This window comes from Calypte anna, chromosome 10 (genome assembly GCF_003957555.1).
Source record: "Calypte anna isolate BGI_N300 chromosome 10, bCalAnn1_v1.p, whole genome shotgun sequence".
NCBI classification, from domain to species: Eukaryota; Metazoa; Chordata; class Aves; order Apodiformes; family Trochilidae; genus Calypte; species Calypte anna.
In genome coordinates, this window is record NC_044256.1 from 9,744,601 (window position 1) to 10,032,958 (window position 288,358).

Genomic DNA, 288,358 nt, shown 5'->3' on the forward strand with positions numbered 1-288,358 from the left:
TACTAGCAGCAGTAAACAGCACTTCCTTAAGAACATCCATTTTCCCTTTAACTAAAAGCACTTAAGTCAATCTCTGCTTTAGACATATAAAATAGGTTTTAAAAATACAAGGTACTGCTAATACACACAAGGTATGCAATTCCCAAGCAGGGGAATGAGACCAGAATTGTATCTCTAATTGCCTGATGTGCACAGCAAGAAAGAATCTGCAATGCAGGGGATTCAACCACAGCTCTGTTCTTTCCAGGCTTTAGGATTTGACTTCAAGGTTCAAAGTCTAAAGTGCTTTTCTCTTGAAGGAAAGCACAAAACACTTTTCCAGACATAGCCAAGAATTTAGCTAAAAGCTCTGGCTTGCAAAGAGCTCCCTATTAATTCTCAACACTGTAAATCAGCATCTGTATTTCCCCCTCTACCCCACTCCTCAGATGCCATGGACACTGTGTCCCAGAAGACACTTGCCCAAGGTTCTGGGCTCCTGCTGAACTTGTTTCACTAGGGCCAAATGACTGAACTGACCTGAAGAAAGTTCTGATGACAGACTAAAGAGCTGAGGACTTCTTTGGCTCAGGGAGGAGCAGAGTCACATTCTTTCTTTCTCCAGAACATGACTTTCTCTAGAAAGTTCTAGAGAAAAACCTGCTTTGGTGCAGATGTGTAAACATGACTAACAAATGTTCCCTCTTGTGAGAGGAGGTTTCCTTGTTCTGCACTTAATACCTGAGACACAATGGGCTTTGATGTGAACAGGGTAAAACTATAACCTATATATAGGTATGTATTGTTACCAGGGTGACATAAGAAAGACCAAACATATTTTTCAGAATGACCAGGCTTTTGTTGCTTTGATCTCAACCTATTTACATACCCAAACTGGGAGAAGAATCATGATTTTAGTCAGAACCCAATTCAGACTGACTTGAAAATTTTGTCACATCACAGACTGAAAGTTCACACTCCTGCTAGGAGGCAAAATATAAAACCAGGTAGAAACTGCTGCCATTCCTACTCTAATCCTTCACCTTCTAAATGTCAGCTCTAAATACACATTCTGCTTGATCTACTTGTTTGCCAGATTCAATGTTCAACACCACAAGCCTTCCTGTTTACAGAGCCAGGTCAGGAGGCAGTGATGAAGAAAGAACTACAGGGTGTTACCAAAAGGACCTAGGGCTACAGGCCAAGGGAGGATGAGTAATGGTACCTACTTGTTCAGATGTGGATCAAAACCAACCATCATTAAGAGGTTTGGACTGGTGGGATTTGCAATGCTGTTAGATTTTAAGTTACTCAAGGACAGAAAGAGTTATGATTCATAAAGAGGCTTTTAAGAAGATGAGTCTAAGCCCTGCACTGGAACGTCTCAGGTAGTGTTCTCAGTGAAGGTTTAAATAATCACTTGGGTCAATTAAAAGCTACAAAACTAGCTCTAAAGATTGCAGGTGCATTTGTGACAGCTATTTATATTTCTCAGAGCCCAGCAGCCTCATCTGGATGAGAGTGCTATGCAGAGCTCAAATACCTAGCAAAAAAAATATAGTAACCATTGCTGCAAGATTAGAAACTGAAATTTTTCTTATTTCTATTTTAGAATTCAAAATTACAAACTGAGGTCTGGCTTCATTGCACCTAACCTAAATAAACCTTTTTCCTTCACATAGTCTGCTCTCTCTGATGAGATGTCTCAAGATGCTTCAAGCCCAGGTTCCTCAACACAGGTGCAGCCAAACAGGACCAGGCCAGGCATGACTGACTGCTCTGAGACTTCTCTCAGGCCCTGCTCACTCCTCACCTCCTGCTCCTCCCTCATGCTCTCCACAGAAACCCTTCCTTGTTTGCAGGTGTTTTCCCTACAGAAACCCCACACAGGTGACCAGTAAGCACTGAACTACAACTCATAAGCAGCTGCAGTCCTACGGGGAGAAAGATCTGCCTGAAAGAACTTTGATTCCTTCTTTCCACTTTCAGATTTCATGTGAATAGCAAACCAAAACATCAAGTCCTTTTAGTCAAGAAAAAACGTTGAAAAAGCTTATCAATAAAACCTGAAAACTGCTGGTTTTTTTCAGGCACCATAGGACATCATGTATATTCATGATATGATTTATACAAAGAATTAAAAAAAACAGTAACTGGAAAGGAGCATTTCTTTGATTTTTTGTTGTTGTTGTTATTTAAACTGTTTCCAAAACATCCTCAACTGAAAGCACTCCCTGACTCCTACTTTGAAGCACCTATGAGAGCTGCAAACCCCATGCATTTAAAAGGTCACAGCATAATCCAATCTCAGTGATTAACATTTTCCTTTGTAGTTAGGACCATACTAAAATAATGATCTCGGTTCAAGGACGATTAAGCATATCCTAATTTTACTTCAGAAAAACAGGTGGAAGGTTGTTTGTATAACCAAGCTAGCTGAAGCACAGTTCACACCACCTTTTCCTTTGAGGAAGCTCATTTTGCCAGTTAAAACAAAAAACCCAGCCCTTGTTCAAACCTAGCTTTTCTTATTCAAAGCTGTGAAACAAGATTCCAATTTTAGTATGTGATTCAGAGCCAGCATCTCAAAACTACTGCTTAACATTATCCTTCTGCCTGCTACTTTTAAGGCACTCATTACTGCCTCAGGAGCATCCCATTATTTACTACAAGAGTTTCCATGCTGTTTGAGCCATTCGTGCAGATTCTCACTGAGATGAGTAAGTGCACTTGATAGGAGGTGAAAATCCCTGCAAGTACACAAAAACGATGCTCTCAGAGCCACTTGACAGCCAGTCATAACTTTAGCAGATTTCTCTTATTTTTTTCTTAGATTTCATGTATTTCTCTGCACTGACTTGGACTGGGTACACAAACAGACCTCTTTCTCTACTAGAAATGTATTCAATATGCAGAATTCCACCTTAAAGAAGTCCTTCCTTTCTTGCATATTTTGTACTCAATTTACATTTCATACTTCCAGTCATAAGTGAGCAGAAACATAGTGATAATATGAAATGCTACAGTTAGTGAAGGAAAATGAACCTCTTACCCTGACAGACAATTAAAACACTAACTAATGAAAACAGATGGCAACTAGGTCACAACACTTGAGTAATATATTCAGTACTTCTTGTTTCTCAGTTCATGCATTAAATACTGACAGTCAGCTTGCGAAGTTTTATCTATGTGACTAAATACATGGAAGTGGGGAGAAGAGGAAAAAAGCAAAGTCAGCTCTTTTTGCAGTCAATTAACTCAAACAGGAGGGGACAGAGGCAATAAGAGGGTCTGAATACCCAGCCCACAATGCCACCCTAAGCCTTCAGGATTCTTGCAAGACAAGGACTAAATGATGACAATAACCAATTTCAATTTTTTTCTCTTACACAAAGTCATTGCAAAGGCACAACCACAGCTTTACAGAGACTCTGGCTCCATTTCTGGTATCAGCTTGAAGCCTCTGAGCTTTTGTTCCCAGCTGGGGAGCTGCAGAATTAAGCTGGATGGTTTGTACATGCTAAGTCAAGACACGGCTCCTGACCACTTTGCTCTTTTGATGGATTCCTTTACCCCTCACTGCAGCTCCTTCACCTTCTCTTTCCTTTTTTCTGTGGCATGCTCTTCTAGAAGCAAGATATCAGACAAAATATATAGTGAACAAAGGCATCACTCAGCAGTGCAATGTTCACAATCAAAGTGCATTTTTTGATGGAGAAAAGCATCCTGACAGCCATAACCAGTGTAACCACCAGGTAGACCTCAGGTGTTTTATATCATTTGACAGGAAAACCAACTTTAGTACTAACTGCTAATTAGTTCCAAGAGTATTTCTTAGTGAAACAAACCTGCCAGGGGTGCTCACCAGGAAACACCAGAAGTTTGATTCTGAGAAACTGAAGATACCTTTTCCAGGCTCTTTGTGTCACAGAGTTAGAAAATAATTCAGAGCAGCTTAAAAGAATTGCCTGACGGGAAGGGTGATGTCAGGCAAGCTCCAGCAAACTTGCCATGGCTAAAACTAGTAAAGGTGTTTGGGTTCTTTTGGATAATTCCTCTCACAAGCTCACTTGCTACCTTGAAAACATTTGTTTATCTGTGATAAGTGACAGGACACTTGAAGGATGGTGTAGGGCTCACACTGCTCTGCTCAGGTGAATTAGCTGATGGCAGCAGTTTGTTCTGCAATTCTTCCACTCCATCAAGCTGATGGCCAGCAGTGGAGTTCATCTCAGGAAAATGAAAATCCCTGGTGCCAAAGAATAAAGTGACAGATTGGAACAGTCTATTTTAGAAAAGAGCTGCCACGTCGAGTTAGTATCATACACAGATTTGCTGCACAGTAGTAAATGGATGCTGGACTGAGCTGGGAAACTAAAGCCAAAAGTATATTGAGGATTTCAGCCAGGAAAAGAAAAATGCTTTTCTGCACTGAATTGCATGGAGTAAGTTGTTCCTATTTTTGTTAATGTTCTCCATTTTGTTCCCTTCATTTCAAGTTATCTTTTTAGGACAGAAGAGACTGATGATGTTATGCATGACTAAATTTGAAATTCAAGGGAAGCAAAGATTATTTGATGTGATCAGCAAGCAAACTAATGGGCCCCTATTCCACCATCATCTCAATTTTCTGCCACCATACTGCCTCTAAACTCCGTAGAAAAAGGCAATCACTACAAAAAGCTTTCATACAAAAATCCCCAAATTCACTTCACCCACCAAGGAAAACATTTTCTTTTATCTCATTTGTTTTACAGAATAGGTGATTTAAATATTAATCCTAACAGTGAAACCAATAATCATCTATTTCTTTCCAACTGATCATTTTAATTTAATACTCTACACTGCTGTATATTTTACTGCTTATGTTTGCACCCATTGTTTCAATGCAAAATATATATATCTCATGAGTGTTTGGGCATAAATCCAGCATTGTTATTCTGTAAGCTTATAGAGGCATTCTGTAGATTACCTCCCCACCAACACATATTTGTGAGCAGATATAACTGAAAGCTGTAGGGTAACTTAAAAAGAAACAAGCAGAGATTCTTTCAATTTTCATATAGTGACAACAAATTATTTTCTTTAATTTTTGTTTCATACATTGGCTTTCCATTTTGACAGCAACTTATAATAAATGTGAATGAATTAAAACTGATGTATCAAAATTATTTGCATAAAATTAAATTTAATGGAAAGAACATAGCAAAAACAGTGTAGCTGAAGGAGAGAATCTGCCTCCTCTCCTTGCTGCTCTGGCCAGCAAAGAGCTGCAAGCCCAGTGAAAATCAACTGCCCCAGGAACCACCACTGTCCAAGCCTCAGTACATAGGGAGCCAAATGCCTGGCATCCAGCACCTGATCTACCTCTGGTTTAACATCAGAGATAACCATTGCTTCAAGCATGCCAAATCACTAAGCTTGGCTCTACTATTATGTGTCCCTAACTTCTGTTTGCAAGTCTGGCATTTACATTTGCAAACTTGGAGCATAAACTAGTAGGTACCAGGTTTACCACTGTAATATTCGGGGCATTTCCTCTCTCTATTCTTGCCTGTGGTAATAATGCCCCAGACAGTCTTCCCACATTTTACTCTACTTTGATGAGACTTCAGATAGTGATGGGTAAAAGCTCATGAAGTGCTGATAGGAACAGTTGGAAAATAAAATAAAATTCACATTTTATGGCCAGTAGCAGAGTCCTCATTAGGGAGCTCTCAGAAACTAGAAATAGATGTAAATAATTTCTGTGAGAGCTCTTCAATACAGGCAGTCTTCTGCTGAGACAAATCATCAAGAAGATTATTTTACTGGCTATATTTAACATAGATACTTCACATTCATACACTCATATGTGCCTTAGAGTCATACACACAGGGACAACTATTGCAAAGACATCACCCAAAGGACAGTGAGCAAGAACTGGCTGGTCATTGCAGCAAGTACTTTACAGGATGAGCACTGACAGGGGGAAATAGCTGAGGAAAAAAAAACAGTAATAAAAAAAAGTCAGAGTGGCAGCTGAAGAGATTCAGAAGGCACAGGGAAATAGGAAAGAGTCAGGCACTTAACTAACCAGCCCTGAAGGACTCCCTAGAAGGCACTCTGTAGATGAAATTCTTTGAGGAAAAAGCTCTTCTAATTATAATGACCAGATATACTGACTGTATCTGACCCCACAAACCATACTGATGCTTGAATAAACAACCCTATCCCTAATTAGACTTCTTAATGAAGGAGTATTGTATTTGCACATTGTGCAGATGATAGGCGTTTTGAGAGCAACGCTATCCTCTGTGTTTAGGAGAAGATGTTATCTTGAGAATATTCCTGATGGCACACATTTAGCACTTGTCAGAAGAGCTAATAACATACAGGGAGGATTATATATCCCTTTGGACAGCTGGACTACAATGAAGTATAGAAACAGAGTATTCTTCAAATACTCTGGGTATGCTAAAATCGAAGTCCTCCCAGAAGACATAACTCCCTTCACATAAAAAAAAATAAATCCTTCCTCATTTTTGTTTTTAACTTGCAGGCCAAACAAATCCCACACTGACACACTTCCCACTGGCCCAGAAAAACAAGCATCTCTGAGTTAAATCAGTACACTAAGCTATGACTTACTGACTGAGGAGACAGTGCCCTTATGCTTTTAGTGAAACTGCTGGAAAGACAGTAACCTCTGGCAGAGAGGCACAGTATAAAACTGAAAGCAGTAATGCTTCTGGTTGCTTTCCTTCAACCACCTTTATTCATTTATTAACTCTTCATCCTGTTGTGTGATGTAATAAACTGCCAGGGTGCTCTGGAGCTTGTTCAGAGGGGTTTAACACTGACACAGGACCTTGGCTACCTGACATTTCCTCCCTAAGTGTACCACTGTCAGAGAAAAACTCACGCCTGCTCAGGGTTTAACAGAAATGAAGTTAAAATACTGTGGAAAGGCCCAGAGACCACAGTGGAAGCACTGCTTAGACAAGCCCAGAGATCTTCACTCCACCACAAGATTCTACAAATTCCAGTTTCTCCATTAAAACTATGAACTGTACTGCAGGAAGAGCACAATGGGCAGAGTTACTGGAAGAAGCTTTAATACAAATTAAATTGAGAGGGTTTGCAGTCAGAGTAATATCTTGAATCATTATATTCTTCAGAGAATCAAAGTTCTCCATATTCCTGTAAAAGCTGAAGACACTGTTGTTGCCAGGGAGCACTGCAACACCACTTGGAAATGTCTCCTGAGCTCCTGCCCAGGAGCAGCAGAGCAGCTGGGCAGGGGCTCCAGCTCAGCCCTGTGCTGGGGATCACCTGGGCACCAGAACATTCACCCCCAAAGGGACACACAGGGTCACAGACTGGCAGCAGTAACAGCTTGATCTCCAGTTGGGATCCATCAGCTGATCACCACTCGAGGGCAGCATTTCAGTAAAAAAAGACCCCAAAACAACTCACAACACAGGAACAGTGAGAGGGACACCAAACTGCCAGACTGTTATAGCTTAAAATGAAGATTTCATTTGCAGGTTGAGCTCAGAGCTTTCTGTATCTATATAAACAGGGGGGCAATTAAATAGAGTTCTGAAGTGTAAGCAGTAAAGGAATATGAGGTCAATACTGGATTGTATGCAGGTTGTATGCTCACTTTAGTTTTTCTGAGTCTTAGCTACTAGAAAGAGAGGCAAATGCAGCTCTCCCCTAGACTCCCACTCTCTTTCCCAGTGGAAATAATTTACCTGAGGGGGGGCAAAAAGTTCCTTTTCACTCAAATCAGCCAACTGCCTTCAATAGATCACAGACAGCTTTTGTATGATTGTGATTTTAAAAGCTAAGGAACAGCACCCAGGAACTGCCAGGACAAAAACCAGTGACCCACTTGGTCCATCATCACCTTTGCCCTTTCAATAACACCATTATAATACTTCTAAGGCAGACTCCTCAGTGCCCAAAGCAAGAAGCCTGTAATAAAAAGCACAGACACTGCTGGTTTAATGCCCTACTGACAGCAGCCAGGCCAAAACCACTCCAGTTTTGGACACTGAAAGACAACATGAGCTAATTGGGCCAAATTAAAAATCCCCACAAGAAGAAAATATATGAATACTCATCCTGGAAGGTGAAAAGAGATCTTTGGAACAGACACTTGCTACACAGCTTCAGTGCATCCTTGTCACTGTATTGTCTTCTTATTCAAAGAGCAGCAGAGTTAGGAGAAATAGGGCCAAGATGCAGGCATAAGGAAGAATAAGTATAGTTTAGTAGGTACACATGGACATAAAAAGCTTGATATTCCATGATCTTAATGTTTGCATGTCTGCTGTCTTAATTCCATGGCTTGGGGGAATTTCTGTACAGCTTCTTTGTGTTCCCAGATGAAGCAGTTTGAGGTACATCTTGATAAAGGACAAACACTCTCTGAAATCCCTAGTTGATTTTTAACCCGAAAATTGAGGGAAGGGTTAAAGACTTGTTAACTTTTTTTAAGTTGTCCTGAGCTAAAACAAATCTAAAAAACATGTACAAAATAAACAAGTTATTCCTGAAGTGTTATAACAGGTTATACAGAACTGTTGGTAAGATAAGCCTGAAAAATCAATTGTACCAACATATATAAGTAAAGCAGTCTTTTCCTCTGTGGTTCTTCACTTAATGAAGAAAATTCCTTTGGGGTCTAGACAGAGCTGTGACTGGAACTACTTTTGCAAGGTGAGGTGCATAATGACACCTTAAAGGAAAAACACCCATTGACAAGTGAATATTGAGGTGGGGATTTAATTTTTTTTTTAAATATCTTTTGAATAAACCATTTCTAGTGGTGAATCACCCACTTCAAATTTTTCCAACAAAATATTATCCAGCAGAAAATGAGAGGGGAAAAAACCACTCACAGAAAAGAACTGGGCAGAAGACAAGACACTTCCTTATTCCCATCCCTCTGGCTGTTTTGCACAGCTCTGCCACATAACAGAGCTGTCTTATTTATGCTCACTGTTGGGTTTACACATCAGTGGAAGTGTCATTAACTATCACACTACACCCAGATTTATTGTATTCATTGCTATGTAATTAAAAGAGGCTAAAGCAGGGGTTAATTACACTAAATTTGAATTCACTAGGGAAAAGAAGACATGGCTAACTTGGTAGCAGAAGGCTGAGCAGCAGTGGCAGGGTGGGATAATGGTGAGAATCCTGCATGCTAACTGGGGTGCAGGTGCATGGGAACAGAGGAAGCTCATGAGGAGCAGCAGTCAGCATGGACGAGGGAGACAGTGTGAGCAGAAACATACAAAGGTTAAATTAACAACATGTTTAAACTCAGAAGTAATCTGCAAGTACTGGTATTCCAATGCAATACGCAATAACTGATTTTGACATTGATTTCACTTTGGAAATCAAAATAAAATACGGTATCAAGAGGTCCAATGATAAGTCAGCTACCCAGGAGTCTCTCAAGGAGTTTATTCTTCATTTATTTCTATAATTTGTGGCATTCTTCTCTGCAGTCCTCCCCTTCCCAAATGAGTGTGATGTTCTGCCATTGCCTTGCAGCAGGATTGACGTGGGCAGGAGCAGAGAACTGACCCAAAGCAAAGTGGAGAAGCAGATTGCAAACCTCTGGGCCATTCTGGGGGGTTAAAGGTGTGTTGTCAAAAACTCCTGAAACCAAGACACTGCCTGAGCAGTGTAAAAGGCACTGTGCTATTGACATATTATGAAGCTATCAACATGGATCCATCTGCTAGACATCATTTACAACAGTATCTCATCAGCAGGGCATGTATTTAAGGAAGGCTGGAGCCTGATATTTTAGTCCTAAATTGAATACACTTAACCCAGAAGTCATTAACCACAGAAACTGTCCCAGGGCATCTTCCTAACAAGTGCTTCCTAGTGTAGCATATCCCTAGCATTTTATGGAGTTTATGATGCTGATGGATGCTGCTGCTCCAGATGTTTCTTCTTTCTGTACTGTTGACTTCACTGCCTGATAACTTGTTAACCAGACAGAGCTGTAAATAGTTTTCTTTCAAGGATTTTATTATTTTAAAGTTAATAAGTATTAAAAAGGCTAGAAAAAGACCTAAGCAAAAGGAGACCCTGAAGGGCAGAGGCTTCCCTGTAGAGCCACTGCACAGCTTGCAACACCAGCAGCATCTTCTCCCCTGCCATGTCCCCTGTGCTGGGTGCCCAGGGTCTAATACAGCCAAGCACGGTTCCTCTTTTGATCCATATGTGCAAACCATAGTGATTCCATATTGCATATTTAGCCCATCTATTTTCAGTGGGAACAACTATTAATTGCTCAATAACTGCCTGTCCCTTCAGCATGCAAAGGCAGAAAACAATTATCAGTCAAAAGACTGTGAGGAAGAAAAGTCTGACTGGCATCATTTCTGCAGCAGCTCACACCAAAAGCCAGGCAGTTGGAGGAAACAAATTGCATGTGATAAAACAAGCCAGCCCTCACCACACAACCCAAACTACTTGCATCCTTTCCTGAGTAAAATTGCTCCTGCTAGTATGGGATTTGCAATGCTCACATTACTTTGTAGGAGGTGATGTGTGAGTAAAGCTAGAAGCAATGAAGAATGGATAATCATCCACTACAATCCAGCTTAAAGTTATTCAGCCTCTGCAAATGCTGGGGAAGGGGAATAAATTGGCACTTGATATAAAGCCCCGAAAAGCTCTGAGAATGCAAACCCACAGCATGTGATACTGCAGCACTGTCTTGTAACATTATTATTGAAGCCTATAGTTACCTTGCTAAGAGTGTTAAATATTAATAATGGTTCACAGCTGCTACTGCTACACAATGGGTTTATTTTGATGAGAAATATTTGCACAGCTTAAGTAATGTGCATCAGCTCAGACAAACCAACTTTCCTTTTGAAATTCATGCAGGACCCTCTCTTCTTGCTGCAATTAATTGCAGAACCCAGAGCGATTATTCTTAAAAGGCAGAATTTGTCTTTGATCTTTGTCCTTCATTGCTCTTCTTTTTTATTCAGAGGTAGCAACATGAGCAGAGGTGGGTAGCACAGCCTGATGCACCACTCATTACCAGGGGGCAGCCTTCTTTGTGTCTATTCTGTTCTAATTACTGTGAAACTGCCCACACAGAGCCCACGATGATAGATTTTTTTTTTAATTGTTCCTGAAATTAGCACATCTCTGTCCCACATCAGTATTATTATAAATGTTAAAATCCCTGGATGGCATCAAAACATCAGTTATGAAATGCTCAGTTTCATTTAATCCTTTACTAAGCAAATTTGTGTCTCTTCACTGACAAAGTAGTTGATTACTATCTGATCCGTAATAGAATTATAACATAGCTGGAAGGCATTCTCTTCTCTACTTACTGCAGTTGAGAAATGGAATAAGGTCCCTAGGGAAGTGGTCACAGCACCAAGCTACCCAAGAAGTGCTTGGATGATGCTCTCAGGCACACAGTGTGATCCTGGGGGCTCCTTACACAGGAACAGGAGTTGGACTTGATGATCCTGATGGGGCCCTTCCAACTTAACCATATTCTATGATTCTATACTTTGCCATGAAGTCATACGGGCCACCTTAACTACTCAGGTGATACTCATACCTCTTTTAGAAGACTTCTGACTTTATTCTGTTGGCTTATATAATATTTAAAATAACTCACGACCCCAGTGTGTTTACCAATCTAGATATGGATGATTTTCAATGATAAAATGGCAGCTAAGTACTCAATACTAATTGGAAGTCAATGAGCTGCAAAGACTTAAACACAGATGGTTATTAAAACAATTATATCTCAATAAGCAGCTAACCCAGAGATCAGGAGGGAGAATATCACTATGGGGAAGTGAGACTCCCAAAGCTTTACAGCAGGACTTTTTCTAACATGCCAAACTTGGTATCTCTACACTGAAAGGGACCTTCAGGGGTGTGGAACCAGTTCCTTCCTGCAGCCTGCCAGAGGAGCTTGTCAGCTTGTCTGGAGCCAGACATGGGGCAACCCAGCAACTTTCTTAAAAAAATGAAGTCTCATTAGCAAGACTCTTCTAGATTCTTCTGTCACTCATTTTGAATGCATATTAAAAATGCAGATAAAACCAGGCTGCCAAGTTTAAGCTCTGGCTCAAATCTGTAACTAAATTTTGAAGTAAGAGGATATTCACTTGACGTAGATAAAAGATAGCTGGTGAGATCCAGTATCTTAGCAACATCCCAAAGATTCTTCTGGATATAATATGCCAGAAAAGAAACCAACATCTCTACAAGTTGCTGATGGAAAGAGAATCCAGCAATTCCAAAATAAAACACACACACATATCCTTGAAAAGGTTTATTATAAAAGTAAAGCTTTCAACATTAAAATATCTGTGGTATCTTTTTAGTAATGCAAGGGGTGCTGCTGTGTTCTCAGAGTTGTGACAGCTGATTTAGAGAGCAGTGCACACATTTGCATATATAGCTTAAGATAAGATTAGAAGGAATAATACTATCTGACATCAGTGCAGCTTTCAAACATTTTGAAACTAATTGGTAATGCATATTCAGCTCATCCTGTCACTAACTTCAAGCAACAGCCCAGAGGAGCCTCCAACTACCCAAACATAGTGTAGCACCACAGGAAACTTAAAGTTAACAATTTTAACCTTTTCTTTCCACAGATTTATACAGTGTCTTGTACTGTTCTGATTTAGCTACTCATTTTTCCTCTGTTTGGACACTAGGACTCTCTCATTTGCTTTTCATGGGATGATGAGGTGCTGGGATGTCATTCCTTATCAGCAACTTGTGCATCTTGCAGGGCAGCTTTTACATTTTCCTAACTTATGCCTGGAAACTCATAGACAAATTATCAACCCTAGTCAAATCTGCCTTGACTTTTGTTCTGTGCTCCTTGGAGAGACTCCACAATCCACCCATTGAACATAATTAATTAAAACCACAACTAGATGTCATGTCAGTTGATTCATTTTGGTTTTCCAAGTGGTGATGTGAATATGGGCTGAGGAATGCTGAAGCTACCACATAAACCAACTAAGATTTCATGCATGTCTTTCTTGATAAGTCAGCTGTCTGTCTTTATAGGACTTCTCAGAAAAAAAAAACCAAAAAACCAAAGAGAACAACCAGACTACATGCTCGTTGCACTTAATGCTTCCCAGAATCACAGCAGATACAAGTGTGTAACAGATATATTTCTGTTATAAACCCCTAAGTAATAATTGTTCAGCTTTCAAAGGTCTGTACAGAGGCTTCTTGCTAAGTACTCACTTAAAACATTGCTATTACATTGGCTTTAAAATAACATGGATATGATTCTAAACCCTAAGTTATTAGTCATAAAATCTACTAGCTTGTCCTCACAGGAGATTTCCCCTCTTACTTTTTTTTTCTTACTTTATTCCAGCAAACCTGGCATAATTGAGACACTTATTTGTGCACTTACACCCTGTTTTTAATTTTTTTTCAAAGTCTCTTTGCTTTAGGGTCTCAATGACAACCCTGTCCCAGGTGACAACTGGGTTTGGGTCTCAGCAGCCACCACCGCACCCTGCTCGCTCCTTTCCAGCTCCCGAGAGCAATCACAGGTCTCTACCACACTGGGACAGACTGGGATGCCCAGCACACAGCTGTACCGCTTTTCCCGACCAACACATCCCTGCGGAGGGTGAGTCCCCGGTGCTTACGGGCTCCCCCACCCAGGGAGCCTCGGGGCCGTTTCAGGGAAGGACGGAACAGAGAGAGGCCCAAAGCCTGCAGGGAGGGCACCTCAAAGCGGGGTGCAGGGAAGGACCGGACACCTTCACAACTTCCTCCAGGGAACGCTGAACTCTTCAGCACTCCGAGCACAGCCCGAACCCGCCCGATCCCACCGGACCCGCGTGGTCACTGCGCAGGCGCGGCCTCAGGCCTCCCGTAGGCACGCGCGCAGCGCACGCGGCCTCCCCGCTGCCGCCTCCCGCGCATGCGCGGCGGGGCTGCGCGAGCCAGGCCGCAGGCTCCGCCGTTGCCGCCGGCGGGCGGGCGGTGCCTGAGGGGCGGGGGCGGCGCGATGCCCCGGGGGGCAGCGGAGCGGGCGCGGAGCCGCGGGCGCTGAGGGAGGATGGCCGAGTCGCTGCGGGAGGAGCCGCCGGGCGGGCAGGAGTCGGAGGCCGAGCTGTCGCAGCGGTTGGCCCGCACCAAGGCCCGCTCGTACGGCAGCACCGCGTGCGTGGCGGCGCCGCTGGCCGAGCGCTACGTAGAGCACCGGCTCAGCGCCGGGGACACGCTGCAGGGCATCGCCCTCAAGTACGGCGTCACGGTAAGGCGAGAGCCGCCGGGGCCAGCCGGGCAGGGGCTCAGCCCCGCGGGCTGCGGGGCCGGTGGCGGCGATTGGCTCCCGCGGCAGCGGCGCGGAGTTGTTAGGCCCGGAAAGTAACGGAACCGAAAGGGAGAGAGGGACTGGAGGCGACGCAGCCCGGAGGTGACAGGAGGAACTTGTCTCGCAGAGCGCGTCCTGCCCGTGGCTCTCGCTGAGGCTGCGGTGATGGGTTTGGTTTCGGTTTTTAAAGTGCCGCCATCTCAATACCGGGCTGCCGGAGGGCTGGGGACAGCCCCGAGGGGCAGTGGCCGAGCCTGCGCTGCCGAGCGGGACACGGGGCATGGCCCAGCCCGGGCTCGGAGCTGCCCAGCATTGGGCCGGAGGCTGACCCCCGCCTCCCAGATGGAGATGTAGGTGCTCCCTACCAAGCAAAGTAGTGCTCGCGGGACAGTTCACCGATACACTCGCTTCAGATTAAAAACCAATTAAGCTGAATTTACCTTGAAGAGGGAGTCAGTATTTTGAGCGTGACGTGTACGCTCTGGCAAGAAGAAATAATTACTTCCGGTGGCTTCAGGGCTAAAAATTCTTCCCTTGCCATTTGCCTACCAGCCCTGAAGCGATTTACAACCGACTTGAAAGTGTTGTGGCTTTTCTGTTCTCTCCCCACAGAGAAGAGTGCTTACTGCTGTGGAAAGTGTTGAAAGGCTTAAGTCAGCCTAAGATGTGCAGAGTCCAATAGGCTCTGCCAGCAGCCCCACCACACTGCCATTCCCTCACCTCCCCTGCCTTCATTCCAGCTTATTTGGGGCCCAGTGAGCTGCCACCTGCCAAGCAGGGCCTGGGGCCAAGCAGGTGACAAGCAGGGCTAACAGCATGGTACTAGAACACAGTTTCACTTCCACATGAGCTGTAAAGAACACCTTGAAAGATCCCAACTAAAAGAACAGGTACCATGCAGTCCCAAATGAATGGGTTCTGACTGAAATGTTTCCTCTCCTTCCCTGGTTCTGAAAGTTCTACTAAAACCTTCTAGCAACATTCCGCCTTTGTTGTGAAAAAGGTTAAAAGTCTTTTTCTCTTCACTTAATATTAAGTCCATTTTGACCAAATCTTGTTGGCAACAGGACTAGTGGCATTTTGGATTTACATTGGTCCACATTACAACAAAGTTTAGATCACATGGAAGCAAAGCAAAGTGACCTGATCTGCACGTTGGATTTGTTTGAATTTCTGTTCTGGCAGGGCTTTCCATAATGGATAAAATCCCTGGCCTAAGTGATTTAGCTATGCTGTTCTTCATTCAAAAGAATATTTGCTCACTGCAATAAGTATAAACAGATTACCAAAACAGTTTTCTAAAAAAACCTAACTTCTAAACACTTTACAACTCCCAGCTAAAGTAAAGTTGTGGATCAAACCTGTACAGTCTGAAAAAAGTTCTAACGTGAACCATAAACTTTGTCTATAGTATGAGTTTAATAAGCTTTTATTGTGAAATGATGCATTTAAAGTTTAAATGCCTTTATTTTTAAAGCTTCCTTTAATGTTGCTAGTATACTGCTTAAGGAACCACAGCTGAGAAAGACTGAGAAAGGTTAAATTCACATGAAATGTCCCCAAGAGCAATGCAGATTAGCTGAACTCAGCCATTGTGTTTCTGCTGTAATGGAATTCAGCCCAGGGTATGTATGCAAATGTTTACTTTTAGCAAAATGAAGAATATTGTGTTCACACAATGACAAGGTCTGTTTTTTTCTAAAGAGTCACTGTATTTGTGTCCTGTATACTTGGCTTGAAGAGAGTTGCTATAATGGGAACAGAGTTATCTTTGGCAGCCATTGCCTCCAGTATTACTGTTTTTAGAAGTTTCCCACGGTGGTTTTCCCCACTGGGAGTTACTTAGCAGCAAGAGACATCCCATCCAGTGTCTGCCTTGGCATGACATAGAATTGCAGTTTAAGATGGATGAAAATACAATGTTGGGGGAGAGGGCTGAGTGCTTTGTTTGGCTTCATCCTCTGCCCTTCACCCTTCTACCCCAGGTACTGTCTATTAATTTTTTATGGCTTGTATTCATTAGGCCTTCATTGAACACTCTTGGGTAAATTAACACTGGGAATGAGTGTTTAGTATCATATTTGTGGTTCTGTTGGAGTGCAGTTTTCCATGATACAAAGATATCCCTTTTAAGGAGGGAAGGAAGAGGACTGTTTCATTGCAGTAGAAGCAGTTTTGATAAGTTCAACACCAGTTTATGAATTAGTGCAGCTTCAGATAAAGCAAAGGCTTTAGCACATGCTTTCACTATTAAAGTCTGTAGCTAACAGAAGTTAGTTCAGTTTTCCTGGCACTAAAAACATTTTTAAATCCTGCTCTCCATACACATAATGATGTATGGAGTCATACTTAATTGTAGAAGGAGCATTATCTATGGCACATGCCAAGTAGCCTGCTCAAGGCTGAGAGATGGTCTTTTTAGAAGCAAGCAATGCCCGTTTCATTACTCATTGCAGGGTTGCAGTCTTCCAATGTGACAAGGTGGTATTTAGAAAGTATTTCAGGAAAAAAATAGTGAGGTAGAGTTACAGTGAGGAGAACAGCAGCACAGTGCATTATTTATCAGCTGTTGAAGCATCACTTTCCAACTCCCCTGTGGTAGAGATGTTTTCAGCTTTTGCATTGTATTTTTAGAGAAAAACTCCAGCTAACATTTTAAGCACTTTTTGATACCCATCAAGACACAACTTTTGAGATTCTGGCAAGTGACAGCTACAGTAGCATCTGATCACTATTAAAGGAAGCTTCACCTGGCTTAGTAAAAAGACCTGTATGTCCTTCTGGTGGTACTTGGCTTGGGAGAGAACTTACACCCTGTACTGTGTAAGGCTAACTAAAAATAGTTTCCAGGTTTCAGGAGCTGTAATGAGCTTCTCTTATTTGTAGTAGATTACTGTCTGACACTGGATGTTACTCATTTTTTGAAAGGTTATTAAATCTCATAATTTAATCATCTTAGTCATCTGCATCAACAGGTTGGGATTGTCTTTATGTAGAGAATACTATATTTGATTTTTACTTAAATAAACATATTTAATAGCTAGAAATAGCTTACAGCTGAGCTTGACTGATCTGTTTTCACTACTTCCCCATATAGGTGGCCTCTCTAGACAAAGCATCTCATTTATTTTTAATGTGTTTACATCACCTAGGAGGGAAATACTATGAATGGGGCATATGCTACTCTTCCAAGGCTTTTGGTGCACACTGTAACTGGCATGTCCCAAGAACTCTCAGGGTAACTTTATCACCCCGTGTTTGCATTATGGTGCTTTGTATCAGAGGGTTCACCTGTAGCAGCTGCTGACAGTCCTGAGCCTTACTCAAATATAATTCCAAATCAGCAGCACTTTTGCAATAGAATTTTTATTCTTTGGCAATGTCTTCATGCAAGTCTGTGTGGCAATTGGAAGAATGTTCAAGAAAAGCATCTTTAGGTAGAAGACTTCAGAAAAATAGTAAAAGCATAGATACATTGTAACTCAAGGTTGCAGTATTCAGAAAGTTAGGACATTATACTTCATCAAAATGTAACTGCATTTTTCCTGTCTTTTTCAGATGGAACAAATAAAGAGAGCAAATAAACTGTTTACTAATGACTGTATATTTCTGAGGAAAACCCTGAGCATTCCTGTTATATCAGAGAAACCATTACTGTTTAATGGACTGAATTCACTGGAGTCTCCCGAGAATGAAACAGTTGACAGCTCCCCTTCTTGTGAGGAAGGACTAACACCAGTTCAGGAGGAAAGCAGTTCTTCTCCCAGTCCTCAAGAACCTGACAATCAGCCCATTGCACCAGAAGAACTATCTGCCAAAGATTTCCTACAGAGATTGGACTTGCAGATTAAGTTATCTAAACAAGCAGCCAGAAAACTAAAAGATGACAGTGTCAGGTAAATGCCACTTTTACTATTAAGCATCTTTATCTCCTCCTGAAGGTTTTTTTGTCTCAGCTGAACCCTTAGTGGAGTATCTCAGTCAGCACCTGTGGTTTTGTCAACAGCAAGTCTATGCTATTAGCATGCACCAGATACATTCCACTTTATAGAGTCCTTAATATTTTAGGGTGGTATTATTGCTGGCTAGAACTCTAGAGCCATACACTGAGACAGGTCACATCTTTCTGCATTTGCCCTTTGTGACTCATTTTGAAGACCTAGTGACTGAGCCGCTCTAATAACAATATTTATTGCTTATACAAACCAATATAATTAACTGGTGTGCTGGTTATATATATAAATAACTGGTGGGACAGAACCATAGAACCATTTAGGTTGGAAAAGACCTTTAATTTTAGAGTCCAACTGTAAACCTAACACTGCCAAGTCATCCACTCAGATGCTTTGATTTCACCCTAAGAAAGAGTAGGGTGTTGAAGCATTTGAAACGGGTAACTAATTGTTTGCCAGTAGTTGCTTACTTGGTCTTACAGAAGTGGTTACTGGCATTTTTTATTGCGACTCAATGCATACAGGAGCTTTCAGTAAATGTCTTTTCAGCTTCTGTGACCTGCTGGACAAAGTGGCAGCAGCAATTGGGAAGAGACAGCACTACAAAGCATTGTAATGCTGTGCTATTTATTCTCTTTTGACTGAAGGAGAATGTTTCAGTGATTTTGCTATTTTAAGAATCTTAGAAGAAAATTGCTTTATCATGAAACAAACGCTACCATGTTGTTGCTTGTGGGCCATGGTCCAGAGCTACTACTGTGTAATTCTATTTCATATATAATCAGAAAAGATTTGGACAGTTCTTAAGATCCACATTAGTACAATTTCCTGGCTGTTATTTTGGTTTGGAGTAACATGCTATAGACCTCAGTACATAGGCTAGGACTGCAGACTGGGGCAATGTTAGAAGCTGTTCCTGCCAACCCTTACTGCCAGCTACAGCGTGCCTGAGCCTTGGCCAGTCCCTGACTTTGCACATCACAGCCTGACACTGCTCTGCTTAGGTCCAAACCTAATGACTGCTGCCTGGTTCTTACTGCCCTGCCTCACACCAAACCCCCTCAGACCTGGCCGTGACTAAGGTGCCAATCTTCTGCCCTCTGCTGACCATTTCCAAGCAGAGCCCATGGTCCAAGTGTGTATTTCACGAGGGAAGTGGAGACAAGCATCTTAGACTGGCTGGCTTGTTAAGGGCATGAACCAGAGCTTCAGAATATACTTTGTGAAATATTTAGCTTCAGTATTCATGGTTGCATTTGACAGTCCTGCAGTGCAGTCTTAAAAGTTTGTTACACTGGTAAGTTTCAATTATGAAAAAAGTTCTAAAAAACATTGTTTTCAGGTACTTTATAGATCAAAAGTGCTTTAGTGCTTATTCAACTAAACATGAATTGTTTGCTTCCTTTTCTGTCATGCCTGGTATAACTGTCTGCAAATTCTGGGATTCCATAGAAGTTTTGCAGTGCAGAATTGATGATATAAAGAAAGATTCTGCTTAAGTATACACAGATAACTTGTATCTGAAGAGTTATACATGGTATTGGTCTGCAGTACCAGTAGGTGTAGCATTTGTAAGAGTCTAAAATCTGTTTTCGGTACTACTGTAACCACACAACCCTGAAATAGCTAAAACCCTGAAAGGTTTAACCCCAAACCTTTTTTTCCCATTTTTTTTGAAATTTTTTTTCAAGGCATAATAAATACCATGTCTTTGGCTTAATAAAATAATTTAGTTGGACTCCCCAAGAAGAAGGAGGAGCTAGGGAAATCAGTGCAAGTTAGTCAGTTTTTGGTTAGTTTGTAGGGTTCTTTCCTATGAAGCAGTTACTTGAAATTTAAATTGTAGATAAATAAGCATGTTTAGAAGTTATTAGGAAAAAGCCTGAATGATCTGGTTTTTGGAATACTACTGGTTTATATTGTTTTTTTAAACTAATAGTTTTTACCTTATACCATTATTGGACTTATTTGACTGTTACCTTTGTATGGAGGCACATACAAAATTAAAGGTAACAGGGAATTCTTAGCAGTTGCTTCACTGTGAGCTTCAAAGGTTTTTCCATTCTCATCAGAAGACTAAAATTGGCAGCAGCTTCTAGATCAGGCTCTCAGGCATGTAATTTTGAAGCTAGAGTGGTGAAAAACAATGATCTTTGGAGAACTTAGCGTAGTTGAATTAGTACAGAATGCTGCACTGCAATAGGTTTACGTAACAATTTTTAAAGGCAGTATTGTTAAGGAAACAGTAGGCAGAGCTGTTTTTCCTGAGGATTTTTGATAGCAACAGTACTTTGGTTTATCCAGTCATTGCATTAACAATAGCACTTGTGGGGAACTATTTTCTCCTGAGATCAGTCTCAATATTGGTTGATGCACAAGAAGTGTACATCAAGGAGCCTCAAGAAATGTCCTTGCAGCATCCAGACACAGATCCAGCTACAGCTGTGATGGCCTTGCTCCTGTCCTTGCCTTACTTGGGCTGTCTGCATCCCCTGCCATTCAAAAGGCTGAAACAAGCCTACAACTAAGCTTGTTTGGTTTTTTTTTTAAATAAATTTATCATTTATAGCATCTCTTACTGATTTGACACTGTGTCATGAATAGTTCATTATTCTCTAAATACATTCTGGTGTTGTTCAGCTTACACAGCTTTACTTGTTTTCAGCATTCTGTTCTGGAAACAGCCTAACAGGAAACCCATAGACATATAGTGAGTGGTAGCATACTGCAAACAGTATTCCTGTTACTGTGCCAGTCTTACCCCTTTTGATCCATTAGGAAAACTGGTCATTTGCATGATAGCTTTACTGTTGAAATATGAAATGCTCCTGATCTGATGATTATGGTAATTTTCTTTTTAGAGAGGAGGAGAATGAGGAAGGTCCCTATGCAACTTCTTCGTATCACCAGTAGGAAGACAGATGTGATGACCTGAAAATTTTCCATGAAATCAGTTCTTAAAGAACTAATCGGTCAATAATTCAAAACCCAAGTCTTTTGGACTCATTGTCTTGATGTACTTAAAACAAGTCATGAATGGGTAATTGCACTGATATTATGACCTCTTCTGCCTTCCATAGGTTAATGTCCTTATTCTATATTAAAGGTTTTAAGCCTTCCAAAACTAGAAATGGCCTTTTTACCCCTTCTGTGCAAACTGTAGCATGGTAGCAACAATGTATCCTTGAGGTCACCTTTATGCAGGATGTTGATCTTTAGTAAATATTTTGTAAATACTTGTTAAAGTGAAATTTGTTTTAAGTATTTAAAAATATTAAATACGTTTGCTTGTAAATGACAAACAATGAGAATAATAGACATTTGCTTATTCTATAAACACAGACAAGTTTGCTGTGGAAATTGTGTCTACTTCAGGGCTGCAGAACTTGTCTTTGAACTGTGTGTGTGTGTGTCTGTGGTTATGATGTGTTCCTAGAAAGCGGAATTCAGCTTGTTTTGATTAGGTAAAGCCTTTATGGTTAAACAACTGCAAACTGGATTTCTGCAAATAAAAGGGAAGAGTTACAGCAAGGTATTTTTCTTTGCAAGATACGACATTGGAATATCAGATGTGTGTTCTTGTATGCGGTTATATTTTATGTGGTTTTAATTTAATAAATACAAAGAATACCAATTTGAATGAAGTAAGCCTGGTTCTAGTCTTTTTTTTTTTTTTTTCCTTTTTTTTGTGAAAATTGGTTTGTCTAGTTACTTATTTCAGGGCAAATTGTCCTCTGCCTCTGTCATGTAGCCCACCCTCCTAGATGAGCCCTCAGAGAGCTATTTGGTTTAGTTTTGTATTTGATAAAACTGTGTAAAGAGCAGGGCCACACTGGTAAGTGCTGTTCAAGTATTCAAGCCTGCAAGTGAACCCCATCTGGAGCACAGGAAGGCAGAGTGCAGACAGCATTCCCTCTGTGCCCTGGAGTTCACATATTAGCCACTTCTTGCTAAGCATCCCACAATGTTTTCCTCAAGTATTCAATAAGCTTCATCAGTCTCTTGTCAGTAAAGCATTCCTGGATCCCCACTGTGACAGATGCCATTTCCTATATATAACTCATTTATATAGATTGCTCCCTCAAAGCAATAAACCTCTGCAAAATGTCAAGATGGAAACAATACAGAAATTTATACTAATTTACCAAAACTAGAAATAAAAATTCAGAGCTAGACAGGAATTGTTATTTCCCTGGAGCCTGCAGGAACTCAGACCTTGTAGACTCTGGTCCAAAAGATAAGGTCTGCAACACGAGACAAATTAACAAGAGCAGGAAAAGTTTCAAGAGACTTAAAGGGAGCATTGATTTTCCTTGAAGAATCTGGAGATTTGGTTTCTTAAAATGGGATTTGTACTCATTCCTTACAGGCTTCTTGCTTCTGTTGTAAATTGATCACAGTAGGACATTGCCAGAGCCACAATAAAGTATTTTTACAGAGGCAATCCTAGCTTCAAGCCCAATTCTGTTTTATAGTCCTACAGACCTTTTCTACCAAAGACAATCAACTGTAGTACCATCACCTACCCAGCACACACAGAACCAGGGTACTTTGGGGAGCAGGTCAGAAGCAGAACTTCCCTCACCCAGAAGCACATCTAGCAGCCACACCAGGCTCCTGGCAGAGCCACATTTCATTCCATCCTTCCCAGGAGTGCTGCTGTGCTGGTGGACCTTCAGGACAAGCAATGGGAGCTCAGTGACACCATTTACACCTCCTTTTCCTGCCTGAGGAAGCCATTCAAAAGCAGAGGGGATGAAGCAGCTGCACTGGAACCTTGTTTGGGCCACATGGCCACACCTTTACCCTCAGGTGCCGGCAGAGCTCAGCCCAGCAGCACCCCGGTCAACCCACAGCATGCCTGGAAACCTCACCACACCAGCACGCACCACAACACCCACTGTAAAACAAGCACAGCTCAGAAACATCTGACCCACCTGTTCCACACAACCACCCTCCCTAGGAAGGATTTCAATGGCAACATTAACCACAAAAAAAAGCTGCCTGCAGGAGGCCCTACCTTGCTGGCTTCATCCCCAGAATGGGCCTGCACTCTATGCCTGCTGCTCAGAGGCTCTTCAGCTCCCCATGGGCACACTGCTCAGGAACTGAGCTTTTGCTTCCACTCCATCTTCCCAGGCTCCTCCATTCCCAGCTGCCATGACAGGAAGCATTCCCCCTCTCCTGGCCCCAGGGAAAGCTGCTCCTTATGGCCCTGGGGCCTCCCCAGGGACTGGGTGCCCTGAGGAACCAGCTGGGCCCAACATGGCCTCTGCCTGAGTGCTGGTCAGACTGCTGGCAGCCTTCTGAAACCCCTTCTGAAAACCCCTTCTGCAGGGTTAAAAGTTCAGAACTCTTTGTGTTCCATTAATCAATTAATGCTTTTTCCTGTCCATAGATAGTGTTTCGTAATCCCCAGGGAAAATGCAGGGAGCGAATGCCCCTTTTTTTTCTATTATTTTTTTTTTTTAATCTGTAGGTAAAATATTTTAAGAAACTGCTTTGCTGTGCTCCGGGAAGTCTCTGTCCCTCTCCCTGGTGGGGAGGCTCAGCTCAGCCATCCCATGACAGGCAGCGCCTGAGGGACCCCGGTGCAGAGGAGAGAAAATGGTGCCTGGGAAGAGCCTGTGTGATGGCTGCAAGGAGGCGCTGGGTGGAGGTTTCCTACTCTGTAAAAAAGGGGCCTGTGAGTATCTTGATTCACATTGTCATATTATTATTCAATAATATGAGGTATTGCTGTATATTTTTATATATTGTTTATATATTGTTATTTTGTTTATAACACTGCCCTTATTCTTCCTGCACTTGTAAATTCCTTCTCTGTTTCTATATTTATACCAGTCCTTCACAGTGTTGTTTAGTGTTAGAATGGGGCAATTTCAGGCAGAAGTGGAACACACAGTGCAGGTAAAGTTCCATGATTTTCAGCTACTCCGTGATGGGAAACCTGCACATTTGTAGTTTTATTTTTCCATGTTTCTTCAGTAAAAGCCTAAATCAAAACCTGGGCATGCTTGGACTGGGACCTTTTTAGATGAATTGCAGGACACATCCGAGAAGTTTTCATTTGAGGCTCATGTCAGTGTGTTTGTGAGCTACTAAAGCCCTGTAATTCCAGGTAACACAGCCCCAGGTGCTGCAGCTGCAACTCCACATCCTCAGAGGGGCACCCCCTTTCCTGCAGACATTGCAGGGAGCTCGTGGCTGCACCATGGTGCAGGACAGCCTCAAAAAAAAGGGTGGTGGATAGAAAAGATGCATTTTCTTTAACACACAAAAGCAGCATTGTACTACTGTAGCTTGTAGTAAAGTGTTTAATAAAGTACAGTATCAGAAACAATATAGTCTAATAGAAAAGGTGAATACCATATATAGTGTACTTGTTACATTTTCAGTGATAATTTAAGGAATGAAGGATTTCTGAAGGATCCAGTAGAGAAACAAAGAACATAGAAGCTGACTTGTGTCAATTTCAAACCAGGGATGTGCAGGTGTTGGAAATACCTTTCTCACCAGGAAAAAGGAAAGCATTGACAGAATATGATTTGCTAAGAATGTAATAAACACACCAGCAGCAGTTGTCCTGTGTTCATGTGTTTCAACTGTTCCCTTCAGAATAAGGACTGGTCTGTGGTGCAGGCTGAAACTCACATCACTCAGTTTGATTTGTGTAGCAGCAGCCAGAGCCTTATAGAGATGCAGGGTGATTCATCAGGCTGGCTGGGTTTTTACTGTGCAGTTCTGAAAGGTGTGATTTACTGATAGATGTTCATTTCAGGTACCAGCAACGAAAACAGTATTTGAAACATTCAAATAACAAGTTTAATCGGCTTGGGCAGGATGGAAAGTGAATCTAGACTGAGGAATGGAGCTGAGATTGTTCATCAGCTGCCAGAGGGCTTGCTGTGGCCTCAGCTACTCATCAGGTTTACTCTAATTGGTACCTGTGCCCTAAGTGAGGCACAGGAGCAGGGTAAGCTCAGAGCAGGTCCAAGGACATGAATACTCCAAGCTAGAATCAGGACATACCCATTGTTTGGACATTTTTTTTCCTGAATGATGTAATCTACGCTTTGTTCAAGTTCTAAAAATTTGCAAAAATCAGAGGTTAAAAATCCTTTACCAGCCTTTTTGTGGGCACAAGTTGTTCATAGTTGTAAATCACTAGTTGATGACATCTTTCCATTAGTACCAGACTCCTGCATAGACTCCTGTGAGACCAAAGTAAGAACCTAACTTCCAATGAAAAGTATTAATATTATTATATTACTCATTCCACTGACAGGAGAAGAAAGTTGGCTCTTTTTGTAAGGAACCATTAGGGAAGGAAAGTTTGTCCATTTTGGTTTTTTAAGTGGAGATCTTAAATCAATAGCACTTCCCCAACTGTAAAGGTTTATGGTTAGTTATCTGTCTCCTGATTTCTTTCATAAATACAAAAGAGCACTTTTCCAGTGTGACAGTCACCTAAGAAAGTAAATCACGAACTTGCAGAAAACAACCACGATCTGTAGGGACAAGAAGAAATTCTTTTCTTTGGAAACATTTGATAATAGTAATAGTAGTAGTAGTAGTAATAGTTATAATAATAATAATAATAGATGAGAATAAATCCACTGATTCAAAAATAACAGGTATTTCCTTTTCCTGATTGTTTTCTGCAGTGTTTCTAAGGGACTATTTTTTCAAAGAGGAAGGCTACATTGACTACCTTCCTGGATACATACAAATAAATACCACCATTATTTACTGATACTGCAATTCAATGATCCATATCAGGTTGTGTATGAGGAGGCAGTGACATATTTTTTGTATGCTAGAAAGCACTCATGGGCTTATTTATCATCAGTTTTAAAACTCTTGCACTTGCTATTGTATTAGTTTAATATTTGTTACCAATAATGTTCTCTTGATAATGTTGAGTTAATGCTTTGCAAGGATTGCAAAGTTTACTTCAGTTGGCTAAAAACCATTTCTTAAATCTCCTTCTTAATGTCCAAATGTACTGAAAAAAGTGAAGGAACTGATCTGCTCATTTAACATTTGCAGAACTTTGTGCAGTGCTGTAAGTCACCATCTCCCTTCACTGGCAGGCAGGTACCAGCCTTTCCATCACCTAACAGTTTTTGACTCTGTAAGCTGAGAAGAATTGAGGGTGTTCTTGTTTTCCTTTTTCATTGTTTAGGAGGCACCAGATTCTTGGCTAACGATAGTGTATATATGTCAAAAGATAGTTTTCAAAATTAATGCTACTCAACACAGACTAGACGTCAGTAAACACACCACAGCCTTGATATTCAGGGATGCATGCTGAGATATGACAGGCTCAGTTTCTTTATGAAAAACAGGGCCCATATTCCTAAAATCATCTCTACTTGCAAATGCCCCTCCCCATGCAAAATGACCCAAATTGCTTTCTTTTCTTTTTCTTTTTTTTTTTTTCTTTAAAGAAAGTAATGGCTATTTACACTTCTTATAAGGCTACTCACATCAGGAATTCAACTAATTATGCATGCACAATCATCAAATGGTGGACCAAACAGAATGTTTATACATGCTGAATGAAGCAACAAGGGGGAGAATATAGCTCTGTGATATGAAAATTAGTTGTAGTGCCAGAGATACATCAAAGTAGTTGTAGTGCCAGATAACAGTAACAGAGAATCAGTTAGCTAAGGACACTGTAGTCCAAATTTTAGAATACATAAGAAAATCAAAAAGGGTAAACAAAAAAAGAAAAGAAAAAGAAGGATTTAACAGCAAGATTTCTGAATATTAAATCATAGTAAGATTAATGAAAACTTTAATAGGTTAATTATTTTCAAATATTTTATTTAAAGAACTATGAACTATTTTCTAATAATGCCCTTTACATAGTTGCATCTATAGAAAGCTAGGGGAATTGAGAGCAAAAAGATAGCATTAAAAGAATTTTCCATCAGAAACTATTGGTTTCTGTACAGAAGTAAACCAAATGCAAACAATAAATCAAAGAGAACATTACATAAATATTTGCCCTACCAAATAGAGATTCTGAGTCAGAATTTGGCATTTAGGGTTGATTTACGAGTGTAGGAAAATCGAGTATGCAGTCAGTGTCTGGAGCACTACAGCTCTTCCTCTCTGTCCAGAAAGTTGTTGGTACAATGTAAACAGAGCATTCCTAGTGATATCCTCAAAATAACAGATCTTAATTCATTGAGCCAGGAGTAGGGGAAGCTATACTAGTTTTCTACAGGTTGGGCAGCCACTAGGTCATTACAGGCTGCCATATATACGCTTAATTACATCAGCCTCTTCCTTGTCCAGGATGCCCTTTTCCACATAAGCATCAGCTTGCTGATCAATGAAATCTCTCAGCTTTGAAAGATCATAGTCTGAAAAATAAGAATTCATTTGCACAATGAGTCATTACCACTGTGGTGATTCACCTGAGAAATAATGGGATTGGAAAGTTTATCCAGCAAATGCACTTTATCCAACATAAAGAGAATTCACTATATGTACAACCTAAAAAAACCCCAAAACAAAACAATTTTAAAAAACCCAAACACTACCACACCTGCACAAAGTCTTTATACGTGTCTTGGTAATTTTACTGTTCAAGAGGAATACTGAGTTATTGTTCTCAATTGCTTGCTGGCAAATGCTGAACCATTTTCTGGTCCTGAGATTTGATGTTCTGCATGCTGAAGGTATTGTTAAAACCCTATTATTTTTACAACTGTCATGAATTAAAAAGGAAGCATTAAATTGACTGCTTTCTGTTGAAATCCCAGTAAAATTCCCACTTACTACTAGTACCTGTAGTGAAAATTCAAGAAACATCCTGATGAAAATTAATCGAAATACTACAATTATTTACCTTAAGAACATAATATTCTGACATGAGAAATATCACAAAGAGCAGTCTTTATGATTGCCAAGGCAGTCTTAACAACTTTTTAATGTCAATCTGCAATGCAGTGCTGAAAGACCCTTTCTCTTTTTCAAATAGGTGTCTGCATCTATGCAGTGTGATTAAAAACCATAAACATAAACCAGGCTTTTCCTATGCTGGAAAAAACCAGTATTTTCCATGAAAAGAATTCCACTTTCAGGTAACATAAAAAGGTGACCTATTGTGTAGTGGTAACTCTGGCAACAGATCCAGTATATCCACACATAAACACAATACAAGTTTCAGTTACATAATTTGCTGCATAAAACATAAAGTAAATTTGTTAGAATCAAAAGTCTGGAGAACATTAATGTCTTAAGGGTTCCTACTAAGTTAAATTAATTAATATCTTTCACAAAGATCCTGATTTTTGTCAGTTTTAATTACTTATTCAAGAGACAGAAACTTCAGAATATAATAACACTGATTTTGTAATGCAGTCCAGTGCACGTCACCATGCAGCACAAGTGGAAGGACTTCCTTTCCAAATGAACACTTTTAACAGGACTGACAAAAATTACTGTCTTTCCGTGGTTGAGTCACCAAAAATTGGATAGAAATAGAAAGGTATTAAGAAGCAAATTAATGCTTGCAATGAATTTTATATCAGTGTAAGGCAATTTCAAATGAGTAACACAGAAAACATACCTCCCCATTTTTCAGAGGTGTCCTTTGCATCCCTGACCTAACAGGAATTTTTCCCTTTGCTGCACTGAGGTCAGGATTTAATGTCTGGTCTGTTACCAGCATTACTTAATAGGATTTAACCTATATATCTCTCCATCCTACCTGGGCAAAAGAGACTAATAATGCCTAGCAACTTAATAAAGGGTGGTGAGATTTCATTCATGTTGACAGAATGAGAGTTTGCAGTGACAAATAACTGTGGAATAGAAACGAATGGAATAATAAATACTAAATTAATTTAATATCCTCATTATTTACAATATTTTTTTCTTCTAGAAGAGTATTTACAACTCGAAGATCTTTCAGTGGAATTGTGCAGGTTTAATCACTAAATATTCTGTATCAGAATCCAACCACTGAGATACTATAAAATTTTGGCTAATTTGTGTATCTCACAGCAATTGAATTTGATGTCTTTTCTAGAAACTGATAACTGTTCATTTCTAGTACTTATTTGCAACCTATAAATTTGGGCAAGTTATTAGGAAAATCAGCTTTGGTTTATATTCACCACCCTAACCACAACAGCTGAACCATTACATTGAGCTGTGAAACTACTAGAGTGAATTAAGTGAGGTCTTATTTGCATACTCAAATCAAACCATTTGCCATTGTAATTAATTATAATTTACTTTAATTCCTAAATGGCTACTTTTCTATATAAGCAAAACAAGTTTTGGATATAAAAGCTAATCAAGTCAAAAGTCAAGATTTTTTACATGTTTCTCTTCAAATCATCTAGAGCACTCAAATTACTTGCCTCCTTAATCAGCAACTGATGTTTTTAAACTGGGAAAATGCAGATTCAAATTTCCAGGGCCATCAATTATTGAATGAATAATAATTTCTATCAAGATTCATACAAAGTTAAGGATCTCCAAACATTTTCCTGAAGAAAACTTAACTTTCTTTGAGTATATTCAGTGAGTAAACCAATCCATGAATAGGGGTGGGGGTGAAGAAGACTGGGCATTTCAAAGACAAATTTTAAAGACAAATTAAAGTGTATCAGTTTTTGTCTAGCTCCCAGGTGCTAGCTGGAGGTGGAGAAACACTTGATGAGCACATCAGTAGCACCTAACCTTGTCCTGAAGAAACACAGCACAATGCATTCACAGATAAGCTTACCCTGGCTGCACTTCCTTTTAGCACCACCCCAGGAGAACTGAGTTAGCATTTTACAAGAATCACAAGTATGGGAAGGCCCAATAAAGATAATGTAGCAGAAGACTAAGAGCATCATTCTAATTCTGTCATAATTTACACTCACTTCAAGGCCCATTTCCATTGCCAGAGGACAATAAAGATATTTTAGTGCAAATGAAAATCCATCTCCTCAGAAAGTGTGCATCTTAATGCATTTGCAGGCAGCTAAAATGCTATTGATTTGCAGTCACAGCCATTTTCAGACTGCAGGAGTGCAGAGGAAAGGTTATTTATGAAGAGGAGGGAGGGGCTGCCCTGTCAGTGTGTGTGACAGAAAAATAATCACACATGACTGAGATGGAATTACTGTAATGAGTACACTGATAAACAGAAATGTTTATTAGAACTGGCAAAGAGAACACTCCAGCAAATGCCTGCATCTGTTGTTAACTGCCATTGCTACCAGTGTGTGGAAAAGATTTTATGAGGGATTTTTTTTTATATATATATATAAAAAGCCTTTCCTATTATGGACTTTCTATATAAGAAAAAAAAGAATGTGTTGGGCTGTAGGCATGCACTCATCTCTGAAATGTAATTGATATACACTTCAACTCACAGCGAGGGTGGCTGGATTACCCAGGGCTAACCTGATCCCAGATTGCCCTCTGCTTGGCTAGTGCAAGAAGGATCCTTCTTACAAAGTTCCAGTCATACCCCAGGGGCTGATCCCATGGCTAGGAACCTTCACTTACAGGGTTGGTGATGGCAGGAGACCCAGCAATAGCAGGGAGAAGGGATAGGAGGCTGGTTTGATATGATATCTTGAGGGCAAACATGATATGGATGAGTAAAAATCTGTGAAAAATAAGCTAGAAACCCTGCTGCAGTTTGCTGCCTTCCTCCAGCTCCCAGCCAGCCCTGCCACCAAGGAAGAGACAAATAGTGTGGGGCAGCTGCTGAGCATACCCTGTGCAGCTGCTTCAGTGACTGCTCCCCTTCTACACAGCTCTGCATATGAGAGCTACAAGTCATTAGAGTTCATTTGGGCTGAAATCCAATATATTAGAATGATAGAGACATAAGTTTGTTTCTTAAATATTTATGGTTATGAAAGAAAACTCAGTGCTATTTGCCATGGCATGCACCATAGTGCCAGCCAGATGCACTGAGCTTTTCTAGACACATCCAGACATTTAAAATACATTCAACTCATGTATAAAGTTATAATTAAAATATATGTTAACTAAGCAATTAAGGACTAGACAAAACTGAGACACTGTTATCTCTTGACACACAGACCCCCAGGGCTATCTGGACAGGACATTAACTTCTAGCTGAGGAGCCACAGTGTGCTTTGGGGCCAGTTTACAGGAATTTGCCTTAGTTGACTATTTCATTCATTGATTTAAAGTTTACATGAACCATATTATTTAACTCTAACATCACTAATTAACACACTATAATCTATCCAAGCACAGTTGCACATTACTATTATTATTTACCTTACAACATACTGCTGTTTTACAACTTTGTAATGTATATGGTGCCCACCTCAATGCCAAGATTTTTATTTCATACCTTCTTTGTTACCTTGTTTGTTGTGTTTTTTTAGCCATTCTATGTTCTTTCTGATTGCTTCCAAATAGGCCTCAGCTTTCCCTAGAGGAAAGGATGAGAGAGAAATCAGGCACTTACATCAATGACTGATGCATCTTGCTTAACTGAGTAAAGTTGGTCACAGTGAAGGCAGATTAAAACTATTCTTAGTTTCTGTTTAAAAGCTGAGTCCTGTCAACCTTAGTCAGGCAAAGGTCACAGAGATGGCTAGAAGGTTTTGTTTGTGCAAGATTAGCCATCCACAAACTTAGGATCATGGCTTTTTTGATCTGTATACACAATGTTCAGTGGGACCCACAGATACTGCAGATGTTAGAGTAAAGGCAGCCTGTAGGTTTTTGATCATAATTGTCCAGCAAAAATGAAGCTGTTAAACCAGCAAGGAATGACTTAAATGAGACTGAGAGCTTTGAGCTTTGAGCATCTCATATCCAAAGTGTCAGAAAATTCCATTCACTAGTACTAAAAGCATATGGCAAATCTAAGATTGTGCTATTTGGGAAAGACAAGCTGAAATACAGCTACTTACATCTACTGAGAAAAAAAGATATTTTCAAATTACCATGATAACTCGTTGGTATAGCTGAAATTTTAAAGTGATTTTAAAGTGGCTATTTTTGGACCAGAAGGCACACAGGACAGAATTAGATCAAGGTTTACTTAATAAGGCCCCTAAGGAAATATTCCAGCTAATGGATTTTGAATTCTTAACTTGGCTGGAGCATTATTGATGTAATATCTTACATCTGTCAGAAGAGAAAAATAAACAAAAAACCTGGTGAAACTAGCATGTAGAAGGCTACTACTGCCAATTCTGCATGTCTGGTCCCACTAGTAAGTGTTAGAGATACTGTAAGTTTTGAGCTGGGAGTGCAAAGTTAGCTTGATAGTAAGTTACTCTGTGAAAGAGCAAAAGGCACTGCATGACAAGACAAAGACCTAAATACTGATACAATTGAAATTTCTAAAGAGCTTTTGGGCTGAACATTTTTCTGAAGGTACAGGAAAACAATCTGAACCAAACTGAACAGACAAATCTTCCACAAATCCGTGAGGTACGTTATTTTTTAGTTCCTGTGGGTATTGAAACAACTGTTCTTTACTGTGAAATTAGACAGCCATTTCAGCTACTTTCCTCTTTCATGCTTAAATAATGACTGCTGGAAGGAATGTCACCTTCTGTCTGTGGGTGGCTAATAGTTTATTTGCCTGGACTGCTCAGAGGATTGAACCAGGGGGCCAATGAACTACAGTCTCCTGTAGCCTTGATAACTGCAATTCATTTTGCACTGAAAATGCATGCATTCAAAAAGAAGAACAAGCATAAAACAGGATCAAGTAACACAAATTATCAGCAATTTGTTAAAACCAGTTGACTACAAATCATAGATGGTTATGCTGGATCCTTACTGAGAAGAGCCCACTGAAAGATTTCTGCCCCAGCAAACATCCTCCTTCAAAAGCTGAGCATTCATTACCCGATAAATCTCCTGAAATTCTCCTTCACTAATTCATGCAAATGCAAAAATGTCACTGATTTCAGGTCTTAATTGAGAAAAATAACTTCTTAAGAAAGTCCTTCAAATCTAATCAGTAAATTGCCAATGAACAAGGAGCTTTCTGTGTGCAGGAGAGACAATTTACTCTGGAGATGCACCCAGGCTGTGGAACTCACTCTATCAAAAGACATGGCTGATCCTGAAGCACTATACTGTAATCATCACTGGCCAAACTGATTTCTCCAGCTCCCCTTCTTTACAGCAAGTTCTTCATCCACACACAGAGCTTGAATGAAGCCACTCTTACCTTACAATTTTACACACCAACCTCTTATTCTTCTAAGGTTTATTTCTACTTTACAAACTGAGAAGAGACAAAAGCTGCATTCAAATAGTTGAGAGCTGTGCCTGACATGACAGAAACACTTGTTCAAAGTTAAGTAAAATAGGTTAATTTGCTCATAACCCTTAACCTCTAGCAGTGATTAATGCAAATCTTTTCACTTTGCAGAACTTTTCAGTAGCTTTCAGTACCAGCTTGTTTTAACACCAACTGTAGATGTCAATGGACTTACTCAGAATATTGAATATCCTGATTATCTGATTTCACTGAAAAGCCAAAGATGTAAAGAAGCAACATCTCTGCACTACTGTGTCAAAATGCATTTCATACTTCTTTCAAAAGGGACTACAAATTCTAAATCTAAAGATTATGGCTTTATTCAGCAAGGGATATAGTTTCATTTATTTAAAGTAAGCTAATAAGTACAGCCACAAATCAAACTCTTGTGTGCTGACTCCCAGTAACCATAAACTGAAGATGTTTATGCTAACACAATGGATAAATAATACCACAAACAGGAAAAGATTCCAATCACTTGGAGCATTCATATGTAGCAAAAAGCCATGGCTATTTTTGTACCTCTGGGCTCTTCACTGTTCCCTGCTGCATTGTGGTCATCAATTTTTGTGGAATCCTTTGAGATTTCATATTCCTTTTCCATTTTAGCTGCTTCTTCCTTTGTACTGTCTGCTTCTTCGCTACTTTTATCTAAACAAATAACAAGAAGAGCAATTATGCATCCAATGTATCACAAACATTTCTAAAGCACATTAATATTTTCTTTAGGAAGTAAAAAGTTTTGACTTATGATTGTGGAAGAACCTCACTGGAGTCTGGCAGAAAGTGGTTTCTAAAGGTCATCTCTTCCCCAGACTTCTGTTCCTGCTTTTACAAACAGGAGCTGATTACAGGTAACTAAAATGCAGTAACAAAAAGGCACATTTCTCTGTGCTGAGAAAAAATATAGGAAATGTGCATTTTATAGATCCAAGGTTGATAAAGAATTATTTCTTTTTATTATTTAAATCTTAAACACCAATGAGAAAACTTGCTTTTGCATATGTGTAATGTCTGGACTCCACTAAAGTAAAGGACAGTGAACATACTCCTCAAAGCTTGGACGATTAAATAAAATTTTCTCTCTCTTGTGTGTTTAGACATCCAAGCTTTGGCTTCTAAATTTTTCTTTTAAATGAATAGGTAAAAAAAAGTAATGTGTTATTCCAGGAGAGAAAACTGTACCTGCTGGTAGCTTTAAAACCTCCTCCCTGGTTTTAGTGGAGGGATTCTCCAGCTTCTTCTTTGTCTGTTCAGCTATCATTGTATCTAAGTTTTCTAGAAATCAAAGCAAAACCAAAGCCCAGTTATTCTTCAGCAGATATGATGTATAATCTAAACTACACTTCCCACAACACCAGTCTGAATAGTAAGCAGAAATCTAAAAGAAAGTCTCATCCTTGCCTCCAAAGAATTAGTGCAGAGCCAACGTTTAAAGAACAAGCAAATAGCAGAACTTTGATCAATCTTATTAAAAGAAAGGAACAACTAAATCATGACAGTAAGTGTACCAAGTAGAGCAAATATTCATAAAGACAGTAAATGTGTGCATATGTATTCTAATTATTTAAGTAAAGTAGTCACAAACTATAGATAACCATCTGTAGCAATTTATTCTGATGAAAGCAGTGAAAAAGTTTAATTAACTTCACAAAGCATACCAGACTGTGAAATATGTGCTTCATTCTGGTGGGAAAATATTATCTCAAACTGCTTATCTGTCAGGATTTTATATGGTTTCATTGGAAAAGAAGTCTAATAAAATGTTTAAAATTATATTTAGATTAAATAAATCAAAGTGATTAAAAAAAATATATTTTAAAGTTGCTAAGGTCAAGCATTTACCTGAAAACCCAGTAAGCAGCTATGGCTATGTGTATAGCTCTAAAGGTCTAGAAAATCTTTTAATAAGCAAATTTCAGAGCTGAACTCATCTAATTTGAAAGTAAAAGCACCTTTTAATCAAGATGGCCGTTTCAGATACAAACTTATGTTTATGTGGGAAGATACCAAAAGCTTAACAGATATTCAGAAATACAGATGGTTATGCAATCTGCCATGTTTTCTCTGTCAGATTATGGACATGGTATAGAATTTTCTTTCCCATTACCAGCTTTTTTTAAAAGTTCAGTTTAAACATGGACCCAAAATGTGACAGATATCACCTAGTTGGGGGGTATTTTTGAGATGTCATTTTGAATTGTCAGTATTTTCTTTATATAAACAGCTAACATATTCAGTACAAGATGTGGCAACTGACAGAACAGACATTATGAGGCAGGTTAATATTTTAGACCATATCTTCTGTGTAAGATAAACATTTCATCCATCAGCAGGGAGCATCTTTTTCTATCTGAAAGATTCTCAGCACTGAAACCTAAAGATTAGGTTTTTAGCAAGCTCATTTCTCTTAATGGCAGATGAGGGTAAAAATTCTGTCTGCCATCTGATGAGAAATCACATAATCCTGTCTGCCTGAATCCTCTGTATTTTTTTATTTACATACAATCAAATTGTAAGCAGTTTTTCTTGGCACACTGTCAGTGCTACATCACATTAGAATTGTGAGAACTATTTTCATTTGGTACATATATTTTTAATGTGATTTCTGGCCTTGTCATATGCTCTAAAGTAACCAGGTCTGGGCTGGGTTACAAGCTGGATCAGACATACTGATGAAGAAAAAAACAAGGTAGATTTATAGTGGTGGTATTGGTGCCTCACTAATCACTTGATCCAAAGCTTATTGAAAGGACCATAAACATTCCTTTCATCTGAGCTTAAGATCCTATTTTTTGCCTGGATCAGTACCATATCAGAATTCAAGCAGCCATATTAGGATTTTTAGGAATTTTAAGGAAAAGATTATATAGCTAAGAACTCAAAAAACCTTTGTAAATTCAAGTAAATAGATTATTCTCCTTCACAATTCATGCAAAGTAAAAAATGTCACTGATTTCATGCCTTAACCTAGAAAAATCCATTCAATTAGGCTTTATTTTAAATGTAAATATAGTATTTTGAAATAAATAGGAGTGGTTTAAAGTACCACACATATGTAAATAAGTGCCTTTCATGTTCTGTCTTAAAACTGTTTGCATTTAGGCACTGCTGCAGTAAGCTTGTATTAGCAGAAAACAAAAAGTCTCAGCCACAAGACTGGTTTAGAACTCACTCAGACAGCTTTAGATCTAAAGGTCTGCATTCTGATAATATTTCAAAATGTTTCCATTATGTTGACAGACTGTAGTTTTAAAAAGTTTTACATATATCCACATACAGCATGTGCTAGAGAAGGCAACAGGATTTATACTCCTTCATTATTCAGTTAGTTCAATAAATCTCATCTGGACTTCTGCAGTTTCTCTGAGCCTTTTGAGTTGGCGAACAATTTCATTTGTGTTCAACACATGAGCAACAAACTAATTATTTCAACTTTGTCAAGTACAGTAGCACAGTAATATGCATTTTTTTCCAGCCATGCATTCAACAGCTACATCTGTATATGAACTATGGGATGGCAATGTTGACCACTAATGATCCAAGCTTTGTCACTAAAGCCAGACTGAACACAAAACCATTTCCCTTTTGCAAAGCTTTGTTTTGTCAGTAAAGATATGGACAAGTTATATGACAGGCTTTTTAAGAAGGATTACATTTTACAGAGAAATACTGAATGTCTTGCTAGCTGGATGACACATCAACATGAATCTCTATTTCTAATGTGTATTTCCTGCATGACAGAAAGAAGTCAACTGCGTAAACCTGTTCATGTTTATGGAGATCATCTGGTTTATCTAACTATTTTTTGTAGAGAGAATATTACCAGAGAATCCCAGTTCTTCTTGAACAATATTTATTGACCTTTTTCCCTCTTCAGAATTAATGTCTTTGACAGCTGGTATTGTTTCAAAACATGTTTGTACTTGTCATATGTGGCTAGTCCAGGGCTGAACAATGTTTGCTCTGAGTTACACTGATGAAGTGAATCATCTCCTCAGCTGAGATGTGCTGGGCCAGCAGCTAAGCAACTGCATGGAGGATTTGGAGGTCTAACAAGAACTGATTAATTTTTCGGCATCGTTTCCTTAGCAACGTAATTTTTACAGAAGAAGAGTTCAGAAAGGTACTGACCTTTGCACAGAGCTGGCCACTTATTTGACATGGCACTAATTAAAGCAAGAGAACAATAACTACTGAGCTAATGGAAGTGACCTAAGTTGGTAAAACAGGTCACTCCTCTGGCGGCCGGCTTTCCGCAGAGCAATATAATCTCATCATTCCAACCAGACATCAGGAGCCAAGAGACCTGGTTTCTGCCTTGGCTCCCTTTCTAACTTCCTCTTTGATCTGGGATGACTCAGAGAAGCACTCATGCTGCAGGAGGGCTCCTATTTTGAACAGAGATTCTGAGACATCCTCCAGGTGCCACGCACCAATAGATCCCATTGATCCCAGCACTTCTGAAACCCTTAAGTCCATCGAGTTGGGCAGCCAAAAATCTGAATGGCGTAAAAGCAGAATGCTTATCTTTACTCATGAAGAATGCACTGCAGTAACAGCCTTTAAATCCACAGAAAAATATAATATATTAAAAAAAATACTACAAATTATTTTATTCTTATTAGAGAAGCAGAAACTAAGCTACCCATCTGAGTGTTAGATAGAATAGGTAATGAAAACCTGAAATGGACCCTTCTCTATAGATAAACAGATTCAGGGTGTTTTCCAGACTTTTGCAAATTCTCCTACAAAAGTTTTTTTATATTTCACAGAATCACAGAATCATAGAATCCTAGGGGTTGGAAGGGACCTCGAAAGATCATCTAGTCCAATCCCCCTGCCAGAGCAGGGCCACCTAGAGTACATCACATAGGAACGTGTCCAGACGGGTTTTGAATGTCTCCAGTGAAGGAGACTCCACGACCCCCCTGGGCAGCCTGTTCCAGGGCTCTGTCACCCTTACAGTAAAAAATTTTTTTCGAATATTCAACTTGAACCTCCTATGCTCCAATTTACACCCATTACCCCTTGTCCTATCACTGGTCACTACTGAGAAGAGCCTAACTCCATCTCCCTGACACTCACCCCTTACATATTTGAAAACATTGATGAGGTCACCCCTCAGTCTCCTTTTCTCCAAACTAAAGAGACCCAGCTCCCTCAGCCTTTCCTCATAAGGGAGATGTTCCACTCCCTTAATCATCTTAGTAGCTCTGCGCTGGACTCTTTCAAGCACTTCCCTGTCCTTCTTGAACTGAGGGGCCCAGAACTGGACACAATACTCCAGGTGCGGCCTCACCAATGCAGAATAGAGGGGGAGGAGAACCTCTCTTGACCTACTAACCACACCCTTTCTAATGCACCCCAGGATACCATTGGCCTTCTTGGCCACAAGGGCACATTGCTGGCTCATGGTCATCTTCTTGTCAACCAGGACCCCCAGGTCTCTTTCACCTACACTGCTCCCCAGCAGGTCAGCCCCCAACCTATATTGGGACATCTTGTTGTTCTTCCCCAAATGCAAGACTCTACACTTCCCCTTGTTGAATTTCATCATGTTTCTCCCTGCCCAACTCTCCAGCCTGTCTAAGTCTCTCTGAATGGCAGCACAGCCTTCTGGTGTGTCAGCCACTCCTCCCAGCTTAGTGTCATCAGCAAACTTGCTGAGGGTACATTCTATACCCTCATCCAAGTCGTTGATGAAGATATTAAACAACATCGGTTCCAGCACCGACCCCTGAGGGACTCCACTAGTCACACACCTCCAACCAGATTCTGCCCCATTGACTACAACTCTCTGACTCCTTCCTTTCAACCAGTTCCTGATCCACCTCACTACCTGATCACCAAACCCATAATTGATCAACTTATCTACAAGGATGCTGTGAGAGACGGTGTCAAATGCTTTACTGAAATCAAGATAAACCACATTTGCATAATTGTCTCACAGCTGGGAGGCAGTTTCACATTCTATCCTCATCAAACTGACTGAAGCTGAGATTTCATATCATCAGACTTCCATAGACAGACCTGCTTTGCTGTTCTGTTTTCATACAGCATAGAAAGGCTGTGCTTATTAAAGGAGAAAAATGGATGATCATCAGTAGGTACCAATCTTTATGAAAGCTAAAAAAATGTAAAAATTATTTTACTTCCTTCAGCCAGCAAGCTTTGTGCTGATGACTGCTTGTATGAAATGCACATATTTCAGGCATTAAATGCATATTTCTCCCAGAGCTCTTCTGTCTCCTGCAGTAGATGATCTTTAACAGTCTGTAAGGCCTTTTTTTTCCATCTGTGACAAAACCCAGGACATCTTAGAATTTGCCTGTTACAGTAGGGACCAGTGCAGCTGAATGATTCTTTAGCCAAATCCTCCTTTTATGTTACATGAGTGCAGGTCCAAGAATTGCCAATACCCAGTGGATTTTCACCAATGTAACCAAAAGCAGAGTATGGCCTTTATTCAGCTGATATATGTATCCTGCATATGTCACAGAAACTGCTTAAACTGTGATGAACATAAGAAATCCCTCTACTGTGGAATTACAGATTTGTCTCAGCCTTGCAAATCTTCTGTTCCTTTCCAACTCCCTGTCTTACATGTCAAAAAATGGCATTTTCTTTTTGAATCTTCTCATTTGACTGATTTGTCATGAAGGTGCATCTGAGGCTTAATGCTGCCATGAGAATGACAAGTTAGGTGACAAACCCCAGGTAGTGGCATCACTTGTGAATAGGTTACATCCTAGATGGTTAAAGTGATTTGAACGAAAACAGCAGCAGTATTGCCTCGTGGCCAGATTAAAATAAACTCAGAAAGGGAAACTCAACTAAATAGGTGTGTTTAGAGGTGAACAAAGCACTGACCAAGACTCCTTTATTGTCCTTATTAAATTCCCTACCTCAGGGACAAAATCTCAGGTGTAGCTTTTCAATATTGTACAGGAATTTCCTTTGCATTGCTCCAGAGTTTCTAGAGCTGTGTGGTGCAGTCCTTTCCTAATCCTTTCCTGTCCTGAGGTTTCTAGGTGGTCTGTGCTCACATTTTTAAGTATTTTGGTACCATGCACTTTAAAAACAGGACAGTTTGGGACTGAAGCATCACAGCCGCCTCTACTACAGGAGTGGGATGGAGCTTAGTTTTGAAAGTTCAGTGACACCCTGTTTACCTCACACCCACATTATCATCTCAAATCATAACTTATGGTCTCAGTGCTCAGCTGTCAGCAGAGAGATACTGAATTCAAAAAGGAAAGTTTATTTAATGCAGCTATGAAATACAGTGGGGGCAAAAAGATATAAAGTTCCCTCCTTTCTTTAGAAACACAAATCAGTTGGTAGGATGCAAAACCTGGATTTTTAGGAACTAAGCAATACATTTGTCAAAAGAAACACTGCAAGGAGAGGTTTCTTAAAAAGTATACAGATGGGAAAGCATAGAGGAAGCAGTGAAAGAAAACAGAAAAAGAGTCAATATATTTAAAAGAAATAGCTGCAAATTTAAAGGGGACATAGTGATAAGCAAAGGAATGAATTGCAATATATTCATTTTGGTTCTTGAACACATGATTTGATAGTCATGTAATGTGGGAAAAAGAATTAGTAACATTAATTATTAGTAGTAGACCTGGTAGTACTAAACTACCAGATTTCTCCCCAGAAAATATATTTGAGAAAATTTAAATCCTATGGATACTGGAAATACTATGTTCTCACACATACTGTCACCCTAAGGTGATGCCCATTTTACTGTAGTATGTAGTGGTCCTGTTATTTAAGAACTGTGAGGTTAGCTGTCATAGACTTTTCACACCACAGCTAACCTATTTTTTTTCTATGCCACAAAAGTCTGAATGGGAAGAAAATAGGAGATGAGATCTAAGCAGTGAGGGCAAAAAAACCCATTCATGTATTTGTATAAATAGAGAAGTAGCATGGCATAGAAATGGATGGCATAAGGCTACAGAAAGAAAAGAGATAAAGTTGCAGTGGGGTTTGTGATCAACATACTTCCTAGATTCCAGTCTTGTCTGGGACATTTGCAAACTCTCTGTCCAGTCTTACCTCCATGCTAACTCATCTTGCTTTTAGTTATTATATATACTTAACACCATCACTGCTGCTCCTCTGTACGCACCTCCCATCTAAGGTGCCCCTGATTTCTACTTTCCAGGTATGTGAGAGTCCTTGTTCTTCCTAAGAACAGTTTAGTATAGTTTAGCATCTGTGTCACTTTAGTTCATCACATAAAACATAAATAACAGAGCAAAGAGCTGCCTGAACGGAAGTAACTCCTGCTGGCATCTGTATGCATCGATCAGATGATAAAGTAATACTGGGCAAGGAAAATCACCAAAGGGAAATTCAGCTAGGGAAAATCAATTAAAGATTTTAATGCTTATGAAGAAAACCTGCAGTAGCATCAGAAGTCCCTTTGGAATTCAGATTATTAAAAAAAGAAGAAGGTATTATGTAGAGTTCCCTGAATGAAATACTATCAATGTCCTTCATCTCCCAGGCCAAAATGAAGGAAAGAACAAAAGATCCACACAACAGTGTTCATACATCATTTGTAGCTTCTGTCACTGGTTTAGCCAGACCTTCTCTTACTTCTTTGAAATCACAGAGATGGCATTAAGAAGCATCTGCTTCTTGAGACCATCAGTAGGAGAAAGAGACTACCAGTCTGTGCTCTGATCTGCTCTTTGCCTCACACTCTTGGCTCTCTGCCTCTTCTTGTCTAACTAAAGAAATAGCAGGTTCAGACCCTTGGCCTGCAGCATCTGCACTGATGAGAACCTCAGGGATGAGCCACAGTAGTCAAACAGGTCCTCTCCCAAGAAAAGCCTGGATTGTGTCTGCTATGCACTGGCCCATGCTGGGGAAATGGCAGAGCACTGCCTGCAATCACGAGTGGAGCTGCTGAGGCTATCAAGACTGAATGCAGGAGGCAGAACAGCTATTGCATTTTCCTTAGCATGGAGAGGCACGAGCATGTTAAAAATCTACATAGGGGACTTTCTGCCTTTTTGTTTCCCCTGGATTTCTCTCATGCAACCTCACTCTGGCTACAAGAGAATATTGTAGTAAACCAATAACTCAACTGTAACTTTAGAAAGGAACCAAAGAGTGCTGCTCTGCCTTGGCAACAGCTCCCCAGTGAACTATCCACCTCTCTGCTCCTCGTGAGTCTTGGAGTTTGGTTGTCTTTCCAGTTGTCCAAGGAGGACAAATTCTGAGGGGGTAGAAGAGGTAAACAGAGACATCTGTTCGGGCCCATTTGGAACCAACACAATCTCCTACTCAGTCACGGGGGAGAGTGTGGATTCTGAGAGTGAGTCAGAGCCAAACAGGGGGGTGTGAGAGGTGCCTCTGGTTTGGTCTATAGAAGGAGGCAGCTGTGACTCAAACACTGCATACTGATAAGCTGGAGCAATGTATCTATTACCTCCTATTTAAATGGAGTTTGCTCCCCAGCCAGTGGGCTAAGAGCTGTGTATTGTACACTCTGGCTCCAGTAAGCTAAATGTGAGGTGAACAGTGTGATGCCCCTCAGAAAGAGCAAAGCTACAGGGTGCTTAAACCTTGCTTTCTTCCCACTCTTTTGCCTCTTTCTCTTGTCTAGTGTGGTTCAGTTGTGGAAAATACAGAAGCTCTGATTTAGAAATTTAAACAAAATTAGCACTCCTCACCCTAAAATGTGATAAAATATGTATTATATGCAGTGTCATGATGAAGGTCCTATATATCTGTGAGATAGAGAAGTACTGATGGCAAAAGTTGTCCTACATTTACAAGTCAATAAATAAGAACCCATGCAAGAACACAATGTGCACACACCAGTTTACATTTCTACAGTAACAAAATTAATTTTGTTGGGATGGTAATAGATAATAAATCTACTCTTGTAAGCAATGTATAGAAGGAGAATATAATCAATGTACTCTGTGAAAAGAATTCAGAAATATTCACTGATGTCTGTTAAGAATTTGTCTATCACCTCTGAAAGCTCTATTTTTGTTATAGCCCACTAGGTTCTAATTACAAACATTTCCTAGAATGGTTCTAAAAATCACTCATTATTTTGGTCTTATTAGTGAGAGATGATTTACAACTGTATCCAAATAAATAAGCAGAAAACATTTGTTCTCCTTCTAAGCTGACAACAATATTATTAAAATAAATGTATTACAAAACTATACCTAATTACTATAAATAGAGTTTTTACCATGATGTTCGTGAACTAATACACTTTGGTCTTTAAAGAAGATAGATAGCCTGGCACGAGCAGGAAAAATCACTCAGCACACAAAAAAATAATTTTCTTTTTGCAGTGTCCAAAGCTTTTCCTTAACATTTATCTGTTCTGTGATAGAGGGCTCTGATAAAAAAGCTATCAGAATGAATTTCCACCTGTCTGTACTCCACAGAAGGAAAATGAAGGAAAGTATGATATTATCCACAAGCTAACAGTCAAGCAATACAAGTATCAGTTCAATGCATTCTTTATTCTGCTCTGTTTAAATCAAAGTGGGTTTTGATGTTTGTTCAAACAGCACTTTTTCTCTTGAAGCATTCAGCATCATGAAGTCTTTTCAGTTCTGCATGGAAAATTCACTATGAACTATTTATGCAACAGAAACACTATGAATGCCATGAATAATGAAATATATTTGTGCTGAATCAGGCATAAATTCTCTAAAAGCTTTCCCTGCTTTCTAATGGTCATTATGTGGACAGATTCCAACTCTTTACTTCCACTCAGTCACTGCACCCTTGCCAACAGCAATCAGTGTTTCAATTATGGTCCTAAGTCCCTCCCAGTACTCAACCTGTGCAGTGTAACAGCCTCCAGCAGGCTGGGCCAAGCAAGGACAGTTCAGCTGTTTGCACAGCATTTGCTGGATGCTGACAACCAACCCAGAGGAGGAGGAGTTGTTACCACAGTTGGATCTAATTTGCAAAACATCTCTGGAACTGTGGTCCTGTGTCATATGATTAATTGCCTTGTACTTTCTGTACCGACAACGTTGGTTCATTCTTTTAATTGCAAAAATTATTCTAAAGGAGATTTCAATCTTCAGAAGGCAAGCAGGCTTTCTAGAAAGATTTCTGGAACCCTCTGAATATGCTAGAAACATATCAGAAGTCTTTGGCACCATAGTAGTATTTGCTCCCAGTAAATAATACAATACAAAATACAGCATTCATAGTGAAGACATTAAAGAGTGATGGAAGATAGTGGAAATTTGCTAACAGCAGGGCACTTAGCAAATCAAATGCATTTCAGCTAAATGTACATTTTAATCAGTTTGTTACAGCCTTTCCTTAATGCTTCCAGAACTGTATTTTCTGATTACATGCTGTAATACGTAGGCAGAACTTTTTCTCCTCGTTCATATATATGGATGCTTTGGTTTTGGCTTTCTGGGTTCTGGTTATATTTAGCATATGGAAAGCTTTTAAATATGTATTAAATAATTAACATATGTTTTAAAATATGAACTTCCTCTTCCTTGCGTTTGTATGTGTGTGCATGTGTCTTTTTCTTGCACCACACTGCAGCGAGATCCTTTGTAACTGAAAGCTAAACCTAATAACATCATTCATTGCAGCAGCAAAATACTTTCCCCTAGAGTAGGATACAATGATGATGACATAATTCTGTGGTTTCCAAATCCCAAACCAGCTGTTACTGGTATATGCCTTCAAATTCCCCGTTTCTGCATCCATACGAGAGGCATGAAACCTTGTGACTTGATTCAGTAAATGATTCATTATTCTGAATGCATAATTCAGGGACATAGCTTACACATGGCCTTAGCCACAGAGTGAGGAAAAGTAATTTAGGCAGTTTCGTGCTGTAATAAGACAGAAAACAGATATAATCTGCACAGACCCAGCAGGTATTTTCCATGGGATCTGCTCATTGATTTTGGACTGAGAAAACTATTCAAAGTTGCCAGTTTCTTAAAACTGTTTCTTCTCTCTGACAGACATTCATACTAATTCCTTTATCTGCTATGAACAAACACAGGTAGGCATCAGTCTCCTAACCCAAACTGTACCAAGAAACATGGTACCCATTCAAGTATTACTGGGTATATTATGTTGTAACTTTTAAGTGAATAAGGGTGGCAATAAAACTGCTGCCGTGCTTATGGATACTGAAAAAAGCTAAGATTCTTCTGTGCTTGGTGTTCTTGAATATTTGAGAATATTAGCTCAATAAACAAAGGTCAGCTTTAAAGTAATTTCTTAACAGCAAGTCTAAAAAAAGAACACCACAGAAGCAACTTGAGATCGATGAGAAAGCTTTTTCTACCACAGCAAACTGCTTTGAGGGAGAACAAAATCCACCTCTGCATAAATCATTCAATTGCAAGGCAGCATCTGGATCCATCAGTTGATAGGCTCACCTTAAACCTTAAAGACCTTGGAAACTGTTACCCTGATCCCTGCCCTCTGTCCTGTGTCATCACGGCAATTTGTTTCCAAGGTTACAGTATTTATTTACACAAAGTAAAGCCAACCTCAACAACTGCCCTGAATTTTAGCAGGAAAAATACATCCCTAGGGTAATTCCATTATCTGAGTGGTCTTGCATCAGGGATGAATTTAGCCTATTAAGTTTTGGCATGACACTATCAGGGAGGGCAGTATCTGCTCAAGCCATATTACCTTCATTTGTAGAATGACACTAAAACCACTCTGCTTGTAATCAACCATTTTTTTTAAAGTGAATCTTTCTTTAAATTTACAGCTAGCCAGAGAAGTAAACAGCTGAACTGCAGTGTAAGTTGCCCAATTTCCCAAAATTCATGAGCTTATCACAGAAAATAAAGGCAAGATGTTGGTCAGAGATATAATAAATTCTTTAGAGAAGTGCAATCATGCACTGAATGTGAATCAAGATCCACTGGATATTTTCTGGTCAAATAACTGATAATCAAACTGTACACTTACAGTTGCATCAATCATGTAGCTGCAACAGCCCTCATCAAACAAGTCAGAAGTCATGAAAGATCATTATACCAGTTCTATCTCTGTGACAGGCTGACTTATTAAGCTGAGAAATTGCCTTGATGTAAACAAAAAAATTTTGGGTAACCCAGACTAGAAATAAGCCCTTCTTCTGTAGCTCTGCTTGTTTAACCAGAAAGCCTATCAACAGTTACTATAAAAAAGTTTGTAAAAGCCAGAAGAGGTGTGTGGAAAAAAAAACCACCAAAACACCCCCCCAGGCTGTTCCAAAATCCCTCTTGAGGATTATAACAATTTTAATTGTAGAGCTACAGACTCCAAAATGGATCTGGGAAAGAGTGCTTCAAAAACTACTCTTGTGCCAAGATGGAACACTTTCCATAGATGGAAGGAGTTTTACTTGGGATAAGACCATGGCATTAGGTCCTGTCTACTTAGCTACCTAGAGATGATAGATTAAAGCTGCTGAAATGCTGGTTGTTGTTTTTTTAAATGCAGGCACCTGATCCTTCTCAATATAGTTGAGCAAAACACTAAGCTTCCCCCCGTACATAAAGCCATTTAAATCAAGTGCATTTCATAGGCTTGAAAGTGGAATGATTCTCTGAATACGTCTGATAAACAGCCTTTTCAAATATTCAAGCAGTACACAGTTCAACACTGCTACAATGAATTAGCAATCAATTAGAAACATAGCTTCAACATTTTGATTGAAGAAGTCAATAACAGGACTCATAAGAACAAGGAAGATGAGAATACAATTATTTTTGTTGGTAGAGTTAGAACACATCATTAATACTAATGTTGTGTAAAGTATGTGTTCTCACCTAGATAGGAAACTCCTTCTTCTGGTGTGATTGTTCCATATTTAACCATCATCTTCACAAAATCAATCAAGGTTTTCATGATAGTTATCAAGGTTTCCTTCTCTTTTGCCTCTGTCTCTGTGTGAGGGGATAAAGCAAAACCAGTCAAAGACTTCAGGCAATTCAGAAAAACTACATTCTGCAAACTCTGCAGAAACTTCATGTATAAAAAAATTACCTAAAAAGAAAATGCTGTGCTGGATTAGCAAAGAGAACTCCTATACATATTTTCCTTCAACCATTTCCTGTAAAGTACGCCTGAATATACTTTAAAACTTCAGGGCTTGGTTTCTTCTTTATAGCTGTTTGTCCTGAAGGTCTATCTTATGAAAAGTAAATGGTATTAATTCCATTTTACAGATAAGAACTCTAACCACACTAACATGAAGTGACTTTGATAGGGTTCAAATTGCTGGTCAGATATAGGCAGAGTTTTCTACAGTCTCTGCCTTTTTTAAATTTTTTTTTTTTTTTTTGTGAAATACTTAGTAGACCAGTCTAACTCTACACAAAGAAGGTAGCTCAGAGATCCTATTTCCTACAGGATCCATAGATTGATTGAAAAAAACATAGTACCTCAAATGAGGTTGTTACTATGCACAAGATCACGAGTCAACATAATATTATGTGGTTGGAAGGATCATGATTCCAGAGTAGGATGAAAATAATTACTTTTCATTACAAAAATCCATCTTTCTTGCCCATATATAGGTCTGACTATCTTTGCAGTCACTTCTTTTAGTGACACTTCTTTTTCCACTATGTTTGTCTGTTGAACAATATTACTGCTATGTCTGCACTAGCAGCCTGACACTACCCCATCACCCAGTCACACAAGCTCTTCCCACACCCCAGGTTGTCACTGAAGGACCCAACAGAGCCACCGACACTGTCACACAGGGACAATCAGAAATTTATTCCCAGCCTTGGCAGAGGGCCATCTCCTTTGGAGGGCTGTTGAGCAGGCTTTTTTGTTGCTGCTTGCAATTTAATACACATCTGCAGGATGCAACTAAATCCATTCTCCTCCAGCTTGATACATAAAGCAGGAGACAAGGCAAAGATGTGCAGCCAGTGGGACCTGATTCTGTTTGCTTGATAACCTCTTAAACTCAACCTGCCCTTCTGCTTTGTGAGTAGAAAAATATCCAAAAGTATATGGGAAAATGAAAAGAACAAGAAAAAGAATGTGAAGTTTGTATATTGGGCTTGAGCAAAACGTGCCCTCAGGTTTTTCATTCTAGCTCTCAGGTGTTAATGGGGAGAGTTTGAGCCAATCTCAAGGCTTCTGCAGGACAAGGAATCTACAGGATAAATTGTACTGGAGAGAGCAGCAGTTACACTGGCTGCAGAGAGTGAGTGGGTGTGTGGCAGTGTGCTGACACAGGGGCTGTGGCAAGGTGCCAGCTTTGCCTGCAGTAACTGGAAGGCAGTGGTGTCCAGCACCGGAACAGGAGGAGACCTGAGGAGCTTTCACTGCAATCAACAGCAAAACTGTGGTTTCTGAAAAGGCTGGGGGACTCAGACTCATTAATGGTACCATCACTGTGAGGATTCTGCTGTGGCTTACTTGTGCCTCTGTTGGCTTGGAAGATGTGGATGTTACTGGAAATATCTCTGGAGAAAACAATTTGCCAGTTTTTTCATTATGGCTTTATGGGAATTAAAAGAATTCAGGAGTCCTGGAATCATACAGCACAAGATGGGAAGGGCTGGCTAGGTCACACAGTTTGCAGTTCTGAGTGCTGCTCCTCCCAATGTTTTGCAATACTCACTAATCAAATTAGTTTCTGCTATGTATCTTTGAAAGTAATTTTTAAACATTTGGCTTCTTGTAATTAGGGAAGCTGGGGAGAAGGACAAGGAAGGGAAAGGGAGGCAAAGGAGTAGGAGAGACAGAAAATCCTAATTTTCTATTTTTCTTAACTACTTCTGTAAATAAATGATGAGCTCACCTGAGTTAAGACTTTTTAATAGTGCATAAAAGTTTGGAAAATATTGAAGGTCTTCAAAATTGTCTTCAGAAGGCAGCTCATTTCTTCTTTCCAAGATATTAGATGATGACCATGTGTTATCCAGTGTATCATCAATTTCTCCATTAATGAGACTATCCTGATCAGCTTTGCTTGGTGTCTCCACAAAAGACATTAAAAAAAAAATAATCTATAAGCATATTTCTTTTGGTGATAGAGTTAACAGAGCAATTGGAATGGGGTGCCCAGGGAGGTGGTGGATTCTGTGTCCCTGGAGGTTTTTAAAAAGAGCCTAAATGTGGCACTCAGTGCCATGGTCTGGTAACCAGGGTGGTAGTGAATCAAGGGTTGGACTTGATGACCTCAGAGGTCCTTTCCAACCCAGCTGATTCTGTGAACCTTAAAGCTTAAAGAAATTCACAACTTGCTTTTCTGTCTGATAGGATTTCTTTAAGAACACTTCTAGCTTACAGATTGACCTAATCATTTCCTAAAGTAAAGCAATGTGTTTGCCCTACTAGTACCATTTGGCAAGGGAGTCAAAATGATTAGCTAAGAAATTACCATTTTTTCCTGTTGCTTTCCTTTTGTATCACTGTCTGCTCTGCTTGGAGGGTAATCAAAATCTTCAGACTCCTTCTCACGATCCTTTGCTTCATTTGCAATTAGCTGTTGTAAAACTTCTGCCACTTCATCTTCTAGAGTGTAGGCCTGACTCTCTGTGATCTGTTAAAATATTTGTGAGGAGAAGTTACAGAATATTGTGTTTTTCCTAGATTACACATTGATATGAAACGTGAGCTTTCTAAATTGCTTCAAATGTGTTCACTTCAAAACTGAACACAGCCTAATTAGATGTGTGTGTGTACGTGTAGACATATACACATGCCTATACTTATATAAATGTATGTATAAAGACACACATCAAATATACATGCATACATAAATACCACAGACACACACATATAGCCTCCAATAGGAAAACAACCCCCTACAGGGGTAAACATAATGGAGTCCAGCTTGCAAGAGGGAACTGTGTGATATACCTATATGTGTCCATACGTGTGGGAGAGTCTGATCTCACTGACTGGAACAATGTGTGTGTGTGTGTGTGTTCTGCAACATACCTAAGTACAACTGAGTAACTACAACAGAATACAGTAACACAGATAGGGAAAAAGCAAACAGCTTCCTATGGCACCATCAAAATGTTTTCTCTTTGCTTCGCTTCTGCAAGAACTCAACCATGCAGCTGTCCCACAGCTCCCTCTGTCACCAGAGGGACTCAGCATGCAATAGCTAACTGCAAAATCTAGTGCAGAAAACATAAAGTAAGTATTGTAAAATATAAGGATCCCAAAAGGGCCCAATGAGAATCATAAGAGGAATTAAAGGGGAAACGACAGTAGGCATGGGAGGAGTACAAGCAGTGAATAGTTTGCCCACATCAAAAACGTTCTGCAGTTTGGGCTGTTTTGTTGCACAGCCATAACAGGAACACTAATGTTATTTTAGAATTAAACCAATGTGCCCAAATGAGTGAAGAAGCTTACCCAGAGCCTGAATTCCCTTCATTTCCACTCATGTCAGTACTCCTAGCTGAACACAGTGTTCATCCAAGTTGTTTTTTTAAACAAGCATTAAACCAACGCACAAAACAGATAAATGAAGTATTAACAAGATACTTACTAGTCCCAGATTCAGAAGTTTTGAAACAATCTTATCAAACACTCCTCTATCATTTTCCTCATAAATTCTTGCAGCAATTTTCTGAACAATGTCTTCAGCAGTCAGAGGAGTGCCATCTAATTGATGGAGGCCATCTGGATCATCTGAAAGGATTAAAGTTTAACTATGTTCTACCTCCCAAACTCATTCCAGACATCTTGTAAAAAAAATAGCTTCCCACATCTTTTTCTCCTCATAACAAAGCTGCATGTTTTAGACACCTTAGGAATATACTTTGATACACACTTTGGAACCTACTACTTCTATCACAATGGAAAATTCTTCGTTTTCCACATCTGAAAAATGTATTTCTGATTGGCTCTTTTGTAAAAGCAGAGATGAGTGTCATAATCATACTCTCCTGTTTGCAGAAAAATTTTTAAGGATGAGAGAATACTGCTCATGTATCTGCTTATATGTGTCTTCCTGGTACCTACTTTCATTCAGTGGCCATTCAGATCAAAACATATTATGACAAACATCATACTATTTTCTCTTAAAGACTTCAGCAAATGAAGTTTCAATTATGTAATCATTACTTATGCCAAATAATATCATTATGACCAATGGGAAAGTGAATATAATGAGTAAGCTTTGGTCTGTGATCAGCACACTCTCAGAGGACTCACTTAAACTACAAGTCAATTGCTCCTGTAGTAAAGGCAAGTATTCCTTGGCTTTCAGTAACTTCTTTCAGCTTTGTGATGAGGAGAATTATCTAACATTGCACATAAGATTTGGAACAAATAGATGTGACTAAGTTCTATATAAAAGTACTTCTTCCTTTCAAACTAGAATAAATGTATTTTCATTTAAAAACATGTCCCATTTTCTTTCCATCAAAGCTAAATTATTAAAAAGCATAGTGCAAATTACAAAGTTGAATTTTGCTACAGAGAAGAAGACTGTGGAAAACATCAAATCTTTTGTATTGTGTTCAAAACCTAACTGGAATACAGCAAGCTTCCACAACTGAAAATAATTGAAATTGCACTCCAGTAACAAATAGAAGTCATGTTTGGTGGCAAGTACAGTTTGCAAACAGTTTGCAAAAAAGTCTAACCTAAAAGGCACTGGTTTCAGCATTGATTTACAGAATTTGAGTATAGAATACCTTGGTATTTATAGTCCAGCCCACTTTTAGTGGAGTCGTACTCATCCACAAGCCTGCGGTTCTTGGTGGAGTCTGCATCATCACTGGGCAGCTGCACCTCATACAGAGAGCTTCTGATTGACTCTCTCTGCTTCTCATTCCTCTCTCTTTCTGCTACAGATTTTAGCAGGTTCAGGTCATCAGCAAAGGAATAATTCCTGAACTCTGGCTTATTTTCTGGAAAATATATCAAGGCACAATATAACATAAAATTCTATAGCTCTTTGAATACCAGTATGAATATTTCTATAAAACCAGAAAAGATGTTTTACCTGTGGGAGCTACTTTTCTCTTGTCTGCCTCAGCTTCAGCAATCTGATACACAAAAACAAAGCAAAGAAAAAAACAAAACAGCAAACAGACAGAAGGAATAAATACACGAAAATGTGGGATCTCCCTGTTAATCAATATCAGCAGAAGCCTTAATGCCTGATCTTCACTCTTAGTCAGAAGTTTGTCTTAATAAGTAGAACATGACTAAGTGCTTGGCACTTTCTGTCAGTACCATGGACTGCATCCTCCGATCAGAAGCAGATGACAAGCTGCAACAGACTTTGCATTTTAAGATAAATGCCTGTTACATTTTCCTTCTTCATTCCAAGCTCCAGCTACATTTCTGTAGGATGTCAATACAAAAGGGTAACACACCTGTTAGCTTTTGGAGCTAGCGACCTACTTTTGGAATGCTGGGCAGTAAAACTCTATTTGCCAGCTCTTAGATTATTGAAGTTCTGTTTTGTACCCAACTGTATAAATATTTACTGACAAATCTAGTTCTATCTCATTTGTTAGTTCATTAGGATATTCGTGCACCTGAAGGCTCAAAATATAGGAATACCAAAACAAAAGAAACCCCCCCACCCCCCCCCCAAAAAAAAAAAAAAAAGAAAATAACAAAAAAACCACTGTAAATGGTTTTTATTTCACTTACCTGTTCCTCCAACGGTCTTTCAACACTTAATTGTCTGTTGTGTATAGCTTTATCTAGAATAAACAAATACACATATAAACTCAGTTACATGATGCATGTGACTACAAAGAGGCAGCACATTTTTTCTTGATTTATAGTTTTCTCCCATAAAACATGGTGCCTTACATATGATGTCCACTGCTAATTGTTGTGCTAAAAAATTTTTTTTTAAATTGCTGTGTTTCAAGCAGAATGAGAATACAATAAAAAAGTCAAACACATAAACAAAGCATGATTGCCTGGGGAGTTTCTACAAAATATGGAAAAAAATACAGATACAGACTCAGTTACCTTTTTCTGATGAGAAAGCTCACAAACAAATTGGGTAGGAAAATGCTGCAAGAGAGTGACTAAAATAGCAATAATCGGATTGGCCCAACAAACAGATTAAAAATCTCTTACAGCCAAAATACCAGGGGAGACAGGGAGCAAGAGAGTTGTGCAGAAACCGATTAAAATAGATGAGAAACTTGCTTGAAAAAGACTGAAAAATTTCACAGCTTTTCCTGCTACCAGAACCTAGTTCTTCACTTAAATATTAGATTGCAACTTCAGTGATCCAGCATCTTGCACCAGGAATATCGTTTCTGGAGGATTTAATTGCTTTTAGCCAAGCGGAAGGAAAGTTTGGGGTTTTACCCTCTACACCCGATGAAACTTTTCCCATCTGGGAGAAAACGGCGCCAATCTGTTACCGAACTCCCCTACCTTTGCCCGCGGGTTTCGGGAAGCCCTGCACCCGGCTCGACAGCAGCGACAGCACCTGCACCACGACTGCCAGCTGGAGAAACATCCTGCTCCTGCTCCTGCCGGTGCTGGTGTCGGTGTCGGTGCCGCCCGGTCCCCGCGGAGGGGGAGCGGAGCGCTGGGTCGGGGCCGCTGTTCCGGAAGCTCCGGGGTCCCGGCGGGCGCTGTCCAAGGCCGCGGTGCTGAACCGCAGAGCGGAGGCGCCGCTGGGCAGAGCCGCTACAGCCCCTGTTCCCCGATCCCGCAGAAATGGTCGAGCCCTTCCCCGCCGCCAGCCCCGGGCAGGGGGAGGAGACGGGGGAGGGCCGCGGAAGGCAGAGCATGCGCGTCCCGCTCCTCTCCCGCGGCCCCGGCAGGCGCAGCCCTCTTCTCTCCTGCTCCCGGGGGAGCGGGGCCGCTGCTGGAGGGTGGAGGGCGCAGAGGGGGTAGGAGCGAGAGTGGGCGTGGGGCGGCCTCCCCAGACACGGGGCAGGACACCGCAGCACAAGTGCAAGGAGAGCTCTGGGAATACGCTGCGGGAAAATCCCAGCTGCTCGGCAGCGCTCCGCCGGGAAGGCTTTGGGTTGAATTTAGGTCGGAGAGGCTGAAGGTTGTGCACGGGTATGGAGCTATGGAAGTGATTTCAGTCCTGTAGGGGAGGCCTCTGAATCATTCCCGTCCCTTTAAGCCCTTTCTACAGGGCCGAATCGCACAGCAAAGGCACAGGCATCAATGATTCCTTTTGCTACAAAGAGACGACGTCAAGAGTTTAATTAAAGCACATCTTCCTCTTTGAATTTCGAGTTTAAAAAAGCGGTAGCACAAATGACAGTAAGCATGCAATCTAATTCTGAACATTTTTCATTGATGTAGCCCTTGCAGACACAGAACAGCACCAACAAATCCCTAGGGGCCGGAGGAGGAAGACATTTTCACCGTTTCATGGCAGAACAAAGGACTGCAGCGGTAGCTTTTCCCAGACCTACAGGATATGCCTCAAAAATGGGAGATAAATCACAGTTGGCTTTCTTCAGAAAAGACCTCATCGTTTTGCAGTCACAAATGCATATGTGCAGGGGCCAGCTGAAAATACTTCAACATTAGAAACCTTATTACTTGCCATCTGCTAAGAAAATGGCTAAAAACTCTTTGAAGAGATGAAGAGGATTGGTGCTTTTACAGCTGAAAAGCAGAATACAGTGAAACTGTCCAATCTCTTATCAATGTATTATAGTATAAACAGGGAAGAACACAAGAAGTAGGATAATAATAATAAATTGAACCACAAACACTAAAAAGTTAATTTTTTTCCCCAGTTAGCAACCACTGTATTTAATACCAAGCCTTTCCGTATAATTCAGATGATATAGTGATGAAATCTGATACTTTAGCTTACATCAGACTCAGTTCTACAAATTAATCTGCCCGACATCCACAGATCCAGAACAATGAAAACAGCTTTTAGAAATACTCTGATAACCCCCAAATCCTTACATATAGTTGGGCTGCTATTCTTGGAGCTGTAGCAGTTAGGAATTGCAGGATAATTTGAATAAAAACCTTTTGAGCATAGTTGTATGTAAGAACAAAATAGCCCTATTTACACGTTTTCTGGTAACCTACAAGGAAAACTGTTATACTAACCAGAACCTTCCCTCACTTTAGAAGCACAGAAAATAAAGCAGATTCCACAAGGAAGTGCAGAGTAACATCTTCCCTGTCATCTTTGGCATATATGCACACACTGACAGGAATCCTAGAACTACAGAATATTACAGGTATAAAAACAATTAAAATATAATTTGCTACTTCAATGTGGCTTGATTTTCTACCCCCCGTTTTGTATTAATTCAACAGTCCATTGCCCGTTTAATGGTTTCAGTGTTCAAAAAGTGTGTGCTTTTTCTCAATTTACTCTTCCTGATATTTACATCTGTATCACTTGACCATTTCCTGCAATGTGTTGTGAACATGAATCCATTTACAGGAATCTACACGTTTGGTCATTCAGACAGAAGACACCATGCAATAAAAAAGCAGTAAATGTATTTTAAACATGGCCAAATCAAGATGGCTGTAAATCAGTGGGATCAGAAAGCAAACTCCAATTGCTGATGATAATGCAAAGAAGTTGCTGGTTTAAAATACAGCCATTTATGTGATATGTTTACCTATGACTTTCTGAGTATAATAACATGTCTGTATTCTCATTTTACAATTGTGTTTATTTTACACTCTGTTTATACAATAAATGTTTCTATTCATGTGAAAACTTTCCATGCTATTTCCCAGTTCCATAAGGTTTATTATTTCCTTAATAATAAGGACCTGCTTTGTCAAGCCTCTCTAACACTAAGTGGTGCAGAAGAGCTCTGTAGAAGCTGGGACTTACAGTGGGGAGAGAAAAGAATTCAAAACCCACCATCATCAAAAGAGAGCATGACTGCAGTAGCCACCCTAGTTCTTGAAATTGCAAGTGAAGAGAATATGCCAAGAAAGACAACCCTACACTTGAGGCACAAATAATTTCCCTGTTCTTGAGGACTTTGCATAGAAGCAACAGAGTCACAGCAGACACCTGCTGTAACTGGCAAGCACTGAGCACACCTGAAGCTTTGCACATTTGGCTCAGTACTCCTTGCTGGTGCACTGGTAAGCTTGTATGCTACATGTGACACAATACATAATCTTTGCTAATTACAACAAAATATGTTTAATCATCATAGGAAAAGCACTGGGTAAAAGTGCTGCCTTTGTTTCTCACTATGTCTCTGTTTTCAGTTGGCATAATTTACATCATCAACTACTACACACTCCTCTTCCCAGAGCAGAGACAATACAGTGAAGAGCATAAGCTCTTCTATTTTGGGTTCTCTATTGGCTCATCCACAATCAACCCATTTTCTGTTTTAGAGCTATTTATTTCCATGATGAATCATAAGCCAGAAAGAACATCACTTGTCTGTCAGATGCCAAGGAGAACTTGGAGGAATGTAAAGTAGGACGTTTGCTATTGTGGTGAGAGCAGTTGATATGGAGAGAAATGACTGAAATGCAGCCTTTGAGTGCTATGCTTACATTTGTTTCATAACTATCCTTCAGCATTTTTCATGTAGCTGATGAAAACAGAAGGCAGGTGAAAGCAGAAAAACCCACAAAAAATGCAACAACCCACCTTGCCAAGTTTCTGCCTACAAGGTAGACATTACTTATTTTTTCATGGATTTGATTTTTCTATTTTACATCATTTTATACTAAATTATACACTAAATATTTCAGTTCTTAAAAAGAAAAACAATGTTGGAAAAGTTACTGGTAATCTTTATGCAAGGCATTAGATGTATCCATAGTCATCTGACAATAAGTCACATATTTGGCACATATCTGTGCACTTTGAATAGTCCCCTTGGTTTCAATGTGGTCATCAACAGTATGAGAAATTAATCACACACAAGGGTTTATATCCTGCAAGTACAATTTGACATACAGCATTTATTTGTACACCATTTAAGGCAAACAGTAGGACTTAAGACTCTAAAATCAATTACAATAAAAATAAAAAGTCAAAGCTATTGAGATTTGAGCATTTGCCCAAGTTCTACCAGCAGGCTTTCCTATGCTTATTGAACTTAAATTTCTAGTCTGCAAAGCTTACAAGCTTTTCTACCTTCTACAACACAACAGGATGTCTTTACATGAGCAATTCTTAACCAAGTGATTTCATAAAATGAGTTTTAAAAAATACCAGTCCAAATCTTTCTACTTAGCTTCAAGGAAATGCCAGCTTTGAATATTTTTAGAACTACTGACCTCAGTTTGTTCTTATTTGGCTTCGTTCCTGGTAATAAATCAATTTGTAGCTTTTCATTTATAGCATGGTTTTCTGAACAGATGCATCTTGGAGATGGAGGGAAACATACAGCTCAGAAGGCATTACTTCAATTTCTTCCCCACGCTTTCTAAAAAAAAAAATAAATTAAAAAAAAACACCTCTTAACTGAAATACAAACCAGACTATGTCAAATAATTTTCTTTCAGAAAAATATATGTAACTGGAAAAGGCATATGTGGGTTTAAAAAATGGAATTAAGAATCCAAAACTACATAGATAGAGTAGTATTTTAGTCTGCTGTCTTTGAAGAGACGATTGACTCATATATTTAACTGGCTCTATTCATTTTCCTTTTTCACAGGAAAAACAGTGAGATAAAAACAATTCTGTGACAAAATATAGTAAAGCCTATCTGTATGTAGCATGTTGCAGTTGGCTGAAGATTTCATTACAAAGCTGCTAGGCATATCCTAGCAGATCAGGTAAACATGACTGGGCTAGATGTGCTTTTTATTTTGTAGTACGAGATTCTCTATGGAAGCTGCCTGGCATTCTTCTTTCAGGTGTTCATTTCACTGCTTGCCAGTGAATCTTCAGTTCCATCCCAGCCACACAGCCCTGAAGCCCCCATGTAGGGCCAGAGGGAATGTCACGGGCATCCAGAGGAGTGGGGATATGGTCTGTGTCTCACAGAGGAGCTTTTTCTGTTGACTGAAATAAGTTCTCCGGATAGGAAATTATGAAAACTAACACGGCTTCTGATCGTTTAACATCTGCAATTAATCCTGTTCCCCTATGGTGACATAAAATGAACCTTAACTTCAAAGGCACTCTATGAGAAAATGGCGGAAATGGTATGCAAAGGGCCCGGAAAAAAAATGTAATTCTTAAATCTTATAAATCCACACCTTACTTTTCACCGATAGGAAGCCTGTGTTTCATTTACAAGAGGCAGCTCCCAAGCGGTGAAAACCTCCCCTGAGCCCAGGGGCGGGAGCCTCTCGGCCACCACACAGGTACTGCGTATGTCCCAGACATTTATGTGTCCCATAAGAACCTACAGACCATCTCACCGCTCTCTTTCGAGACGCACCGTGAATCCAAGGCTTTGTTTTATGGTGCTGACACAAAAATGGCCTCCGCTGCCCGGGGCCGCTGCTCCCTCCGGCGGGCATCTCCGCTCAGCTCCACGCCACCTGTGACCGGCAGACGGCGGGCAGGGCTCCCCCCCGCCGGGATGACCCTCTCTAACGCGGGGCTTCAGCACCGCCTCCCGGACCCGCCGCGGTGCCACCTCGGTGGCGGCGGGACCGGCTGCTCTCCCCGGGCGGCGGGCAGGCAAGACCGGGAACTGAGGGGGTGCCCCTCGCACAGCCCGCCGGCGCGGCCACTCCCGAGGCTGCCCCAAACCCTCAGGGCGCGGGGCCGCCACGGTACCGCCCAGTACCCCCCGGGGTACCGCCCGGTGCGGCTCTCTCAGGGCCCTGACGCTGTTGTCGGGGGGGGTCACGGAGCGGCCACTGGGGGGGGCGGTACCAGCCCCGCGAGCCCTTCCCGCCCGCCCCCTCGCGCCCCCAGCCGGCCGGCGGGAAACCCGGGGAGCGGTGCCGGAAGTGCGCGGAGAGGCTGAGCCCCGGCCCGGCCCTTCCCTTCCGGGAGGCGGTGGCGGCGGGAGCCGGGGGGGGAGCGGGGGCCGGGGCAGTGCGGGCCGCAGCCGGGGCCGTCATGAGCGACGTGGTGGAGCGGACGCTGAGCGTGCTGCCCGGGCTGCTGGGGCAGCACAAGCCGGGCGCCGGGCCGGGGGATACCGGCGGGCCTGGCAGGGTTTCGGCCAGCTCTCGGCTCGGCAGCCTCATCCGGAGCATCACGGCGCTCACCTCCAAGCATGTACGGGCGGCTCCCCGGGGCGGGACGGGACGGGTGGCTGCTGCTCCCGCCGTGCCGAAGCGAGCGGGGGCCGGGCCTTACTCCTCTTCCTTCCCTGAGGTGCCGGTGCCGTCCCGCAGGATGTTGCGGGCCGGGCCCATGTCTCCCCTCAGCCCTGGGGCCGGTGACCCGGCCATGGCCCTCCCGGGGTGCCCAGCTCTCCCCTGCCCTGCCCCCGTGTGCGGGCCCCTGGGGCACGGCGTGGCCTCCAGTATTGCAGGCGGGAGGCTGGTGGTGATGCCACCTGTGAGGCGTGGGCTTGTGTCTGGATCACCCTGAAATGGACGTGGCTTCTCTTACCTCTTATTTCATATTTTGTCTCCAAAGTCAATGCATGATTGGTGTATGAGGCCTTATCTTTTCTAGGAGGAAGAGAAATTAATTCAGCAGGAGCTGAGCAGTTTGAAAGCTACAGTGTCAGCCCCCACCACAACACTTGTAAGTTTCTCTTGGTGGTTACAAGCTATGGGAATAGCAGCTCAACGGTGAAGGAAAAGCAGTGTTCTCACTCTTTTTGCCAGGTGGAGACTACTTATTATCTGCATTATAGATATTAAATCGGCATTAAAGGTACCAATGTCAGTGGATTTTAGGCGTGGTTAAAATAGTGAGGACACTGATTCTTTTTGATGTGAATAAACTGTGACAACATGGTGCCCAGAGCCTGTCATTCTGATGTTTCTGAAATAATAATAACAAAAAAGCTAGGTAATGTACTTCTCCCATGGAGTAATGTTGATTGCAAGACTGACATTTGTTCATATAATCAATTTGTGCTGTATTAAGAGGCTGTGCTTCACTGAACATTTAGTTGCTTATGTCTGAGTTGCAGGAGTTGATGTATTATGATTTGACTTGATTAACGTGTGTCTCAGTCCCATTAGTGAAAATTTTTAAGAGAAAAGTAAAAGTTTCATCTCACATATCTGAAAAAAACATCCTAGGTCAGTGTAGTGATGAGTAAAAATAATTTGGACTAGCAGTGTGATCCCAGTCTACCTGGATTTTAGAAAACATGAATGCACATGTGTTTGTTTCAGATGAACTCTACTTCATTAGAGTGAGTGAAGAAAAGCATAAAGTATGGCTGGCTTAAAATTCTCAATTTTTATATTTCAGAGACTCATGAAAGAATGTATGGTAAGACTCATCTATTGTGAAATGCTGGGATACGAGTCTTCCTTTGGGTATATCCATGCAATCAAGCTTGCACAGCAAGGAAATCTTCTGGAGAAAAGAGTTGGTATGTGCATGGAGCTGTAGCCTTGATACTATTCTCAAACCATATTTTAAAAGTTTCTTAGGATTCATAATTTACGTAAAAATGCAACTAAAAATATTCTTCTTCTTTTTTTCTCTTTTTTCATAGTCTGTCACTCTGAAAGTAACTAAATCCATTGTTTGTGAGCTGCTTTGCTTGTAGAACAGAAGGCAGGGGAAATTGACTTAAGTCATCAGTTGTTTTTCAGTTGTTTTGAATTGCAGTGCCAATAAGCAAGTAATTTACAAGAAATTGTTAAACAGCACATCAAGCTGAAAATGAGTTTGTCAGGACCTGGTTTCTTTTTCAAGTACTGTAGTACAATACTACACAAAGATGCTGCTATCTGACAAATGTCAGGCAAATATTTTGTGTTTTGGTGCTTGTAGGACTTTTTAGTTTAGAAACAAGTGTGGGAACTGAGTGAGACAAATACAGAGATAGCATAGGTGCAGAAGTTCTTGAGGAGATCTGAAACATTAGTTCAGATTTCTTTGAAATTTCATGCCATTGTGATTTCCTTGCCTGCCAGTATGGCTGTTAACTTGTTTCCAGTAGATTTAGTTTGAAGAAGCTGTCAGCTTGTTTGGTCTGGAGAATTTCTTTGCAGTTGTTGATTCAACTGCCTAGTGAAGACATTTCTTCTTGTTTGCAGAGAAAATGGTTTAACTCCAAGGAATACTATGTCTGCATACACAGAAGGAAGGCAATGTCATGCAGGATATGCTTGTTTGATATCCTTTGTTTGAAATTCATCTGGATCATCCACTCAAGTGTTGGAGTTTCTGAGAAAATGTATTGCAAGTGATGATTTAAAGTTGCTTTACCCCTGAGTCATGAAAGCCAGTGTGCAGCTGCCCTGGTAGGGATTAAGAAATTCTGTCTTCAGCAAACCTGGGAGGGCAGGTGGCACGCTGTTTTGAAGAAATCTCTGTGACCTCTGTAAGTGTCAAGAACCAATGTGTCTTGTTATGAGTTGGACTGAGACCTTTCCATGCTGGGGATCTTTTGGAGAAGGCTTTGGTGAAGCAGCATTATTTTAAATTTTTTAATGTAGGTGGCTTAAAGTTCCCTGGAGACAAAGCTTTGATTCATGTTATGAAAAGGGTGTGTGTTTTGGTTTTTGTTTTGGCAAATTCTGCAGTTACATGTGATGTATGGGATTGACCTTGTCTGTTCTGGTGCAGTGTACCAAAGTTTGTTAAGGAGATGTGATCAGTTGATCCAGTGAAGATGGATCACACATTTACCCAGTGTGAGCCTCGGTGAATGAGGGTGAATTACGTTTTTGTAGGTTTGCTAAACTGACCAACTCCATAGTTTAACAAGCAGGTAGTTCAGTTTGATAGCCTGGACAATACAGTCACTGGTATTAGAGTTGTTAATTTTCATCCCTTAGCCCTGAATTAACCAAGACCCTTTTTAAGATCCATCTCTAATGTTAATCTGGTCATGAGTTGTGGCACACACTCCCCATCCCTCCATTTTAAGTCCCATAGTTTAAAACAAGAGAGATCTTGAAGAAGAAGTCTCTGGCTGGTTTCTTTTCCAGGGTTCTGGAATTACTTCCTCCTTCTACAGAAAGAGCAGAGAGATCCTGACATAGGAGAGTTATTCAGAGTTGAAAATATATTTGAACTGGAACTGTGTTATTTGAAAAAAAGAGAAACAGATGTAAGGAAGTGCATTTTTTGTGTAGTCTAGAAGAAATACACTTTCGCCCATGCTAGAGAAGGTGCTCTCTCTCTAGGAAGCATTCTTGGCTGCTTTTTAGTTTTATCATTATTGTGGTATCTTACTTTTCACAGCTTATAAATTCTTAGTTGTTATTTGTTGAACTTTACTGCAACTTATATTTATAACTGGTTTACCTGGAAATAAAAAAAATAGTCATTCAATAGTGGTGGGGTTTGTTGTGGCTTTTTTTTGGTTGGAATAACTCTTCTTGGATTATAGTCTCTCTTGGGCTTTCTACCTTGAAGCTGCTTGGCAGTAGTAATGGTGGCTGCTTTCTTTTATAGGTTACTTGGCGGTTTCTTTATTTCTACATGAAAATCATGAACTGCTGCTCCTACTTGTGAACACAGTAGTGAAGGTACAGTGTTTTTTGGAGGTCTGGAGGTAAACTAAACTTGGACCAAGTCTTCCTGTTTTGTGTCATGGAACATCAGTTATGAGCTCTCTTAAAGCTGCTGTTTCTTTGGTTAGCAATGGAAATGTGAAATGGCTTTCTCTGTCTTAATTTAATCTTTGCAGTCTTGTTGTTGAAGCCATATTTTAATTTATTATTTTTAAAGGAGATACACCATAAAATTTGCTCTATAAAATGTACCAATTAAATATATTCTCAACTCCAGGAGGAGCCATCATTCATGTTTCAATATAAACTCATCCCACTGATCCAACTGGGGTCTCTGCATAGTTTTTCAGTCAATTTCAGTACACAAACATTGGCAGTAGCTGTATGTGTTCATCTCACATAAGTTTAAAATATGAATCTAGTTCTAAAACATGAATGTGAGGAGCTGCTTAATCCTTCTTCCTGATGAGCTCAGTGAGAGCTGGCACTTTGCAAACAGGAGCAGACAGCAGGATGCTTGCTGTGTATGGGGTGTGTAGGTGAGTTAGATTCAGCCTGCTTGTCAAAGATTGGGGTGTGTCTGCAAAACTGAAAAGTCTAAATAAAAAGTAACTGTCTTATTTCAATGATTGTGACAGGACTTACAGAGCACTAATCTAGTAGAGGTGTGCATGGCATTAACCATTGTCAGCCAGATCTTCCCACGGGAGATGATTCCAGCTGTTCTTCCTCTAATAGAAGACAAGCTTCAGCATTCCAAGTAGGTATTAATTTATAGAATTTCAAGTGGCCTTTTATGGTTTAATGACTTACTTTTGTAAATAGTTTTAGTAAACTGTTCTTTCTGAGTTGCTCTTTCTAATAGTTACCTTTAGAAATTGTCCCTCTCCTAAGTTTTTCTCTTGGATTCTTGTCTCATTTATTTACTATTTTGACTGAGTACTGGATAGGTATCAGTTTTTTTCACAAACAATGTTGATAGGTAAATATAACTTGCCTACTGGTGTCCTTTGAGCAATTATGTGGATGCATAACTGTTTGTACAGTTTAGTGGAGAAATGGACTAGGATCCTTGAAGTACTTCACTAGTACCTATTTTTTTAATAAAGCTGTATATATGCAGGTATTAGTACCCTTGAATTGTTAATTTTTTATTTATAATATCCCATACACAGAGAATTGCATTATAAGATGACTGATTACATATGATTGTTGATTGCAAAGGGAACTGCTGAATGAACTGATTCAGTAATATCTACACAGATATTTTTTAGAGATGCATATGTGACAAGAACTTTTAAGTTGGCTTTGTCAGTTCATCACATAGATGGTATTTGCAAAGTCATTTGCAATCAAATATGTAAAACATAGGTTCTCATCTCTCCAAATCTTGATGTTCTGATAGCTGGCCACATAATTTTACATTGCTATAGAAATAACAAGCACAACTTGTTTGGTTAAGTCAGGTACTTAAAATACAGAAGCAACTTCATTCTGTTTTGTGTAAATCTCATTTCTCTTCAGGGAAATTATCCGAAGAAAAGCAGTTCAAGCTTTATATAAATTCTATCTCATTGCTCCTAACCAAGTTCAGCATATTCATGATAAGTTCCGGAAAGCCTTATGTGACAGGGATGCTGGAGTCATGGCTGCTTCTTTACATATTTATCTTCAAATGATTAAGGTAGGCAAAGAATTAAAACTGCAACTAAACTAATGTATTTTGTTTTAAATATAGTATAGTGTACAGAGGTTCTGCAGAAAAAAAACTTACTTGTAATCATTAGAAAAGTTAATTTATGTGATTGTAGGCATCTGTGTTATGTTCTAGCTCTCCATTTAGCTTGACAGATCACTCCTTGCATGATACAAATGCTCAGCATCATTTGCATCCTTAGCTACAGGACCTGACTTCTACAGTGTGTTAGAGTTTGCAGAAATGTGCTTGTAATTCTGTTGCTTGTTGTTTTGTGTGGTTTCTTTACTGTTTCCTTCAAGTTGCATTCACTCCTCTTATAAATGTGTGAGAAAATAGCATAGGTTTAAAATGAAGAGCTTGAAGGTGCTGTGGGATGAGATTAGAAGATATAAAAGTGAGATTTAAAAACATAAAACCATCAGTGTAGGTATTTTGATCTTACTCAAGTCATTGGTTATTTTGACTTTTGAGATGCTGTATCAAAATATGTGAATTATATTTCTTTTTCATTTTGTAGGAAAACTCATCTGGATACAAGGACTTGACTGGGAGTTTTGTAACTATCCTAAAGCAGGTAGTGGGAGGAAAGCTTCCTGTTGACTTCAACTATCACAGTGTGCCAGCACCATGGTTACAAATTCAGCTTTTAAGAATACTGGGGCTGCTAGGAAAAGATGATCCAAGGTAACCACATCTTTCTCTGTAATTATTGTTTTGGGGGCAACAGAGAATAGAGTCGTGATCAATAGAGCTGCCCAATAGACAGCTTTCTGGTTTTGCTTTTTATTAGAGGATTTCAGTGTTGAATTTCTTGTACATTAGTTATTAACCAGTACAGTAAGCACAGACTTTTTAAACTTCAAAATTACTTTTGTGGCTTCTGGATTGGCTAAACAATTTATTATTATGGGTTATGCTTGAAATATATTTTTGCTAGAACTTCTGTAACTAGGCTAGCAAACAACTGTGTGAAAACACCAAGTCGAGCTCTTTTAAGGAGGTGTCATTTCCTGAGGATCTAGTTGTCTGTGATCCTGTTCCTGCTGGTGTTTTGTTGTTTACACAAGCAGCCAGGGGAGGTTTTTTTTATTTTTGTGTAATGGTAAATGTTTCTTTTGTAGGCTGCAAACATCTTGTTAGGTGCCATTTAGAATCATGTTATAGTGCTCTTCCTTGTTAAAGTAAGTCTGTGGATGTGAATAAGTTGTCTTACATACTAGTACATTCAGTACTAGTGCTTGAGCTGTTTGCCAAAACAAGACTACATGCTTCTTCATGCTGCAAATAATTTAAAATCATTTTTTCTTGTAAAACAGGACAAGTGAATTGATGTATGATGTTCTAGATGAGTCTTTAAGAAGAGCAGAGATAAATCATAACATTACATATGGTAGGTGAGGTCATTTTATATTTTGATTTGATTATTAGTATTTGGAAAGATTGAAAACGTTGAGTAGGTGAAATGCTCATCCAGTACTTCTGAAAAATCTAATTATATTCTTAATAGACACTTAAGAATACAGTTGTTTAACTAGTAAATTGTATAACAAGTGATACATGTCTAGCACAGTTTTCTAACACTGAAGTAAAATGCTTTTTCTACTTGGGATTAATCTTAGCTCAAAAGTTTCTATCCTGTGTTTGCATTGTCCATGCCCATAATTACAGAAAGTGAGCTTCATTAAAGCTCTTCTTGAGCTTAAGTTGAAATAAATGATAAAAAAAAATCCTAGTAAGACATCTCTGATTTAGAAATGCTTAGATCTTCTTTTCACTGCCCCATGAAAGGCAATAAAAAGTGTGCAAGGCTGACAGCATCAGCTCTTTTCAGCTGTATAGGATTCTTCCTCTAGCCATAGCTAATAAAAATAACACCTCTGGATCTCAGTGACAGTGCTGCTTGTGAAGATGTTTTTGGCACACATTTCAATTTAAAATTTCTAAAGCATGGTAGAAGGCTACATTAATTTCATTATCTTCTCAGTAGAGAAAGCTGCATTTGTTGCTGGAGCAAAGCAAAAGAAGTAAGTGTGCAGCTGAGTTTTTCCTAATAAAAAGTTGAGCATTTTATTTGGATTTTTCTTTGCCTCCCCCTCTTCAAACACCCACATCTGATGTTCTAGAACACAACATTAAGAGCTGTTTCACAGTTTAAAAAAAAACAAACTAACCCCCTGTTATTTTACTGTTGAAGTAAAGTCACAGATGTTGTCTGAGTACCTGTACTAATGGAATGGCAAGAAAATAGAGACTTTTAAAACAGCACTGAGGGGAGAAAAAAACCCATGGCCCAAAGGTCTAGGTGTGTGTAATGCCTACTTAGTATTTACTTTCTGAAGCTTCAGTTCCACTAAAAATGGAAGCTTTGGGAAGTATTCTTGTTTAGTAAATAAAAAATGAGGAAGCATCTGTTAGATGTTTAGTGTAGTCAGTTTAATGCTTTTGCTCTTTTAGAAGAGAACATATGAGATGTTGGGAAGTGTGTGACCTTATAATACATACAGTTTGCATTTGCAGTTACTAGGAGTTGGACATTAAATTTGTTTTAAGCACCTATGGAGCCAAAGTAGGCAGTTTGTTATGATTTATACAAGGACATAGAATTTAGGTATGTAGTTGTTGTTAATATATGGTAAACTTTTTCTAAAACTTCAGTTGATGATTCCAGACGAATGAAAATTGGAATTCTGAGTGCTTCCTCTCTCTTGCCCAGAGCCCTTGGTTATTTTGTGTTTCTTGCTTCTGGTAGGCAGTGGAGTTAATATGCTACTGTGTCTTGGATTTAGTTTTGTAGTGCTTAAGAAGAGAAGTTGATATGGTTTAGTTTGGGTTTTGTTTGTTTTTAATAAGGACAATTTTGGGATGATTTTGGCTATCTGTAGTGGATAGGAAATAAAGTTGCTTTGGTGAAAAATATTTTGTCTCAAATCCTTTGTAGCTGGCTTTCTAAACACTGTCTCAGTCCAGTCCCTTAAGCAACTACAGGAGACTTCAAGGTTGAAAGAACTTTAAGGACAGAAAGTTGTGTGCACAATGGCAAAGGCTGGTAAAAAATGTATATACTAAAGGAGATGGTCTTTAATTCTGTTTTTACTTATGTCAGTAGGTACTCTGCAGTTAGATTCAGTTGGGGGTGGGACAGCACTGAAGTTCCTTGATACAGTCAGTGAGCTTTATTGCTTGTTAAAAATTTTTACTTTATAGAAGTATGTGGTGCACACTAACTACATGTTGTTTTCCCTTCTCACAGCCATCTTGTTTGAATGTGTCCATACAATTTATACAATTCATCCCAAGACTGAACTACTTGAAAAGGCTGCCAAGTGCATTGGGAAATTTGTTTTGTCACCCAAAATTAATTTGAAATACTTAGGTAAGGGTACCTGATTTCATTAAGGTGTTTTTAATATGGTCATAGTGGAAAAGATTCTCTAATATTAAACTTCCAATCACTTATATTGTAGGCTTAAAGGCTCTGACCTATGTTATCCAGCAGGATCCTAATCTGGCACTTCAGCACCAGATGACAATAATTGAATGTTTGGACCATCAAGATCCCATTATTAAGAGGGAGGTGAGTGAATTTTTAAAAATAAACAAAATTTTAAATGGCTGATATGTTTTCTGAAGTGAGTAGTGTAAACGGCATATTATGTTCCAGCTGTTGTGAGAGACTTGTTATGAACAAGATGAGTGTGACAAGCTGTGCAGATAAGCAGTGTATTTTATTTAAAGCTTGCCAAATAAAGGTGGTTTCTCAATATGGCATCATACGAAAGCATTTCCTTTTTTGAGTCATCAGAGACAATTGTATATATTTTTGCTTTCTCTTTCAGACTTTGGAGCTTCTCTATAGAATTACAAATGGACAGAATGTTGTTGTCATAGTTCAGAAGATGCTTGACTACTTAAAAGAAAGCAAAGAAGAATATGCTATCATCAACTTAGTTGGCAAAATAGCAGAGCTAGCTGAGAAATATCCTTTTATTTTTCTAAACCTTTTGAGTCGGAGCTCAGGCAAATATGTCATTTGTGCCTTTCAAAACATCTTTCATCATCTTTGGAAGTAGAAGTGTTACAGCTGTGCTTTCTGTTCTTTTAAATGCAAAAGAAAGTGCATACAAAAATGACCACAGTGTTTCTTGTTTTTCCCTGAGAGAAGTAACTCAGTGCTCAGAATACTTTATTTCGGCTTGTGAATTTAGCATTAACACCTTATATTTTTAAATTAAAACTGAAGTTTTACACCACAGTGTGGAGAGAGATCCCTCAGTGCTACCTTGTGTGCTTTTCTGTAATTGTGGGAATTATCTTCCTGTCAGAGAACTCTGTTGGTGTATAGATTTTAAGAATATAATATTTTCATAGGTTATTTCATATTTCACTGTGCCTTAGAGCTGAAAATGATGATTAGGTGTTTGGGAAATGGTGGACATTTCTGTTAGGCTTGGCCATTGCCTGTTTTCCTGTAGGTATTGTCTGATCATTTCATTTATAAGCTCTTTCTAAGAGAGAGCTACCTTACCTTCCTGTTTAAGACAGAGAGTAGTGTACTAAAAAAAGAGCTGTGTTGTCATGCAGCATGCAAAAATAGGACATGCAAAAATAGGACAATGATATTAATGTTTCTATACTGTTGAAAGTTTCTCTTCAGTAAATGTTCATTTTTAGGATTTACTTGAGGAAAGGCAACTTCCAAACTAACTTCCAAAGTTGGCAACGGCTGTTCAGATTTTAAATTTATAAAAAAAGTAATGTTGCTTTCTGTGGATTATGCTAAAGTGTTTTGCTTTTTTTTTTTTTACTAAATCAAGAGCAAAACGCTACTGAAAAGAACAGTTCATATATAATTTAACAAGTGTGTAAACAAACTCAAAAGATTATGCTGGAAAGGTAGCATGGAACAAGTGTAACCTTAAAATACAGTAGAACAGGTTTCCAGAGGTAAATTCTTGTGAACATATCTGTTCATACTTTGTGAAGTATACTTAAACTCTTCATTTTTCACTCTTAACACTTATTCATGCACAACATGTATGGATTGACAAGCCAGAAAATAGCATAGAGAACAGATAGCTGCTAAGGTCATGCACAGGCTTTTTCAAATTAAGACTTCTCTACCTGACTTCTAGCTTTCATGGAGTTTACAGGAAACATTTTATAAAAGATACAGGAGTATTTCCTCCTCATTTATATTGAACATGTATTTGACCATAAAGCCCCAACTTAATGGGGAGAGAAGCTGGGCAGCTTATTTGTAGAAAATTGTTTGCCTTAGAAAACATGCTAAAAGAGAAAGAAAAAGTTGTGCCTTAGCACTTCATTCCTTAACATCTGGACACGTATGCCCCTGACAATGAGTGGTTCATCCAAACAATGAATGCTGTGTTCTCAGCTGGAGGTGATGTTGTGCATCCTGATATTCCAAACAACTTCCTGAGGCTGTTGGCTGAAGGTAACTACCCATATGCCTTGAGGAATTAATATGAGTTCCTTAATCATTTGGCTTTTTCTTCTGAAATGCACTTGGAAGTATTTGATGGGTGGTATTATTTGTGTCACAAAGTATGTGTTGCTTTCTGTCTAGGATTTGATGATGGAAATGAAGATGATCAGCTACGGATGTATGCAGTACAGTCTTATTTAGCCTTACTTGAAGAGGAAGGTGCACTGTATCCACAGAAATTCCTTCAAGTTATGAGTTGGGTAAGGTAGACACATGGTCAGAATTGAATACACAGACACAAGGTGGTGCTATTTTTAATAATGATTTTTAACTGTTTCATTTTTAGTCATGAGTATTCTGGTTTTACTTTGAAGTCAAGATAATAAGCTGAAATCTACTTTCAGTAACCTCTTTTGGTGCCTGACAACTATTTAGCATGTCAGAGTTTGTGGAAAAACTGATTTATTCCCTTTAAGGAAGATGACTATTGAAAGGCTCAGTAGCCACATGAAACTGACTGCATGCTGAGAGCCTTTGTCTTCATCAGAAATAGGAGAGACGAGATGTGGTAGTGAAATGCATTTTTGGCCTTGCAGGCCAAGTGCTGTTGTTGTATTGTCTGGCAGTTGGGTAAGCTCCACCTTCCACACAAGGAAGAGGTTGCAGTATGAGCAAATAATGATTTTTTCAAGACCTAAATACTATGCTTAGCTTTCTTTTCAAGGCAGCCAGTTGATTTCTAAGCTAAAAGTTGGAGTCTGAGGTGAACACAGATAATTTCAAGCCTTTAACATTAAAAATGGAGAACAGTAAAAAAATAATTTAGAACATGATTAAAGAATATTTCTTGATTGTGAGTTGGTTTTCATGTTATTATTTAGTACTGCATTCAGATTTCAAAACTAAAAGCACTGCTTTTTGTGACTAAATGCATATTTTGTCTTCTCTTTGGGAATAGGTTTTGGGGCAATATTCCAGCCTTGCTACAGATGTTGATCCAGAAGTTATTTTGACAAAGCTACACAGCCTGCTGAAGAAAGCTTTTGTTACTTCTGAAACTAAAGTGTGGATAATGGCTGCAGTCACCAAGATTGCATCACGTACCTCCTGTTCTAAAACAGTTGACAAAGTAATCCAAGAATTCAGCAACTCTCTAGACACCAGCATGAGACAATTTGCCTTTGAACTGAAGCATCTGAGTGAAGACAAAGCACTGATGAAAAACTTACTCCCATATGATGCTAGTTGCAGTGACATAGTGGTAAGATAGCTGCAGTGTGTGTGTTCCTCATCAACTGTTTTACAGTTTAAGTGGTTGAATATTTTGCTAAGAGGTTGTTTTGGAATGAGTCATATTTTTAACAATTCTGACCAGTGCCAGTCTTTAATATACTTTAAGTGAATTTTCAGATAAATATTTTTTCAGGTTTATGTGATGAATCAGTGTTCTCCACTGAAAGATAAAGAGCCATAGTGCCATGGTATGTAGTTAAAGGCTTGTTTTAGTGATGTAACTGCTTTTTAATCCTAAGGGTTTCCTTCCTGTGTGGAAACTGCTGATATTTGCACTGAGGTGTCCATAATAAATGGGTGGATGGAAATAGATGGAAAATTTTATTGATAATGCTGAGGGTTTTGAGGTGGGGCTTTTGTATTCAGTATTTTCATCCAACACTAAGATCAACTATTTGGGAAAACTCCCCTCTCTTTTTTTGTACATTTTTTTTTCTTGTTTAGTCAAAAAAGAATCAATAGCAGAATAGTTTAGTTACGTCACTCTAGCTTAAAGTGTGTTTTCAACATATTGCTTAGCATTTTCTGTTAATACAGCAGGTTTACTGGTAGATACGGTAATTGTGAGACACAAAACCCTGATTTTGCTAATAAGACACAATATTATTCTGTGTAGGTAGATGCCTCTTTATCTTTTCTGGATGGGTTTGTGGCTGAGGGACTTGGTCGTGGTGCAGCACCATATAAGCCTCATCACCAGAGACAAGAGGAGAAGCTTTCTCAGGAAAAAGGTACTGTAGTTTACTGCATGTATTAAATTCCTGATAAATTAGCTGATAAGTGTTAATAAATAATCTTAAGTGTGCAGTTAATATTATTTCTTTATGCTTTCTTAATACATCTGCAAATCTCTGTACACTTGGCTAAGTTCAACTTAGATTTTAGTTCCAGATCTGTCTGTCTGGTATACATAACTGTTCATTTAGCATAGGTTGCTGTTATGCAGATAAAAATGTTTTACTATAATCTCTGTGGGGGTTTATTTTGGGGGGATTTATTTATGGAGATTTATTGGGGATTATTGAAGTGACAGTAAAGGGTTCCTAACTTTATTGTACCGAGTACTTAGTCTTGACCGTGGAATTGTGGTTTGCAGTAATAACCTCTATGAACTTACTTTATGGCACAAATCTTCTATTTCTTACCTAGTGTAGGTACAGCTAAGGCAGCAGTATCTGCTCTTATTTAAAAATACCCCAAAAGCTGTAGTGCATTTTTTCTTTTTTTTTTTCTTTGCCATAGAAATAGCCATATTAGCCAGGCACATAAGGATTTCTTCTAGACACTGTTGAATGAGTCACTTGAAATTTGGAAAATCTTCCTAAAACATTCCTCTGCTTTGCTTTACTGTTTTGGAATTAGAAGAGAGTCTAGTACACTGGAGCATATACATTTAAATTATTCTTTTTTAAATAAGACTTTCAATGTGCAGGTTAATGCATACAGAAGTTGTCTACTCACATGTGTACCATAGCAGAATTTAATCATTTTCTGAAATGATTATAAATTCAGTTTATTATCCACTTAAAGCCTATTAGAAAATTCTAAATTTTGGTGGAGAGATGTTAAACAAATTCAAATATGTTGAAACTGAATATACTGTTTTTTTTCCATGCATGTGAAGCCCAGTAAGGTATACAATCTACTGTATGTCTGATTGAGCTCATAATAGGACTTCATACTGAGGTGCTGAGGATGACATTATTAGTCTTTACTACTGAAGAGCATCTGTTCAGCACTCAGGTTTTCAGGAAGGCCCCTGTAGGAGGCAGTTTATGAATTGGTTTTTTTCCTCAATAATCACAAGTACTGATTAGCATCTTCCCCTGGTTCGTAAGTTTTCCAGGAGGTAAGCTCTAGATGAAGTAGAATATTCAGAAATATTCTAGAAGGGGGACTCCTCCCTGTTTATTGAAATTCTTTGTAGGTAAGTATATTGTTGGGTTGGTAGAGTTTGGGTATCTTTGTGGAAGGTGGTTGTCTCCAAGGCACTCAGAACTCTGTTCCTTCTTGCTCCCTCGTGGGACAGAACACTCCTGAGCTCTGAAGTTGCATTAATCAGGAGACATCTCTTATTTGAGGTGCCCAGCAGTTTTCCTCTGCTGCTTCACTTTGCTGGGAAGAAGAGATTGTAAGGCTGGAGTGGAGGTGAGGGAAAGGGACTGTACCCCTCCAGAGTTCTAGGGCTGCAGAGCAGAGTCTGCACCTTGCCTCTTACTTAACAATAACCAATTGCTACAGTCCTAGTCATTTTTTAGGAACTAGTCAGACTACATCCTGGTTCATAAAGCATAGTTAAGGTGGCTGGTCCTGATTTGCAAGTCTTAGTGAATATGATCTGTCACCTGAGGTGTCAGGTAGGTTTGCAAAGCAGACAGGGATATGTGGATGTAATGCTGTGACCTCAATGTTATTTAGGCCCATGAACAAATGGAGAACTCACTTACTTAGAGTCAATTCAGTACTCTACAAATATTAAATATTGGCAGATGTTTTAGTGATATGCTGGAAAGCCACTATTTTTGTTTACCTTCATTATTTATAAACAAATACCAAATTATTGCATCATTTAGATAAATCCTTTGTGTTTCTAGAAAAGAAAAACAAACTTGAGAGCAGAAGCCATCATTTTTAATGAGGATAGGATCTTGAATAGGAAGTCTAAGAAATACAGTTTATTTTCAGAAAACAAATTTCTTTCTTACCCTTTTATGCCTCATTGTACACTAAGATTCTATTTGTCTTGCAGCTCTGAATTTTGAACCTTATGGATTGTCATTTGCTTCAAGTGTGTCTTCCTCTGGCATCACTGGCAGACAGTCCCCCACTGGTTTATCTTTTGCTTCTGACATGTCTGGTAATAGTGCTGAAACTGGGCATAAAGAGTGAGTTAATTTCTGTTTGAAATGAAATACATTTAAGCTTCTCCTCTCCTTGGTATCATCCATCTTTGCTTCTTTGTTGTGTGGAGCTAAAAAGAATACAGCTGAACTCTCTCATGTAAATAAAAATTCAGGATGGCATCTTTGGAATAACTACAAAAAAGCTGATTCAGGCTGTTCTTTCACTTTGTTCACAAAGTACGAATTAAGTGGTAGTTAATGCAGTAAGACTGGGACAGGGTTACCTGATGATTACATGATTAAGTAGTTTTTCTCTTTCTTTTTTTTCAGTCTACACTTGCTTTTTATGGGCTTATAACAATGCCTTTTAGGGAAACTTTTTTAGATAAATGGTTAAGATATACAGGATAAGATACTCCTTACCTATTGGAACACTACTAAATTCAATACCATTTTTTCATGCAAATTAATAACTTCATTTACACTGTCATAAGCTGTTATGCAGAAAACCTTGAAAGTTTTTTTTAGATTTTTAATCAATTTGTAATAACATTTTAAGTGAGGCTTTTAGGTATAGGAGCTGCAGCATTCAGCCTGTGTCTGTCAAATTAACTTCTGACAGAAGTCAGGGTGTGTGAGAACATGATTACTTTTTGTAAGAAATAGAAATAACGTTTCTAAATCTCTTCTAATTTTTAATCTCATATATTATTTTTTAAGGAATCAACATTATACCTATTTAGGTATAGCTAGAGATTCCTAGAATCTTTCTGTTGGCAATAACGATAGATACCATGTTATTCATTGCTTAAAAAAAAAATTATTCCAATACATTATGAATGTAGCCTGAAACTTTGTATGAAGCTGGCAAGCACAGTCTACTACTGGCTGCAGGTGTCAAGTGCTGACTTATCATAGGTCTGTATAGCCTTGTGCAAGTTAGTGTTTGTAGGGTGTTTTCAAAGTAATGAGTGACATCACTATCAAGTAGATGGAAAAGTGCTTGTTTATATTCCACTACTAAAACTGTTTAAAGTGTTGGCATGTTCTTATGAACAATTTTCATTGGGTTAATCCTGCTTTGCTTTGCTTGCCTTTTCAGGACAAATGCTTTGAAACTTGAGGGAGTACGCAAGCTCTGGGGGAAAGAAGGCTATCTTCCAAAGAAAGAAAAAACAGGGAAAGAAAATGAGCCACAAACTGTTCCTTGTGGTGGCTTACTAGCAGGAGAGGTGGGTGATCCTCCTCCATCGGGGCCTGATCAAGCTGCCATTCTCTCTGAGGGGGACAAAGAGAAGCAGCAGTTGGCATCATCTTTGTTTATTGGACTAGGGTCAAGTGCTGGTGTCAGTCTGGTAAGTGGTTCTTTCAGTGATCTTTCAGATTAGGGTTTATATATTGCCTGATTTACAATTACAGATATGTGTGCAAGTGGAGATCAAATTAATTTTGTGGTAAAACTAGGCAAAAGTCATTGAGTCATTAAGAAACTACTGAAAATTACTTTTGTAATCTGATAACTTGTTAAGAGCCTGAAATGAGTTGGATATTACTTGATCAAGTAGCCTTTGGAGTAGAACTTCCCTCTGTTCACATGTTGCACTTCAAGTTTTACTCTGTTTTCCCTAACTGTTCCTCGACCTGACTTTTTAGAACTGTTGGTTTGCAGTTGGCAGTAAGGCTAGAGCTTTGTCAAGACCTTTTTTTATGTATGGTAATTTGTGAAACATCATAAGATTAATTATTAGGTCATCTTTTTAATACTGACATTATCATAATAGCCAGCTCAAATCTTGGCACTTACCACTGGTTTATCTAGGTAATATTTACTGTGCTTGCTTTTTAATAGGAGTTTTTAGTTTTTTAGTGAACCCGAAGTCATTCATGAGTTACAGGCTAGCCTGTAAGAAATACAACAAAAGCCTATTACTGGATTTATTAAAATTTTTAGAATCTCTTTGTCATCCAAATTGATTCCTTGGTCATTATTTGTCTCCATTCACTCTGTTTCATTCTGTTAACAGTAACACATATGGTTGCTAGAAACTTTCCTACTCATTGTTTTTGTGTTGGTTTTTTTTTTCTTTTTTGTTTTCAGATGGGGAAATCAGATACAGCTACTCAGAAATTCAAAAGAAAATCAAAGATAAATGAAACTCAAAATAGTGAGGAGATTTCAGACTTCCAAAGTAGTGCTGCATTAGATTTTGATCCTTTACTTGGTACAGCACCTCTTAATGTGGAAGATTGTGAGGAAAATCTACACACAATGTTAAGGAAAGCCTCCCTCTCTTCTTCAGATCTTGTAGAAGATACTTTGGCATTTGAAACACCTCAGTCTGAAAAAAAATGTGGGCTAGATGACAGACTTCCAGATAGCAGACTGTCACAGTCATCTTTGTTTACTGATGGTAATATTGAAATTCTTCAGCCTTCTCCAAGTGCTCAGTGTGAAGGTGCCAGTAAAACGCCACTGGTCCCTGCCTTACCTGAAGAGCTGGAATTGCACACTCATTCTGAAGTGATGGAACTTTGTCAGAATGATGCCTTAGTTCTGCATTTATGTAAGGTGTGGACAAATGACTCTTTGTTGCTTATTGTTTTTGTTTCAAATAAAACCACTTCTGCACTTAATGCTGTGAACTTAGTGTTTGAAGAAGCAGAACATTTTCAGGTAAGAAACTTTGTTTACATTAGATTTCAAATTCACTTGGAACTTGCTTTTTGCTTGCATATAAGTGTGCAATATGTGGTTTAATGTAATAGCCATGCCTTTTTCCTAAAGCACATTCTTAAAAGCTATGGTGTGGCTATTACATCCCAAAGGGTAATAAAAGAAATCTCGGTACTAAACTTAGTGTCATTTGGTGTAAAAGTTAGCATCTCACTTTTTAAATTCACCTTGATTTTGTTTCCTACTGCTTCCCTCCATGTAACAAATATGTCTGATTTTTCAGTTCTGAGTTTCCCTTTTTCCTTGTGTTTAAGACTGACTGCAAATCTAACCACTCATAATGGTGTGACTTGAGTGTCCAAAGAAATCACTGTGTAACTTTTTTTATCTGAGTTTGACTGGGTTTGTGCATTTGTTTGTATTTATCTGATAGTAGACATGATGCAGAGTCATTCCCATGAAGCTGTGTAAGCTTGCTTCTAGTTTTTGGGTTTCCTGTGGGTTTTTTAGGCATCAGTCATATTTCATTCTTGTTCACATATATTGATGTTAGAGAGAAGTTGCTTGGTTTTTCATTGTTTTACATCAACTACAGCTGATATTTAACTATGGTTGCTAAAAGCATGCAACAGTCTTCACTGAAAATTCACTTAATTGGAAAACTATTTAGGAATTGCTGTTAGCATGGCTATCCATAGATCTTGCAGAAAGCAGCACAGAACAATGGAACCTTGGAAATGAGGTAACTGGACAAAATGTTAAGCAGAGTGTGTATTAGAACTGATTTAATCCATAGAACTGATTTAATCCAGCAGCTGCTTACTGCATACAAATTTCCTTCCCATGTTTGTCTTAAATCAAGCCTGTCATGGTGTTGATAGTAAGGAAGCATCTCATGTCTGGTTTTGCCTTGTAAATTATATGTAGGTTTTTACACAGACCACTACCACAGATAGAATCTGTGTTACTTGTTTGTTTGGAGAGGTCAGGGACATGAGTAATACTTAAATTATCCTTGTTATTAGAGATGATGTCTGAACTCCTAGCATATAGCTTGGTGTATGTTGCAGTGTTGCTTGCTCATCTTTTGTGTTAATTCATTTTGGGACTGAACTACAGAATTCAGGTTCTTGGCCATTAATTCTCTCTCTCTGAGCAATCATTTGGGGGCAAGGGTGGAACTGGCAGAGAGACAAAAATGTGTTTTAATTCTCACAGAACTTCTGTAGATATTATTGACTGATTTCTCAGCTCTCATTGAGGATAAATGGTAGGTCTGTTCACTTGCCAAATAGTCCAAGAAAAATCGGTTGAAGTAAAAGGCACTTGCACAATTTTATAGCTGTATCTGAGCCACTTACACTGCTTGACAGTAAGACTTATATTCTGTATTCTTCTTAAAAAATTAATTTAGATTTTGGAGAGTCTCACCTACCAGTTTCCTCTAATTGAAGCTCAAAGTGTGGAACACTGCCAGAAATGTGTATGGATGGAGAAGATCTCTGCACATGGAATTATTTCTGGTTCTGTTAATTACCAGTCAGAAATGGAAACTTGCCTTGAATTTTCAATAACTTTGTCATTGTTGGACTTCATCAGGTAAGTAAAATAAGCTGCAGTTTTTAAAAACACATGTACTCAAGTATTAGACAAGAGGAGAATGATTTGGGTATTGATTATGAACATAAAAGGCTTCATCTTGAACAAGGAATTGAGAAGACTTTTAAAGACAGTAAATGGTTATTTCTACACTTACAGGAAAAGTTCAAGGAGAAAGTATAAATCCAGTGAGAATACTGACAGTAGCTATGGGTTACAGTCATCTTGAATTACAGAAGGCATATTGAGGGGGCTAACAGGACTGAGTGAACAGGGCATGCTGTTTTAAAATATGGCATAATAGAAACCTGTCCAACTGAAATTAGTGACTTGGCTACAGAAACCCATACGTTGTATGAAAAGGCTGATGACCTTTGCGTAGGACCTTTGCTCATTCTCTTCATTTTTGAACATTGCATTTATTTTAGAAGTAGAAAAAGCAAGTGGGTGTTTTCCATTATACTTTTATGTTTTAGTGAAATCCACCTTGCTTTTCATAATGAAGTCTGCCTCTCATTGAGCTTGCTTCATTTCTTTCAGTGGGCAAATAAATAGCTGAAGGCTGTTCACTTTGGTCTTTTAATTTACATAGAATAATGTATTATTTTAAATTCAGAGCACTAAACAGGGAATATACACTTTTTAAAAATGTTAGGCTGAGAAGAGGAGAGGTTTTTTTAATAACTAATCTGGACAGTAGAGCAAGCAATAAGCAAAATCTGTTGCTTTCAGATAGAATTTTGGGGAGACCAAATTCTGAATCACGTGTCTTACTTTGCTAAGATATGTTGTGAACTTATTTTTAGGCCAATGGAAATGACTACAGAAGACTTTGGGAAGTTGTGGTTGTCTCTTTCTAATGATGTCAAACAGAACATAAAAATGTCATCTTCTCAAGGTTCCCTTTCAGAAGCTCTGAATACACTACAGCAGAAGCTGAAACTACATATAGTTGATATTATAGGTAAGTGAAAGTATACAGTAGGATTTCTTACAGCTTGTAATTTATCCCAGGAAGATAAATGCATGGAAGCAGGGATCTTACGGTTAAGGCAGGCAATGTTTAGGAGCATCATAAACACATGAGTGGTGTCCTGTGGACTTTATTTGCCCTACTTGGTTTCTGTGTGAAGACTGATGTAAAGGTTCAGGTGTAGAGGGAACAGTAAATTTTCCAAGGGAGCAAACTGTTGCACTATAAAGAGTTTTGGACAGGAAAATGGGAATGAAGCTATCTGGCAGATGTGAATCTGGGATTGCTTGCAGGGGGCATTTTGTGATACATTAGAGGAACAGGGGTAAGGGTAAAAGAGAACATCAGAAACTGAGTTTGAGAGAGAGAGGTGTTTTTTGTGAACTATGCTATAGCTATTGTTACTTGCTAATTGTTGCTTCATTTTTTTTTTGTGGCCTCTGTTGTTTGAAGGTAATGAGGGAATATTGGCATGCCAGCTGCTTCCATCTGTACCCTGTCTGCTGCACTGTCGTACTCACTCAGGGATGCTGGCTCTGTGGTTCAGATCACCTTGTTCTGCCCTTCCAGATGGTTTGCTCTATCAGTGTCAAAAGGTGATGGAGGAATCCTAATAACAGTAGTGCCTGTCTTAATGTATTTGGTGTGTGAAAAGCAAAGGAAGATTTATACAGTTGCACAGATAATTACCAAAGCTAATTTAAGGTACTGCTTCTCAGAAGTATTAAAAGTTTTCTTCCAGCTGGCATATGTCATGTTGACTTGTGGGGGAAGAATGATGACCTAAATAAGCCTGCAAAAACATGCTCAGGACTGTACAGTGACTAACAATCTTTAAAAGTGTTGTTACCTGTTTAAGTGAAATGTATATTACTTAATTTTGTTGTATATTACTGAAAATATTTATTTTTATTATGCGGCTTTTATAGATGCCAACAATTATTCCTCATAGCAACTACTTAAATATTGTTTTAAAGGCAACATATCTGCATTTTTGAGGTCAGACTTGATCAGTTATCAGGATCATCTGATTTTATTTTGATAGTTTTTCTAAAGCTATTTTTAAGCACTGCTGGCAGAGAGATCTGTATTGGTGGTTGTATAAAGTAACATGCAGCAAAAAACACATGTTTTGAAAAGAGTTAAAAGATTTTAGTAAGCAACACACTTGCTGGGATCTTTGATACTTACCAGTTAAGTGGTAAATTCTAAACAGATTTTTGATAGGAGGCAGGCAGATGAAATATATGGAAGCACTTCATGGGGTAAGATCTAAGGCCTTTTATGTTAGTTCCTGTCTGCAGTTCTTCCTGCTTCGAATCTCAGTCATGTTCCCTTTCCTTAGGGGTCTGTGACAGTCACTGAATATTTGTCCATGTGTAAAAATAAGTTTCATGCAGGTCAAGTCTGAAATGACTGAGCTGAATGGGAGTAGCTGGCTGTGGACATGTTGGCTACTTGGTGGTCAGCTGGTGTACATGTTCATTTCTCTCCAGTCAAGCCTATAAATTGAATGTGGTCAATGTTTTCATGAAAATTCACATTCATTAGTGTTTACTTCTAATTATTTGTAGTCTCAGTATGACTCTTCAAAGGTTTGACTTGCACAGCTGTGGCTGTGTTGTGTGTGCATGGCCAGCAACTGCAGTAAGACATAAGGGATCTAAATTAGAGCAGCAAACATCATAAATGTTTCTGCCTAGGTTGTCTCCTTTTCTTCCCAAAATAACCTCACAATCTTTAAAATCCAGCAATCTTAATTTATTTAGATGCTAAATGAAAACTTTAATACTGTTTAATATTATTTATTTATAGCTGGTTATGGTTTTTTATTTAAAAACATCAAGGATTGTATGCACATTTCAGACATGGTATAAATGGATTCTACAGCAAAATTCTCTCCTTTGTGTGTTTAGTATTAACAAGGAAATTCTTTGTTTCAGTGTATTTCAGTGTTACTGAATCTCACCTGATAAGCAGTGGTTGTAAAGGAGAATAAAGTGTTCCATTACTTTGGTAACATTTTGATAATTGTTTATGAAATCACCAAAGCAGTGTTATTGTGCTGATAGTTTCTTTTTTTCCTTTTTTTTTTTTTTAAGTCAAGCCACTTGTCTTATCACAAGTGCTAACACAGAAGCACAGCTGCTCTTTTGCTGTTTCACTGCTCTCTTATTGAGGAATTTGAAGTGCACTGAACCTGTAAATACACTTAAATGTTCTGCATACTTGGCACTTGAAGACAGTTTATATAAAGGAAAACTGTTTTATAGTGGAACAATTTCCAGCAAACTCTTTTCCTGCTGGTACATCAGACTTGTGTTACATAATTGGACTTTTGTAACCATATCAGCTGTAATGGAAGTATTTGTTTCTGGCCTGTGCATTTAAACTGTTTCAGCAATGAGATGTTCAATGCCCAAGTGTTTAGAAAGAACAGCAAAAGACAGTAATGTTCATGGAATGTTCTTTATAACCTTTTCACTGTATAAATAGTGTATATTAAGCTGTCAATATGCAGATTTGAAGAGTTTAATGGTAACACCACATAAAGGGTTTTGCAGGGATTTGTACCTGTTTCAGTCTTTATTTTTGGATTGTCCAGCAATTTTTTTAATCTGTTACCATCTCTGCATTTCTTGTAGTTTAATAAAATTCAGTTTCATTAAAAAAAAAAGTTTGATACTTGTTAAATATTCATTGCTCTCATACAGAGCAGCATTTCTGTGTATTAAGAATTAGGTTCTATTTTAATAATTTCACTTTGCATCTGAACCGTGATGAAGAATGTAACATTGCAGAGGTCTTGAATCCATTGGTCATTTAAATATACTTTGTCTGATCTTGAGGTACAAAAAGAATGGAAGAGTACACTTCAGGGCTTTGAAAAACATTCTGTGTGCCAGCTCATGTTATCCAGTAGTCTTTCTGATATACATTCAGGTTGTGGGATTTGCTTTTAGGCATCAAAGAAGACTTTGGGGTCTCTTTTTATTCATAGTTGATAGCAATAAGTTTTTTATTTTAAGTCCAGTGTTAAGGCAACACACCATTTTCTGTCATATTGAGAAGAAGTTGGAAGTTTGACATAATTGCTGACCTGTAGGTGGTTGCAGCCCTGATCTAAATTGAGGCTGTTTTGTGTGGTGTGGCTGTTGGTGTAAGGAGTGGATGCTACACTGCAGGTCTGGCTCAGCTGAAGAGCTTAAGCCTTGGAGAACCTCAGCAGTTCAGTACTGGAAATCCTCTCATCTTGATCCATCATCCAGTTGTCTCTAAACTGAAATATAGCTGCCATACAATGGTACAAAATTCCCTCATTTAGTTCTGCATTGAAAATCCCTCAGCAAATACCTTCATCTTCTGTGGTGTTCCCATTTACTTTGTGACTTCCTAGATCTTGGAAGATTAACCTGTTTCCAGATGAAGGGACACGAGATGAGTACAAGTAGGCTAGAAGAGAGAGCTCTCATAATGCAGTTAGCACAAAGAAGTTCACTTCCAAGAGGCAACCAGAGGCCAATGAGTGTATAAAGTGACCTTTTTGAACTGGCAGGTTAACAGTGGTTTGGACCAAACTCCAGGTATCAGGAGGCACCACTGTTTTACTGTTCTCTGCCAGGGGCAACTTAGACTTCTGGACATTCTGGAGTCTACAGATAAGTGATTTTATTGGATGTGTATTTCACCTGTCAGATTTTGCCCCCTTGCCCCAAGTATTTTCAGATATTTTTAACGAAACAAATATTTTGGTAGGAAAATTTGTGCAAGTGCAAGATGGCAGTGTGGTGTAGTGTGTTTTCCTAAACATCTGACACACCAGGAGATTTGTTCTATTACTTTCTGCTGGGTATTTCCATTCCATGTTCTCATCCCTTAAGGACCTGAGGGAATACATTTCTGTAATGGATGGCACAATCGTGAGGTTTTCCTGTACCTGCAAAGAGCTCATTAATTATCTTGTTGATGGTTTCTAAATACTGGAAAGGTAGTTCTGTTCTATAGAATATAAAGCTGTATTATATTTTCTGTGTGGTTGAGATTGTGCATTGTCTTTTTCTGGCATTTATCACAGCATGTAGCAAACCAGAAGCAGGCCTGTTTGAGTCACCTAGGTAAGACTTACTTTTGCATTTCTGTTAAGTGTGATAGGAGGTATATTGTGTTTTACCTCTTGGTTCTCTTCTGGGTCAGATATTTATATGCTTTTCTGTGAGCATGTTTCTCTAATGCAAATAAGATTACATGTTCTGTGCAATGTTCAGTGGTACACGTGCAATTCAGGATGCCAGAGGTGGTCAGTCTTTTGAGAATTTCTTGAATGTTAATGTTTTTCTCTTTATGTAATAAAGTTGGCAGTGATGTAGCAAAGAATATTGTGTCCTGCCATTATGTGATTCATAAAATAAAGCTGACAGCAACATTTTCCCAGGGGTGTGGCTCAAAACACCACTTACTAAAATTGCTTTAAACTTCTATTTTAAGGTAGTTGGCAGTTTTCTCTTTGTGCCAGGCTTTGATTGCTTCCATTATAATTGCCATGTGAATTGTTTGCAAATCCTGAGTTCTTTCAGTCAAAACAGTTTGCCTTTTCTGGGAATAAGGACAGGAGAATATATGCTTGCTGTTGTTAAAACATTCTGGTAGGTTCTAGAATCACCATGTTTAGGGGAGGGATTTGAAATCCATCAGGGATGTTTCTTCTAACTTAAACCACATGCAGCTAAACTGAGCTAAATGCCTCATGGAAAGCTTACAAGAAGATTCTTGGTAGAGAGCTAGATCTTGGCATTTCACATCTGCCCTGGCCCTGACACAGGCTGCCCATGGATCTTAGAAGCACCACCCAGGCTGAGCCTGGGTGAGACTGGTACCTGGAAGCAAGGAGTTTCTGTTATTTCCTACATGGAAGGATGTGACTGGAGCTGCACTACTAAACACATGGAACCAGCATCATTTGTTTAGCTGAAGTGCTTGAGAACTTTGTGGAAAAGCAGAAACTTCCTTAGCTGCTAATGCGTGGTTGTATTGCATGAGGGGAATGCAACAGAAATGCAGATTTACACTTTTCTTTTAAACTGTCCATCTACATCCTCCTCTCACAAAATCTGGTCATCAAAGAGCAGTTAGGTTGCAAAAGCTGGAGGTGACAAAACTTGGGTTATGTGAGTTCCCTCCTCTTATTGTTCTTAATTTCAGTTTATATTGGATGGTGGAACAAATAACTTGTAAGGAAAACAAAGGGCAGTGATCACACATTTTTAATCCACAAATATGATAATACATCATATACTTAAGTGACCTGAACATTGCCCATATTTTGGCAGTGTCATTACATACCAGGCTACAAGTACAAAAGTAAACAATGAATATACAGGATATGCAAGTATGAGAAATACTTGAAAACATTTGTGTTCCTTAAGGCTACTCAGATTTATAAAGAAAACAACAGATGTTCAGCTGGTTTGTCTAAGATATCAGAATCTGAATATTGATACTTGCAACACACAAGAAGGTCACAGATACAGGATATCCCTTTCCTTTGGACATCTTAAATGTTGAATAATCTTTTTATGGCTTAAAAAAAAAAATTTGTTTGCCACAAGTGAAACAAACACCCAAAATCAGACGTGTGCCCTGGGACAGAAGTGTTGGATACCATAAATGCTGTTCAAAAGCATCAATTGACACATACGTGCTTGGAAAAAATGCAGCTAATGGTGCATGTAGATACAGCTCTGCAAATGGCTAAACTTGCAACCTGAAGTGTTGATGTCTCGTTACTATGCTGTGCTACAAAGGAATTGTCCATCTTCTGTGCTGCTAAATATTTGTTTTAGAATTAAAGGAAATAAGTGGGGAAAACAATATTGTTGCAAACTGATGTGGTAATGTCTTGTGCTGCCATTTGTACTGTGCTCCAAGATTAGTTCTGGGACACAAAATCCATCTAGCACAACCCTAGTGGATGTGTGAACTAGGAATATGTATTCAAAATGAATGAAGGTATGATATTCAAAATTGTCCTTGTAAGGGATACAACATAGTTATTTTGGTGCAAGAAAAGAGCAAACAATAGTAACAAAATTTTGAACAAGTTTTCTCTGCCACCATAGTATTTAAGAGTTTAAATGAGAAACATTAATTTTTCTTATCATAAAGTAATGGGTGATCAACACTGTAGGTATTCTGTAGAAAGAAATGGCTCTTAAAATAAATCTTCTTGTCTGTTGATTTTCAAATACGTGCATCTCTGTTATATATATGTGATATGGAAGGTGTGGCCTCCAGATAATGGGTTTGTCTGCTATCTGTGTCAACTAGAAGGAGATAGTACCTGATACTGGAGTGTCAATATGTAGAGTTGAGTCTGGAGGATAAGATGTAGAGGGTAAGGGGAGGAGAGATTTCCAAACATAATTCCTTTACTTAGGGTCACTTAGCACCTTCTGCAAGTGGCAAGCTAGCATATCTGATCTGCTCCCTTTCTCCCTTAATCCTGACAGAAACCAGTATTTTGTTCCAAAACGTTTTCAATTTGAAGACATCAGTGCATTTTGTTTAAAAAAGAAAAAAAAAAATCACTGAAAACACTGAAAAGTAGCTCATCAGAGTGAGACTGTTCTCTGGAAACTGCTGTGGCTATATGACACTTAGATGGCACCACAAGCTTAGCAGATTGGGTTCCTTTTTATCACATCTCTGTTTTACTGTAGGCACAAATTAACATCAAGGACATGTACAAGTGAGACTTTAATCTACACTGAGTATTTTGAGAGCTGGAGATGTAAACACTGCTTTGCAGCTCTGTTGGTGTCTCAGTCATGCTGTTCCTCAGGGAGAACAGCAGAACCACAAAGAGCAGCAGCCTGAACTTGTCCAATGCTACCAAATACACCTCTGAGAGAGGGGAAGCTGATGCACTACTTTTATCTAGTTTTCTGGTTACCTTTGAGCTTGAACCACTGAGTTGTTTTACAAAATTAAAGTGAAACCTTCTCTGCTGTTAGCCAGGTATAAACACCCTAGTTGAGGGTGTCCCTGCTTACTGCAGGTGGGTTGGACTATATGACTTTTGAGGTCCCTTTCAACCCAAATTATTCTCTATAAACCAAAGCTCTCTAGTGAAAATAGTGCTTCAGAGCAGCTCTTTAGATTTTCTTCCACTTCTATTCCGTTTGCATTGTTTTTCAACTACTGGAATTAAATACTATGCAAAATCAGAGATGCCACCTCATATTGATTCCTGATGCTTCTGAAAGGAGTGAGCTGAATCCACCACAGCCATACTTTCTGTCTATGCTTTTTCAGTTTGCATGGGAATAATAAAAACATATGCACCAAGGACAGCCTGAGGGAAGTTCCATGCATTAATCTTTTGCCTTCACCTCTTTAATTTTACATAGCTGTGCATTTGAGTTTACTTTCTTTTCACACGTTCAGCCTTGCACACAGAGCTAGGAGGGTCATAGCGTATAGCAATCTGTTTCTGAGCAGTAAAAATGTGTCCTTGTTCACTTTGCTCCTTGGAAAAGACCGAATTATCTAAACAAAATACTAAAACTGATCGCTTTCTGATGCAAGTTTTCTACTTCATGAACCTGGTGAGCACCTTCTGGACCCTGCTGGAGCCTGTAGTAAGAGACCAGTGGGAAGGGAGCTCACTTGCTCATGAAGTGTGTCCAGTTCTGGGGAGAAGTTTTTGGTTGGCTTCTTGGTTTTTGAGCGTAGTTTCAAAGGACCTTCTCATCAAGTAGTTTGTTGATGCCATCACAGATCTTTTTGAGGTATGGCCGACAGTCCCCATCAAGACTGTAGAGGGCAGTTAGAAATTCCACATTTGCAAAGTGGTTGAAGACGTGGTTGATGCGCCCATGGGACCTCGGGGTCAGGTGTCGATCTACGAGTTCGTGCACGAGGTCTTTACATTCATGCAGAAGTTCTGCCAGAACATTTCTGTCAAAAGTGTATTCTACCTCATAGAAACTGACAATTGTCATGGCAGTTTGGTTCAGCTTCTTCCTGAACTTGTCTACAATTTCTAGCTCTTCTTGGTTAAACTGATTATTTCGATACAGGATCCCAATTTTTATTGCCACTTTAATCAGGTCTTTCATAATTTTATGAGCTTCCTTTTTGTTTCTTGTGTGTTCCTTTGTTACTTTGTACAGCTCATCAAAGATTTCACTGCTTGTGTCATCAATCAGCATGTTAGCCATCGTTTTTGTTGCCATTTTACTCAGGATCTTCTTCTGGGCTTGCAGTGCAAGGTTCTTGGAACTGAAGCCATCAGGACCTGTTTTGGGATAGCAGAGGGAAAACATTGATTTTACTTGGTAAATAATTTTCAGAATCAGTTAAGAGAAGTAGTGTACCTGTGTGCCTAGCTGAAATATTCCATCCTAAAATGATCCTTATATACAGGTAGGATTGCCAGAATGGGAACATTGGCAACACTACATTTCCAGCTCTTGGTAAGGTCTCGGGCAGAAGTGATTCAGGTTTTGCTGTCACTGAGGTTTTTCTGTGTATGAATGGAGAACAGGATGTTCTGGTAGGTGATATCCATGCTGATTATTGGATATTCTTATTTTTCAATTTCAATATTAAAGCTTTATTGGCAGAGAGATACATAGGAGATGTGCTCGAAACAATACGTGATCAGAGATGAGCAAAACGAGTTACTGACAATCGTGAACCTGAAAGAATTAATACTTTTGGTCATTGGAGGGCACTGTTGTTTCACGGGCAGACTGAGCAGGCTCTCGGATAAGGGCTAATAAAGCAGCTTCGTAATAGTGGGTATATGTTGCTTTAATCTCCAGTAATGATGCCTTTCCCATTTGTAACCAATTTGCTAAATTACAGAATGTGATTTTTGTAAATCTCTGGTGCTTCTGTTCCTGCTACATGAAAATCCTTCAGCTATTTGCTCTATATTTATCAAATACACATCTTGGACTTTCAGTCTTTTACCCAGGCTGTGCAAGTTTCACTCAGCATAACACCTGAGCATGTGGCTACTCTTATGGGACTTTATCCAGTGAGCTTCTATAAATATTGGTAGAGATTAATTTGACCTCACTCTGTTTTTCATGTTAATGTTGGTTTTTAACTGACCCGATGTGGACAAAGTGAAGGAATTTAATCTAAAATAATAATCCAGTTTAATGCTACTGTATTAAAGGCTCTGTTGGATCAAAGGCCCTTTTAACATTGCAGCAAAACGTGAGCAGGAGGGTGTGTATACTCAAGGCTTACAGCAGGTGAGATGAGGGCCAGCACTGGCAGAGTGGCTTCTCTGCTGAGAAACCCTTCATCACCTTTCCCTCCTGTCTCCTGTGGCTTATTTGCTGACACAGAAGCCATGCACATCTTCCCCTGCCAGCTGGGGACCTCACTCTGCTCGGGAGCCCAGAGCCTTGACTGGGGTGAGGGGGATGGAGATAACTCACCTTCCCCAGCTGCTGGGGAATCAAACCACAAGGAGATGAAAAAACCCAATTAAAATCAGAGCTTCAAGTGCTGATTTGGTTTTGGAGTCTGTGTGAAGCTTAAGGTGGTCGGGTCAGCTCTGGAGGCCCTTTCGAGCTCTCAGAAGATGAATGTTCAACCAAGAGAACCCCATGATGTGTGTTGGTGTTTGTGGTGCAGTCTGAGCCACAGCTTCCCCGTGCTGCCCCACAGCCACCCCCTCCTCCCCATGCCCACTGTGCACCCATCCCCCTTGTGTCACCAGGAGTGCTGGGTGCTAGTGCTCATTTTGCAGAAGATACACTCTGAATTTAAATAGTCTTCTGTTTAAATTCTGTTTTTCAAGTTAGCTAGAATATTAAATCTGTCATCTTTCTTCTTGTGCTACAGCTGTACTACTGAGCAATGTGAAAGAGTAACATTTAATTTCAACTAAACCACCACCTGGAAAAAATAATTCAGTGTGCATAAAGACTTTCCTGTCATTTGCAGAGAAAATTGTGGGGCTGAGCTGCCGACTGGAGGAAATAGAAAAACTATGATTTAATCTAGAAATGATAAAACCAGGATGAAAGCATTCTTTCACTTAGCAGTATGTGAGTATATAAATAGTATCTGTGATGAATAACTACGTGGATTTGACACACTGAAATGGAAAATTAATATTAGTTACTGTTGGAAGCATTTGCAAATGACGGAGTGGACACGGTTGATTTGTATTGTTTTTGATCAAAAACTCAAAATAATTGCAGCAGATTTTCAGACTATTAATTTTACTTATGTTCATGACACTTCAGTCTCTGTGTTATTTTCACCAGATGAGAGCCCAGTTGGCTCCTGCCATGCTCAGCTCTCTGCAGAGCTCTCTGCAGCTCAAAGCAAAGCCTGCAGTCAGGATGCACAGAAGGAGGTGAGCTGGTCCCTGTCACACACCTGTGCCTTTGGTGTGCCAGCACATCTGTGGGAGAGCCAGGACCAGCACAACCACCAGCACCTTCTTGAACATGCATACAGGTTCCTTCCCAGCTGGTCAAAGAGGCAAAATTTAATGCTAAATCAGTACGTGAAAGCTTCTAATAGACATCGGAACCACAAAAAAGTGGTTCTGGGGTGTGTTCCTATATTCAAACTCCTGGCTCTTATCCACACAGCTGAATAGTGACATCTTCAAAGGTGACACCCCCTGATTTTAGTTCTTTGGACATGGGTAACACAGTTCCCAGCACAAGATGCAAGCTCTGAAATGGGCAGTGCAGCCAGAGAGCATCAGTCTGAGTTTCATTGAATGTTAAGGTTGTGCCATTTTTCCCTGGCAAATCCCAGCTGTGGGCAGGAAACTGAGATCCTTCTCCTCTTTCTAAAAATAAAATAAAATCTTTGTTACACTGGAGCTGCTGAAGTTTTCTGTAGAAGCTGTGTTTCTCTTACCTTGATGATTTCCTTTACCAAGCCCTAATGCTGTATTCTCCCCTCCTCCTCTTCCTCATCCTCCTGTATCTCTTGCTCTCCTCTGTCCAACCCATTACCCCAATTCCATGCCTCATGTCCCTGCTGAGGCCTCCTACTCCACTTCATGCTCCTGTCTCTCCAGTCTGTGTCACCGTGGCATCCTTAACCCCTAAGCCCTACCAGTCATGGGGACTCAGAGCCCTCAGGAACGAGGCAAATCCAAAACCCTTGTGAATGCTCCTTTCCCTCTTCTCCTTCTGTGATTTGTGCTGTTCTCTGTGCTGCAAAAGCTGATAATTTGTCTCACCACTGTGCCATGCAGACAGGGCAGTGGGGGAGGACAGTGCTCAGTGGGGACACAGGACAAGGTGGTGCCTTGCTTTTCAGACATCACAAGTGGTTCAACATCCACATAATGAAATTCAACCAAGGTGGTGAAGGGTCTAGAGAATAAGTCTTGTGAGGAGTGGCTGAAGGAACTGGGGCTTAGTCTGGAGACAAGGAGGCTGAGGAGAGACCTAGCTCTCTGCAGCTACCTGCAAGGAGGCTGTAGCAAGGTGGTGGTTGGTCTCTCCCCTCAAGTAACAAGTGATAAACCAAGAGGAAATGATCTCAAATTGTGCCAGAAGAGGTTCAGATTGGATATTAGGAAAAACCTCTTCATTGAAAGGGTTGTCAGGCACTGGTACAGGATGCCCAGGGCAATGGTGGAGTCAGCATCCCTGGAAATATTTAGAAGACACATAAATGTGGTGCTTAGGGACCTGGTTTGGTGGTGGACTTGGCAGTGCTGGGCTGACAGTTGAACTTCATGATCTTAAAGGTCTATTCCAACAAAAATGATTCTATGATTCTACTTAGAGAACTGTGTATGATAAAAGCTATTTTAAAAGCCTCATATGATGGTACTGATCCCACAGCAAGCTTCCATCCATCCATCCATGCAAAAAGTGCAGCTCTTCAGACCTGTATTTCCTCAGCTGTGGAACCCAGAGAGGGAGCAGCACCCACCCAGCTGCAGGGAGGAGGAGGTGGGAAGCCAGGCCGCTCACTGCTTCCCACCATGACAGCCCAGCTGCTGGCACAGGGTGCTGAACATGACAAAGACGTCTCACATCCACTTAACTTAATAACAGGATTGCCTAATAACAGAGTTGCTTAATAACTAACAGAAGTGTGGAAAAAGTTTGGCAACTCTAGAGAGTGGGTTTAAGAGTTTTATATTTTAAGAATTTTTGAGAGTAAAATGTAAAAGCATCTGGACTGTTCTCAAAGTATTTTGCTTCCAGAGAGCTGTACCAAGTACAAAATGGTTAGAAATAAATTGTTGGCAATACTATTTTCATGTAAATATGCATACAGCCACTTTGTACAAAACACATGGCAGAACCAGTGACCCAGAACATGCTCCTACTATGCCCAGGGGAAATCACAGTCGACGTTTTCTGAAAGCCATTTCATGGACCTGGAAACAAACTCCGAACACATGAATCCATTTCCCTCCCAGTTAGCCACTTAGTCAAAAACCTCAAAAAAAGCTGGGATATTTAATCCCCTGGCAAATGGCTGAAAGAGATGTTGAAGTGAGGGAGTGCTGCTTCTGAGGTGACAATGGAGAGAGCAGGAATTAACTTGTGGAGTTTTTGTGAAATCTGTCCAGAGCGTCTTAATTGCATCAGTGGGCTTGCTTGGAGAGCAGGGGTATAAGGCACTATCTTTGTTTTTGTCACACCTGGGGAGTTAGGCTGACACTGGGAGCTGCTCCTGTGGTGCCTGCTACAGCTTGTACCAGTTCCTCAATTACCTCAGTCCCTGATCTCACCTGGTCTGCAGTGCATCCACCTCCCACTTCCCAGCAGATGCTGCTGGGCTGAGTTTTCAAGCCATTGCCAAGCACTCCACGTGTGGGGACACTGTGTGAGCTTGAGAGCAGTGTGGAGAGGTGAGTTGAGCTGCTTTAATTTAAAGGAGTGAGCTAAAAGCATTAGGAGACCGCAATGGGCTCCTGCATCCTGGCAGGAATGTGTGGTGGTGGGATGGGAAATGGTTCCTGCATCTGTGCTGCAGCTGTGCTCTGAGTTAGCAAAGGGCTGAATCTTAACAGGAGGGAAATACAAAGGAAAGGAAAGATGATGAAGAGGCTGAAATATTTTTAATACTCCTGAATCCTCAGTTTTCAAATGTAGTACAGCCTCTGCAAGAAAAGGCAGGCTTTAGGGAGTCAGCAGAGCTGCTGAAGTGTGGGCATCTTTGCAGCTGCCAGCAGTTGCTCAGGCTTGTGGAGAAGGACTAAGCCAAGGGACAGGCACTCTCTTGGAGCCTGTGACTCTATGAGAAAGCTGAGTTATGAAAACTGTGGTAAGAATGTGCTGTGTTAATGATATGGATGTCCCCGTTTGCCTGCATCTGTGTATTTTAACCTAATGATAAAGCAGCTCCAGAGCCTGGAGAGTCTGGGAATGCCAACGAGAAGGAATGAGGCAGCTGTACCATGAGCAGTGGATATCTGAACTGTTAATCCAGTGTTGCTGCTGATGTTGATAAATTAATGGGCTGACAGCTTGTTCAGTATAACTGCAGTTACGTGTAATGCCTCGTTTGCTTGACATAAATAGTTAATAAAGAATAAATAACCTTTGAAGAAAATAAGAGCAGGAAATCTTTCTAAGCTGTTATGTAAAACTATAATGACAAGAAAAGGCTAGTGCAGATTTGAAAAGAAGAATGTAGAAACACAAGAAGCAAAAAAATTTAGTTGCTTAATTTGCAGTATTCAGACAAAATGTTTAGACCTGCAAACTTGTTTGTTTTATTTATCCTTCAAGTATCACTTACATGCCATAAGATTGATTAGAAAAGTGAACCGCAGAACTCAGGATTTCAAAATAGCTCTAAAAGCGGATTGGAAAAAAAATGCACTAAAAGCACTTCTCCCAGAGTATTTTAGTAGTGAGCAGCCAGGGTATAGCTCTAAGTGTATGTATTACTCTTGGACAGCTACAGGATCACTGCAGAAGAAACATTCAGTGTTTCCAGTAATCTTAAGCCAAAAAATCCAACTGACCAGATGGAATATATCAGCTTTCAGGGAGGGCCAATTTAAACATGTGTAAGCACCAGGGGCTTGGTGCTCACACTTTTAACACTTATAAATTGTTACTATGAACATAAAAGGGTTGCTCATTTCCATAGTGGAACAGGAGATTACAGACTGATAATTACATGATACTTGGAGAACATATACCAACATCTGAAGGCAAAACTTTCGTATGCTGGAAATGGCAGCACCAGCCCTGTACAGAAGGAACATGACTGAATGGAAAAAAAGGGAAAGACCATTTTTCCTTTCAGTGCTATACAAGCACCAGTCATGCTGCTAAAAGAAAAAACAAACACCACTGTCTGGGAGTCTAGCAACTAGAGATTCCCAGGGATAGTCTTATTTCAGGGGCTGGTTTGTATTTGGCGTTTACTTTGTTGTGCTTTTGGAGTGTGCCTTTTAGTACCTGGCAGAGGTGGAGGTAGGCTGGGGAGAGAATGAGCCCTTAGCTGCTGTTCTTGTCTCTGTAACACTTCCAGAGATGATATCCAGGGGAGAGGAGCTCAGCTGCTCTTTCCATCAGCTCTGCTGGGGTTGCCAAGAAAGGGGCTGGCTCAGCTTTTTTCCTGCTACCCCCAGTAGCTGGCTGGGACTTGAACTTCACCACCGTGCTTCACCCGTGTCTAAAAGCAGTAGCTGGCAAATGGTGGCTGGATAACAGCATTGTCCTGTGGCTGAAACTGGCCCTCAGCTTGGAAACCTTCACAGGAGCTCCCTTGGTTACAGTGGCACAGCTGACACAGGGCTGTGATTTCATGTGGCTGCTCTTTGACATTACAAATGAGACAGCACACTCAGGCATATCCTGAAAACTTGCATCCAGTTTGTGAGAGAGGAAACCACTCCCTGACAAAAGGCTTGGTGAGGGCCATCCTCAGGCACTGTCACACGCCAAACAGAGGTACCAGCCAGCAGCTGCTTTGCTAATGACCCAGCCCTCGGGTCTCGCCTGCTGAGTACAAGCTTGGCACCTGCAAGCATGAAAGTGGCTACCAAAGCTCTTAATTTTTTTACAAAAATCCGATAACATATATTAGAACCAAAAACCTAAGTGGGGCTGCAGCACAGGGAATGGTATCTTTGAAGAGTGACTTCCAAGCGTACACTTTCAACTTTGCACCTCCCATTTTACAGCATGCAGGGAAGCTCTGCCAAGGCAGCAAACACATCTGGTTAACTTCTGGCACTTGTTAGAAAGTGTAAACAGTGCAGAAGTTGCTTACACAGCATCCTGAGGTACACACACAGAGTATGAACAAGGCTTTGCTCTTATCTTGGAGTGCTCAGGTGTTGGAGAAATGAGTAAGTCTGTTTGCCAGGAGTGACAGTAAAATACTGTGTTGTTTGGGGTTTTTTTTAAGCTGTACTATACAACCAAAAGAGCTTTTGATAAACTGAGCACTGCATTTTATAAACAGGTTTAAAGTCTTTCAATATCAGCTCATGATGCTGGTAGCAAGTGCAAAATGCATTGAAAAGGCTGAAAATCCCTAACCAAGAAATGCTGTTTTGACACTGCAAAACACACTTGCACACTGACTGCAAAGGTTTGCCAAGGGAGGTATTTGCAATAGACTGAGTCGTAATAGACCAAGACATGGCCTGGGTTGATCTTTAAGGGGAATGCAGAAGGATTTTGCAATGACCTATTCATCTTTTTCCTGTATTTTGAGACAGATATTTGTCATTACATTAGTGGGTTTTTGTTTTGTTTTGTTCTCTTTAAATGCTAACTTTGGTTAAAAGAAAGTCTTTTAGAGTTAGAGTCATGCTGACATGTCCAAATGTTACAGCAGGATCTTAGGTAAGCGTGGGGAGCTCACAAAACCCAGCTCACACAGGGGGCATCTTGAATTGATTAGGATTTTTTTGCTTTTGGACTTCCAGTGATTTCCCTACCCCCAGTATATTTAATTGACCAAATCCTGAGCAGTAACTGTCAATGAGTTTAACTTCAGTCTCTGAAACATTTTGTGTTTAATCTCCTTCGTGTTCTCTGCTATTACCACATTTCATACACCTTCCTTATAAAGACAGGACATTTAAAACTAAGCATCATGGTGCCTAGGTAGTAAAAATGTCTAGTCTGTGCATGTAATGTCTGGGCATGTAATTTTCACAAGAGGACAGAAACAAGGTCTTTGATATCTGCTAAGGAACTGTTTCTTGCTTAGAAAGAATGGTCTCTGGGGGAGCAAAGGGCACATAATGAATGAGAAAGCAATTTTCTTGTTAAGGAAAAAAGTCTCATAGGTTTCTCTGAAAGGACTCAATCATCATGTTCTTCCACACGAAACTCACAATTATCTAGAAAGATAAGGATTTTCTTGAAAAAAGTATTGTTTGTCACTGAGACTGATAATCCAGGAGAAATCTTTGAAGATCTTATAAGTAATTTTTTTTTAATACAGATGCAATTACAGTAGCAACAGTAGAAGTTGCTTGCAGTGCTATTTTATGATCACTTTCCAAACTGGTAGATTCTGTTTCGAGCAAAAGCTTGAAGAGGGGAAATAAAATTGCAAGCACTGAGTAACAGCACTTTCAGCCTGTATTATCTGAGCATGGGGGATGCAGCTGCACATCCTGGAAGACAGCAGCTAGAATCACCTCACTTTCCTGGGCTTGGTCCTTGGCAGTTACCACAGCCATCAGTCCTGGTTAGAACAAGGTTCAGATTTCCCTGTGTTCTGGTAGCTCAGATGTTTTCTATTCCTTCCACAGAAGTCTCTTTAGCATGCAGAAGCCAATCATTCCCAGTGGGAATTTAGTAATGATCTGTTAGTAAAGTGAGGCCTGGAAGTATTGGTGCTAGATTTTAAACAAGGCCTCTGTGCAATATGTGTGCTTTAAACAGATAAAATGCAGCTAGGAAACAGGCTACTGTGTACTGCTTCACTGATTTCTTCTTTTTTCCCCTCATTTCTCGTCCCCTCAGGAAGAAAATTCTGAGGGTTTATTTTTGTGCCTTGAAGTTGTTGTTGTTGCAGTACATGCTCTTTCTCCAGAGAAGTAATGCTCTTGCCTTTTACAGAGAGTAATTCTATTTTTGACCCTAATATCTTAAGAATGGCATGAAAAATAACCGTGTCTATGCTCTAGGGATGTAGAAAATTCCATGAGAAAGCAAGTAATTGGGACCCCAAAGACAGCAGGTCCAAAGATGCTGTGGAACTCCAAGTTGGCATTTCTCTGTAGCTTAACATAAAGCTGAAAGAAAATGGGAGAAAAAGTATTCCTGCTAAATCAGGTCAAGGTGAGCAGACTTTCAAAAAACCCATAATAAGCTGCAACTGCAGAAGGTGTCAGAGTGCACCTGGCCAGGTGGGATCCCCAGCTGCACTGGGATGAGCTCGGACACATCCAGAGAGAGAGGAGGGGGAGTCAGCAGCTCCCAAACTGCATCCTGTGGAGCCCCACCAGCATCCCTGCAGGATCCCACACTGCATCCCTGCAGGATCCCACACTGCATCCCTGCAGGACCCCACCAGCATCCCTGCAAAGCAGAGGTTTCTCTTCACTTCTCCAGCAGGCTGCTCAATATACCCTGAAGATCCCACCTTGTCCCACAGAGGGGAAGTGATGGAAACAAAATTGCAGTTCACTGATGGTTTTGGTTCAGTGTTTTGATTTTTAAAATCAAAACAAAAAACCGCCCCACCTCACTGGCAATCCTGCTGAGCCTTCTTTGAGAAAAATGCTTTGGGCAGGCTGGCAGTGCCAGGTGGGGAGGAGAACCATGGGATGGTCCGTGTGTGTGTGATGGGAAGAGGCGAGGGGAAGGCAGACATTTTGACCTGGAATTAGCTGCAGTCAGTGGCATCTGCATGTGGGGCAAAGAAGGGAGATTGTTTTAATTATGAAACCATGTGTTTTACTTGGTATTTGGTTGCTTGACCACTAGATTTCGAATTAAGGAGATGATGGGTAGGAGGGAAATAAAACAATTGGTGTTAGTAAAGTGAGGCCTGGAAGTATTGGCACTAAATTTTAAACAAGGCCTCGGTGCAATATGTGTGCTTTAAACAGATAAAGTGCTGCAAGGAAAGGAGCTGATCTGCAAAAACATGCTGTGGATCCCGAAATGAAACACCAGAGGAGCTGCTAAACGTCTCAGCTACCTTCAGCCATGCTTGCAGGCTATGTTTCATCTGGAGAAGAAAGTTAAGGGAAGGGAAGACGCAGAGGCTCCTTGTGGCAAGAGCTGTCTGACAGCAGGTAACTCTCCCAAATCAGACACTCTGGGCTGATCACAACATATTTAAAATTACTAAGAAAATAAAGTTTAATTAAGCTATTTGTCATCTAATTTTTAGTCTTATGTGTTTTGGGGAGTCAATTAAAAAAAAAAGTATTTTGAGGATGCTGGTTAATGGTTACAAACCAGCTACTCATCACAGTGCTGTGGAAGATGAGGGCTTACAGGTGATAACATTTTTTGAGCTGTTGTTTGGTGTCCGCAACCAGGGCCAGCTATGGCTGTAGCACAGCTGGAACAGTAGAGCCAGGATGTGACCCTCAGAGAAGAAAGCAAAGGGTGTGAAACCTGCTGGAACCAAAACTCAAACAAAACCAGACAAATGGCAAAACAAACAAGAAAATCAACCACTAAAAAACCCCCAAACCTCTTGGTAGAACAGAGTCTGCAAGTATGTAAGCTTCTGAAGCCTCACCCTGAGTCATGCCTGGTTATAATTTTTGATATGTCATAGCATCATCACTTCCAAAGTATGTGGGTGCTTCCTACGTCTGTGTATTTATAACAGTTTTCATTCCCTCCATGAATGTGAAGGCCTGGATTTGTAAAGGCACCTCGTGTATCACTAAGTCCAGTTCAAAATTTTAAGTCCTAATCTGAGAATATTTGTGAGGGGGTAAAAAAGGACTGTAAAGAAAATACTCCCAGGTAATTAATACTCCCAATTAATTCACCACTCACCATACCAGTGACCCTCCTGGCTGCAGAGCATCCCTTGCTCTCTCTGCCCCATGGCCCTCTGCCCCACTGTCAGCTGCCTCAGCACCTTCTGCTCTGTGTCCTGCTGTAGGATGGGGAGAATATTGGCTTTGCTGACCCACACTTTATCTATTACACTTTGCTTACCACAACAGGTTAGAGAAAAGAGGCCCATGACCTGCCTGCACAAAGATGGAAGAGGGAATGTCATTGCCATCAGATGTAGTTTTGTTTCTCCCAGCTCCAATTAGCTGATGCTTTGTGCAGCAGCTTTACAACATGGACAATACCAGATGGGAACATTGCTTGTGCAAGTCCATGAAAGACCTAAGGGCATCCCTTTCTGAGTAAGAGCTTCTTATATCAGTGTCTGAACAGCGCCTTCTCTGGTTTCTTTTCATGCTTTTGAAGTTTTTTTTTTCTCCCTACTAAAAGTTTAAAGATTTCTTTAGAGACTTCCAACAGACAATCCCATTATAGTTTTGCTGAAACAAAACCTGTTTACTGTTTTGATTATAACCATCTGATGTGGTATGAAGAATCCGTCTTCAATCACTTAGTTCATTGGTGTAGTTATAAATGAACCTCTGATGTTACAAGTAAAAAAAAAAAATTAAATGTTGTCTGGTTATCCTGGCCAACAAGCAAAGGAATACATTTCTTTTCCTTGTAGTTTGGTTGTGGGTTTTGGTTGGTTGGTTGTTTTTTTTTCCCAGATTAAGCATCTATTATACTGAAACAGTTTTCCATGCACAAACACTGGCACTCTGAATACCTTTAAAAGAAAAATGTAACCTGAACGAATCACTGCTGCCAGGCCAGGGTGAAATCAGTGTCTTGTCTTCAGCCTGAAAATGCTAGAAAAGTATTTCTTACCAAAAGAAAGCAGAAACTGAAAAGTTAAAGACATGAATACTTAGAAAGGGAGAGAGACTGTTTATGCCTGTTTATTGTTGCTCCCAGAAGAGGACAACAGCACTAAAAGAATCTCAATTTACTTATTGTTTGAAACAATGCTCTACTCATTGCCTGGTAATTTTTAATTTTTATTTATTAAAAACAAAACACCCCTTCCCCCCCCCATCCCCCTAAAGAAAGACAAACCAAAAAATCCCCAGTTACAGAATATGAAGCTACATGGAATCCTTGCCATGTTTTTCTTTTTTTTTTTCTTCCCTCCTGCCTCTAGAGAAAGATTAGCTGCTGGGGAGATGGCCAGCTCAGATTCTAAGTGGAAAACTCCTGACCACAGGAAAAATTAATGCTGGTCAGTGCAGCTGGAATTCATCACACTCTCCATCTTTTACAAGTTTTTGTGCATCCGATTGGGAATTTGCTGGTAGGAAGACAGCACATGTTGCCTCATGCCTCAGATGTGATCTATAACTTTGTTTTCCTTTAAGATGAAACCTAATTTGGACTTAAAATATCCACTGGGTGATCTGCTCTGCACTGCTCATCTGCAGTGTCAGGTCAAGCATCTGATCAAGATGCAAAAAACACTAAGAATGCAGCGTGTGATGGCTTCCATCCCTATGAAAAAAGACACAGACTAGAATGTCTCCAGCCCACATGAACTAGACCACCCACTGTATTCTTCATAGGTGTTTTCTGAAATACTGTCATGAAGACTGACCAGTATTTTATCCAGAATTTTTTTCATAAAAAGGAAAAATTTGAAAACCTTAGTATGGGCTAATGAAAATATAAGCTGAGTCTTACAGTATGAGCAAAATGTGGAAGGATACAAAACTCAGTGAGGGGGATTTTTAAGTCAATTCTGTTCCTCCGTGGTTCAAGATCTGCATGAATAATATTTGCAAGAAGTTACAGTATCTTGCTGTCTTACAGGAATCAAAGAAAAAATCCTGATGTTATACTGGAAAAAAGGGAAAAGAAACTTGACTACAAAGGATGGTTTCCTTGTTAGGGGTTTGAACTACAGCAGGGCATCAATGCTTCCACAGTGATGTAACTGACCCAAGTAACATGAGTAATGTTTTAAGGTCAAGGCTTCTGTAGAGGATAAATGCTAATGAAGATAACTTGGTTTCATACTCTTCACTGTGTGTATATGTATTTCGAAACTCATCATGGCAGAAGGAATATCCTGTTCACAGGGACACTTCCTCTGTCATCAGGGAGTCTCTCAGAACAATTCAGCAGCAGTAGCTGTAACCACTGGTGGTGCAGAAGGTCACTCTAAATGCAACTCTTTGTTTCAGGAAAGCAGAAGTAGGAGAGATGCTGGAAAGGTACTGAAACCATCCAGGTGGTTCTTAGGAGGCTGTTTCATTGTTCTGAGCCATGTGAGTAACAGGAATGTGTTGTGAGTTTTTAAAATTATATTTGTATGTATTGTCATTATATAATAATGCAGCTATTCAGAGTCAGGATTGAATTTGCAGTGGAAAAATCAAAAACTCCCTTCATGTCACCTAAAGAAAACCCTGTAAGTACAAACCTCTGTGATAGAGAGAGATAAGCAGAATGTTCTCTCCCTCGTGAGATTTCAGTATTGTGAAATCTCTTGAGTACATATGTTCTGTTTAGTTGTGCTGATACCTACACATCTACTGAAAGCATCCAGCTGATTATCCAGGTTAATGCAGAAATATTACCTCTGAGTAGAGCAGCCACAACAGCCTCCAGGAAGAGACTTCACATGAACTGCATTAGGGCCAGCCTGGAATTTAGAGGAAGAAACATAGCACAGCCCACCTGCTGTTCTCATCTCACTGTTTCAGATGCCAGCAAAACTGCTGCTTTTATATCTGATTAATGGGAATAGAATAACACGATTCCACAGCTCTTCTGAAAAATAAAAATTGTCCCTAGGAACAGAAACTCATTCCACCAAAACAACTGCTACTTCTGAAGGCAGCTTGGTTTATTTTTGCTGATTCTTTATCTCGAGTGTGGATTTTTAGTGTTTGTGTGACATGGTGAGAAAATAGCCACTGGCATGGTTTTTGGTTTGGTTTGTTTTTTGTTTGTTTGTTTGTTTATTTTGGTTTGTGGGGCTTTTTTTGTTTGCTCTGTTTTGGGTTTTTTGTTTTCTCTGGACCTATTCTACAGAGGGGTAGCTTGTTGACACTGATCAAGAAAGTTTCCAAAGGTGAGTTTAGACCCATCTTATCTCTCCTGGGTTTGGCTTGGTATTCAAAGAGTCCTGTGGAGCTCCCACAGATAGTCTGACAATCACCTGAGGGGAATATACTGCTTTATTTCTTTTTATTGCTTTTTAGAACTTGGTAGGTCCTTCTTTCCTAGAGGCCTAGCCTTACATTTCTTAGGCTCTAAGAAACTTAAACACTTGCTCTAAGGTTCTGCTGGATCCACTGCTCTGCCTGTCTGAAGAGCATAACAAAACCTACTCTTTGTTCAGCTCTCATCAGTTCCTTAGGAACAAACTAGATTCTGCCCAACCTTGTTTCACATTCAATTTTCTCTACAAAAAAAAAAATGTTAATCCCTTTCTTGAAGAGGGGCTTGGACAGATCTGGTCTGTAGAGCTGTGCATGGTCACTCCATCAGAAAGGACTTTGTCAGGTAAGGATGACCCAGACCAATGGTCCAATTCTCTTTAGCAGAAGGTCTGGCAATCCCTACCATGTGCTTGTCTAGAGAAATAAGATTACTGTGCTCATATATCCTGCAGCATTTGACTTTTCCTGAAACATCTATAGTTCCTGCTCTGTGTTCCTGCAATTGCAGTAGCATAGCCCAGGGATGACCACAAGTAATTATAGAAAGAAGGAGCAGAAAGCAATCACAGCCACAGAAAGCCTTCAATCAAATGATTTATTTGTGGGCTTTTAAATGGAGACTGCAGCCTTAAAAAGGAAGGACTGTATTCCTGTCATTCATTACTATTATTTCATATTTGAAAATAATCTCAAGATTTTTCTATGGATTTTCATCCAAAGCCTAGAAACAATAATCCAGTGTTTGTGCTCTGCTATATTGCTCACAGGGAATAAATATTTAGCAGGAAAATTTAAATAAACTCTATCATCATGCTGAATGATACTCTAAAATAAATATTTTAACTTTTACTAGCAGCCATTAATTTAATCAAATCTCCCAAAATTATGTTTAGCCAAAAGAGAGGAAGTTAGCAGTCCTTCCCATAGGGATATTTCACATTAAATATTCAACATGAGAGGTATGGAATAGAAGCTATTTTGTTTATTCTTATTTCATTTTAATTAATGCTAATTTGAGCTGCTCATGTTATGCTATTAAGCCCTACATTGTGATAACATTGGAATCTTCCCTTGGCAAATAACTGAGCAGAAACTTAATGCAGCTGATCTCACCATAGTGATTCCATTTTTGCTGCCTAACTCAAGTACTGGCGTGCCTTTATTTCCCCTTTTTTTCTCCCCTCTCCCTAAGCATCTTCAAAGCTTCTTTTAGAGCATCCTCTTCTGGGGCTGATGGTGCTGCTGAGCCCCCAGCACAGTGCTTGCTGTTCAGGCTGTCTGTGCCTGTTGGGGGAACTTGCTCTCCTGCATTTCTGCAGCTTCTCTAGCTCTCTCTAGCTAAAAGTCTCTCAAGGTTTCTTTTTGGATCCCCATCAGCTGTCTGTCTGTCCTGTCTTCAAGCCTAAAGATGATTTACCATTCTCTGCTTTTCAGTGTTCTTTCTCAAAAATGTAAACACTCTCATGCCTACAGAGAAAACACAAGCAGGAGCTTTCCATGCTGCTTTACCCTTCCAGCGGGCTTAACAACCATCCCTCCAGTGCAAGAGAGGCTCATGATACAAATCACATTTTCTTAGAGCAAACAGGCACCCCAGTGAGCCTCTCACTCTGGCTTCCCACTATGTGAGCTCCCATTAAGTGCAGCCCAGTGGTGCTGCTGTAATGTTGCATCAGTTGACACTTGACTTTAATGTACACAGAAAGGGTTTGTGGAAAGCTTTTATCAAAGAAATAAAACTCTAGATGCCAGAAGCCTTTTATATAGTGAGAGACTGCATAGAAATCCAAGATGTGCATCACAGCTCACAAGAGTTCTGACAAATACAGACAGCAAGGGGAGGGACAAACAAAGTCAGCTGTCACTGCCTACCTTTTGGTCCTATGTTGATGCTCAGACTTAGCTGAAGCTTTTTCTTCTAAGAACTCACAGAAAGGTGTAGCCTTCACAGCAACTGAAGAGAGATTTGTATCCAGTGACTCTTGGTTAACTGAGATCATTAAAGTGCTTGAAGCACAGGTCTATAAATGTGACAATATGCCACAAGAATTTATTCAGACCAGCACTGATTTTCTTAATCTGAACAGTGTAATAATTATGCTGCTTTGTAAACTGGTCAAATAGCAGCTGCTAAATCTTATTAAAATTGTGATGACTATGGTCTGTAAATGCTTGACAATTCTGCAGTTATCTGCTTTATTCCAGAATAAAAACCAGACCAACACAGTACAAAAATGTGGCATATTTCAGTATTTAAAAAACATCATCTTGAATGTATGAATTTAGATGTGCCTGTGTTGATACTTCTAGTGTAAGTTAATTGCTTAATTATTTTACCATTTAATTTTTAAAAAGCAAATACTTTTTAATGCCTGTTTATTGTCAGAACAATGGGCATTTGGAGGCAGCACTCTTCTTTGTTTTCTTTTTTAAAAGAATTTTACAAAACTGAAATAAATGTGATGCGGTAAGAAAAAGTTAGATGGCTGCTCAGATAAACTACAGGCAACAAAGTTTTCAGAGAAAATATTTGCTTTTATTTTCCTTACTAAGATAAAGAAAATGCAACCTTGTAGAGGAGCCCTTGCTGTATGAGGATCTTCTTCCAACATACCTGCAGATCCTAAGGCTCCTTAGGAACAAGGAGAACATTTAGAACATGATTCTACCTCCTTTTGTGTAGCTCAGAATTCTGCTATATTCAGTGTTTAATAAATTAATATCTTTACTTATATCAGTGGTAATTGCCTAAACTCTCCATGTAAAATTGTGGTGTAAAGGATGACAGGGAGATTATTTTTCTGAAGACGCTCTCCACTATGGCCTCAGGTTTGTCCCCAAGCATTTATCATCCAAGGCTGATTTTAATATCCAGCAGGTGCTCTTCCCTAACTCTTCTAGAGGGAAGTTGCTATTTAAAGAAGATGTATTCCACTTAACTGCTTTTCTGAGATGCCCTCTACGATGTTTCTCAGACTGTGGTGTCTGTACAGGATACCTGGTGTTACTGCTTGCATTTCCCACAGCTATCAGAGGATACCCATGAATTGTGTAGTGGCTGCTGTCTGAAGTCATGTCCCAAATACAGAAAGGATGTCTTCATCATACCCAGGCTCTTATCTTCCAGCCTGGGGATTGGATCAGTAAATGCAGAGAAGGACTACTTTCTGATTTCTTTTAGCTATGTTTATTTTTCACTATGAAAAATTCTCAAGCAGAGAAGATGACATCTTACTGTGTCTGTTCTTGCCTCATTCCTCCTTTTTTCTTTCCATAAAATAATTATGCAATTAATCTGGAATATGAGAATATAAATTACTGGTGTCAATAGCTAGATTTAGGGCTCACTTTAAATGGTATTGTCTTTGCTTTAGCTTCAGAAGGGAAGAGACCAAAGTCACAGGTCACCAAAGCAGTAAATGAAAAACACAGTTTCAGAGATAGGAATGGAGAAATGTCTGCAGTAAATGATTAAAAACCTCCAAAGTTTTGAAGTATTATAGGCTAATTCTACCAAGCTCTCATGATTTATAAGATCTCTGGAACTCTTAGTTCTTTGTTATTTCTTGGCTGTCATTCTTATCACATATGCTAGTTAATGGGTTTTAGTTAAATAGGGGCAACTATAATGATGTGCTGTTCTTCACGTCCTGCTTCTGTAATCTTTTGCCCATCTTTTTTATGCAAGAAAAATGGATTTTATTCTTCAAATAAAAACCAAGTCAAAAACAAGCTTAGACTGCTGAAAATGTCCAGCATGTTCCAAATGGTATTTCTATGGGGTATTTCTATGAAATGTAGTATTCTGCTGGGAGTTAAATAGGATTTTACTTATATTCTTGGTAGGACTGCATACTGCATAGATAGCCATGACACCTGGAAAATCTACAGCACGCCCCTCAGTTCAGGAAGGATATCGAGGTCCTGGAGCAGGTCCAAAGGAGGGCAACCAGGCTGGTGAAGGGACTCGAGCACAGGAGAGGCTGAGGAAGCTGGGGCTGTTCAGCCTGGAGAAGAGGAGGCTCAGGGGAGACCTCATTGCTGTCTACAACTACCTGAAAGGAGGTTGTAACTGGGTGGACATTGGTCTCTTTTGCCAGATGACTTTCAACAAGACAAGAGGGCATGGTCTTAAGTTGTGCCAGGGGAAATTTAGGTTAGATATTAGAAAGAATTTCTTTACGGAGAGAGTGATCAAGCATTGGAATGGGCTGCCCAGGGAAGTAGTGGATTCTCCATCCCTGGAGATATTTAAAAAGAGACTGGATGTGGCACTCAGTGCCATGGTCTGGTAACTGCAGCAGTAGTGGATCAAGGGTTGGACTTGATGATCTCTGAGGTCCCTTCCAACTCATCCAATTCTATGATTCTATGATTCTTGGGTGAGGAAAAATTAGATAGGAAGTGTTGAGGAACACACAGTACATTAGCTTCCCCTCTCTCTCTTAGTTTATTTCGCCCCCTTGGAAATCATACCCAATTTTCTTCAGTGGCAAAGGTGTTAGCTAAATGGACTCTGCCCTCCCCACCAAAGCTTTCCATGAAATAATGTGGGCTTTTTTTCCAGATCTCCTGTTTTATAGTAATTACTGAGTAGATACAAACACTCCCTTGCTCTGCTCCCTGCTCCAGGATAGGTTTATCTGTGTTCTGCTCAGTACAGCAGCAGAGATGGAAAACATTCATCAATTGCAGGATAGCAGTTGTGGCACTGTGGCTGTGACTTTGATCTCTGCAGTGTGGGTTGTGCTTCCCCACTAGGGGAAAGTTAATGTGGCCAGGAACTGCTTTGGGTCATGCTTTTTTAGCAGATACATGCAAGGCAATATGAAGGATTCTCAACAAGGAATCTTCTGTGAGGACCTCCTGCTGTCCTTTCAGCCTGGCTCTCTTGGCTCCCTCAGATGAGCTACAACACCTGCACACAATCCAAAAACCTGGGCATTCTCTGTAGGCACTTCTGTACCTCAGAAGCAGTGAGACCAGAAATGAGCCATTTCTTATGCTGTTAAGTAAGGCTGTAGACACATTAGTATGCCAAACAGACTCATAGATACAGCCCTGGAGATAAAAAGGGTCATTCCTTTCACAGCTACATTTATTTTTTTTTTCCTCATCAAATATAGAGAGTGTGGTATTTTCCAGTAAATGTGCTTTGCAATTAATGCAGTTCCCAAAGTGTCAATTCTAATTGCTGCCTTTTACTGTACTTTTGGACTTGCAGCTTAGGATGGCTACTGTTGGCTTAATATTTCAGATGTAGTGTTTGCTAGGGAAGGGGAAAATGCTAAATTTTATTGTAACAGACGTTTACATGGAGCCTTTAAAAGATTTGGAAGGAAAAGTTTCCTCCGATTCCGTGCAGAATTTGCAACATTACATTGCAGCACAGTTACTGAATGAGTTCCAGAGGGTAAAGCTGTTTGGTTTGCTTTCCCTAATTGAGATATACAGAAATTAACTGAATGATCTAAGAGATAAGCTGAGCAAAGTAACACTTTTAAAGTCCTAAGTAACTGTGAAAGGTTCGTAACACCAGCAAAGCCACCTCCATGTAGAAATATAAAATCCTGATACTTCAAACAGGTACAATAACCAGCCTATTCTACTCACTTAGCCCTGACTAACCCACTGGAGTGGGGAGAAAATGAATGAAAAGCAGTTTCTTTCTCCATTGCCAGAAAACAGCTCTCAAAACCAGGCTTTTCAGTGGTGCCCTGATCAGAATGGCTGGCGGCCTGGGGACTTACTTCCAGTTGCCAGCCTTGGCACCTCGCTGATTTTCAGCACTATTTGTTACTTTTTTTAAACCCAAAGCAAGTTGAAACTAATCAAAACATGCTTCTTTAACAGCCAGGGATTTCACCACCAAGCCCTACTTAAACTTCTCTATGTAAATAGTTTTGTCATTTTATAAGGCATGTTCTCAGCAAAATGAATAGACCTTAGCGTGAAACTGAATTAAAAAATCTTATTATTTTTTTTCCTCCCACTCTCACATCTTTCTAAACATGTCCTAAATTTTTGCCGGTGCTAAAATAACCTTGTTCCTGCAATATAATGCATAATAGCCATACCTAATAATACCCCAAAGATTAGTCAGAGCACTGCTGAAATTTGCACTGAAGTGGCATAAAAACCTAAACCCAGAATCAAAAGGAATTTGTGGTATTTTCTATACCTCCTGTCCCAAAGCACTGATCCAGCCTCAGAAATTATTTGCTCTTCTTTAAAACAAGAAGCTAAATCCTCTGGTGTACACTGGCATAGTTCCACTTGCACTGATAAAGCAGCACAGGTCTATACCAAGGGAGCGAACGTTCCCCTTATCAGATTTATTTTTTATAGATTGCCTGAAGAACAGTAATCACTCTGGACCTAAAGAGACTTAAGTCTGCACAAATATTATGGTTTTATCTACTGCAATTATGAACAGGGAAATTAATAAACTATGGACTGTCCCTGGCATCAATATAAGGTAGATATTATTAAGCTGTTTTGATGGAAAATGTTGATTGATTGAAATATTATTAGAAATGCATGTAGTTTTGATAAAATTCCATATGATTTCTTGTCAGTCTTCCAGGTTGTCTAACAGCCCTTTCTTCCTGTGTCTGCTGTTTTCATTAGCTTTGCTGCATAGATTCTGGCTGAAAAAGTGAATTGTTCCTATTGTGCAATAGGGAATCCATCTCTCTGCTCCTCTGCAAACTAACAGCTGATACTGACCTTGGTCTTGTAGACTCAGTGTCCTTTTGGAAAAAAAACAACAACCAAACCAAAACAAAAAGACCAAAAATCTGAGAGTATATCTATATATCCATAAATAGGTGTATACACGTGTATTTTTAGTTTTTATCAGGAAATTTTTCACTTTTAATTACAACACAGCACCACTAGATTTTGCTAGTCTTTCAGCAGTGTAAAGACTGCCTTTTAATCAGGTCTAATCTTGCAATCACTTATGTAGATTTCCCTAATGATATTATAATTTCACCTCTGTGACACCAGAGGACTGACAGTAATACTTGCACCAGCATTTTTTATTACCTACTGTCCACAGCCTTTGTCAATTCAAAGGATACCAAATGCAAATATTGGGATACTCTCCATCAAAAATATGCAACAGGAAAAAAGTCAGAAAATGTTTTAAATTAATGTAACATGAAAGAAACAGCCCTGGTTCTCACAAGCTCTGCAGTATTGAATTAGGAACTCTGGGAAAACTGTTGCTTGTTAAGAAATTATTTATGAGTTGAACTATATCACTTCTAAATATACAGAGTTGGGATGGCTTCCAACATTTACTAAAGGAGCCAGCTGAGTGATGCTTTCCAATTAAATCAGGCTGTCTTTTTTTAACTTCTCAGTGTTCTGCCTCCTTTCTTCTGTTTTTCCATGATTAGCTGATGTATTAACCTCATATAACTGAAGTCTCACACATCTCCTCTTTCATGTGGTGGTGATCAGTAGTAATCTCTCTGTAGGTACTTACTACATGAAAGATTTCTTTCTTGTCCATATAACTGCTGCTGATGCTTAAGTTCTTGCTTGTATTTAGGACCAGTTGTTATGTAGAGCTTCAAAGCTTATAACTTCTGATGGCTTGTTAATATTTGCATTGCTCATTCTTTGATAATGACCATGTTAAAAAACCCTGCAGAAAACATCACAGAGCAGAAAAATTGACTTTTGTGGTAGAGCTTATGCTGTTCAAGTTATGCAAAAAGACAGATATACCTCCATGACTTGATTTGTTTGCAGAGCAATAATGACAGATTAAAACCAAAAATGAAGAACAAAAAAACCTATTAAACCATAAAGCATTCCCTTTACCACTTGTATTGGATGCAATTCAGATGTTTACAGAGCAGTTATGCATCATGGCCCATGTGCTATATACCACTAGTACCAGCTCTACAGTATGGAAAAATTCACAGCTCTCAACAGAGGTTTGTATTTATTTCCTGGGTAAAGTATACAGAAAGTACAGTCTAACACTCAGCCTAGATAACTAAAACCTGGGTGGACATACCAGACCAGAGCAGACTATGAATTTTTTTCCAATATATCAGTGAAAAAGGGACCAAAGAAAATCTAGTGAACTATCTAAGTTTAAATTTGCTACGTAAGCATGCTCAACTCAATAAAAATTAAATAAATCTGCAAAATGAAACAAAGCAGTGAAGTCAGTGCAGTGTTTATTCCTTGGCAGAGCAGCCTTCCTGTAGCTGGCTCCAGTCATCATTGCTGCTGAGTTCACTTTGTTCTGTGCTAAAGGAGTAAGTCTGCTCCAGAGTACATAGGGCCTGCCTTTATTGCTGGGGTTGGAAGCTTGCCACTCCCAAAACTAATCAGAATTATTTGTTTTTTTTCCAGCACTTTGGAGTAGATAGCATGCTCATTTGGATATCTGGCTTATTTATTTAGCTCTATTACGGGTTCATCTAGACACCAATGATCATTTGTAGGATTTGAATTAAGTTTTCTCCTCCATTAGTGCAGGAAAATGAAGCCAGATTGTTACTTAGAAAAATGATTTAAAGTGATGGAAATTATTATTGTACAAGACAGACAGAAATACCCCAACACAAATGTATTCTGCAGTTGCCAGTTGAAGCAGCAGCCTGTTCTGTGCTTTGCCTTTCCGTGATTCATTTCTAGGGTTGTTCTCTAAAAAGAATCTATGGTTATTTGGTCTGAACTGCTGCTTTCTGTCAAGTGGAAACTGAGTGTCTATTCCACAGTTGTTTTCCAAAAGCTCCTTTTGAAAGCTGAAACACTGGAGCACAGAGATCTGCCAGGGTGCTCCACTGGGAACGCAGGAACGCGGTCCTTGCCTGGTGTCTGTGCGTCCTGCCAGCTCCTCCCTTTCTGCTACAATTCATCTGCTTTAATAGCACTATCACTGCTCATGCCACATGCAGAGGTTTTAGCCAGCAGATTCCTGAAGCCAAATCCATTTGTCACACATCCACATCTCCACCAACCTTTACAAGACCTTCCCTGAAACAATGTTCGACAGTCCTCAGACTCGCAGGCAGGGTGTAGCTTGACACAAAGTGCTCTCCAGAGTGGAATTACCCTGTCAGTGCTGCTCCATGGGATCATATATTAAGGGGCTAGCACTTACCAGATCTACTGTTTTCAATAAAGACTTCTTTAGGCTGGTTTCAGGATCTCAAGTTTTCTAGGCACAGAACTACCATCCAAACTGATGCTTTTAGGACATTAAAACCATCTCTGCATGGAAGAAAATACACTGGTAGTTCTTGCTGAATAATGTAAGGTAGGAAATAATGTGCCTTAGGTAGGGAGAAGACAGTTTCTATCTGTGTGCAGAATACCTCCGCTTTTCCTTCACTTTTTATATGGACAGCCAGAAGTCTGGTTGCTCCCTGTGAATTCACTTCTTACTCTTACAGGTCCCCAGGAGCAAGCCAGAAGTGAGGACGCCTGTGGGGCATCAGCCAAATAGCACTCACAAGACAGTGGATGAGTCTGTGATTATGATAGTTAATCTACTCTAATACTTTTATCAACACAGTAATGTCATAAAAGATACTTTAAAGCCACTATGCTGGGCTCAAGTAGGGCTGTCAGTCCCTCAGGTATCATTCCTTACAATGAAATGGTGCATTGGCCCAGCAACAAACCCCACCATTTCATTGAATTATGCCACACCTCACTACATTTTCACAATGACATCCAAAGGGCAATGGCACACTATCATAAATACATAAATATGCATTTTAAACACGTATCCTTAAACAGATTTTTGTGGAATGGGCACCAAATTTTTCTAAACTGCATTCTCACAAGCCAGCAAAATTCTGTAAAAGGTATCAACCATGATCAACAATGTATAGTCTTTTGTAGCTAGAACTGAAGATTTTTCTTACTCCTACATTACCCTACATCTAAGGGTAATGTAACATATAAAGAATCCCTGCAAAACTCTTCAGATGGCTTAAGACCAATATGAACCCTTAGCAGTATATGGACCTTAGGTCTTTATTGAAATGTATGGCACTGAGACTTTTGTTGCCATCACAAACTTCTTAGAACTGAGAGAAGGGGAAGCCTTCTGCTGAATTAATTCATTTTGTTATGTGCTTGTGGCTGTTCAATGCATCTTCTTCCCCTAGGTCAGGGCTGCATCCATCCCTGCTGATCATAAGCTTTAACCTTCTTCTGCCCCTGTGACAACAGCTAGTTGTTGAACTCACTTCCAGAAGAGCACTTAGCTGCTCCAAAAATTACCATGGCTTCTCTTTTGGGTCACAGCCAATGTGACCTCTGTCCAACTGTTTATTTACAATATGTCTTAGAAGTCCTCTGACATCCCAATCAGTAGTACAATGAAATCTTCATTGATTTCTTGCAAGATGTATCAACCTTTAGACCATCATGCAGGGGAGGGAAAATAGAGGCTTGAGAGATAGAGTAATAACTTGTGAATCTCAGTTTGGAAATAGAAACACATTCACTCACATACACACAAATATTCAACAACTAAGAATTTTAAACATTCTCCATGTTTTTATAATTTGAAAGCTTTCAAAGTAGACTGAACACAAATATCTTTCAATATTGCAAAGTGTATCAATTGTATCCTTCTGAATCAACACATACATGTTAGGTCTTGGAAATAACCAGGGAAATGAAGGCTGTCTGGTAGGGTGTAGCTGGTTATTAATGTTAAACCTTAGCACCTAGGCTGTCCATGAGAGTCTCTACTCAGTGAGAACTGAGAACTCTGTTGCATTTGTGTTAGAAAAATCTTTCTGTAACATCCCTATTTAAAAAAGAAAAATGAAAAGACTGAAACAACTTTTTCTTTCCCTCTCCTTCACATATAAATCTAGGCACAGGAAAAAAAAAAAAAAAGCAAGGAAAAAAGAAGCTTTTATGGTAATCAGTTTCTGAAGCATTTAAAATTCTTTTATGTGACTTAGAAAGTAGTATTACTGCTACCACAAATTTGATAGAAAGATAATGACAGATCTGTCCTGAGCTTCAAATAGCAGGCACTTATTCATTGTTCTTTCATAATGAAATACCAAATTTTCACTCCTGTTTGGAAATCAAATGACAAAAATCCTTTGACTCCATTTGTGCACAACAAAGGCAATAATTAGAAAATTCTCTGGCAAATGACAGTCCCAAGACTTATTTCTATTCACAATCATGATATTTATACTTATTTGGGTAAATAAGAAGTGCAGAAGGATAATTAGGTACATTTGCATAACCTAAACAGTTTTATTCCCAAGTAACTTATACCACATTTTAAAAAAAATTTTCATACAAAAAATATTCCTTCAAATTTTCTAAAAAAAGCCAAACAAAACTCAAGAGCATATTTTACTTCCCACCTACCCCTAAACTAAAAACCTTTTCCTGCTGTATATGTTATTCATGTCAGAGAACAAATCCCGTTTTTTTTTAAATTTATCCAATTGAATCATCTTTGTCTTTGTAGCCATCAGATGTCTCACTCAAGCTGAGAATTTTCATTAAAGTCTGCAAAAGGACAGATGTTGGGACACAGCGAGCCACGATTCCTTTATTGTACCCAAGTATTAGGAAACATTCTGAGAAGTGTGAAGTTTCCAGAGCTTTTTGCCATTTGAACATTTTGATTTAGCATGAATACTCAGTCTTCAGTTGCATTTAAATGTAAACTTTATCTCTTCCTACTCATGCTAGTAATCCTATTTCACACATAGGGTAATTAACTACAATTTAGAATGGAGCAGGAATGACTGCTCTGTGGTAATGGTGCTGTTTCTTAGCAACTATGAAAGATGTGTTGAAGGATGTGAAAGTGACCCAAATGAGATCATTTCCAGGCTGAGAACTTCCACCTCTAACCTGCTCATGGGATAGAAGGTTAGTTTTTAATTTCCATTTGCCTACTCCAGTGCTCTGTCCCTTGCAGGCTCTAACACTCTGATATTCACAGTTCGAGATGACACTTGAGCATTTAATTTCCACAAAGCTGATAACAGCTGCCAGCTACTTCAAAAAACTTGAATTTCATTAGAAAATATTTTCATGCTTCCTCCACACGTAGTTACTTATGTCTAGTACTAACTCCTTCCTCACTTGAGGGGAAGTTTACAAAAATAAAACTTCAAGATTAGGTTTTGCTTCAGTGTTATTTAATAATCAAAATTTAGTCTATTAATAGAAAAAATAGTATTTATGCTTAACCCCATAGTGCTAATAAAATATATTGAGCATTTAAGTTGCTTTACTGTACTCTGGAGATACTTATTTCATATATTAACTAATTTTACAGTGCAAGGCAAACTATGCTGTCACTGATTTTTGCAAGTATTAATGGAATTTTAAAAATGGTCTGACAGCTGTAAGTCCAATTAAAAAACAAATTCCTTTAATACTTGCAGAAACTTTTTTATGCCCTTCTATGTAGTCCTCCCCTGCAATTGCTACTTGCACATGACATTGTTAAAGCTGCAGATTTCATTTTAATTCTGGAAAGGAAGGAAGGTTGGTCTTTGTTACGCTGTTTGTATTTTGCTTTTTTGAGCATGGGAATGTCTGAAAAAACACAGCAGACTTCAGAGTGCCAAAGCAAGGATGGAAATTAATTACTCAAAATAACATGAGCCCAAGAGTCAGATTTTGCTCTATGCATCTGAAACCCACAAAAGGTTCAGCTGTGGGAGATGCAGACAGCAACATTGCTTATCCTCACAGCTGCTGGAGGTGGGAAAGCCCCAGGTGGAAGGGATTGAGGGCTGTGGAAGTGTTGATAGCCTCCTGGCTAAAGTGAGGCTCACAACTTCTACCAGGGTGCAAAACTCCCCTGTCTTCACCTCCAGTTGGTAAGGCAGTGCTGCAGCCTGTCATGGGAAGTGTATCTGGCACAGCACGAGGCACCAGTGGTGCCAGCACATGATGTGCTCACCTCCCGGCTTTCTGCAGTGGGAACTTCCTGAGAGAGGGTCCAGGCCCCAGTGCATTGCTGCTGCCTCCCCCCTAGCTCAAGGTGCTCTCCAGCAGCAAATCAAAGGTTTCACTGCCCAGCTGCACCTGGTGCTTTAAATGGAAGAGAGGGAAGTAGGGGCAGAGCCTGTGACTCCCTGCAAAGGAGCCCAGAGGAGAAGGCAGTAATCGGAAGACTGACCCACAAGATGTACAACTTGCAAGGTGTGTGAGGCTCCTTGGTACTACTGAGGAGTTTTCTAATTAGGGAGAGCTTGGAGGCTGTAATATATTTTATTTTTTTAAATGCATTCTATTCTTCTCTGGGCATTTGTTGCTGTGAGGCATTGTGTCCTGGGCTGTAAGGAGCCTTGGTCTAACTTGGTGACCATTCTGTACAGCCTACAGCAGTACACTGGGCTTGCATGGAAAACCTTTGTAAGAGGCAGTTGCTTTTTCACAGTGCTACAGGGTGTGTAAAGGGTAGGGGTTTTGTGGTCCTTTTATGCTGCTCTGGTAGCAGGTAAAGGTAGAACCAGGGTTTCTCTGGGTGGTTACTAGAGTTTTGTTTCATTATCTCATCGAACTGCAAGTAGATCTAGCTGGTTATATACGTTTTTTTGTTGGGTTTTTTGTTTGTTTTTGTTCCCCCCCTTCCCTTTTTTTTCTGACAGAAGCAAATATAAGAATATAAAATCTGAATCTGTACTTCTTTAGTCAGAAAAGTATAGTGGTGTCTGCCAGGGTAGTCCGTAAAATTCTTTCCAAACCAAGAATGTGTTGTAGCCCATCCACTAGTCTGTCTGATTATCTATTTAAAGGATTCTGTCTTACTCTGTGACCTCAAGATTAAGATTAGTTTGGCAGCATTGGAATTCTTGTTTGTATGTGTAGTGTGGTTTTCTGGTTTTGTTTTTTTTTTTCCTTGTTTGTTTTCTAAAGAAGAGATATTTCTTAGTAGTCTGAAAGAAAGAAACTGTTGGGCCAACCATTATAAACAGGCACATGTTCAAGTCATGGTACCTCTTTTCTTGAAGTGTGAGCTACTATGGTCCCTTGAAAAACTGTTCTATTATATTTTAGCTACCTTTTGTTGTGTCTTTTTATTTTTGTCAAAGAGGTAGATAAATGCTTAAACTAATCAAGCTTTGATGATATTCATTTGAATTTTAAATAAGGGTTTATTTCTGGCAGCAGCATAGCTGAACATTATGCCAATTGTTTTCTATAGTATTGTATTTCAGTAATTTTGCTCTAATGTGCTTTCTTTGCATAGCCCAGAGTGACTTTGTAGCACTCAGAGGAAAATTATTTTTCCCATTTCTTCCCCATACTATAAAACTTAACACAAACCTTTCTGTTCACAAGTTTCTAACTTGCTGCTCCTGTAGGCTAGCTTGCTGACCCATGGAATCCAAGACCATGCTTGATTTGGAGTCCTATCTCTGTGAGAAAACCTGCATCTTTCTCCTTCTGTAGTCTGGAACTGAAGAGAACATATTAGTCTGGCTATATTCCGAAATTTATAGAAATTGAATGAAAGATTTGGTGTTCCTGGCTATAGACTCAGCAGAGCAACACAAAACCTGGTCCTTGGTGTTCAGTTGAGTGACTACTGAGATGTATCTCGCCTCCCTTACTTTCCATGAAAACCAGAGTCTGTGGGAGGAAGGCTTTGCTTTAGGAGTCAGTATGAGGCTGGAATTTACAACAGGACTCTTGAATAGTCCATCTGTTAAGATGTAAACTAAAAGCTACCAAGTTTTGTTTCTTTCACACATTTTTGTAAGTGGAAAAGTTGGTGTCCTTTTTAATTGCTTTTCTCCCTCAGTCTTCTTCAGCTGTTGCAGGACAAAGACACATCATTATACAGAAAAAGAGTAAGGCTAACTATAATTCATAGGTTCTAACATTTACATTTTTTTCCTAGTTAAAAATCAGATTCCTAAGACTGTTTAGTCTTTCCTAGGTTGTTATAGTCATAGCTCTACTTCTGTAATACTTTTCTCCCCTGCTGTATAGGGATTTGCTATAAAAAGATTAAAATAAATAAAGCAGATGCTAAATGTATAAAATTACATTGTGAGGTTTGCCAGAAAGGGTATCTGCTCCTCAGCAGCTGCTCTTAGCAGTAATTTGCCTCTTGGCCTCGGTGCACAGTTAAGCTGTAGAACAACACACCATCAGTCTGGAGGCTGGGATTAGATGGTGTACTTTTAATTGACCAGAAATCCATATTCCTTTTTTCCAGGTGTAATTTACACCCATAAAATGTTTCCAGCGGTCATGAGGCAAGCTGCATTTACAGCTATACAGGAGATATATTTTAGTATTCTTTGAGAGGGATGCTTGCCATTAGGTGTCAAAAATGGCTAGGAGCCATACAATATGTTAATACAACAGATCTCCAGGTACACTTTGCTGATGACTTAGACTGGTTTTTTTTTTTTTCTTGCTTTCAAAGCCAGCTGGCACAGAAGGAGGCTGCACCTGGCTCCTGGAGGAGCATTAATCTGGAGAGGGGCGAGGGCAGTGCCTGCTGCAGTGATTCAGGATCAGTAATGCCTCAGGTGGTGCTGGGAGGGATTAGTCTGAGTTGAGATGAGGATGGATTTTAAATGTGATCTGACAGCATAAGATACAAGGGGTGCATCCTGATCTCATGGTTTAACACAATCAGTTTCTGCAGAGAAAGAGGAATGGCAAAAATCAGATGGTTTTTTTTTTTAACTTTTTCGGCTGTGTTTTCATGAGCCTCTGTAACTGAGCTGTCTACATTTACATTTTGGAAATGAATGTTTTGCTGAAAATCACTTGAAACTTTTCACTAGGTGACTAACACCTGAGGCTTGGAAGCTCTGAAGTTGCTGCCAGCAAGTGTGGTTTGGCTGATGTTAGAACTGCTGGGCTACCTGGGATATCTGAATGGATGTGAACTGAAGTAATGATACTCTCTAGAAAGATTAGAGCTTGTATCTAAAAGACTATCAGTGTTGAAAATGGAGTTAAGGATGGATTTTTGGTAAAGATCATTCTGCCTGCTCACATGGAAAGCAAAGTCAGGATAACAATTTTGTTTGGTGCAGGAAATTGTTTCCATTGCTGGACTGAGCTTTGAATTGCTGAGTGCTGTTTCAGTGTCATAGAAACAAGAGTTTGAAAGAACAAACTTTTTATCAATCATCTAATCCATTCCTCTCTCTGAAATAAGACTACCAGGCTGGAAAAGATACTTGTCTAATCCATTCCTAAATCCCAACATCCCTTCCTAGCTTGATGCAATGCTTGCCACTCCTATAGTTAGAAAGATTTTCCTGATGAAATCCTGAATCTCCCTGGCTGCAAATGTGCCAAGTGCTGCTGGTTCTGTCTCCAAGCAGGCATTGATCCCTGTGTGCATTAGAAAATTTCCACTCTGTGTGTGTGAGTAAAACATTGTCCTGGAGTGACTGCTAGATTAAATAAACTTATGTTGAGATGCTAGAGAAGGAATACAATGTTATCAGCTGTGTACCAGTAAATTTTTAATCTGTTTCTCCAGGCAAGATTACTGTCAGAGCTCCTTTAATGACAGGCTATGCATCAGATGGACCTGATTTGGGAGTTTGTTGGTTTTCAGGCCAAGTTTCATTTGGCTTTCTAGCACTGGAGGTTTAGTGTCAGGTTACCAGATCTTGTCACTTTAGAATGGGATTTATTATTATTATTATTTTTAATCCTTCCAATAAGGCATTGCATGAGATGAAGCAACAAAGGGCAGATGCTTTTTAAGCACTAATTCACACTTTAGAAAACCAGCTTCCTGCAGAAAAATCTTGACAGGATCAGAAAATGTGCATATTCCTTGACAGCAAGAAAGCTCTTGAAGATTATGGGGTAGGTGGGTTATAGATGTGAAATCCACAAACTTTTGTATGTGGAAGAACTGAAACTCGCGTTATGAGGAGAGTAGAATCACTTTATGTGCTGTGGGGAATACTTTTCACTTGGTGGGTTTCTTAGGGATATTGTGGACTTAGGCCATGGTGTGTTTATCACAGTCATGAAGAGAGCCAGTGTCCTGTAACTTGGATCAGGATCTCTTTCCGTTTCACCCCACCCAATATTTTGAAAGACTTGTATCAGAATATATGCCAGCAATCATGAGAACATTAATTCTGCCAAACTTCTTTTGTTCTGATAAATTCTCTTTGGGTGAAAGGCTTTCCTCATTTTGGGATGAGGGCTTATGTATTAAAGAGAAAAGCAAAAATAAAGAAATAACCGATATTTTCAAATTGTGGGTTCTATTTTTATCCCAGGCATGCTTTCTCTGCCAGAGAGCCAGACAGAAGCAAATGGAAGAACTGGGTTGGGGGATGAGTTCTCTTTAGTTGAATTGCTAAAAATAATGAATTTTCTCCTTCTGATTGCAATGTTCCTTTATTTTCCTCTGATATGCAGTAGCAAGGATTATTTAAAAATAATTGCAGTCATCTGTTTAATAGAACAAAAAGTCAAGTGTTGTTAAGATAAATTAGTTCTGAAATTGCAGTCCTTTATGGAAAACTTCTGAAAGACCATATTGAATGCCTGTGTACCTTTTTATCTTTCATATTTAAGATATGTTAACTGCAGAAGCACAGTCTCTTTCTCAGGGATGGAAATTCTCTCATACCTATAACAATACCTGCAGTGACCATGTACTACATTGCTATTGGTATTTATTAACTTTTGATAAAAAAAGCCAAAAACATTTTAGCATCCTTAGTGCACAAACTAATAATACATTCCTGAGCCAAAAATAGTAAATCTAAGCAGACAAAGCAGACCAGAAATGGGAGGAGAAATAGACACAACTGAAATACTTGCTTAAGGCTGTGATTAAGCCCCTGCTGTCAGTCCAGGCCAGTACTTCACCCATCAGATTTTGAAAGGGTACCACATGAGAAGAACAAAAAAATCAGATTGGTATCTTTACAATGCCCTTAAATTTAAATTCTTTTGCTTTGCAATTCAGTCTTACTTAACAGAAGTCTAAAGTGGCAGAGTTTCTTCTAAAAGATATATAAAGAACAGATAACTTTTGTCCATCAATGAATATGGAAGTCCAGGCTTAATGTGAGTACATTATTACTAGTACATCTACTGAAATGTCAAATGAAGAAAGGAATCCTACCACTGCTTTTTAATGAAGAAAAACCAGAAAAGAATACAAAACGCTTGGAAAACCATACTTGTGTATTTTTCATCTTATTCTAAATGATTCTGTGGAAACATGGTGAAGCTTGGGAAACACTGCCATTTTCTGTACTCTACACAAGTCTGTCCCTAGGTATTCCTTTAGAACAACTCTGAATTACCCAAATCCCAAACCAGCATTCCTTCTGTTGCAGTACAGCATAGCTGGGGATATTCCTTACCTGCAGCCTGTGTGGGTAACTGTGCTACTGCAGAATTGGTCACTTTGCTTTCACTGACTTAGGTAATATCATCCTGAGATTAATTTTTATTTACTATTTCACTGGTAAATTATATTTTTAGGCAAGCTAGCCTCTGTTTGCTTCTTACCATCAGGAAATGTGTGTTGTGTACATATAATCCCAAATGAAAATAATTTTAAATACTGTTTTTATGTGTCTGCATATGTGATTAATTTTTTGTGTGGCTCTGCTAAAAACAGAATAGAAAATCCCCAAAAAGAGAACCTCTCCCAGCTGCTGGCACAAGCCAGGTGTGCTGCTCTCGGGGTTTGGGAAGGAGCTGCAAAAGGTCAAGATGCTGATTTTTTTTCCAGCATAGCAGTGCATTGTGTGCAGCTTTCCTTATGGAGGCAGCTTCCCAGGCATTGTGTGCTCCAGGGACAGCTTTGGGCAGAAGATTGATTTATCCCAAACAATAGTCTGCAATTTTCATGGCACAAAAAATGCCATGTAACATTATTTTCTTCCTCTGATCTTATTCCACTCAAGACTTGCAGAGCCTACACCTATGGGTCACTGATATTTGTTGAAAATACTTAAAACTTCACAGTCATATCTCCTGAGGTCTGTGCTCTCCCCAAGGTGTTCTCATGGTACCAGGGCATGACCATTACTAGAGTGAAAAATGTGAACCCACAAGGTAATGACTTGTGTTCTGCAGAGCACTCATCTCTTTACTTACTAAGCTGCTTCTGATGCTCTGAGTATTCTTGCAAAGGAAGCTGCTTTTATGTTTGTATTTCTGCCTCTCTGGGGATGATGTCAACCTGCTGGAGCTCATGACTTGAAAGTATTTAGCTTTCTTCTATATATAGCATTTCCTTACTTAAGGAAATTTATTTTTGTCTTCATAAGTATAAAAAAAAGCTTAGTTATAGTCTATCATATGCTGTTTGTATAAAAAATTTGTTCTGAGCCCAAAAAAAAATGCTAGACCAAGGCCAGTTTCAAACCAAATGAAGCCAAGTAGATAGCTGTAAAACTTTCAGCAACAAAATTGCTATGAGTTTTATGATGTCATGTGTATTTTTATCCCTTTGTCATGGTGAAGAAGACACATTGCTGTAAAAGCAAGCTAAGTACTTATTTTTCTGCTTCCTTAATAACATGACTTGTAGATCAGGCATAATTTGTATTTTAGTCAGAGATGAAGTGACTAAGGATAGGCATCAACTGTCCCAAAATTGTAATTCCTGTTAAGAAGCATAACTACTGATTTAATGTCTGTAGAAGGAAGGAAAGAAACATAGTATTCCAGAATTAGTTGTTTAACATAATGACACACGTGCCATCTGAATTTCCATTAAATGTGGTTATGAGGGAAAAGGAACTCTACAAAGAAAAGCTGTTTCAGTAATGAGTATATAATAATAATAATAAAGAAATAAAAGTCTTGCAGTCTGTGGTTGCCTACATTAGTTGTTTAGTATGTCTGGTCATACTTTCAGTGCACAGCCAGAGGTTTCACATTCACCTTTCTACCTCCTTGTCACTGACTGCAGTAACTTCAAAGAGATTAAATTCTCTTCTATGAGAATATGGAAAACAGTGAAAAATGCTTCCCCTCACTATCACTCTGGATTAAATTCTCTTTCTACACCTCACTTTTGCTTGCCTTGCTGAGGCAGTGGTTTCCTGGAGAAGTTCTAAATACCCAGAGCTCTAAGCAGTGCAAGAGCAATTGGTACTCATCTTCTGTGTGTGGCAAGAGCAGACACAGCTCCTGGGAATTTGAAAATTGTACAGATGTCTTGGCTGCAAAATCATGGAATGTGTAATGTGAGGATGTCTCTACTGCTCCATTGCACCATGCACATGGGGAAAGGCTGCACCAGGGCAGAGCTGGGCTCTCCCTGTTTGTTGGGCAGGACCATGTGTTATCTTGTGTGACAGATTGCACACAATGTTGCTGCTAGAGAGAAAATGAGGTGGGTCTGGTATTTAGGGTTACTGAGATGGACAGAAGCTGTGGTGGAAAATGGGGACCCTGTTTCTAGCCATTGTAGTGATGGAAGATGAAATCTAGGCATCAGGAGGGCTGCTGGCCCTGCAATGGGCAGGCTTGGCTCTGATTTGAGTTTGAGCTCAGCCAGGTCAGTGGTGGAGCAGAAAGGTGGATGCAGGCATTGTACTGGTGTTAAGATGAGTCTGCTCCATCTTAGCATTTCCCTGGCTTCAAGGTTTTTCCCTAAAGCCTCCTTGATTTGTTTGAGCGCTGTTATCCCTGTCTCACTGACAGAGGCATTATTCTTCTTAGCGAAGATAAGTTTAGTTTATACAAGCATTTCTAGCTGCTTTGTCCCTGGAGGTTTTTAAGAAGAGAGTGATGTGGCACTCAGTGCCATGGTCTGGTAACCACTGTGGGAGTGGATCAAGGGTTGAACTTGATGTTATCAGAGGTCCTTTCCAACCCATCTGATTCTATGATTCTCTTCACAGCTGACTGAAACATGCATTTGTTTTATAGAGGCAACCTCTGTGAATTGCCTTATCTTTTCATTAAAAGTTGTTATAACTTATAAGAAAATCAGTAAACTTGGGTGGGGGAGATCTGCAAGCTGTGGTTCATCACAATACTCTGCAAAAGGGCAAGACTGTGTTTCTTTGTTCCTTGTAATTAAGCTATGTCATTAGCCAGCAGTGTCCTCCTCTGACCTCATCTGATCAGTGACAGTCACAGGCTGCTGTGTCTGTAGAGAAATGCAATTCTCCTCTGGATTTGCTATTCAAACCCAGTGGCTTGACCTTATGGAGGTGATGATACACTGCTTCCCCGAGTAAGTGTTCAAGAATGTTTTCTAGAACACAACAATGGACAATATTGTTGTCTGTGTAAAGATGCTATTGTGTTCTCACTTTCTGGCAAATATTACCTCTACCCGTTTCAGTATTTCAAGATCAAATTAACTTTCCTGTTCTCCATGTGCTGTACTAATCAAGATGACACAGAGCTCATTTGCAAGCCCACTTGTATTGTTTGCTTGCCTGGGGAGGCAAGTAGTTGGGTAAAGCAAATCTGTTTGATAACTCTAATTTCAAAGAAGAGACAAGTATCTTACTCCCATCAGTTCTCCCTTGATTAAATAAAACCTGACAGCTCTCACTTCCTTTCATAGTGGCAGAAATAATAAACCCAAGAGTATTTGAGAAGAAATGAATTAAGGATGAAAAATCAGATCAATACTGTAAGAACTGAGACTTGCAAAAGACCAGAATATTGGTCAAGGCACAGGGGAAATGAGATCAGTTATATACTAGAAAGATGTAGGTATCTGGAGACAGGACACAAAGTATTAGTGTAAAAGGTGAGGATGAGTGGAAAAAGAAAAAAACAAATATGTAGAGGTTAGAACATGAAGAACAGCCACAATCTTGGCATCTGCATTCCTGCAGAGGACTTTGACTCTTAGGTAGCACGTGGCAGTCAAAGGGAGGGTGCAGGGATGCTTTTGACCTTCCTTGCCTTCTGCCTGTCACAGCACACTGAGTGTTCTGGGCCTGTTTTCCTAGTATGAGGTGTCTGTGCATGTCCTCCCAGGGTGCGGGCCCACTCACTGTTCTTGATGTAGTCAAAAACATCCATTTTTACCAGTACAAGCTGTTACATGTAGCAACATAACATTGAAAGTGGCTATTTTCTGTCTATTCTTAACTCTGCTTTTGAACACCTAACACTGAGGAAAACTGGCACAACTTTCTCTTTAAGTTGACTTGAAGTGAATGATACCAACTAGGTAAAAAGAACCCTAGCTCACAGTTTGGAAATCAGCCTCAAAACTACAGAAGATATTGTGGTCTGGAGGCTAGAGAGAAACCAACTCCTTAACAACTCGGTGAATAGACTGTTTTGGTTGGTTGTATGGTGTGGTTTTGCTCTTTCTTGTGAGGGGAGGGCATTTCTGATAGAAATGAGGTTTCTGAACAAAAACCTCCTCTTTTATTTATGTACAGCCTGGTAAATTTAAATTTAGTTAGGTAAGAATGGGGCATACTGGCATGCTCCAAAGCTTGTGGAAGTCTTCACATACCTAGCCTTAGACTTTTTATCCCATTCCTAAATCTGTAATCCAACCCAACATTTTTCCTCACTGGTTTTTTTTCTTTTATAAGTTTCTAAAAAAATTTTCTAATGATTATGCTGATTGTCGTTAATGATCTCCCCTGTTAGGAGAAATGTTTAGCAATAGGTGCAAAAATTATGTATCAAAATTGTGAGGCACCAACTATAATTTCCTTTGAAGTGACCGTGAAGGTCACCCTTGACAACTTTAATCTCCTTCCCCCTGACTTCTGGGAGTGAAGGGAAATGATTCACGAATACACAAAGTTAAAATTACATTCAAGTAAACAAAACCACAGACATTTGCCTGGCATGACACTGTATGGCACAGATGTTTTGTTTTTTTGAAAAATAATCTGAATAATCATTATCTTAACTGAAAAACCAACAAAAAAAAAACACAAACCAAAAACAAACCAAAAAACAAAAAGCCCACAGCTCAGAAACCTTACTTTCAAAAGTTCAAGAAACTTTCATTTGTTTGATCTGCATCTGTCGGTGATTTGACCATGTAAACAATTTGTTCTAAAAGTAAACAGAAAGCTATTTGGAAAGGAAATGGTGACACAATAATAGTGTTAATACACTTCTTCAAAGAGAAAATTTAGCTTCTCTCTAATACAAACTGTTTGGATGAACAGTTAATGCCACCACTCATTGGTGGTAGTGAGGTATTCTGCTAATTTTTAGTATTTGTATTGCAGAAAAATTTCATATTAAACTAGCACCAGTAAGAAGACAAAAGGGAAGATCTTCATGGTGAAGTGTGTTTCATATAGATAGGAATAATCCTGCTCTTTTTTTTCTGTTGTTACATCAATAAATGTCAGACAAAACCTGTATGTGCCCAGAAAGACTGGGCACTCTGGTCTTCTGTAGACATTACCAACTGCTAAAATTTAATTTAAAACAGAATCCTTCCCAAGGAGGGGTCAGTGACCACTAGAGAGGACAGCAAAGTAACTTTTGCTCTTTCTCAGCCTTTTTCATTAATGATGGCTTCCTTAAAGGGCAGAAAAGTCACTTGCTACCAGCCAGTATGAGGTTAGTTTGGCTTCTCCAGAAGTCTGAGTTTTGGGTATCAAGGTGTAATTCTTGCAACAAGTTAGTCTCACCTTTGCAAGAGTCCCCTTCCACTAGGCTTGTCAGCCTGGGTGCCCTCCCATAATCTAAGTGGCAGAGAGATTTCTGCAGATAAACAACAAACAACACTCTAAATTGGGCAAGGCTCCAAACCCACATCTTGGCCCAAGGCAGCTGCCCTGACAGAAGTCCCTAAGGAGTCCAACAGCCTGGACAGCTGGGAGCTCTGCACCACAAGTCATAGTGACTGGAAATCTCTGCACGCTGCTCTGACCACAGGGTCTGTGTCTGCAGCTAAACTGGGACAGAACCTGTTGTACATGCATTGTGCTGCCATATGGATGGAAACTGAATCCTTTCCCACACTCCAAATGTTGTTTAGTTCATACTGGCCACTGTTATCCTCTGTCTCATGCCAGGACATTTTGTGGGAGGCTGTCTGGCATGAGCTGAAAGAGTGTAAGGAAGTATATTAATAGATAAACAGTTTAGAGGTTTGTGTACCACTGCTTGGGCTTGCAGCCAGGTCCTGCTTAGTTTACTAGAGAAGATAGTGAGCACTCGTAGAAAGCAACAGGGTTCTCCTACTTTACTTTTACCTGGGGGGGGGGTCTGTCAGCCCCAGGCTGATGCTGTGAGCAAGGTGCAAATTAAATGTTCCCAGGCAGGCCAGGTCCAGCCATCTCATCTCATCCACCTCATCCATCTGGGCTACTGTTTTCCTTTTTAGCTGGGGTTTATAGCTTTGTTCTTCCATTACCAACAAAAACAGGTGACCTGCTGTTCCTACCATGACTATTTAAGTCTTTTGTGTAGATAAGAAGAAAGAATAAAATATTTTGCTTCAAAGAGAAGAAAATCATCCATCATGACAAGTCCTCCTGATGCCATGTGTGTTCATATGCTATTCTCTCAAAGTAGAAATTGTCAAAGCTGCTGAAATGTTGCCTCATATGCTATTAGTTATTGCTGCTTAGCAGTCTCATCCACAAATGTTGCTGTTGCACAGGCAGGTAAGCTTGGGCTTTAATCCAGTGCTTCAGAAAGAGCAGAAAACTGAACAAGCTACCTGTACAACTAAACTGTCAGTGCTGCTTGTCCAGGCTGTCTATTCAACTTGACAAAATGTGGGATTACTTAGTCGTTACTATCATGACTGCACAACTAGAGGTTTTGCCTCTTTAAGTCCTGGCTTTTTCCTTTTTTTTTTTTTTTTTTTCCCCAGTTGGACAAGGTTCCCAATCTGACAGTCACTGTGCTAAAGAGGGGTCTGCATGTGAATAGCAGACCAGGTGTTTCCTGGAGGCCACAGCAGAGATCAGCTCCTGCTCTTACAGGCAGATGCTGTCTCCTAATCCTGAAGTTTCCCTTGCCCACTCTGTCTTGGCAGGGAAACTTGGATACATGCTTGCCTCAGCTTGCAGCCCAAAAAACCCTGTAAGGGATTCAGACTATGGGATCCCATGATGTGCTAGTGCATGTCCATCATCTGTCCATCTAATTTTCACCTAGCTTTGTTTTTCCTCTGCTTTCTGGCAGAAAGGAAGGACCAGCCCTTTATTAGATGGGTGTGAGAAAACATTTCATTACAGAAACATCCAGTACAGTTTGCACCTTCTGCTCAATAGGGGTTTTTTTGTTGTTTGTTTGTTGGTTTTTTCCTAGCTTCTATACTTAAAATGTTGTTTTTTCTCACTTCTGCTGGCTTGCCTGAAGTTCAATAAATATCTGCATATCTGATTTGGACCTTTTTACATAAAATCGCACTAACTTTGTTAAACAACAACCTTCTCTGTTTAAAATCACAAATATTCCCTGGGGCAAAGTATACCTTTTGTTTTAATAAACAGTGTTCAAATTACCAGTGTGATACTGTAAAGAGAATTATAAAATGCCTACTTGCACTTTATATCACATAAGCATGTTACTGATGCCTTGTAATTAAGTGCTAAATATCTAGAGTACACTTCCAAATTAATTTTATATTTACAAGAATATATTAGCACTTGAATGGCATTTAACTGTGTAAAACAGTGATCAGAATATGTAACAGGCTTAAAAGATGGATTTCACTGCAGTACAGGCAGTTCCTATAGCATGATAAATAGTCTGCAGAAAAAATTATTTGCTAAGTGTTGCAAACCAAATAATATTTCTGCCCCAGAAAAAATATTCACATCTGTTGGAGCTATTTTACAACAGTACATAATGTGTAAATCTGTTGGTTTTACTAAGCATATAGTCCAGTGTGGCATTCAGTTACTTTATCAAATAATTTAAAATGCATCAATATTTTTGTGCCAGGAGTTGCAGGGTAAGATCTTGGCCCTACTGAAGATTCCCACTGCCTTTATGGATGTAAGCCTGGAAGTGTGTCCAGTTTGTTCTCCCTGGCTTCATACAAAGTGGTAGGCTCTGTAGCATGGATGTTTCAAAACAAAACAAAGCCCCACCTGTCAACAGTTTAGAGCTCTAATTGAAGTGCAAGCTGCTCTCTTTCCTAGGCCAAATGTCTTTTGACTTTAGTGGGAGGAAAGCCAGAAAAGGGACCAGAAACTCTAGAGGGTATGTTAAGCTTCATAAAAATAATCTGAATTATTTCTAAGACTGTACAGGCAGCTTAGATTCTAGTGGTCATATATTAATAGTGTAAGGTTCAGTTGGAAAGAAACATGGAAAACTATGTTCTGACTTGGTACTTTGTATCAAGGCTTAAATCAATATCACATGAAAAGCTAGATGGCAAATTCCTGCCTATTTCAGTCAAGGACAAGGCACACCAAATGAAAGCCTACCACCTTCTTACATGTAGAACCTCCAAATCCACTGCAAAATCATTGCTGTAGGAGATGACCTGGATTTTTGTGAAATGTTATTCTGAAAGATGGCACAGAGGAGCATACTTTGAAGTGGTAGGCTGCCAGTGAAAGATCTGGGAAAAAGTAGTGCATTGCTCTATTCAAGATTTTTTTTTTTTTTTTTTTACAAACCAACCTCTCAATAGGTGGACATTAAAGATAAGAACAATGTTCTATTCTAGGATTTCCTGTTGAGTTCTCAAAAGCTTATCTGAAGGACAAGAAAATAAATGAGACTAGTTGCATGTACAGTGAAACTCACATTTCACTTGAGTAAACATGTAACTGGATGTTCTTGTGTGCAGAGGTTTGGTGCTTTGTATTGGTGTTGTATGGTTGGTTTTGGTTTTTGGTTTTTTTTTCCAAGTTCAGCTAGTGTCTTACACTACTCACAGAGACTCAGCTTTAAGTGGACTATTGAAGGAAATGACACTGCTGGGATCCCAAGAGCAATGCTCCAGCTGCCTCTTGGAAGCCAAGGGTGTGTGGCAGATGGTGGGGCTGCAGGAGGTAGCCTCTAGTCCCACGGAGGTGGCAGGGCTGCTGTTTCACTGGGACAGAGCAAAAGGCTGAATAAGTATTGCAGAACTCCAAACCTTTGAATGGAATGTGTTTTTAAACACCTGTATTGCATTGGCATCATGAAGCCCTAGTGATAAAGCTGGACTTGAACAAACAGACAAGCTCAGCAGTGGGAAATGGTTACTAGGAGTTTTAACTGTGTAAGCAAAAGTAATTTCTTCACAAACTTGGACTGGTAATGAAGGGAGTAAGCTAAAGATCCAATCTGGTGTCACTTCCAATACTAAATCCTAGCTGTTGTAAAAACAATGGCCAAAATCAGACCATTACCAGGACTTTATGCCAAATACTTCTCTGAAGCACTCTGATTGCCTTACAAAATTCTGGCAGAATTCCCCTGGTCACTGGGATCTGTGGAGTGTGGCACCTCCCTGTACAAGGTGGTGACTGAATCCCACACCATAACCCCTCAACTTCTGTGCCTGCAACAGTGAGCGACAGCATGACTACTGAACACCCACATACAGAGAGATACTGCACTCTGCATATGGCAGAGTACAGAAAAAAGGCCAGATGACATCTAGCAGAAATGTATTTTTCAGAAGAGGATGGGGGATACAAACAACAAGTAATTCTTTAATGCAGACAAGATGATTGCAACTGGTTAAGAAAAAACAAGTTTTCACTTTATTCCAATTTTATTCTACTGCATAGGCATCTGCCATGTATGGTTATAATACCAGATTTTTCCTCTCTCAGATAGTACAAAGAAGGAACAGAAGAGATGAGAATGATGAACATCAACTCTTGGCAACTAACAACTGGTGACATAAAAAGCACTTATGGCAATCTCTAAGCATAGTTATTTCTAATTTGTTAACAGAAAAGCCTATTCAGAACAGCAGTGAGTTGCTGGCAGGAGCTATATTACAGTAACTTGTCTATAAGTGTAGTATTTGTATCTTTCTCTTCATGCGCTGCTTTGAATATTTGGATGAAAAAGTGTAACAGCTGTAGGTGGTCTTTGCTAGTAAGTTTAGCCTAATGGATCCAGGGAATGTAAGGAGCTGAATGACCTGTTGTTGCTCTTAATAATTCTCTAGATCTCAAGTAAGAAAATACAAAGCAAGGTATCAAGAGTAAATACCCCTGATACTTAAAAGTGAATTGGATTTAAGGCTATGCTGTAAAATCCTGCTCTGCTGGGGGACTTGACAAGATAACATCTTTCGTGACCTCCTACCAGTGTTTATCACTGCTGTATTATTAGGACAGTTAAAATACTTCACAAAATGCCTGGATTTTTTTTCCCTGTTGTACTTAATCTTTTTTTAGTATTGAAAACTTTCTTTTTGTGGTATACAGGGGGAGGTGCCAGCTGGGAAAAAGGCTGTGTCTAAACTGGACAGATCATAGTGAAAATATTTTTCTCAAATATAATCTCGTGATGTAACACTGTAGCTTTCTATTTGCATTTATTCTGATCCCTACAACAATATCAGACATTACTGTTACATTGTATCAGTTGTGCTTACTTGTCTGATCTCCGCCAAATGGCTCCAGAGAAGGTGCCTGGAACTTCCACATGGAAGGAGGTCAAAGTGGTCCCTTCTGTGGTCCCTTCTGCACTTAAATGTCTGTAACAGCTCAGGTTCTGTCATGTGCCACCGTGTGTGTGACAGCACTGCAGGCTGCTCTCCTGGTGGCAGGGTAACACCATCGACTGAAGAAGAGCTGGAAACGTGGGGATGGGGAAGGGGGGGCGATGGCCTTGAGCCGACACCAGTTCTCTGTGGAGCAGCACTGAGACACATGCTGTGCTGGCAGACCAACCCTACCTTGGTGCATGGTGGATTTAGCACGGGTTTATTGAACCCGTTTACTGCCTGTGCAGGGACAGCTTTGGACTGCGGCACAACACTGATGGTTTGGTTCGTGCGGGACACAGGAGTGTGGAGATTTGGCAAGAGATTTTTAATCGTTTTGTTTCGTCTGTCTCATCTGGGAACTATGCGGGCTGCAGGAGTTAGCAACATTTTTCTGGTTTTTTGGTGACAAGTTAGGACTTGAAAACAAAAGCCCAGCGGCCCCGGGGCTCCGCAGCCGCCCGCGGAGCGGGAGCCTCCCCTTCTGCACACGGGCTTGGCCGCTCCGCTCCTGGAGCGACAGCGAAGCCACCCCTGACCAAACCCCAGAAACTTCGCAGCCTCTGGACATAAAGCACAATGCAGCAGATTCACGCCAAAACTGCTCATGGACCGCCTGGCACGTCAGGGTTGGACCCAACTCTCCAGAGCGGTTCTTTTCCCAGACCTGACCCCGGGGAAAAGCGAACCGCGGGGCTGGCCCGCACCCCTCCTCTGCTCCCGCGGGGCGCCGGTCCCGGCAGCAGCCAGAGGCACCGCTGGCCGCTCGGAACCGCCTGCGGGTCGGCGGGGCTCGCGCCCGGGCCGCCTCATCGCGGGGCTCGCGGGGCGGCAGTCTCCTCTCCTCAGCGCCGAACCCGGAGCTGCCCCGGTGGCGTCGGGAGGAGACCCCTTCCTTCCTTCTTTCCTTCTCGCCATCGCCCCCAGCCCCATGGCCGAAACCGGGCGGTACCGGTCTGTCAGGCAGCACCCCCTTACCTGCGGGTAAGACCAGCTCGCCTTCGCTGAGTTCCCCGGAGTCCGAGTCCATGCTGCAGGTACCGGCGGGTGAGAGGGACCGAGGGGCAGCTCTGAGAGGGCAGCGAGTGTCAGGCTGCCGCTGGCAGGAGGAGTGCCCGGAACCGGGCAGCGGGAGACCGGAGCGAGCAGAGCCTGCTGCCTCCTCCTCTCCTTCCAGCCCGGGCGCTGGGTCCGCGCCACCACATGCAGCCACCTCGCTGAGTGCCATTGGCTGCACAGGAGGAGCGGGGACGGGCGGGATCCGGAGAGGGGAGGAGGGAGCGGGGGCGCGGCGGGGAAGCAGCTCCTGCCCCCAGCCCGTGGGCACAAGTTCGTCTCGCAGCCGCCGGCACCGCCCCGGTTCGGCCGCGGCCTCCGTTGGGAGCCGCTGTGGGGAAGTTGTTCGTCGGGGTGTGTCTGGGGGCAGCTGTAGCACCTTGGGCACCTTCGGTCCGCGGAGGGCTCGAGGTCCCTCCTGAGGCAGAGCTTAAGAGCAAAAAGGACCAAATCGTCAGTCCTTTACATCGTCTGCTATTGTGTCTCTGGTTTACTTAACTTTTTCCTTCTTGTGCGCATCTCTCCTGACCTCGAGTCGTCACTTTGTCTCTTGTCACAATCTCCCTCTCCTTAATGATCAGTTTCCTCAACCCTGAGTCCTTAGAACATGGGAGGCGCACACGGCTCAGTTGTAGGATATGAGTGCCATGATGATTACTGAAGGACTGAATTTCTGCTGCCTGTTTGCAGACTTGTGGAGGCAATGCAATATTTTGTAAATGTTAGAAGAATCTTTTGTACTCTGAATATGAACACTTACAGCTTGAACTCTGCAGGCTTGGTGTTCTACAGTACTGAGCCATTCAGAAGGCTGGGGCCATTTGTTCAGCTGTGGTGAGGTTAGGTAGATCTCTTCTCTGCTTTTACTCCTACACTTTCTGCTGCAAGTCAAGAGATCACTTTAATTGTTGCACAAACCCCCCAGAAAAGTAGGAGCGAGAATACTTTTCTTATTGGGAACCATGTCAAATGTCACCATAAAATAGACCTCATAGATCTATCTGATCCATTGATGTGTCACATTCTAAAAGCCAGTCAAGTGCCTTGAAAGGACTTACCTGCAGATTACTGCAGTCACTAACCAGACCTTTATGCCTGTTAGCCCACAGATACCTCTTTACTGTGTAACTCTTTCCCCTAAAGCCAGGCAGATCCTCACATTGCTGCAGAAAGCAGTGAAGTTGCATATGTTAAGTTACCATCATCAGACATAGCAAATGGTCTTCATGAACATGAAGACTTTCTCTGCTAGTGTACACTGAATTTTTTTATTTTTATTTTTTTAAATGAGGGATCTTATTAAGCTCAAAGGACCCTGTCAAGTTCTTTCCAGTGGTGGCTTATCCTGCGTGGTGCTGAGAACAAGAACTGCAATAGTAAAAAGGAAGCCAGAGTTTGCCTTATGTTTTAGGCTAAATCCTAACACACCTCTGCCTTCAAATCACATTGAGCCTAAAGAAATAGAAAACCTCAAACTTTCTGGCCCTGGGAATTTGTATGTTGAATTCAGAGACAAAATTCTTAAACCTCTGGAGTGAAAAGTTTGGTGTCAAGCATTTGACATGTTACTGCCATACCCTGGGCCTGTAGTGTTAACACAGTTGTTTTTTTATTTTTTCATGGGAAGAAATTTGGACAATTGTTTGTAATTGCTTTCACTAAATTGAAGTGACACTCAAATACTGACTATTTTAACCTTGTGCATTAGTATCATATAAAGAAAAAAATCTAAATTAAAGTGATTCTACGATTCTATTGTGAGGAGCCAATGTGAAATCTGAATGCATGTACACAGGTTGCAGTTTAACAGATGTGGGAAATCTGCAAACATGGTATAAACAGTGTAGCAAGAGAAAAATGCCAAGACTAAATCAGAAAAATAATCCCCCACAACAAACCCAGAACAGAACCTGAGAGCTGGATGGGATTTTGTCTCTTTGTCCTCTTTTGTTTGCTTTTTACCAGCATAAATGCAACCTAAAAACCCTCCCCAGTTAAGATTATCGCAGTTTGAATCTAATAGGAAAAAGAAGTTTCTGTTTGAGTGCAATTAATTATCTTCTGAACTGTCTTTAATAGCTTGAATCTCTAACCTGGACAATTCTGACTTTGTAATGGCAATCACAGTAATAAGGTAAGCAAACCCAGAATGCTGGTTTTTTGGGGGGCATGTATAGTGGAGCCCTTTCTGCTCCCCTAGCAGCAAAAGGGGATGCCTGAGACAGCCATTCTGGGTTGTGTCATGGGCTGCTCTGCTGCAGCTCTGTGTGTGCTTCCAAGGTATTCCAGGCACTGGCCTTACCCTATTTTCTGGGTGAACTTTTGTTTCTGAGTGCATAACCTATGCTATAATTGCAGTGAAATGTTAAACACTGAATAGTCTGACTTCTTTGCCACTGATCATCGTTCAGTTGGTAAAAGGACAGATTATTTCTCATGATCCTTTAAAAGACAAAAGCCTTGGTATGGAATAGTTAAAATGAAAACTGAATCATACTTATTGTAATTCTTGTCAGGTATTTTTATCCTTGTATAACTACACTAATAAATGTGATGGAAATGGTATAACTTAATCAATATCGTATTGCGTCAAGCTTGTGATATATACAGTAGGCATTCTCATTACTATGTTGTAATTACTCTCTATTCCACAGTAAAAGCAGTTTCAAGATTACTTTTCTTCTTTATTGCTGGTAACTGTAAATCAGTCATTAAAATTTTTAGCTGTAGCAGAATGAGCGTATTGTTTAATTTCAAAACATATGGTTAGAATTCAGGTTTTTTTTTTCTTCTTAATGCTCTCTCCCCAGCAGAGTCCAGCACTTGGTTTAACATGTGACCTGGAAAATCCCAAATGCTTAGAGCTCAGAACTTCATAGTTTCCATTCATTACAGTACTGCTGCAGAGGAAAGCACAAAAGGTTTATTAACAGCTATATGTGCAGTAGCTGGATGCGTGTTAAGTGAAACTCCACATGGTGGAAGCTGACATTTAATGACTGCCTTATTTTTTGCATTGGGTACAAATAGTGCAACTACATATTCATTGTTATAAGCCAAAGCTCTGTGACTGTAGCTCTGACTGTTCCTTTATTACTGGGGTAGACCTAAAAATTGTTGGGATGCTTAGAAACTGAAATGGTTTTTCTCAAGGCTCAGTTAATACATTTGCTTGCAAATCTCTACAGATATGATTTGCCAGCAGTGGGGCTGACAAGAGCCCACTGGAGCTGCCCCATGTGTTGCACGTATTCCCAGTTATAGGATGATGTCTGTAGTCACTACCTTGCTGTATGGCTCCTCCATTCATATTTCAGCTGCATCTGGTCTTGATCTTTATTCCATATGGAACTTATCTGAAATCCTTCTCTGCCCACTCATTGTATCTGAGTGCTGGAGATTTGCCCGTGAGAGCTTTTAGGATTTACACTCTCTCATTGTTCTATCTGCAAATTGCACTTGTATGGTCACACAAATACAGTTTTGTTGTTTTATAAATACTTGAGTAGCCCAGCTATCATATGTCTAGTACACAACTATTATGAAATAAGTTTTATAGTATTTCTCTCTACCAGACAAAGGGAAAAGTTGATTTAAAGTCAAATGTGAAGCACAGACTTTCATCTGTGTCCCTTGATCCATACCTGAGCTGCTAGGTTATCCATTTCTGCTAAAGAAAAGATTGAGAAGCTGCCTCTCTGCTTTGCTACTCAAGCTTTCATTCTTCAAACTGAGCCTTAACACCTATCCCAGGAAGCAGTCTCTCCTTTCTTTTGACTACTAAATTGAACAGAACATCTTCTGCACTATCATCTTTGTGCTTGATTTGTCTGTTTTAGACTGTAAGGACATATAAATAGGATTAAATCTTTTAGGTTCTAAGTGTAAAATGTAAGATTATAGGGTTTTTTCTGACAAAGAATTTCTTAAAACCATTTAAATAAGGTCTGCCCTAGGATGTACTGTTTCTAATATTTTGCTTCGTAGTTTATAATGTTATATCTCTCATATCCAAGCACCATTTCTACTGAATGTATTAGAGCAAAGCATCTCCCATATACTCCCATCTCCATTTCATATTCATGAAATGTACTGTAACAGATTTTAGGGTTTTTTTTTCTTCCAGTTTTGCTATAAGTGTATGTATTTTATGAAGAAACCTACCTGCACCATTACTGGCAAAGCATAAAACATCAATATCAAGGATAAGTTGATTCTCAGTCAACAACTTTGTCATGTCAGAAACTTAGTTTCTTACTGCTCTCTTGAAGTTGATCAATATGCATATACATAGATTGCATTTTTAATATATTTTGGTTGCAATAAAGCATCTACTGGAGTCTGTGAACACTATGTTTTATTTAGAATTCAAATAATGGGAAAGATGCCTGTATTACTTGAATTCTTACTAGTGTGTCAGTAGATCTTCAAAGATTTAGATTTTTGTTAGGTCTGATTTAGGCAGTGCATGGACATCCTGTGTTGCATGGATAGGTATGGAAAAATGCAGTGTTTTCTGCCTGAATACCTACTGTAGTATGGACGTTATGCTCTCCATTTATGCTGAGTCTTCTTTAAGAAGAGCTGAGGAAGCAGTGACAGACTGAGGCTGCAGCCCAGTACTGGTTCTAACCTGTGCTGTAATGTTTTTAGAATATCTTATTTACAGCTAGGTCTGAAATGTAGTTAAAATCACCTCAATGCCTTATAAAGTACTGTTATGAGACTTCAATCCCCAGTGAAATAGAGTAGAAAAATATTGTACTTCTGAGCAATTTATATGCTGCTGAACTGCCTCTAAATCTTGTTAGGTTATCAGAAAGTATAATTTTGTCAGAAATGGGTATTTTCACCTGCTTAAATAGGCTGGGATTTGAGTTGATTAGCACAGGAAAAGTAATTAATGGGTCTGACCCAAATTCTGACTGCTTATACTGAGAAAGGAAGAGGGAACAATAAATATTGATACAGCATTGAACAAATACTGCAACTTTTAAAGAAGGAACAGTTAAAGGGGGAGGTAAGCTTAATAACATGTATGCTTACAGACAGAGGAAAGCAGCACAGCTAGAGTAGTGCCTGCTTTTCTGTTGTGTTTGGTTTTGTGGTTTGGTTTTTTTTTTTTTGTTCTGTTTTGTTAGAGTTTTTTAGGTTTTTTTGTTTTGTGTTTTTTTCCACTAAAGCAATAACTTGTACTATTTCCTCTTACCATATGGAAAATAAACTCCTATGAAAACTGAGCAGACTAAATGTTTGTGTTAATTTTTTGGCCATGAGGACATCGTTACATTTCTGTTCATTTGGAGTGGTGTAGAATAAGATTTTCTATTATAAACTGTAGTTTGAGTTGCCTGGGTATTTCATACTCTGGTACTACTTTGATTATATTTGGTTTTATCTTTTTAAAGATACTTCACCATTCTTTTCTGGGCTGATGATTTGTTCTGTGCTTAGAAAGATGTTATATATGCAAATTGATGTAGATTGGCAAAATCTTGCATTTATGACCTTGCATTCTAAGTGATCAAAAAATGAAAGCTACTGTCCCAAACTGAAAAAGCACCCATTAATGCAGTTGCTGGAAAATGTCTTTTGAGGAAAACCTTTGTGGAAATCTCACTGGTTAGGCCATGACCCTCACTTGTGTTTGTGAACAGGGAGTTAAACATCATTACTTTGAAGCCATTTTACTCACCATTTCAGATTTCACTACAGGTGGGATACTAATAATAAAGCAAGAATTTTGCTCTGCTTCCTCTCTTCTGGAGTTGGGAAAATACACTTTACAGAATTTTTCTCTATGGAATCACTAATGCAAGGGATAAAGCCAGGTTGCCTTTTGTCCCCCTTCTTATAGTGTCTAGAGAAAGCTAGGGAACAGCTACCTCTCAAAGCCATTTCCCTGCCTGCTGCTGTCTTTGGGAATTATTCTTAATTCTTGTGGTGGTCACTGAAGTTATTTAAAATACTTTCCATATGTTGTTGAATTATTCTCTTTATTATGAGGGTTGAATATCTGATGGCTGTATTTTAGACTTTGTGTCTAAGATGCAAGTAAAACACTGTTAAACCAACAACAGATGCTGCCTGTTACTGAGCTGTGTTTCAGCAAGCTTTGAAATAGTTTTCTGCTTCTAGTCTGGAAGATGGGTCATCCTTGTTTTCATCTCTGTTTTCAAATTATGTGTAGGAGGAAAATTCCACAACTTCATGGTACTATGAGAAGGCAGAGAAAATTTTGTTGCTAGGAAACTATGGAGGACATATACTGGACTGTCTTTCCAGAATGTCTTACAGTTAACATCAGTTATTTCCTTAACTTCTCTAATCCCATTTGTTATGCAAACAACCACATTTTTTCTGATAATCACAATGTTTGTTACATGCTTATGTATATTACCAAATATATTCTGTGGCTCTTTTTTTAAAAATTGTTTTCTTCTATTCTTCAACACACAAGAAAACAGTCTGCAAAATGTTTCAGATCATTTGAGTTTTGAAAGCTAATATTTATCCACATGATACCCAGCCATCCTCAATTATTAGACTGTGGTAAAAAAAAATCCAATATTCGTGGGGCTCAACATCTTGCATAGAAACAATAGATTTTTATTGGGATGTTATTAGGAAAAGTTTTAAAGCATACAGTGTTTTGCAGGTTGCTGTGTCTGGTTGCTCCTTGACACCAGATGTTGTGCCAGCTGCATGGTGGATCTGCACATAGGAAAGGTGACTGAATCAACACTGGAGTTCAGTCCAGAAATGATGCACCTGTGACTTGAAATAGTGATGCAGAAACTGAGATCAGTCTTGGTACAGAGCTCCTGCTGAGAGGAGTAGAACTCTTTGGACTAACAGGACTCATAATCTCTGAGAGGCAATTGTAGAGACAGAACAATTTTTTTTTTTTAATGAATCAATCCAGTAATTTCCACAGACTTCACTCAAACTGCAGAATTTTAAGAGACTTGTTTGTGGTTTCTGTAGAGCTTCATGTGATTTTTAGAACAGTATGGAAACATCATCTGCATCTGACAGTGTGTGGGCATTACTTCATGACCATTTCTGAGAGAATGGCAAAAAGCACTCTGCTTCCCACCTATCTATAAATAACTAAATATCATCAATCCAGATAAAAAATTACATTTTATGAATAGTCTTGGGAACATGCAACACTGGAAATTAGATTAGAAGTAGTCCTACAACTTTTCCAGTAAAGATAATTACTGGGAATTACTTAGAAACTTGCTCAGATCACTTTCAGGTGAACTATTTCTCTTGCACACACCAAGAGACTCAGGGTACCTACAAATACAATATATGAAGTGTTTGAATCCAGCTCTGACAAGAATTGTTCTGCAAGTAGAAAGATCTAGAACCTCTACTTTGAATGACTAAATTTTTGGATTATAGATCTTGGGTCAAAACGAAATAAACCAACAGATTTCAGACATGGTCTATGGGTTAGTTATATAACAAACCTTTCAGCTCTCTATCAACAGCTACAATGAGCAGCAAACTGAGTCACTGCAGGGATTCATTATGGATATCACAAGCCCAAGGGCAGATCAACTGCTGCAGCAGGTATTTAAATGAAAGAATTTGAAGAATGATAGAAAGCCATCACAAAGTCTACCAAGTGAAATGCTGCAGGAGGGCATCACCATGCTACATCATTAGATAAAGAAATGAGATAAGGTTCCCACCATTCTGAAGAATAATGAACTGTGCTCTGTAATTAACAAGAAATCATGTACAACAAACACCAATCCTATTAATGAGACCACGTCCCAACAGAGTGTTCAGAGCTTTGGTAAAGTCAGTCAGTTACCCTGAAGTTCTAACAGTGTACTAGGAATTTCAAGAGAAGAATCTAGAGCAGTTAGCAGCTGATATAATTCTGGATATAAAAATACCTTATCTGGGGTAAAACTGGGCCTGGCTACTCATGTTTTTAATGAAAGGCAGTGTGCTTTGCTCTAATGAATTCTAGTTGAGTTCTGGTGGGCAGTACTTGACACTGAAGGAGGCAAAGAGCCTGTGGTGTTGCTGTCATCTCACAGCACATTGCAGTAGGAATGAGGACTGGTTAAAACTTTCACAATTCAGGCACCATTGCAACCAAACTTTTATGTAAACTGTTAGGAGAGGTGATCCTTTGTTAACCAATGATGTAGCTTCTAAAGTTTTTTCCAAGTTAAGGATAGATTAAGAGGCAAAAATGTAAACAAATAAAAGTAGTACAAGGGTATATGCAATTAGCACTAGAGAGTGTGCAGTATTCCACTGAACAGTAGCCAAACCTCCTTTGGGATAACAGGTTCAGTTTCAGAAATGGATTTTTGTTTAAAGCAAGATGCTTGTTATCAAAAAATACTACATGAAAAGGCAACCTTACAAAGCACTGGACAAAGCACATGAGGGTTGGTTTTAAGACCATTTGTTGTATTCCTCTCACATGCTGTGATAAAGTGAATCCTGAAATACCTCGTGTAGTGACTCATCTGATATTCAGATGTCACTGCTCATAAACAATGCTGTTCATCTTCTGTGTGTATGTGTAAGAGGTGTAGGTGGAAGCTCAAGTTGTGATGACTCAGCCTTTATTCACTGTTTCTCTTTTTTCCAATTTATGAAGACATTGTCTTCTTTCCTGTGCATTTAGGTGGGTGAAGTTGCAGGTTTCAGTGAGGAATGTAGCATGTTTGTTTTGTGGAATTTTGAGATTTTTATCTCTGTTTTGGCCCTCATTTCTTTACTCCCTTTCTTGATAATCTGTTCAAACTAATGTGGAAGTTTGAAATATCCTCTTCTATGTCAGATTTTGCATGCTTATTGTTGAAGTACAGCTTATTAAGAGAAATACACCTTTTAGGAATTTCATATTCTTGAAGTCAGTTATTCTCATTTTGTTACCTTGCTGGACTATTTGATCATCTGGTGACCAATCAGGGTACAATGCAGAATTTGTATGCAAAAATTACAGGGAAAAGAACTAATAGTGTTGATAGTGATTCAGGTCTTGATTGGTAAATAGATGAAATAGCCTATTCAAGTTTCCAGACTCATTTTTCCCTTATTATGTTTTGTATCATTGCAAATTTTAGATTCTGTAATTCGTACAATCTATCAGATGATAAAATCATCCTTGAAGAAAGGATGAAAACGTTGGCATGTCTTGCAACAGTACAAAATTCAGTCTGAGAGTCCCCAGTTAAATTTTCTGTTAGTCATGTGCAATCTGCATATGCTGAGTGCAGCCAGCAGATGGGGGGCTGGACCAGCTGCTTTCAGATGTTCTTGTCTGGCTGGCCCTGGCAGGTGTGGTACAGACTGAAAGCTGTTGCAGTTTTGGTGCCATGGTAAACTTTTGTGGCTGCTGATGGCACTGAGAAACCAGGTGATCATTGCAGAGCCAGGATATACAGACATAGATATACACACACAGGAGTGGGGGGAGGATGAATTTATTCATTTTTACCATGACACAAATTCAAAGGACCATAAAAGAAATGTACCCTGATTCACTGCAATAGCATGTGGGCTTTTCTGGGTTTTTTGTTTGTTTGCTTGTGATTTTTATCTGTTTGTTTTTGTAAATGTTGACCAGTGGAATTCACCACACTAAATGAGATTCTTTATACAGCATATCAGGGTATGGCTTAGTAATAGAGATAAACTGACCTCACATCATCTGCAAAAGGGTAGGACTGCTGCTTCTCTCCCTCTTTGTAAATGGTAACACTCTGCTTTTGCTATTACTGTCACAATACTGTCCAACTTACCTGCTGTTTCTTACCAAGAGATAGAAAAATAGCTTGCCAAAATACAAGTGGATAGGTTTCAACTGACTTAATTCCTTGAAAAATCTAACATGAAATCACAGAAATGTCAGTGTACAAGGGAAGGGCATTTGTGATCAAGGCAATGAAAAGCAAAGCAGGACCTTGTGATTTAGTTTCCTGTATGCATAAAAGTTGCCATCTGTATAGCTCAGAATAAAAGATAATCTGTGAGGTTTCAGGAGCAATATAACACATAAATGTGCACCAGTAGTTGCAGTTCTCCCATAAAGAAGGATAACTTGACAGCAGATGTTTTGAGTCTTTCAGGAGCATTGTTACACCTGGTCAAATGGGCACTGGTTGATATGGTAACCCTTTAAAGTTATACTCAATGTGGGACTTCCTCTTAAATCTTTATTAGCTGCTTACTCCTTGAGCAGCTTCAGTACAAAAATGACAAAAACTGTGAGAGCCTAAGCAGTGACAATTGCAGAGAGGAAAGAGGCACTTGTGCCAAGTGTTTTCGGTATGTGTATTGACCGAGGCTGCCATTTTCTTTGCCAATTTCCATTTTGTTCTGACTCCTTGCACTTTAGGGAACGGGGGCAGCAGCAACAGAAGCAATATGTGTGTGATCCCTCCCAAGTTTTCTCCTTCTCTCCCCCACAGTGGGACCATCTCCTTCTGTTTGTTTTTTTAAGTGATCAGCCAACCCAGCGTGATGTTTCCCTGGCTGCTTACCATCTGCCTGTGCACTGTCTTCTCCTTTTGTTCCTCTCTAAAAGCTCATTCCTGTGAGGCACTGAGAACCTGCAGTGAAATGCTAAACATGCACATTTCCTACTGGTGTTTAGGACAAATGGTTGCTCTGAATCAGCTAAGAGAGCAAAGCCTCTAGAAACAGGGTACCAGGACTTGTTAGACGGACACACCAGCAGTGGTGGCTAAGTTTGAGCCATGTTTTTCATCGACTTTCAACAGTGTCCTAATGAATATTTATCATTATTTGTGAGCCCCTATTTTCAGCATTTGTGTATTATGGTAACAGCTGACAAAATGTTCATTCTGGTTTTTAATGAAATTGTCTCTGTTTTAGCTGTTTATTATGATGGGGATGTCACTCCCATACCATTGTAACACAGCTGGGTTATTGGCAGGCTGGAAAGTTTCAAGGCATAGCTTGGTACTTTGTTTCTTGGCCACGAGGATGTCTGAATGGAAATGTTCACCCCTTTGCACTCTGCATTTCTTGTAGCAGATGTGAACGAAGACCATTCAGGTCTGATAGGTTGTTTTATTTTTGGTTTTTTAGCACACGAGAACCCTTCCAAAACTTCCCAGGCTTTTGTTTTCAGTAGCAGTCACTAAAATAAAATTCCTTCAGTAAAAAGCAATACAGAATGATAAATCAATACTTAATTGTGTTGACTGATAAATCAAATTTATCAGTGTTCACCGATAAATCAATTGGAATAAGCTATAATGTAAGAATTGTAGTAAGGAATGCTTGTTCAGGACATGCCACAAAGTTGCATCTGCTGTTTTGTAAAGGTTAATTTAGAACTTTATTTTGAACAATAACCAAGCCTTTGGCTCAAGTGTATTAATTCAGTGAATTTACAGGGCCTAGAATACATCCTGCAGTTTTATACATGTTAAAAAATATAATTAGAATCAAATAGAAGCATTAAACTTCTGCTGTTGACATTTAAAAGTAACTTTCCATGTTTTCTTACATGAAAGTTAAGTGTCCACCAGTAATGTTCATTAGTAATTGGTATTGTACTGTAAAGCACAAAAGATAGATACCTAAGGAACCCAAGGAAAGGTGTTTGGGAAGGTAGGACTTAATTTTCTTTCCTGCCTTAGTCCATTGACCTGATGGTTTTAGTGAGCAATTGGGAATAAACCACAAACCTATTTAATCTGGCTCACAGCCTTGGTTTTGGCTACCAATGTAATTCTTCTAGATTTTGTCAGCAAAAGTTATTTGCAATCTTACACTGACATTTAGGAATCTGGTCAAATTTTTGTCTTTTTTTTTTTTTTTTTTTTTTTTTTTTTTTTTTTTTTTTTCTTTTTTCTTTTTCTTTTTTCTTTTTTTTCTTCCCCTGACTTGAGTTTAAGCACAGTCAGTGTTAGTCTGGAAACCTTTTTACATTGTCACTTTTAAAACTATAAAACAAAAGAATATGGAAATGCTTTTTAGAGACTTCAATCTAAGTTTTTAACAACAGGAAGAACAGCTTTAAATAAACTAATTTTACTTTTGGGATTTCTGGATTACTAATAATTTGCTGGTCTAAGGATGCTCACTTTAGGCATTTTCAGATAAAAAGATACTTTATTAGAAATTTACAGCCAGCTCTGACTGTTGTGATGTGTGATGGATTAAGCCATAAGGCTGTCTTTGCAGTGTTAATTTTGAAGCTTCAGAGAAAAGTTGATTTGCCTTTAGCTTCAATTAGATAAAGTGAAATTCTCTGCAATTTGAGTGGAAAGAAATCTGGATTACTAATGTCACCTTTGGGCAATCTCTCTTTCACTAAATAATGAGAACAAATAGAGCTGATTTTGCTGTAGGAAAGTGTACTGAAGCTGGGTTTTGGCTCTTAAAAAAAGATCTGGAATGACTGGGAGAGGGATCCCATTTGTTGTTCACAAATTCCAAGAGGGAGAGCATCTCTTGTTTGTTCTGGATAACACAGACCATTAAGTACATAAGTTTATCACTGTAGTGCACTTTGCACTACATCTGTTTTTTTCTTACATCCTCAATTTAGAAATATAAATTCAGCTGTCAACATAATGAAAGGAGGGAGCTGTGCTAGCATTTTAATTTTGAAAAAGCTCAGTCTAGAATACTTAAGTTAAAGCAAGAACATTCTTTCAAAATTATTGTCTGTTCTTGTAAGACTATGTAGAAAGTATTAATCATATAACACAGCACACAAGAACAGATGTCCCATGGCAAAGTTTAAATAAATTTGGAAGAAATTAACACCCAGTTTGGTAATGCACAGCAGTGGAAACTTTGTTCTCCATATGGGGGCTCAAGCTTAGATGCCCTTAGATCCCCTCCCCTTCATTATTGAACAAAGAGGAAAGTGGGAACATAATAAAAATAGAAACTGATAAAAAAACCACTTAATGTGTTGATTTCTACCCTGAAGCAGAGTTTCATTTGCTGATCCATTTTCTCTGCATAACTGCCACTGAAGTGAGCTCACCTTTAATCTCTGAACAACTCTTAATTGCACAAATGCAATATATAAAACCATGCAGCATAATCCTGGTTCCAGAATATTATTCCTCTGATCTTTCCCTGAGCCATTATCTCATTAAATTTTTATCTCTGAAATTGTTTGAACTCAAAACTTGGAAAATTAGGAGGTTTAAATAAATGAGTTCAGGTTTGGCCTGTCCTGTTTCAAGCAGAGATCAGGAAAAATCAGTAGCACATTGAATAAAGTTCACTGTATCCAGTTTCTGAAAAATTATGCTTTTCCCATAGCAGCTTTCTAATTTAACAGGGTTTTGCCTTCCTCACATTTCAGAAATAAAATAATGTACATATATAGTATCCCAGTCTCCTCTTCCTTATCTAAATGTGGAACTGTCTTAGGTCAGTAGTACCACAGCATATTGCTTAATAAGAGATGCCACAAAAAGCCCTTTTTTATGTGCAGATCTTTCCTAACTGATTGGGGGGTTTTCTTTATACAGTGTGGTGTTCAGAGCAGACAATGAGCCAGTGACCACTGACAGGTGGTGGCTGTGTGATGAAATGCAGGAAAACTGCCCCAGGTGGGAAAATGCTGAGGTAACTGTGCTGCATTGACTGACCAGCAAGGAAATGCTTTTAAAGTAGATTACTGAGAATGCAACTTAAAGCTTTGGGGGTAGGTGGGGTTTTTTGTTGGTTTTTGTGTGTGTGTGTTTTGTTTTTTTTCGAATTAAAAATTCTTTTGATAAGGTTTTTTGAGTCTCATGTATCAGTCTCTCAAAAATATGATTTCTTTTGTGAGTGCCAAGCATTACCTATTGTTCTTTCTCATCCAGAAAACACTGGATTAATTCAATCAATCTAGTCCCAAGCCTCTGCTCCTTCATTTCTAATAAAACTTAATTATAAAAAGATGCAATACTCCTTTTATAGAAGTTGCATTAATTAGACTTTCTCCTGGAAGTAATTATTCTGAGCACTTCAATGCTTTTAGTTTGATAGATCATTACATTCAAGCAGAGATTGTGGAGCTACGACAGCATCATTATGTACAATTTACCTTGTCATGAAGAACTTTCAAGTTTCACCCTTTCAGTACTTTTGAACACCTGCCTGCAAAGAAACAATTCTTAGAAAGTTAGTGATGTTGAGTTTTTTGGATTTTTTTCCTGGTCTTTGTTTTTCTATCTAAAAACTTCCATTCACATGTCTGGAAGAAATTATTCAAGTTCCTCTTCTCATTATGTCTGAGTGTTGGGGAAGCACTGGACAATAGGGCATGGGGAAGGACAGATTCAGGACACCTGAAAGATAGAGATCACTGCTGCAATATCTAGCTTTTGTCTTTTTATCCACTTGTGATTTACACCCTGAGCCTTTGTGGGACAGTGGTGCTTGTGGTCCTCAGGAAGTAATATTTGATATCACCACCTTTTTGTCCAAAAAAGTACTACTGCTTTTTTTTTCCTCTCCAAGATGACTACAAGACCTTAATTGCAATTCTTCTAATGTAAATCCTGTTAAGAAGCAGATTCATGGTGAAGCTAATATTGTATAATGCCTTCCCAGATTGAAGCATGGACAAGGCATGGTCATACCTGCCCTCCAAACACCCTGTAGATGCAAAGAATTAATTTAAAAGATAGGGAGTAAAGTTTACAGGTTTTCATTCAGTCAGTGAAATAAACAGGAAGTCTGAAACAATCCCTTACCCAACCCTATCCCTAACCCTTACCCTGTGATTTATACTACTGTTTTAAGTCCTTTTCATTATTATATTGTACTGATTTTATAGATCAGTTTATAGAACCATATTTTGAATGTGACTGTGTGTTAGTCAAGGACCTGGACAAGGAAAATCCTCCCCTTCTTACTTCTAGAACTCCTACTGAAATACTCATCTGCTCAGTGTGTTGCATGTGAATGACATGAATACAGCTGCAATATTTTGCTGTGTATGGAGCACTGGAAACACAGGATACAACTACCATGGACTGATCCACTGTCTAACTATAAGAGACAACCTTAATGTAAATTTAAATAGCTTAAAGCATAACACTAATTTCAGCTTGTTTTTTCTGGGCAAAAAAAAAAAAAGTCCTGAAGCATTATGGGATAATACTCCATATTAATACTTAGGGAATTTCTATGTATACTCCATAGGGAGTATTATTCCGTGTACTCCATAGGGAATATTATTCCATATACTCCGTATATATGTATGGAGTACCAGGAAGAACAGAGGTGTAGTTAGTCCATCTTTTAGAGTGTGCTGATATGTACACTTGATATAGGAAGATAAATTAGTCTGCAGACCTTAACTATGAGAGTTTTGGATGCTTACATTGCCCTGTTTCCCTAGAAAAACTAAAATGTGCTTAAATTCAACTCTTCTCAATACAGGATTTGGTAATATAGTGTAGGCATTTTGAAAGAACAGTTTAAAAATAAAAAGCATCAATCTCCCAGTAAAAATTAGCTTGACAAAAAGTGTGGGGAAGGAATGGAATTTGTGAAAACTTTTCATTAAGAGACAGACTGGAACCAGGCAGTGAAGGCAGAAGGGATTTAATAATTTATTTATTTTGGGGTCATCCTTCCATTGGGACTTGTAAGAGATTTCTTTAATAATTTTAACAAAAGAACTTGACACAACGTGCAGTGGTGACACAATGGCTCTGAGTGCCATCTGACTTTGAGATCTGTACAGTGTGTCCTATATAATACTTAGATTTAAGAACTACAGTGCCTGAAATGCTTAGCAAAAGGGACAGCTTTGGTAAGGTGGGAAAGAACACTCCCCAAGGTTTCCTAGTCCTGTGAAAAGCCAGCCATTGTCTGCTGGCTGCTAGCTGGCTTCAAAAAAGCAAATCAATGCTTTGTCCCAGCTATAGGCCCTCAGGTTTCTGTGTGTGTTAAATAAAAAAAGATCCTGATTTCTGAGACTGTAGGTGGGGAGGACAGAGGGGCACAGTTTCATGAAGAAAGACAAGGACATCCTTTTAAGATTGTTAGCACAAGAAGTGAGTTACTGCTGACTGATTCTTCAGTGTGCTGAAACCACTCTTATTTACCCTGTTCTGGTTTTTAGCATTGCCAAGTAGTAAGGCTAACAAAATATTTAGAATAAATCCTATTCTAAAGCATGCCATTAAAGCTTGGGTGTTGATATTGGGCTGGCTCGTGAGGAGGTCTCGTGTGTTGTCCTAGTGATCCAGAAAGCAATGCCTGACCATGTGGTAACTCTTACTGAGGGCTACCTTGGACCAGTCAACAACTGGGGAGATGGCAATGAGACTGCTGTGTGTCAGAAATAACAGCAGAGGGGCAGAGGAGCAAACCACTCCCAGAACAAACCATGCTCTGATTATGATACTTGCTCCTGCCAGAAGCTTGGGAGTCAGAGGGGAACCTTGTTCAGGCTTTTTAAGCAGCATGTGGCACTGCAGGAGGTGTCTGCAATCTTGTCTGATCATCCATTGCTCCTTCACCCTGTCACCTCGCCTTCTTATTTTTAATAAATCTAAGTCTTAATAAGTCTTCTTATTTTTATAAAACATGCAGAGCTTGAGCTAAACTGCACGAAAGGAAAAGCTTCTCGTGCCTTCAGTGGGCTTCATGCAGCCCGTGTTGTGAACAGGATTTGGTTATAAACAAGGATTGTTAAATGCAGCATTGGTGATCTCTGTTTTAGGAAAGGTATTTTTTTATTCAGTGGTGTTTCACATAATGTTTTTTCTCTTTACTGAAAAGGAGGATAACTTGTGCTCCTGTCTCTTTGCTGTGAAAGAAGTGTGCTCGTGTAAATGTGGAGATGAAACATGAATGTGTATAAGAATTGTATGAAGTGTTCAGTTTTTCCATGGAAATGTTTCCAAGTTGCTTTTGTAAAATATAAGAGCAATGTTTATCATCCTCAGTGGCAAACACTTGGGGGATGAGTATGCTTTTCTAATGTTGTTCTGAAGCAACTGTTACTACTGATTAGCCTGAAATCAGGATGCAGGGTGGCTGAAAGGTGTTAATTAAAATATATGAATCCAAATATTAGTAATAAAATATTAAACATATTTATTCTTTAATGGCATTTCAAGGCTGACTAAATAAAGCAGAAAAGATAAAATGGGTCATATATTTCATTGTACAGCACATCACTGCAGAAAGTTGTTCTGTGGTATATTGTCTCTTTGCTATTCATCAAAAAAAATCCCAAACCAAACAAAAACCAACAAAACCCACACCCACAAGAAAAAATTTCTGACCATATGGGAGTGTAATAAAGTGTCAAGAATCCTCTCACATCTCTTCCAGATGATTTAAATTTCCTTGGAATTGAATGTCTCAAGTGAAATTAGCTCCCCGCTCATTTTCAGTTAATGACAGTTGCAAAGGTGAGAAGAAGATTAATCTAGTGGAAAAGACAAGAGAAGAGCAAGATGTAATTTTTGTAAAATAGTTAATATTGAAAGATACCCTTCTACTGATACACTGAAATTGTATCACTGAAAATAAGAAGGCTGATTTACTGCATTTGGATGGCATGCAAGAAAATTAATCTCTCTTAGTAAGGAAAGGCTTGGTTCCTTTTCAAAAGGAGGGGAAAAAAAACCCCAAAAAACAAACCCCACCAATAAAATACATATAATTGATGTAAAGGTAGATTTTTTTTTTTTTTGCTGAGTAAATAAGGCACCTTTGCTTCAGTTACATTTACAGTTTCTCCACTATCTTCTTCCAGAGGCTTAAAACTGCTGAATGAGAGTAAAGAAAGGGAGAGTTGTATTCAGTTTCAATTCTAACCATGCGAATATCTAAAAGGCACATTACTGGTGTTAAGGAGATGTCTAAAGGCTTCACTTCCCTAATATTATCAATGTTGGGAGAAAATATTGCTGCAGAGGTGAGTGACAACATAAGGCTTTCCTGTCACAAGAATTTAAATGCCTTAATACAGGTACCAGCAAAACTGAAAGGGGAACAGGATGGAGACTTATCAGGGTTCAATACTGCTTTTTACTTTTAAAAACTGAATACAGATAAGATGTCCTAGATAATCTGTTTTGACTGTTGTGAGGCAAAGATCATCTTGCATCTCTACACATTTTTGAGACCTTGTGTGTTTTAGTTTTGTTTTTTGGGTGGTTTCTTCTTTTTTTTTTTTTTTTTTTTTTCCTCCATTTGTTTTTTTCCAGAACTGAGCAGGAAAGCTTCATTTTGTGCTTTTTGGTTTGGGTGTCCTGACCAAGTAACCAGTGAAGTCTGATGGTGTTTTGCTACTGGCTGTAACTGGTGAAGAAAAAGCATACAGCCTTTCACATACACACATACACTTTATGTACCTACCACCCCACAATAATACATCCTCTGATATTCTGTAATACTAACTATATGGATGTCATGGACTCTGTTGCTTATCAGCTGTATCTTTGTGTACAAGCATTCCTCTACTACACAAAAATAATTACTTCTGTGAGTTATTGTTCCAAGCCCGCTTGGCAAAAATGTATTGCTATTAATTTATGAAACCTGCTCTGAAAAATAATTTAAGCCAGTTTGTAATTATTGATTTGTTCTTTTACCTTGTCTTTGAAAAATATTTAATTTAAAAAATCTTAAAGGCTGGGGATTTCAAACAGATCCAACAGAACTTGTCTCTAATTAATTTTAAAATGCCTCGATGTAGTTTCTTTTTAACACTTGATTTTGAATGCACAGTTGGCCCCCACTTTGCAATCTAGTTTTATAATCTAATTTTTACTACTGAGGAGTTATTAAACTGAAGATTAATAATTGTTTAGGAATTTTTGTTAGGAATAATTGTTTAGGAATCATATTCATTTCATCCCTCTGGTGCTCTGTCATCTTCTGGGGACAAGAGATGGGTGTCAGAGTCCATCCAGTTTGCCCTGGATAGAAGCTACTCCTTTTGCTCAAGAAGTTCAGTGGTTCAGATCTAACAACCCCATTTTAGTCTTTGCTGCTGTTTGGGGTTTACAAAGCCAGTTTCTCTCCCTTGTACATAACTCTCCAAAAGCAGGAAGAAAGGCAGGTTCTGGTTAGTGAAACCAAGGAGAGAGTTCTGTGCCACCAGGAAAGTCTGATCTATTTCCTGAGCTTTCTCTATTTAATGAAATGTGAGCACCAAAGTTGAATCCTTGCTGAAAAGTTCCATAACATGTCTGTCAGACCAATGGCTAATAAATTATTATTATATAATAATTATATATAATACAAATATATTATAATTATAAATATAATCTATACATAAATTGTTTGGGTTTGGGTTTTTTGTTTGTTTGTTTTCCCAGTTACATTGTTCCTCTCTTCTAGTTTCATGTTTCAGAACACTTATAGGACTTAAAATATTTGAAAGATATTCTTCCCTTCCTTTTAAATTTTTTAGTGCAAAATTTTTTTTGGAGAAAGCACACAAAAAGTCTGAGTTACTGCATAATCCTGATTTCTGGAGTAAATGGGATTAGCAATGTGTGTGTCATTCTTTGATACCACACTTATCTATCCATGTAGTAGGTAAAACAATCCATGTTTCCCCATTTCATTTCTGTATGTCCTACTAGGTTACATACAAAAAATGAGATGCATCGAATTTCTCTTAATAGCCTCGCATAATCATCATTAGTAAAGGTAATTATTTATCTTCATTAAACTTCTGTCTAGTTATTTTAAAGTAATCAAGAGATTGTATATATTATAGTCTTGCATAGCTAATGCATATCCATTTCTGCATATTCTGGAACACTAAAGCTCAAAATTATACTGAAGGGTTACAACATATCTATGGTCATATGGTAATTTCTGGGATGGCTTTCAAGAGGTTTCAAGATTAAATTCTTAGTTTTTCTAGATATATTTTTAAAATTTTGAACAGATTAACAGATTAGCTGATGCAGGAACCTGTAAAATTTATTACTGAATGTTAACCTGAAGTTAAATATCCAGGAGTTGAAAAGGCTTGAATATTCTTTTTTTGTATGTTTTATCCACTGGGAATAGGTTTGAAGCCAATATCAGATGGCCAATATCAGCCTTTCAAAGGGAGTGTAGAATCTGAACCCATGTTGCATACTAGTCTTAGATGGACTTTCTGCTTTCAAAAAAAAGTCAAGAAAATTAACTAAAGCTTAAATAGGAAGGCTTGAGGTTTAGTGGGTTTTATTTTTTCTCTCAGCAGGCCACTTAAATGTAATTCAGTAGAGGGAAGGGGAAAAAAAAGTCTGGTAGACTGTAATGAATTCAACTGGAAATGGAATTCATTCTTAAGGGCAATGAAAGACTGTTTAAAGTCTTAAAAAATATGTGTTTCTTGTCCCCACATCTTCCTGAAGAATTCTATGGTTTTTCTCTATTCATAATGAATTATAATGACTTTGGATGTTTGGGAATGTCTCCTTGCATCAGTAATTTTAAGAACTGTGTGCTGGTAAATGAGGGTGTTAGGGAAAGAGCTTGAGCACTGGAGCTGTTGTTTGGCTGTGGGGTTTTAATGGCAGTCTGGCTGGCTGGGTTTTGGGGAGCTGCCTCCCACACAGAAGGGGTGCTGTGATACATTTCCAGAATCCAAGAATTGTTTTTTTCTCCAAATGCCTCCCAACAGGGTTTGCATCTTTCACATGATAAGGTATTTATCTTAAAGCATGTATTAAAACCCTTTGTGTAGTTCGATGCATGCAAACACATTTCTTTGGAAGGTTCCAGTACAGCACTTGGGGTAAGTGGGGACAAACATTTGTGAGTGGGGAAAGGAGACATCAAGGGCTGAATGCTGGGCAGTGTTTGGCCTCAGCCTCTGCTCTGGGAGGTTTCTTTCTTGGTAAATGAGTTAAGCTGCTGTAGCTTTATGTTGTTATGTTATTGCTAAATGGATGGATAAATAAATGAAAAGTTTTAGAATGCTGTAGAAAAATAGTCTAATGAAAAAGCACAGTGAAGCTACAAATAGGAAGTAATTATAAAATAGTAAAATGTGTATTGTAATAGAAAGATCATGAAAAAAAACCCCAAAACAAAACCCAAAATGTTTGGCCTTGAAGCACAAAACCACATTGTGGCACAAAGCACAGCCTTAATATTTCAGAATTAAAATATTATGAGTAGTAGTGAGGGCAATTTTTTGCAGATTAGCTAAAACATCTTGCTTGACAAGATCAAGGAATCCCACTAATCTAAGATTTATGTTCTACATAGATACTGCTGGTTCTAGCTAAGCAATTAGACCAACATGATGTCTGCTATTAATTTAAAAACACATTTAGAGTTCATTTTACTTGCTCTCAGGAGCAATCATAACACTTAGAATTCTAAATCCCACTGACTTTACATGAGATTTCGTTAGACTTGCTTGGAATACTGAAATGAATCCCAGTAAACCACATAATGTATTTTCTTAGAAGGCTTGGTGAATAAATGTCACACTCCAGTTTATTTTTTAACTTTTTGAACTGTGGACTAACACAAGTCATTGGACTTGCAAAGGCTCCACTGCAGTAATATTCATTAAAGGTTTTTGCTCTCATCCCAGTAATGGATGTCACAGAAACACCATGCTCATTAATCAGCCTCTTCAGGAGCCAGATATTGAAGCAGCATTTTGAATTGGTTTCATCTCCTGTTGCTCTATTCATTTTCTGTCCCTACCCACTTCACAGAGAGCTCCTTGAATTCTCAGGGGAAAATTGGAAATTTAATAAAAATTGAAAAAAATAAAAAAGAGAATAAAGTGGGAATGGATTCATGTTGGCATGCTTCAAACAGAAAATTCAAGAAATGGTTTTAAGTAGGTCCAGTATTATACTTTAAGCTGCTTGTAAATCATTGATCTGTATCTTGACAATTTTAAAGACTGGGAACATGGGCATTTTTTGAAGACTATTCCTGCACAGTAATATTGCATACTGCTACATCATTGCATTTTTTTACAAAGCATAGTGGGCTGTGTGTGTATGGGTATGGTTATTTATCTTATAATTTCTTTTCTGATTACCTCAACTCCAATGCTATTGTTATTGGTAGGAGGTAAGTTGCCAAGCCTTGGCCTTGTTACACCTCAGCTCTTCTACAGAACTTTGAGGGCAGTTTCCAAAGAGCACAGAGGGAGCCCAGCAGAGAACACAGGCCAGGGAGTGACCTTCCTTATGTAGTCTGTGTAAACTGCCTGTGAATCACAAGCCTTGCCATCTCATGCCAGTGTTTTGTACCAGCTTGCTATATGGAAACCTTTTAGCCCAGTAAGATGTGGTTTCTCAGAACAACTCATCCTTTGTTGGATTGTGATACAGTCCCAATGGCTCTTTTCAGAAAATGATGACAAATGACTCAAATTTAAGACAATTTCATCAGGCTTTTGTATCTGTAGGTGACGTTCTTCTCATGTGGCAAAGAGCTCTAGCTTGTAGCTTGAACTGAAAATGGGGAGATGGGGAGGCATTGTATCGCTCCTTGATATAATTTTAAGTAGATGTTAAAGAAACAACCAACCAACAAAAAGGCCTTGAGGTTCTTCTGCTTGTTGTTTTAAGCAGTATACTTGCTAACAAAGACAGAAAACACACAGGGTAGAGACATGGATTTACTGGTAACCTAGTTAATAACAAGAAGCAAACAATAATAAAGCTCAGCTGGTACATTTTAGCAAGCTGTATATGTGACCTTCCTCTTGAAGTGCTCTCCTTGTATCTTGATTGCATGTGGAGTTCCAAGGTTCATGGACATTTTTCCCTAGGTGGATTTGTCAAAACAGCACTTGAGTCTTCTTGGTTGTGAATAGGAGGTAAAATTCCTGATGGTGTTGTCTTTGTCTTCCTTCACCTATGGCTTCCCTGGAGCCACACGTACACTTTTCCAATACCACTTGGCTTACCTTCTGTTTTGTTTTTTTTTTAATTTGCAACTTTCTGCTGTCTCCAAGTTTTACAGTACTTTCTAACCAAAGTATTGACATTTATTATGTATTTCCTGCTCTAACTTTTGGTTAAACAGTAAGATCATACAATTTACGTACTGTTAGAGAAATATTTTCTCTATACATAATCTTATTTACTCACTCTGTGTCCCTCCTTATAGATGCAGGTTCTGGCCATATATCCTGGCATCTAAACAAAGGCATTTTAATTGGATTATAGTCTCTTGGGCTTTTGAGCAAAGTTGTCATGTGAGTAAGGAAGGGGGCCCTTAGGCAATATAGCTCCTGAGCAACACAGTAAATTGTTTTTTACTGTAGCCTTTCTCTGGGGCATGGGTTTAATAAGTCAGCTCTGTTTTGAAGACTTATTGATACTCATAGCATGTTTTGAGGTCCTTAGGTAAAGTAATATAATGGATTGGTAATATTTTTGTAATATGAATTTGTCATCTTTGCATTATTTTTCATGGAAGAAGGAAGGCAAGACCAGTGAATATGGTTTTATTTATATTCACACTTGTGAGCTAGTAAAATTTCATTTAAAAACATCTCACTTCACATCAAACAGAAAAAGATCCATTTACAGCTGCTTTAGCCGGATCTCATCCTTTTGCAAAATTTAATTATGTGCTTTCTGAAATGGAAGTAAGTACCAATTTTCTTAATGCAGTTAGAACCACACTCTATAATAATAATGATTTATACTCTTCTCCTGTATCTCTTGAACTATTGTTTAGCAATGAAAAATATTCTCCAACATTTGCTGGAATGAAAAAAGGTGAGTATAAACCCAACTATCCATACCTGTTATTAGGTGCAGCTTCTGAATATGGCTGTTTTGATCTATAATGACTTGAAAAGAATCGTTCAATGGCTGCTAGATGGAAAAAGAAATTCAACTCCTACATACCACTACATGGTAAGGATAAGTTTATAAAGCACTGAGTCAAGTGCTAATGAATTCTTCTAGAACTAAAGAGCAATTAAATTACTTCAATTCTTTGGGAAGTTTTTTGAACTCTAATCAAGCAGTTCAAGGAAGCTGAGCACATTCTGCCACATGTATGGGCAGGAGTTTTGCAGCTGAGTTAACTGGTCTTGATTTGACCAGCAATTATTTAAAGAGTCAAGAATTATTATGAAGACCTGCTCAATTTTTGGTGTTACCAGTTCATAACTACTGTAGAAGTGTAGTGAGGCTGCATGAAGTATTAGGACTTGCATTAATCCTTGAAGGATTAACACAATAATCAACTTCCCTTCAAAGACTCCCATGTGTCACTGAGATCTCTGTTCTACTGTTTCTACTATATGGAATAATGCCATAGAGGCACTAAATTAAATTGAATTATTCCAGCAAAAGGGTAAAATATCATGTAAAAATGTCATATTAAGAGGAAGTGAATTACTATCAATGCATCAAATTAATTAAGTTGAATTCTACTTAAACTGTAAGGCTCTGATGGTATTTTATTAGAAATAATTTGAGGCTTCCTAAGCAGGATTCTGTATCTTGATGCCAAATGATACATACAGATGCCACTCAGACTGGGAGAACACTTTTTATTAAAAAGTGATATTTAAAAATAATAATGACAGTATTAGTTGGAATAATACCAATAATTTCTCTCCACACTATTTTCTCTCTACCTCTACCATTTCACTGATGCTAGAATGACTTCACCTCTTTCTGGAGTAGTGCTTAGTAACCGAGTAAGACCATAAGAATCTATTGGCTTTTAGCTTTTGTGTATCATCAGGTACTTTGATAATGCAGAGTGTTCTGTTGCATAAATAAATTTTCTGTGTGTGCCATCTGCTGGACACCCTGCTCACAGAGCAATGTTAACTCATAGGTCTTTCCAATTACTTTTGCACCTAAATAAAGTTATCTGCAAGAGATGATGGCAAAAATATTTCCCTTCATGAAAGCATGTTGTTTTAAGCCCTGAGAGTCTTAACCTCTGAAATCCTGGGTAACCTCCATTTTAAAATGGGAGGTCAGCAGGAAATTCCAGTCCTAGGTTAGAGAAGGATTTATTTTGCCACGGAACAGAGCAGATTTGGCCCAGCACATTAATTTTTTTCCTCTATCCAGCAGTAGCACAATCCTTTGTGATTTAGACTTTTGATAGGTATTTTGTTTTAACAATTTAATGGGATATGAACTGAGGATATAAAACTGAATTGTATTGGAGAATGGGGAAGGCAAACAATCTCATAAAATGAGTTTATTAATGTTTAAAAATTACTAATAGAGCTTGTAAATTCTGCAATAAATGTTCTGATTGGGGGTGTCTTGTGATCAGGTTAATGGCTGAAAAATCAATCCATTTGCAGTTATGTGAAAGTTACTGTGATAGTGTTTTAGTGTACCATCTACTACCTTCCAGTTTTATGTTAGTTTATACTTGGCCAAATGCAAGAAGTATAATTTTTTTACTTCAGATATTTTCTCATCAAAAGGTTCCCTCTTATCCCTTCTTCTACAGCTTTGCTCAGGTGCATTCCTAGGCAAGCATTCTTCAGTGGACTTAGATAATGTCTGTCTTCTTTCTTACTAATGTTAAAGTATCTTTGCAATCTACATCCTCTGTGGTGAGGGGGAAAATTGAGTTTAGAACACCCCAAATTTCATCTTTGTATCAACTACTTTAATAATCAGTTCATGTGTGCATAGATACTCGTACAGTTAAATACTTTTTTGTGATTTTTAGCTTGAGAGTATACCACAAAACATGATTTAAAACTTGGTTTTATGAATACAACTTTTATTTGATTATTTTCTAACAACATCAACATTTATGTGCTGTTAGCAGCCCATAATCACAGTGATGTATAAAGCATATTCTTCAAGTTTGGTTTGTGTTGATGTATTTGAATGTTAATGGAATCATCACTTGATGGCAGTACACTTGATGTGGTTTTAAAAGTCACTTCATTTTTTACAGTACCTGGTCATAAAACACTATTAAAAATCAGAGTGATTTTGTACAGTGGCATATATACATTGGAAAGATTTCAACTGTTTATATCCACATCTCAAGCTTTCAAAAACTCCTTCACCACTTTCAGTTCTCAAGCATACAGAAGTATATGAAGAGGGTAAATGGACCTTATCATGCAAACATTCATGCAACTACATTACTGCATAACATCCATAGTAAAGATACAGAGAAGTGAGCTCAGATAAGCTAAAAAATCAGATTAGCTAACAACTCATATTATTTAACAGGCCTATTGTCCAAATGTGTAGAAAATGAAGTACTGTAGAAGTTTGACTATCAGAAACACTGAGTGCAAAGCATATCAGAAGTGATATACTTGAAATGCAATAGGAAACAGTTCTGCAGTCTAGTTTATAAAAAGTAAAAAAAGAAGCTTTATTTCCTCCATAGAATAATTATAGTAATCATGTCTCTCAAATTCCAGCTTACAAATTCCACAATATATAATACATAAAGGAAATCAGAGCAGCATGCATTTCCAAATATTACATAATTTCATAAAATTATCTTGAAGTTTGAATGATAAAAGTAATTTACTATTTCCAACCTTGTGAAAAATTTTACTCAGGGAGAGAGATATTAATTAGGAGATGGAAAATCAGTGAGTAAATATCACTAAAAATGTTTTTGCATGTGAAATAAGCAAAGATGCATACTGTAAAGTTTTCTTTTATAAGGTAAATGTCTCTCGAGGGTTCTTCTTCTGATTCTGCTGATTGTCTTTAAGTCCTGGAATGAATCAAACTGCTTGAGAGCAGGATACAGCCCATTGCTTATTCAGGAGAAACTCGAAGATCAGTGTGAATAGTTAAGGATATGTGGGTTATTTCTTCTCTGCTGTGATGTGGAAATATGGGCAGCAACTCCAAATCTTCCTTTCTGAAGTAGAATTGAGCAATTAAAACCAGGCTTAAATGGTATTTGGTACTGCTTGGGCAGCTTAGAGAGAATTTCAAATTCACCAACTTGAGATGAGAAACTTCTTCAGTTAACCAAATGAGGTGGAGCTGATTGTTGCCCTCCCCTGCCTGTCTAATACTAATGTGGAATGTTTCATATTCTTTACCTTATTCTCACCTTGTCATTACTGAGGTGTTTGCATCCTCTGTAGCACACTCTGGGTTTTAAAAACGTAGAACAGCTGTCACGTTATCCGGTACTTTGAAAATTACTACCATCAGTAAAATCTATTTGACACTGTATGTCTTTGGCATCTGTTTAGCAGACTGACAGCAAAACACTAAAGAAAAAGGTTTGAATGACTACTTATAAAAACATTGTTTATAATTTTTATGAGTACTAATATTTCAAATTGTTTCATTGTATTAGAATCAACTTCAATATTACCCCTTCACATGGTTGGAATATCAGAGTAGAGCATTTGCAGCAGTTAAACACTACAAGGTCTAACCCTGGGAAGGTGGGGAGAAAACAGTCCAGGAATGAAGCACACATCGGGCATGTTTTTGTTTGCCCCCAAACCTCTGAACGTGCACTGCTGGAAAAGCAAGCATAACCTCATCTGAAATGGATGGCTTTAAAAAGAAGCCAGGGATCTTGCATGCAGTGTGGTATCCCACAGCAGGAGGATTTTTTTTTTGGTCGTTTTAGTCTTTCTTACATTGATGTTGTGATCAGAAACCGGCTCTGCTGTGCAGGTGGAACAAGTTGTCATCTGAAGCAGTAGTGATTTAGGGGCAACAAAATGTTTTACTCCATATTTTTACCTAGGAATGATGGGTATTTCTTGGTGGCTGAGAGAGCTCTGTAACTTTAATGCTGATGCTGACCTTTCTGTTCACCCTGATTCTTGTTTGTGTTGCTTCTTGGTGAGAAAACCATCTCCAGCAGAGGCTGCCTTTCTATTGGGTGCATGGATAAGTCATTGTTTTTCTGAATGTTGTTAAGTCCTTTTCCTTTCATTGTCTGTACTCTGCACCTTCTCAGAAGAGTCACCAGAATTGCTTTCATCATTACCATGGCAATGAACTTTCCTACGCAGCCCCGAGGACCAAATCCAAACGGTTGGAAATAGCGTGAAGGAACCTGCACACAGCAGCATGAAATATAAACTTTAAGACAATTTTTTCATTACAAAAATATCCAAAATTATTATGGAAATTGGTGGCAAATATATTCTGAAAAACCTGTGGAAAGAATGTCTTAGCATCAATTCGTTTGTTTACAATGAACAGCCCTGCCATGTAAGTCAGGAGGAAATAAACACCTACAGAAGGCATAGGATCAGGATAGCAGGGAATGTGGAATTAAGCCATCGAATTCTGCCCATGTATTTCAGTTCATCCTGTGAACTGAATTTTGACACAAGGTGTGAAATGGAGGGAAGAATTCACTTTCACTTCAGTTGATGAAAAATTTTTCAAAAATGTACATTATAGAGCTCAAATGCCTGAAATACAGGCTGATGCCCTGTCTAGAGATAAGCACAAAGCCATATCATGTACTCCAATTGTCATTAAGAAGCCAGTGATCCTGAAAGTTAATTTGTCATAGAATGTAATGTTGAAAATTTTACTTGATCTATAATAGAGAGAGAAAACTTATAAAATTATTATCTCCTGTCCTATTAACTGAGATGTGAAACACAGGATTCCCAGAACTTTTGATGAACGTCCAGGTAGCTTCTGGAGCTTATGCTGACATAAAATGAATCAGTTGTCCAAAACAGTCTCAACATGAATAGTACTGCTATTGAGATACCAAGGTACTTGTTACGAACAAAAAAACCAAGTCTTGGCTAGAAATGCTTTTTCTTCATCTGTGTAGCTTTCTTTTTTAAAAAAGTGCAATATTAACTGTGTTCTAACTTCCTATTTAACACAAGAATGGAATAGAAAAATTTGCTTTAATTATCTGCAAAAGAGTGTTCTCACTTGCAGGCTGGGAAAATTGTTTTCTGCTTAATTTTTTTCAAATAAAGTGATCTGTACTTTTTGAAAAATTGTAGGTAAATACAAGTGTTAACAGAGTAAGTACAGCAGCTGGCAGTGCAGCACAATTGGCAAATGCACAGCCTGGAAAAATGGAAAATGTTTAGATTCTAACAATGCCATCTTATCATAAATAATGGTGTGGATTGCAATTCACTTAGAAAACTGTGTGAAAATTGTGCCTGCTAGAATAATTATGTGGCAGACAGAATGCATCAAGTCAGATGGAAAATGTGTGGTTAAATATTTGGTCAAGGGGAAATATTTTTAGCAGCAAAGTGTACTTTGCATTGTACTTGTACAATGAACAAGAAATCCATTTTGATAATAATACTCCAGACTGAAAATAATGGGTAGCAAAATGGAATGTATTCACAGTGAATAGTTATTTCAATATACTTTATCTCTTTCTTGAATTTTCTAGAATGACTTTTTTCTTGAACTGTTGTTCTTAGTACTGTGTGCAGGATTTGCTATGGGTGCTCAACCAGCAGTTTAGAAATGTTAACCAGGGTTCTTAGTGAGCATCTGGGGGGAGGGAGAGGGGCATACATGGTACTCCTAGACTTCTGGTAGGAAAAATGTAAAACTTAGAGATGTTTCTGGTTTAAACATTCATATCTTTAATTTCTTTGTACTTTTACAAGTAGAGCAATTTTGGTGTATCAAAGGGGGTCGTCTAGTTATTTTGTTAAATGAAGTTACTATCTTTGGACACTTGCAGTTGCTAATCTCAAAAGAAAAAAAAGTTCTGCAGTTTTTTCAATTAGACAAAATGAGAAGTATGGTAGATGTAGAAAACATTAATCCTTTAGCTTTGACCCTATTCAACCCTAATATTTGGCAAGCCACTAGAAAGTGTAAGAGAAAGCTTGTATACCAGTAAAATGTGTGTATCTATGAGAGTAATATTCTGCAGTCTGGATTTCCATGATAGAACTGAGATGATCATGCCCTCCACTCCTGCATGGCTATTTATTCCAGAGATCTTCCTAGTTTCCTCACAGGAGTGCTAAATAAAGCTCAGTATTTTGTGCTCTGTGTCACAGGATCTTCTGCTTCCATCTGCTTGTGTTATCAGTCAAAGCAAGGGGTCAAACCTGACACAGGAGCAACCCGTTTTCTTTCAGTACAGTTTTAACTCTCCAGATAATTGTTGGTGAACAAATACTGGTTTGAAAAATTATTTCTTTAATCAGTAATCAGAATAACGGAGGTCTAAATGAAAATAAATAATCTGAAGGATAATTTACAGTAGTAGGGGATTACAAATAGGAAAAAAGTTCATATATTTCTTTTGATACATGTCTCAGCAAGGCATACTAAAGAAAATTGTAGTTCTTTTGGGCATTAGAATATAAATTAAATTGAAATGCTACACTGAGTGGGACTGAATTACTTGACATTTGCAGTATTGACTTGGTTTAAACTTAGGTTTTCCATTTTGGCCTATAAAAGATGTTTAGTTTTATTTATGAATTTTAAAAAACCCCTCACACAGCCTCAGCTCAGTGTTGTACCATTTGCATGGCTCTGGCTTTCTAAAGCCTCTGTGTTTTGTCCACTGTCAGGGGATGTAATGGGAACCATGTGTGACTTTGACAAATGTCATCAGAACGTTTTAATCAAAATAGGGATGCCTGGAAAAGATATTCTAAATACTACAATTAATTTTTAATTAAAAGGTGACTTAATAGGAAAATATCTGGCTAGCTTTAATAATAAGCAGGTTATATAGCTTACTAGGCACTTTGAAAAAAGGAAGACTGTCTTATGGTCACTAATTTACTGATCCAAATAAAGAGGAAGATACACTGTCAATAAATAACATCCAATAAAACAGAAAACTTACATTTTTCTCAAAATTTTCAAGAGAAAACTCGTTTGGCTTTGGGAAGAATTCAAGCTTATGCATACGTCCAATATTGAGAATGATGTTTGTCCCCTTTTTCACAGGGTAGCCATCAATAACATCGTCTTGCAAAGCTTTTCGCATGATCAAGTCCACAACAGGCTGGTATCTCATGCTCTCATAAATGAAATTCTCCACAGTTTTTAAGTTTGGTATGTCATCACTCTGTATATCTCTGTCACCTTGAGGAATAAAACAGCTTGTGAAGAAGTTGGTTAGGAATTTAATAGCTTCGTAGTACAAATATGAAAACATTTTTTTAAGATTGTCCATTCCTTAGATGGCACAAAAGATCTAACACCTTCTAAGTAGTTTTATGTAGCTTTACATATTTGGGAAATCTGGCATATTGTTAATCAGCATAAAACCTAATTTATTAATTCATCATCTTCTCACTTTATCATCTTAATCCATTTTAAGTCATTGTTCTCCTTTCTTGTTAATGACAAAAATCAGTAAGTCCTTCCCTGACTTTTGTATGACTGAGAGCAACAAGATACAAGAAATCTTCTGAAAGCTGGCAGCAAATGGAATCTGGGAATAGTCTGCAGATGGGGCAAAACTTTGGGACCTTGAATTTTTACCAGGTGATTGTATTTGGCTGGATGTGCGCCAGGTGTTACTGTAGTCTGACTGTTTCAGTGACCATAAGTAATTTCCAACTGGATTCCAGCAGCAGCACTGGGTACTGCCAGGGGGACCCTCACTTTAACTTTCAAGCCACAAGTAGGGTAAAAACTACTGACTGACCCCTGCAATACTTGGTTCACAAGAGAAAAGGCAGTTTTGTTACTCCAGTTGGTCATTTGCTTAAGGAAAAATTCCACTGCCTTAGATATTAAGACTCTCACAAAAAAAACCCCCAAAAAAACAAGGGGAGAAGATGAGCAAGTACTGAAGTGTCATGGGACAGCAAAATAAGATGTAAAACTAACTTAGAAAAAGGGTAAAGGACTTGTTATTCACTTTCCAATGTTGAAGTGTCCAGAAGTAAATGCTGAATAAGAGTGGATGAAATGAGTTTCTGTGTTAGTTCAGTGTCAGGTTTCAAATGAAGTCTAGAGAAAGGGAATAATATGAATTTGGAATATCTTGATTGTGGTTGTCATCAGTACTTGTAAAGAGGGATGCCAGTTTGATGCCAGATGACAGCAGAATATAATTTTAAATATCTCTAATCTTTCCCTTTTGCATTTATAGTGAGACTTAGGTTCTATATATACAAAGGGAAGTACTGGTGATTAGATGTGCTTGAAATGCCTGCCATTTCAAGGTAATGGAAAAGGATTCCAATGGAACTTATGAGATGAATGCTACTATAAACTGATGTTGAAGAGGAGTGAATAGAGTGTATTGTTTTTGAATTCATCTTACAAAGTGCTCATCTTATTTCACTTGATCTTGAATAAAATCCCTTGCACATAGTGGCAGTTCATAGATTTTAGAGCAGATGCTTCTATTAGAAGAAAATTTTCAGCCTTTGAATAATCAAAATTGGATTCCTGCTGAAGCAAAATCATATTCCCACATCACTGACTTTGCAGCTCCTGCTTACCCATAACAGTTTCAATTTCTTTCATCATCTCCTCTTCCACTGTGGGGTGCTCTGCAATCAGTATGAGCATAAAGAAGAGAGTCACAGATAGGGTGTCAGGAGCAGCAATCATCATCTCCAGCACACACTGGTTCACGTTCTCGGCAGTCAGGTCCCCTCTGTTCTGGAAAAATTGGAAATTTGGGGGAAATGTTGATTGCTACCCTCTGATGCCAACAAAGGTTCTATAGAAATAGACTTTGGCTCATATTCTTACTGATTTGGTTTTTGTGAGCTGTCAGGCTATATGGGATAGGACAAAAGGTATATGCAGGTAAAATACAGGGGTAGGGGAAAGACTGGAGGACATTCAGGGATAAAGGCAAGAGGTTTAAGGATGTTGTTTAAGCCAGACAAAAATTCAGATGAGCACCTGTTCCTGAAAACACAGCTTTTTAGGGATGCAATTAATTTTAGGTATGTTAGGGACTCCCCAGAACCAGCTGATTTATATCCATTTATAAATGTAACAACTTTTGGATATATACATGAAGCAGATACATGAAGTTAAGTTGGCAAGCCAGTATTATGTCCTGTTAGTGAAAGGAGAAGGTCAGGAAAATCCAAGTTAGGTGTCTTTTGAATATATTGCAGATACCTGTGCAAAAATCAACTGGGATGCAAAATCCATGTGTTCATCCAGCTTTTCAACAGTGGAAAGCTTTTGTCGTTTCTGTTCTATTAAGATTTCCATTGCTCCTTTAAGATCCTTGCTGAAAAGAGATAAAACCCAACATACTGATAAATATCTGCAGACTTTTAGAATACCAGGATGTTAGTGGAACCATAGAGATTATAGCAATGAAAACATCTAAGAGTGACAGAAATTAAGTATTTCAGAGTGGTTATATGTTTCTCTGCAAAACAATAATACTAAGGGAAGATTATTTTCTTATTATTGCTTGTTAAATAATTGCTTTTTAGATTGGGCTGAAAGCTTACTATTTTCTGTAGGCTGGAAAGATTAAAGTGTCTTCATATTATATTAAATAATAGATTTTAAAAAGGTTATTAACATTTCTGAAGAAAGTGTTTGTTTCTATTTCATCATGGTTTTTATCAGGGAATAAAATGACCTTAGAATCTGAGAGATAATTATTAGAAAAATGTAGGTAAATGGTAGAAAAAATAATACTACCTTGAAAAACAGAGTTCATCTAAATTTTTCATATTTAAATAGTCGGTAATACTACATCAACGGTTTGTGTTTCAGTGGTGGAAAAAAGAGAAGTCCAACAGCTTTTACAATTGTATTTTGGATTTTCAGTTAGCTACAGATTTGAATTATTTTTTAAAGTCTTTTGAAAAATTTTTAATTAAATCTCTGGGCTTTTGAGTTTGGTTTGTTGTTGTTGGGATGGAAAATTTGACTGACTTTGTAGTGATAAATGCATTTAAAACTTCAAACCTGATAGTTCTTACTATTTGTGACTTTTTTTAATGTATTAGAAATAGCAAATGGTCATTTTTTCCAACTTTATCAGAAGAATAGCAAAAGTCAGCTTATCCTGGGATGGTTCTTTGCATTTCTTTATGTCCCACGGTCTGTATCATTCATAAATTTCTGCTGCACAAAAATAAGTCTCTCTTAAGGGGACTTTTGAAACATCAATATTTTCCTGCAGGGGATTTCTAGTAATAACTAGGCTGCCACAGTTAGCTATTATTAGAATGAGATGATAAAGCACTAATCAGTGCCATAATGAATCTGTCAAGCAAATGTTAGAGCAGGTAAATCTTGTGTCTGGTTCATAAGAGTTGTCCATTACTTTAGAGGAACCCCCATCTTTCCCTTAAAGCCCTTATGTTATATATAGCACTATCAAAACAATTTATTACAAGCTTAAGTGGTAGCTTCTCTCACTAGATGGAATCCAAAACCAAAATGAGCAAGCTGTTTACCATGTTTACCAGTTCTTTTTATAGCCAGTCCTCTTTGGCAGAAAACAGCAAATGAGATCATAAAAATAGAAGAGCCAATTTGTATTTTTATAGAGAGGAAGATGGCAAAATGTATTTGTTTCCTCTATAGGAAAAAACCTCTTGAAACAGATTGTCAGGCTGACTATCGAGTTTTTACTCAAAAATGAGCTGATGATTCAGAAATGGATGTTGAGGGTGCTGATAAATAAAATGCTCAGGGGTTAACTTTTCTTGGCCAATGCCATGTAGATGGGTTTTCTTCTGATGAACTGTAAGCCTGATGTTTGACTGTCCTTGACTAGACAGCAAATGTATCTGTGGCTTTTACTTGATGATTTGAACTGAACCAGTGATTTCAATTTACTTCCACATTTGAGCTGGCATTAACTAATATTTTGGTGAGTAAAAAAGTAGGGCTGAAGAGAGAAGGGCTTTGAATTATCCCCGAGATCGGTCACTTGTAGCATCAGTGGCAAATCTTATTTCTGTTGCTATCTGGGGTCTGCAGATAGGGAACTTCAGCCACTTTTTCAGAGGAAAATATCAAGGAAGATCTTATTAAGAAGTTAGAATCTGCTGCAAATGACTTAGCAAAGGTTGGGTACTTACACTGCTTCTTCATATTTCTTGCACAGCCAAGAAATCTTAAAAAAGATGTCGGGCTTTAATAAAAGTGCTTGCCAAGCATCAAAGTAGTTCTGAATCTTAAGAACAATGGCATGTTCTGAAAATAAATGTTAACAAAAAACAATGTAAAATAGAAACCTTAATAGTCAAATAGCACAAATGCTTCAGAAAAATTAATAATAAGGCCATGTTCTCTGCTGTCACTCATGGGAATTTGATTAACAAATAGTTTTAGTATGTAGATAGCATTAGGAAAATTCAGAGCTGACTGTAGAAAGGGGACATATCTTTGTAAAAAACTCTTTGTAGCTATCTTAAAGGAGAAAGCAGTGTCAGCCAGAGCCAAATAGTGATCCACAGAAGAGCAGAACTCTTGCAGCATATTGAAATAGGATAATTTATACATCACAAGAGTGTTATTTCTGTCCCATGGTTTTGAGAATAAAGAAATCACATAAATTGTCAGGTAAACTTTCCAAGGCAATCAATTATTGGAAAGATTTCAGATTATTACATGCATATAATACTGGGATTGTATGAACTCGATGCATAAAAATCTCTATATGGTGCTATCAAGATGAGTGTGACAAGATTAATGTATAGTTTGGGGCATAAAGAATTCTTTTATGCCTAAAATAACTCCCAAATCAATTTCAATTAATTACATAGAGATGGAAAAGTTTATTCTTCATTTTATGAAGCAAAACTGCTCAGTGGCATCCACAAATTTTTGTTGGACATGAGCATTAGATTCATCATAAAGAATAAAAATAAAACTGTTGGTACCATCCAGAGGGATCCCAAGAAAAAGCTTGTTAGATGTGTCAAGCATAATCCTTCTCATAAGATTCAATGCATTGATGTTTCCTGCTTCTGTGGTGACTTCCTCCAGTCTGTCCAGGTGATCAATGGTTGATTCAACACAAATTGCTATCATACGCACAAGACCAGGACCAGACAGAGCTGAAATATATGCACAAAATGAGCACAAGATGGGGTAACTTCCACACCTTATGTTTAGTTAGCAACTGACAATAATGGTGGGAATAAAATGTAAACCACTATCATGTAAATGACTGTTGTAAACTTGTTCTGAAGTTTGCTGATTTATAGCACCTTTTGAAAGGAAAATGTAAGCTTTGGTTCAAATGGCAATGAACTCAAAGCCCAAACTTTCCTTGTATCAGACATGCATTTTATGCTAAGCTCATGACACATTAAGGACTGATCTTGGCATCATTTGTATTACCTGTGTGGGGGGGAGGGTGCTCACATCCTCCTTTGTGTGACAGGCAGTGGGGAGGTCCTGTCCCACTTGCTTGCAATGGCATGGAGCAGGGAAGATAGCTTGGGAATTGGTGGGGAGGATGACAGGGATCTCTGAAAACAGCTCCTGAGTGCCCTTACACAGCTTTGCAGTGAGCTCCTGGTGACCTCTGATGTCTCTGTGGACGCAGGGGAGCCCAGCCTGGCATCCTGCTGTGCCTGCCTCAGGCTGAACACCTCTGAACACTGCACTGTCATGATGCAGTTATTGCATTTTAGGAAATGAAAAGCAGTGGTCAGTTCCATGGCTACACAATGCAGGGGGATTTTGATAGCCTCCAACTGGAATGAGTTCAAATAATTTTTGATTGACTTTAGGAATCTTGCCTTGAATACTCTGATTTACCTTTTTGTATGATAATTGCCTCGAGGATGCTATTTTATCAAATATGTGTTGAGAGGGACACTATGTTTGGAACTGAGGGGGGAGGAAGTCTGGATTAGGAATACAGAAAACTGGTAGATCTAAGAGTATTTAGAAAAACACTTTTTTTTTTCTGCAGTCTTTACTACAAGGGTGCTGATATTTTTTAATAGCAAAATTGTGAAGGAAAGGCCCAAGTATTACATAGGAGCAAAAATATATCAACAAAGTAATATAGAAAGTTTCAACCAACAGATAATTAATTTCTTTTTGGTGCTGCTTTACTTTAATAAACTACCAAGCTTTCATCTGTTGACATTATTTATCACCTGAGGAGCTTTCAGAATGAGTGTGGCAGTTCTGTTCAGAAGCCTGTAACATCATTGGAAGGAGCTAATTCTGACACTATGCAAATACTGTCATATACACATATTTTCAATATGTGGAAAGAAAGTGAATAAAAGTTAGACCTGGAGAACAGTAACACTGGAGTTTATATAATTTCCTACATTCATACATTATTTCAGTGTAGTGGTATTATCTCTTTTTTTTTTTTTCTGTTACTACATTGATTCCTATCTTACTAAAGGGATTAACAAACAGTTCTGCCCTGCAGCTACTCTAAATTAACTTTGCAACTAAAGCACATTGAGTTGTGGTGTGTTTTTTTTCCAGCAAGACAGGAAAATCTTTGAACTCAGGGGAGGCTGGAATAGTTTCCTTTATGGAAGTGCCAGGTGAGCTAATGTAAACACTGGACTTGAAATATGAAAACATTTTAAAAGATGGCTTGTGGGCATAATTTATTTTTTTTTATAATTAGATAAGATTAAGAATCTTCCAGACCACTTCAGGACTTTTTCAAACTGCATACCAAGCAGGATAAGTATGCAAGAACATATGCATTAAAATATTTCTATGGAATATGTAAAGAAAAGTGATTTCTGTAATTTAAGCATGCAAAGGACAAACAGTATTTCAGAAAAAAAACCAAAATTGTGTGCTACCATGGTGCTGTGCACTAAATAATGTACACTGGTGTATACCTTTGGTAAAAAAGGGTCGAATTTCTTTCCAGTGTGCTGGATTGTTATTAAATATGATCCCATTTTCATACATGCCAATACACTGTAATCCAAGTTTGCTCCCAAATCGAGAAACATAATGCCAGTGTTTCATTACATGGGACACACTTGAGGATCTGGAAAAGAAATGGGGAGGGAAAAAAGCACAAAACAAAAATACTTTCATACATTGTACACAGACTATCTGTAATTTTGTAGATGCTCTGAAGTGCTGACTTGAAGTCCCAGTTTAGCTGGAAGTAGTTGACATTAAATGTTGTTCACTTTACATAATTAAAAAGCTTGGTGATAAATACTTTCAGAGTGTGTATTAGAACAATAATGTTTTCTGTTCAGATTTAAAATGATTTTTCATTTAAAATGCAGATGGTTACCAGAAGATTTTAATGTGAATAAAGAGAAACATGTAGATATAGAACATAGACTGAGGCAGTGACCACTGCCAGCTATTTCAAAAGATGAGATGTAAAATACTGGAGAGTTGGTAATTTCATCATCACCTGCAGTAAATTAAAGCTGGACTATAACGCTTTGGTAATTCCTGGCAGATCCATGCAGAAGACATAAATACACATGCAGCATTTAGATATGCAGCATTATATGATGAAGATGTGTGAGATATATATTCATAAAGAGAAATGTTAGGGAAATCTGTGGTGTGTATAATGCTTTTTACAGCTGACAAGGTTTACTTACATGTGCTGGCAAGCAGGTTGTGAACAGTGTTACTGCTTTAAGATAGAATTTCCTTTAGAGGGAGCTAGAATTTTAGAAATGTTAATGTGATGCAAACCTGATCAAGTGAAATCTAACAAAAAGAAAGACAGGCACAATGGGGATTGAAATGAACCAATGCACCACTTTCTTTATGATGCAGCATACGTTATGGACCAATCTCAGACTTTTTATGTGGTTTAGTTTATTCCTTCAGTCAAGCAAAGTAAATGGGACTTTTGAATTATGACAACTGTTCCCAGAAATGCAAATATGCAGGAGGCTTGCTTTGCTTCCTTCCATTTCACAGATCTAAGTGGAATAAAACATGGTAATTTTTTAAGGAAGGATTTTGAGACTGTACCTTATATAAGCAGATTTCCTTGCTACTTAATTAAGTCCTCCAAAAGACATCAAGTCCTTTCTGTGTTAGCATCTGAACATGGTTAGATTTGGTGGTAAAAACTCAGATGACATAGGTGGAAATAGCATTCTTTTACAGAATTCAGGTTATGTCTAGTTTTGCAGTAAACTTACTGTGCACTGAAGACTTTGTTCTGTATTATTGTTTTAAAATTAATTTGTATTTATATAATGTCAGTGCTTTTAAGCAAAAAAATAACCCCAAAGAAAACCAATTTATTAATTATAAAGTCTGATGCAGCATTTTTTCAGATGAATGGGTAGTGCAGAAAGTGAAAGGAAGCAATGAGTTCATAGCATTTTACATGATCATCAAAACATTACAGCACATTAAGTGATATTTACAGTATCTACGTATGGTGGGAGTGTAAATACTTCTGTCATGATCAGCTCTGTTTACAGAGGTAAAACCAGTTAGAGATAAAGCTGATTCATTTCACGTGGCAAATCTTATAGCCTGCTATACTACATTTTCCTTCAGAAGCTTTTATATAATGAAAGCTGTGTGTGGATTGATTGATACTGCTAAGGAAAAGGTTGTGATTCTTTACTAATTACACATGTTCTACTACACTTTTTTTTTCCCATAGCATAACTCATAAGCATCTGGAAGATCCAGCATTAGAAAAAAAGCAACTGGTAGACCACAGCTTAGCATTATGTTTAATACTATGTGTAATTGAAGTCCAGAAGTAATGTCATTAATTGGAATGGAAATACATATAATCCTAGAATGCTGCATTTGCTTAATTAGCTTGCTGAATTGGAGCCATAATTTTCAAGCTCTCATTACTCCCATCTTAAGGAGAAACTTCAGAACATAGAAAACAAATTTGGCTTAATCCTGCATATCAGTAGTGTAGATTCCAGGGTAGTATGTAATCTGAATATTAAATGGAATATTAAAAGAGATGGTAAATGTTTTCTGGGGGGTTGAGCCACAGTGCTTAATCTTTCTTTCCATGAAGAAAGGATCCAGACTTTAGTAATAGAGCCTTTAATGAAACAGAAGGCTAAGAAAATTTCTGTGAACAGAAGAAAGTCAAACGTTTATATTAGGATATTTTTTCCATGTAATAGCTTTGGTTCTGCTTTAGAAAAAAAGTAGCAAAGAGTTTGTAAAAATATTTAACAGCTCTTCATAATATTAAGGATAGAAAATAAGGATTTACTTGCTAATTATAAATGTTTCTTCACCACTGATCCAAACTCTCACAAATTCTCCATATGTCTTATTGTAGTAGTTGCAGGCATTACCCACTCCCATCCAAAGAAATCTCCCATGTGAGATGAGGGGACCGATTCCCATGCAGTATCCTGGCCCTAAGAAACAGGATAAGAAAAGGTTGGTATCAGCTGTGCTCACTGACAAAAATAAGCTCTGAGCATCACCATTTTGAACATCTTTTTATTCTGCCATCCAAGGTCTGCACTGGGCAGCTCACACACACACACTCCTGTTCTGAAGGTCTGGCTCAGACTTTGCACCTGCTTTGTTGGAGCCTCCTGACCACTCTGTACCAGTGTACATAGAAATGACTTCCATTACTTCTTTAATTTGCTGCTTTGAAATTGCTTGCCTTGGAGGGGAAAGTGGTTAGGAAGCAGAAAGGAGAAATGGTCTAGAAACAGTGCATGGGACTTCTTAATTTTTGATTCTTAACAAATCCTTTGAGTTTCTGTGTGTTGAAGAGTTACAGTAACACCTACAATAGCCAATACCCTTTTGATACAAGCAATGGCATTTCTCAAAGTCATTAATACTAAAGTGAGAAAACATCTAAAGTAAAAAAGACTTTACAACAGTAAACTTTTGTACACGTGCTTAAGTAAGAGCTAAAAAGGATTAAAAAGCATGTAGCCAATCAGGTTCCCAACTAAATCCTTCTGTAACTGAGCACCAGCTTGCCCTCTTACAGCAAAAAGGAGAAAGCAGAAACAGGAGACACTTTGCCTTTCATTACTTTTAAAAGGAAGTTTTCTTCAGATAAAGCTTCATTTGCCCCTCGACTGTAAAACATGAACTCTATAAAGCAAAACAAATTACTGAAAAACCCTTTGCACACTGCTTTTAGCTAAAGTTGCTTACAGGTCCACCATTTACTAATAGGAATTGCAAGAACCCAGATTATTTAAGTACTTGTAAACTTTAAACATATTAATTTAGTTCTGTCCTCTTTTTGATACAGTCACGCATTAAATATAAATTAACCTTTTGTGAATGCTTTTCCCTATTCTCTAACTTTGAAAGAGAGTTTTAGCATATGGAAACATGTTTGGCACCGGTCTTTTGTCAGAATTTCATTCAGGTGCCACTACATTTGTTTAGAATTATTCCTGTCCTACACCTTTGTGAGATGCCTGAGCTGTCCTTGTTCATAAATAGGAAACTGCATTCTATCTGCTGAAAAACAGGCTGAAGAAGTAATATCTACCATAAACCCCCAGAATATTAGAGAAGAGGCCCCCTGAAAGGAAAACCATGTGATGGTTCTGGGAGAATTTCAGTGCCAAACATGGAGAGAAAAATTGATAATCTCGTAAAACCTGAACAACTTCCTCTGCAATAATTTGTTTCCAGACAAGACAATTGAGAAAGCTTTAAAGTCAAAACACATAAGAAGTAAAAGCTTATAATGCACATGAAATATGAACATTCAAAATTCGTAAAATGCTATCATATTCTTCTAGCTTATACATAATAAAGCAAAAAGTTAGATGTCATCTATTAATATAGCCAAGCCAGGTTTGTTATGGAAAATCTGAGGTTAAATAGAGTCTGATTTCTTTTTTCAGTTACTTTAAAAAGCTGCATTTGTATTACTGAGAGTGACTAGTAAATTTTGTTGATACACAGTCTTTATTCAGCATTACTTACTTAAATTTGAGAAACAAGCAAAATACTCTGATAGCTTTTAGGTGATACTAAAGTGAAAGTTATTTTACCTGGTATCGATGAAGTTTCTTCGTTAGTCCATATTAGAAACAGAAAGCACATGAGAATGAGCAAGGGCACTGTGGCTACTGGCATTGTGTCTTGTACTAGGCTGGTGATGTTGTAGTGCATTGGATTCAGAGTTTCCAGTACCATCTTTTCCAAGAGATTCTGCTTTGATTTAGAGAGAGCAAAAAGGGAAAGAGTTCTTCAAAGACAGACTCAGCTTCAGTTGATACCTCTCAACCTCTTTATAGCTCTTGAAAATGAGCAAATTAGCTCTTGAGGTAGCCTTATTTTATAATGAGAGTGACTGCCCGGACTGCTTGCCAGGGCAAGCTACATCACAAGTTGAAACAGACATGCAGCAGACACTCTTTTTGCTTTTCTGACCTTGATATTGAAGCATAGTTTTGGATACTTTGGCTGACAAGGCTTCTTATCTCTGGTACCAACTTGGCTGACCAATAGTGAAGTTGACTCCTTGCAAATTTCTAACCAAAACACAAGAAATTAAACTTTCAGCACACGTGGAAGCACTGAATGAGTTCACTTTCAAGTTCTATCTCTGTTACTTATCCATTTTTCTTCCTGCATGCCTGTAGTGCTGGAGTCCTTGAATTTCAGGAGTAATTAGTCTTTCGTGATGCAGATTGAGTGTACTCCAGTTGTTTTTGTTTGTATTTTATTTCTTTCTTTGGGCTTTTTGGTTTTGTTTTTTAAACAATGCTTTATGTTGTTTGTTTATTTTTTATTGCCAGCTTTTCAGGGTAATACAATGCATTGCTTTTTTTCATGGTTCTTCTGCTAAATACTTTGAACAATATAATGTATACCATAAAATCCAGACAGAATTATGGGTTGTCTGGTCCTATACTTTAACCCAGGCAGTAATCAGCACTTGGCACAAGGAAGGAAAACCAAGTGAACTGTCAGGGTATGCACAGAAGGATTCCTTTGAAGTAGTTTTGCATGTTGTTGACTTTAAGTCCTAAAATGTAAGAAGTGATTGTAGCTGAGAAGGAAAATCTTATTCTATGAATAAGAAATCACATGAGCACAGAAAGATACTGATCTGCACAGCAATTTTTCAATAAAAGACAATAAATTCTGCTCTGACAATCATGAAGAACAGATTTGCTTTGTTCCTCCCTGCAACAAAATTTCAGAATTAAAATATATATTTACATAATAGGAAGCTTTTTGTTACAGTTTAATTTTCAGCAAGTGCTTTCTTGTTTATTTTGTTCTTTGAACTCACACTGCTGCAGAAAGTGGAGTTTATTTTTTGGTAGCTATTAATTCTATAATTACATTAAACTCAGTCAAGAATGTGATAGATACTTTATAGGTAATAAGAAAATTGGTATTTATGGTTGAACAAGAAAATATATAGAGTACTGGCAAAGCACTGAGCAGTAGCTCAAAACCTTGCAGGTGCATTCAGGGCTCCAGTGCTTTGGATAATTACTCTGCAAGGCTTCTGATATCCAAAATGACCATGACCCATTATTCCAGGTGGCCTTCTAGACACACACAAGCTTGTCCCATAGTTAGCAGTACTCCTCCTGTCAGAGTGGCCAACTGATACATGTCTTGAATATTGCAAAACATGACTATGTACCCACAGGCAGCTTTATTGTGTAATGTTATTTGTGATTTTCACTAATGCACTGTTGCACACTACTGATGTTTGTTCAGTACAAGTAAAATGCTGGCTTTAAATTTCCTTGTGTGCTATTAGCACAATAAAATTATGCCTGCATGTGTATGTGAACCCTATATTAGTTTTAGTCCCTTTCACTGTATGAGCTTTGCAGCATTATAGAAAGAAATAACTACACTTAGTTTCACCTTTTGTTGTTTTCTGGCTAGATCTGGGTGAACTTCACCATTGCCACAGACTGGCTCTGGTGTTGTGGTTTTTTTCATCTATAAGGCATTCTGGTGTGTCTGCACAGTAGTTTCTCTGTCTCATATTCCCTATGAAGAGAAGTATGTATGGTTATGCATTTGGGTGTTATGAAATAAACCCGATACCCAGGTTTGTATGTATGAATATTATATCTGTAGGTTAAGAGCTGCTGGAATTCGAAGTGTTGATATGTTTGTACTGTGCACTTTGCAACCTTGGGTCTTCCCATTTCATTTTCTAAGAATCAGCCCTGAGTTTTGATCTGGTTCAGTTCTTAGTTATTCACAGGTAAAGCTTATCTTTGTATAGACAGAGAAATGGAGCCCAGTTTCTATCTTTTCAAAATACAGAGACTGCAATGGAATAGTGTTTCGGTTCTGTATTACCAAAGCTTCATAATTTTATAATTTTTCAGTAAAAAAAAAAATCTTGCTGGGTTATGACCAATATTTCAGTGTGTACCTTGCTGGTAGATTTGTAATCATGCTCTCATGTGTAGTCATGCCCTCATGTGGATAAAAGGCACTGTATTTAATATGAATCCTTTTTATACTCTTGAACTCATGTGAAGCAGTCTTATTTTTAGTCAAAGTGGCTCCTCAAACACTTGAACAAACAGCTGACATTTCTTGTATTGAGAAGTCTTTACCTCATTTCATCAAGTATGTTCCAATTAGAATTTCAGGGTTTACATTTCTAATTTTTTTTTTATTATTATTGCAAAGGGCAACAACCATTCACCTTAAAAGTATTTCAGCTGAACTGCTCATCCTGCTTGTACCCATTGTATTTTTAAAGAATTGTCAGTAGGGTAAATCACTCCTATTAAAAACTCAGCCAAGAGCATTTTGATAGTAAATAGCTAAGTGAATAGACTGAAGAAGTTTAGAAATGGAACAAAGCCAGAGTGTCCATTGTTATGAAAGAAGCTTGCACTATGCTTGCTTATTTTGTCTTGAAATCTTCCCCAGGTCATCATTTCTTGCAGCTGATTGAGGTCTGTGTCTGATCAGAGGGATTTGTGGATTCTGGTTGTTACTAATATGGCAGAGGGGGGGTGGGTATGGGACAAAAGAAAAGCTTTTAAAACTAAATAGTGGGAGGAAAGAGACATATAAATAAGGAGCTGCTTTTGTGACAAAGTAGATGGATGTAGACAGGCTGCATGACCTGGGAACTGTGGATCTTAACAGCTGGGAAAGCATCTGCCAGCAGAGGGCCCTTTGGATTACTAATCTTTGTCTTGACTATAAAGCATGCAGAAACTTCCAGGCTCTCTTGAGCATTTTCTTGCAGAAAGTGATATGTGGAAGCATGACAGTATCCACAGTAAAGAGAAAGGTTGGCCTGATGCAGACTTACTATATGTAAGTATTCAGACTGCTTCTGTTTAGTTCACAACTAGAAGGGTGATGTCTAGATAGGGATGCTGTGGATGCTGCCTCAACATGCAATAATCCAGGAGGACAGGGGCTCATGGTGTCTGCACTGGTGTTTTAGTTTGTGTCAGGTGTGCTTTGATAAACTTTTAGGTTATTCCCATGCTCTGAGCAGAGCATGAAAACTGGGAGCTTTTTGAATGAAAATATATCAGGTAATATACTCCAAAGCTATGTCTCACACACACCAGCTTGAAATGGGGATTCAAATGACAAAACCAGTTTAAATCCATATTGAAGTGAACTCCCATGAAACAGGTGCATATAATGTGTGCATCATCACTATTTTGTTTTGCAGATCTGCTCCCATTGTACCACAGTGTTTGCCAACATTGATGAAGCCTAAAAGGTGCACAGTGCTTTTTGACAAATAAAGTAGTTATATATATATATATATATATATATAAAGTAATCTATTTTAGGCACATACTTACCTTGTTGTGTTGGGATTATAGCATTTAAAATAGGATGAGAGCTGTCTCTGACTCTCTGCTGCAGGACAGTTCTTTTTAACAGAACTCGTGCTGAAGGAATTTGGTGCAACTATTTTAACATTACCCTCAAATTTATTGCAAATCAGAAATTCTTTTCCTATCTGTTGAGCAAGAAGTCATATTTAAAAATACTGTAAAATTAGTTGCATATCTGTGGATATGCATTAGAACCACTAAAAATACTTTTTTTTTATGTAGTTACAGTCCTGTTAAACTTTTAATTTGAAGTGGATAATTATCACTGTGTGTATAGCATCAGCTTTGGTTACAGGGACTGCCTTTTTCCCTTGCAATGCTGGGGGGTTTAGAGTTGGGAACACACTAGAGTATTTTTTAAACTTGGGAGTGCTCACTGTTCCTTGTAAACTGAGCTGTACAATTATTCTGTAAGCTTCAGATTGGCTGTGTCACCCTGGAAACTGCTCCCTGATCTTCTGTGGTCTCTTCTAATGCTGTAATTCTCTCTAGATGCAATGGAGATGTCACTCAGAGTTTTCCACTGCAGTTCACTGGTGATCTGATATTGTATTATGACTTCTGTGACATACTTTGTCATTGGTTATAACATTTTTTCATAATAATTTTTCACTTGCTCTGAATCTGTGCTTTAGTGATCTGATCCTTTGCTCCAGGTGACATCTGTATTTATTGTAGGTGGTTTCATTGGCAATTGCAGTGAGCAGAGCAGCCTTTTTTAAGTTAGGTGTTTATAGTACTCCACTCTTGAAAGCACTGTCTTGTTTTAGGTCTGTACCCTACTTTTAAACCAGTCCCCTGCAAATCAAAAGGAAGATAATTATGGTAAAATATCAACATTAGGGAAGGAAGATACTGCATAGTAGTTACTGTTTTCAGCCATTTCTAGAGCTCAAGTCATTGGCATAGTTTTTATGACTACATAAAGGTCTATGACATCTAATTACTATGGAAAAGTATTCTAGCAATCTTGAATGATTATTACAGTCTTTTAAAATAGTTCCATGTCATGTGCTTACTATGAAACCTAATCTAAATGGCACTTGTACACTTATCTGTTATTCAGGTTAGGAGGAGGAGGAAAAGGTGACATCTTTCAGCAGAAGTTTGTAAATAGGAAATTAACAGTGATAGCCCTGGCAATCTTAAAGGGGCTCTTGATAAGTAACAGAGGAGGGAGCATAACATTGTGTCAGATGCCAAGGAAGACAGAAGGGCAGAATATATCCATAATTTTCTGGTGTTGAAACAACACCTTTGTACTGTGAGATAAGGAAGAGTTTATGCCTCTTCTATTATTTGGAATTGCAGTTTTTCTTAATTTTAGTGAGAATTCTTATGACAGTGTTACCTTGTTTCACAACTGAATAGGATCTACCCCTACATGTTCCTCTGAGTTTTTAAGTCATCTGCCTTCACTGCTATCATTTCTAAAATGTTACTGCATATTTGTTATACATCAGTGGTACCTCCCAGTGGCTCATACATTACCTGCAAACAGTTCTTGACTTTTCTTAGCTGCTTCAGTGGTCACAGAACTAATTCCTGTCACCCCTCCTGTTTCAAACGTTTGGAAGGTGCAGAGAAGGTTTGTGTTTCAGTACTGCTGTAAATGCTGACAATCCTGCTTTTTGGAGTCTGTTTGGTCATTCAGTTTTTTGAGCACCAGCTACTACTACCACCTGTTTGGGATTTAACTTCTCAATGCAGATTGAACCTATTAAGAGTGAAAGAAATACAGCAAAAATGTCTTCTGTTAATGTAGGACTTCTGTTTGGATATTGCTATTTGTTTGGAAAAATACAGTAAATGCAGTGCCTCTTCTATGTAGTGGTTGCAACCTTAATTTTGTAAAAATACCACCTTTGAGCCTGCCATTCCAGGTCACCCACAGATGAGCTGTAAATCCTGTTTAAACATTACAAAGAAGCTGATGCATCCTTTTTAGTAATCCTTAATGCCACAGAGCTGATGTTGCTGACATACAACCAAGTACTGACCAAGAGGATAAGTTATTGCTGAAATGGCTAAATGAGCTTTTTATGTTGCTACCAATCATGGAGCTTAGTGAGCTTCCAAAATAAAATATTTATAATATGTTGTCAGGTGTGTTTGGATCTTGGCTTTGGGACAAGCCAGTGAAAGTTCTGATCTTCTGAAAGTCTAGATTCAAATGCATCCTTCTACAAATTGCCAAGTTACTTTAGGTATCTAAACTGATCTTCAGAGGATGAATAGTCATATCCTAAAAAATCACTTCAACTGGAGTATTAATCCATCAAAATAACTAGCCAGTCATAATAGCCATGACTGCCTGTAATGAGCGATACTTGAAGTGATGACCTGCTACGTGTATCTAAAAATTTGGTAGTCATTTCCTTCATTCTGGCCAGTGTCCATACTATTTTCTTGCAGCTATATATACAACATGGATGCAGGGGGCAAGATATGCTGTGTGTGGCCCCAATTACTGTACAACAAGTTTCTGCCTTGAGAACAATCTATAATTATATGGTGATTTTTCTTTCAGAAGCACAATGATCTGAAATTAGAATATGGACCATGCCATCTTCTCAGGGTTTAATTGCAGTCTGATGCATGATTTGGAAAAATAACTTGTAAGTTTTAGTACCTTTCACAAATGATCTCATTGTTACTAAGGAACCAAGATAATGTTCATGAAAAGTACTGTCCACGTGACAGAATCACAGAATGTCAGGGTTTGGAAGACCTCTGAAGATCATTGAGTCTAAACCCCCTGCCAAAGCAGGACCAAAACTAGAGCAGGTCACACAGAAATGCATCCAGACAGGTCTTAAAAGTCTTAAGAGAAGGAGACTCCACAAACTCTCTGGGGAGCCTGTTCCAGGGCTCTGTAACCCTTAGAGTAAAGAAATTATTCCTCATGTTGAGGTGGAACTTCCTGTGCTTTAGCTTGAATCTGTTGTCCCTCAATCTATCACAGGGCACAAGTGAGAAGTGGTTGTCCCTTTCCTTCTTGATTCCCAGCCCTCAGATATTTATACACATTAATTAGATCCCCTCTCAGTCTTCTCTCCATACTACAAAGCCCCAGCTCTCTCAGCTTTTCTATATAAGGCCAGGTGTTACAGTCCCTTCATCATCCTCATAGCCCTCTGTTGTACTCTCTCAAGTAAATCCCTGTCCCTCTTGAACTGGGGAGCCCAGAACTGGGTGCAATAGTCTAGTTGAGGTCTCACTAGTGCAGAGTAGAGGGGGAGAAGAACTTCCCTTGATATTCTGGATACAGTCATCTTAATACACCCCAGGATACCATTGACCTTCTTGGCCTCAAGGGCACATTGCTACCCCATGGAAAACTTCTTGTCCACCAGGACTCCAAGGTTCTTCCCCATGGGGCTGCTTTTTAGGGCACTAGATGGACTAGCACAGTAGATGGTAAAAGACCTTCATGAGAGACATGTGTCTCCTGAAGCAGAATAAATATGTCAGTACTTGTAAGCCATCAAAAAGAGCTATGGGGATCTGCAAACCTCTGCAATATTGCTAAGAATATATTTCACTGCCTGTCTGCTTTAGAGTTCCCTCAGAACATTGTAAGCTCTCATTAACTCAAGTAGAACAAATAAATGAGTTGTAGATAGTCAACTGAAATTTCCCTCTAAAAATACATCCTTGTTCTGACTGTGGAAAGGAGACTGGTATGAGGAGGGTTTTTTTTGTAGCCACTATTATTTTGCTATTACTAGTGAGGGGGTGGGTTTGTTTCTTATTTGGCAGAGAGAAGGCAACTCTCTCTGTCATAATTATGCCTCTGATGTAGGACTTTTACTGCTAGCAAATACTTTGATCAAATGCAAAAATTTAGTTGACACCAAAGAGTCACTCTGTAAGAAAAGTAAATTAATTTGCTTTTTTCTGGATAGAAATACCAAGTATTCAATAAAAGTATGTAAATTAACCCTGAGGAAAATTTATCTGGATATTTGAAGAAGGGAAGAAATTATGACAATTCTCAATTGATTCTTCATGCAAATGACTTTATTAATCAGTACTAATTATTAACGAAGATATGGTAGCTCAAAGAAAAGGAATGCTTCTCCATAGTAGGCACCAGCTAGGACAGATCAAGCTACCATCAAATAAACAAAATCTCTGGGTCAGTTCCAGCCTTGTTCTTTATGAAAACCTTTTTCCCTTGATGTAACTGTGATGCTTGAAAATGTTGGTTTGTCAAAATTCACTTTCCAACTCATTCTACTAATTCTGCTAACATAATCAAGAGTTGGCAGTGTCCATTCTGTGCTAGGTTTTCTACCTTAACTTAGTCATGGAACACATCTTTGCTTGAAACATAGTGAATGGAGAAAAAATCCACTTTAGAGTAGAAAGAATGAAGTCAAAGACCACAGAGACACCGGACAAGTTTGCTTTTTTCAGTCAGTAGAGACTGTGCTTATAAAACCTAAGAAGTTTTAGGACAGTTTCAAAGGCTGAATGAATTGAACACTTTCTTTTGGTAACTGTTATGCTAAAATATTGTACCATATTTTAAAAAAGAAACTTTGTAGAATAAATATGTATACATAAAACACAGTTATTTTTTAATAGCAAGAAATTGGTTTTAAGATCTGCAAATCTTCTGCTACAAATAGAATTCTGTTTAGTGACAAGATATAATATACATAAAATTAAGTAAAGTAACTGAGTCTAAAGCAGCTCCAGAAAGCACACTTCCCTCTCAAAAGCACAATAAAATATTTTTTTGTGATGTTCTACTCACATTGTTTGCAGAAAAATGCTAGAATATGAATTAAAAATTTACCTGTGTCCTCTTGTTACTTCTTGAGTTGTACTGGTGAGGAGTGCTGCCTCTCTTACTGATGTACTCCTTCTAAAGACCTGAACAGGTTTTCTAATGATCACTCTCTGTGGCATCCTTTATGCAGGTGCTTCTTGTTGCTAAGAGATCAGTTGCTTAGAGATGAAATTTTGTTTTTTGTAATAGATCAGGGACCATTGCTGTTGAAAAGAAACTTTGTAATTTTACCTCTAGGGCTCAGTGTATCTCCTGTAAAGCAGCCAATGGTAGAGACACAGCCTAATGCTGATTAGAATTGTAACTGGAGAGTAAAAGAGAAAGTAAACAAAGTTTGCAATTATGTTTGAGTGCTCTGAATATCAAGGAAAGAGATTTGTTACTTAACTGGAGGTGCAACTAGCACAAATTATAGTCTTTGCCTAGCATATCTACATCTATTTTTAATTTCAAACAAAGAAGGAAAGTCCAAGGGCTTCATCTCTGTAACTGGGATGCACAAAGTTGTCAAGAACCTTTTGTAAGATACTATTGTATCTAATTGACATTACTTACTGGTTTGAAACACCACCTGTAGTTTGGTGAATAGTTTAAATTTTTTAATTTATTTTTTCTTCCACTTCTCAAGTTTAGAAAATCCAGTCACTGAGGTCTGTTTCCAGTAAGGCTGTATCATGTCCTCTGTCAGTAAGACACTGAGCATCCTTTTCTTTCACTGTCAGGCCACAAATGCAAAAGATTCCCATAAAATTTTTTCATTCTTCTTTTTTTGAATTGACTCAAAGCTTTAGCATTTAAAAGGAATAAAACAAATTGGAGCATTTTTAATAAGAAGACACATCTCAAGGGTAAAAGGATCCTATATCTAAAGGACTATGATCTCACTTTTAACAAACAGTATTTAAGACTTGTGTACAATAGTCCTAGTGATGGAATATTTTTAACTAAAGGAAGGCTAGAAGAGGCCAAGAACTTTGTTGAATGTGAAATCTCTTTTAAGAAGCCTATCTTAAAGTAAGTAACTAAATAAATAAGCACTCCAGACACTTTGGAGAAAATAAGGACTGAATTCATGTGGAGATGCTTCCGGCATTACTGCGACTTCATTGAAGATGCACAACTTACACAACAAGAAGCCAATGTAATTTCAATCTGAGAACTGAACTCTTGTTCTTTTTCCCTGGCCATACACCCCTCCATATCTATTTATTATGCAGAGACTTGTTTACAGAATAATTTCACTGTGATTTTCCTGGAATCGAAAGAACAAGCAGAAATGGGCAGAACCTTAGTGAACAATTCTATTGTATCCTGTATTTAGACACAATAATGGTTAAAGCCTGTTGCATGGTGTTAAATTATAATTACATAATTATTGAATTTCAAAAGAGATGTGATAACTGCTTTTAATTTTTAAGCTTACCTAAAAATTTGGGGGGAATAGTAAGTTTTCAGGCCTTTCTCATTGTCTGAAATTGATTTACTGCATTCAGTGTTCCTTTGTAGCTGCAGAGAACAACCCATTGTGTAAAACTTTGCTTGTTTTCTTCAAGCTCCTCCTGTATTTCTATCAAAAATCAAACTCAGTATTTGTTGACACTGCAAACACATAACTTAGTATTTTGTCTAGGACTTAAAGGGAAACTATGGTATCTTGAACCCAAAGTGACTGCAGATGTCACCCAAAGGCTTTGGAGATGGTAGATGGTTCTGTAGGTGCTGGGTCAAGCTGTAGTATTAGAGTGATACAGCTTTAGGGAGAAGAACAGGGGGAGGCATCACACCATTGCTGAACTGCAGTTAAAACAAGTGCTTGCTTAGGTTGGAAGAGCTTATGTCCCTACAGATTCTTTATTATAGGTGTGAATTGTAAGAATAAACTAGTCAGTTACTTGTATTATTTTTAGAAGCCTCAAAATGAGCAGTTTGGTAGAATAAGAAGTTAATATAAGGAATGCAAAACTAGTGAAGATGAGTGGGACACTAGAGCATTTCTCTTAGAAGGAAAGTCTGAGAGAGCTGGGACTGTTTAGCCTGGAGAGAAGACTGAGCAGAGACCTTATCAATGTCTATAAATGTCTAAAGGATGGGTGCAAGAAGGGTGGAGCCAGACTCTTTTCTGTGGTGCCCAGTGAGATGACAAGGGACAATGGGCAGAAGCTGGAACACAGAAATTTCCATCTGAACATGAGGAAAAACTTCTTTACTGCCAGGGTGACAGAGAACAGGCTGCCCAGAGAGGTTGTGGAGTCTCCTCTGGAGACATCCAAAGCCCACCTGGATGCAATCCTGTGTAACGTGCCCCAGGCAGTCCTGCTCTCTCTAGCAGGGGGTTGGACTACATGATCTCGAGGGGTCCCTTCCAACTCCAATGTTTCTGTGAATACAGTTTTTCTTTTTCAGAATGTGTTGCTTGTGGTTTAGGGGAGCCCAAGTGTGTTATGGTCAGTTTCCCACAAAACAGTTTTCATTCCTTGCTTAGTGATCGTTTGTCTAATCAAAAGCACTGATTTCTAAAAATGGAAAACTTGGCAATTTTTTTGCTGGGCCTTCTGTCTGCTTAGTGACTGAAGAATTTATGCATGAATGGTAATTCATAGGCAAGAAGCCAGTTGCATTGGTTGTGAAGAAGTCACAAGAGGGGTTAAATAATGCAGAAATACTTGTTTATAGTTAAACTGTGTTTTTTTCAAGACTGACTTCTGTGGGATATATCTTTAAAATCAAATATTATTTCCATATATCAGAGAAAATGTGTTTAAGTTCTTTCATGCCAAAGAATTCCTGGAACTTTGTATAATGCAACCAGAATGATTGGACTTGTTGTTCACTACAAAGATCTAGGGTCGAATACTACAAATTCTCCAGAGGCTGAGTAGGCATTCACTGAATTAACAAAGTTCTTTTTTATACCATTAAAATAAGGGATGCTTTTTTCCCCCTAAATATTTTACAAGAGATTTTTGAGGAAAAAGGATGCAAAATGTTCTTCACAGTTGAGCAGAAGGATGCAACACAGCCAGCCTTTCACAGTCTAGGAGGTTCCTCCAGTGCATTGATGATAACTTCTTAATGCAAATGGTGGACAAACCGACTAGAAGAGGAGCGCTGTTGGATCTTGTACTAACCAATAAGGAGGGCCTTGTTGAAGCAGTGGTGGTCAATGGCAGCCTTGGCTGCAGTGATCATGAGATGGTAGAGTTCAGGATCCTGTGTGGAAGGAACAGAATACCCAGTAGGACCAGAACCCTGGACTTCCACAGGGCAAACTTTGGCCTCCTCAATCAACTGTTAAGAGAAATCCCATGGGACAGGGTGTTAGAAGATAAAGGGGCTCAAGATAGCTGGTCAATATTCAAGGACCACTATTTGCAAGCACAGGATCAGAGCGTCCCTATGGTTAGGAAATCTAGTAAGGGAGCTAGGAGACCAGCATGGTTAAAAAAGGAACTGCTGGGAAAACTTAAGTGGAAAAGGAAAATCTACAGATCATGGAAGGGGGGGCTGGTCACTTGGGAGGAATATAGGACTGTTGTCAGAGGATGTAGGGAGGCAATTAGGAAAGCTAAGGCCTCCTTGGAACTTAACCTTGCAAGTCAGGTTAAGGATAATAGAAAGGGCTTTTTCAAATACATAGCTAACAAAACTAACACTAGAGGCAATATTGGCCCACTAAGGAATGAGCTGGGAGCCCTGGTGACAGAGGATATAAAGAAGGCAGAGGTGCTGAATGCCTTCTTTGCCTCTGTCTTTACTCCTGCGGGGTTTCCGATGAGCCCCAGATTCATTTAGCCCCAGAAGTCGAGAAGTCGAGATAGATGAGGAGTTAGACGTAGATGAGGATTGGGTTAGGGATCAGCTGAGTAATCTGGACATCCATAAGTCGATGGGTCCAGATGGAATGCATCCAAGGGTGCTGAGGGAGCTGGCGGAGGTCATTGCTAGGCCACTCTCCATCATCTTCAGTAAGTCATGGGTAACAGGAGAGGTGCCTGAGGACTGGAGGATAGCAAATGTCACTCCAGTCTACAAGAAGGGCAAGAAGGAAGACCCAGGTAACTATAGACCGGTCAGCCTCACCTCCATCCCTGGAAAGGTGATGGAACAACTTGTTCTTGTCACTATCTCCAGACATATCAAGGACATGGGGGTCATCAAGAGCAGTCAGCATGGTTTTATCAAGGGTAAATCATGTTTGACTAACCTCATAGCCTTCTATGAGGAAATTACTAGGTGGATAGATGATGGAAGAGAAGTAGATATGGTTTATCTTGATTTCAGTAAAGCATTTGACACCGTCTCTCACAGCATCCTTGTAGATAAGTTGATCAAGTATGGGTTTGGTGATCAGGTAGTGAGGTGGATCAGGAACTGGTTGAAAGGAAGGAGTCAGAGAGTTGTAGTCAATGGGGCAGAATCTGGTTGGAGGTGTGTGACTAGTGGAGTCCCTCAGGGGTCGGTGCTGGGACCGGTGTTGTTTAATATCTTCATCAACGACTTGGATGAGGGTATAGAATGTACCCTCAGCAAGTTTGCTGATGACACTAAGCTGGGAGGAGTGGCTGACACACCAGAAGGCTGTGCTGCCATTCAGAGAGACTTAGACAGGCTGGAGAGTTGGGCAGGGAGAAACATGATGAAATTCAACAAGGGGAAGTGTAGAGTCTTGCATTTGGGGAAGAACAACCCGATGTCCCAGTATAGGTTGGGGGCTGACCTGCTGGGGAGCAGTGTAGATGAAAGAGACCTGGGGGTCCTGGTTGACAAGAAGATGACCATGAGCCAGCAATGTGCCCTTGTGGCCAAGAAGGCCAATGGCATCCTGGGGTGCATTAGAAAGGGTGTGGTTAGTAGGTCAAGAGAGGTTCTCCTCCCCCTCTATTCTGCATTGGTGAGGCCGCATCTGGAGTATTGTGTCCAGTTCTGGGCCCCTCAGTTCAAGAAGGACAGGGAAGTGCTTGAAAGAGTCCAGCACAGAGCTACTAAGATGATTAAGGGAGTGGAACATGTCCCTTATGAGGAAAGGCTGAGGGAGCTGGGTCTCTTTAGTTTGGAGAAAAGGAGACTGAGGGGTGACCTCATCAATGTTTTCAAATATGTAAGGGGTGAGTGTCAAGGAGATGGAGTTAGGCTCTTCTCAGTAGTGACCAGTGATAGGACAAGGGGTAATGGGTGTAAATTGGAGCATAGGAGGTTCAAGTTGAATATTCAAAAAAATTTTTTTACTGTAAGGGTGACAGAGCCCTGGAACAGGCTGCCCAGGGAGGTTGTGGAGTCTCCTTCACTGGAGACATTCAAAACCCATCTGGACACGTTCCTATGTGATGTACTCTAGGTGGCCCTGCTCTGGCAGGGGGATTGGACTAGATGATCTTTCGAGGTCCCTTCCAACCCCTAGGATTCTGTGATTCTGTAAGGAACCTGAGGCTCATATGACAAAATTTATTTGAATTCTATTTTAGTATTAAGGGCTTGAATCTGTTCTAGTGACCATGTAGAGAGAAACTGAATTAAATAAGTGGAAATAAAATCATTAATATAAGAATCAGTGTTGTGGAACTAGTAGGATAGGATCAGGCTAACATCTTAATTCTTTTTATGTCCTGATGGTTTTACTGCAGGCATTAGTATATGAGACAAATACTCACCTTACCCCAAGGATGGATAAACCACTGGCAAAACTGTCCCTAATTCCCTTCCATGGTCTAGGATAAGAGGAACCAAAGGCATCTGCATGAACATAGGACTGTGTTAGCACAGGGTCACACTGAAGAACCATCCAGCTTGGCGCTCCATCTCAAATCCTGTCCACAAACAGATGTCAGTGTGAGAGTATAAGCATTGGACAAGTATATGGACTTTCCCTGCTTTCCCTCCACTATTTAAGGATAAAGGAGTTTAAAGGACAGCCTTAGCCATCCCTATGGTTGCAATAGCTACCTGTCTCTTCTAGGAACTTCAAGAAAGACACTGTAGTAATTACATCAGGCATTTAACTCCTATCATTTACCTTCCCATAGGTACTATTTTCCTGTTATCTTAAGCAAGGCAGTTAAGTGCTAAGAGAGCTGAGACCATTGCATATACCTTGTGTGCTACTCCTATTTTAGATGTGTGTATAAGGCATGGGAATATCTAATGTTGAAGTTATTATGGTCTCTCACTGGTGAGCAAAAGTGTTCAACAAAATATACACTGAGTGTCTCAAAGCTTATAATGCACTTAAAATAGAGTTGGGTGAACTGCTTGCAAGTTTTATTTGTTTGATTCTGTTTCAGTCCACTGTTAAAGTAGTCCTAAATGTTGTTGCTATTTCCTTTTTATTTGTATAACTGCTGACATGAGTGAGAGACATTATCAGTAAAGTACAGTAGCTGTTACTCTGGATTTTGGTGCCCAGAAATGAGTTTTACTTATTTATTTAGGATCTTCAATGTAATTTTAGTGCTGAGCGAATGGAGAAGTAATGGCAGAAAGTATACATGCCACACATCCACAAATAAGGTTTAGATGTGCAGGAATTTCATTTCTCCCAGGGAACTTTCAAATCCCTGGCTGGGGCTGAAAATAATTGGGGTCTCTGAATCCAGGACTCTTTGTCTGGTACTTCACAAGAGATGAGGGAGTTATATCATAGACACTTCAGCCCACAAGGTCATTTCTGAGGAGAGAAGGTGATACGTTGGCAAGACAGCACAGTTCCTCTGGTTTTGTCAAACTTGATCAAATTCAAACCATGGATATTTTTCTTGTATTAGTCTGCCTACATAAGTTCACATCTTCAAACTACATTAGACTACACTTGTTAGCTCAAGTAGTAGTACTTATTTTGAAGGTGGGAACAGTATGTTCTTGTCACAGGCAGAAGCAGCTGTAATGAAGCACAATAGGAACAGGTCACTGATGTGCTATCTAAAACTAACTTTGTATTAAGTATTTGAGCAGCTGCAGTTTCAGATTGTTAGCTATTCCACTTCTTTACTTTTCTTGCTTTCTTCTTCTGAATTGCTATTGCAGATGGTGAGGAAAGGGGAAGAGGAATGTGAAGACTTCTTTGCCTTGATGTGCAGGGAGTAGTGAGGACTATCTCTGATTTTCTCTTTGGCAATGGATATACGACTTAATTTGAGAGCAGCTCTTTGGGATGTAGGGAAAAATGCTTTGGGGATAATCTGTTCCCTTGTCATGCAAAAATGTGCAGTCTCTTCACAAAGTTTAGGATGCTCTCGGACTACTGCAGGCTCCTTCCACAGCTAACTACTTTTTTTTTTTTTTTTTTTTTTTTTGAGTATGCTCTGCTGTTACAGTTCAGTGATTACCTCGGCAAGTCTCTTGCAGCATTCTCTTCTGTGATGACTGCAATAAATGTGATGCAGAACCTCTACCTGAATGTACAGCATTCTATGAAATGCATATGTGCATATTTTTGTTCTATGAAAAGCAGACCCTTCCATGGAACATATATGAAGATCACTCATGCAGAAGAGCATTAATTTGAAAATTAGCACCTATATTAGCAGCTATGCTTGGCTCTCTGCTGCCTCCTTTATGGAAACACTGAATAGCATAGTATAAGTTTTGTGGCAAAAAAATGAAGCTTAAGGTTAATGTTTTTACCATACAGTAAAAAAGGCTGTATAGCAGAGAAGGTTGTTGCTGCTGTCTGAAAAATAAAATGTGCTTGCCAATCCAACCGCTTACTGCTCTCACGAATATCCTTACTGCCAGCTTCTTCCTTATATGAGAGGGCAGCACTTGCAGAAGATGTAGATGCTCAGCACCTTTGAGACTGCAGTCGTCTAGCACCCCGTCTGTTTATGGTATATTTTCCTCTATAGACCATTCAAAAGTCTGATACAATTACTCTTAAAACTATTTCTCTTTTTAAAAGTATTAGTTGTTTAGAAAATTGCAGGTTTTTAAAGCCGTGGTTTATGGCATTTCTTATACTTTTGTATTATCTGCAGATCTATTAATGTGGAGACAAGGAACATGAATTCAGACAGTGCAAGCTGGAGAGGTTTTTCTTAGACATGGCATGTGCTAAATTGCCTGTTTACGTGGGCTGTAGCTACAATGTCTGTAAAGGAACTAAGTATTCTGCCAGAGTGCCCCCTCCCTCCATCCTGTATTCCCAGAACAATTTAAATGTTGTTTCATAGCCATGTGCCATTTGGAGATCTGCAGAGACTTGCACATTTTCTGCTCTGCAAATACAGACACACAGAGCTCTGAAACAAGGATGTTTGAGGGGAGGGAATGTGTCCCTTCTTCACTGTGAAAAAACCTCAGTGCCTTTCAAACTTTCTCCATAAATAAGGCAAAGTGTTCAGACTGCAGTTTTATGGGTGTATGTTCTGAGTTGTATGGGCAGCTTTCCTGAAAACTGTGCATCTAGATAATTTATATTAGAAAACCTACTTAAATGTAAAGTCTAATAATAAAAATCTAATACATAGGGATTCTTCTTTGTTTGGTTCCCATTCCTGTTGTGGGAGGACTTGAGATGGGATTACAAAATCTTTGAAGTAGAAACCATCTTTTAGGAAATGTGTCCAAATAAAATCTATATTAGAATCCCACTTTCCCTGTGTGCTATGGATACAATTCTCTCCTTAACTTCAGACATGGAAAAAGGGGGCATTTCTAGGATGTGATTCATCTTATAGAAGTCTGTGTGGTTACTTTGTTTCCATTCCTGTCAGAGGCACTGGGTAAATTTATTTAAGGTTCCTCTTTAGCTAATCCAGTGTGTGTGATTTTTATCCTCATTATGGGTAAATGGTTGGTAATTATTTGGTTACTAATGGAAACTATAACTTGTCTGACCTAGGAAGATTAAATTCTAGATGATTACTAGCCTTTAAGGATGAAAATGGCATATTAATTTAAATTGCTCTAATATAATGTTTAAAAATGTCATTCTAATGTGTGATTTTACTGCTATCTTTATATAACCTTTTAGTTACCTTTCAATTATCCTTTTAAAATTACGACATGTTTTACTCCCAGGACCTCAAAGAATATGGTTTGTGGTTTTGACATGTGTTGATACATAGTGCCTATAATAATCTATGTGCTGAAGCTATAGATTCACTCACCTTTTCTTGTGAGTGTTCTGAGATCACGTTGCCATCTTCTCCTGTTATAAATTATCCCTGTGCAGTTGGTTCACTTCTTTTGGAGCTCTTTCAGCTATTATTGTGTTGAGTTTTCTGAAAGTCAGGAATACCTGTAGTTAAAACACTGTTTGAAATTTCTCTTGTGTGATTTGTTAAAGGGATTAATCAAAGCTATTTGTTTTTCTCATAAGTAGTGTAATGATGTATATTGTGTTTATAGTGAGCTATCAATATGTTGAAAGTTCTCAAATAGATAACAATAGTTTTAATTCCCTGTGAATCACAATGCTAAATAAAATGGTATACAGAAAGCTGAGGATAAACATGCAGGAATAGTTTGTATTCAGTACTCTCTGATTTAAGACTACAAAGAGATGCAGATAATTTAATCAGCTCATTTTTAGCTTGCTCTGTGTACTACTTGGAAGAGGGATGGAAGCAATATACATGATAAAGTGTGCTGAGAGGGAAGAATTTCTCAGGTAGAGATGCAAGTTTAATGCTGCTCTACTTTGTATACACCCATTTTTCTTCTTCTACTTTGGTATCCTAGGGCCACAGACAGATCCACACTTTCTTCCTGGGCAGATTCCTGGCAAGTGGAGGGTGTAAGAGAGTTTCCATAGTATATGACTCAGGATTTTCCATGTTGTTGGAGTTTTCTTACCAAAAAAATGTTCTTTGTTGGTTTGACTGCTGCTCTCAGTACAGAGACAACTCAGGTTTGATCCTTTGTTTGATAACAAATAGTCAATATTTAACACCCAGCTAGGTTTTGGGGTGGTTGAGGTGTAGTCTGCTCTTCCTTTGATTCCTTTCTGAACTGCAGGATCATTTCAATAGGCAAGAGCAATTTTTCACACGTAGCTGTCTATGAATTTCTGGTCCTTGTTGGTGTTACAAAGATATGACAGATCTGTTGGGCCATGTACCATTTGTCATTTGTATTGCTCAGTTGTTTTTTTATTCCCATAGTTCTAAAATATGAATGGAGGTGGTTATAGCTGTGGTATTTGAATTGTTCTGTTTGACCTTACTCCTTAAGTAATCTTTCTCTATGAGTAAGCTTTGATTTTTTTTATTTTTTTTTTCACTAATGTGTGTTGGACAAATTCTGAGCAGTTTTCTGGGAAAGCAGTCATTAGCTGCCAGTCCTCTAATGATGCATCTCTCAGGCATCTTCCCCTGGACTGTTGAATGCTCATGCAAAGACAATGAAACATTCTGCTGGTGCCATTGAATAATGTGCTCTTTGTGCTGCTCTACTTGCAGACACTTATGGGTTTTATTTTGAATTTTAAACACTGATTTGGTTCACCTAGTAAGAAATTGTTTTTTCTTAGTTCTTAATTAATTAATGTTTTATCATTAAGACTGGATATTCCAAAATCACTGCTGGTACGTCCTTTACTCTGTGTAAATTTATTTGTTATTGCAACTCTTATTAAAAAGGACTTTCCCTATATCAGAGGTACTATTTAAGGTTTATGTTGCTTATATCCATGTGCCACTGAAATACAAGATGGAAAGTTAAAGGGTTTGGGATATAGCTCCAGATTTTTCTGATAGTAACTTGTAAAGCTTTATCTATAAAATCCCACTGTTTCCATGCATTATTTTTATTTGTAAAATACTGCTTGAAAAAATGTTAACCTATCTATTTTAATATTCCTGACATTAACTAAAGTTATTCCAATACTGTTCAGTTGATTTTTTTTTTTTTTTTTAATTATTTGCTGTTTTGGTAGCAGTATATGTTTGTTTGTTTCACTCATTTGCTGGAACTGATTTGGTCTTTCTGCAAGAGTCAAGCAATGAAAAAATAATTCTGCACAAGTTTTTCACTCTTAATAATTTAAATTAATTCCATCCCATGTTGATACACAAAAATACATGCATTAACATTTTGGCACTTTTCTATAGGAACATCCAAAACTTCTTCCAATAAGATATAAAATGACCAGAATAATGCTATTATCTGTATTTATTTTCCTCTAATTCTTAGTTTTCTTTCTTTCTTGAAAAGCAAGCCTGTGCATCTGATATGTTATAATCTGTGTGGAATACATGTGCAGGAATGGAGTGGGTTGCAGTCTGGTGCCTGTCAGTGATGTAAGCCTGAAATAATTCTGTGGGGTGAGATTAACCCTGGAGCTTGATGTAGTCTGAAGCACTGTAAGGCTGCAGCTGACCTGCAGTTATTGCAAAGGCATTTCAAACCTACACATTCCTCTTTTCCCAAACATGAATAGACTAGGACCCAACATGAATTTCAAAGCCAAGCCTTTATTTCTACATCATTTGGGTCATCAGAAATAGGGTAATAGGGTTAGGATGAGGTTGGACTCAATGATCTTGAAGGTCTTTTCCAGCCTGAGCAATTCTGTGATTCTATACATGTGGTCAGAAGTCTTTTAATGTTTTAAAGCTAAGCCTTTGCTATAGAAACAGTTTTGGTGTCAATATTGGATTTTTAACTGTGATTTGGATGGAGGAACTCTGCAGCTGCTCTGTTGCAAATGTCCCACATGGTTTGAGCAGTGACAGAGATGGAGAGGCAGAGCACTTAGAGCTTCCACTGTCACTTGGTTGCCTTCCTGAGGGGACCCAGGATGAACAAACAGTCGCAAAAGCTACCAGGATCAGCTGTTGCAATGGAAAGCACAAGAAAATGACACTGAAAAGTATAAACTATTCATTAGTTTGAAAGTCCAAAGAATGATCTTCCCAATCTATTTTGCAGGTTTGGAGACTGGAGTAGATTTGGAATCCTGAAGCAAATAAATTAAACCTCTATCATAGTTCTGGGGAAGAAGGAGATTCCATAAAATCTGTCAGTTATCATAAGAGGTTATGAAAGCTTTACAAGGTATTTTCCACTCAGGAAAGGAGACTCCCTTTTTTCTAGTAGCCTTTTTAGAGATTATAATCTGAATAAATTTTTAATGGCATGCCCAGAGGCAGTTTGGTTATCTATCTTGTAAGAGCATCATCCTCAGCAACTCAGTCCATCTTCCAGCATTAGTTATCCAAGTGAAAACTCCAGTCTGCAGTGTGCTTTTTCACTTGGAAAGCCTCCTAAATAAATGGTTTCAATGCTAACAATTTTTACAATGTAAAACATCAGTGGAAGTATTATTTTTAAATGTGACACTATCTGAAGACATTCTAAGCCTTGGAATACTCAGGCTATATTCTTCACTATACACATGGTGTGTAACTAGGATACAAAAATATCTCTTGTGGTACAGCTATGTTTTATCTTCTAACAATTTATTTCAACTTTACAACTAAGCTGGAATTGTGAAAAAAGCATAAAAGTGATCTGCAGTCTGCATGCTTATACTGACAGCTTCTTTCTAGTTCCTGTATATCTCGAGCAGGTTTACATCATCTTTCAATGCCATGCTTCAGTGCCTGTCAGTTAGGATGCACATTTGGGCTTTAGAGAAACCAATTCTGAAATGCCAGGAAATAAATGAAGTGTTGCTTGCTGGCATTCTGCCTACCCAAAAAAAAAAAAAAAAAAAAAAAAAGACTGATGGGTATATGGGATAATGTTTTTTTCACACTGATTCTGCCCTTTTGGTCAGGAAATAGGAGTAAAATTTCCCAAATTTATTAGCAGCATTCCCAAACCTCCATACTGTTCTGCTTGTCACCTGTCTACCTTTGGGACCTTTTGATTTTTGTCATGGAGGAGGAATGGGGCCATCAAGCATGAGGTTGCATTGCAGTTGATTGCAAGAGCTACATGGATAGATCAGAGTTTCAGGGGTGTTGCATTGGGACAAAAGATCTAGAAGGAGGCATCAGATTATAGGGAGATAGCAGAGAATGAGGAGATGTGGAGACATTTGCATGAAGTGCTGATCATATGGTATGGGGAGAGACTCAGTTAAAGGCTGGGAAAGGAATGTCCACAGCTCAGTGTGAGAGCTGCTTCTGCAACTGGAGTAGCTAATAGGACTTTCTAAGCTTGGGAAACAAATTTGCCACAAATCTGTGCTGTCAGCTGATTCCTGGCTTTCAAATATAGGTAAAACCTTTGACAGCTGTAAAACTCTCTGTGTTGTAGCAAACTTGAGCTCAGTACTGCACAGACTGTCAGATCATCTGTGGTGTAGATGGCAGATTTGGAGAGATTTACAGCCTGGGGAAAAATCCTACCACTTTGCCACCTAAGCAGGTTCTGTACCACAGCCTTGGATGGGATGTTCACGGAGAACCAATGGATCATTTTTTTAAAAGAACAATGTTCAACTTTTTATTTTTTGTCATACAGAGAAAATTCTGCAAGATTAGACACCTGGGGAAACAAGAGTGCTGTATTGCTTCTATTATTCTCCAAACAGTGGCTTGTGTATTCTTTTTACTCAATCATTATGCTCTGAAATGGACAATAAAGATGAAGAATTGCTCTTCATTGTGCTATATGGTCTCTGAAGTGCAGTTCTATTTATGTTCTCAAAAAGGCCAGCTTTAGTTTGAAGTTGTGATAGATAACACTTTTGTTATATTTATGAAATTAGAAACTAAGCTTGCTTTGTTTATTGCTGTTGCTAAAGATACAACGTCTTCTGGGAACTTCTATGCAAGGTCATTTCTTTTTTGTTTTTTAATTATCCTTCACGAGATTCATGCTATAAGCAAAATTCAAATATGCACTTCTATAAACTATCAGCTGCAAAGTAAACAGTTACTCTTGCCATAAGACTACCTATATGTAAGTAGAACTTCGATAGCTTCAGAGTAGATTGCAAAGGCCTCAGAAGTGATTTTTCAAAAGATGTGTATGTATTTGTTTTTCTTATTATTCCTTAGGATGTCAGTGTTTTACTGGTGGAACACATTCTAAAACTGTCATGCAAAATGATGTATCATACATGTATCTGTATGATGTTAGTAGCCTTACACAGATTTTCTGTGACAGTATGGTAAAGACTCTCCAACGTGATGTCTGAAGGCACCAATGCTTTTTGCAGATGTTTTTATTTCAGAGAGATGAGAACTTCAATCTGATGGAGCTTTCCTAGTCTGGGCTTCTCTACTGCTTAGTTGACTGCAGTGGAACAACATGTATTAAATTAAAATTTGCTTTGACCTAATAGTTTGACTTGTGATGCGCTGTGGGACTGGCACAGATTGGAGGTCAATGGCAGAGTTAGAATGGAGCCCAAATGCTGTATCTGCTCAGTCACAGAGATCTGCAACAAATTGTCCTTTGGACAGAGTTAGCATCAAGAACTCTGAAGGGGGAATCTTGACATTCAGAAGCTGTGAATTTCTTGAGGTCAATTTGAATCAGTAACAGTGTAAGAAAGCACAACTGCTTTGTTCTTGAAATTATCACCTCAGCTTTAAAATAACTTTTCTAAAAGAACCTTGTTTTCTTAAAAACTTTCTTATTTTTCATGAAACTTTCAACTTGGTCAGATTCTGCCGTTCTTCACAACAGTGACATTCTGCAGAATGCATTTTCTTATCTGTAGTAGGAATGAACTGTGAGCAAACATTTTCCCACTGAATACAGCCCATGTTCCGGAGGGGTGGGCAGGTATCATTCTGGGGAAGAAACAGTGCAGTGCTGTTAGCGGATGACACACGGGGTTTATCAAATGCCAAAGTTGTTCCATGAGCTGCCCCCCGGGGCCGCCGTCACTCCCCCCGCCCCGCCGGCGTCCCACGGCTCCGGGGTGACATAAATCCCTCCCCGCGGACCCTGGTTCTCCCGTCCGGAGCGATGGAGGCGTCGGGCGGGCGGTGGATGCGGTGCCTGCTCGCTGCCCTGGGGCTGCTCTGGGCGCTCAGCGCTGCGGGAACGCTCTTCCTGCTGGGGCAGTGGCGGGAGCTGAGCGCGGCACTCAGGGACCTGGAGGCGGCTCGGCCCGACCCGGCCGAGGGTTCCCGACCGAACTTGAGCGCTCCCGGTCCCGTCCCTGCCGCTCGCAGCAAACGGAGCCGCCGCGGGGAGGGCGCCCGAGGACACGTGCGGGCCGAGACCGAGGATCTGCTGATGCTGCTGACCTACTCCGTGGTGCCGGTAGGGCGGGGACGGGGCGGCTCCCGCCTCCAGGCGCGGGGCTCTGCCGGAGGGATGAGGGGTGGGGCACAGGGGAGTTGGGGACCCGGCGGCGATGGTCCCCGGTACCTACTCCCGGGCTGGGAGGGCTGGGGACACGCGAGCTGAGGCTTCTCCCAAGCGAGGTCTGACCTCGATGGGACCGTGTAGCTTGCAGGTTGCGGTTAAGCTCTTAATCAGTTACACGGACAAATGGAGAGAAGTTTCTTGTTGGATATAGTGACACTTCAACATTTCAGTGGCTGTAAAAAGCCTTCTAGTTTCCCAGGTTTCAGACTTGTAAATCTCTGAACCATACCTGAACCCAACCATGTGTTGGGTGCTGTTCAGCACCTAAACACCATGTACTGGATCTCACTTTATCATCATATTTCTTGGAAAAACTGATCGTGTCCTCTCAGTGAGTTTTAAATTCAAGGTAGAAATTGATGTGTTCGAGGAACAGAACTGTGTGTCCTTTTTCTGGCAACGCCACCTCATTTTCTGCACCTCAGTAAAAAGATAATTCTTGCTCAGTAGCACCTAGCTCATGTAGTTGAAAACTTAGGTCACATAGTTGAAAAATTTTGAATAGATTGAAAAGCTTCGAAGTTCTGAGGCAGAAAAATACTGCTACTGAGGGAACTGTAGTGGTGATTCTGTTCCAGAAAGTACTGCAGCCCTGGGTTTGCAGAAAAGCAGAGCTATCCCAAGCTTATGCCCAACGAAGCTCTTAATGAAGTATAGCTGGTTTAAAAAACAACTTACAGCAAATACCTTTCCAGTAATATTCTGCTTGCATTTTTCTTAGTAAGCCATTGTAATGGTTATTTTAGTGATGACATCTCCATTAATACTCGAGTTAATGAGATCATAGAGTGTGTTAGTAGCATAGAATTCTGTTAATTCAGTTGTTTGGGATTTTAGAATAAATAAAGTTGTCTTTTTTAAGGTAAAGACATTTAAGTCTTCTGTGAATTTAGAAACTGCAGTACAAGATTTCTGCAATTCGGAGAACATTTTTTTATTGGGAGATAGAACTGAAACATACTGGATATTATGTTCTGGTTTCTATTTTCATGTACCAAAGTAGCAATATTTTTCATAAAATGTGCATCTTACTGGAGCATTTAATTTCCTGAAGTCTTAAAATCACATGATTTTGTATTCAAAATGGTCTTAGTTCTAAGGTGTGCTATATCTAAGGTTTTCATTAAAGCATTTAGTCAAAACTTCTTCCTATTTCTTTAATGAATTAATAGTTCTGGCAGCTACTGCTCATTTTGTGCCATCTGATGTGTATCACTTCTTAAGTTTAAGGGATTCACAAATCAAGATATCAGAGAGAAAAATCAGATCTTAGTGCCATGCTCTTAATGCCATGTACTGTTTGATGCTCAGACTTAATTTTTTGGGATCAGTTGGGTGTCTGGATAATCTTGACACTGGTAGCAGCTACTCTGCTGTCATTAGGTAGTACATACGTATTAAATGAATCTTATTGCCCTCTCCAAACAGCACCAGCTGAGACAGTGTATATTATAACAGTTTTTGACAATCCTGTTCATCTGTGCAGTCCCTGCATTTAAATCACTGTGACTGCTGCTCTGTGCCACAGTTTCATTTGAATGTGTCCTGCAGGGAGCTGCTTGTGTGGGGCTTTGTGCCTTTTTGTTCTTGAAGAATTTTCCTCAGATATTTGTCATTCTGGTTGCTGCTCAGAAGAATATGTAGCTGTGTCCAGCCCCCCTTGCTCAAGAGGAAAAAAGGTCCTTAGGCAAATTTTCAAGAATTACCCTCCCACTGCTTCACTTTTGTATTTGAATCTAATCCCCACTAGTGTAATGTGAAGACCTGAACACTTCTGTAGGGTGAGACCAAGTTCCCCACAGTTGGTGAGGAGATGCCCTGGTGGGCCTTAGAATGATGTTGCAGCCTCTGTTGGCTGGGAGCTCTGGACAGAAGTTTTACCTGAGCAGGATCCTCTTGTAGCAGATTTCTGCACATTGGTACCACAGGTTTGTTTTTACACCCTTTCATCATGAGCAAACTGACCGTTTAACAATTAAATAGGATAAATTTTATTTCTTTATTTATTTTATTTATATCCACCGCCCGGCTTTTCTTCATGGCACAGGTGGTGCTGGCTGGATGACTGGTGTACTCATCTTACCCAGTTAAGAAGGAGGTTCTGCTGTCACTACCTGCTGTGACAGTCTCACTTCTTGAGGGCTGTGTTACTGAATTGCTGCCTGAGCTGCACTGATTGGTAGAACTGAGGCTGCTGAGGTTATGGAAGGCCCCAGTGTGAGCTGTAATCACTTCAGCACTCAACAAAACCACTTAGATTAGAATGCAGTTTGAATTCGAGCCTAGATGGACACCGTGTATTTTACAAATTACAGGGGTAGAAGCCAAGTGTTTTTGAGGATGTGAGGAGAAAGAGAACGAGCAAATGATGGTATTCAAAACCAGTTAGCTCTTCTCAGCTAACTTAAATTGTGTCTGGAATTTCAAAATATAAGAGCTCTTCCAGCACAGTCTGATAGGCACTAAGTTCTGTCGCTGACAGAATTGAAAACCATAGTAAAATACAATCTGATTGTGCAGCAAAAAAGTACTTGCCATCAAAAGAATTGCCCTTGATCTGAACCTGTTAGATTGGACACTTGATAACAATCCATTAATCTAAAAGCAGGAGATAACTTTGCTTAGGGTTAAACATCTGTCTGCCCTCCAGAATGACTTGCACTTGGTCTGTCTTTTGGGATGAGTGCATTCCATTATCTCTAAAGAGAGTAGTTGTACAAAGATGAATAAGGATGCAACTCTGGGCAAATATGTTCATAAATTATCATATGTTATGCATCCTTGAAATAATAATCTTTTTTTTTCTTACGCTAAACATTGGACTTTCCCATGAAGAGTTAAGGCGCTTCCAGTGCTCATGTTCCCAGTGTTCTTGGTTCTGCTGGATGTTTTGATGAGTTGCAAAACATTTTAGAGTGTTGACTTTCATCATGCAGGACATGTAATGTGAATATTTGCTCAGCCAAACCCCATATATTTTGTAAAAATTACTTGTATTGATAAATATTGGTCTAGATTTTATTCTAGATTAAAAGCATCTGTATGAATGTCTCCTCTAGCTATAAAATCTGTCATTGCTGAGATGAAATAAATGAGATGCTTTTATGGCATGATTGTTTTCAGCTTTCCTTTCTTTGCAACATTAGGTCCGAGTCATGGTGGATTTATGTAACAGCACAAAAGGGATATGCTTAACAGGTATGTTTATTGCCTTGAGTGATAAAGCATCTATGCTACTGTCAGGAATACAGAATTACAAAATTCTCAAAGAACTTGAGGTCAAGGGCTACTTCAAAGAACAATACAATGTATCATAATTTACATATCAATTTGGTTATTTATTTTTAAGAAGATAATAGGTGCTACTTTGGGACTTATCAAAACCACTGGAATTTAAGGAGCTCAGCTGATACTACTTGGGGCTGTTTCTTACCCATGTGACTTTCATAAGTAAATCTTACAAACTTTGATGTTTAAAATATTAGTTGAGGTTTAGGTTTAGTCTTGGTATTTGGTGTATGTCCCCCCCACTTGAAGGTTTACATGGATGAAATTACAGAGTGCAGAAACTTCCTTACAGTTTTGTAACCAGTGTGGGGCATGGGGCTTAGATGAGCAACATTTTTGGCTCCCCTGCTTTGAACCATCATATCAGGGTGTTGGGTTGGCTTCACTTGCTGTCTGGTTTGTGTTTTCAAATGGCTATAAGGTCTGTTGTGTTTAATAAATGAGCATAAATGAGAATTATTATAGTACAAACAGATGCTAAATAATACTTCTGAAACTGTAGATCAGTTCTGTACGCAACTGAGGCTGAACCACAAATGACTGAAAAGGTCATTTGGATTTTTGGGCTCCAGGCTTCTGAGTTCATGTTGCTTGGTGTCTTCTGCACCTTACTTGCTCCTGACACCATTAACTTTTGTCTCTAATTCTGCCTTGCTCTGCTATGGGCCTCTGCCATATGCTGCTTTTCAAGCACCTTTCTCATCTTACGCTTATACAAGGACAATAAAGACTCTCAGTGTTTGAGATGAGGAAGTAATTGAACACAGGAATAGATGTAACATTGTAGTGTGGAAAAAATGGTCGTTTTCTGGAAAGATGTTAACTGGTGTTACCGCCTGTATTGATTAAAAGGGACAATTGCTGCAGTGGTGCTATAAAAAGATTTTCAGTTTACTCATAATGCTTTCTAATTAATGCTGAAAATTTTCATCTTTAGGGAAAACTGGTAATTACTGCTATTTTCTATTGCAGAGCGTTTTGTTGAAACAAGACAATACTTTGTTGGCCAGATAAAAATGTTCCAGAACTAACTTGTAACTATCATCTTTCTTGTATTCTCCTAACCCACTTCTAACCCACTTCTTCTGCTTGTTGTAGTAGTTGTTTTTTAATTTTTAAATGTATATTGAGGATCACATCTTTTTACTGAAGCTTGTGCTGTACTCTTGCCTGCTGTGCTTTTTTTCCCATTAAGACCCTGTACTTGAACTAAGAGAGATTTTATTGTATTGCATGGTGCTGAGTAACTGAAGCAAGTCCAATTTCTAATAGATCAGCCAAGTGCTGTGGGGAGCTTGGTCTGGTCTGGAGAACCATTTCATCACCTGGTGATAATACAGATGTAGTTACCAGGAATGACAGGACTTTTTTTTCATTTTTCTATTTAAATAGTCTGAATGCAATGAAATATCTGTGAAACACAGGAATCTAGCCCATATATTTGATTAGTAGTAATAATAATTAATTAGTATTTTAATAGTCATAGTATTATTAATAATAATTCATATTTTAAACATGATTTTGAATTCTGACATTCATCAGTATTGTAAAGCTATTATTCTTCTACCATAACAGGATCCTGGAGAAGATTTCCATGAAGGAAATGTAATGGTTGTTGGATGCCTTGCACCATGTGCACATGGCACTGTAAAGGCACCTAAGGGCCTGACAGTGAGATTACATTGTAGAGGTGGTTGTTTGTCAATCTTTATCAATTGAAATAATTTACAAAAGGCAAAATGTATGTGTATATTTATTTGCTTCTAAGGATACTCTTCCAGTGAGTCTGAATTTCTGTTAATGCTTAAATAGTTAAAAGCAGTTAAAACCATAGGTGTTCACTTTGCAATTAGAGGGACTTTCCCTCTCTTTTACTGTTCTGATGTAATTCTAGTCAATTCAGTGTGGAATTGCTTTTTGTTTTCCTGAGGTTAAACTCACCATTTTTTCTCTCTTGTGTTCTTTCACCTGTTCTTGTTTAGGCCCCCCAGGTCCCCCAGGTAAGATACTTTGACAATTGCAGTAGCCTTTTGGGGTAATGGGCAGAGCTGCTGGTACAAAATGTTGAAATTTAGAGGTTTATCTTTTGTAGAACAATCTTCTTTAGATAATTTTTGTACTTAGGTCAACTCGTGCCCTTTTTGAGATTTTAGGAATTATACTTTTCTAGCAGAGGGAATAGAATAGTTTCACATTTGCTAAAACATCTTTAATCAAACCTAGATCTTAACTGAGTGTTTAAATAGCAGTTAGCTGAAGAGATGAGCTTGTGTGTGTGTATATAAAGACCCAAGTAAACTGACACTATAATTTGACGCTAAAAATCATCTCTTTAAAAAGTGTTGGTTATTGTTTTCACCTTCCCACCTGCCCCATAACTTTTCCTCCTCTCTGATTTAATTCTCCCTTTCTGGTCTCTCCCATGTGGTTGCTAGCCCGTATGGATGATTACTTGCTTTACTCTATGCTTCTTTAGCTGTGGGTCTGCTTAGAACAATTCTATCAGAAAAGTATCGTGCACTTTTTGTTTGAGGGGGTTCCAATAGTGACCAACAACGAGTGAGGTCTTCTGTACCAACCAGTCATGATTTGGCACTGCAGTATCCTGGACAAGTAGATAAATGCTTTTCTTGTGTTAGATAAGTCCAGCCGACCTGATGAGCAACATCAAAGCTTGTGCAGCTTGAGGAAAATGTTACAGTCACTGCCAAATTCAGAAACAGAGTGGGTTCCACTCTGCCTGACCTTGAAGCAGAATCCAAAAGGCTGATCTCTGCTGGCATTAATGCAAAATATGCACAGGATTAATTTCAGATTTCTAGTGCTAAGGCCAGGGCAAACAAGCACCTATGATTTCATAGTTGTTTGCTGTGGGTAGGTGTTTTCTGTCTGTATTGTTGGGTTTGTTTTGGCAGTGGGTGGGTTTTTTCATGGTTTTGTTCTTTTTGTTTTTTGTTCTTTTTCATTGGCATGGAGAACATAACGTTCAGATAGAGGGTTTTGTATGTTTAAGGAATACATATATAAACATGCTATCTATAAATGTAATAGACTTAAGGATAAATTGCATTTAATAGTGAAAATTAATCTATGCCCTTTGTTCAGGACCTCCTGGACTTGATGGGCTGCCTGGCTACAATGGATCAGATGGAGCCCCAGGTATACCAGGACAAAAAGGAGAACGAGGAGTGAATGGAAAAAGAGGAAAAATAGGTTTGTGGTGGTTGGTTTTTAAATTTTTTTTATTGTTTTTATTTTTGTGGTTGTTTTAAAAAAATCCTTTCTTGCTGTTACATTCAGGCCCTACTGTTACACCTAAAGGAACCATACCTTGCAAATATGAAAGAAATACATTACTTCACATCTTTCCTTAGAGTTCCTGCTTACCCAGAAATTCTCCAGCCAGCATTAATGAGACCCAGATATGAATATTTCATGTTCAGATCTCAGAGATCACTACGTAAGGAGTGTATTATTTGCACTAAATTGAATGCATACCATTTCCATTCATAATAGGTTACAGCACTGTTTTGAAACCAGAACAATTTACAGCTACCCAGTTAAAAAGTGAAAAAAACCACCCTAAAATAGAGTGAATACATCTTGCATTAAAAAAGCAAAGTATTGATTGATGCTTAATACTGGACAGTGTTCTTGGCACTGAGTTGCTCTTTATTTCTAGGTTTGCCAGGACCAAAAGGTGATCAAGGACAGAAAGGAGAACCTGGAGAAATGGGTTTACCTGGCAAGGATGGTATGCCAGGGGGAAAGGGTGCAAGAGGAGCAAAGGGTGAAAAAGGGGATGCAAACAATGATGTGCTATTAGAAGGTAGGAAGAAATGCTCTCTTGCAACAATATACTTGATAGAAAAAAATATTCTACTTCTGAAACATGGATGTGATCTACAGGAGATGGGCCAAGCAGCAAAACTGTGAAGTTTTTGAGTATTGCTCTGCCCAGGTTTTATTCTGTTTTTGATGCAAGTCTTCACTTAAACTTCTCTGCTTGGTCTTTGGGTTGAGGTGTACAGGAGTTCCACCTTTTCCAGTACACTGCCAGACAGTTGGCCTCTTCCTGCTCTTTATTATAAAGCAGTTTGATTTTTCTGTTGGAAAATGAGGAGCAGATTTCCACTCAGGAATACATGAAGCAGCCACAAATATGAGCAGTGTAAAATTATAGCACTGTAGCTTCTGAAGTCAAGTTCTTAGACTGCAGTAAAAGTAAAAGAAAAACTGTAAAAAAAAGTAAAAGACAGCACTGCTATATAACTCTCTAATGTGCCTGTAATCAAGACAAATCAATTGCATTGATGTCCTACAGCTTGTCACATTCTGTATGTTTCACCTCCTAACAAAGAGCACCCCAGGGTTTCTTAAGCCATATTTGTCTGCACAGAAAGCTCTTAAAAAGAGGGAGGATGTTTTAGAGATCTCTCAAAGTTCATCACATAGACACCTACACCTCCCTGCAGGTTGCCTGTTGCCTACAGGGTCTGTGATGTTGTACTGCATTTTGTATAGGTGCAAAAGGTGAACCTGGACCACCAGGGCCCCCTGGACCACCCGGACCCCCAGGGCCTCCAGGAAAACGTAAAGCTAAAGCTCAGCTTCAGGACAACATTTACAGCAGTAAATGCACAGGTTAGTTCTTCCCAGTGTTGCTTTTGTATTATAAATAAGTTCAAGATGAAAGCCATGGCTCCAAGTCTCCCAGAAGAATTAACATATTTGTGTAATTTTGCTGGCATCAGTATAACTGCACAAACCCAGACCTGAGCATGCTCTTAAGTGTTTTGCTGAAATATAACCTGGCTAAGGCAGGAAGCCATCTCCAGGAGTATAATATTAGTCTTTTAATTGTGCTATACTTCTGCTCAGGCAAAGCATTTACACTGTTTTCTGTTAGATGGGTTATATTAGAAAAGTAAAGGAAATGCTGTTGAAATTTTTAGCTTTTTATTTTTATTTTATGTGTAAATTCAACACTCACTAACCAGGCTGCATATCATGGTGCTCTACAACATGAAATTGCCTGGTGAAAACAAGCTTGAACAAGCTAAGACAAAATCTGGAGGAATTCAAAAGGATTCTCTGAGTCCTTGTGCTTATTTGAACATGTGAGTTTTGTAGCAAGGTGATCTTAGTTCTTCTCTATTGTTAGTGTTTATCATTCAAGCTGCTTTGGAAGGGGGGGTTGGACTGGGTGAGCTCCAGAGGTCCCTTCCAGCCCCTACCATTCTATGATTATTGGATCCTGAATGACAAGTGGATCATGACTCCCTTTTATTTCCTTTTACTGTAGCTGTGTTAGCGAGATTTATGGCTAATTCTAATATTCTTAAAGGAAAAATTAAAGACAGAGGAGATTCTCTTCATGCTTAGTGCACATATTGAACATCAGATACTGTAGGACCAAAATGTGAGTATCCAGATTAGCAGGTCAGGGACTGTATGCTCAAGTGTAGCAGCTGCTTGCTATATATATATTTTATTTTTTTTTCCAAGTCACTGATTAGAGTGCTGACATAATTAAGAGCTTGCCATGAGATATCTCTGGTATGATTCTCAGGTGTACTGCATACCACTAAATCCTCATGGATTGAACTTGATACTGTGGGTTGTTGAAAAGTCACATCAGTGTTTCATGTCACAACTTCCATTCATGTTTTAGAATATCTTTTTCTCAAATAGATTAAAATGTGCCTCAGATAAAATCCACACGTGTGTGTGCATATTTTTTAATGAGTTAAGTGCTGCCTCTGCTGTGTGGATCACATAAAAATATTACCCGGTATAAATTACCTCTTCCTGCAGGTTACTGATTAGGAGAACTCTGATGTCTTGTATTTTGTGACTATATTGACAGATGCATTGTACTGAGCATAATTTTCCGTGAGGAAAGGATCATAAGGATTTAAAGGAAAGGATATAAGGATTTAACAAATATTAATAATAGCTTAATATTTTGTGGAAGAAAGTGTTAGTGTCAACCTGATATTACTATTCTAAAAATTTACTATAGTAAACACATTTCTTACTGTGTTTTTCAGATATTTATATTTATCATATAAATATTTCTCTTTAACTGGATTTTTCAGATAGGCTTGAATTCCTTTTTTGTTGGGGAAACAGTTCAGAAATATACAGGTTGTGAGCAATCCTGACTTACTTCAATTTAGGCTACATTGGGTTAATGGTTATTGAGGCCTAGTTAGAGGCTTTCTGAGAATGAGCTACTGGGAAAGAGAGAACTTAATCGGCAACAGAGGAGGAAAATAATTATGTGGGAAGAAGGTCCCGTGAGAATGGTATGTGTGGTTGGAGTACAAGGCCACCTGCATGATAAGATGATGTAAACAAGGCTTCTCTATATAAAGTGAGTGCAAGTTGCTAATAAACGATTTTCCAGCAATCATATTGATGCGTACATGGAATCCTTAAGCCTCCGCAGACTGTTTTCCCACACTTTTTGTATGTGTGAGTGGCAGTAGTTTCTAAGATGTTAATAGGGACTCAGAGAATCTGTGAAAGTATCTGCAACTTTTGTAATCAACTTTATTTTCAACAACATTGGGAATAAAATGTACTCTCTGTGATCTTAGATCTCTCTAATGCTCTAAAAATTCTGTTTTGAATAAGAAGTATTATTGAGGGCTTGATTTTCTAATGGTTTTTGGTACTAGTGCAGGCCCCTGGGGGTGTTGGGAAGGGCAGTGTTATCAAGGATGTTGTTACTTCTTTTGCTGTGAAAATCACAGCCATGTTTTAAAATTATTTTAAGATGGATGTCTGAGGTTGCTGGACTTTTGAAAAATTTGGCTAAAAATGCTATAATACATTCCTGAAAAACTGGTGCAAAAGCAACATCGAACTTCTAGATGGCTCCAGCTTGAGGATGGAAGGAAACTTTTGGTTTGGGATTTACACACTGGATGTGGCTGCCCATGTTCTTTACTCCTGGATGGTGTTGGATTCAAAATGGTTGTGCCTTGCTGTCACTGTTGTTACCCTTACAGTTCTGGGATGAGCTGTTTTCCTCCCAGCTGAGGTGCCTGGTTTCAGAGGAGTGATCCTCTGAGGGAATAGCACAGGATCTCTCAGTCTCAGTCACAAATCTTTCTCATTTCTGGAAAAGGAGAGTTACCTGTGGCAGTGTTTGGTAAAGTGGGGTTTGTTTTGTAATTGGGAATGTAGTTTCTTGATGGATGTACTGAAAGGGACTAGCACAAAACCTTTGTGCACTTACTAACTGTGAAACAAGCAGAGCAATTTGTGTCTCACTGTTATTAGGTTATTTTTTTCTTTTTTTTAATGTCACCATCATTCTGCAATTTGCTGACATGAAACATGTTTTTAAATTATTATAAATGCTGTTAACTGGTGAATATGTACTGGGTGGAACATATATGAATTATTTCCACCTGTTACTTTTTGAATATAGCATTTAATTGTAGTAGCTTGCAAGAAACTCAGATTCTCAGTCTTGAAGTAGCAGAAGAGAGCCTAAAGAGCCTCCTTGCAGTGGAAGGTAGATTGCTGGAGCAGAAATCTCATCCTGTTTGAAATTCAGAAATGCATGAACTATTGTACAAGATAGAATTGGACCATTTATCAAGATAACCTCTTTTCAAGAGGTGAAGCAGACTGGAGACCTTTGGAGGATAAGCAACCTGGATTTCTGGTGGATTTTAAATCCCGTTGTGCAAATGGGAGTTATTTAAGTATAACTCTGCAAAGAGAAGGTCTTCCTCAGTGAACACTTACATTTTATGGGTCAGTAGGGTGTGAGATCTTATTAAAAATAATAAAGAATAGAACAGATTTTATAATTAAGAATACACATGATGATTTACAACTGTAATTAACGTTACGTAAGAATACAAAAAAAGTTTATTTAAATTAAATTTTGAATCTGGTGAAACTTCACTTTGAGAAAAAAAATAATTAGTTGGAAGTTGAGGTGTTTTGTTCTCAGTGGTACTGATAGCTAATTCTAAAAGAAACAGAACATCCCTTCTTTGCTCCCTTGTGCCACCTCTCCCAACCTCCCTAAGAGACCAAATTAATAGGTTTAATGTCTTGTAAAGTCCATTAAGTCTAAGGCAGAATATTTTATAATAGGAATCAGCAGGTTAATTATCCCTTTCTGATGGAAAAAAAGTGGTGAAAATGTCACTTGAGTCTCTGATTGAAAACTCGTCCTCTTGCTTTCTGTTTTCAAGTCCTCAGAGAGCATTGCAAATATTCTCAAATGCAAACAGTGAACTCAGCTTCATTCCCAGATGAGGCAAAATCTCAGTTGTCGTTTCTTTATTTTATTAAACTTACTGATGTGCACATTGCTCATGTCAAATATAGAAGTATTACACATTTTGTCTTTTATCAACCCTAGGTGAGACATGTGCTGTACCAAATGATGATACCCTGGCTGGGAAAGCTGAGGACAGAACCTCTGGTCCTTCAAAAAAAGCTGGTAACTTGATACAGAGTGTGTCTAGTTGTTTCTCACTGCTTTCATGTCACAGACAATGGACATCTGCTTTTTCTCTGCTAGAATGTGTCATAACATCTGTGGGAAGTCCTGTTCCCCTCATCAGTGTCCCGCAGACATTTGGAACCTGGATGCGGGAACCTGCAAATATCAGTGATGAGAGGATTTGGCTCACCATGCATTTTTCAGGTACACTACTGGTAGTCACCAGTCAAAACTCAGTTTTCTTAATTCCTTCAACCTGAACTAGTACCTCTAATCAAGTATGGGGTTTTACCCACATCTTCCTCAGAATATTTTTCATATTACCTGTGTAATACTTGACTACTTGAATACTTGACTTGTGTAAAACACATAGTTATAGACATCTGTAGTATCTGTAGACATTTTCAGAGTCACTTTCAGATTTGAAAAATAGAGGATTTTAGTTTTTTGGTTGTCTGTGTGTTGTTTGTTTATGTTGTTGTTGTTGTTTGTTTTTTGCTTGTTTTTAAACTAATCCAAGTGTTGTTCATGTCTATTTATTCTTTCAACACTTTCCTATGGCTTCACTTTCCTTTAATTGTAGCTAAGAGTTTTGTCTGTGCATTTAGCTAGGAATGAAAGGGAATCAGATGCTGCATGAACTACATTTAGTGCAGGAAAACTGCCAGGACTTAAGTGGAAAAAGGAAATATCTTCTGTTCAGAATTAGAGCCCATCAGGTCAGTGGGAATCAGACCTTTGGGCACCTATATAGATAATTTTTGAGGCTTTTGTACTGTTTGTTTTAGGATTATTTTATCATTTCCAGTGAGTTGAGTCACTATTGAAAAAACAAATACGGTTGTTGTCAGTTGGATATTTGATTGACTTTTAATAGAGGTTGAATTTTAGGATAAAGATTTCAGAATTTGATCAACCAAATAATGGCCTTTTTTTTTTTTTTTTTTTTTTTTTCCCACTTGGTTTAGGAAACTCTGTAAAAGAATATGAGAATTCCAATGCCTTGCTGAATGACAGCTACAGGACCATTAACATCACAGGCTTCTTTTATGGATGTGGTCATGCAGTACAAAACAACCATCTGTACTATCAGAAGGGAGGAACCAATGTCATTCTAAGGTAAGACACAGATAGTTGGCTTATGGCAAGTGACATTGTGGAAGCAGGAGAATCAGTCAGGTGACATGGGCAAACCTCAGAGAAGACGACAGCTTTCTCTGTATTTTTTGTTTCTTTTTGGCCCTATTTATAATAGGAAGAATGATTCAGAATTCTTTTGAGAACTGAACAACTAATTCTCTTCCATCTAACTAGAATGTGGGCCACTGGCCTTCTATCTTGTGTGTGAAGATGCTGTGCAGAGGAGAGGAACTGGGAGGCTAAACCAGATCCATTACTCTGCTGTGACAGGTCTTTAAGCATTGCTCAGCTCTGTGTCTAAGTGGTTAACCTGAGCAGTTTCTACATAGCAGGACAACCAGGCATCCAGATTAACTCAATACTATGTGCAGAGCTCTCAACAGACTTTTCTTTTGGCTGTCCTGGGGCCCAATTGGTTTCTATATCTAATACACATCACATTGCTGTGGGTGTTCTTGTCACTGGATTCTTTGCTGTGTTCATAATTGTGAGAAAGACATGGGAACTGACTAAGGAATGTGGGGGTCAGAAAATAGTATTTTATTTAGAAAAATAAGCTGCATCTACCTGCATCACAGTAAGAATCAGTTTAGCTGCAGTTTGGGGGACACGGATGAGTGGCCATGTGATTGCAGTCCACTTGTGGCACTGGGCTTTCCAGAGCTTCTCAGTGGGTGGATGCAGATGCTTTGCTCTCAGCCAGCAGAGTTTAATGCTGCTGTGGAGAGGAATGCACTAAGGCACCAGCAGAGAACATGGTGACCTGGTGGATTGAACATTCCACCGTGGAGGAGTGGCTCCACTGTCTGATTGCCTCCTCATAAGAAGTTCCCTACAAGTCTCCCAATGTATCTCCCTGAATTGGAACTGGGAATACATCTCTCTCTCCATCTTCTACTGAGGACAGAGCGAGGCAATACAAACAAAACCCAAATCTCATCTCATGGGAACAGCCAAAGAAACAGTCCAAGGGCAAACGAAAGATTGCATCTGCTTTCAAGTTCTCCTATGTGGCTCTGAAGTTTGAGCCAAGAACATTACTATACTTTGATGTCTATTCACACTCACACCAAGCAGGTGTGAGTGCTGCCTTCCTATATTCATTTGGATGCCAAGGAATGTGAGCAAGCTGCTTGGATTCTGTAATATTTGTTCTGCCAAAGACAGACATGCTTGTTGGCAACCTCCTTAAATATCTTAACAGCTTCTTGTTTATACATCTGTAAAAGACCATCTCTGTCTAAGCAATACACAGGGATAGGACAGAGATTCTTCACCTTTGGGTACCATGAATTGGGAAATGCCTTCACATATGGATGAACACAAGCTCTCTGTGGAATCTTCAACACCTCTAAGGAGTTGCTGAGATGTTCACTCTAAGATTACTTTTTGTTGACTAGATTCATTCTAGCCGTCAGAGAAGGGCTTATAGCTTGAGTTCCCCATGGCTGATGAATGTATTACACTGTATCTTGTCATTCACCCCAAGGTGTCAGAAGACACAGGAACTTCTGAACCTTTTGGAGTTGACTAGGCTGTCCTCAACTGGGGAAATTTAAGAGAACCTCAGGAATTAAACCTCACTTTTCTGCTCCCTTCAGGACTGTCACATAAAAGAGGAAAAGACAGGACCTTCTGTGTTGCAGATCTTCTACATTTCTAATGAATCTTGAGATGCTTTTTATCTTATTGGCTCTTTACAGGAAAAAAAATCCTGAAGCAAATCTATGTGACTCTTCCTAAGGGCTGATTTTCTAGGCCTTGGCCTTGAATTGAGGTTATTTACAAACGTGAAGCAGCCAATCACATTAACTAGGCTGTCACATTAGTCAGAAATCTCCTACAGCCTTGAAGCTTCATTTTTCGAAGAGCAAGTGCCTGCTGCTGCAATACAGTTACTGCAGAGCCGAGTTTTACAAAAGCTAAGAATCATCTAGTGAACCCATTCTAAACTTTTCCTAGTATGATTTTTTTCTCCCTCTAGTATGATTTTTTCCTGTGCAATGCCTCTTGCACAGGAAAAATATTCTATTTTAAGTTCCTGGATCTGAACTGTTGCAGTCATTAAGCCTGTCTTTTCAGGTGTCTTTTGTAACTGTAGCAGATTCCTACTTTGAGTAGTGTTTTCCCTCTATTTGAGGGCTGGAGCTATACAATTAGACAGAAGTCAGACAAGGACATGTGCTTTATTACAGGAGGCATTACTCAAAAGGCTACAGCATGCTGGCTGCCTTTGCTGGAGGGCTGCATCATGCAGTGATTAAATGCTAACTGCAAAGGTATCTTGATAGCAGCCGATTACCCTCCTACACTTGCAGAGGAACGCAACTGAGATGCTCGGTGCTGCTGACCTCGGATTATCATCCTATTAAAGACTTTCAAGGAATAAAACAATTTTATTCATCAGAGATGAGACACTCAGGTTGTCTTGTTGGAGGCCAGCATGAGGTCAGAATTTTGGCTCTGCAAAAGTAGAAATTTTATTCCTTTGATGATTACTTGAGTAAATCACTGCATTATCTGAATTGTTTTCAAAAGAGGAACTCTGAGACTAGGTGAACCTGCCCAGAATTCATGCAGGTTTGGTCAATCATATTTTCTGCCTTAAGTTCCTACCTAGTAGAAAAAAAACTTCTGTAGAGGTTTTGTTTCACTAGTTTTGGGCCTTCACTTAGTATCTAACTCTTTTTCATAGCCATTCTTTTTGGCTGCTTCTTTCATCCTAGTGATAATAAAGCTCGTAGACTAAATACAGTGAAACCTTCCAAAGTGAGTTCATGCTCTTGTGCACCTTTTAAATTGGCAATTACTTTGGAATTTTCTCCCAGTGTTTTGGAAGTTGCTTTGAGTGGAGGGAGTACTTTATCTCAGAAGACATCAGAATGGTCCTTGAACTCAAGTATTTTCAATAATGCACTCCGAAGGGATTCACCCAGTCAGTCTGTATAAAAATGGATTTTTAACACAACTCACCAAATACTTACTTTATCTCATTTCAGATTTGGACTTGATAAAGCATCATTGGGCACACTGCTAATTGAAAATGCCTTATATCATGGTCGTAACTACCTATTTTCTAACTCAAAGACGTATTTCAACATAGCAGTGGATGAGAAGGGTCTTTGGATTATTTACGCCTCGAGCACTGATGAAAACATAATAGTAGCAGATATTGATGAAGAAACATTTTCAGTCACTCGGCATATCAATACCACATATCCCAAGTCCAAGGCTGGTAATGCATTCATAGCATGTGGCATTATGTATGTTACTGACACTAAGGATATAACAGTAAGTTTTGCTTTTGATTTATTGAAAGAGAAGCAGATTAATGCCAGGTTTGAGTTACGGTCTTCACAGTCTGTTCTTGCTATGCTTTCCTACAGCCTAAGAGATAAGAATTTGTATACGTGGGAGAATGGGAGTTTAATGGTATACCCTGTACATTTTGGCAGATGAATATATTTTAAAATGTTATGTATGGGAGCCATGTTTAACTGAACAGATAGTTTAAAACTATATGATACAATCCTGGGAGTCTCTCTGCTTGGTATGATTTGCTGCTCACTGGTTGTGGTTTGTGAGTGAGCATGAGAGATGAGGTGCCTCTGTATAAACACATTCCAATTCCATACACCAATCTCATCTTTTTAAAGAATTAGCTGTTCAGTATTGCAGCTGGCACAGTTAGTACAGACTTGCTTTTGTTTTTCCCCTATTGTTCAGCTGATCATTATATCTAATGTACATTGATTATTCCATGGTCATGTGTTCAGAGTCTATTTAGAACTTTCAGTTGCAATTATCTTTTCTAAAATAATTTTCTAGTCAGGGACTATGGTCTAACATAAATGTCTAAATAATGAATTTTTTTGTACAAATACACTTTCTGCTGATCCTGTGAATGTCTCTTTTGACAAAGATATACAGCTGTTAGAAAAAAAACAGGAACAGAATTAGCTATTTAAATAGAAAAAAAAGCAGATTCAAATGTGACAATTCCAGCAAACTGTTACATATCTAAAGCAAAAATTCAGCCTAAGGAAGAGGAGAATAATGGCATAATTAAATACTGTATCTAGAGAACAGGGAATTGGAAGTAATGAGGTATAAAGCTGAAAAAAGATGTAAAAATTATGATTAAAATTCCCTTTTTAACAGTATTTGAAGTGTTGTGTTGCTACTGGATCTTCCTTGTGCCCCTCACTGCCATGTAAACTATATCACTATAACTTGCTTATAACTAGACCTAATTAAAGCAGGGTATATTTTTGGAAAAAAAAAATACCCCTATTCATCCATGAAAATGAAATTGTAAAACAAAGAGTTTACTTCTTTGTTCTTAGAAAAATATAATACCTGGAGCAGGAATGTATGTATTCATCATAGTGCTTAGTGACTTGATTTAATGCTGACCTTAATTCAGGAATTGCCCACTTGCAGTCATTATTTTGAGAGCTAGAGGTGAGAAATAGTAAGAACTTTTAGATTTTAATTTTTTCTGGTATTTCAGATTTATAAACTTAGCATAAATCCCTGTGGTTGCTCTGTGTACCTATATTCCAAATAATGCTCTTAGAAAACCCCTACCTGAATTTCTAAGCTGCCTGTGGTGTGAAGTTGACAAAGTTCATCCAAATGCTTAGAAGCCAAACTACCAGTTAAACCCTGAACTGCACTGAGCTGTTCTAATGCCTGTGTGACATCCAGGTACTATCAAAGGGATGCATGAATCTGGAACCGTCTGTGCCTGCAGAACCTTTTCCAGGGAATGTGCTGGAAAATACTCCTGCAGCAAAGTGCCAGTGTGTGATGCAGGGTGCTGGGCCTGGGCTGTGGATCTCTTCTCAGTGTACTTAGTGGTATCACTAAGGCCAGGGATCAGGCCTGGCATGCTAGGGAGAGACACAGAGGGAAACAGAACAGCATCATTAAAACTTGGGATTAATATGAGCATCAACCCCCCTAAACCAGTCATTCTGTCTGTACCTATGACAAGTGCAAAACTTCACAGTCCAGAGCTTTGGGTTTGTGTCTGTGGGCTTCTTTTGACTTCTGTGGAGTATGGTGGATTTTTGTTTTCTTTTGGTTTTTTCCTCTTTTTTTGGTGCATTGTGGGTTTTTTCTTCTTTTTGTTTGTTTTCTTTTGGTTTCTTTTGGTTTTTTTGTGTTGTTGTTTTTCACAAATTGAATTATGATACTAATAAAATAGCCTTTTTGGGTAAAAGAAAAACAACCTTGGCACTACACTTGGGCAAGTGCAGTTCAAGGCAGATGTTGACAGCTTTTAGACAATCTGCCTACCTTAGATCACGTTGAAGTTCTGAATGTCATTGTAGAACCACCCCTTCAACCCCTTGGAGAAGGAGGGACAGCAAATATCTGGCTCCTTTCTGTGACAGAACCTGGCTGGGTTTCTTGCAGGTGCCTTTGCAAGGGACAAATAATTAAATTCTAACAGGATGCTTTTCCAGGACAGATGAAAATAAAATGCAAACAGCTAATCCTTTTGACTTCAGTACAGTCTGAGGTCAATTTAAAACTAGCTCAGGGATTATCTACTCAATCTACTGGAGGTTTAGTTAAATCATTTAAATACAAGGAAGGAATCTGGAATGGACTGTTCCATGAAATAAAAATAATTTATTTAACTTACAAAGGAAAAATTTAACAATGACATTTACTCTTCTTCCTTTTCATACTTCCCAGCCTGCAATTACAATACAGCACAGACATCAAAATTTTCATTGGAGGAATAAGACAGTTTGTTAACATTTAAATATGCAGACATCTGTTCAGTCTCTTAAGAACATGTTCTTTGTTTGCAACATAAAAATACATCTGATGACAGTAGCTGGTTATATTACAAGCAAACAATATTGAACTCTGCATAGTTTATACAATATACTGTGGTAGTAATTTAATTACCAGTTTTACCCACTATTTACTAGCTGGCCACATAAAGCCTGACATTCATCTGAAATGTGGCACTATACGTTCCATTGGTATTCTCTTAACAGCTTCATTTAACGAAGTATTTTCTGGACAAATGTATTTCAAAACTGAAAGCTGACTAGAATCATGGATGTCTTCACTACAAACATTAAGTGCTTACAATACATTCCTAAAGTAAAGGCAGGTGTCCGATAGAAAACATATTTCAACTGTTTCAACATATTTCAAACTGTCTGAAAGAAAGGAAAATAGTGTGCAAATTAAAAAAAATACTGCATTTAAATATGCTGATGTGCAAGTTACAGTATCAGCTATGTATTGACACTAACTGGGAAAAAAGTCTCAGCATAAGATGATACATCTCACAGTACGTTCTGGATTGCACATGTTCCACGGCATTTGCATGCATTACATTTTCTTGCAAAAATCAAATACACTGAGTACCCTTAACTAAAACTAAACTATTTTACAATGAAAAGTTGTACACATGCTTCGCTTAGTGGGGAAACTGGATTAAAAATAATCAGAATCACATCAGAAATGCTTACTGACTTGTAGAGCCACAGTGCTTGTTAAGTGACTGACAGCTGTCAGGGTCATTACAACATACTCAATAAATGCAGCTTGTGGGTTACTGAGTAATAACCCCACCAGTGAATGACTGTACTGGGTTTAATTCTTTGCTTTTACACTACAGTACATGCATTTCCAGCCCAGTGATCCTTACAAGCATACCCAAAATATACCTGTTGTAAAAGGTTTTTTTAACCTTTTGCCCCATAATGTTTAATGCTGCAGTAACTGCTTTGAAAGGAAGTGGAATGTTTCCTTTCCACAGTGCTCACCACTGAGATTTTACCTACTTAAAGGGACAGTCTATAAACCAGGACTAGCTCATGTAACACTACAGAGTGTCAAAAATGCCTGAAGGTACATTGAAAACATTGGGAAGAACCCTCATTTTCAGAGTGCCATCTGCTCCACAGGAGAAGATACGATTGCCTTGCACAGTTTCAACCTGGTTGACACCAGCACCAATATTTCTGAAAATGGACTGCTTAGCATGTTCATTTTTAAATGAATGAATTACGTTATAGCCAGTCAGACTCCACACCTGTATCAAAAGAAAAACGACAAGATTAAAATTATGATTTGAATTTTTCCCCTCATGTTGCACATTCCTGGCCTGCTCTAAATCCTATTCAGTGAAACAAAGGTTATTTTTTTGCTGTCTCTTAACAACAATTAGAACATGTTCAGGAGTCTTGAGGGTTCTGATGAAGCATGAGGCAAGTCAGCAGACTACCTTAATGTGGACCCGCTGCTTACTCACCAGGCCAGAGCTGCCCAGTGCTACCTGTTCAGTGGTGCCCCTCACAGTTCTGCCCTGTGAAAGCTGCAGAAATGGGACAGGTTGCATTTTTATCCAAGATGACCACTGTCAGCTTTCCAGTAGCTGTAATTGCTTCTCTGCTGCAGAGAGTAAGTAGGCTGCCTGTTCTGTCTGTGGCTGGAGGAGCCCTCATCAAGAACAAAGTGTGCAGCACACAGAGAGCACCCATTAAACAGTGTGCAGTCCAACTAAAGGAAAGAAACTCTATTTTCATTTTCTCTTTACTGTGTTATTTTATTTCCTTCTTATAGTACTCAGGAAAATACACCCTTTAAAACAGGGACTTATTGCTGTTTTGTGGGGCTTTGTTGTTGTTTGCTTCTTGCTATGACATCTCAGAAACTGTCTGGGGCTACAGCATCAACAGAAAAAACAGAACCTTACATGGTGAAATTAATGAGTACCCTCTGAGTTACGGAAAGAAATATCCAAAGCAAAACCAGAACAGTTTTAAAAGGGAAAAATTAAATTAATGTTTCAGAATCATGCACTTTGCTTTATCCACTTAAAATTCAGTCACACAACTTTAGAGACTGTTTTATCTTCTTTAGTGGATAAGAAAATCTGCTTGCTTTAGAAGGATAATAGTATATTTAAGTTTATGTTATTAATGCTGGGCAAGCATCCTGTATATCAAATGTAGGTTTGGGTTTTTGGGGGTTTGTTTTTGCTTTGTTACCACATTAATCTGGCTAATTACAGCATGCTGATCAACATATATCAATACAGTGCTTCAGCTAAATAATCTGCTATACAACTCAGCTCCTCTAATGCCTTACCTTCATGTTACCTTCTGCTGAGCCTGTAACAAAATAGTCCTCAGAATGTTCCACTGCAAGGGCCTTAACAGCTGATTCATGTGCTTGGAAGGTGTAAAGGGTTTGTCTCTGTCTGATGTCAAAGATGCAGACGTGTCCCTTCCTACCTCCAGAAATTAGCAGCTGATGTTTAGGTGCATACTGGAGTACTGTGGCACCCTGATCGTGACAAGTGAAGGCTGAAGAAGAAGGATGTCAGAATTTAATGGATTTGAAACTGTAAGTAGCTTTTGATCTTAAAATGCATTTCTTCTATAAATTGTTTATCTGAATATTTTCTGACTTGACAGATACCTTCTTTCATATGAGTAATATCCTATCAGCTGACAGCTGTTTGCCCTCAGAAGGGATATATACCTAATGCACAAGAAAGCCTGATAAGCTGTCTGGTTTATTTTAGACACGTGCCTGAGTTTCAATAACAGAGAAAATGCAAAATTCACCATACTAAATGCAATTACATTCCTGAGTTAAACAAATATTATAGTTAACTAAAATAAATATTAATTACCTTGTAGATATATATTATTATAACCTCATTTCCTAATCTATTTGTCACAGAAGCCCTGACTCAGTTTCTTTAAAATGAAGCTGGTCTGTGCAATCTGTTTTAAAATTCAAATCTCAGAATGCATCTATTGCTTATTCAAATACTGCAGCTGCTTGCAGGTGATTATGATGGTTGAATTTACTTGTTTAAAAGCCCAAGATACATATTTGGATTTGTATGGCTTTTGCTTTCATAGAGCAACATAACAGAATTTTGCTTTAGTTAATTAGATAAAGATGAAATTACTGAACTTGGTCAAATAGACCAAAACATTTTTTTAAGAATACAGTCCAAATATTGAAGTCAAGAGGAAGACAGCAGACAGGAGGAATTGCTTTTACTATGGCCTACAGAGTACTGGATGTATTTATTAAGTGCCAGTTTAAGTGAAAGGCTGCATACACAGCCAGTTCAATAATGCAGCCTTATTTAGCCAGCTATTAGGGTTTTTTTTCATGACTGTAATTAAATATTTCAGGCTTTATTAATCCTGTCACAAAACCAGCTTCACGCATGACATTCTTTCTTCATACTTCACTATACTGAGCAGATGAACATCATGTCAGGACTCTCTATGGAACCAGTTCTGGTGCACACATTAGTGTGCAACACAGACCAGCTCCCCAGTGGAAACTGTTCCCCTTTCCCCAAGTGAATAAACATGCTGCACTGCCCCAGTCAAACAGAAGCAGAACTTGAATTTTCACTGCAGGACTTACCATGTATAAGACTGTTACTAGGTGAAACCAAAGTGTCCCAGAGGCACACGTTTCTGAAGGGGGAGGAAAAAAAATCAATATGGCCTGGTGCTTAGTGATTCATGGGGTGACATGACTCAAAGTGTTCACATTTTGTGTCAAAGCTAGAGAGTACACCTGAACAAGGAGCCCTTGACTCTCTGCAGACATTGGATAACTTTAATTATTACTGTTTTCTTTTATGATTCTTAGTAGAACCATACTTTTTGCTTTTAAGATGTTTACTAATGCCAGGCTGCACGATGACATTACAAAAGCTGCTCTTTTCAGAGAAAAATAATGACCTTGCCTTTGCTAAATGTATTTCTCCCCCCAGCAACAGTGTTACATCAAACCAGTTTTGTTGGGAACACACATTGAAAAACTGGTTAACTGTTGACCACTCCTCCCAAAAACTAAATTTGGGAAACATGCAACTGGAGGGATGAGGTTCAAAGAAATAATCTGGCATGTGCAAGCTGTAAGAAAGCTTTAGAACACTGAGCTTTAAAACATCAGCTATGCATTTAAGCACAAGAGCTAGGAAGTTAATGGAGATGCAGAGGGAGCTTTGGTGAAATTCCTCCTTGTTTCTTTAAACACACCTGTTGTCATTGGACTGTCCCGATGTAGCAACAAGACTTGAAGAGGTCAGAAATGCAAAGTCACTTGTGGTTTTACTGTGGCACTGCCAATTCTATTAAAAACAAAACAAACAAAAAAGATGCCATCTAACCAGTGGTATTCTGCACCATAATTTACTATCAATCTGATATTGTTGACAGCATAACACAAGCAGTCTTTTAAACAAAGTCTAAGAACTGGTGGACAGTGCAGTGTGAAACCTCAGAGAATGAAGCAGTGGATTAAAAATCCAGTATCATAATCAGTATAAAACAAAGGAGCTATAACAAATCCACAATATAGAGTGTCAAAATAGACTGAATTTCAAATTAAGCACTGTATTCATTCATATACTAAGCAGTGGTGGAAGGAACTGAAGAGTTTTTACTAAGTCTTGGGGTTGTACAGTCATTACTGTCAGCTCTGATATTTAATTTAATCAGGGGTAATACTGAAGTAGTGTATATATAACTACACTGCTGCTTATGGTTATTGTACAATTAGTTTACCAATGATGTATCACTGAAACTATACAGTTGTTTTGGCAATGTATGCAAATGGAAAAGCAGTGAGATAAAAAATGTCTCCATGGAACTCTCAGGCTTTTGGCCCAGCTGAAGTCTCAAAGACTCAAACTTTCTATATAAGAAGAAAAACAAAAATAAAAATATCTGTTTACTTACGAGATAGGGCTTCGGGTTTGAGGTGGCTTGGTTTACTTGCCAAATACTTAGGAATCCTTCACCATCTGCAACACCACACTGCAAGGACCAAACAGCATTGATTAGCCAATTGTATTGAATACTGGATGCTTATAAGCTTCTTGACAGCAATAGCTGACTTCAGGAAAGAACTCACCTAAAGCACCAAACAGTTGCCTGCACATTAAGCATTAACAACGACTGTCAGGTGCAAAAAAAAGGAGTTAGAAGCCAATGGAGTTCAGTGCTAATTGTTTAATGATTATTTAGTGTTTGATGTTCTTGTACATGCTTAATTCTTATTTGGAAATGGAGGTTTTTTACCTGCAGAAGCTTAGCTTTCAAATCCTAATTTTAAATGCTAAAGCCTTACAGAAGTATAATTACTCCAAGACTTTATTTGAAAATGCTTAATAAAGTCAGATGACTGACAGCATACCATAAAAGCATAGTAAGAATAACTATGGAAGAACTGTACTACATCATAAATGGTAAAATGAGTTATACTTGTTACTGAAATATTTAACAATTAATAATGTATATTCCATACCTGTAACTAGTTTACAAAACGTTTTTGAAAATATTTAGAATTATTTTTCGTATTTTCTCCGTTTAGTTATGAGTTTGAGTCCTGCCTGAGTAACCTCCATGTGAAATAGGGGTGACAAGGTGTATATCTAAGGATCTTACTTAAAATTGATCTTAAAGTTGATTTCTACTTGATATTAATATTGCAATATCCCAAACGGTAATAACAAGTATTTAAAAAAAATAGTTTAAAAGTTTATGCTAGCTGGAAATAAGCATGCTGGGAGACACTTTGTATTTCCAGCTATTTCAAAACATTGAGGTTTTCCTTTTCTATAGCTACCTTACAATCATGCCCAAACTCCTTTAATTAACTTTTTAAAGAAGTTAAGGAATTTGTCAGTAAAATGCAGGCAGAAGAGGAAACACAGAAAACTGAAGAGGTGGGTATTCCTCCCAGTTTCTTTCTTTGTCCACTCTGTACTTTCTTCCTGCTCTCCACACTACTGGAGTACACTTCAGCTGTACAGGCTGTATTGCAGATCTCTTCTCTACATACCTCTTTGTCTTGGACAGAACACAAAGTGCGAAGCACTTCTTGAAGACCCATGCCTAAGTTGAAACAAGTTTGCTTCCGTAACATAAGTAAGCTAATTTTATTAATTTAAAAAGGTCACCATGACATGGGAACACATTTCGGAACAGGGAGAAAAAGTAGTCTGAAAATACAGCAATTGGGATACAGAAGAGCAGTGTGAAGCTGACAGAAGACAAAGGAGATTAAGAGTCAGTGTTTATTACAAAGCTTCCTTATGCAGCCAAACAGAATGGTCTGATACTTCTTATGCCATCATGCTAGGACATCTTAACAGTTTTGTGCTACCAGTTAAAATTGTTTTAGAAGTCACAGCACAACCAAGTGTTTCCCTATGAATTAAGAAAAAAAAAATTCTAAATATTGTACTTGCCTTGTTGCCCATGGAATTAAAATACATTCTTGTAACCCTGGCATTCCCAGCCTGCTGGAAGCAAACCAGTTGCTGTGGTCTTGTCCACTCAAACATTCGAACACTACCATCTTGTGCTCCTGTAAGGTCTAGGATTAAGAGACAGATGTTCATTAATACTACAGTACTTGATACAAATCGTCTGCTTCCTACTGATGAGTGCAATTCACTTACAGTATTGGTGGACTGGATGTGAAGCCATTCTCTTGACGTTATTCAGATTTCTTTTAATAAGCTTCATATAAAACAAAAGAAAAGATTAACATAATGTTGAAAAAAAGAAACAATTTTCAATTTTGTTTACTACATGGAGAGTGTCCCCCATTTAATATTAGACTGTTAAGCTAACATTATTTGCATCTAATTATGTTTAGTTGCAGTATGATAATTAAAGCTTGTTTATGACAGCTTTTTTAGATACTGAAGTTCAAATAGTATTAATATTACCTTCTACATGCACAGAACTTAAGCACAGGCTGATGTGTCTGCTTTTGGTATTAGTCCAACTGCAAGAATATAAAATTTGGGAGTGGTGGTGTTTTTGGTTGGCTATATTTGTTTTGTTTTGTCTCTAGAAACTCCAGGTCATACACCTCAGAGTTCCTATAAGAAAAAAAAAAAACCTGATAGTCCCATTATTTTCTGTCACAATAACTCTGTGCCACAATACAGAGGAAAATGCTTACTTTGCCCTTCTTTTGGGCCACGTCTTGGTCATTATAGGTCTCTTATGCCAACATTGAGTTAACAGTATGATCTCTACTAAAGAATATACTAAAAAAGTAAGCTTCCTGAGCTTCAGGCAACAGCAGTACTTACCACACCAGCTCCAGTGCTAGTTTGACCACTGCCTAACCATGGCATAGATGGAGATGGGTGTATCTGATTCACCCCAAAAGGTGGGGCAGCTGTCTGAGTCAGGGTTGTGGTAGAACCACGGAAGTCAACATCATCAGAACTGTAAAAGAACAGCAGTGTTCTGTTTTAAACTAGTGTTCCAATGCTACCAATGCTGTTTGTTTCCTCATTATCAAGAGCCTAATGGTAGTGGGTAAAGGAAGTAATTATGAGACTATAAACTGGTAATTCTTGCACTTCTACTGTACAGACACTTTCCATGTGCTCCAAAGCTATTGGTGTTTAACCTCAACAGATGATCCCAACTGTGGTAGAGAAGATGTTGAGAATATAAGCTCACTTGAGAATATTGTTGGAATATTCCCAGCCTGTATATCTTTATCTATGTCTATTCTGCACAGTGGAGTATGGTATAGATGAGTGCTTGCTGCTGATACATTGACACTTCTCAGCACAAGAAAGGAGGAGCCACTAGATGAGGCTGTTGCATTATCCAGCTGCATCAGCTGCCATAACTTGCCTCAACATTGCAATGATGCAACTGCAATGTTTCTAAGGCAGGACTTCCATTATTAGCTTGTACATCATGGGGTTTTACTTCACTGTGCAGTGCAGACATGCCCAAGATACTCAAACTTTTCAAAACCTTAGCTTCTCTCCACTTGTAAAACAAAGACAGTAATCTTCTTTTGCCTTCCCTCACTTCTTTGTAAAGCAATCTGAAACCTACTAAAGAAGGGTAACTAACTTTTTGGGGTATGATCTGCTGGGGCTTACACAGGTATTCTATATGTAGCCTCACATTACACCAATGTAAACCAAGCCACAAGGAAACCAATTTACCTTTTAGACTCTTTGTCATATTCTTCACCAATCCACACGAAGGACTGAGCAGCCAGCAGAACTGAGATATCAAGTTCTTGAACATCATGTGTAGATGCCAGAACGATTTCATTGCTGTTTGCCTATGCAGCACAAATAGAAAATATATACTAACTATAATTAAGATCTTTTTATTACACTTACTGTAGTATTTGAGGCTTACCTTATTAATTGCAAATGCCATTATCATATCTGATTCTTTGTGAATGATTTTTGCTTTTCTTCCAGGGTAGCCAAGATCTGCTTCAACCTACAAAACATTTATAATAAATTTCAGTTAATGTGAAAATCCATTTTATAAAGGTACATTCAGACTGAAAAGATCTGTATAATTCATGCAAGAAAAGTTCAGTGGCCTCAGCATTGTTTAGAAAGCTAAACTTTGACTTCTCATACTCTTTGGTGTTCTAGAAGCCAAAAATTATATTTGAGTGTATGAGACACAAAGTTGTGTGTGCAACACTACTTAAAAGGTTCTCACTCACCCCAATTATCAGGACATCCAAAGTTAATTGACTGATTAAAAGCCTGCCACACAGACTACACAGAACATAGAGCTTCTGTTAGTCACAGTAAAGAAAGAAAAGCCAGTTCCACAGAACTTTTAAGAATGTGCTAGAGGTTTGGAAGAAGGGATACTACCTTGTTTTTGTGATCTTCTGCTACGTAGTTTTGTTTGACCTGCTCCACACGATCTTCTACAGACTACATAACATCACACAGTCACAAACACAAAACACATGCACAAACAAATATAAAAAAAGAATGAAACATTCCAAACTAGATTTTAAAGGCCACTCTGTCAGTAAATGATGACAAATGTACTTTTAACTTCTTATAAAAGGCACAGGAACTAAGACAGGAGTCAACAAACTCACTTAAAATGTAATGACTCCTTGATGAACACAAAATGTATGATATAGTAAATAAATGGAGGAGTAATACACACACAAACTTTATACTTACAGGAATTCATAAAGATATTAAATAGTATACTTATTTCCCATGGTACTTCTGTGGTGGTTTAAATTTTCAGTTGCAACTCCTTATAGTTGTAACTGGTACAGTTAGTAAAGCCCCATATTATATACTGATATATAATATTATTTTTATATGTATATATTACTCATGCATATATACATATACACAAATAACAGCTTGTTTAAGTTTCTTTTTCAATATGAAAACCAAAGAATATTATATGAATACTCAAATTTGTTTACTTATTGTACCTATCACCAATGTTCTGTTTCTTTATTAGGGCAGTATTCAAATCTATAAATGCAAGGTGAGTTGTCTACAAATATTCAGTTCAGTTCATGTATCAACAACATGACAGTCATGTTGATTTAAAAAAATATCCAAACACTGCCAACAAAAGAAAGGAAATTAAAATGTCAATGAAAAAATGGAAAGAAAAGTTAGAAGAAAAACTGAAGAACTGAGGAACAGTTTTAATTGAGTGTTTTTCTTTAAAAGTTACATCCTTTGTTTACCTCACTTTGCTTTCTTCTCTTTGTGAAAATGTATCTTATGAAAGTCTCCTGAAGAATTTCTTGCTTCACAAGAAAATGCCAGAGCCTTTTTGCTGGAAGAGCTGAGTAATCCTTTGATCTGGATAAAACAGAAGGGAAAAAAAAAAAAAAGAAAAGAAAAACATTCAGTGTCATTAAAGGTGGACCTAAATAAATAAATAAAATATATATCTAAAGAAAGGTTCTGAATGACCAAAATTTAAGCTCTAATTTGTTCAAGGCAAATATCAAATTTTACTTTTTTCTTGCATTTTAAAAAATCCACTTTAGGTTACTAACTTCTAACTGCTATAGATGAACCTGCTGACTTGCATTTATATCTATACTTGCACTCTTCTAAAACTGCTTTTATGTTGGAATTATGCTGACTCTACAAAATTTCTTTCCATATTTCTTTCAGTAGTCAAAAGAATTCTCATATACATAGATCATATATGAGCCATGTAAAATTCATTGCCTCAGATTTGAGGACAAGTATTTCTAAAGAATCACTGTAAGGCTATTTTAATAAAACCCTGGAGCAGCATCAACTATGCAAAGCCAAAATCATGTATGGTGAACAAACCTGAAGTTGTATTTTAGTGCACTGAGAAAAGCAAGCAATTTTTGAGTTGAAAATGTTGTTCACTATCTGCATGTAGAGACACCAACATAACAGTGGTCTAAGCACAGGAGGATTTTACGAAGACTGCACAATTTTGTTCCCTCCTCCTGACATCTGCATGTTTCATACAACTTGTTGCTGGTAGGTTGGGTGGGAAATGACTGCTACTGGAGCAATGGTAAAAGAAGCTGAACAGGGTCTTTCCAGCATCAGCCATTGCCCTTGATTTGCAGTCCTCCAAGCTTTCCTCTTTCCTTTTCTTTCTTGCTGCAGTTGTGAAAAGTGCAGCAAAGTAAACAATGGTTGCTGAAGGAGAAAGCTGCATAACAAGGAGCAAAGGGATGTGGGAACTTTCTGTAAAGCTAGAACCAAGATCTAGCCAGCCTTCATTTGGCTGTTTAACTTTCGACAAAAATACTCTTTATTACTTCTTTGAACAAAGGATGTGTTTCTGCTAGAAAAAACCACTTACTTGAATGGTGTGTTTTCAGGTTCAAGCATTGCTTTGTTGCGGAGAATAGCTGGTCCTGCTCCCACACCAATGTCACTGGGGTAAGTATTGATGTAGTTTGGTGGGGGGCCTCCAAAATGATCCATTCTATCTTGAAGAATCTGTTCCCAGCGTTCTAAATTCTTTATTACAGCAATGCCCAATGGTGATGTTACAGGAAGCTCTAAAGAGAAATACTAATGAAGTGAGGCTTAGAAAAAAAAAATTACTGTATACTTCAAAAATCATATCCATACAAAAAATCTTGAAAGGAAATGTACTTGTTAGCAATTGTAAAAAATAATGTATGAAATTACCTAAATTTAGAAACAAAAATTAAAAAGCAAAGTGTGACAGAAAGCCACTCATACTGAAAACTAAATTGTAAAGCAGAACTTAGCATACCAGCAAATTCCAGACCAGCAACGGGAAAGAAGTTCTTAATGTTGTGCAGAACTAATTTTACCATTGTCAGACGCAGAAGAGCCCAGCTGCATAAATAGAATAGATTTTGTTATGTTAAAACAGCATTAACACAGTTATCTGTGGAGTATTTATTCTCCTATTATTCTCCTATCAATTTTTTTTATTTTTCTCTTATCAAATAAACAGATTAGAAAAACAACGTAGATGGCTCATCTGAGGTTTACCAGATACATAGAGAAAGATATTTATGTTAGCTATGAAACTAAGGAGCCCCCTGAAGCACCTCCTGAAATTCTCCATGAAATCACAGTGGATACAGACGTTACTTAAGATTGGCATTCATGGCAGAAGCTTTCACACTAAAAGTGTCTCACAGATACTAAAGGAACAAATCCTATAGAATTTAGCTGTAAGAAATAATTTAGAATGGGTAAGAGAGCCACTATTTTTCTTCATTGTTATAATGCAGAGGTCATCCATCCACTTTATTCCATTTTATCTTGCAACATTTTTTCTTCTAAGTGTTCTATTTAATCTGCCTCATTCAAAAACTAAAGATCATGCTTGAATCAGTATTCTGAAGCATCATTCTAGTGCTGGCATTGTGATGCTTTATGTTTTTGTTGTCTTAAAAACAAAAGGGGGGATTCTGTTGTTTCATTTCCCCCCCAGACTGCTAACCCAACAGCTTTGACTTCCTAATTCTGTTTCTTTTAGGCAAGTAAATGGGGACCTGATACAGTGATGAGACTTTGTCACTCTTGTAATCCTGATACTACAGGTAAGTCAATCCACAGTACTAAAATTATTTGACTTAAACTGTGGAGGATGCAGAGGACCTGCATTTTTGTTGAATTTGGAAGAAAATGTAAGTAAAACAACATAGTAATTCTACAGTAGTGGCAATTTGTGCTAACCTGTAAGAGTTGGCATCTTTGTGTTCCTGGATCTGTACATCAGAGAGGAAAGCATCATCCTCTTCCTCATCACTGTGAATGCTTTCATCAGAATCATATATAGTACCGTTGTCTGATAAAGGAAGGAATGGCTGCAATGCAAAATAAAAATCTGCTGTAAAAGCAGTTTTCTGATCTCTTAATACTCAACTCTTTAGTTGTCATTTGAACTCCATTACAGTGATACCAACTTAGCCTATAAATAAGTTTCCCTAAACCATTAACACTTTTCCCCTTGCTAATTGGTACCTCTGCTATTAGCAAGAGGCATGTTTTGAAAGTTCAGTAATAGACTCGCAGGCTCTTCATCTTTTATTATGAGGATATTCTGCAGCTTACCATGAAAAGCATTCAAAATGTTCATATTATTTTTGTCTTTTAAAACTTAATAGAAAAAAAATGGTTTTAGAAACTGTAACTTACATTTTTCATTTAAAATTACCTTTGCCATGAAATAGTCCCACATGCTGAGTTCTGGAGGAATAAACTTTTCTTTGTAAGAGGGTCTTTCTGCAGGTACAGGTGGTGGCACACTGCTATCTTTTACTGGTCTTCCTGGCACTAGCATTCTCATGTTAAACCGACGACGGTGTTTATCCATTTCTTCTGATGGAACAGGTGGTGCTAAATTCAGGTAATTTGGAAAGCTGATATTAGTGTTGTGTCTTTAGAAATGACTGTACTTTGTAACTGAGGCAACTAAAACATTGTTATGGTACTAATTTCTACTGATTCTGAAATCAAAGCCAGCCTTAATAAAGTAAGTGGAATCATAAAGTTCACTTAAATTCCCTGTCATTTATACATTTAATAATTATACCACAAGAAATAAATTTTAATATCTGGATTAACTTCTCAGGAGATGTAGATTTAAAATAAAAAGCTGTTAGCTGAAAAACTTCTCAAAAAGAACCAAGAAATTTTGTTGAGAAATAAAAGTAAATATATACTATTTCACTAAACTGCAAACTGCACAAATAGCAGTACTTATTCAAAATGTAAGCCGAGGAACTCTTAAAAAAAGTGAACAAAATGTGAATAGAGAAACATGCTTTTTGACTATTGAAGTCTATTTTAAAGTGTTATGATATAAAATGTTTCAATAGTTATGAAAATATAATATGGAATTTGCTTTTCAAAGTGTTAGTGGCTAGGCAAGACTGAAGATCACACTTACTTTATTACAAAGGAGCTGGATATTTTAAAACTTTTTTTCCTTAACAAGCTACTACTACTACTAACTACACTGCAATTTTTTACAAACCTTCATTACCTTCCTCTGAAACATCAGAAGCTGTCGCAGCTGGTTGGTTAAAGGAAAACAGAATACATCTCAAATGAAGACATGACTTTGTATAAAGATATTCAAATAAACACCTTATGAAAATATCTGCCCTAAGTTACTCCATGAATAAATATCTGTTGTGCATACCTATAGTGGTATATTTCCTTAGAAGTGTTTTATATTTCAGATATGGAACATATAATTTCTATGTAAGCTTCAAGCCTATCATTGTTTTTGAAGTGTTAAGTGACATGATTTTCAGTATTCTTGCACTGTGAAGTCTCTGATACGTGGTTGTATTTGCCTTTGTCTGCAGAGCTTAAATTCAGTGTCCTCTTTCCCATTTCCTCACGCAGTATTTTAAGACGTGCTCACCCATACAAAATTCCTAGTTTTGGCTGGAGCTTACATATGCATGAAGTGTTTTGTTGACAGATGAATTTGGTATTTCTTCTCTGTGCTCTGGTGCAAGGTTATCTTGCAAAAGAAACTGGTTTTAGAAATAGTGTTTCCTAGTTACTGCAATCATTAAACAGTAACACTCATCTCATATGCAGAAATCATTAGTATAACCTGTAGAGAATAAAGTACCTGGAATACTTTCTGACTGCCTTCGAGGTTTCACAAGAAGTTTCACCCCTCCACCAAAAACAGCAGCCCACATCCGACTGTTCAGAGGATGGGCTGTCAGTCGGAAGAGTTCATTACATGAGTGGGTTGCAAGGGCGTGTATTAGGAGACTCAGGTAGACAGCTACAACAGCTTCACAAAGCAGGACGTTCAGCTTGGGATGATCTTCATCCTGAGATGAACTCAAGAGATTTATAAGTGAATTCACACCTGCCAAGAGAAAAGAGGAAACATTCTGTGTAAGTGAGCAGAACCACAAATGGAAAAAAAAGGAAATGTTTCACCTCTACTTTTTATGTTAAACACATGTTAATAGCTATAGGATAATTTTACTGAGAATAAACACACTATTAATATATTTCTTTAAATCATAGATTAAAATTTTAAAAGGCCTTCTTTGGTATATGACTGCTGTGTTGTACCTCTTTGCAAATAAAATGGGCTTGCCTATGAAATTCCTGCACTGCTTCCCAGTTGACCTCAAAACACTAAATTTATGCTCATGCATTGGCAGTAGTTATACCAAGTAAAGATTCCACTGTGGAAACAACTAACAGAAAAAGCTTTGCTTTAGAGGGTGAGGCAGGCTGCAGGAAAACATTTTAGGATGACAAATGATCAGCTTACTGAGTTTATCCTGAAGATAGTGGTCTCTTCTTCAGGCAAGATATTTGCCATATAGAAAGTTCATGATTTGTTTTGACAAGTTAAAAAGTTACAGGCTGTTACTAATTTCAGAACTAAACCAGAAACATTTATCCATCATTTCATCTATCACATTACAGGACTGTGAGATAATTTCGAAATGTGGAGCTGGTCCAGTGGTTCTAAAAGTAACCTTATATTTGTCTCACCAGGCCACTGAGCAGGAGATGAGCTTGGAGTTACATGTTCTTCAATACTTTCTGTCCTCAGTCTGCGTCGATCACTCAAAAGCAGTCCTTGATAAACCATCCCTGTAAACTGATTTGCTTCTGCTTGACTGCTAAATACAAATTAATTTGTTTTCTGATGAGACAGGATTTTAGATTATTTTTGGAATAAAGCATAACATATCTTTACATGTGTCTGATTTTAATCAGAAAGTGTAACATTTAGAATTCTGTAGGACTATGTCAAGAATTTTGTAATTCCACAGTATAAAAGATACTTTTTATTAAAAATTAAAACTTGGCATTTTCTCATATATCATTATCAATTTTTAATGTTTTGTGCGTATCTCCAGAGATGAAAAGGCTTTTTCAAGATTCTAGTCCCAGTTTGGAATATAAACTGCCTGAAACCTGACTTTATGTAGGCTCAAATGTTTCCCCTGCAATCCTATTCAGCAATGCATGTGCTGTGGAAAAGAGCACTCAAATATTTTTCAGAAGCAATCCAAGTGAGAGTGACACTAAATTTTTCTGTTTTTTATTAGAAAAAATCTGAATGACTAAAAATGTTATTTTATCCGTGTAAAACTGATCTGACATAGCAAAACTATCAATGTATACACTGTATAATTATCTATACCTATACACAGATATTTTATCCTTTCCTTAGACACATGCATGAAGAATCTCCCTTCTGGATACACAAAGTATACCCCAAATGTAGGACTGGAAGAAAACTTCTGATTTTACCTGTAGCTGTGGCTGTCACACAGTGCTTGGTAAATGGATGCAGAAAGTGAAGCTGCTAAAGAATGAAGTGGGTACACCTGAAATAAAAAGGGCCAATATGCCTTATATAATTATATATGAAAGGTGAGAAAACTACATTTCTTTCTGAAGAGCACTGGAAATTTGTTTTGCAGGATTGTCCAAATTTTTAAACACATGCATGAAATAGTAACTGTTATTTTAGGTTTACAATAAAGTACTTTGAAAATCAAAACTGCTTGTCCGAGATAATCTGATTGCAGTCAAAAGCTTCTAATTTTATGTCAAGATAATTAACTTTATTTAAATACAGAACTGTTGCAATGAATGACTGTCTGTTATGATAATGAACAGAACAAGTCTGTCTTGTCATGATAATGAATTTGAAAGAGCAGGGTTCCTCAAAGCTCTATGTGCCAGTTCAATGTAGCAGGTGTTGTTCATTGTACATTTGTTTGATCTATAATCTCTCTTTTACCACAGTTATGTGCTTAAAAGTTTCCAGAAGTCTCCTAGAGTAGCAAGACTTAATACTCTGTTGTTGCCTCAGAGTGCAACAAAACCACTCCAGTTCTTACAGAGAAGAAATAGAAGTATTTCTTGGAAAGTCTGATGAAACCCCCAGTGTGAAGAAAATGGTACTGTCAAACTGTTAAAAATGTAAACTTCTTTAAATGCACCCTGTGTTCACTTCCATCTTTTCCTACTACCTTTCCATTTATCAAATGCTAGAGCTCAGATTAAAGCTATGTATTACCTAAGCAGTCATTCTGCAGTTAAAAGGGTCAGCTCTTCCTTCTAAATTCTCTTATAAAATTCCTTCTGAACTCTCTTTCTTATATAAAAAAAAATGCCTGTGAAGGAGGAGTTTTTAGATCGAGAAAGATGCTTGATATAGCACAATGAAGGATGGAAAAGAAGTTAACTGATAAAAGAGAGAAAATGAGATGTAAATGACCTTGGCGTGCAGTTTTAGAGACTTAACTGCCTTGCAGTGGGACAACCCACTTAGTTTCCTAATTTCTCTCTGCTTTCATTTAGTCAGTAGAAATTCAAATTAATTTAATGAATGTGAATGCTGACTTAAATGTACAAAAAATTGTTTAGCTTCTAATTAACTGTGTCATACTTAGAGATTCTTTGGCTCTTTCCCCCCCTATTTACTTAAGCTAGCAAACTCTATTCACCCCAGAGAATGGAGTTAGATAAAGTCATTCACCACAATTACTTAAAAACCAGTACACTTGAGGAAATTTGTGCTAGTATAAGTTTTATACTGTTTATAATTAATAGAAGGTTATAATGTATCTTAGTCTCCTATTTTTACTTTCATTCTTCTCACTACAGGGTTTGCTTAGAATTATAACTATTAGCTAGCATAATAACTAGTAATGTAAAAATAATTGTTTTAAGAGCCAAGAATTCAGTGTTTCACATTTGGAATAGTTTCCTGAGAATGGCCAGAATTTGGATGAAAGGAAATTAATCAGATTCAAAAAGATGTCAGAAAGCAAGTGGTTAATCAGCATTTTCAGTTTGCTAGACTTGGTAGGGGAGTATTGTGAAGGGCTGTGTTGAAAAGTTAAATGAAACAGTGTTTTATTTTTCATGTTGACTCCCCATTTTAAAAAAAAAATGTTTAATATCTCCTGAGAGATTGTCATTACCTTGACATCTTCAATATCAGGATGTGGTGGTGCTTTCATCTGCACAATAGTGTGAAGAATATCATGGATGTGGTTCTTTAAATACAGCACAGGATTGGCTATCACAGTTTTTGTGGATGCTATGCTTGCAGAAAGCAATGGTAGTGTTGTAGGTAATGGAAGTGGAGACTGAAGTTGCTTAACAGTAGTTTCCTGTTTGAAAGAAAAGATCATATTTAAAATTGCTGCTTTGAGAAAAAAAAAAAAAAAAAAAGGAAAAAAAAAGATTTAATATTTTTAATGTTTTTTCCAGGGTTATTTATCCTCTCCCACTGCTGTCTGCCCAGTACAGGTCAGATTTCACTGTGAATGCTGTCAAAGGTAAGTTCTTATTTACTATAGTAACATGGATCAGACCTGATAGCCAACTTTGCTGGAACACTTCTTCATTTAGTGCAGGAATAGTATTTTTATGTAGCTCAGTAAGAAGCAGTGGGATTGTTTACTAAGGACCATGAAAAATGCACATGCAGTAGCATGAGCTGACATAATACTAAGTGGTCTGAGTTTAATAACAAATAAAATTTGCACTAATCTGAGTTTCTCAGGTGGAAACGAAAAGTTTTTTTTTTCTTCATTTTCAAAAGTATGTTCTAAGTCTCGTAGAACACCAGAAAAGTTGTCTACTGCTATTCAATATGTGACAAATCTACCACTAGAGCAAATTACATCACTTGCCCAGTGTCAGATTATCTGCTGTGAGTCAGGTTAGTTGTAAGATTTGCTGGAAAATATCTGTATGAGATAAATGTAGAAAATGCTACAATAGAGTAAAAGGGAGCCCTACCCTGTCTTAACTTGGTGTTATTTGTTGACCCTTACAACTAAGATCCCATTCGTAGTAACTCCCATCCAAGATTTGCAAAGGTGTAGGGAATGATATTTTGTTGTAATTCAGCAACTGGGAATTATTATATAGGTACAAAGAATATTGTGAGCAAAATTATAATTTCATTGCAACACAGATATAATACTGCAGTTATAATATAAACAGCAACACTTATATTCTATAGTTACAGGTAGCCTAATCCTCAGTGTTATATAACAGATTCTTCTCAGGATGTGGAAGACCAGCAGACTTTAATACCAAATTCTTCCTCCAGGAACATTAAAATGACCATCAGACTGGCAGAACCCAAGCAGCATCTATCCAGGAACAAACCTAATCAGCTGACAAAACCAGTGGTCTAGAACTGTTCACACTCGTGAATAGAAATTTATTTAATTTGTTTTACCTGCTGTGACTCTTGCAGCAAGAACTGCAGCTCCATTCTTACAGATGCTAAACCACCACCTTGTGCCCCATGAAGACTACAGTAACTTAGAAAAACTCTGAGAAGAGCTTGGTTCTTCTGCAGCCACCACTTTCTTCTTTCAGCATGTTCTCGTTTCGCCTGTAACTTCCGTCTTTCTATCTGGTGTCGCTCATAGGAACCAATGTCTGGTTTGTCCAGAAGCTCATCCTGATCCAGTAGATCCCCATGAACTTCGGTGTATGTTGTATAGTAGTCTTTGCCCTCTGCATCGTGGTTGCATATTTCATGCATGGCAGCAATCTCTTTTTCAAGCCAGTTGTAAAGCTGAAATCTGAGCTTTCCTCCATCTACTTCATAACCTGTAGCCAAAGTCCTCAGTTCAGTCATAAGGATCTTCAAACAGGCTCTGAACTTGAGCTGTTCAGCAATAACATCAACTTCAGTGTCACCTCCATCAGAAATCTCCCCATGTGCCGTTTCTGAGATGTTGGTGTCTGAGGTTTTCTCACCAGCTTCTCTATTTTTAGAATCAGATTTTGAGTTTTTCATCGTAATACCAACATCTTTATCCTCTGTATCTGACTCACTTTTGTCTTCACCCCAATCAAGAGTAAGGGGCTCCTCATCAAATTTTACTGCTGGTTGACTCCAGTCAAATTGTGCTGAAGATTCAATAGTTTTCTCCAAAGCAAAGGAAGTTGAAACTGGCTTTGACCAATCTGCATCATCACTTCCAGCACCATCTCTTGGGGCTTTGGAATCTGAAACACCAGCCTGTACTGCAGGACCAGATGAACCTTTCTCTGCAGCTACAGTAGACTTCTTTCTTCCTTTTGGAATTTTGGAAAGGACTTCAAGAGCTAGAACAGGGCAGCCCACTTTAAAATGAGCATTTGCAGTAGTGAAGAATAATTTTCTTTCTATAAGATTAATTTTATCAACAAAGCTTTTCTCAGTTTTTAGACCTAAGGTAGCCAAAGTCCCTTCTGGTGAGCTGAAGTATCTTCGGATGAGCAAAGGGTGGGTCCGAAGATAATTGTAGAAACTGAATACCACAGGATTGCATGACTTGACAATAACTAGGGAATTAAACAAACATGACATCTACTGAAAAAGGCTTTTAAATGGTATTACTCTGTATTGCAGTATCTCCTGCATTACAGAAATTCATAAAAACAATAAAGCAAAGACAGATTTGGGTCTAGTTGCCAAAACAACATGAAGAAATTGCATATTCCCCACAAAAAGACTAAAGGTATGAGTTGAATGAGTAGAAAGATGCTAAATTCTCTCATTTGCCTCAATGCCTCTCATCCAAGCCTACAAAAAGCTGAGATGATCACCCAGTTAGAGATTTCCCCACGGGAGGGAATATGTGGCCACATATGTAGCCACTTGTCACTTAACATTAACCTCGTAAGAAACAGGCTAGGAAATCCTGCTAAGGCCTAGAAGCAAGAATTTAAGTGCACTGGGATAAGACTAGACAAGCATTCAGTACTAGAGAGGTACTGTAGGGAAGTACCAACCAAAGAGGGCCCTCCTGAGCTTATCTGACAACAGAGCCAAGTTTGGTTGTGGAGGGATGAATTCAAGCCCTTGGAACAAATTGGAAAAAATACTGCTTTCATAAAGAAAAATGAGCAGGCCAGTACATAAGCCAGTTAATGACTTCATACAGACAAGGGACTTCATACATACACAGAAACTATTTCTCCTTCTCTACTTTGTCTTAATAAGCTTGTGCCATCAGATTAACGTTTTTACTTTACCTGGGTTTTCATCGTCTTCTTTAGGTGTTTGTTCCAATAACGTGTCCAGTGCTCTAGTGTAATCTTTCATTATCCAGTATGCAATGCTTCTCAGAAATGGATCAGAATGCAATTTCGTACAGCTGAACCCAGATCCATCCTTCTGACAACCCAAAATCTTTTCATAAAGAATGGAGGTGTATGTGACAGAGGTGTCAAACTCTGATTCATATAAACGGGCAATAACCATAGCCAACTGGATGTCTTCCATTTTCTCAAGGCATACCTACAATAAGATGTGGGGAAAAGGTTGCTTTGTTGAGGGAAAGATAGGTCTTTAAAGTAACAATGAGTGAACAGCAATACATGTTTACAGAATAAATAATTTTTTCCACTGCATCTGTTCTTTAAAGCATCCTTGGGTCAAAAAATTTCAGCAAGTATCTGAGTAACATTTTCTTCCATGTCTGGAAAGAGATGTACTTTCCTCTGTTTCAGGAATTACAATATTCATAAGAGTACATCAGCATGTCAGACTTTAATATGGCAGAAGATAAAGATGTTTATTCTAACTAGTAAAATAAACATAACTTACATCATGGGTAAGATATTCTCCACACTGTCTCACCTGCAGGATTACATCCTGAGGGAAAATTCTTTATGTTCTCTGGTAAAGACAAACATACTGCATATAAAAGGAGATAATAACTGAAAGTTCTCTAATTCCCACTCTCTCCTGAGAGTTAGTGCTTAGGTTATGATCCTGCCTACTGCTCTCACCTCCCTACCTTGTGGCAGGCAACATCACATCTCTGCTAACAAGGGATACTGGGGCTGCTTCAGAGGAGAACTCTGACTTTTTATTTTTATCTAATGTTGTAAAAATAGGTCATGCAGAGTAGCTGGAGGCTGAACAGAGTTCTACAACTCTGCTGATCAAACAGAAAGCTTTGCCAGAAGGGTCATGACAGATATTCCCGAGTGTCTGCACTGAGGTCTGATGTATGTGAACAATTATTCTGGCCTTCAGATCAGTTTCCAAGCTACTTTTCACAGTACTGTGGAGGTAAATGATCTGTCTGCTGGGCACAAGAGGGTCATGAGTAGATGTATCATTGTATTTGTGCTGCTACAATTTGTGAAAAGATCGGTGGAGGACAGCCTGTAAGGGTGCAGTTACATAGGTCAAATTAGAAACTGAAACTTAAATTCTCAAAAGTGGATACCTGTATAGCATCTTTCAGTGAACCTGCTAGCAAGAAAAATGCAGCTGATTGTTCAAAGCGTTGTTTTCCCAACAAAGCAAAAGCATTTTTTAAAGCAGCTTTGCGCCATCTGTCTTCACTGAAGTTCTGGCTGAAAAAGGCAGTCATCTTTTCATCATGCTGGGATCTGCAAAAAGAAATGGAACATATACAACTACTTATTAGGTAACTTTAGCACACAAACATTTAAACAGCATCACTTCAAATTAAGCTCTAATCTTGACTGAATTCTGCTTTGCATTCCTGACTCAATTAAGATTTAATCAAATTTAGCAGAACTCACCTAAACAGACCCCACACCACTGCCTTTTTCTTCATAGCAAGGTAAAAAAGTGCAGCATCTAAGGCATCATTGTTCCTCTGGAATGAAGCTTTTGCAACCTGTAGTAAACAAAACCTACAATTAACTGAAAAATATAAAGGCTGCTTTTAGCTAAATAACATATGTTCTGTGTCAGGGACGATGGTCTAGGTGATGGTGCTACATCTACAAAGCAACAGTAATCCCTGTCAGAATGTTTTATTCATATATGAGAGCTCTCATTACTCTGTATATGTTCTCAGGACTCAAACAAACAGCAGTACTGCCCCTATTCACCCCTCTCAACCACAGTGGGAATTTGCAAATAAAAATATTTTCCTTAAAACTGTTACAGGAATTCATTCTATTAGGTGCAATTCCTCATACAATTTACATACACTTAAGCTATAAAAGTATGTCTTTAATGAACACTGTTTGGTTTTTCTATAAGATTCAGAAACCCAATTGCATATGATTTAGAGTACTAGGGTAATTAAGTTTTACTTCTGGATTCTTTGAGTATCCTGTAACTTTATGAAATGAGTACACTTCTACAACAGATGACTTGGAAATCAAGTAAACTAGAAATGTCTGTTCCACAGATATTTCAGAGATTGTATTACTTGTAATTTAAAGCAAAAACTAATAATTACTCAAATCCATCAAAAGTTACAAGAAAGTAAAAATTCTTAATAAAGTAAGGTTTTCAATCTCATTGGTGCCTGTAGGAAGCAGTTTAAGGTATCTCAGAAAAATACTGAATTTTATCAATTATTAGACCTCCCATAAGAAATCTCTGCATGCAAATGAGATTTGGAGTTATTTTGCTTTCACATAATATAGGTGCATACTTCTAAGAAACAGTAATTTTGAGACTCTTCAGAAGATTAAAGCCTGCATTTATCTGCAGTTCAGCTCTTTTATGTAATAATACTCCATTATAAAAATGTAATTATGTAATAATACTCCATTTTATGTATAATACTCCATTATAAAAAAATACTAAATTTTCAAACAGGAAATTTAGGTTTTATTGACTAATATTTTTAGATGTATTTATTATCTTCAGCATACTCTAAAATACAGGGAAGGGGGAGGAAATCAGGTGCTTCAAAAATGTAAGCAATAAAAATTACCTTCTCAATGCACCTTCGGAGAGTGTTGATATTCCTGACCCACCAACCAATACCCATAGCTCTTAGATCAGACCACTGTGGGTCTCCTTTCTGGATGGCAGGAATCATATTTATCAACTCCTCCTCGGCCTCAGAATGAAAAGCCCATGCAAAATGGCAAGTAGATAGGCCTAAAAAAATCACAAAACAAAAGGCAGAAGATCAAGACTTTTTAATAAACAAATGCAATAGGGCAAAGATGCAAAGTGGGATCTCCAACCCAAGTGTTATATAGATCTGAGAAGTGACTATTTCTCTTAACAGAAAACAGAGCTGCTAACAGAACAGCTGAAATATCCCCACTGCTTCTTCCATTCTTTCCCACTTCCCTGCTCATACATGTTACTAAAGTTATATGGTGAAAGACTGAAAGAAAAATGTCTCCCTTCTGGGGCAGACACTTTGTTTGCTATTTAGGAGGTAACTACTATTCTTTCCTGTATTTCACAATGGCATTTATTCAGATTGCACATGGGAGACACCTGCTGTGATGAAAATAATGAAATAATCTTTATGGTAAGATAAAGACATACTCTTGTAATGCAATGTCCTCATTCTCTCTATGTATCTTTGGGAGGTGTCTTTTTGCTATTCACAGTGCACACAGAGAAGCATTTGCTAATCCTTTGCAAGATAAGGGCCTTAATAGAATTGATATAATTTACAATAAATATACAGGCAATAACAATAACATAATATTGTAAATTAAACATACCCAGGTCTTGTCAGCTCAAGTGGCTTAATTGAGAGATTGAAGAATTACCTTGGTGAAGCAGCTGAGCTCGATAGAGAGGTGGGAGTGATGTCAGAAGGCAGGTGTGCAAGCGCATAGCCAACAAATATCTTAGGCCACATTCATCTAAGGTATCTTTTCCTGTGAAATATATAATACTGACTTTAGAACATGACGGTGACCACAAGAGGCATAGATAAAATAAATGCGGTCAGAGAGGAATGCACGTTTCTAAATGTTCTGAGAACCTGAACTTCAAGTTATTTATTATGTATGAAATACAAGCAAGCTTATATTTAATTTTTTTTCTTTTCTGTTACTGTATCTAATCTGAATAACAGATGCTAGCTTTCAGCTTTGTTATCTCAACATAACTGTCTACCTTTGCTGAGAAAAAAGACTCTTAATTAAGTAATATGTCAATTACTAACCTGAGTAATTCTTATCTCTGTTCTGATCTAGTTCAGTGCTTGTCATGGCCACAGTGTCTGCCAAAGCTACGAGGAACATCTGCTCCAGTCGAGTGAGGCCTGGCAGACTTGAGTGCATGAGGTGGCTTGAAAGGACACTCGCGTGTTCTCGGCCAAAGTGAGTCGGACCATACTGTGACAGATTAATAACTTTGGATTTACTCTCCTTCTTTTCAGGCTCGAAATCAATAAAGTCATCAGTTGTAACAGGCTGAATCTGGAATAGGTCTGAGTAGGGATCCTCTGGTTTTCTCTTAGCCTGATCTTCAGAGCCCTGAGGTATCTTAGAAGGTTCTTCAGAAACGTAAGTGGCATCTTGATCTGCAGCTAGTAGTGCATACAGGGGCAGTGGGGGAATCGAGTCTATCTCTGTGTAGTCTCTAGTTCCATCTTTTCCAGCTGTGATGGTATCCTTTGCAGTGCTACCACTTACGCTAATAGTGCGAGAAAGATGGCGTTTAGAGCTAATTCCTTCTCCAGCTTCAGGGTCTTTAACTATTGCAACTTCTCCTGCAATACATTTAACTAAATGTGATAGAATGGCTTTGGCTCGGCGAACTTTACCCAGATCCATAAGTTCTAATAACTGGGTTGGATGATACTGGGGGAGAGTAGGTGAGAGAAAATGAGCATCTTCAAAAAGACCACCATCCTGAATCAGAGCTGGAGCGACAAAAACATCATCTGCACCTGCCCCATCAACTACGCTGGTCTTCTTTGCTATCCAGCTTGTTTTGAGTGGATCTTGGGTTAAGTCTTCACTAACAGAAACATCACTATCTGCATCACCAGACTTGACAGCGTGTTTCCACTGGGCATAAACATGCATTTCACAGTCCATTCCCACTACCAATATACCATCTCTCACCCAGGACAGTGAAACGGGCAGTGAAGGAGTGCCATCTACAGATGACACCAAGTCAATTGATCTAAGCAACACCCACTTTGACTTTATACCTTGTTTTATGCTACCACCTAGTGGTAAAGTAATGACTGCTACTCCTTCTTTGCTGCTAGTTTGATCTGTTACAATTCCTGAAAGTCTGCCGTACATGAAGATGTTGGCACCAATTCCAACTGTCAATATATGCGAACCATCTTCTTTTGACACCCAGTCCAAATGCACCAAATGCTTGATACCGGGCACCAGGTATTTGTCTTTATTCAAAGAAGCATCTGATTTACTGTAAACAAATAAATTACTGTCTATACTCATCCCTGAATCAAGTACTCTTCCCACCTTAACTAAATCATCCAGATGGATTTCCTGTTCCAAAACCCATTCTGATCCCCCTGTAGACTCACACTCAAGTATACAAACATTCATGGAAAATTCCGTGGAAACGAAGCCATGCTGGATGGGTTGTTTGTACGCTACTGCAAGGCGTCCTGTGTAAGAACAGCTAACAGCAACTGGCTTTCCTTCCACATGTACTGCACTGCTGTTGTCTTCTCCTTCATCATTCATTAAAGGCCATGTGCTCCAGTGATAGGTTTCCTCTTCTTCATCTTTGCTGTTCAGCTCTGTCTCTACAGTACATCTCCAGAACCGCACCTGGTTGTCTGAACATGTTGTTACTATCAAATAAGGTGCAAGGCAGACTGGGTATATTGACGAAGAACTCAGGTGACCTGAAGTTAGAACAAACAGTTACTTTTAGCAATACAGAGTGCTAAGGTTAGCACAACACTGTCTTACCACTGATAAGAGAATTTTACAACCTGGTATTATTTTTCTAAACTGGAGTTGGGTAAGGGCAAAAGCAGTCTTGCAGCTTGGGCAGAACTAATCATCTGCGTTTCTGGTCACTATTCAAGGATGATAAACTGGAACTGAACTAATTCAAAGAAGAGTTGTTAGAATAATCAGAGGAATACAAAGTCTTAGTGAGATGGCAATAAGACGTTAAGATTAGCTTCACACAGCCTACAAAAAAAGGAAACCTAAGGAGGATGGGGGGAGCAAAAAACAGACAGGAGAACCACAGAAGGACAAAAGCAGGTGAGTGCACCAGGAAAAAGAAGCAGTATATACCATATATATTAATGTTGGCAGATGAACAAGCAGGTATAAATTCTTTGTTAATAAATTGAGACTAGTAGTTAAAATTTCCAACTATTAGAGCAGTAAGTTTCCGGAACAGCTTCCCTGTGGTGACTTGATAAATTTACAAAAAAGTAACAAGATATGGATGCAATAATTTCAGAGAGGCTTCTTCGTCCCGTATTTCCTGTATCAGTAAATCAGAATGTGATAGGCTGAAAAGTACAAGCCCATAAATGAGAAGGTAAATCAGTGGACCAACTGGATAGAAAAAGTTTACCTGCTGAAGGAGTTGCTCTTATTACTTCTACACCAACAGGAAGATCCAGATGTTGGCTATACACAAGTCTGGAGCTCAGAATAAGTTTACTGGCAGTCTGAAGATTGGTCATTGATGAAGATCGTGCAATGGGACTTTTGCCAGGTGATAAATCTGAAGAAGAACCCATGGTCCTTTGCTCAGGTACTAAATGCTTATTCTCTGATGAAGTAGCTTCACTTGGCTTTGCTACATAAAAAGTGCCAACAGTGTTTAAAAAATGTTATGTGAGGCATGAATATCCTGTAATCAGATTTATTTTTAGCAGTGCTTAAGTTACATAGAAAGTAACTAGATGATGCATGCTGTGTTCATTTTACTGCACGCTGTGATTATTTAAGTATTCATTCTGAAATCCTGATAGTTTAAGATAAATAATCCAATGTTTAAGTATATTATTTATCCCATTCCAAACCTTTTTACTGGTGTAGAATGCAACCACATTTTCTAAGAAACCTTATTGCTTCTACTGAATTGATAACTTACGGTGAACATTCCTGACACTGAAGCTTCTGGTTGACAAAGGTGACACAATTTCTTTTAAAATAAGCCACCAAGCTTTATGTTTTATTTTAAATAATATGAAAGAAATGTCTGTCTCTAAGAAAATCAGTGACTCACCAACACAGGCTTGCACAGATTGGAGATGAAGATGCCACATGTGAAGAAGGGAGCTGCCATTACTATCTTTTTCAATTACTACTAGATAGAACTTTTCTGAGAAAGATGGTGGACGATACCCTGTAATTTAAACATATTATCTCTATCATGAAGTTTACATTCAACAAATAATTTTCAATTACAGAAGACTCTAAAATGCTAAAAAATTTCTTTACCATCTTGAAAGAAGTTGCTTAATTATAAAACAAAACGTTCAAATAGCAGTATTTAAAACACAGTTCGCTCATGGGTACACAAGAAATACGTTAATAATGAAATAGAATGACTTACAGACAACCTGAGTACCAGAGGTAAATCTAAATTTATTAGATAAATTTGTCTTCCTTGTAAATTTGAACTATTTTGCTAAATTTTAAAGACTCTTTTCCACCTGCCTGCTTGCTTCCTGTTTCTTTTGAAGGTTTGAGTCTACTACCAAATTCCTCAGTTACTTTCTTTAGCATCAACTTGGAAGTCAGATATATTCGCCTTGTCACCTGGAACTACAGCCTGATGCAAAAAATACATTTCTATCCTATTTCATACACAGTTTTTACATACCATACAGCATTCTGAAAAATTTGCTTTGTCATATAAGTCAAAAATGTTTCAGTCTAAGCAAATTAGAATGCCTTTGTTTAATCCTGTTATCATGTAACAACAATTCATATGAGCAACATGAAACAGCTGTTTTATGGGATTCTACTGATTCTCAAAAAAAAAAAAAAAAGTACATGCTGGCTAGATTTCAGTATTGTTTAAGAATATTTTTGGCACCTACTTCATTAATGGAAATTATTATTCTTATTATGTAAGTTATACCTTGTGAAGGCTGGAAAAATATCTCAGTTTCTTTCCCTTCCACATCTTTCTTATGTGGTTTGTATCCCAAAACGAAGCCTTCTTGAAAGACATGAAGCAATTGTGTGTTTGAGCCACACTGAAACGTAAAGCAACAAATATGCTTCCAGAAGAGTACAGTGACAATTTGTACTACTGCAATTATTCTTTTGTGCAGTCTAGCTACCAACACAGATCACTTTCTTTTCTGTTGAAAATTATTGCATCAGAAAACATTTTCCTTTTATATTAGGATCAGTATATTCTAGAACCTATTATTTGTAAATTAAAATAATTTCACCAAAATATACCATGCTACAGAAATTCTGTAAAAACATTTTTGTCACAGTTACTGACAGAAGAATTGGTATCTGGTTTTTATTTCTTTAGCCCTTGAACAATTTACAGTGGCAAAAACTCTTAAGACTTCTATCCCTCTTCAGTGGGAAGACATGTCTGCAGTAAATTGACACGTCCTTCTGTCCACTGACCTTCCTGACAGCAACAGATTTCTTTGCAGTTCCTCCATCTCTCTACAAAGGAGGCTGCTGGCAGTGAAATCCTTTTCTGCGCAGGCAAGAAAAAAATATGTTCCCCAAAGACAGTGATGGCAAAGTTTCCATGTTGCAAAACACCCTCTTTTTCCAGATAAATATGGACAGTATTGCCTGCATTTATCTATATTCTAGGAAAATACCTTGTAAATCTGAACTGAAAAACCCTATGTGATTTATACTTAAAAGACATGGAAATTTATTGACAGATTCAAAAATTCTTTAATTATGTCAAAACGATCTAGATGTCTGATTAAAAAATGGTGAAAAGAGTTTTCACAGGTTGCTTACTAAAAGACAGAGGTGTAATCAAAATATCTTACTGTAAGAACAAGGTGTTCTTACAAGTATTACCTCCTGGTTTGAAATGTGTAATTGTATTAGTAAACACATAAAAATTTCTTACAAGAACAACAAAGGAATTGAAGTCATACCTGGCTAAGATTTTGGAATAGTAAGGTTTAGCTTTTAAGTTTGGGTTTTCAAAAACACTAGTTTTTTCGTTTGGATTTGAGGGGATTGTTTTAAAATGATGGTTAGTAAACCAGTCTGAAAGTTCTGTTTTGGTCAAGATCTACGCTTAGAAAACGTTGTTACACTCTAACAACTCTTTGAGCTCCCTGAAGCTAAAAGAAAGTTTTCTAACTAAAATGTTCAAGGTGCATAAAAAAAAAAAAATAAATCAAGGCAGTTGTTATCACCACTGGGAAATGCCATCTTTTTGTCTCTTATCAGCAAATTAGGTTAATTATAAGACAAAACAGTTAAACACCCTTACATGACCCCCTCCTTAAAGAGTAACCTGTTTACTTACTTTGTTAGTTATTGCATCAAGTTCAATAATGCATCCTGGTCGAGCAGTAGACTGCTGGCTCACAATGTTAAACACTTCCCCAATAAGTTTCTGGAACAGAGCAAAATGACAAGAGTTGGTATATTTTTCCTTTGGTCAGATAGAAATTAGTCATTTACAATAAACTGATACTTTAATTTTCCCTATTGGCATAAATCCTAAGAGACTCGTTCCTATTATTTTGACACTTACCAATAATGTGTTTATCTGCAAATGATTGGCACTGCTGGGAGTCTGCAGATACTCCCACCACCACTGGTGGATAGCACACTAGTTTCTACAGAAACTAGATGTTTATTTGGAGATTTATCCTTTCACAACAGAGCTTAGTATCTGTGCCATGAGACACTCAAATATAATGTTTCACTCTTGTTTAAAGCTTTCAGGTTTTGTCCCAACAAATTAAAAAATAAATCAGTACTGCTTATATATAACTGAATGCTCTATTGATTTTTGCTGCAATGTTCACACTTATTGCTCCTAGAACACATTCCTCAGACTGATTTGGATACTGACAGGCTCAGTCTTGCAGAACAGCTTATAAAATACCAAGAGTGGAAAAAAAAGGAAAGCTGTGCTTCTTTGTACAGTAACAGTGTAAGGTCAAGCTTGACTTTGCCTAATGTCACAGAAAAAGATTTTAAAGCATGAAAAAAGTATTTATTACAGAAAAAGTAAGAACTATTACCCCTAGCAATAACCTGCCAGTTCCCTCCTGTTCCAACATCTCTACCTTTCCTCATATATGAATGTAACTTAGGTGGATACACCCAAGTCTTGCTCTTCTCTCTTCACCTTCCCACTTCACCTTGCTCTCTTCCGAGAAGACAAAGAAAGAAATCCCATTTTTCCTTTGCCCACCTGCTGCCGATATTTTGCTTCACTCCAGACACTTTTAGTAATAATAGCTGCATTTCTGTCTGCTAATGTTTACAGACAACTTCCAAAACATGCAATTTTGCAAGGTATAATGCATAAGGCCCTAGACAGAATGGCACAAACATTACACAAAACTAAGTGAAGACAAAACAGTGGAGTAGAAAAAGTTGCCTTAATTAGTTTTATTTTAATACTTTCAAGACATTGCTAAATAAAACTTACAGATGTTTCAGGGTCAGATAATTCATGTAGAAGTTTTCGTGCATCTACAACAGCTTGATAGAGTCTCAGGTTTTTGCCATCAGATGCAACAAAGCAAGCACTAGCAGAGTTGCAGTATGTACCTAACAGAAAAGACAAAAAATTCATTTTAAGATGGCAGTCAAATGCCATCAAGTAGTCTATTACACTTCACAGTATCTGAATGTGTTTCTAATATAATTTTCATAAAGTACTGAAACAAAACTAAGCAAATGTGTGTATTTAAAAAGATCATTATTTATACTTTGAACTAGTTCCCTTTCTGCTCACTCATGTAAATTAAAATCCTTCTTAAAGTTGTATGAATTCTGCTTGGAACATTCATGTTTACAAACATTGTTTACATGCAGAAAAACTAACTTGTAGTACATCTAAGGGAAAACTACCATTCCTTAAAATGGTTACTTTCTCTTCACTATCACCTCTAAGGAGGTGCTTGGAAGGGCTAAATCTAGCTTCCCTAAGTACTCAGAGATGATGCACAGCAAGAAGCTAAGGTAAACTGTTCAAAAAGCTATTACCTCTAGATATTTTTCTTGTTTACTTTCTCCAGGCTCTTTGGATAAGATTTATTTCTATGACTATTTCCTTTTACTCTCCAATTAAACATGCAGATTTAAAAGTGGAGGGAGAAGTATATTTGTAATAGCGAGTAATATATTAAAAACTGTACCAGAATAGTTTTGGTTTTTTCTTCTCTGCCTTGACACACACACACACACACACACAGAAGTTACTGAATCCACAGTAACTAGACACACGAAGACCAGATGAGATGTGTTAAAGTAGCTCAGCCTCAAATGAAATAAAAGGCTTAATTTGCCTAATACAGGGAAGTTGCTGAAAAGTTAATAAACTCCAAATTAATTCTACAGCACACATTGTTAACTCTGTATGAACACATGCTAAGTATACTCACCAAGGCAATAGCTGGGAATAAGTGTTGGAAGCCAGGCAACATTAGAGAAAGCAGAGGTATGAAGAGAGTTAATTCGAGCCAATTCAGAGACTCCTCCAGTGTATGACAAAGGTCCTATGGGGTCTACACGCCACAGAATCAGCTCACTATAGATTGCATCTGGGTCATGGAATGTATGGGTTGCTGCATTATTAAGATGCTGCCTAGAAGACCCTTTCACATGTCTAGCAGAATTTTTTCTGCTTATCTTCTCAGAGTCCGAGGAACTGCCAGATTCAGGAGTTAATAGAGCATTGTGATGAGATGATGTTAGCAGTAATGGTAAAACAGAATGGCAAGCTAGATCACTGAGATGAAAACGGTGGCCACAGTACCTAAATTTATGTAATACAGTTAGCACAGTGGTGAAAGCTGATTTGTCAGCAAAAGTAACTGCCCACTGATTGAGAGATCCATCTATATGTTTGGAAATCATCATCACTGTGGGAGGAACTATATTCCTATTTGCACTGCCCTGAGGAAAGATTGGTCTTTTATTTGCTGGAGTCTTGTCTGGGAGGTCTATTGTCTTCTGATGTACAGCATTACTGCTGTCTTTGTAAAAGACAGGGCAAGCATACATCATAATATTTTTACTAAGGGAACTAGCATCTCCTGACGGAAATGCAACAGGAATCCTAGAAGAAAATGAAACCTAAAAAAAAAAAAAAGAAGATAATTAGAATATAACAACCCAGATCCAGATTAAGTCTGAATAAATTTTAGCTGTTTCACAGGAAGTACTTAGAAGTCAATTCATACTGATGTCCAAATATAAAAGAAAGGACACAATGATTGTTGATTAAGATCATAAATAATAAAACAGTTTCAAATATACAATACCTGAACTTGTCGAAAGATGCCTGGAGTACATTCATCTAAATATTTAACATGCCATACCAAGAAGGTACCATCAACAGGATGGATAGTAAAAAGCACGTCTGGATTTTTGTTCCATTCAGTGAGGAGCAACTCAATTTTCCGATCTAACAAAACTGTTGGGAGAGGCATGCGTAGGCCTGCTGGTTGAGATGTTTTAGGGCTCCCCTCTCTTTCTCCATCTTCATGTTCTGAAGAGCCAGTACCAGTCCCTGTCTCTGATTCTCTATCTATAGATAAGTCTACAACAGAAAAGAAAGGGGCCGTTTTATCCATTTCGAAGATTCCCTGCCAGTTTCTATTCAAAACAACTGTTCTTAAATCTGCTTATAATAGTGTCTGTAACATTCATGCACACTGAGGGTTTGATATATCTGCTTTGGTCTGTCTGTACAAACTGGGAGGCCTTTGACCACTGCTCTTAACTATGCCATACAAATAAATATAACCATAAAATCAGATATTTAGAGTGATGCCCTGGCCTAATATTCTTCTGGTCAACAACAAAACCCTACACGTTTTATATGAATGCTGGTTCCAAATGAATGTGGGAAGTTTTTTGTGTTTAGAAGTTAGTCATGAGATACATGGTTTGTGATCGCTGATGAAGCAGCATGTATTGCATGTTCAGCAAGTATTACCACACTCCTAACCGCTGCATTGGTAATCTAGATTTTAAGAACCTAGGTATTATAAATGGCAATCAGTGTGCTGCCACTAGTTGGTCTTACTGGCTTCTGTAGACAGTATTTTTATTTTTACCCAACCTAACTGGCCAAATGACCCTGAGTTCTCTCATTTCTCATATTTCTCATTCTCATCCAAAAAAAGGTATTTCTGGTAGTATATGTTTTCCATTATTAATTCCAAAGGTTGAAAACATGAATCTTACCAGTACTGGAAACAGTGCATTTGCATTAAAATGGGGCTAAATCCAACCCATATTAAAGCTTGCTATAAATTGGTATGTCACTACTGAACAATCAGATTGTAAGGTAAATAGAGAGCAGGTCTTAGTCATAATTTCATAGCTCAGTGAAATATATCAGTGAAAATAGAAATGAGAGACAAAAACTAACTTTATTTTCACTATGTATTTCACTAGTACATTCTAACAGAGAGTACTCTGAATTTTTCCTGCTTAAAAACACAGAATACAGAATTTCAGCTGGAAGTATCTATTTATGTTACATGAGCAGTAAAATGTTAGTACTTTTAATTCTTGTGCAAAATTGCATTAAGAATTCAAATAATTATTGTGTTACATATCTCAAGATTACTAACCACGGTCTAATTTCCTACGCAAATCTCTCTCCTTTTCTTCCTTTTCCTCTTCCTTTTCAACCTCAACGTCAAAATCTTGCTCTACTTGCTGTTCAGAAATATTTCTTAGATTCTGCATGAATACTTCAATAGAGGATGTAAAATTATATTCTTTATTATTCAACCAGTGAACAACAAAGCCTCCACTTCCTTCTTCTGTATTAAAAGCTGTGTCAGCCGGGACTGATGGAATATCTGTGGACATATTTAAACAAATAAAAAACCAAATACATTAAAGCCCAATATATTAAACCTCTTTTATATCTAAATATGTATGTACGTACACACAGATTTCTCAGTTAAGACATTTAACTTATTTGAGGTACAACATAATTTGTGCCTGCAAGATTAGAAAAGGTAAGATGCAGATCAAGTTGTTACATGCAATTTTAATACAGAAATTTAAAGATATCTTAACATCAATTAATTTACATGATATTTGATTCTTATGTGAATGGTAAATTCACATAATTCACAAATTTGACAGTTCTAATTGCTCATTTTCATATATTGCAGTGCTGTCATTTCGTGTACAGATTTTAGGTAAGGCACGTAATTGCTCTTTAAACTTATGCTTTTTTATAATATTCTGCATTATTCTATAAAAAGCAGATGGTTTCTGGCCAAAAAAAGCTGTAATTTTTTTTATTCACTTCATATATTCTGTATGCAAATACTCTATTCATTGTATACCATTGCCTTCTAAATCCCAACAATCAAATGCCAAGCAGACTCAAAATTTAGGATTCCTTTGCTTTCTGACATGAAAAGATAAATTTAGCTGGCTTTTTAAAGTGCTGTAGGTATTCAGAATAAGTTCAGCCTTATCTGTCTAACAAAACTCAATTTCAAGTAACAAACTTGTGAAACGTCTTCCTAGAAATTTCCCATATGCAATTGAGAAATACAAAGAATGTGCATCTCATCCCCTTTTACTTTTTTCATTTTGTGCACATGCATTACTACAGTTTAATCAACAGTTGTACTTCACCTGTATTAGGGTTGATGCTTGCTGCTATATGGAAGCGCCCAACTGCATTTGCATGGTGTGAAATGTGTCGCTGAACTTCATGAGTACCCTGTTGATTTGGCAATATATCTATGTGGGTAGTAAGAATTGTAGGTCTCCTTTGTCCTTTTCTTATAGTTTTCAAATAGTGAATTGTCTGGGATATATATAAAAATAAAATAAGAAATACTAAAAAACCTGTAAAATAAAAATTCTTACACAGCTTAAAGCTTTTTCATTTCCTTCTACACAAGAAGTGAAGACTAATTAAAAAAGGATGCTTTATTTTAATAGATTTCACCAGAGATTAGCAATACCTAGGTACATCAGTTCTGCCCAAAGGCAAAGCTCTTCTAAAAGTACCTATAATATCTGCTCCAACAGCAGCACAAAAATACACACTACTTCACATAACAACCATAAACAAGATTACAACAATCTATAACCAGTAACCTTTGCAATGCTATTCTATGATGAATTCTTTTTGTGTAACTGAAAACTGTTTAGACTCCAACTGATTCAACAGCCCAAAGCATAATTGGTTCCACTCCTTCTCTTTGTTGATGGTCATGATACATAAAAAACTTGGTCTGATTGTAATAGTCTTCAAATGAGTTGTGGGATGTTGGGGTTTTTTGGTTTGTTTTCTTTTATATTCATAGGTTTTCTCTTACCATTACCTTGATATGTATGACACTGTAATTTCTAGTCCCATAATACCACCTTTTTGAAGCTGCAATTATTGAATTACGTAATTAAAAATTAGGTGTTTATTTACTATTTGCACTGTTTTTATAATAACAGACTTTCAGACCAAATCAGAATGAAATCATCACTTACGATTCCATATTAAACATTGTCTCTTCCCAAAACTACTTATTAGCTACATAAAAAGGAGACTGAATTTTAAAAACATGAAGCTTGGGTGCAGAGTTCCAAAGTCTCTGACTTCTTCAGTGTTTCATAATAGACATGAAAAACTGATATGAATTAATTCAGACTATTATGCTTGGCTTGTAAGAACTAGATAATATATATTCTTAAGATTTCTACATCCTTTATATAAATTTTAGGAATCTGGACATAAAAACTGGCAAAAGTATTTATTTGTACCTCTAGTGCATGCTCTATCTTGTCCCGTTGCTCTTCACAGATGTTGCTGCTAATGCTGGAAGTTTCACAGATCTGCTCCCCAAGAAGAGGATCTTCTGGTAACAATGTCTCTGCCCAGAGCCGACAGGTGCCATCAAGACACGATGTGAGTAATGCATTGCAGACCGAACCCCTAACAGACATATCCAGGCAATCGAGCAGAAATTAGGGAACCATCCAAGCATTTAGTAGTTATTGTTTCATCCAGATTTATGCTTTTCCCCTAACTAAAGGTTTTATATCGCTAGTGATTTTTGGCATGCTGATAAACCCATAGATCATTGGCAAAAGTGCATGTGAACATGAAATTATTTTTATTTTATAAATACAACAGTTATAAAACTGCAGTTATGAAACTGCCTGAACTGTCTGACTTGTTGGACTATGTGAAGAATTCATAAATTGTATTAAACAATAAAAAGTGAAATTGAACAACTAATTAAACACCAGTATATACAATAAAGTACAGAAAACAGATTAATAAATGCTAGTTGCTTAAACAAATATTTTATTTCTAATTTCATATCATCATTTGGCCCTACATATATGATACCTGGAATAACTTGAGAAGGCACTGAAATTTAGTCCATATTTTAGAATAAATCTCACCTGCTAATGTGACTATGACTACTTTTTTTTTAACTAGGTAATAAAGAAACTTCTGGGAATAGGCCGATCTGTTTTATTTCTTGAACGCATAAGCAGAGAAATCTAATAATATTCTTGATTTCTTGATGGCCAAACTAAATAGAGCATTACAAAATACTTGGTCAAATGCTTGATTTTTTTGAAAAAAACAACAACAAAACAATAAATAAAAATATTTTTCCAACCTGGGCATGTGCTTGCTCGTATTACGCCATGAAAGTCCTGTCACTGCTCGAGGATGTGCCAAGGAAACAAATGAGAACTCAGCAACCTCTGAGCATTTTTTTTCTTCATTCTCTTGGGGCAGAAGAGATGACTTCCAACCATTCATAGGATACCAAACCTTTAAGAGGCAATCACCCTAGGTAGAGCAATAAAAAACCATGGGGTTAGCGACCTATAATTGCCATATAAAGAAAATAACAAATAAGAAAACTGCTGTTCTGTTATCATTCACGAAAACTTGATCTGTGGTCCACAACTATTGGCAATTTTTCACACAACCTATTTCTGAGACCACTTATTTTATTGATGGTCACTCTGGAATGAGTTACAGGACTGAAGAAATATTCTGCTGGCAACATTCGCTCCCATAGGAATTCTGATTCCATTTCAGTTGGCCCCCTACTCTCCTCTTGGTTCTCTATGCATTTTCTGCATAGCACATATGCATGGTTAAATCCCATGTCCATTTGCCTGTAAAGATAGAAGCCAGAAATAGCTATGCTGCAATATTAGGGTCATTAAGAGTCATTTTCCCCACTGGGACAGCCCATGCTGTAAGTCTCTGCTGGTTCCACCAGCACAGCCTATGCTGCCTTGGGCACCACTGATGTAGCCAACAAACAAAACTGGGATGCTGACACAGCAAAACTACAAATGCTGGTAAGTGAGACTGGAGTTTTAACTATCCTGATGATAGCTAAGGACAACATGGCCATTATGACAACAGTACATTGTACACAGCTGGTTACCACACTGTACACAGCTGGACTGGAGATACAAAATAAATTAACAAATTACAAATCTCTGAGAGTGCAGATAAAAGGTAGTATTTCCTGACAAGCATCAAGAAGTACAGAATCTGACCAAAGATTCTGCAAGAAAGATGTCTGACAGGCAGTCCTGTTAAGAATTAAGATCAAAGCTATGTCTCTTATGAAACAACAGTATAATGCTGCTCTGCAGACAGAAAAAAACCACATTGGCCTCATATGCTTAGTCAAATAATTAGTTATATAAAAGTATATTAATGGGAAATTGAAATATGGAATGAAACAAATCTTCTGATAATTTTCTAACCACAAAAATGTAATGTTTACTAAGGTGTTGTAAGCACATTTTTTAGTCATAAGACAATGCAGCCCCATACTCAGTTGTCCTCTTCAGTAAGTGTAAGAGACCAGCAGTTCCTAAAATTCAATTCATTATTCAATCAACTTAAGAGTGCAAGCAATAAATGCTTACCTGTCCAGATCTGAAAGCGAAAAGGGGATCAGTGAAATGAGGATGACATAAAAGCAAACTATGAATTGAAAACTTAGCTTGAGTTGTAATGACCTAAAAAATACGCCAAACTAAACAGAAGTTAAGAACTGATAAATTAACTCAGAATTCACTGAATAGGAAACATTCCTAATTTCTCCATTGAGGAGTGAATATTATAATAGTTTAAGTGTATGTGTTCTGTCATAAGCATCTAGCTTATAAAATGTTTATGTAGATGAAAGTTCTTTTAAGTATGCTTTATCTAAAATACATATATGTAGAAGTCTGTATCACTGCCACTGTATTTCAAGACTGATTCTCAAATATTTAGTAGAAGTACACAGCTAAATTCAATTTCTTGTTGCTGAGATTCACGGAATTACATGAAAATCCAGCATTACATGAGATGATAATTTAACTTAGCTCAGACTATAATACAGCATATGGTACAGGATTATTTATATTAGTTAATTTCCTTTTGTCAAACAAAACATTGCAAATATTGTTTTTTTAATTTTTTTTTTGTCCTTACCTTCCCAGCTGTTGCAAAGTATTCACCATCAGGAGACCATGCCATCAAATGTACTGGTACTGCAGTCCTGAAGAATACGGGAGTCAAGTTTTCAAGTTTCAAGTTGTAAGTAATGTCTATTTATTCTATAGTATTATTTCATATGTATTCAGTGCATAACATATTACTGTTCATTATGCAAATATTTTATAGGTGTTTCCTTAAGCATGCTTTAGAAATAGAAGCATAAGAAGCTTTTGCTAAAACGAAACAAAATATTTAGTATTTTCAGTTTTACAGAAAACCAGCCCATAAAATAAATTGTTTTAAGTACAGCAAGCATAGCCTAGATTTAGTGATATCACCTAAGTGAAGTTTGTCCCACTAACTCTACCTCCCAGTGAAGCCCAGAAAAATAGCTCGAAGAAACAAAACTGAAAATCTTATAGATAATTTGTGCTATTGTTTATATATGACTACAGCTTATGGGTCACCTGTCTGAAAGAGTAAAGCAATCTATAGTGTTTTGTAGGCACAGAATCTAAAATGGCTTCAAAAAAGACAACAGAATACAGGTTCATAAGCAGTTGCTTCGCAAGACTTCATATATAGAGAAATGACAGATCACAAAGCACTTTTCTCACATGGATCTCAAATAGAACTGGATAGAGGGTTTCAGGACACCCCTCCTAAGACCCAGGAAGCAGCTCATCTTTATCAATGCAGTTATGTGCCTGGTATTGCTCCTCTGTTCAGTCTCATCTGATATCTCAGCACTCCTTTCAAGGATGAAAGAATGGGAACAATTTTGATGCATTGCCAACGCTACAGTTTGAGTAAGCCTTTTGCCCAGGTTATTTGGTGACAAGTCACTTGAAGTGAGGAATTTTTGTTTGGGGTAACTTAAATTTTTTTGAATTTTATGATATTTTAAGCTGATTTAAAAGCATATGTTAAAAAAATGTTTTTGGAGAAATGATAGGGTTGATTTGAGATAATATTGCAATTTGTCTTAAAGTAAAAACAACTCACTTGCACTGCCAGACACATTCCCAGTCATTTAGAACTGGAAAAATTCTATCATCTTCATCCTGACTGTCAGGATCATGATCTTCACCTTCTAGAATGTTACTAGATGGAGGGGCCCACAATTGCAAAAAGTCAGTTGCTGTCAGCAGCCTGTTACCTGAAAGTGAGTAATTAAAACTGTGAAACCAAGAGCATATAATATGATGCACATATATTGAAAGATTAAGGCTTTGTATTTCCTTGAAAATTGTTCAAAACAGGTTGAAAACTCAACTTTATGAAGTCCATTTTAAGTAGCTTATGGTATTACATCATATTATACAGCTGTTTTAATGAAAATTTTTTAATTTATAATACCTTTTCAGAAAGAACATCAAGGGTTTTTTAGTGACTTCAAATGGTAAATCATATTTATTAATGAATGTTGCAGATGCCAAATAGCCATTCACATCTCAAATACATATGCATTGTCATACATCTTATAAATATCTGTGTCAGGGTACATTGCTGAATTTAACAGTGATAAAATCCTATTTAAATAATTATTAGTGTTGATTTAAGTCAGTTAGCAACTTAACACTGTGATTCCCAAACTAAGACCTTGCATCAGACCCAAACAATTGGCACAGCATCTTCACAAATGCTGACTGTAGCGTTGCATTTAACACATGGCTGCCTGAGCACACATAACCTAAAACTTTCTAATTCTTTATCTCACTTTATTACAATAAATATAATTTGTGTTCAAGTTCTTCTAACTACAAATGTCAAACAAATACTTCACAAACTTCACATTACCTTGAGGATCCCATGCCAGGTTGTAAGTCACAGAATTGAGGAAGAATTGACCCGTTTTAAGCCACTGACATTTAAGCTGCTGTAGTTTAAAAACAGTTTAGGATTAATTCTCACATCAACAGCAAAATACAGAGATAATGGTATTTATTTCCTTCTCTATGAAATGTCTACTAAGTCTGTTGCAAAAACATTCAGTACCCAATAGTAGACTGCTGAATCTAGTTTTAGTGATATCTTCAATTGTTTTATAGAACTTGAATGCTTCACAGAGTGACCTGTCACACACAGGAATGCATCTGCAGATTATTTTAAGCTAGCTAGCTCACATACTAGTTAGCTACACATATGCATAGTTATAACTTAAGGGATAGCAGTATAGATGCAACAAAGACTGTAAAAACCTGCCTGAGAAGATAATTAATGATTGAGTGCTGGGCCATGGCTCTGCTGGTAACACAAGTCTAAGTCATATTTCCCTACCACAGATCTGGTGACCTGTGCAAGTTAAAGAAACACCATTTGCCACCATGCCATTCTAGTATGAGATTTAAGAACAAGGTGAGGGTGTGAACTTGTAAGAGCAGTCCCCAGCTGGTCATGCAATGGAAGATTCCACCCGTCCAATTTTATTGTGGATGATGGAAAAAATTTATCCATTAGTCTTTTATATGCCAGTGTAATATTATAATAACAATAACTGGCAGAGAGAGTTTTGCTTCTTCTAAGAACCTAAACAAAATTACAGTCATAAAATACATACTTACAATATTTCTTTTATGACCATTTATACCAAGTGGTTCAAAAATGCAAACAGCATTTCCATATGATGCTGCAATCTAGAAAAAAAGAAGACTCAAAATGTAAGGTCAGGATACTAGTGTAACCACTTTTAGTATTCCAAAATAGCTAAAGAATTTCCTGCACCTCTTCCAGGTGCTGTTCAAGAAAAGTAAATCTAATACAAATATCATTAATCGTGTTATATGTATACTTTCTAAGGAATCTGAGAAATGTATAAGATGTAAGATTTTAACTCTTAAGTAGGGAAGACATTGTTCAGTGGGATAAACACTGACAATCAGATCTAATACATTCTTCTAGGGTAACTACTATTAATGCATAAGGGAAAGCTGATGCCTTCACTACTGCTGCTCACATTCTGTCTACTTCACAGCTAACTAATCAATTAATTATCCGTGGCTGGGTATCAGTGTGTTCCCAGATTCTATTTTGTACCACTAAATAATAATTAGTAGGAACAGGAAGGACTGTAAGTTTATTTTGAACTATGAAATATATTTTCAGGAGAGACAAATGGTGAACAGAGAAAACTGGAGTACTTATACCACTGAACACCTCATTTTATTTCACCCACTTATCTCACAGAGACCTCAGAAATGAAGAAGCCAATAGTCACATACTTATGAGTACTTGTTACTATTTTGAGTCAAACAATTCTATGTACTAGTACTATGACTACTATTTGATTTTAAAAATCCCTTTTTCTACTTTAAACGATTTTGAAAAGAAAAACTATTCAAGTTCTTCCCATTCAGGATCTGGTTTCCTATACATGGTCATGATGTCAAAGTTTCATGACATTTATTATGAAATATTTCCTCTTCAGGGGGAGGGGAGTGGGGAGAGGGGAGAAAGATTGCAACAACACACTTTCAAAGAAAACAACAGACCATGAATCTGAACAGAGTCCTGAATGCAGAACCTCCAAGGGGTTCATGGTGATCCTGCAGGAGCCAGTTGTGCAGCTTCCAGTCCCTACTGGGACTTCACTGCTGCAGTGCAGGAGCTTTGCCAGCTAAACCTGCCTGAATCTTAACTAGTGCTTCCTCAATGCTGCAACCAACTTTTAACTAGCTAGTATTAGTAGACAGAGACAACTGACAAATCAAATCTGCTTAATGCACTACTACAATTCACAGAAAGTATTTTTTTCTCAGTGATATAAATTGTCTCTTTAACATTGTTTAGAGATTAAATAAAACCACAAAGCCATTCAAGGGACTATGCAGTTATGATGGCTCATGCTGTTACACTTGTAAACACATTAAAAATATTTTCTGAAAAATAAAGTATTTCTAATTCATTACTTTGCAGGAGACACAAATAAATATACACACTCACATGTGTATATTTATGCCTGATGATATGAATGATTTATTCATGTCATCTTTAGCAAGAAGAAAGCATACAAGAATGGAGGAAATAACAATGGCTTTAGAACCATCCCAGTTCTAATGCTGTACTGTTAACCAATACATAGTTCCCCATTTTGTGAGAAGTGTTATCTCCTGCATCCCCCTCCCCCACATAAAAAATAACCATTAAGTTGAAATAATTTGCTGACGAATACAAGAGGTGTTAATCAGAAAGTTACAGACCAGTAAAAACTGATTTTTGTCATTACATTAACTTATTAATACCATTAACATGTTAAGTTCTGTTTAAGTATTTCTTTTAGAATATTCCCCAATTTTTTAAAGTTTAATCAAATTTATAAAAATCCTTACCCTGCCTTGTTGAGAGCACTCCACACAACTGATCTGGATGTTTCCATGTGTAGCACCAGGAATAATTTGCACACATTCAAAGTCATTTGCCAGAATAACAATGTCACAACCAGAGCCATATGCCTGGAACATTTTTAAAAAGAAATACAATTACAAATTTGTTAGAAAAATCTGAAGAGTTATTAGACTATTTATGCTCTTAAGAGAACTGTAAATACCTCCATTGAAACAAGATTTTATTCTGTAGGGTTTGTTCCTCAACAATTCGGTGTAGCACCAGCAGAGTAAGGAACAAGTAAAGACGAAGTAGCAAAGGACACCTTAAAGCTGCAAGGGTTTAAATCATTGCAAACAAACAGTAAAAAAACCCAACCAACCAAACAAGCAAAACAAACAAAAAACTCAAGCCCAAACTTACTCTAGAACTTATGCTCCATGGGTACTTCTACTTTTATTTGTTTTGTGGAGTTGGCTTAGTGTTTAGTTGCTTTCCCCCCCACTCCCCAATTCCTTCTGCCTCTTAGAGCAACACTGGCAAGAGTTTACTATTCAGGTACATTTATTCTTTATTACTGAATTTGCATATAGATTTCTTAAATATGTGAATTAAATTAAATTATTATTTTATGTAAGAACCTAATTTCTGGGATATTCTGAGTTTTAAGAAATACACATTACTACAAGACTACAAAACAACATGGATTTGTCCTGGCTATATTGTATCTTGTGCAATACACACTACAGTCTAAATAATTTGTTCAAGAACAAGTAACAGAATAATGACAGCTTGCAGCACTTTTTTTTTAGCAGGATAACTTATCTATCTGTCTGCCAACCTTTCTCTGTCCTGGTGCATAAGAAGTCTGAGGAAAAAGGCTTCATGTGAAAGTACAGTTACTGCTAAGCACAAGAAAGGGTCAGCAAAACAAGCAGCAAAGCAGGAACTCAGGCCTCAGAAATTAACACAACATATGATTGCATGCATAAAAATGAAAACTGTGGACAAAACAGATTGTCTAAAAGAATGCCAAGGTCATTTCACAATAATAAAATGAGTCAGTGTTGTCTGAGTCCTCAAGCCCACAACCTTTTTTTCTAGGAAGCTCTGAGGAACTGATACTGGAGTTATTCACAGTGCAAGCAGAAGAGGGGAAAAAAAACCCCAAACAGCTCAAGAACTTGTTAGTGAGGGATTATCTATGTAACAGAATATCCTAGCTCTTTGATAACGAGGCTATGCAATTATTAGACCCAGTCTGCAAGGGCTTAAGTTATCATTAAAATGGAATAGATTTACAGAAAGTAAGAGAAACAAAGAGGAGATTCTGAGGTAAGTTCTGGCACTGAACAGAAAGTCTTTTTGCTTTGTTGTGTTCCTATTTTTTATATTGGAACTTATCACAAAACAAAATCCAGCGGTGCTGAGGAGTGCAGGGCAGAACAGAAAATGTTCATACTAGGATGGAAGAAGACACCAGGATGCTAATGCCCATAAGTAGACAGGAAAACAGAAGCAGATCCTCTTTTTTCCAGAAGTTTATTCAGAATTCTAATGTTCATAAGCATGTGATTCTCCTACCGTTTACTTCAAAGAGTGAGCAATTAAATCAGCAAAGAATTGAAAGACTCCCTTTCATTTCAACAGGCAGCCTCATCATTACTAATACAAACCTACAAAAAATGCATGATTTGAATTGTTATCTAACAGTAAAAGAAAGGTACTGATCCACTTAAAACAAGAACTTATGCCTTTTGGATAGCCTATTTTTTTTATTGGTATTGATAACTCGACTCACGAATTTCCAACTAAATTAAACAAAATTTATCTCTAGATGCAATCCTGTTAGCAGGATTCATGCCTCAAAAATAATATAGGGAAAGAAAAAGACTTCTCAAGTTTAATTTCCTTATGCTTACTGTTCCTAAATACACACATTTGTGTGTGTATAGTTGATAAGGCAGATAAAGAAAATATTTTCTACTTGGGTACCTCTGTGAAGCAAAATAATTTAGTGTCTTCCTTTTTGAAGTTTTTATTTTTCTCTTGTTCCCTCTTTGCATTTCTTATTATTTCTTATTATTTCTTATTATTTCTTATTATTATTATTATTATTATTATTATTATAGCAACAAAGGAGTATTTTTGTGGCTAATTTTACAATTCAGCAATTTATTTTTACAAACAATTTATTTTTACAAAGTTAAGTAAAAAGCTGGATGTGAATTAAAGGGGAGGTTTTACAGTAGAATTTTTTTTCCTTAAAGAATCATCTTAAAGAAGATGCAGAGACCTCTTTCTTATGTAAAATCTTATTACTGTCACGCATAACCTTCCCTTCTCTGCCTGTGTTTGGCACTGCACCACCAAGTGACTCAGGACACCTATGCATGCTATGCCAAGAGGGGATTTACTCCTTTATAGACCCAAACACATACCCAGCATCAAAATATCAGCCTTCAGCTCTTGGTTCTGGGGTTATTTTCTCAGTACAGGTATTTATTCTGAGGATGTTACTCATTCCTTGAGATTATATTAAATTTACCTTAAATGTTAAATTTGCTTTGAGAAGTATGCTTATTATAACACCACTGCTGAGAAAAGGTGTTCCCTAATTCTAAAACAGTCTGCTTTTTCACATTTATAAGTCCCCAAATTTCTCAAAACAGAAAAGGTCAATATACTTTTCTGTACTGAAAGCTATTTGCAAATTTCACATTATATGTCAGATATAAATCCAAATTTTCCATTTGATTGCTTTTATGAGGCTTTTCTAATACATTCAATATATTAACGTGTTTATACTTGAACAGAACACATTTCTCTTAAATCCTCTTTCAATTTTGGTCTGCCACTCCTTAAGATGGTAATGAAGTAGCAGCACCCCACACTGGGGAGGAGTAGGGAAGTGTCAAACTATGTAACAGCAGTAGTTCCCTCTTGAGGAGACAGCTGACATCATCTTCAGGGAGATCATGCCAGCACAGGTCTCCTTGCCAGAATAACAGTGGCCACAATATTTGTGGCAAAAGATTGCATAGCCTGATAAAAGGAATGGAAAACTCATAAACCATACAAAAAGGAAGAATGGAAAATAAGAGATGCTGAGATGCATCTTCTGAGAGCAGTGGATGAGAGCAGCACAGAGGTCTTAGATAAACAGAATTATAATCAGCCACTGAGTGAAACAAGTGTAGTAAAAAACACCCACATGGAGTATCTGCCAACCTCCATTTATAATGTCACTGATAACTTCAGAGAAAAGTAAATGGAGTGGCAAAACCACCAGAACACAAGGATGACTTGCAGGATCCCTAAGCAACTAATAAGCTGTAGTTGCCAAAGTCTGCTCTAGCTGTCAAGATCTGGGACCACTGAAATGAACAATGACAAAGCTCTAATTGAATGCAGGAGCACCAGACAAAAGTAGGACGTTGTGTCCTACCCTAAAAGCTTATGGTACACCCTCAGTTTTCAGATGATACAAAAGCAGTGTGTGTGCCTCTCCCTTTTTCTGCCCATGTCTTCCTGTTTGATTCTCTAATTTTAATGCTGAAGGTTGGAACTACCAGACATGGAAGCAAATATTCCCTCACATTTTTCATCTCCTTTTGCTCTGGCAGGGGGGGTTGGACTAGATGATCTTTCGAGGTCCCTTCCAACCCCTAGGATTCTATGATTCTATGATTCTATGAAATACTTTTCTCTGTATATATATATATATATATATATGTATATATATAAAATTATTCTTCTCTTTTTATAACCTGCAACTTTTTACAAACTTGGCGTGAGAAACCAGAAGTTCTCAAGCTCTAGTGTACAGAAGCATTACAAGAGAAACAGAATCAGCCCACAGTGATATTAAAAAAAGAAGTTAATAAAAATCTAAAATTACATAAATTAAAATCTGTATTAAAACCTGAATTAAAGCCTGTATTTGCCTTATGGTATTCCCTCAGTTCCACAATTATCCTTAAATTTCTGTCTATGGACAGTAAACATAGAAGATGCAGAAATTTCTCCATCCTCCTATTAGCAATGAAGACACCTGAATTCTGAAACACTTCCAAACTCTTATCAGTGGACACCACATTTACACTTCCCTCCTTCCTCAGTTAAGTACTAATAGAATTACACACACTTAACGCAAACTAGCAAAATAATTGAAAACAAAGCACCAAAACCAAATCAACACACTACTAACCTGCGGCCTGCAGAACAACTTTTCCAAAATTATCATTTGGGACAAATTCAGTATTAAATACATCACAATATGAAAAGCAACAATGTAGCTAGGATTCAGATGTTAGGCATCTGTAATTCACTTCACATAAACATGACACAGTGGAGAACATATAGATATATGCAAGTAGTAATAAATGAGAGGGATTTGCATTAAAAGGTTTTAATAAGTAGATTTTCAAGAAGGATGAGGCAGAGGAGAACCCTACACAGCAGAGGAAACGTGTTCTCAGTTGCTGTATTTTGTAGACATAACGGTGTGGATGAAGATTTTGCTGGTTTCAGTGAGGTAAAAAATTGTTCACATGGGTGTGGGAAACGTTCATCTGCAACAGCTTCTGAAGTTGCAGAACGCAGTTCCAGGGCAAGTGTAAGTCCTCGCGTGGAAGATTTCAATAAGCTTATCCTTTTCAAAAATTATTTTCATTTTTATCAGAAAAATTCTCATGTGCAGATACCCCTAAAATCTGATACTCTGATTTTTCATTAGTAATGTTTAGAGCTATGTATTTCATGCATTTAGTGACACCTCTTATGTGAAGTAAATATTCATCACCTTATGTTTGTGGGATACTAGCCAGAGTTTGGAATGTTTACACTTACAGAGCTAGCCTTTAGATAATTCATGTACATATGGATTTTTAAATGTTTTTAAACCTAGGTTGACCTTAGAAACAATTATATTCTGTTAAGAGTTTCAGGGGGAAAATAACAATCCCGAGCCTTGGACAAGGGGCAGAAGTCACATAATCAGAATGAGAAGAGCTCATCTTCTTAATTTGAAACCAACTTACTCATCATCACAGAAAGTCAGGTTGGTAACATACATCCCACTCATGAGTTAGGGCCAGTGACTGAAACTGGCTCATCATAAAACAGCTGCTTGAACAACAGACTCCAAGTGAAATTAACCTTGAAAATGCAATTCATTGTTAACTACTAGTTACAACTCTAAGGTTTAAATAACATAACCTTCTTCTGTCTAGGCAGGGTGTGTGTGCTGTAAAGCCTTTCTAAATAAAGCTCAACTCTGACCTTCTGTAAACTCATTTGAAAGACATGGTTAACAATATTTGATGAAATCAGAACATGAAGCAACAGCAAGCTGAATAGTGCACACAATTATTACCAGAAATGACAAAACTAGAACTTCAGCACTTAAACCTCCTGCTTATGCAGTGTCCTCTTTGGAGCTCCAAGGAAGCTGAAGAGGCTGCCTGGTAGAAAACAGCATCATTAAGCCGTTTTGCTTCTAATCACCCTGCAGTTTTCCTGTGTATTACCCACTCTACTTGACTGGGTGCAATGCAGCTACAACATCCACTAGCCAGTTAGTTATCCAGACATCTCCCTGCTTCCCTTATTTGGGAAATGCTAGATACAGGTCAGGATTGCTGCAGGCAGTTGTGGAAGCACAGGGAGGAAAGAACTGTGCATTTCAGATAAAGGATGTACAAAACTTCTGTCACCAGCCTACAACAGATGCCTGATCCTAGCTCTATTTTCTTGGATTTGTTTTGTTTTATGGAGTCACTAATACTTTTTTTTTTTTTTCAGATAAATTCATGGCCAAATTATTTCTTTTCCATTTGTTATTCTCAGAAGAACTACAAGACTCTCACCAAAGGAAAACGTGTGATCACCTTAGCTCTAGCTACACTGACTTGGTGAACAAGCCAAGAGTAAACCACAGGGGAAAGGCATTATGAAGAACCTGAGAATTGCAGTGTCCCTAAATCAGGTCAGAAGAAAATGTGTTCCTTCTTTCAGAAACCCAAGACTGATGGAGTTTGGCACCTAAAGCAAGTTTATCTGAAGAGGATATTTCTCCTCCTCCTCCTCTTTCAAAAACAGCCAAATAGCTTCAACACTATTGACTACTGAATGTGTTTACATGTGTATCCAAGCCATTACACTGTTAAGGAGTAACTTTAACATGAGTGATTTATTTTGGCATACAAAAAAAAAATGCTGTACTTTCAGGCCCCCTGATGGATCAGTTGTAGCAATGTTAACAATGTCCTAACATCAGCCAAACCATAAACAAGCACACCCTCACAAAAATAATGGCTCCTCTGCCACAGCCTAACTTCATATGGATTCATTTAGCACTGTACATACTGTGCAGGTTTCCCTTAACCTCTTGACTTCTCTGCTCGTGCTGTGTTCTAGAAGTTGACAGCTTAGCTCTTAAGAGCATGTCTACAGAGTCAGGCTTTGTCACCAATACAGATGATCTCTTTCCTAAACTGTCAATCCAGCTTCAGGATCCAAGTTAAGGATCTGACTCTAAACAGCTCCATGGTATGAGGAAACAGACCTATGTCAATACCATGTTACTGATGCTGATGGACAGAATTTAAGGCTAGGCACTACCAAAAGTGACACCTTCAGTGGAAGGTAGACTGTGGTGCTAATGAGAGTCACACAGGTGATTCGTCTCCTAAGAACCTGCAAGTAAGACCCCAAACTGCAAGCACGTTTTTAACTGTACAGTTTACTCTAGGATCAAGGTCTAGAACAGCAGGAAATGGTGCCATAAACACAGAGAAAGGAGCAAAAAGGAAGAAGAAAGCTACAGCTCTGAAAGGCCAGAAGATACCTTCACTAAAGCATATTTATCCCTTTATTTGCTTCATTATTGTATTATAAAAAGTTGGATACAGCAGCCAGAGAAGACAGCAAGATCTGTTATAGGCAGTTCCATAGTTAACGTGCTACCAAGTGATTCTGCATTTTTTTGTAAAATATGACTTGTTCTTGGAAAACTCTTCTATAAACCATAATATATATTATCAGTTTTTCTGCCACCAAAACCATTACAATAATTAGCATAAAGTTGTCTAATACTGATTGCTTGACTTCTCTGATTGTTTTCTTGTAAAAGAAACACATCAGTAATAGTTAAATCATATAAATATCAAAAATAGTAGAGGTACCTTTAACAGCAATATGGCTGCATAGCAACAGAAGGAGGAAAATAAAGACAGACATGGTACCTTTTATTAAGAAATAAAATATTTCTTACATTACTGAAACTAGACATGTGTGGTAATCTAAAGTAAGCTTTAAATGTTTTACAAGTCTGCTGTTACCTTAGACTGCAAATGGTGCTCTGTATCATTTAGCTGGGAACTGGTTTGTGCCTGGGATGTTATATTGCAAGTGTTAATACAAAAATCTGATGAGAAAGTGTATTCCCAAACAATCTGGTGTGTTTATATGATACTTTACAAAGCACCGCAGAAACTGACCACTCGTTGAAATGAGGGAAGCACATCGTAAGCTAAGAAAGGGGGAAATTGACAGCAGTATTGGCAACAGTATCCTGTGTATGATAAACAAATTTTGTTATGTAAACTACCAGACTCTTAAAATTTATATTGTATTAATTACTCTTTCCGCCGCCTCTCCCTCTCATTTCAGAGGTGCATTTGATAAATTTGTGTTTTATTAACCACAGCAATTGAAGCCAAACGCTCATCAATAGTGGACAGGCTTCCCGAGGAGCAGAGTGCAACAGACCATTTCCTCTTTGCAGGAGGACCATTGGGCGGGGGGGGAAAGCAAAAAAAAAAAAAAAAAGCACCCAGCAGAATTTGGTCACGCACAGTGTGGGGGTTTCCCTATCTCCCTGCTCGTATTCAGAGGATCCAGGGAGCACCCACCCCAGAGGCGCGTCCGCGGCTCCCAGCCTCCGTCTGCAGCCGCCACAGCCCTAACAGAGCCCTCACGGAGGGCGGAGCAGGCGGCGAGGCTCCGCGGCGGGGTCACACCGGTCTGTCCCGGCCCGTGTCGGCCGGTAGCGGCCCAACGGCGGCGAGGAGCGGCCTCGCCTCACCCCACCCAGAACTGCTCATCAAGGCGCCGGCTCTCACCGATCCCCGGCCCACCGCTCGTAATCCCCGCTTTAACCACCCCGGTGCGTCTGACCCGGGTGCAAGGCCCCACACACCGCCGTGCCCGCACCTTAATCTCCTCCAGTCCCTCCCCCCGCTCTCCTCAGGCCTACAGAACGCACTCCCCCGCATCTCTCCTCCCCCCACAGCCCGGGGGCCGCCGCCTCTCCCCTCTCATCACCACCATTACCGTGAAGGGGACGTCCTCAACGCTGCCCACCGAGTAGCAGTTGTCCCCGGGGTTGACGGCGCCGGTGAGCACCTGGTGGAGATGCATCGTGCCCACCCGCCCCGGCTCGGCCCCTTTCTCTTTGGGGACGGCAGCGCCGGGGCCGCGGCCACCGCCTCCACCGGGCCCCGAGCGGAGGAGACCCGGATGGCTCCGCGCTCACGCCCGCCCCGCGGGCCCAGGCCCCGCTCGCAACCGCCGTGAGCGCGCGACAGGGAGGGGAGGGGTGAGGGAGAAGGCGGGGAGCTGGCGCACGCGCCCGGCAGAGCCTGAATCAGGTGAGGCGCGCGCAGGCACCGCCCCTGCGCGAGCCCGGGAGACAGTTAAAGGGACTGAGGGAGCGCGAGGGGCTGCAGGTGGTTGTTTCCCACCTCTCGTTCCTCCTCCCCCCCTCTCTGTATCTGAGAAGGGCGCGGGTGCTCCGTGCGCTGTCGGTCTGGTACTTCGGCTTTTTATGGCTTACACATAGCGTGTCTCATGACTTCTTTTTAATTTATTTTATCTTAATTTTTATTAAGGATCATTTATTCCCTTGGGCAGTGGCGCTGCCTCCACCCGGCACACGGAGTCTGCCCCTCACGTACAGCCCTTCCCTCCCCTCCCCGTGCTGCCCCCCCCCCTGCGCTGCTCCCCGCACCGGGCTGAGCCGTGAGGGTCTCACTCCCTCAGCCACTGAGTCGGGAAGAGGGCCGAGGCTGTAACTCAGAACTTTGTGTCAGCGAGAAACGGAGGATGTTTCAGGCTCGTTGTAGGAGATTGGTGAGAAAATTAACAGTACGTGATACTAAAAGAACAATAAGAAGGGGTGGGAGTCTGCCCTGTTTGGCCAAGGTGTTCAGTTGCGTTTTATGTACATTTTGTGACCTCACAGAAAAAACGTGGTGGAGATTTTGCTGCTTTATTTGTAGTAACTGCCAAACGCTGATGAAAACAAAAGCCTCTAAATGTGCCTCTCCTTTTTCTGCCTCGGATGTGAAGAGGGCTGGATCCTGAAAACTCTTTGGGAGGGGTTCTAATCTCTGAGGGGAAAAATATTACTCTGTGTATAGTGTGTCAGGATAAAAGGAAAATTATCCATTTTCTTGTACGAGGTAAATATAATTTTTCAGTTGTACTGTGGTGATAATGGTTAAAGATGCAAAGCTCAATCTCTTTTGAAGTTTATGGCAGTTTTGCCTGCATTGGAACTGTGAAATTAATCTTGTCTATATGGCTTCATGAAAGTGTACATCTTTTACTGAATAAATTAGTCTACTAGGAATATGGAGGTAAGTAACGACATAATAAAGTTGCCTTTCAATGGAAACCAATGTTGTTATCGTCATACTTACAATTTTATTTACTCCCATGCCTGTTAAAGGCAATGCCTTTTTAAAGGAAAGAGTATCTCTAACTATAGTGGGGAAAAAAAGGGGAAAAAAATAATTTTGATCTTCAGTTGACCTGCTTCTGTATGAACCCACACTGCAATGTTCACGTGCATCTATTTAATACTATTCCATAACTTTTCTGATCGAAGTCTATTCTACATAAAATGTATGCTGACATGCAACTTTTTATTTTGGGTAGGATTTATTTCAAATCAATGCAATAAGACAGAGACAAAGGCAGTGTGGTGTTGTTTTGTTTGTTTGCTTTAAAAGTTGGTGAAGCAAAGTCTCAGCTCATCCAGCTGGCCTTTGAATTCACACAGACAGATATATTATTAAGTAGAATGATAGGAAAACCATAAGATCCAAGAATAGCATTTTTCTTTCCTAGCTGTAATAAGGATATCTGGCAAAGTGTCTAAGTGAAAGAAGAGTCTCTGCAGGATCAGTCCAATCTTCCTGACTAACAGACATAGTGAGGGAGTTTTGGTTTTCAGCCCAGTTTTCTGTTAGCTAATCAGAGCAAGACTGCCAGTATCTCTTGGGCATGCCAAACATGAGAGACTTCCATCTTATTGTTTGAATTGGTAAGAAACATGTCACAGTTTGACTTGTATAGTGCTCTGATTCCACTGACATTTTGCTGTGGGACAGAGAATGTATGTTATCCTGAAGCAGGTAAAGTTCCACTTTCAAAATAGTGCCAGATTATGGGCTTAATACTAAAATACTCCATTTGTGGCTGTGAACGTGGTCAGCTCTGTGCATTAAGTACCTGTGGGCGAGTCCTTCACATTCTTGAAGACAAATATTTTCACCTGTGTTTTGCTGACAGGAGTTTTGCTGTTTTATTTACCTTAATGGAGTCTTCTGTATTAGTTTTCTGACCATGTGACTGGTTTTTAGGAAGAAGAGCATGAAGCAATCTTTCATATATATAAAAAACTTTAAAAACCTCAACAATCAAAGGGCCCAGGCTGCCTGGAGAGACTGTGGAGTCTCCTTCACAGGAGACATTCAAACCCCCCTTGGTTGCCATCCTGGGCAGCCTGCTCTGGGTGAACCTGCTTTAGCAGGTGGGTTGGACTAGGTGATCTCCAGAGGCCTTTTTTAACCCCTACCATTCTGTGACTCTATAAGATGCAATGCTTTTTCTCTGCTATTTATTTCTGAACTGTAATGTGGTGGTGGTTTTTGTTTTGTTGCTACCTTTGTTGTTACTGAGAAAACAATATTGCCCCCATAAAGACCTTAATTTGCAAACTGTTGGTCATTGTCTGTTTCTGTAGATGATCTTAAAGGCATTCACCTGTGAAGGATGATCGCTTCTGTAGTTCAAAAAAGACCTTGTTACAGCAATGTTTTTACTATGCTTAGTATTGTGTGTTAATTCTCTTCAGAAGTTTCAAGGATTTTTTTTATTTTAAGTGCTTAGATGTGAGGAAAGCAGACAGAATAAACATCACTCCTAGTAGTGATATGTGATATGACATTGGAATTTAATGATATAGGATTCAGTATTAAGTAGCTCCACTGGCTGAATTTATTCTGTGTGCTCTCTGCTAAATGCATAATCTTTCAGTGAATAAGCATATTTAAAACGTTTTTCTTAGTTGCTGGATCCTAATACACAGTAGGAGCCACTGATGTTTTGATGTGTTTTCCTTCAGATTGAAGAGTTAGTACTTCATACTCTTGTGCTTCTGATCATCTGTGTATCTTGCCTTTCTGTATGTCTTTCCAGATGCTTGGAAATGGAATCCTTCCAGTGAAATCACAAATGGCCACTTGCAATTAATTCTAAATACATCTTTTTTAACTTCCATTCTAAATGATGATTTTGTAGAATGACTGATGTTTTTATTGTCAAATGCACACAAATAACTGTCCTGACGTATCAACAAGCATTCTGTGCCATACTGGGTGTTCTCATGCCACTACGTGTATAGCAAAGATGCCCTGGGAATTTCCTCTGCTCATCTTTCATTAAGAAAAAAAACAAAAAGTTGAGATGCATACTGAGTCATATTGTGCTGCAGTGAAGATTTCAGTTCTGCGTCTCTCAAAGGCTGGCATTGCTGTCCTTAAGGAGGTCATGAAAGGTGTTGCACAAGGTTATTTTAGCACCTGCCCAAATGCAGGAACTGGAGGACACCAGAAGAAGATTCCTATTATGAGCTTCTGATGACCGTGTTTTCAGCCACAGAGCAGATCTTCAGCACCAGCTGTTTTATAGGCACCACAGGAATAATTCTGTGGTGAAGGCTGAAGATAACTTAAAAGCTTGTCTAGGGAACTTAAGCAAAATATTTTGGGCAGACATTTGAAAAAGTTTCTAATCAGTTGGGGTTTGTGCTGCTTTCTCTTGTACTGTGTACTTCATGGTACCTTGCAATTAATAAATCCCAAGATATTGATAGGATAGCTGTTCTTTTTCTAGAAAGAAAAAGAATATATGGGAATAATTTTGCACTTGGTTTGATTTAGTTTTGCTTCCCATGTAGTAACCTAGAATTTTACTGCCACTTCATTTATGTTGACCTTTAAAAACATTTTCATCTGCATGCTACATGCTTTGTCATTTTGCCTTATTTATTTTCTACAGGCGCTTGAATGTATCCTAAACCAAGATATTCTTAAAACTCACTGGCTTTTAGTAAGACTTGTGTGCTTTCAGAGTTTGTAGTATAGGGTTTTATGTTTTAAGTGAAAACAACCAATCTCCTAACATTATAGTTATCACTTTTAAGTTCCTTTGAACTGCAGATGCAACTCAAGTATGCAATCATTTATGGATTTAGCTGTTGAAAGTCCTATGAACCTCTTTTCTGTTTGCAATATTATAAACAATAAACACTCTCTTTCACTCGAGGTATATTTGCATATACAAGGAAGAGGAGTGGAAGCTGCATCCGAACTGTTAAATTTTTGTTTTTATGTGCTCAGCAGAGCCTCCTAAAGTTGTATGCGAGTGACAGCTCCTGTTGAGTACCTAGTTATACCTTCCAGACTGCCCTCTGGAACACCTTTCTAGTTTCTTGGCTATGCAGGGAATACGTTATGAAGAGAGGTGTGTAAACTAAAACTGTGGATTTACCTTTTGTGCAACGGGTCACAGTTTAGTGAATTGATGCAGTGTGTTCCAATTACTCAAGTTTAATGTGGTAATAGCTGTTAATTCTTAAGCACCTTAGGGCATAAGATTTGAGGCATCTTTGATAGTCGAGCTGAACCATTGCTAATTGACAATGTTTTGGGTTTTTTTGTTTTTAGAACAACCATATAATGTCTCTGTATGTGCTGAGGCTTGGGGAATACAAATGTGTATATTGTGGGTGATTTTTGGTACCAGAAGTATTTAGTTTGTGTTGTGCATTTCCAGTGAGCCTGTCCGGAGAGATTTGAATCATTTCAAATGAAGTAAAATAGATATCAATGTGCCTTCTTACTGACATAACCCTGAGACATCTATCACCAAATCTGCTTAGTGATGAAGTTTATTTTTAAAGCTTGGGAGAGGTTCTTATGTCTTTTGCACTTTAAAAAAAACCTGTGGGTATACAACAGAGCATATATTCAGTAGTTGGGACTGTACTGGGTCTGTTATTCTTCCTGCCTCCCATGTCAATCTGAGTTCTACTCAGCTGAGCTGAAAATACCAAATCTCCTGTGAAATGGAAAATAAATTAATATTAAAAAACCTGAAGAATTTCCAAGTTTTTTCCCCAATATCTCCAATTTGTCTGTCATGCAAAGAACTGACACCCTTCCTCAGCTGAAAACTAAATTCATTTGAATTGGTTCCACTGAATATTATTGAGGTGTCTTAAATCCATTTTAAAACAGTCTTAGTGAAGTAAACTTTAGGAGGTAGTAAAAGAGTGGTAATGGCAATAAGCAGTCTTTCAGCAAGTTAGATTTGAATTAATGACATTTTCTTAATGAAAGAAATGTCAAATTATAATTTGTAGTAATTTTTTAGATAAAAAAACTTTGAAGAGGCAGGGAGTGCTGTGTCCAGTATTGATTGTGAGATGCCTGATTAGGAAAGGGACTGATACATTTCTTTGATGTTTGACTTAATGAATTCTGATCAGTGGAACTTCGAGGTACCACTTCTCTTAAAGGGCTTGTAGCTGAAGTGGTAAGTGGGAAGTTTAGTCAGAGCACTGAGAGACTTGCTCAGGAAAGCAGAGGATTTTACTTTTCCTTAGTCTTTTGACAGTGAACATTTAAGATCATTAATAAACGTCCTAGGGAGACTGTAATTGAAGATTGTAATTGATTTATATTGGTTGGTTGGGGTTTTTTTCCACAGTACTAAAAAGCAACTGAGACCTTGAGATATCCTTTCTCAGTGAGCCCATTTAGTCTTGGGGTATTTTATCTAGAACTGTTGCTATCCTGATTTCTTTTATAGAAAGGCAGAGGTTTGTTGTCTTTGGTTTGAATACCTGGCCATAAATGCCATTGAGTTTGCGGAGGTTTCTTGGATTAACTAATACCTGCTTGTATCTTGCATCCACAGAAGAGCATCTGAAAATCTCTTGAAGTAAAAAAAAAAAATCCATAAAAGCCTTAATATTTAAGCTGTATACACTATATATTTGTAAATTCTGGAAGTGGTATCTAGGAAGCATATTTCATGAGCAAAGTGCTATCCATGTGTTTAGTTGCTAAAGTAAATCATGCATCAGGTTTAGACTAGATGTGAGATTTAGACTGGATATGAAGAATTGCTTTTCTGAGAGAGTAGTTAGGTGTTGGAATGGACTGCTAGGAGGTGGTAGAATCACCATCCTTGGAAGTATTTAAAAACTGTCTAGATGAGGCACTTCAGGATGTGATGTGATGGGCAATGCCAATATCAGGATATATTTTATTGGGGGAGAGGGGATGTTGACAGTTGAATGTGGTGATCTTAGAGGTCTTTTCCAATTGTGGCAATACTGTCATCATGTCAGGTTCCACAGACTTAGCAGTGGGTTTAAGGATGATGTCATCTTGAAGCTCTATGGACTTCATAGTTTTGAACTGGTGATTAACATATTCTCTTGTAGGATATGTGTTACTCATAATAATAAAAAGCAATTGACTGTTAACAAACTAAATATACTTCCCAGAAAATTATACAAAGATACTAGAAGGTACAAAGGACAGCTTTTTGTGGATTTTTCTTTTTTCTCTTAACTTATCTGCAGAATGCTACAGTCTGTCTTAAAGTGAAATTTGCTTGACTTGCTCTATAGCATTGAGAATTTCTAGGATTATTTCGAGATGTGAACTATGTGTTATGATCTCACAGACAATTCTGAGATCGTAATAAAGACGTATGCTAATGAAAACATCTTCTTGGTCCCTACCACTGCAAACAGTATATGAGAAATGAACGGAATGCTAGCTGTAATTTTGCCATGCAGTGAATTAACAGAGAGTGCACTCTGGCTAACCAGTCATATACCTTAAAATAAGTCAAGATAAAAGGTGAAGTTTGTGCCAAATAAACAATTTCATTTTACCAGTGACTTGTGTTTTGGCAAGAGTGTTTCATATTTAATTATATATATTTCTTTGAGGTTTTATTGTGCTTTCTTAGCTTGTGTCAGTGTCTCTTCCACCCCAAATTAACCCTTTGCTGTCATTTCTCCCCTTCCATCTTTCCAAACTTTAGAATTCCCTGGCTCAGTTTAATCAAATCCTGAAATGCTGTGTGCATATTATGGAAATTCTTGACAGGGTGGAGAAGAGAGACTTTAATTAGGCTGCCACCGGTGGAAAAGCTGCAGTGTCTTGTCTGGCATAGGAGGCAAATGGATGGCAGTACCTTCAATCAGAGGAAAGAAGTGTCTGGGTTAAAAAGGAGATTGATGTCACAAGGGGTATGGCAGGGCAGTAAGAAGTGGACTGAGGAGGTGGCAGCCCCTAAGCAGGCTTCATTTTGATCCATTGTTCATGTGGCAACTCAAAGAAAAGAGGTCCTCTAGTGCTACCAGCCAAAAGCTTTGGTTTCTTGACCTCTCTTGGCTTCTGTTTCTTTTGGCTAATTTTGTATAGGTGAAGTTGGGTTCTCTGCTTTGGCTTGAAAAACAAAAGGAAATGTATATTTTGCTGCTGTTGAAGAAGATATGGAAAAAATTATCTTTTTATTGTGTACAATAAAGGGAGAAGTTACTATTGAGCACTTGTAGCCCTTGAGATGAGTGGTATATGTTGAATGTCCTTGACAGGTCAGCAATGCACACGTGTGCGTTCTGAAGGTGTGTACAGCAGTAAATGAGTTAAATGCTGGTGATATTTGCCAGCAGCATGATATGGAAATGCTGCCCACTGCATCACACAGATCTGTTACCATCTGTTCACAAAGGTTTGCAATGATAGGAGCAGAAAATTGTATAATTTTCCGTATGTTGAAGCTTGTGGAAAAACTTGGTTTTTTCTTTTTTCTCCTGTTATTTATTTTCTCTGAATTCAGGTCACCTCTCTTGATTCTTAATATTTTGAAACTGGATATTGTCTATTTAAGTAAAGGAGCCTTAGTTAAGAAAATAATTATTTCCTCTATATCTGGTAAACAGTGATGTTTTTTGTTTTTGTTTGGCTTTGATATGTCAGCAAATATGTAAACCCAGTAATTATGATAGTAGGACAAGCAGTCTGCTATTTGGATCATATGGTATTTTTGTCTTACTGATAAAGTATCCAAAGAGGGTTTTTGCAATGGTCTTATAGTCATAGTAAGCAGTCATATTTAGATTTGAAGAGTTAAGCAGAGCAAATAGAATAAACACAATCACTGCCACATTTGTTACTGATGGAGGTTGGCCAAATAACGCTTGGCCAAATAATATAGTCAAAACAGTTTTATTTTTAGTTCTGACTGTGCAGCCCAACTAAGGCTGTAGGGGGTCTCTTTGTATAGCATCTCAGACTAATGATCTTTAATATCAGATACTATACTATAAAGATGAAGTCAGCTGGTCTTAAATACAAGTTTTTATTAAGAGGACCAGCTGTATAATAACAAGTATGAGTGTGACCATTCAGCATCTTTGTTTTCCCCTCTGCGTATAGCCTTTTGGACACTAGCTCTACTGTTTTACTGAACTGTACTAAAAGTTCTGATGTGCAACATATGGGATCTGTAAGCAGTATATTTTGATGGCCAAATGGTCTTTAGTTATTACTCTCCCAGCACCTCCCTGTGCCTCATTAACCTGTTCTGGAGCCATCAGCTTTCCTTTTGCTAGAGAATGTCAGTGTTTGCTACCTCTTACCTTGTGCCTCTTCCCTCTGGGGATGTGTGCAGAGGGAGACATCCAGGCTGAACTCGTGTGTTTTCCAGCTTCTTTTTACCAGTAGCCACCACAGCACACCTCAGGTATTTCTGCAAGTAGTGAGCTAGGTCATCCCGGAGTTTGGCCTGGTTTGCATCAAAGTGCCAAAGTAATCCTGGTAGGTTTGAGAGCAGCCCACTCCTCTGTATTTGGTTCTCGGACTGGGCTCAGTGCCAGCACAAAGATTCATTGTTCCCATTATGCCTTGCCCCTAAATAAAAAAATAAAACACTGAAAGGCAAGAGGCATAGGAGAGATGGTTCAGCACTGCAAATGACTGGGTTCTTTGGCCCTTCCATGACCAAGAAATGCAGTAGATACAGATCAGATACTCCTATGATCTAGTTATGTAGTGTCAGCCATAATAAATTACAACTTAATTAGATGCTTGAGTGTTCAGACCTTTAGCACCAGGATTAAGATCCATCTGTGCAGTTGCCCTGATGAGGTAAAGATCTCATTAATTTTTAGAGCTGGCTTTTGACTGGAATACCAGTTCTGTAGAAAACTCTGAAACACTTTATTGAAAAATTATAAGCCAGAAGAACTAGGAAGCAGGAATTAAAAAACTCAGAAATGTTGAAATAATAATTCTTTTAAATACTTGGAAGTATCACCACCCCTTAAGGACAGTAACCTGGGAAATCCAGGAGCTGATGCTGGTAAAGCACCAGGAATCCTTTCCAGTTCCAGCTGCAGAGGCTGAAAACCATTTTTTAAATGGAGGAAATAGATGAGAGCATTTGTATTTTGACATACAGAACTCAAAAGCCTAAAGGAATTATTCTGCATGTGTACTTATATGCAGATAAGGCATACACACAGTATATATAAATTGCCAGTGCATTTAAAAAAAATGTGTCTACAATATGGTTCAATTTCTAAACTTTGGTCTCTTGACTGCTCTGCCCTCTAGAGAATAGTTGAACGTTGCTGGCTTTTTCTCTTGTTTTTAGCTGAGAGATACTGAGCAGATGGGAGTAGGAGAAAAAAATGACAAGCCAGTACAGACAGTCTGATTAATTTGTTGTGTTTTGGTGCTCTTGTTTTGTTTTTAGTTTGGGAGAACTTACTTCAGAAAAGGCAGCAAAAAATACACAAGTAGTTTTTGAGCATTGTTTATCTATGTGTCAAAAATGTCTTCAGTTACAGCCTGCATACAGTAGGAAGGGAAATAGTCTGTGCTGCTATATTTGGAAAGGGTTGCATCCATAAGATAATACAACCACCAGTGTTTCAGAACTCTGCCAGATGGTGTTAGATGTGAGAAAGTTCTGTGATTCATTTGGTGAAATGTTTGTCATGGCAACAGGGAAGCTTCAGGCTTCTTGGTCCAGTCAATGGTAGAAGCCCCTACTGGTCTTGCCAGATGCAACCTGGCCATAAAGGAAACCTCTCATGTTGGTGCTTTTCAGCCTGGTTAGTTTGCCTGGTCCTATGCAATTGTGAATTGTTTTTGCTTGTAGTTCCATCTCAGGGTTTTTGAAATTTGCTGTTTCAAAAACTGAAATAGCTACTAAAAATATGAAAATTATTCACTAAATTTTTCTGATCAAAAAAGAAATGAATTTTCACTTTCTTTACGTTCTCTAGTCCCATTTTGGGAGAAGCTGTAGGAAGATTAGCCCAGGAAAGGGATATCTAGTAAAAGAACCAAAAAGAAGGGTTGAGAGGAAATGGAGCAATGCTGGATTCTTTTCTTCAAATAACTCTTTGGGGACCACACCTACCAGGCAGTATCTTGGTGATCAATGCTAGTGAAATGACTATATCTCTGTATAGTTTTGTTTTCAGTTATGGTCAAACATCAACTGTTCAGTTTCTAGTTTAGTGTCTGAAGTTCAACTCAGTCCCTCTCTGCTAGTATTAATGCTGTGCAATACTTCAGAATAATTTCCCAAGGAATACTCTGGTAGCTGCCTTGGAAAAATGACTGATCATCATCAGAGGCAACATCACAAAATGTGTTACTTTCCAGGCAGGACATAAATGAAATAATGGATGTCTAGAGAGACACAACAGAGCCTTTCAGACTTTTTGTAAGCTTTTATAAGTTAAATAAAATATCTCTAGGGACATAGATGGCTGCCAACCAACTTCCCTCCCATCTATAAAACTGAGAGTATGAAAACAATGGAATCTCAGGTCATTAGAATTGCCTATTTAGGTGCAGGGCTTCCTCTGTAAAGAAGTAATTATGGGAGAATTCTACTTTCTCCATTTCTGAGAGAGATCAGATCTTCAGCTTTCTGTATTGGTACAATTCAGGCTTTTAGCTGTTTTCTTCCAGAAGTGTGTTCTTTTTACTGTTGTGGAATTGCCAGATGCCAGAGAACATTCAGTTATGAAGTAATCTTTTTGATTCCAGAGTACCTTCGTTATACTGTACGTAATAAAAAAGCCCTTAAAAAGATCCCATGCCGAAGATATCTTACCTGCTTACATCACTTCAGGCTCTTTCATCATCTCATTAAAATGGCATCCAAAGCTCTTTGCCTGTCTCTCTTGTGCATACATATGTTTTCCTTTTAATAAAAACATAAAATAGGTGTTTTAATTTCTAATTTAAAAACTGTATGGAAAAAACTGCAAGATACCTTTTCTAGCTATTCTATGGTTTATTTTGACCAGCCTGCTTCTGTTCATGTCATCTTGCCAGATTTCTAGGAGTGAGGGATTCATACTGAATGTGGAAGTTGTATAGCACTGGGAAAAGGGGGAGCAGTATCAAACATATATGGTGTATATACATGTTACATATGATCCTGTTGCATGTTAGATGATATCTGATGTTAAAATTAAATCACAGAATAGGTGAGGAAAGGGAAACAATCATTCTCGTAGCATACAGTTTTCACAAAGGGAAGCCTTTATTAAGAAAGACAGTATGTGTTTGGAAAGATATATGAAAGATATTTAACCATTACTGATGGTATAAAACTTCATGATGATGTGTACTGGCATCTTGTTTTTGTATTGCTTTCACTTGATGTATTCTAGTAAGAGTGTGAAAAGTAGAAAATCTATTCTGTTTGAATAATCAGTTTTCAAGAATCAAGGGAATGGGTAATACTCTACTTTTTACTGACAAAAATATCAAAGAGAATAAAATTTAGAATTACTAATAAGAAAAGAAAGTGCTTAAAATGCAAGGATAAGCTTGATATTGGTAGTTTTAGATTTGAAGTTATGTTTTCACAGCTGATCCTTTCAATACAAAATGAACTATTTACATGTTGCACTTAAAAAACCAACTTTGTTATATTCTGGCAGGATTTAAATCTGCTTTTAGAGCAAAACCACTTTTTGAAACATAGATTTTGTTCATGTTTTGTAGCTAAGTGATTAGAAGGCTGATAATATTACACTTGATGAAACCTTTCCCTAAATCTGATTAGAGAAAATCCTTTTAATTCACTTGCTTTATCCAGGCTGAAGAAGAGCATTGCTTGTGGAAAGTTAATTCAATGGCAGCAAAAAAAGAACTAGTTTATAGAGTGTCACTTCTAAATCTCACTTACAGATCTACCACACAGACCTAGAATGCAGAATGAAAAGTTCTTATCAGTGCTGGATCTTTTTATCAGTTGATAAAAAGATTATAACAAAGGTTCTGTTGGTTTTACCCATTGGAGTGTATTGGCTTTTTTTGTTCTGTTTGACATGAACTAATTAGCTGGGTCTTTTCTGAGAACGGCTGCACAGAAGCAGTTCCTTTCATGTATTGTTATTCTATGACAGGATTTTGTTGCTTGCTTAAATTGAATTGTATTCAGTTAAGAGGTTGAGGCAGAGGTAGTATTGATTCTTGGAAAAACAAAAATCTCCTGACATTCTGTACTTCCATTTATTTAATCTGTTTAAATTTAATGCTGGTTCTAAACATCTGAGTATTTTATAAAGGCTGGGGGATTGCCAAAGTATGCTGAAATATTTCCACGTGAAGCTACATGTAAAATACAGTAACTGTTTTGTTTTTTTTTTTATGGAACATTAGTGACACCCAGTGGTCATATTTGGTTTATTTTATTTTGGTTATTTGTATTTTAGGCTCAGATCTGAATAAGATTCTGTACAGGGAATGAGGAAAAAAAAAAAGAAACAAAATCACTTCAAAGTTGTTTTGAAATGGTTCTCAATTCATCACATACATAATGACATCTAAGAAAATGTTCTTGCTGTGCTGTGAGGAATAAACTTCTTTTCCTTCTTTCTTTCTCTTCTGTACCTCACCTATTTATTTTCCATTTTACAGTATTCTATATTAGCATATAATTTATCCTGCTATGGCTTAGGCAATTCTACACAGGAAGCCAAGTTTAGTATTTTCCACTACTGTGGCTCCCCTGCTCCCCTTTTATACTTTTTTTTTTTTTTTTAGGACTTCATTTGTTGCTTTGCAAATACATTTAATAATTGATTAATATTTGCAATGTGTTTTGAAACACATAGCTATTCATAAATACAACATATTGTTCTATCCAGCAGGGGACAGAAAAAGTCTGGAGAGCAAGACTTCCTACCCAGTGACACAAAGGAGATGTGCTTTTACTAATGTCCTTCTGGGCTTTAGAAAGGTAGAAGAAGAAAAGAAGGGATGAATTGAGAGGGAGGTGGAAATGAGGGATAGAGGTAATCTAATGCATCTAGAAACTTGGCTTAAGAACCTAAGTCTGTACAGGTAAAGGATATGTAAACTTTCATGATGAAGGTTGGTGTTCAGTTCCTTACTTGTACACGTGCTTGGTCAAGTTGTACAGTTCTAAATATGTCCACTCTTCATCTGCAAAAGGGTATCAGTGCTTCCCTACTTTTGAGAATCAATATTCTAAATATGCAAGTGCCAGTATTTTTTATGGGAGCTAGGCCAATGCAGTGTGCAGGTGCTTGCAGGTGCTAAGTTGCACCTTCTCTCTTGCCAAGAAAGGAAAATTAATCTTTCACTGATAGGAAGGGGGGGGAAAGCCTTGATTTTAATCAGTATAAAATTCTACTGCTGTTAGGGTAGAATGTGAAACTTCCTTTAAAGGCAGGCACTGTTTACCAAGCATGGCAAACCCAGCAGTTTTTAATCTCCATTTCAGAAGGAAAGATCAGCTAGGATGACTTATGACCTTATTTCAGTGTCATTGCTTTTGTATGAGTTTGTTCCAAACTTATATTACATTTGTTTCTTAAAATGAAACATCTGCACTTTTCTTTCCTGGCAGTGTGCTATTCCCATACTAGACAATGCTAAAGGTAATCTGAGGGAATAGCTACACATTTTAAGCATCTGTTTCATGAAAGTCCTGCTGTTGTGAAGCTGCTGATTTTGGGTCTTGGGACGAGCAGGAAAATGGAACTGCTCGTAACCCTGAAAATAGTCACTGCGCCCTCAAAGTTTGTCTCTTGAGCACATAGACTCTATAGCCCTTACTGTCCACTTCTGTGTAATACTGATCAATCCATTTAGGTTGGCTGATACTTTGCTTTATGATTGCAGAGGGGAACCCATGAAATTGAAATGAGACCAGCATGGGATTGATTTTCTTGTATCCGTCTTCATCAAGACTTGAGCTGAAATATTCAAATATAATGGTTCTTTTTCAGATGCATGCCTTTAACTACAGAATATATTTATCACATCTTCCAGAGTAATGGATAACACCACAAGGAGCTATTTAATCATGAACATGGAGATTGCTCTGCAGACTGCAGTGCTCTGACAGTACCAGTCAAGAATGGAGTAAGAAAAAAAACGCTGAGAAAGAAGGTCTAAGATTCACAGTTACTTACAAAGCAGTGAAGATATCCTGTACTTTCTAAGCAGCACAGAAATATATACAGGGGGAAGCAACAGCAATGCAAAATGAAAATTATAACATATTTCTTGAGATGTCCGATGTCTTATCATGTTATCAGTGCTGTGATGCAGCCTTGCTGAGGACATGCTAATTAAGAGTATTCTGAAGGAGGCTGAGTTACTTAACCCTCTTTGACATTTAAAGTACCAAGCATATATTCAGTCACATTCAGCTCCAAACCTCTAAAACCTCATTATCTTAAGCTTATTCTGTGTGTTAGCACTTCTTCCTGGTGTAGTGGTGCGATGTATTTTGTTTTGCTGCCAGATGAAGTCAAGCTGTCAACCTTCAGATTATGAAGATGCAGTGTGTGTATGGTGTGTGTGTGTTCCCTGTTCCAACATGAACATACTTACGGGGAGGCAAATTTCTTTAACATAGACTTGGCCTCAGGCTCCTAACCTTTAACTTATAAATGTGAGGATTCCTGTGCAAAGCAGGAATTCTAGTGGAAGAGAGTGCTGTGTGGGAGCCTGCTTAAAGAAGAGATAAGTGAGCTGAAGTGAGATGAAGTGCAGCAATATTCCTGCACATCTCAGCTAGGTGAAGCAGCAATGCTTCACAGTGATGGCTGTAGGACTTTTGCTGTTCAGTGTAACATTTCTCAGAGTTACAAAGACACTCTGTGTTCTGGCTGTCTACAGCTCCCATCTGGTTTAGTGACAGGTTTTTCAAGGAAAGAGATTGTAAATGAAATATCTGCCTGCTATTGTTTGCTTGACATCACTGGAAGAATGTATGGACATGTGAAGGACATACGTGTGGGTATGTGGAGGCCCAGCAGTTTTGTGCAATTATCTGTTTTTGCCTTACCCAGTACTTGAGTACAGATTTGTACCAAGAAAGTATAGATGCAGGACAGATTTTGAGCTGGAGCACAGCTATCAGTTCAGGTAGCATGGAGTTATTGCTGTTAATGAAATGACATAATTTGCTGTGGCTGATGGTGTGTGTGCTTTAAGTTTGTCATCCCTCTTAAGTTTGTTAATCCCTCTTATTTAGAGCCTTTCTCTTCTCAGATCATGACTGATAAGAAAAAATTTCAGTAAACTGACAAGGGAATTTCTTCTGCTTTTGCGTGAAAAACCTACAGTTTAGGAGATCTATTTAATTTTTGACTGGAAGGATGGAATGTGGATAAGAGAGACTTGAGGAGACTCAGTCTGCACCTGCAGAAGCCCATGGTAAGATATACAGGAACACCCATGTGAAGAGAAAGAACTCCTAGGACAAGTAGCAGTCTTCAACAGCACCTCCAGAAGAAATTTCTCTTTAAAGGAGAAACATCTCAGTGGCATTTTCTGAATAACTTCTTATAAGAAGATTATTGACTATTTCAAGAATTTGTTAGACTCTAACCAACTTTTAAGTCTTAACTAATTAACATTCCAAATACAGGTTTTGAGTCTTATTCTTTTGGTGTACAAATAAAACATAGGCATCAGCCATCAAAGATGATGGTACCAAGGGCCCAGTTTTCAAGCAGCTGTATCTTTGAAGTTTTTTCAGTTTCTTGGCATATGTGGGGCTATTTTGTTTGTTTGTTTTGGGGTTTTTTTTCTTTGGTTGTTTGTATTTTTTTTTCATTCGTTTTGTGGGTTTTTTGCCCATCTTAATTTTTGGATTTTTTCAGTTCCAGGGTATACATTTCAAAAGATTGTGTATCAGAAAGTCAGTGTGTAAAAAGAATGGATGGAGTCGTTCTGCTGGGTTGGAGCCAACACAGCACTGCCTTTTCAAGTTCACTTGAATTCTAAACAGCTGCTTGATGTGGACTTAAATAGTACATTTGCATTTGTTATTCCTAGCTTAGGATACAGGAGTTTCCAGTCCTTGTTGTAAGAACAAGAAACATTTATGTGCGTGGAATATGTATTATTTACCTTTTATTTGAACCTTTTTTTGGTTTTATCCTTCTGAATTCAGAAGAATAAATCATACTATCAGGGGGCAATGTAGATAACAGTTACACCATAGTAAAAGTGGAAGAAAGAGCATGCATTTTTTAATTCAACCTGTTGGCTCACAGGTGTTCTTGCAAATATATATTCAGTATTCATAGTTCATAATTTCTCAAATTTCTCTCAACATGAAAAAAATCAGAGGAAGAATAAGCTAAATTTAGCACAATGTATTTATTAAAAATAACAGTAGCTCTAATTTCAGATTAATACAAACTGTTTCTGAACATAGAAGTCACTGCCAAAGACTGCTGAAGTATTTCCTTACATTTAATACATAGTTCGTAAAATGAATCAGCATGATAATTTGTAAAATTACAGGTTTATGTATGTTAAAGAAATAAGAACATTTACAAAATACAGTATTAAATTCAAACTGTGATAAAACTAAAACTAAAAGTCAGCCTCAGGATTTAGAGGTGAAGTAGTCTTTGAAGGGAAAAAAAACCCAAAACAAAACCCAACAACAAAAAGCAGCTCCTAAACTGTTCATGCACGTACAGGCTCCTACTGGAGTTAATTGTGCGATGAGCTCTACTGTTGGTTCAGAATTTCTTCTGCTGCTGGTTTTTTAGTTTTTTTCCGATATGAAGAAAAAACCTAAAGCAAAATACAAAACACCCAGAAAAACAGCCCTTTCCAATGCCTGATCACCCTCTCTGTAAAGATTTTTTTTCATAATATCTAACCTAAACCTCCCCTGGCAGAGCTTAAGACTATGCCCTCTTGATGCTCATTTTCCTCATGACTCCTTACACTGTGTCTTCAGACATTTAGATGATTGTTTCCTTGTTGAAGAATGACAGTGACCTCAGTCATAAGTGCTGTTTGTTTGAAAAGGTTGTTGTTTGTTTGGCTTTTTTGTTTGTTTTTGTGAAACTCTTAGGTCAGTGTAGCTGACAGGTGCAGTCAGTGTATTGACTTATTGGGAAGGGTAGGCAATGTTTAGACCAGTGCTGTTTCCCAGGTACCATTGCAAGTATTCTTTTTTCTTCTTGGGTTTATTTGCATTTTGGCCAAAGATTTATGGCAGATCAGTGCATGCTGCCAAAGCATTTAAAATGTTTAATGAGGTTTGATTTCCAGGCCAATACCTTACTTGAACAAAACTGGTGATTTCATTTGAAAAAGGAGACTGCCCTGAAGAGCAGCTATAGCAACTTCATTTGTGATTGTATTTAAAAGTGGTGGAAAATACTGGATTATTTGATATTCTTTAAATTAAAACTGGAAAATCCTAACCCCCAAAGTGCTGCAGAGGTCTCAGCTGGCTTTGATTTGCTCTGGAACAGCTCTATAGAAGTCTCCCCTCTGGAGGTTTCTAGTTTTATCATTGATTACGTTGCTGTGTGTAAAACTTGCAGGCTAAATTATTTTCTGTTCCTCTCTAGTTTGGTTTCCTTTGCATATCTCTCTAGGCATTTCCTCAGTTTTCAGATCTTCTGAACTATTTCTTACGTTCCCTTACCTAATTCCTCTGAGCTGAATGAACCTGAGTATCTTTTCATTTGTTGTTTCTTGTATCCAGTCATTCATCATATGTCCAAAATGCATCAATTTGGAACTTATTCTTAAGATCCATTGCTTGGATTCAAAGAGTAACAATTACAAAAATACTGACATTGTTGGATGTTCACAGTGATGACTTCTTTTGGTATTGCCTACCTGTTCTGGGTGGAGCATGTCAGAAGGCAGTTTTCAGCCCTGCTTATCATGTGTGCCTTGTGTGAAGCAGCCACGAGGAAACTCATGATTCAGATAGGTTTTAAACTGTAATTTTGTGATGTTTAATGGTTATAGGTGGACTATAAGCTTATTCCTTCTAAGGCTTCTGATTGAAAGCAGTTCTCGGTATCTCACTGGGTGCTACTTTTTCATGTAATAACTAATTATTTTGACTTGCAAGTAGGCTTCTGTTCTGCAAAACTTTCTTTTTAGAAAATGGGTTCAATTATGATGCACTTTAGCTAAGCTGAAAACTGTATACATGAAGTGTATGACGTAGCTATTGAACAAAGTAAATGCCACATTTAAGAAATTGCTTTTTGATATCTTGCTTGTTCCTTTTCTTATTGTTCTGAAAAGCAAGTAGAATTTTGATAATTGGTTCTTAGAAACACTAGAGTGGTTTTGAACGGGATGGGTATCCAACCCAAAGTCATTGCTGTCCATCAGTTGTATTTTGGCAGCAGAAACTTCCAGCAGCATGAATGTGTCTCAAACACTTAATGCCTACGTATGTATTTTCTCTATACAGAGGTTTGTACTTGCTTCACTATGTTAAACAGTGGCATAACTTATGCTAGGTGTAAAATATTTCTGCAGAGCAAGTAATTCCACAAGTTCTTCATCCTAGTGAACAGTTTTCTCTAAATTAGTTGGGTTATTTGCCACACTGTCACTGTCTCCAAACATCAGTTTGCACCTAAGAGTTAATTCCAGCACCTATAGAAACTAAAATTAGTTTATCTTGTTTGTATACATATGAGGAAGTAATAAATAATTGCATACTGACACATTATTCTCCACTTTGAGAAACAATAGGTTTCTAGAGTTTTGCCCAAATAGAGCATTCTTTCCCTCCTTTCTGAAAAAAGAGCCTGGAAGGAAACAATGTGTGCATGGATGGTGAAAATTCAAGCATAATCTTTGTTAAAGTTGTCATCAGCTAAGAGTTTAACCAGTAACTGTTACAATCCCTTGACTTCAGGTTGCAAGCCACTCACTCAAACCTCTCCTTGTAGTGAAATTTAATAAATGATCGAGGCAATGCAGCTTTCATTATAAAAGTGTAAAGCTGCACTGAGGGTAAAGTCTTGACCTCTCCCAGCAGGAGTCAGATAAGTATGTTATAATCATACTTCATTTTCATGCATTTTTGGGTTGTGTAGTAGGGTGGATTTTCCAGCAGAGGGAGAAGTGTACTGAATTATTGGGAACTGAGCTATAATTTTGCAATCCTGTTTAGCAGAGCTATATGCAAAGCTGGAAATTTGTATTATTTGCTTAGAAGTACTTGTTCTGACTGATGTCCTGAAAGGTCAATATATCTTTTCTGCCCAATTTGTTAGCAGTAATTTTTATATAATAATTGTTTTGGTATTTCTTAAAAAACATAATGAATTAGCTAAGTGCCTGTTTTATAGGATTTTTTCTGCACCCATAATAGTCTGGTCTAATGAGTTGCACTTTTCACTGATTGCAGTGATAGCTGTTCCTTAATTAAACTATGTTAAACTGTGCTTTAAGGGACATATGTGTGATAACATTGTTTGTGAAGTCATTATCAGAGTAAACTGATAAAAGCTGTAAAAAGAGTACCCTTTTTAAAACAGTTTATATGAAAAAAAATGTGAAAGAGTACAGCATGCCCCAGATGAGAAGTGAAGCCCTTGATGTGGCAACCTTGGGATGTATGTTTTGTAACCACTGTTCTTCCTCTGCTGGCCCCAGTTCCATCCTCTCCCTTGTCCCTTGTTCAGTAAAGCACTTCAGCCATGTGCTGAGTCCTGCTGATGATTAGTGATTTGTTGGCAGTGTATGGTTTGAGGTATGTATTTCAGTTTGTGGAGCTACTGTACAACATCTTTTAGGTGCTATTTTATGAGAGTTGTGTCATCCCTGAAGACATATTAGTAATAGAATGTTTTGTTGCAGGACATGATAAATTTTGATCACTTCTGTCTCAGCAGTTTCAGCTTTCTTTTAAGAGAAGAATGGTGGAGGTTATTTAAGCTTTACTGAGGCCTATTTTACTCTCTGTAACGGAATTAACCAATATGGAAATAATTATTCTGCAATAACTACAGCCTCTTGTGAAAGTGGTCAGGTTCAGCAGTGAAACCATTGGCACTGGGAATATTAGTGGATAATCTGTCTTCTGAGACCAATTCATGTAACACTGTCAAATTACACAATGTCAGTGCAAGGTATTGAAGAACACATTACAGTGACAAATTACAAGTGCAAGGTCCTTTGAATAATACAGTTCCTGTGAAGATTGAAACTCATTTCAGAGTAGCTCTTAGGACTTCAAAGGCTATCTGGGATTTATGAATATGGCAGGTATTTTGCTTTTAGGGTCTGGGGGAGGGGAGATTGTAGCTCAGCAGTAAGGCTCTACTTTATGCAAGGACGTGCTTGTCCGTGAGAGACAGCAATGCATCCCACTGCTTCCCTTCTACAGGGAATTTGCATACAGCAGTTGTTTAGCTAATTCTGTAACTCGCAGAGCAAGAATTGAAAATGTAGTTTATTGCAGTAAGGAACTACTTCAGCTCTGTTAGTAGAGCCACTACTGCATAGAGGAGGAGAGTTTATAATTCTAAGTCTTTGCAGGGACATAGCCTGCTTTAGTTGACACTGAGTAGGGTAGCACTAAGCAGGTATTGAATCAGTGTGAAGGGGCAGACTGAAAAC

The 288,358-nt window shown here is 38.4% G+C and overlaps 7 protein-coding genes across 8 annotated transcripts; 3 read left to right on the forward strand and 4 right to left on the reverse strand.

Annotated features, from left to right (window-relative positions):
• The first annotated feature begins 13,928 nt into the window (after positions 1–13,928).
• On the forward strand, positions 13,929–21,935 carry LYSMD2 (LysM domain containing 2). The gene is made up of 3 exons (XM_030457328.1): positions 13,929–14,278; positions 17,897–18,234; positions 21,153–21,935. Exons 1-3 carry the CDS (start codon positions 14,081–14,083, stop codon positions 21,202–21,204), a joined length of 588 nt encoding a protein of 195 aa, XP_030313188.1. The 5' UTR covers positions 13,929–14,080; the 3' UTR covers positions 21,205–21,935.
• Positions 21,936–24,592: 2,657 nt separating this feature from the next.
• SCG3 (secretogranin III) lies at positions 24,593–54,314 on the reverse strand. Its single transcript, XM_008492035.2, has 12 exons — positions 53,975–54,314; positions 53,228–53,280; positions 52,569–52,611; positions 52,258–52,473; positions 51,105–51,247; positions 49,980–50,141; positions 49,398–49,575; positions 47,404–47,520; positions 34,772–34,864; positions 34,109–34,237; positions 31,649–31,729; positions 24,593–27,671 (listed from the first exon to the last, which is right to left on the reverse strand). The coding sequence occupies exons 1-12, from the start codon at positions 54,057–54,059 to the stop codon at positions 27,553–27,555; spliced, it is 1,419 nt and encodes a 472-aa protein (XP_008490257.1). The 5' UTR covers positions 54,060–54,314; the 3' UTR covers positions 24,593–27,552.
• A 5,232-nt stretch (positions 54,315–59,546) lies between these two features.
• Positions 59,547–82,285, forward strand: AP4E1 (adaptor related protein complex 4 subunit epsilon 1). The gene is made up of 21 exons (XM_030457400.1): positions 59,547–59,711; positions 60,117–60,188; positions 60,870–60,993; positions 63,033–63,106; positions 63,730–63,851; positions 64,616–64,775; positions 65,308–65,474; positions 66,107–66,180; positions 68,041–68,163; positions 68,255–68,364; positions 68,627–68,766; positions 70,133–70,245; positions 70,378–70,496; positions 71,195–71,497; positions 72,146–72,260; positions 74,279–74,414; positions 75,475–75,727; positions 76,471–77,046; positions 78,461–78,645; positions 79,452–79,609; positions 80,072–82,285. Exons 1-21 carry the CDS (start codon positions 59,550–59,552, stop codon positions 80,230–80,232), a joined length of 3,447 nt encoding a protein of 1,148 aa, XP_030313260.1. The 5' UTR covers positions 59,547–59,549; the 3' UTR covers positions 80,233–82,285.
• Positions 82,286–84,864: 2,579 nt separating this feature from the next.
• Positions 84,865–131,635, reverse strand: TNFAIP8L3 (TNF alpha induced protein 8 like 3). The gene is made up of 2 exons (XM_030456919.1): positions 131,374–131,635; positions 84,865–87,914 (listed from the first exon to the last, which is right to left on the reverse strand). The coding sequence occupies exons 1-2, from the start codon at positions 131,621–131,623 to the stop codon at positions 87,352–87,354; spliced, it is 813 nt and encodes a 270-aa protein (XP_030312779.1). The 5' UTR covers positions 131,624–131,635; the 3' UTR covers positions 84,865–87,351.
• A 27,527-nt stretch (positions 131,636–159,162) lies between these two features.
• Positions 159,163–173,607, reverse strand: LOC103526937 (aromatase). The gene is made up of 9 exons (XM_008492081.2): positions 173,255–173,607; positions 171,481–171,631; positions 169,133–169,287; positions 167,183–167,359; positions 166,379–166,493; positions 164,445–164,559; positions 163,808–163,970; positions 162,193–162,434; positions 159,163–159,435 (listed from the first exon to the last, which is right to left on the reverse strand). Exons 1-9 carry the CDS (start codon positions 173,397–173,399, stop codon positions 159,163–159,165), a joined length of 1,536 nt encoding a protein of 511 aa, XP_008490303.1. The 5' UTR covers positions 173,400–173,607.
• Positions 173,608–196,733: 23,126 nt separating this feature from the next.
• Positions 196,734–214,192, forward strand: GLDN (gliomedin). Its single transcript, XM_030456898.1, has 10 exons — positions 196,734–197,033; positions 200,288–200,339; positions 202,412–202,429; positions 203,535–203,642; positions 204,112–204,258; positions 204,954–205,073; positions 208,825–208,905; positions 208,987–209,112; positions 209,877–210,027; positions 213,048–214,192. Exons 1-10 carry the CDS (start codon positions 196,734–196,736, stop codon positions 213,505–213,507), a joined length of 1,563 nt encoding a protein of 520 aa, XP_030312758.1. The 3' UTR covers positions 213,508–214,192.
• A 1,574-nt stretch (positions 214,193–215,766) lies between these two features.
• On the reverse strand, positions 215,767–267,528 carry DMXL2 (Dmx like 2). 2 transcript variants are annotated; one of them, XM_030456724.1, is made up of 44 exons: positions 267,390–267,528; positions 259,058–259,180; positions 257,294–257,365; positions 256,530–256,608; positions 255,735–255,888; positions 254,724–254,790; positions 252,889–253,064; positions 252,017–252,188; positions 250,886–251,060; positions 249,856–250,089; positions 248,536–248,813; positions 247,654–248,347; positions 246,696–246,817; positions 245,556–245,645; positions 244,170–244,287; positions 243,309–243,428; positions 242,649–242,876; positions 240,286–241,956; positions 239,885–239,995; positions 239,083–239,252; positions 237,929–238,026; positions 237,607–237,772; positions 236,402–236,666; positions 234,609–235,708; positions 233,335–233,526; positions 231,650–231,726; positions 230,882–231,012; positions 229,989–230,237; positions 228,555–228,736; positions 228,074–228,204; positions 227,136–227,221; positions 226,713–226,914; positions 225,598–225,715; positions 224,744–224,806; positions 224,265–224,351; positions 224,063–224,184; positions 223,181–223,319; positions 222,536–222,596; positions 222,323–222,450; positions 220,809–220,886; positions 220,107–220,198; positions 219,484–219,536; positions 218,176–218,393; positions 215,767–217,117 (listed from the first exon to the last, which is right to left on the reverse strand). In XM_030456724.1, the coding sequence occupies exons 1-44, from the start codon at positions 267,474–267,476 to the stop codon at positions 216,908–216,910; spliced, it is 9,189 nt and encodes a 3,062-aa protein (XP_030312584.1). In that variant the 5' UTR covers positions 267,477–267,528; the 3' UTR covers positions 215,767–216,907. The 2 variants fall into 2 exon arrangements, with proteins under 2 accessions (XP_030312584.1, XP_030312585.1); XM_030456725.1 differs by having other exon boundaries at positions 216,908–217,117; positions 230,882–231,009.
• Between the last annotated feature and the right edge of the window lie 20,830 nt (positions 267,529–288,358).

What these genes read in the sequence shown, in the direction of transcription:
- GLDN (XM_030456898.1), top strand. Translation starts at nt 196,734, where the DNA reads ATGGAGGCGTCGGGCGGGCGGTGGATGCGGTGCCTGCTCGCTGCCCTG. An exon ending in TGACCTACTCCGTGGTGCCG is followed by an intron (nt 197,034 to 200,287) that starts GTAGGGCGGGGA and finishes TTGCAACATTAG; the next exon opens with GTCCGAGTCATGGTGGATTT. An exon ending in GGAACCAATGTCATTCTAAG is followed by an intron (nt 210,028 to 213,047) that starts GTAAGACACAGA and finishes ATCTCATTTCAG; the next exon opens with ATTTGGACTTGATAAAGCAT.
- LYSMD2 (XM_030457328.1), top strand. Translation starts at nt 14,081, where the DNA reads ATGGCCGAGTCGCTGCGGGAGGAGCCGCCGGGCGGGCAGGAGTCGGAG. An exon ending in CCCTCAAGTACGGCGTCACG is followed by an intron (nt 14,279 to 17,896) that starts GTAAGGCGAGAG and finishes TGTCTTTTTCAG; the next exon opens with ATGGAACAAATAAAGAGAGC. An exon ending in CTAAAAGATGACAGTGTCAG is followed by an intron (nt 18,235 to 21,152) that starts GTAAATGCCACT and finishes TTTTCTTTTTAG; the next exon opens with AGAGGAGGAGAATGAGGAAG.
- DMXL2 (XM_030456724.1), bottom strand. Translation starts at nt 267,476, where the DNA reads ATGCATCTCCACCAGGTGCTCACCGGCGCCGTCAACCCCGGGGACAAC. An exon ending in AGAAGACGATGAAAACCCAG is followed by an intron (nt 235,709 to 236,401) that starts GTAAAGTAAAAA and finishes TTAATTCCCTAG; the next exon opens with TTATTGTCAAGTCATGCAAT. An exon ending in CCTGAAAACACACCATTCAA is followed by an intron (nt 225,716 to 226,712) that starts GTAAGTGGTTTT and finishes TGTTTTATCCAG; the next exon opens with ATCAAAGGATTACTCAGCTC.
- AP4E1 (XM_030457400.1), top strand. Translation starts at nt 59,550, where the DNA reads ATGAGCGACGTGGTGGAGCGGACGCTGAGCGTGCTGCCCGGGCTGCTG. An exon ending in TTGTGAACACAGTAGTGAAG is followed by an intron (nt 63,107 to 63,729) that starts GTACAGTGTTTT and finishes TGATTGTGACAG; the next exon opens with GACTTACAGAGCACTAATCT. An exon ending in GCTGAAACTGGGCATAAAGA is followed by an intron (nt 74,415 to 75,474) that starts GTGAGTTAATTT and finishes TTGCCTTTTCAG; the next exon opens with GACAAATGCTTTGAAACTTG.
- SCG3 (XM_008492035.2), bottom strand. Translation starts at nt 54,059, where the DNA reads ATGTTTCTCCAGCTGGCAGTCGTGGTGCAGGTGCTGTCGCTGCTGTCG. An exon ending in AAAGACCGTTGGAGGAACAG is followed by an intron (nt 52,612 to 53,227) that starts GTAAGTGAAATA and finishes TTTGTGTATCAG; the next exon opens with ATTGCTGAAGCTGAGGCAGA. An exon ending in CAAACAAGGTAACAAAGAAG is followed by an intron (nt 27,672 to 31,648) that starts GTATGAAATAAA and finishes CTTATTTTTCAG; the next exon opens with ACTATGATCTTTCAAAGCTG.
- TNFAIP8L3 (XM_030456919.1), bottom strand. Translation starts at nt 131,623, where the DNA reads ATGGCACTCAGCGAGGTGGCTGCATGTGGTGGCGCGGACCCAGCGCCC. An exon ending in CGAGCTGGTCTTACCCGCAG is followed by an intron (nt 87,915 to 131,373) that starts GTAAGGGGGTGC and finishes ATCCCAAAACAG; the next exon opens with GTCCTGATGGCTTCAGTTCC.
- LOC103526937 (XM_008492081.2), bottom strand. Translation starts at nt 173,399, where the DNA reads ATGGTACTGGAAACTCTGAATCCAATGCACTACAACATCACCAGCCTA. An exon ending in AAGAAATATGAAGAAGCAGT is followed by an intron (nt 164,560 to 166,378) that starts GTAAGTACCCAA and finishes ATCTCTTTTCAG; the next exon opens with CAAGGATCTTAAAGGAGCAA. An exon ending in CCCAGTTGATTTTTGCACAG is followed by an intron (nt 163,971 to 164,444) that starts GTATCTGCAATA and finishes CAATTTTTCCAG; the next exon opens with AACAGAGGGGACCTGACTGC.